The sequence below is a fragment of the Mesoplodon densirostris genome, chromosome 9 (genome assembly GCF_025265405.1).
Source record: "Mesoplodon densirostris isolate mMesDen1 chromosome 9, mMesDen1 primary haplotype, whole genome shotgun sequence".
Taxonomy (NCBI): Eukaryota; Metazoa; Chordata; class Mammalia; order Artiodactyla; family Ziphiidae; genus Mesoplodon; species Mesoplodon densirostris.
Genome location: NC_082669.1, coordinates 95,743,408 through 95,984,544, shown reverse-complemented (window position 1 = coordinate 95,984,544; position 241,137 = coordinate 95,743,408). Strand labels below are relative to the sequence as shown.

Below are 241,137 nucleotides of genomic sequence, written 5' to 3'. Positions count from 1 at the left end.
CCCCTTCTCATTAAGGACGTGTTGGCCAGATCCCACAACTTTTCAGCCACTTCCTTTCATTTTGGTATTTAAGATTTCGTTCTGGTATTTGGTATTAAGTACATGTTAAACTTCGATTTCAAACTCGATTCAATGCCCTCCTCCTCGTTACCCCCTGGATCTGTCCCTAGCTCTGGGGACGGAGGAAGTGGGAGGGAATTGGTGTTTTGCTGTTTACATTCATCCCCTATTTCTTCTGAGTGCTAGTTCCTTGTTGTGTTAGGAGGAGTAAGGGCTGGGGGAAAAGGGCAGATATCTCCTTAACTGGGCCAAATTGCAGTCTGCATCGTTGGTCTCCAGGGCTGTTAATGGTCTTTGTCCGTGTGCTTCAAGAGGAGCATGGTGGCCCCAACCTGCCCCCTGACAAGGGGCTGTCTTCAAGGCATGCTCCTAGGAAATAGCAATCTCTCGTGAGGAATTATGGGGAACAGAGGTTAGAATCTTTGATTCTTTATTTACTACCTCATAATTAATTTGGTTTGGATAAGGATCCAAATTTCTGTTTCCATTTACTTTTCTTCCAGCATTTGCTTATGTTAGTACTTGGCAAAGGTAGTTTGTAGAAAATAAATGTTTTACTGAAATAGTAATGTTGATTTTGGCAAACCCTTTTCTCATTAGGAAGGCAAAGCTAATAGCCATTGCATTTATCCATGGACTCTAGTCTAAATGGACATGCATCTAAAACTAAAGATATACAAAGGTTGAAAGTGAAGGGGTGGAGAAAGTTATATCATATATACAAATACACACACACACACATAGATTGAAAGTAAAAGGGGAAAGTAAAGTTATATCATGCAAGTGCTAACCAAAAGAAAGCCATGGGAGCAATGTTAAGAACAAAAAAAATAAACTTTTTTTTTTTTTTTTTTTTTGCGGTAGGTGGGCCTCTCACTGTTGTGGCCTCTCCCCCTGCGGAGCACAGGCTCCGGACGCGCAGGCTCAGCAGCCATGGCTCACGGGCCCAGCCGCTCCGCGGCATGTGGGATCCTCCCAGACCGGGGCACGAACCCGTGTCCCCTGCATCGGCAGGCGGACTCTCAACCACTGCGCCACCAGGGAAGCCCTAAAAAAAAAAAAATAAACTTTAAGGCAAAAATCTTTGTTACAAATAGAGGGTCACTTCATAATATTAAAAATATTCAATTCACTTGGAAGATAAAATGATTCTAGATTTGTGTATGCACCAAAAACATGACTTTAAATACGAAAGCAAATTTAACAGAATTACAAGGAGAAATAGACAAATCCGTAATTATAGAGGGAGATTTTCACATTTCCAATTCAGTAACAGCTAGAACAAAGGAACAAAAAGAATCCAGTAATGATATAGAATGTTTGGACAACATGATTAATAAGCTTGAATACAAATAGACACAGCACTCAGATCAAGACCTTGTTAGGCCGTCTCCTCACTCCTGGGGAAGAACACATATTTAGGGTCATGAGATTTTCATTTCTTAACCATCCTTCCATTTGGAGCACACATGCAAGCAAGAGTAGGAAAAAACCCTACAATACAGACCAGTTTCTACAACACACAGAAGACTGTAACATCTTCGAGCTCAAACCCTGAAGATGTACAAGATTAATGTTCATCCAGCCCTAATCCTATCAGTTTGGTATTAGCACTACAGATTGTATTCTTTTCATTACTTAATTTTTGTGATTGACTTTGATGATAACATTGTCTAAACTTAGACCCCTTCTTGTTAGAATGTAGAAGTCAAAAGTATTAATTATCGGGTTGGCCAAAAAGTTCGTTCCAGTTTTTCCATAACATCTTACGGAAGTATTTTTTAAGTTACTGTAATTTTGTTAACTCATCAATCTTACGAACAGGATTTAGAGGACTATTCAGGGCCTCCCAACTCACAATTTAAAACCTTTGTGAGAAAAGCCTCAGATTTCAAGTAGTGCTACATAAATATATAAAATTACGGGGAATTCCCTGGTGGTCTTGTGGTTAACACTCCACACTCCCAGGGCAGGGGACCGGGTTTGATCCCTGGTCAGGGAACTAGAGCCCGCATGCCTCAACTAAGAGCCCGCATGCTGTAAGTAAAAGAGCCTGCATGCTGCAACTAAAGATCCCATATGCCGCATCTAAAACCTGGCACAGCCAAATAAATAAATAAATATTTTTAAAAAATTACTATGAAAAAATATCTTTGGATTTAAAGGTAATCGCCAGTGCCTTGCAAATGGTAAGTATTCTACAAACAAACAGTATATATTAAATGGGTATTTCTACTGTAAAAGACAATGCCTTTGGGAAAACAGTACTGCCACCGTAGGTGCCAGAGGGGTGACATGTGACTACACTGGGAATGAGAAGGAGGACGAAGGAACATCTGATAATGTTTTTTTGAAGAAGAAGGTTTTCAATCCCTCTTTTCAACCTTTTCTATATATGTTTGGTCAGTTGTCTCTACCAGAGCAATTTTTTTTATAAACTTATTTATTTTATTTATTTATTTTTGGTTGCGTTGGGTCTTTGCTGCTGCGCGCAGGCTTTCTCTAGTTGCGGCAAACAGGGGCTACTCTTCGTTGCGGTGCACGGGCTTCTCATTGCGGTGGCTTCTCTTGTTGTGGAGCACGGGCTCTAGGCGCCTGGGCTTCAGTAGTTGTGGCGCATGGGCTCAGCAGTTGTGGCTCACGGGCTTTAGAGCGCAGACTCAGTAGCTGTGGCACACGGGCTTAGTTGCTCCGCGGCATGTGGGATCTTCCCGGACCAGGGCTCGAACCCGTGTCCCCTGCATTGGCAGGCGGATTCCTAACCACTGAGCCACCAGGGAAGTCCCTACCAGAGCAATTTTTAAAATTTTGTTGGAAAATTGCCTGTAATAAGTATTTAAAAATATGAAATGGCTTTCCTCTTTAAAGAATGAAACCAAGACTCAATCTGAAATATGCATTTTGCTATACCATCATCTTTATTACATCAGATAGAACTCTTGTAATCAATATAGTACATAAAAATAAGTGAGGCAAAGACATTTGGAGGAATTCCGTTTATTGTGGATGCATTTTCACAATATATATTTATTGCAGCAATCAATTATCAGTGAAAAATATCGTGTTTATAAAATTTTTAGGAATGGCAGATTCACAGAACATGCTAGTCACCTTGCAGTTTTACTTCTTAAAAAGATAACAGAGAGAATTGTAATCAAACAAGTAAACAAGGAATTTATTTTTCAAAAAATTAAATCCAAACTGAACAAAATTCTACCCTAAAACTTATTCCATCCAAATATTGGAATAAAAGTCAGGATCGATCGATATATTCTCTTCTTAAATTTAGACTTTCTAGAAAAAAATATATAATAGTGATCAGGAGAAGCTCTTATTCAAAAGTACAACAAAGAAATGTTATCTCGCCATAGGCCTTAATTCAAACTTTGATCCATTTCACTCGAATGCTGGAAGTCAATGCCAACTCAGGCACTGCATGTGAATTATAGTTCATCTTATCATAGACTCATGTCTACTCTGTCATGGATGGGTGACTTGTGCAATATTGCTGGCTTTACTTTCTTTGGCCCAGATGTGCTAAAAGCTAGAGGATTCAACAACTCTACTGATTTATGAGGAAAATGGACTTTGGAAGGCACTGGTCACTCCTCATGCCAGCCCTACCCTGGCTAGCTCTCTCAGGGGAACACTGTGGATTAGAAAAGAGTCATTTGGGAGGCTCCCTCATTGTGGTAGGAATTGAGACTAAGACAATTTTGGTAAGTCATGAGGTATACGTTTATAGAACTACACTATATGTATATCTCTATGCTAGAACATATTGCCAAGACACTAGAGTACTCTTTTATCATCTATTGTGAAGAATAGATGAACGCTTATAAGCTAAAATAAGATCTGATACCTGGATTGTGTGTGTACAAATGATGAGTTGATAGGCTCTTAGGGAAAAAGGTAAAATTAATAAAAATTACATATATTTTTTGAAAGTTCAACACATTATCAACTTATGGCAAGTGCCAATGACTAATAAAGGTAGAAAAGTTTAACTAAAAAGATGTTTCAGTATGTTAAAGATGGAAGTACTGTCCTGACTCCTAAATATTGGCTTTTGCTTACTTTTCTGCTTCCAGCGATTAGCCAAAGTTGGACATAGTACGCCTATTCATGGAATTCCAATCTGTACAACTTTGTCACTAAAATTCTCGTCTTTAAATTTTAGAGAAGGAAGAGACCTCAGACATCATCTAAGCCAACCGATTGTGAACTTGATTCTTAAGAATGAAGTTTGGAGCAAGCTTTGAGATTTAGTACAATTCACACTGGACTTCAAGACGGCTTTTAATTATAAACTAAATACTATGCTTTATAGAAAATGTCAATTCATTTTGACACTTCTAATCTCTTTCTTATAGGTTATTGGGCATTGGAAACATATCGATACCTATTCTGCCATGATTCTACTGGCAAATATGAAATATTAATATAATATTGTGATTTTTAATTTTTAAAAAGCAGTGATATTGGCTAGTTACAGGGACATACTGCTAAATATAATAGCCTAGCACATAAAAAAGCTTTCTACCATTAGTGTGTTTGTATATGTGTATGCACATACATACATGATCACGTCATCTAAAATGTGGTTCACTATCACTACCAAAGAAATCCACAAAGCAACCAACCTAAAGAAATCAGTACCACTGTCAGCTAACATCAAAATCCAATTTAGATATTCATCAGCATGAAAAAAGTAATACCTTAACAGTACATCTTTTTTTTTAAGACAATCATTATTGTAGTATCTAAAATCTGAAATGGGTTTCTTTCACAAAGTGTTATAATTGCCTACTAAGATAATTTCTTCCATGCTTTATTCTAAAGTGCAGAAACAACATGATTTCTGTATTTAAAAAACAAAAAAACAAAAAACCCCACTATGGTTCATTTTTCTGGATACTGCACACATTCCTCAGGCAATTTTCAACTTGAATCTCCTTCTGTTGACTTCTGATGTGGTTGATATCACTGTTCAGACACAGAGTTATGATGATCAGTAGAAAAGTCTCTATTTCACAGCATGGGTTTCTTTAGAAACAGGCTCCTGTGCAAAGGCAATACTTTTACCATGAACATCTCTAGACCGTGATTATTAAATATAGTGATAATATACATGGGTTTACTGGGATAATGAAAAACAAAACAAAAGGAAATGAACCCAATTTAGTAAATCAACATAAATATAAAACAGAGCAAATTAGCCCTCTTCAACTGAGCTGGTCCAGCATCTTGAGCGGCTACTTTGGGTTCTTTCTTGAACTGTCTCAAACCTGCTAAGAGAAGAGAGCTTTAAGTCGTCAGGCCATGGTGTTTCAGCCAGACATTTTGTGTCAGAATTAAAAAAAAAACAAAAACAAAAAACAATGATAATATGGCAGGAATAAATGTCTATGAAAGGGAGGATTATTTTTGGCATTCTATTCAAATATGCTCCTCTTCTTTCAGTCTATCCTTTCTTCTTTTTTTTTTTTTTTTGCTTTCCTCTTTCTTTCTTCTTTATATTCCCCTTTTCATATCTTGATCTTGAGCCTTGCTCATGGCATTCAGGGTCAAGGAGGTTTTCTTTAAACACTACTTACTACAAGGGCCAGGACTCTATAATGTGTGTTCCAAGACAGGCACGCATGACTGAATGGCTGTCTCAGCCACATCAAGGCGTGATGGTAAACTGGACTATGCTTATCTTTAGTTTTCTCCTATTTTTTCATTTCCTACCTCCTATTCTTATGCCCCTACCCTTGAAACTTATCTGACCAATGGTCTTATTGTACACCATTTCTTTCCCTCAGCTAGCTGCTAAAAATTCTTGCTGAGGTATTCACAAATGTTAAAGTGTTATGAATCTGCAATTTCAAATGTGTTGTATAGTTTCATTTCAAAGGGATTACTGCGTGATACTAGTGAATTTGACATTTCGGACCAAAGGAGCTACCTACTTTGCTACCTCACAAACTCAGCTCTGGGCCTGCTGGTTATGTTATTATTATTACTGTAGAAAGAGTTGTGTGGTATAGACCAAGGAGGAGGGGGCAGTATGTATGTGTATGAAGTCTCACCCTGTCACCGTCCCACCTTGTACCACACACATTATTGCATAATTCCAGGGAGTACCATTCATGTTGTATGTGAGTGGTGTTCTCTGAGACCTACCATTCCAGATCATATCTTTACTCTACTTCCTAGAACCCTGGTTCAGAGGAATGTTGTCCAGAGGGGATGTATTAAACCTGTGATGATGGCCTATGGAAAGCTGACAGCCCCTACTCAGAAAGGAGACTATATAAACATTTAGACTATCATTTCTGAAAGGTCATTTCGAGAAGGGTCATAATGGCTTAGGCCAACAAAAGTTCATTCTTTGTTTAAAAAAAAAACTAAAAAATGATTCCCCTCCATTCCACCAGAAGAAAATTGTATAAGGAACTTTAGAACTTTACATTTTCTGCTGAATATGCAATCCTAAAAAAAAGCAGCATGTATAATGGTTAAGGATGCAGGCTCAGAACAGACTGCCTGAGTTTAATCCAGGCTTTGCTCCTTATTTGCTGTGTGACTTTGAGAAAGGTAATTAATCTCTCTGTGCCTCATTCTCCTTAGCTCTAAATGGGGGTAATAATAATGGTGATTGGAGAGTCAAATGAGATAATGTAGGTTGAGAAGGCATATGGTGGATGCTCATTACATGTTAGTGGTTTGTAATGGTGAAAATTATTACTGGTACTTTGAATATATTTAGCAGTTATTTAGAAAACTTAATAGAGAAGATGTAACACACTCAGGAAGCTGCACCATACTTATCAGCACGTCGTAGAAAGTAGGAAAGAGGAAGCAATTCTCTCCCTTCGGTGAGTTGTAGAGATTCTTCAGTTGCCTTTGAGATGTTCTTCAGTCCTGAGTTTGCTTAAAAAGTGCTTCTGGGTATAGAGTTCTACATCAGCCCATGAGCAGTCTATTCTAATCTTACTTATTGTTGCTCTCTGATTTTTCTCTTTTCAATTTTCCCTCTACCAAGGGAGAAGACTGGAATTATTACTTGAATGGGGAATTAGGAGTTGAATTAGCTCCTTGTACAACAAGGGGTCCTATTTTTAGTTTGTGCATCATTTAGATATTGACCAGAGGCCACTTTGTGAAGGATGAGCAGAAGGCCAAAGAAAGACAAATCCAAGCATTCTTAGCCATTAGTTTTCATAGGGTGGCAAATTTTGCTAACTTTTGAATATTATTTCAATTTTTTTGCTGTATCAGCCTTGAGTCCTAGGCTGCTGGCAATGTAACCCCTTAGAATGGTTCCAGAAAGCAGCTTTGAAACTACTCAAGGAGATAGACATTCTTTCCTAGGCGATCTGCAAATTCTGATTTCCAAGCCTGGACTTTGTAAGGAAATGTAGACCATGGTTATACCACACAGCCTTCTGTTTTCAACAGCCCTACCACTATGGTGTTTCTAGAATGTCTTACTGGGAACCATCCCACGGATCTAGACTATTTACCTTGTATGACTGACAAACCTACCATGCTGAAGGCTCCGTGACATTGCCTTTCACTGTACCATATACAAGTCTTTAGAAACTGATGGTTACCCAGACAAGGCTCTGTGGATCAGCACTATTTCTTTTTTGACCCTGGGACAGGATACTGCAGGATACAGCAGGCAAAGAACCTGCGAAAAACAAATCTTCTGGAAGATTACCTTAGTGGGGGAAGTGACCTTGTCCACAGATTGCTTTTCCCAGAGGTTCCGCTTGCCAGATACGTCTCCTGGCCTCAAATCCTAACGAAGAGAAAGCAGAAAAAATTGATGGGTGGCTCTTTATATTTTCTGGCCAGGTTTAAATAAATCACCACATCTGTTGTTTGTTTATTTGTGTAATACACTTTATCCTAGTCATCTGAAATGGGTTGAATCAAAAGGATCGTTAGCCGTTGTTTGTTTTTATACGGACCCTGACCTATGCTGTGACAGGAGAATGGGCTGAAACGATCCAGCATTTAGGTCCTGTCATTCACCAAGGGCTTAACTGTTTATTGACCAGTAAAATGGGAATATAAGCATATTTAAAATGAGATAGCCAATTTTTAACTTTCTATGTCCTTAGAAGTGAATCGAGCATAGGTTAGTTTTAAATAATTTTGAGGGGTTTGGATAAGGACCTCACCCCTTGCCAATTAACTTTTCTTTGGTGCCTTGCCCATGGCCCCCAGCCCTTATGACTTTAATGTGTACCAGCTGGACTTCAATGGCCAACACTGCATCTCTTTGCTTGAGGACTTCCTCTGGCTGCAGATGCCCACTTTGTTCCCAGGAGGCAGGCTGGACATCCAGGGAGTGAACACCCCCAGGGGCAGTCTTCAGCCACTCACCCATGAGATTGGGTGCAAGAATATTTCTCAGACTCACTCACGCCTCAGGTAGGATAGCTCGGAAGCATGTGTTTTGTGGTGGCTTTCAGGCTTTCCCAGCAGGATTATGTTTAACAACCCACGTAGTGACTTGCTTAATAAACATTCTTTATTGGCTGACTTCTTTTCCTGCCTCATTCCTGTAGTGTTTTCTTCACGTCAAGTAAACTACTTGCACACGAACCACTATTTTAGGGTTTGCTTCTGGGCAGCCCAATCTAAGACATTTTTCTAATTGCACTTTCCTCAGATTAAAATCATTTTGTGTTTCCTGAGGAGCAAGGGGTAATTCAGAAGTGTATCAGGAGCACCTAGCCCCGTGAAATTAAGCATTTACTACAAAGTGTACCCATAAGAGAAAGTGACAGTGGATGACATATGTGAGAACATGTAAAGATCTTGGGAAGAAAACACTAAAATATGATCGATGACAGCTATATATCTTTGAATCTTTCTTTACTACCTCATAATTAATTTGGTTTGGATAAGGATCCAAATTTCTGTTTCCATTTACTCTTCTTCCAGCGTTTGCTTATATGAGTACTTGGCAAAGGTAGTTTGCAGAAAATAAATGTATTTTACTGAAATAGTAATGTTGATTTTGGCAAACCCTTTTCTCATTAGGAAGGCAAAGCTAATAGCAACTACATTTATCCATGGACACCAGTCTGAATGGACATGTATTTTTTTTAGTAGATACTATTGAGATTGCAACGCTAGAAATGCACTGGTTAAAAACATTACCATGTGAAGCAGTTCAGATTTGCCTTAATCTTACTGAATTTCTGGATTTTCACTGTGACATGGATTCCTGATATTCTATTAGAGAGTTACACCTATTTAACTTGGAACCAGTAAGCAACAAATCAGATTGTTTTTGAAGAATTCCACCACATACGCCAATGTAAGTAGAAGCTGCCAAATTGTCTGGAAGACTGTTTTAAAAATTTGGAAACTATAATTAGGAACATCTAATGGAAGCTCTGGAAAGTGGCTATTACTACTTTATTTATTTGATTCATATAAGAAAAATATTTTTCTTTCACATGAATACCCTTCTACTAAAGAAAATGAATTGTATTTTCCTTGAATCCTACCTATGAATCATTTGGGATCACTTAAAGAGTTAAAGAGTCCATTTTAAGAAAATATTAACAACTGAGTGGTAAATTGGCATTTTAAATCAAATGGGAAGTATAAATGAAATTACCTGACCAGCCTACATTTTAGAGAAAGACCCACTCCAGAAGAAGAGGGAGAAATGAAGGCAGGGAAGCAGGTTTCCAGTCAACCAGAGATCAAAGAATGAAGAAGAAAATTCAGCTGAGAAAGACAATGTTGGGTTTTTTTTTAAAACAAAAAGAAAGACAAATTAGCATTTTAATTGCTGTATATAACATGTAGTTTAGACACAAAGAACAGACTAACCAGATACAACAGACATACTTAGAATTGAATTCCAGTTACAAAGTTACACTGAAGTCCTATAAATTCTACCCACAAATAGCAATAGACATCCCAGTAAAGAATCAGGTGTAAATCAATGTTTAAATAAGTTACTAGTTTTCAGAGACCCAAATAATATTGATTTGACAAGCTTTTGAGCACTTTTAATTATATGAAAATTAATGCGTAACTAGTAGCAGAGAGTGGTTTTTCTCTTCAGTGAATTTTAGAACTGGACACTAATCCCATGGATTACTCTTTTCCTGGTTCTTGAGGTTTCACTGGGTGAGCACTATTTTGGTAAAAGAATATCTCTCTGATTTTTCCTTAATGGCCACATGCCATACTTCTGCAAACACAAACCCAGGCTTTCCCTTTCACCCATACACACCAAGGAATATAAACAAGGGGTTGAGAATAAATCACCTCTGGTCCCAAATTAGAAGGGAGCCTTTGGGAGCCTCCTATTTGCTGCTGTCTTTAGGTAAGACATCCTGGGTCTTACCAGGATGGTCTTACCACTTTAGGTAACATCCTGGGTTAAGGGTCAGTCTGACCAGAATCCCAAGGGTGTCAAACTCACATGCCTGCCATGAAGGGCCAGGCTGGAAACACATGCCTGAAGAGGCTGGTGTAAGAAAATTTAAAAAAAGAAGGAATCAACAAGTTAAAGAATGCATGCCTCCACACCTTAAAAACATGTTCAAATTATAATTTAAAAGAAGGAATATAAAGCACAGTGGCCCTGACTACACAGATCTTAGCTGCAGGCCACCAGTGTGAGACCCCCCTGGACAAGACCTAGACAAAAATCTTTGCTTGACCTGTCTTTCTAAGCTGCCTTCCGGGACTTAACCTTTTGCCTGACAAGTTTTATGTATCTGCAGGATCCGTCCAGCCCTTTCCAGCAGTTTGGACATTTTCATTTCTTTTCTGCTGGATCCGTAGTGTCTGTGAGTTACTCTCCTGCCTTACTAAATTCCAAGTTATATCTTTCCCCAAAGAGACTGCCATACTCCTATTCATGATGTGGCACATTGCTGGGCCTACTACTCTTGGGATGTGCACAAAGCTCAAAGTTATATATTAAGTACGATCTACTCAAACTGCCCTTTTATTTACAACATCAATTACACATTGCTTTGTTTCAACCTGGCCTTTATTCAGGAAGCCACACTAATCTACCAAATCCAATGGGACATGGGGAAAAAAAGATCATTATGATGTATACTAATTGCCACATTCTTCTTGCCTTTTCTCCTCTATCCTCTAGCAGACGGTCTAGCAAATTACTTGCTAAATATTAGATAAAGCAGGCAATGATTTTGTAATTTCCCTGTAATGCCTTTTTGTCCTGCCATTTTTAGGAGGCCGTCAGTAACTCCAGAAAATGGGGCTTTCTGTGGAAACCTTGACTCATTTATACCTATTATAATAATAACTGTATTGAATCTTTTTAACCCTCCCATTAGGGTGACTTGGATGATAGACTTATCGGTTATAGTGTTGGTAGAAGAGTATGGGTCAAGTCCTGAACCAAATACATGAGTATAATCTGGGATAGAAATGAAACAGGTTGCAAATACATGTGAAAAAGTGACCATCTCCTTTAGCAATGTACCATACTCATCAAAGAAGAAAAACATATACCCTTTTCTCTTTATCTTTGCTGTCATGAGAAACCTTCAGTGTGTCCATGAACTTGCTGAACTTGTATTATATGCAGTGTTTGGGGGGAGAGGGTCTTTACATGTCATTAGGTTTTCAAAGGCATCCAGAATTCAAAAAGGTTAATAATCACTGATCTGGAACCATAAAACTTTATATAAACTGCCATTTAAAAAATAATTTCCACTCTTTATGTCACCTGGGGTGTTGGAGAAACTTGAGGCACTAAAGATCACATACTTTGTGGGTATGATCCCTCACCTCGACTGTCTCCTTTTATAGGGCCCCTTTCCTATATCTACTGGGAGAGGAAAAAGATTTTCTTTTCAATATATTAAGACTGTCCAATTGTAAATTGGGTTTACATTAGTTTTATACCTCTTGTGAGGCCCGTATGCAGAGAATCTCAAGCTGAATATTAATTGACTACAAGGAATTGTACCCAAGAAAAGTATGGAAATATTTCCATTCTTTTCTTCTTAAATTGGAAAAGTGATAAAACTCTAGTGAATTTGGAGACTAAATATAGAGCAAAGGGGGCTTCCCTGGTGGCACAGTGGTTGAGAGTCTGCCTGCCGATGCAGGGGACACGGGTTCGTGCCCCGGTCCGGGAAGATGCCACATGCCACGGAGCAGCTGGGCCCGTGAGCCATGGCCGCTGAGCCTGCGTGTCCGGAGCCTGTGCTCCACAACAGGAGAGGCCACAACAGTGAGAGGCCCGCGTACCGTAAAAAAAAAAAAAAAAAAAAAAAAAAAAATATATATATATATATATATATATATAGAGAGAGAGAGAGAGAGAGAGAGAGAGAGGGAGAGCAAAGGGATGCAACTAAATGCTCAACAGTGCAGAGGCCTAGGATTTGGAAAGCTTTTCCTCTACCTCTGGAATGGGGCGGTTGTGACAGTTGAGCTTTGGCTGCCTTGGGCACCAACAAAGGTATAAAAGCCAACTTAACAGAGAAAGTTCGCCAGTATACAGTAGGGAGCTTAATAAGGTTTTTGATTAGAACGATAAACGCAAGACAATGACCAAATACACTCAGTGAAAAGGTTAAAAGAATATTTTTATAGTAAGATAGCCACACTTAATAAGAAAATTTTAAATTTCCAAAAATAACATTCATAACCAGTTTTGATAGTTTCTACTTTTACGGTTGTTTTTTTTTTAATGGCTTTCCTTTGGAGGTGTTGACAAGAAAATTACAGCAATTATTTCAACAACTACCCAGTAACTGTATTTTTGTGTTAAGTTACAGAAATTAGGCAAATTAGAAAACATGGGTTCAAATAGCCAACATACATATTCTTTTGGGAATAAGTCTAGGGGTGCCCTTGACAGAGAAATGGCCAAGATAATTTGACATTTTCATTTTCAACTTCCTATCTGTAATTTATAGAATAGAAGCTAAACATGCAGACCAGTTAAGAGTGTAAATCTGAACTGCCTCGACGTTCTGGGTGGAGAGGTGATGGTCCCATTTTACCTTCTGGGTAATTACAGCGCTCGTGACTGTTCTCTCTCAATCTGAAGCCCTCCTTGTTTGTTATTCAGCAGTCACGACCAAGAACAGGGGCCTTGTTTTTCCCAGGCAAACAGACCAACAGCCTGTTTTCTTCTGTTGCTGGAAGCTGAGCTATGAGAGAAATTCAGAAGAACCTGGAGCTACTTACAGAAGGTTTGGGAGCAGGTGACTTGTTTCCATCTGGGGTTTTGGTTAGCCATTCATTGATGCGGCTGGAGACCCCCACCTTTAAGCCAGCTGTTTCCTACAAAAGGCCAAGCATCTAATATTAAAGAAAAAAAAAAACCTACCTGGAAAGAAAATTTCAAAGCAACCTCAAAATATTATCCAGTATTATTTCACATAACACTGATCAATTATTGATCATTATATTGAATATTTTGACAAAAATAAACCTTAAACCTGATATTTAAAGAGTACATTATCTGGTGTTCTTCCCCCTGCACTTCTCCTACCCCCAACCCCAAGGTCAGTGATTAACTCCGGGTACCGTATTTAGAGGCCTGTGGCCAGAACACAGTGCGTAGTCTATTAGCCTCAGGAACACATTCTTCCTGAGCTTGCTTTTTGGTCATTGCAAAAGAAAGTAAGAATTATACCTTTTTCACTGCTTTTGTAATTAACTATGTGATTCCTAAAAAAAAAAAAAAGAAAAACAAACAAAAAAGAAAAACCCAACCTCCAAAATTAAAAGACGGCAATCCTCTGCTCACCTTATTTGGCGTGCCTGATGCAGTGGGTGATGAGAATACATTGCCTTTCTCCCACATGCTCTTGATGTTGCGGACACCTTCAGCAGGGACAGGAAGGTCCGAGGCTGCTGGCTTCGTAGGTTTTGCAGTTTTTGTTCCCTGAAGTATGTGAATTATTTTTAGGATTGGTGCTGGTAAGTTTGCGCTCGTAAAACTGTAGTAACCTTGTCTTCTTCAACACTATCACTTAACAAATTCACTGTGTAAATGCCTTCACCAAAAATAAGTCATAATTTCTGCTGTGAAAATACATTCTGATGACATCTCTGCCTCCAAAAAAACCATTATATCTACTTCAGAGGATCTTTCGAAAGTGAAATATGCTTTTCATTGGGACTCCGTTTCTTGTTAAGGTGATATGCTACTTCATTGCTACAACAGACACTTCTTGAGTGCCTGCTGTGTGCAGGGCACTGTGCTAGGCTCTGGGGACGTGGTGGTACGCAAGACAGTCCACTCTGTAAGCTGCAGTGGACTGACATTAATAGGAGAGACAGTAACTAGTTATACACTATTATTTCACATTGCAGTAAGTGCTATGAAAGATGAGTATGGTGCCGTAAGCATGCCAAGAGAGCACACGATAGGACAATGGTACTTAGTTTAGGGGGGTAAAGAAGGCTACTCTGAGGATGTGGCATGCAGACCCAGATCTGATGGAAGACTTGAAAGAGGCTGGTGAAGGAAGGAGAAAACACGGTTCCACACAGAGCTAACAGTACATGCCAAGGACCAGAGACGGGGGTGTGCTAAAAGACTGAAAGACTGAGAGACCACCGCATGGAGACTGGAAGGAGGAATGAATGGGTGTAAAAAGAAAGGTGTGCATTCAAGACACTTTTCCAGCAGTAGCGATGGGCGTACCCCAAATCATGCAGTTTCTCTCCTGGTCCTGCTTTGGGGCCTGTGGCATGTGTCATCAAGGTGGGCAGCCAGGGTGAGTGGCACCATTGCTGGACTATGTGAAGCCTGAAGCCACCGTTTTGGCTTCATTAACCCTGTTAGAGCTGTGATCAATTCAACCACAGAAAATAACTATCTGCAATTTGTCTTATAATTTAGTGGCCATTTAATCTTCTGAAAATCTCCTCTTGAATGTTAAGACTTGATTATTCACTTGATAAATCATCCAGACCTCTCTCTTTCTTATTCCCTCTTATCATTTGTTATGAACTATTTTATAGGTATCTCCACTCTGCAGTACAAAAGAGAGGAGAAATCAAATCAAACTGATCCAATTACTTCATAGCAGGCAACTAACACCACTGACTAAAGTCTACACAAAGGAGAAAAAAACCAGGATCACATCTTGATCAATGGCACCCTACCCTCTTAGTGCTTTGGTACTTGGAAATATAGTACATTATTTCTGAATAGAGTAACACCCCTAGGTCAACTGGGTGGAAAAAATGTTGGATTAGACAGAAGCATAAAACTATGTGATCCTTCATATATAAAATAATCAATTTGAAATTCATTAAATTCCAGCTGGCTATCATCTTTATATTAATTTATATTACCAATTTATTTGATAATAAAAGTTTTTATAGATAAAAGAGGACTAATCATGGTTGTGTAAGGGACCTGTTTAAACTATATATGGGAACACCTTTTATAAGGAATTAAGAATATTGAAGATATACTTGTGAACACATAAATAATATATTTAAATAACAATAAACTCATTCATTAAAAAAAGTAACACCGGGCCTCCCTGGTGGCGCAGTGGTTAAGAGTCCGCCTGCCGATGCAGGGGATACGGGTTCGTGCCCCGGTCTGGGAGGATCCCATATGCCGCGGAGCGGCTGGGCCCGTGAGCCATGGCCGCTGGGCCTGCGCATCCGGAGCCTGTGCTCCGCAACGGGAGAGGCCACAACAGTGAGAGGCCCGCATACCGCAAAAAGAAAAAAAAAAAAAAAAAAAAAAGTAACACCCTCACTAAAGAATACAGGCGGAAAGTAGTAAACAATAATTTATTTAAAACTCTTCTATAATGTGTCTTTATTATTGTTTTCTCTCTAACTAGTTATAAAACATCATTAACATTCTAACACTACTGGACTTGATTATTGTCCTAAGTGTTTCTATGATTATTTATATAATCAGAGTTGATTTCTGTTTGACCATAACTCTGAGGACATCTCTCACCTCAATTGCACTGGTGTATTGCTCCAGTCTGCTGTCAATCTTGGAGACTACTGCTGCTTGATGAGTTGATTTAACACCACTGCTAAGTACATAAACACACACATACATACATGAAAATGAGAGAATTTTTTCGTACATGTAATGGCTGATGATTCTCAATTCAACAATCAACCATATTACCTTTTCTGCACAGACTTATTCAAAAATTCTGCTCGCTCTTCTATCTAGGAATTGGAAAAAAATAAAACCAGTTAATATTTTTAGTTTATAAACAGTGTTTCTCAGCCCATACTACTATATTCCCTGAACCCGGGGAATAAAAGTACCAAAGAGTGTCCAAGAGTATGAGGGTGCTGTGCACAGCACCTTTGCTAGAGAGGAAAACTACGTACAAGGTATTTGATAATGAGGTTTGGGAGACGAAGGTAGGACTGGCAGAAGATAGAGAAATATGAAGTTCTGGAGACAAAGACTAGACAAAGTGGAATTAAAATGCCTCTGAAATAATATAAATCAAGGGCAAAATAATTACATTTCGAGACTAAAACAATTTTGTTTTGCTTTCTGATGTACTTAAAATTTTTTCCATTATTTTTTATTGAGGTATAAATGACATATTACATTACATTAGTTTTAGGTATACAACATAACGATTTGATATTTATATATATAAGAAAGATAACCAGGAACTATGAACTATTCACTTACTGCTTAGCCTGATTTTCTAATTTGATAGCTGTCAAACTTATTGCTGAACTTAATTTGCCCTGAATATAGGAGATGGGGGTGGGGATGAGTGAAACTGGGGCACAGCTCATCAGGAATGGCTAAGGCCTCTCATGAAGGTCCTATTAGTCCAAGTGGAAAATAAGGAAATAAGCCCAGAGAAACCGCTATGGATATACACCGATGGGCAGTTTAGTCATTTTTAATAAGTTATTTTTTTAAAAGCCAGAAATTTTGCTACAACTAAAGCTGCTAAATCAAACATTATATTTTACTGAAACTCCATCACTCAAATCCAGATGTTCTTTATAAGTCAGCAAATATCTGTGGACTCCTCATGATACCCACTCCAGGCTAGAAGTATCCTCTGCCACGCATCACCTATCATTAGCAAATAGCAAAAGCTTCTTTACATATGACTGCATGTGCAAAGCACACAGGTCCATTTTCTGCCCTGTTCAGGGCAGCCAAGGAATCTACTAGGCTACAGTTACCGTAGGCTGGTGTGGTTGACTGTCCCCTACAATCTTTAAGATGTCATGGCTTTTTCTGGACTGTTGGCCTGGGACTCATGGATTATTAATAAATACCCTTAAGCTTTTTGGAAAACATGCTTCACTCCTAATATCAGTCAAATAATACTTTTAAAGATATTAGTTAGGGCACTTCATCCTTTCCAATGATCTCTTACAAAGATAAAATCAAACTCATTAAACATAAAACTTTATGCAAAAGAATGCTATAGGTATCCCTGAGTTTATGAGATGTAAAGGGTCTTAAATCTTATTTTTCTGATTTTAACATAAACTTAGAAGTGCATTTCTGCAGAAAAAGTTCCCAGTTGAATGAGGTAAAACACATTAGAACCACGCAATGCACTGGCACTTGTAATATTGTTCACCCATCTATCCATCCTGATTTAACCCGGCCAACCTGTCAGTCAAACAACCAACCAACCAATAAATTATATGTGAGTACCTATTACATAAAGTTGAACACCCAACGATGTATAAGACAGGGTTCCAATTCTTTAAGGAGTCAGTAGGGGAGACTAGTAGAACACATAAATGAAAAATTTTAAATTCAGTGGTAGGTACCATATTAAAGATAAGAAAATGGGGGGAGTTCGAGAAGGCTTTTCAGATGTTCTGGTGTTTGAGCTGAGATTTGTAGTTTATAGTTTACACAGCTTTATAAATGAGTTCATGAAAGTGAGGGTGGGAGTGCATGAGTTAAAGGGGAGAGGACATTTCTAGCAGAGCAAACACATATACAAAGATTTGGGGAACCAAGAGGCGTGTAGAGTGGTGGGACTGAAGAATGGAGAACCGTTCAGCGTGGGGGAAGGCCAGTGGAGAGGGGAGGTAGAGATGAGACTTGTGCTTTGTAGCACCTCTAGCATCGTTCTGACTCGGGGATCATCTTCTTAACCTTGGCCATCACATTTATTCACATTACAGAGGCTCTCAGACTCTACCTTCTCCTTTTGTATCTACAATATTCAATACAGCTTGACTTCATTATCACATTTTATCAGGATTTACCATCCATTACTGATGTACTCTTGTTAGAAAATTCCTGCCCTTAGTGACTCTGGGCAATGTAACAATTTGTACTAAATTTGTAAATTCAACCTCCTGCGTAGGGAGTTTAAAGGGGGAAATTGGTTCTTCTGAAGACCAAGAGGTGGCAGTGTTGTCCCAGTAAAACTCAGGGGAAGACCCCACACATTGCAGCAAACTGGCACTCTCCTCACCCCACACTCCTTCCACCACCAGTATATGAAAACAAAATTCTAAATTTAATTGACTTAAAACGTATTCTTTTCATGTCTTATGTAAGAAAAATCATTTACTGCTAGCATAATTTAACTATGAGAAACCAGGTTCTGAGCTTCTCAGACAAGGAATATAAGTCATGAGAAATTAACAAAATACACCAGTTGATAATATCTTGAGGTCAAATATCAAATGTTTCTCCTCCCACTGGCATTTGACAATGTTAGCTTGTGACCATTTATAAAAGTTGCAGGGCCAAGAGTATCAATAGTTGCAGGAATTCAATTGTAGGACATGATATTACGTTCTAAAACAAGAGCCACAGCAGGTTCTTCAACACACATACTATGGAGAAAAGCACTAGACTGTCTGTTCTTGAAAGCATGTCTCTGTTACGGAGGAATTAAAAATGTGTTTTTTCTTTTTTACATATCAACTTTGGTTGCTCACACGTGCCCCTCTACCAGAGTGAGTAGACAAATGGCTTTCTGGGAACCCAGGAGTCTGGTTGATGGAAACACTAGAGAAGTTAAGTTGGAAACTAGGTAGAGAGATGTTTGGAGGAGGATGGGTTGCAGTTTCTTCGGAAAAAAAAGGGTACAAATTCGAAGTCTAGATGACTACTACTTCCCTCATGTTCCCAAGACAGTTCAAGGAAAGCTTAGCTTGAGTGGCATTTGAAGGAAGGTTGAAAGAGAGAGAACATGGTTTTCTTTAATTATTGATGAGCCAGGAATAAAAGGACCCAGACTGAGGAGGGACCTGGTGCCTGCACAGAGATGGTCTGAACCGAGCAGGGTTTGCCTTTCTGCTCTTTCTCCTACAGTAGGGGTAGGCAAACCATGGCCCATTTGCCCATGTCCTCCACCCACCCAAAAGCTAAGAACATTTTACGTTGTTAAATGGTTGGAAAAAAAAATCAAAAGAATATTTTGTGACATAGGAAGATTTTATGAAATTCAAATTTCAGATCCATAAATGAGGCTCACCTACTCAACAAAGCCTCTCTCTCCTCCTCGCACGCCCCACTTAGAGACCTCACTGAGCTGGTAGTCTGCACTTCATTACCTTTGTAATTCTTGAATTCTCCTGAGGCAGTCAATTATATTAGTGCCCTAGGGGCGGTGACCTCGCTTTGTGCTTCTCGCCTTCATAGCACATAACGCACATTAGATTTGTTATAAATATCAAACATTAAATAAGAAAATCCTCCTGTGGTTTAGTTTGGATTCCCCCTGAAGCCACTCTTAAGATGAGGGTTCAAGTATAAGGAGTTTATCTGGGAGGAGTTAGAACTATGGTGGACTGGGACCCAGACAATGCTAAAGACTAAGTGAAGTTATCTAGGGATAAAACATACTGTTTTTCATGTGAAACAGGTAACAACTGTAAAACGTAAGTAACTGGCTTTTGATCATTTTAGTGTGGACATTAGACCTCACACACACAATGACAGATACACACATGCACACATTAAGCAGCTGGAGCCTGGCTATGATTCTATACTGGCTTTATCTGTAGTCAGTGCTTTGTAACCTACCTAGGTTGATGGAAAATGAGGATAAACTAAAAGCTGCTCAAAGTTCCAATCCCTGAAGATTCATTCATTCATGCATTCATTCAATAACTACTTGTTGAGTATTTTCACTGTGTCAGGTACTCAGAACATGCTAACTGTATAAGCAAAAACGTGTATTTGAGTCTGCGCTCTTGTTCCTCCACGGCAACCATCCCATTATCTCCCTGAGTTGGCTCCTTCCTGCTCATTCTCTTTTCTTTCAGCAGCACTTCCAAGTCACTAGGAATTACACTCTATGAAGGCAGCAGTCGGACCAAACTCATCCTGGCAGAGGAGCCTATCTGAGTCACATTTCATCTCCTCCCATGATAACGGCTTTAAAATTTGACATGTACCATTTCCAGCTGTGCTGCTCTTAATAATGACAAAGGAAAAAAAATGAACATTAGCATGAAAAGCAGCTTAAACCTTTAAAATATATTTGCCCACTTTATAAAGTTTAAATGTTTCCGTTTTTATTTGCTCAAAGTAATAAGGCATGTGGAGGGCGTGGGTCAGTGAGATCCAGAGATAATCACCAAAGGTCTTTTTAATGTATACCAAAGATCTAATAAACAACAGACAAAAATGTCTCCACTTTCTCTCCTTTCCATATCTTGAAAACAAAAAGAAGCTGTGAAATTGCTGAAAGAAGGAGCACAAAGATAAATGAAGCAAAACTTGAATAATCAATAACTAAATCAGGGGCTAAGATCGCATTTCTATTATATTTTAATAGACATATGATAAGAAGGTTTTCTGGGGAAACAATACCTTGAGAGATGAGCCTTTAGGCGTGAAGCACTTGAAGGGCTTCTTGCCGTCTGACAAGCCGTCCTCTGGCACCTTCTGGCGTTTCTCAGCAGCTTCTGCCCGTCGCCTTTCGATCTCTTCCTTTAGCCTCCTCTTCTCTTCCTAAGGGAGAAAGAACAAATAACAAGGACATCAATATCAGCTTCAAGCCGAAAGGAAAGCGTGCTGTAGGGGAAAGCATAGTCCCAGAGGAAAAAGACCCAGGTTCTAGAAAGGATGCTATCCCTTCCTCAAGGGTGGCCCCAGAGGTTAAGCCTGAGCTTGGGAGTCTAACTGTCGACAAGCACTCTGGGCTGCCCCTTCTCAACTGTGCGACCTTGGCCGTGTTACTTACCTGCTCTGTGCCTAGGTTTCCTCATCTGTAAAATGGGGATAATAATAATATCCACTGACCAGGGCTTTAACAAGGATCAAATGAGAAAGCCCACGTAAAATGCTTAGACGAGCGCTCGGCATGACGATCATCATTGTCATCATCATCCTGTCAAGTCATCTAAGACTGACCTTCCATGCTGTGCATGGAAAATAAGTATCCCTTCTGCCTGCTTCCTAGGAGAGTTGCGAAGACAAATGAGATGATTTACGTGCAAAGTTATACAAGTGTATGTTACTATATTTACTAAATTGTACAAGAGACGATTTCACGGTTGTCCCCACCTCAGCTGAGTAGATTATTTTAGATGGTTTGACAAACCTGAACTGGTGTAGATACTGCACCCTAGTGGTGAAATCACAGATGTTTACAGTCTGTCTCATGAACCCCTCTGTGCTTCACTCCTGGCCTAAAATCCTCTCCCCTGTCTTCTCATCAAGCTGCATAACCTCTATGAACAATTTTCTGAGAGAGTTATGTAGTCTTCGTAGTTTTCAAACTGGATGTTCTCAAGCAGGGACCGGATGGTCATCTCTCAGAGGATGTTGCAGAAAGATCCTGTGTGTTATGGACTGAGTATTTGTGTCCCCCCAAAATCCGTATGTTGAAATCCTAACCCCCCAAAGTGATGGTATTAGGAGGCGGGGCTTTGGGGAGGTGATTAGGTCATGAGAGTGAACCTTTATGAATGGATAGTGCCCTTGCGAAAGAGGGCCCAGGGAGCTCTCTTACCCCTTCTGCTCTGTGAGGACACAGTGAGAAGACTGCCATCTGTGAACTGGGAAGTGAGGTCTCACTAGACAGAGAATTTGCTGGACTTTGATCTTGGACTTCCTAGCCTCACAACTATGAGAAATAAATTTCTATTGCTTATCAGCCACCCAGTCTATGGCAGTTTGTTACAGCAGCCAGAACTAAGACACTGTGCTTGGTAGGAGGTTAGACCAAATCATCTCCTAGGTCCAATCCACTTCTCAGAGTTCACGTTTCCCTTCTGCTTTCATTGATATTCTGCTTCTCTAGATAACAATAATAACAATAATGATAACTATGACTTCCTGAGTGCCTATTATGTACAAGGCACCCTGAATACAATGATTTAATCATCGCCACAATCCTGAAAGTAGATATTTCACAGTTAAGGAAAAGAGGTCTCAGAGTAGTCCAGTGACTCTCCCAAGGTCCCAGCTTGCCAGTGGCAGAGTGTCTGATTCTAAAGCTCTATCATCCCAATTACTTCCTAACCAAAGATCATTGGCTCATTAAGAGCTGGAGTTGAAAGAGACCTTGAAATAATTTATCTAGACTTTCCACAGTTCAGGGAATGTTTGTATAGGATCCATGTTGGAAAGTCATCTAAGGTCTTTTTACATATTTTTTAATGATGGGAGATCACTATCTCCAAAGATTTGTGGGAAAAGCTCTAGGCTGAGTTGGAGAAGCTGGGTCTCAGTACCAATTCTATCACTTATTAGTCAAGTAACTTCACACAGGTTACTCAAACTATTTGATTTCCACTTCTTTGTCTATAAAATGAGAATAATGTACCTCAGGATGAAAGGAAAAAATGCACCTTGTAAACTGTAGCAATGCTTACAGTAGCTGGTTAGGCGCTTGTTCAGTTTTCAAAATTTGCCTTTTTGTAACTTTATCTGTTGTTTTCAGTTCTGTTTAAAAAGACAGAACAAATTCATCTGTTCATAATTATGGGGTGGCTGCTACATGCCTGGCGCTGGGCTGGGTCCTGGGTATACAGTGACGAACAATACTGTCACTGCCTGTGAAAATCTAGTTACTGACTCTTCCACTTAAAACACCCCAAAAACTATTTTTGAGAATCTTCTCTATAAAACCTCTTCAAATATCAAAAAACAACTCTCGGGCCTCCCTGGTGGCACAGTGGTTGAGAGTCCGCCTGCCGATGTAGGGGATACGGGTTCGTGCCCCGGTCCGGGAGGATCCCATATGCCGCGGAGCGGCTGGGCCCATGAGCCATGGCCGCTGAGCCTGCGCATCCGGAGCCTGTGCTCCGCAACGGGAGAGGCCACAGCAGTGAGAGGCCCGCGTACTGCAAAAAAAAAAAAAAAAAAAAAAACAACAACTCTCATGATCATGTGACTCGGTTCTTGTAACCAATCTGCAGACTTTTTCATCCTTCTCTGCTAACTGCTCTTTCTTGAGGGACATTACAGGGTCATGGATTAAGACAAGTGGGACCTGGGGAAAATGACAAAAACCTCTCTGTGCCTCAGTTTCCTGATCTGTAAAATGGGGATGAGAAGACGCCCCATATCAGAGAGTTCTTAGAATTGCATACACTAATGTGGATAAAAGTTTTAGGACCATGCCTAGCACACAGCAAGCTGATTAATCTTCAAATGTATTTGTAAGAATTCATGTTCAAAAGAGCTGCCGCAGTTCACCTGGGAAGAAACTATTTCCGGGGCTGGAAGGGTCACCCGAGACGCGTCCTCAGGGGCTCGGGTAACGTAAGGCGCCTGACGGGCCGCGCTGCACCCGCCTTACCTCCTCTCTGACTCTCCGCTCGGCCTCCTCCTGCTTCCTCCTCTGCCCCTCCTCCTCCAGGACCTTCCTTCGCTCCTCCCTCTTCTTCTTCAGCTCCTCCAGCTCCAAGGCCGCCTCCTGCTGCTTCTGCTTGAGCTTCTCGAACTCCTCGCTTTCAGTTTCCCCGCGGCGACGGCGCAGCTCCTCCAGCCGCTTGCCGGCTTCCACTTGGGAAGCACCTTCAGCCTCCTTGGCCTCGCTGGCCCTCCCTCCAGGGCGGCTGCAAAGGAGTTGGACACACGTCTGCCTTGCAGCCCCCCTCCTCCCGCCTTAGGGAGGGGATGTCGGTCTGCAGGCTTTGCATCCCACCCCGAAATCTCCACTGCCCTCACTGGACAGTGGATCCTCACACCTGTCCAAGGGGTAAGTTGGGGTCCACCTGGAATCTCCAGGTCTGAATCTGAGTCCCTGCCCTGCCACTTACCCTGGGTTTCCTTGACTGTACAATGGGGGCAAATAGGCACTGTTGGTGGGATTGTAAATGGATGCAGCCACTGTGGAGGCTCCTCAAAAAATTAAAAGTAGAACTGCCATATGACCCAGCAATTCCACTTCTGGGTATTTATTCAAAGAAAATAAAAACAGTGACTCAAATAGATATATGCACCCCCACGGTCGTGCAGCATAATTTACAGTAGCCAAGGTATGGAATCAACCCAAGTGTCCATTGATGGATGAATGTATAAAGAAAACGTGGTAAAAATACATACACTGGAATATCATTCAGCCACAAAAAGAAGAAATCTTGTTTAAAAACTCATTAACAAGTAGTGAGGGCATTCTTAACTATATCTGAACATAGGTAGCCCATTTCTGACACTTTTGTAACAGATGAATTACTACGGTCTAGTATCATTTATTCCATGTAGAGAATGGCACAGTGTTTCTAGCTATGAAGCAAGAAGAATAAAACAGAAAATGGGTTCAAGATTACACAATATTAATCTTATGTGTACGTCTCATGCTTTTAAAATAATGAGGTACATCTCGTGCTTTTAAAATAATGAGGTAGCTCTGAATAAACTATGTCCTTTAGGACTATGCTTTTCAAGCTGCAGGTTGGAAAATCTATTTAGTGGACTGTAATTAGCATTTAAAAAATGAACTAGAAAACATCAGAGAGCATTGCATGGAACAAGAGAAAAGACCATTTCTTTTTTTTTTTTTGCGGCACGCAGGCCTCTCACTGTTGTGGCCTCTCCCGTTGCGGAGCACAGGCTCCGGACGCGCAGGCTCAGCGGCCATGGCTCACGGGCCCAGCCGCTCCGCGGCATGTGGGATCTTCCCGGACTGGGGCACGAACCCATGTCCCCTACATCAGCAGGCGGACTCTCAACCACTGCGCCACCAGGGAAGCCCAAGACCATTTATTGATGTGCTTGTTTCAGTTATAAATATATATGTAGATGTGTAATGGGTTATGATGTAAAATTTCTTACTCGAAGTTGAGGTTAAAAAGTTAAAAAAATATTGTGCTAGGTTCTTGATGGTTAAAGAGGAACTTTTATTTTTAACTCATTCAAGGTTACAGCATCCCTTAAAACTTGGTATTGCTTTTTCAGTCTTAAAGGTCCATAGGCCTGTGACTCCAGAGAGGAACTCTCCCCTTTCAGTTAAAGTCTCTCCATCTTCAGAGATGAGTTTGCTCTCTCTTTGGGTTCATCATGTTAGTGTTTGGTAGGACTGAAAAACACACGCCTAGAGAAACTTCTCTGGATTCCACTAGGTGTCACTCAGTCTTTATATTGGGCATTCAAATGCCCATCATTAGGGACGGGTTAAATAAATCATGACCCATCCACCCAGTGGGACACTCTAACTGTAGGCTTATATTCACTGGTATAGAAGGCGAGCTAAGATACATTGCTATGCACAAAGCAAGAATCACTTTAAAATAGAGATTTATAGTTATATACACATATACATACTATATGTATGTGTGTGTGTGTGTTTCGAATGTATATACATAGAGAGCATCTGGAAAAAAATGTTACTGGTGGTTTCCTTGGGTGATGGGTACTTAACTTGCTCCTTGAATTGAGATTTTCATGTCACGTTTTAGAGAAAACAATTTAGCTATAAGAAAACGGGCCTGTCAAAGGGACCAGTAATGAACTCAAACAAAAGGAGCTATGCTCAGAACAGGAACAAGAGTTCTGTCCACATCACCTCTGCTCAGATATGCAGGCATGCCCTCAGCATTAGGGTAGCACCAATATGGAAATTTCTTCCAGAAGGTTCTTTCCTCTATCCTTGGCTTTGCTAGGTGAAAGCTCAGATGAACATCAGACCTTTCACCATGAACACACCTTGTTTTCAGTTAGACTATTAGGCACTAAGCTAAGGTAAATAGAGGCTCTTACTCCCTTCCTGGCTCCTCATCTTATTACTCTATGGAGCAAAACGAGGCGTCTCTGCTTCTATCGGCATCAACTTCTAACTGAAACTAAAACTAAGGTATGTTGGCAGCTAAACAAAAACTAACACTATGGTGGCAGCTTGTTTCATTTTTTTTCTGCCCAGACATAGAAAAATTAAAGCAAGAGTCCCATTTACGGGTTCTCACTGCTTAATCTGTTGCCATCCCTTGTGACTTCTCTCTTTGAGTTACCCAGTTATCTGGATTTTCAAACAATGGACATGTTAATTATTAATTTGAGCTTTGACTGAAGCTGGCTGACAAGTTTGCCAATTGTTAACCAAACTTCTTTCTACTGACAGATTTTTTTAATGTTATTTCTCTTAACAAAATTGTACTCTTATCTACAACACATGTTTTAAACTATCAAGTAATTAAACAATAATATTATTAGGTAATATTCTTTGAACACTTTTTATGAACCTGACACTGTTCTAGGGCTTTAACACATTAAACTACTGGCACTTCAGCAAGCTGTGCACTCAGCTTATCAGCCTGAATCAAACTTGATTTCTAGATTTTCTATGAATTCCTAATAAACTTCTTTTTTTTTTTTTTTGCGGTATGCGGGCCTCTCACTGTTGTGGCCTCTCCCGTTGCGGAGCACAGGCTCCGGACGCGCAGGCCCAGCGGCCATGGCTCACGGGCCCAGCCGCTCCGCGGCATGTGGGATCTTCGCGGACCGGGGCACGAACCCGTGTCCCCTGCATCGGCAGGCGGACTCTCAACCACTGCACCACCAGGGAGGCCCCTAAACTTCATTTTTACATCTACTTTCTTGCCAATCCCAAGTAACATCTATAGGTTCTACCCTTCTCACTCCTTCACACTTTATTTAGTCTTTGAATGCACACCTTTTCTTCCATGTGCTTTCGGCTCTCTTTTGGATAATTGTGACTAGGTTTCTGCTCAAATTTTTGTGTAGTAAAATTGTTTGGGAACAACTATATTTACGTAACATCTTAGAACGGCTGGAAATGTCCATCCTTAGTAGTTCCGTTTGCTTCTGGATGTTACACAAGCTTTGGTGTAAGGAGCAGTCTGACTTCCATACAATACCTACTTGGAACTTTCTTCTTTGAAGCGTTCTGGAAAACAGGGTCTACAGGCAAGGTGGCTGCCAAAGAACAACCCCATGGGAATCCATGTTACAGGGACCCAAGACTCTTCTCCAGAACACCTGGCACAGCAGCCAGTGACATAACAGAGATTAGAATTTGGCACTAGTGGTTGAAGGGAGTGTATGTGTAGGAATGGGGCACAGAGAGTTAGGTAGCCAGGTGTCCATGGCAGGCTTCTGCAACTTGAGTCCTTCTACAAAGCTGATGGGGGACTCTCCATAGTCAACGTACCTAGAAGTGAGGATGTGCCTGCATATACTTGTCTATCTGTCCTAAAATCAGTTGCCATAATGGGGGAGGGGATAAGGAGGGGAAGCTGAAGCTCTGCAAGAGGGTTTTCCAAACTGGAGCATTAGTTGCATGCCCTCTTCCTCCCTCTTAGAGATTCCCAAGGCGAATTAACATCAAGGGCTCTCAAAGTGGTAAAGAGATCTGACTCATTTAGTTTAACCCAATGCTTCCAAAGTATTTGGCCACAGGGAAATCTAAGTTTTATGCAGCAATTTATTTACAACCTTTAGAAAATACATTCTTTAAAATGGCACTGAGAAGGGTCTCTTATGAAGCTGGGTGGACCATACAGAGAATGAGTCAATGACAACTCCAGTCATAATGTTTTCTAATAAACTGATCTTACATGAACATATTAGATCAGCGAACAAAAACATGGCTGCCAAGCATGATCTGCCTTGCCAAATAATGGGAAAAGCAGACCAAACCTTGTCTGAACAATGCCTGCTGGTCTCCTGTTAGTGATTGAAAGCCAGACCTGCTGACTGAGTATCTGTAAGACAATGGCCAATGACCTCACAACAAAAGTATGTTGCCTGTTAGCACATTTCTGTCTGGAAGCACAGGGTAGGGAGACTGATTATTACTATTATTTTTTCACATATGAACACAGTCACTGTTAACTAGCCACAACTTCTTACCTGAAAGTATTCTCAGTGTGTTTAAGTTTGTGGGTCATGAATTCTCCATTCTGCGACTTCATTTCTGTAAATCCCTTCTTTCCATCCAAGAAGCTCTTAACTTCTTTGCTTTCTTTGTCCTTTTTAGTCTTCTCATCTTTGATCTAACCAACGGTACATATCAGGAAGAAACATAATGACAATAATCTTAATTAGGTTTTGGTTGGTATCACCAAATAAGACCCAACATCGTTAGGAAGCCAGAAAACTCAGAAGTAAAACAAACTACTGGAGAATGATGTGGTAGAGCTGGAATCAGAGGAAATTCTCAGAGCATAAGGTGTGGTCCTCTAGCCTCTGAGCAAAGACCTTGACCACAATTTTAGGAGGTCAAGATCATCCCTTATTTCACTGAGGTTTTATTTTCAAAAGTAGTGGAGGTGTTACCATTTAGAAACTATTGTGCTCTGGGAACTCCACATAAGAGTGGTTGTTTTCAGTTCCCACTGGGAGGAGCAATTATTAGTGTGGCCTTGATGGGAGAATGGCCAGGTTGCTTGGACAGATTTCTACTTGGATGAAGGGCACTTCTTTGAGAAGGACACAGATGTGTCGAGGAGGGAATAAGAAACCTACTGAGCCAGACCTGTCAAGCCAATGTTGGCAGATGTCAGAGGAAGACCACCCTAGTATTTTAATCGAATGAATAACTAGGGTCCCCAGGATAGAAGACATAATAACCCTACCTTTAGTGGGATGACTCAGAGACCTGTGGGGCCATGTCTGTAGTCATCTCAACCATTAAAGATAGAATGGAACAGGAAAAATTCCAGGGTTGACTTTGACTTCCATTGAAGGTAATAATTTAGTCTCTGGAAGTGGCTTTATGATTGTTGTGGAAGACAGAGGAAGGTGATACATGGAGAGCAGGTGTTAGCTTTAATTTTTTGTGTGTGGGTTTTGTGTTACAAGTTCCTCATAGTAAGTGAGACAGATCATTTCAAAGTATACTGAATTTACATAGCTTTTTGGGGGGTAAAGGAGTTCAAATTACTTTATCATCTCACCCACTCTTAAAAAATGAGTGTGAAAACAGGTGAGGCTCATTATTTCTCATTTCAAGACAAACAGTGACAAAGCACTAACATTATAAAGAAACCTAAGGAGGAGGGTTTGGGCGTAAGAACTCAGGGCTTCAGGGACTGCCCAGGATGGTCTCCCCTTACCTCATCACTCACCTCTTTGCAGCTGTTATACTTCAGATACCTACCCCCCGCCAAAGTGCATGTTTTACTAAGCAGAGGACATTTTTTTGCTCTTTACTGATGAACCTTCGGTAGTCCTTTCCCTGATTGCCTTTGTTGTGTATTATTTGATTAAATTACTATCGATGGACTATTCACTACCATGTTGCCCTAATCAGTTAAGACTTTAATCATTCTCCAAGGGGCATATATCTAGGACACCCCTTGGACATGCTGAAGAGGGGGGCTGTTATTTTGCCATTCTCTCTGAGAGCTTTGTAATCCGAGTTTTAGTTCTATTGCTGTCAACAAACTAGCTGTTACTTTAAGTCACCTAGCTTTTCTGGAATGCTGGCTCCATGTACATAAAAAGAAAGGGGTGGACTAGACGATCCCTTCCTAATCTTTCATCCTGTTGTTTCCCTCTTGGCTCCAGATTTGTCCTGAGAGGCGACAGAGAAGAGAAGGAAGCTCCTAGTCTGTCCTACAGCTTTAATAAGGCTCCTTGGTGACTATCCTTGCCTGTTGGTAAATCAGTATTCATTGCACACGAGGAAGCAAGCCAAGTCTCTTCTCATCTTGACCTACCATTGTTGGGTATAGTTCCAGAAACTATGGACTGGAGTTTATATCCTGGTTAAGAAGTATCTGGGAATACACGTTTAAGGGTGAGGGGGTCCCATTTCAGGAAACCCATGAAAGAAATTGTGAGTCAAATCTCCTAGTTTGTGGAGCACTATACAAAGAGAAATTCCCTCTAACTCGTTTCTCTTATTTTGGAGTCTGAGATATTTCCCAGATACCTCCCCAAAATGTACTATCTAATTTACCATCCAAAGATGTGTATAAAATAGATTTGTAAAACAATATATGTCTAACAGAAGAAAAACCCCTTTTTCAAGCTCTGCCTTTATTGGCAAAGTTATGGTAGATGGTATGCTTATATTCTCTTTGGAAGACTTTCTCAGAAAAATTCCCAATGAAATAATGATAATGATGCTGACTGAAAATTGTTTTTTCTTTCTGGGAAATGAATAAATAAAGTAATTCCATAACACTTTAAGAAGCACAGTGGGTTGGATTCTATAGCAGATTCAACCTAAGCTAATGGGATATTCTGGGCCCACTCGGAAAAGCATTAGAGCCTCTAGATCAAAATGTTACCATGAAGAGAATCTATGCTGATGGATTAATACGGGGTTACGTATCCTGAAGGAGCTAAAGTGCTTCCTATATGGGTAACACCAGCATGCTCATATGAAAGGCTCTGGTCAAATGTGATCATTGGGATAACACTATGGGTATCTGGGAAATTCAGTGGGATGACACATGGGTGTATGTGTGGGGGGGTGGGAATTCCAGTGACATGCTCTTGTGCCAGAGAGACACTCAGAAGGTTGTGAGCAGGTCTGAAAGGACCGAGACGCCAGTCTCTGTGCTGTATCGCTTTGCATCATTTGATTCCAGAATAGTGCTAAGAACTGTTGCAAGTTACAGTTTTTCAGACTAAGTCGAATATACTTTTGTTAGATTCAGAAGCCTCAATTCCTTTTCCAAGTCCAACGTCTACCACACGGATATCCTCGCTACTTGCTACTGGTCCACGGACAACATGGATTTCACCAGGGAGGTGAGGCTCTACCCAGATCCACTGAGTCAGAGTCTGTGTTTCACAAGTTCCCAGGTGATCAGCATGCACACTGATGTTTAGTGAGAGGCTTTGGCCTACGTGATATGCATATGTTTCAATATTATATGAATAGCTCTGCTGGAAACTGTTTTCCTATTGGAGGCCAGAACAAAAAAAGAGCTCTGGGGTCAAGAACTAAAAGGAGGCATTTTATAGCACAGGGAACTATATTCCGTATCCTATGATAAACTGTAATGGAAAAGAATATCAAAAAAAGAATGTATATATATGTATAACTGAATCACGTTGCTGTACAGCAGAAATTCACACAACACTGCACTTCAACTATACTTCAATACAAATTTTTTTTTAAATTAAAAGGAGGCATTTTATAGTTGGGGAAGAGAAAAAGCTAAATTAGGTTTCAAGGTTGCTGGTCATCTGCGATCCATCACCACAAAGAGTTAAACTGCAGTGGGAGAAAGAAGGTTTTTTGTAAGGTATTGGAGTGACTTCTGGAAATGTTGCTCACCTGACGTTTGTGTTTACCTATCCTATGTGGCTCCTTGAATTCAAAGGAAAGACTTTTTTTGAGTGGGGGAACAAAAAGGTGGGATGCAGGGCGGGGATGGAGGAGGGCGTTTAAAATGGCTAAATCATGTAAAATATGATTTAAAGGTATCTATATGAAGCAACTACACAAATAGCTGGAGAGGGGGAAAATCTAGTCATTCAACTAGTAATTTATGTATGCAATGTTAAAACAGGAATAGCAGATTTTTTTTTTTTTTAAGCTTGGGTTGAGGAGCTAATCTGTCCTTGTGTCAAAAAGAGGCCAAGTTTTGGGACACTGGAATGTGCTGGAGGGCAAACAGGGAAAGAGGCAGGTCTGAAATCATCATACCATGGCCATTATTGAACGGGGGCCTTATCTAAAAAGAGGCAAAAGGATGATTGGATGACTGCTGATGAGCCCCTTCTAGCTCACGGACACAATACATGAACACAGAATGCCTTAGTCATTAAAAACAAATCACATCTTAGTGAACTGAATTAAATCAGGATGAATTCAAACAGTTATTCGGCCTCTCCTGCTGCACATAAACTTAATCACTGAGTTATGATTTCATGCCCTCTTCCTTCTGTACTGAAAGACACTCCCCACAGAACACTAGCTTTAGAGATGAACCCATGTGGGATATTTCTGTTTGAGTTTAGTCCCAAGGTAATTTTCATTTTTTGGAGATGAATTTGTAGGTGTTCTTCTGTTACAAAATGAGACAATGTTTCCCAACACGTTTAACAATTTCTTTAGCTGCTTCATTAGAGCCAAATTCAATTTTCTAGTTATTAGTATTTACTCTTTCTGCTGCTTTTAACTGGGCAGTGTTCATATTCAGTTTTCACTCCCAAGCCACCACAAGTTCTATTAGAAACAGGGAGGAACACATACCATAAACAAAATAAACATAACATGAACTAGGAGTTCTTACTTTTTACATGAATCTTAGGAAAAAAAGTTTAATAACCATCCCCCTGCTTAATCTCATCTATTTGCTAAATATGGATCTTTCTGTGTCTTACTCTATGCCATAATGGGCAGAGAAATGCAGCAAGAGTCCATTTGAGTTGGAGCTCAATAGCTACAATTTAGTCCCACAGGCAGAGTAATTCAAGTCTTTTTACCTTTGATACTTTAATTTTACCATGTTTAAGTACTTTGAACTTGTTAAATACTGTCATAGTTTTTAGGATTGCTTGGAACTGACATAAGCATGATGGTTAAAACAAGGTCAGGCTTTCTGATGTAGCATTTGAATTATGTCGGGGGCATAAGGACATTCTCTCTGCAGCTCTGGTCCACTGACTTGTTTACTTACCTACAGTCAAACACCCTGGCACCAGCTCCTGTGTGTGCCTCAGAAATGCAATGCAGAACATTGTGCCAAACTTTTCTTTTGAAAACCAAATATCATCTTCAGTTCATCAAATTTTTTACTGAGATGCGTGGGAGTATTTTTCCTTTGAAAAGTTAAATCATTAATCAAAGCCAGTTGGAAATATTTCACGATTGAAACGAAAGTAGGATGGCTCAAGGAAAAAAAATAGCACTTGGGAGAGTAGAAAGTGGGTAAGATTGATCAGAGGAGTGTTTTTCAAGCTTTCTGACTGTGACCCACAGTAAATAAAGACAATTTATATCACAGTGAAATACTTACTGGCCATGATGCCATCTGATATTTTCTATTCTATTTCATTTTTAAAATGCAGATTGACACATTTAGCTAATTTTGAGATGCTTTAAGTTGATTTCATCATTCAATGGGTCATGAGTCATGGCTTGAAAAACACTAGATTAGAGGTTACAATTTTCATCAGACCTGAAATGTCATGGAACACTGCTCTCTGTTGCTTTATGACTAGGTTCTTTCTCAATGATATTTACCTCTTCTTTTTTGAAGGTAGGCTTGTCTTCTTGGGACTTTCCTCTTTTAGCTTGCATTTTAGCCCCCCTTTCTTCTTCCTTTTTATTTTCAAGAATGGTAAGGTCACTCATTTAAAAGAAGCCCTTGCTAGCTTACAAGAGTGAGAGGGTGCTCAGGTCACTCTGCATGTGGCGTGAAGTGACTTCTCTTTGGCTGTCCCAATGCTCACATTCCCCCCGTGCCAGTGGTTCTAAACAGCAACGTGGGATAGTTTCCTCCCACCAAAATCTTTTCTCATGAGCCTGCCATCGTGCTCACTGAAATCTAGCGTGATGTGGTGCATCTAGTACGTGTTGACAAATCTTGTGTGTGGTCTGGTGCCTCTTGTTCCTGATCATCTCAATGGAAGCTGTGTGTATGAGCCCCTTGTAAGAAGCAGGAGTGAAAGACAACTTCAGTGCAAGGCAGACTTAGCGATAGAGAGTTCTCTCTGGAAAGGTGGATACACAAGCATTTCTTTTTTCTTTTTCCTTTTTTTTTTTTTTGCAGGGTAGATGGTGGTGGTACGGTGGTGGTGGTTAGGTATAGTGCTCTTAATGCAGCCTTGCAGACAGACGAAAAAATATTTCTTAGCTTACAAATATTCCCCCACCCCCTATTTCCACAATTCCTTGTGCTACATAAATTTGTGTCACCCAGATGGTAAAAGACGCAAAATGTGTGCTCTTAATTGCCAGTCAGTTTTAAGTTGATGCTACCCCTGATGAATGGCTTTCTGCAAGTTTACATTAAGCTCAGGTCTACATGATGGCAAATCAGGGTTTTGACACTTTTTATAAAAGGTCCAAACTGGCTCCTTTCCCTCCCTTATTACCAGTTAATTCCAAGGGGGTTATTTTGCCTCCTTAAGATGATATTTCTGACCATGATTCATCATGTCAGTTTCCCACCCCAACTTTTAGCATATTTTATTAAATGCCAAACACACAGATAAAGTGAGGAGTTATGGTCCCCCTGCCTCATGTAGACCTGTGGATAGAGATAAGTTGTTAAAAGGAATGAGTTTAGATGCAGTGCAGAATCATAAGTCAATGCAGCACCACCACATTTGTCATCTTTGGGTTAATTCATTTTTTCTGGTATTCATAGCAACCAAGCACAGAGCAATTCACTTCTCTCTGGTTGTACCAGTAAATTTGGTTGGTGGAAATAGTTAGCTATCAATTGATTGCTTTATGCTTGCACATTGCTATGACCTAAAAAAATGAGCAGTTTGCCAAATGATCAAGCACGTGGGGCTGTAGGAATGTGGGCTCAGTCCCAAATTTGATGTGCATTACATTTCTCGTAAGTTGCAGGCATCACACATTTGGTGCAAAATGTTTACTGTACCTGTTTCTCTTGGACAGCTGTCTGAAGTTTATCTTCTTGTACTTTCTTTGCATTGACCCACTTCCCTTCTGTTTTCTCCTCTACCTTTTCCCCTTTTATCTTTTTCTCCTGCGTTTCCCTTTTTTTCTCTTCTAGTTGCTTCTTACGTCTTTGCTCCTCTACCTTAGCTCTCTCTTCTTCCTCTGCCTTTGCCCTCTGCCTCTCCTCTGCTGCCCTTCTCTCCTCCTCCTTAATCCTTTCCCTCTCCTTTGCCTCCCGTCTTTCTCTCTCTTGTGCAGCTGCTTTTTCTTCTGCTTCCTTTCTTGCTTTCTCCTCGGCTATCTTTTGTTCTTGCTCGGCTTTAATTCTCTCTCTTTCTTCTGCTTCCAACCTGGCCCTTTCTGCCTCAGCTCTTTCCCTTGCTTCCTGTTCCATCTTTTCATTATGGGGAATCTCATGTGAGCCTTTTTCCCTCTCCTCTTCTGTCTTAGGCTCATCTGTACCGATCTGCCCATTTTTCAATGACATTACTGTTTCCTCCTGGGTTTCTGCTGCTTTCTCTTCTGCCACCACCTCTACCTGATTTTCTTCAATGCTCCCTTGCTTTGGCTTCTCTTCTTCTTCTTCCTCCTTTTCTTTTTCTTCTTCCTTTTTCTCTTCGGCATCCATCCAATCGTTCTTCTGGTGGGACTTGGTGACTGTTTCTGTTTCCTCTATCTCGTATCTTTCTCGGCGACTTTCGCTTTTTTCTTCCTTCTCTGCCATTTCATTTTCTGCAGTGTTGTTTTGCATTCTTCTGCTGGGTAGCAACAAACTTGCATCTGCTATTGTTGGGTCAGAATCCTTCTGGCGCTCCAGTGCTTCCTGAAGGCGTTTCTGGCGTCTTTCCTCCCGCCGGGCCAGGCGCTCCAGGAGTGCAGCCTCGTCGTCGGCCTCCACCTGAGTGTCTGTGGTGGTCGTCTTGACCTCCTCGTCGGGCACACTGGACAACAGAAACAACAGCAAGGACAGCTTGCTGATTAATCGGTCAGCTGGACTCATGTGCTGTGCCACATGGGAGCTGTAGCAGATATATACATCTCCCCATATATAACCCCATATTAGTACATTCCAGCCTGGCTTTCAACTGGCAGCATATGCAAATCTTTGCCCATGGTCTTTGCCTGGCCATGGGGAATCTATTCTGTATACTAGAAGTGCTCTGAGTATTAATGCCACCTGGGCATTTTGCCTCAAGCAACAACGGATGAGCATTAATGTGTAAATACCGCAGCTCCCCTCACCTTTGGAATCAGATAGCGCTGAGGTGCCTATACCACCGTGGATCTTAGAGTTCCCTGGTGGAATTAAGCTCCTGATACCCACAGTGGTAATTTGCTTGGTAATGAAACCTTTATTTGGTTGCCTTCCCTTCTCTGTCTCACTTCCCCACACTGCTACCACTTTTTCCTGGGATCATGTTACAAGTAAACTCTGCTCGAATCTTCGTTTCAGAATCTGACTTTCAGGGAACTCAAACTAAGACAAGAACCAAACTGAAAAAACGAATTCCTCTTGTATCAAGTAGTGTTCCCACATGTTGCCAAGTCATCTGGAATTCCTGATCTGGACTGCTGGAACACTAAGCACTTTGAGAGGATGGGAGTGTACGTTATAGTGCGGAGATGCTATACTCAGGCCAGTGACCCCCATGGTGGAGATATCTAACTGTCCACCACAATTTATGCTCCTCTTTCCTTAGTCACAGGGAAGTGATTGCCTGTCAAGGATTATATTTCCCACCCTCCCCTCTTCCTCGCAACTAGGTGGGGCCCCATGACCAATAATTCCAAAGAAATGTGAGCAGAAGTGAGATGTCCAGACCAGGACAAGTAAGAAGCAGAGGTACATTCTCTTCCCTTTCTATCTCTGTCTACTGGCTAGATCAGAGAACTCCAAAGCCCCTGAAGTTGACAGAGTCACAGGAGGAAAGAAGATAGGGAACCAGTTCTACCAGTCAGAAATACCCACACTGGACTAGTACGTGTTACTGCATCAAACTACTAAAATTTGGGGACTCATTGTTAAAGCAGCTGATGTTGCCTTAACTAATAAATATACCATCTCCATTCTTTGTCAAGATTTCCATGAATAAAGGGTCTCTTGCCCTTCTTTTCTGCAGTAGACAAAGGACAGTTAAATTTGATGTTTATAAAAAAAGAAAAAATCTCTAAAAACCAAGCTGTAGCATGTCTGCCACTGTGCTCACTATTGCAGGATGCTGGACACTGCCCATGCCAGGGGTGTTGGTCTTCACTGCAGGAAACAACCGGTCATGTGATACTAGGACTGTGACCAGAGTTGGAAGAACATGTCTTGCAATGTTTAGAAACTCCATCAAATTTCATGGTTCATACCAACCTTGGCCCTTTTGAAGTTCAAGTTCACTTAATTTTGGAAAAACATATTTCACATTTAACAACAAGAAATGGCAGACTAAAGGCCAGATTCTAAACTTTCTTGGCCTCAGCTGTTGCTGTAGGACACTGTCTCCATGAATTAGACACATAAGGATTAAATTTCTCTGAAAATGCAAATAGTTTAGAATTTAAGGGGGAAAATCTATATACATAAGGCATTTGGATCAACTGAATTCAAATAATTTTTAAGAGGTACCCCAAATTCCACAACGTTAGCTGGCTTAAAGAACTCTTGAGTTAAGAAACAACAGACTCTACTGAACCTTTCTTTGCTATTTATAAATCAGGACAGCCATCAACAGGAGAAGTTGAGTACCAGTCAGTTGTTTAGCCCCAAGAAGAATACTTATTCTTCTTGTGGCTAATCAGTATGTCAGAGGTAAATCATATGTTATCAGATCTGAATATGCGCTATTAAAAAAAGGAATTTTGTACTCAATCAATGCATGAAATAACTAATAATAGTACAATGTGAAAAAAGAAGAGAAACACAAGTAGAAGCAAGATTTTAAAAGCTAGAAAACTATAGGCACTAGTAATTTCTTAAGGCATTGTTGATTACTCACTAATAACCAGATTCACAAAAGGCCTTAAAATGTCATTTTAAAACTCTTTCTTTCCCATCCCCTTCAACTCAGAAATAGAAAAGGCAGTGAAGACTATGCAGCCCTGATCTGTAAGACTCTGCTACCATCTTCCTAATAATGGTCAAAATTACTATGTGCAAGCACTGTGCATTTTACAGGTATTATCATCTCATTTAAATTTAACAACATTCCTAAAAGAAAGGTATGATTTTTACTTCCATTGGATTGAAGAAATACAGTTCGTGAAGAAAGGGTCAAGCTGGGATTCTACGCCAGGTGGTGAACCCCAGAGAACCTCTTTGCTATACTCCCTCCCTAATCAGGAGCTACTTACCGAGGGACAAAGTCTGTTTTTCCACGTAACCAAGAAGCTTCCTGATTGAATCGTCCTGTCTGCCAGCACGTTCACTACTGCCTTCAGAAACCCTCTGTGTACCCACTCAAATTCACATTAAAGAGGCCAGAACTCTTTCCCTTCAGAATTTTCTACACAGATTGAATGAAGAGGATTATCAAATGCAGTGCCCTCCCAACACACACAAAATGAAAGAATCTAAAACCAAAGCCACACAAAAGATCTTACATGGTGATTTCATTATATTTAACCAGTCCACAATTTAAAAATAAAATTATTTTTTTCTCCATTCCCCCTCCCCATCTTTTCTATACCTTGGGGGCATATAAATGATATATACTAACTATTAGCATAATGCACTGTGTGACCTTGTATGTGTGAACTTGTAAAAGCCCCTTTTGAAAAAGTTGAACTTATTAAGTATTCTCGACTTTCCTGATTTCTACCAGGACTGGTATAGAAAAAAATGTAGTACTAAACTCATAAGCTTGTTTGAATAATTACATTAAATTAAACAGGATTCTGCACCTTGTTGAATATTGTAGAGATCAAAGAATACTGGTTTAGGGTGTATATCAGGAAAAATAAGACATTTGCAATTCATGCCTACTTCTAAAATTCAAGTATTATCTGCTACTGGTAGGTACAGAGGACTATTAAACTAATACATCTTCAGTTCAAAACAGATAACAATATCCTAAAGAATGAAGGTAAATAGTTTTCCTTATTTAAGCGTATAACCCACGATTTTTAGTAAATAAAAGATTTACTAGATTATAAAAGAAAATAAAATCCTTCAACTGGGGTGTGTTTAGGGGATGGGATGCGGGGGGGTGGGGTGGGGAGAAAGGAGTACTGGTGTCCTAATGTCTAAATCAGATTGACTGTCCAATCTGGTTAGTTGTCTAAAATGTCCACAGAAGAATTAAACAAGCTAGAAAGACGGAAAGAGTTGAGTTGGGCTGAGAAGGGGATGCTTTACCCAACACATTCCTTTCATCAGACAGGCTAAGAAGCAACTGGAAAAATTCTCCCTTCTGAAGAGGACAGTACCTGTTCTGGGTATTGACCTCCACTTGGTCAGTCACCTGTCCCAAGGATTCTTCCTCTTGCTTCTGCCGCAGCCTTTCCTGCCGGGCACGGCGGCGCCGTTCCCGGGCAGCCTCTTCCTCATCATCGTCGTTCCGCTGGTAGGCGATTCTGTAACATCACAAAGACAACTTCTTGAGCTTGCCAACTGCCCACCATTTTCACCAGCTTCTTGGAAGGATCGACACTGAGCTTGACTACTTACTGAACCATAGAGTTCTAAAAGGATGGTTCTGTTCCTTAAGTTGAGAGACCTGATCTGACTAGTTTTTAAACTTTTAAGTATCTGAAAAGCGTTAGTCCAATAGCTACAGAGGATAATTTACAATGAACAAATAACAGCTTAAACTAAAAAGCTTACACAAAAGCAACTGCCTTTGGAGACTGTGGGTTAGCATATTTAGATTTCTTTACTCAGCTGATGATTAGCATGTTAAGATTTAGAAGCAGAAATCCAAAGAACTGAACTGAAAACACTTATTGAAAAGATTCAGCATGTTGTATGAATTATTTGTGGATATGTTGTCACAAAGGTCAGAAAAGAATCAAGTTATGTTACCAAACCAGGACTTTGGCATTAATAAGCCAAATAGCTAACTAAAATCCAGAGCAGGATATCCTCTTTGCTTGGATTTAATTTCTTCCTTTTTGTTCACTTTCACTGAAGAAAAGTGTTATTGACAACTGATAGGAGGCTTCACAGTCAGTGCAGCACCCTCCAAGGCCGCCTCTTTGGTTCTAAAACTGCTTTAGTGTCCCACTACCCACACGCTGAGCACATCTTGGGAGCCCCCAGGTGTGTATTTAGATAGAAACCTAAGGGCTAAGGCCAGTAGAAGAGGTGCAGAGGGTTTCACATGCATATATGGTATTTAGCTTTCCTAGTTTATTGGAAGCAAAGAACTACTTAGGGAAATTATACAATCAATATCACTAGTTAGATACGTTTCCCCTAATATTTATTCCCAAGTAAAGAATTGGAGCTGGGGAACTCCAGATGCTCAGACTCATGAGGAGATAGCCTGCGTGGTCAACCTGGCTGTTTTGGAAGGAGGACTGTGTACTGACATACAGCGTGCTGGGAAGGCATGGCAGTGCTGGCTGGCCCAGGGACAAGGTGGCCTGATGGATACATGGGGTGCAATGGAGCTGCACTGTGCAGCAGACTGGAGAGTTAACATGCTTTTTTACAGTGTTACCAACATATCTACAAATAGAAATCCAGGTACGGAAACGTTTCATACTTATCAATAATGACTAAGCTAAAATAATTTACAAATGAAAGAAAACAAAACAGCAGAATCGCATAATTTATACCAACGAAACGAACCTAATATGACTGATGATGGTTTGCTCATGTTAGATTTACAAACTAGGTATTTTTAAGATCCCGTACTTTACTTTACCTATCTTTTGACTTCAATAATACAAATGCTATGAATGTTTTTGACCTTACAAAAACAAGATGAACAGTTCTGAAGGTTGGTTGGTTTGTTCTTTGCTACTTAAGAAACTCTGACTTCATACTTGCTAAAATGTGCTAGTGTGCAATATTCAAATGCCAATATAAATAAACTGTCACTTAGTAATTCTATAAAGCGGACTGGTTTATTTCCACCAATATGGAGAGAAGGGCTGTGTGATATAGTTAAAGGGCAACTAGGTTAATACTCAGAAAACCCAGTTTCTAGAACTGGTCTCTCCCCAGCTTGCAGCCCTTTGATTAACCTGCATTAAACCGCGTTGTCTGTAAGTGGGTGACAATCAAATGAAATCATGGGTGTATTGTGGTAAGGCATACTCCAGTGTAGTATTTTGCTGTTATTAGGAAAATGCAGCGGAGGAGCTGCCTTGTGAGGAAAGATGAGTTCAAGTTTAGACTTGTTGAATTTGAGGTGACGGCATGACATGATTTGAATGTTCCTTTCTAATTCAATCACATTGTAGTTTGCAGTTGAAAGCCCTTCCCAGTGGTTTGGCTTCAGTCTTCAGATTCTTGGCCTCATATTCCTTTGGCTTATTTCTCAGTAGACAGCTTTAACCACAGCAGGGAGAATGAGTCCTTAATGACTGCTTCCCAAGCTAATCAAACAGAAAGTCTTAATTTGCCCTTCTACGTCTCTGGATCAGCCATGAGGTCTTGGCTATTACTTGGGGGCCTTCCTTTTCCAAGACAAGCAAGACACATAAAAGCTCCATATGGGGCACCCTATGGCAACAACAAAACCCTCCCTGCTCCTAAATGGAATCTCATTTGAAGCCCTTAATTTCCCAGTATACTTGAACGTCTCAGAGGTGTTACTCTCCCTCCTCCCACCCACCCAATGTGCTTCACGGCGGATGCTGTTGGCTTTTAGTTCTGACACGACCTAGATATGCCATCTGTCTCAGCCAGGTCACGCTCAGTCTTCCTTCATCTTAGGTTTCTCATCAGAGGAGTGGCCTTCCACATCCGGATCACTGCCCCTGTCTCTGCTAACTCTTCTTGCTTTATACTGCTTAAAATTTATCATCACTGTGCATCGGTAGACTCTTACCTAGGATACACAGTCGCCAGAGCTAGATTTTTGAGGACCTTTTATTGCTACTAATAAAGAAACATGTTAAAATTGTTTTCATAGTTAAGAAAGGAGCCAAAATGTTTTCATGGCATTTTGAATCAGAATGTGCCTGGCTGCTGGCTCAGTAACATAGCAGTCGACTTTGTAAGTGAAATTGTGCCCATGCCAAATGACCTGATATGTGTAGAAATTCTTCGAATGTGAGCCTCCCTACTTTAGTCCTCAGAGGGCAGAGCACACAGCGGGTGCTTAGCTTTCAGGCCTCTCCCATGGCAACTACCCTTCAGACTACTACCAGAGGTTTATTACTTTTCTTTCAAAATTGAAAAACCTTAGTTGTTACATTTTTTCTGATTCTAAAAGTAACATACACTTATTATTTTCTTAAACCAGACATTAAAAAATGTACAAAAGAGAAAGTAAAAGTCAGTTCCCTAATCCACTACTCAGATGTGAACATGATTAACATTCAGTGTATTCTACCAGAACTTTTCCTTTGCATGCATAGATATTTTAATTTTTAACAAAGTGGGATCATGTTATATATACTACTTTAGAAACAGCTTCTTTAATTTACCTTATTTATGACTATTTTGACACATTAGCAAAATATAATTTCCAACAGCAACACAGTATTCTATGACTAGATGTACGTAGTGGATGTATGTATATGGATGTACTATAATCTATTTAACCACACTTCTACTGATGGGCAGTTAAGATTTTTCCAAATTTATGTTCTTATAAACAATGCTGTAAAGGACATCACTATAGATATACTTTTACCACTTGTTCAATTACTTATCCAGGAAAAATTCTCAAAAGTTAGAATTCCTGAGTTTAAGATATGCTCACTTAAAGGCTCTTGTTACACATTGACAAATTGCCCTCCAGAAAGGTATGTAACATCAGCAACGTATGAGTGCTAATTTCACCATAACAAGAATTTATCCAAAAAGACAGATGAGAACACCACATCCTTAATACGTCCACATGATAGTACAACAACTCTGCTTTAGGCTTCAGTTAAAGACAAAATGTTAACATTCTAACTTTTCACACACCAGATTTAAATGTATTTGAAGTGCTCCTGACTAGTAAAAATCATACCTAACCACCCACTGGGTTGTAATAAAAGCATAACAATCCATTTGTTCTTTCTGTGAAACTTCAGCAGATGCTGGCAGTAACCAGTCTACTGTATTGTACACTATAAAGACAACTGATGCTCCCAGATGATTCAGAAGCAGCAGAGGGTTTGAAGTTCCTCTGAATCATCTGAGAAAGATTAAACTATGTTGATTAGAGTTTTAATCAAATGCATTTTACTTAAAAAATGAGTAATCCCAAATGATATGTAAAGCACCTTTTATTAAATAAAATGTTCAATTGACTTTCCCACCCAGGCTGGGTGTCAGCAGGTTTACTTTGGAGTATTCTGCTTTGTTTCTGGGTAATTGCCTTTGCTCATCTCTTAGAGCATACTTGGAGAAAGGTATGATTGATCTTACTGCAGGAAGCCCAGTGCTGCTGGCAGCAAAATGGCTCATCAAATATTCGGGAGAGAGATGATCTTGTGTGTGTGTGTGTGTGTGTGTGTGTGTGTGTGTGTGTGTATGTGTGAATAAGTGCTGAACAATCTCAGAAGTCCATAATAATTACATGATGTTATTTGATTGTGCCAGTGGTATGAAAAAAGCAGAAAGGTCTGGCTTTTCTTCCATTCCCAGAACCACTGCCTAAATATCCTGGTGTTATATTATAAGAAAAAACAGGGCTATGCAATGGGAAAACTCTCTTGGAATGCTGTGGCTTTCACACCAAAGTCTTTTTAAGTCTTTACCACCAGACCTCTACTGCCTCAGTGTATTCAAGTAACACTATAATCATGTTACAAGCTGTGCCTTTTAGATAGAAAGTTCAAATAAATAAAAGTATTGCAGACATGGCAAATAATGAAACCACTGAGGACTCAGCGTCTTTACATTTGGCTGGGCCAGGGTCTAAATGTACCCTAGATGAGATAAAGAGGAAGTGGCAGAGGCTTCCTCAGTAAGACACTGGAGCAAGGCACTAGCTGTCACCTTGCCCCAATATCCCCCTCACCCCATCTTCTCCAATAAACATTTCTCAAGACTTGCTCAACACTGGCAAAATTCTTACTATAATTTCATCTACAGTAATGAGTTTTTTAACCCCGTGTTCTCCATAGTGTGAAGAATGTTACTCTCATTTCCTTTCATTTTGTCTGTTTCTTTTTATTTTGCTATTTCCTGATTTGAGACTCCAGTACATGATCCTTAAAGTTTTCAAGTAAAAATGCTGGCAATAACATTTTATTAACAAGACAAGATCTCTTATCAGGAAACCATGTTTAAAAATAGAACAAGAACAAGTAATAACCAGTTTTATGAGGGGGCTGATTTTATGACAAGTTTAAGAGCACTAAAGAAAATATTTAATTTTCTATATCTTACAGCAATGGTTATTAACATTTAAAGAATGTGGATCTCTTTAAAATATCAAGAAAAATTAAAATACCGTGACAGTTGCTTATAGTTTTGTTATTTATTAAAAATGTTTTATAAGGTCTATAAACTCAACACTGCATAAAAAAGGAATCTGTATCTTATAAACCACTGCATTTATACATATTTGCAGAGCAGTGTTTCATACCTGAAACTGTTATTTATCAGACTACAGAAGATAAATTTAGGAATCTCTTCCAGTAACTTCACCACTAGAGAACCACTGGTATATAGAAAGAGATTACCAGAGTGCCACTGAACAGACTCTGACTTGTCCCCTTCAAGCTCTTTTGCATCCTTTAACATTCCTTCTGCTTGGTAAGCACACATACACATACAGACACACACGCAAACCCACAGGTTAAGTGAGGAAAACCTCGGAGAAAATAAAAGGCTCAAGGCACTAAAATGAGGCCCGTGTACAAAAGACTTATTATAGAGATCCCCATTCAGATCAAAGTTTCCAAGTCTCTCTGTTTTCCTTAATTATTTCTGCCACATTCCTATATTTTAAAAAGAGAATGTTGCACCTACAATTCCAACAGAACAAATAAATTCGCTACCTGAAAGAAGGACTCCTACCAGTAGTTCATCATTTGTGAATCCACAGTAACTTATAGGCCAGCAGACACTTAGCTGAACCCTAAGATCTGCTTTCATCTCCCTGCATCCCCTGTACCTCTTCTTTCGTGCAAGGAGTCATCCGAGAGAAGCTGGTGCTGGTTGAAAAAGATTCCAGGTTGTAACTGTGACATCCAATCCCAAACACCATCCTGCCCACCGCTTTCTGCAGCTGTACGTTCCCCACGCAGGCCAGACTCAGGAGGAAGACTGACTGGGGTTCACATCTGCAAAGGACTTCTTAGTCAATTACATTTCTTTGATTTCCCTCATTCTTGGTTCTGCCAATGTCATTGTCTTAACCTGGGTCTTAATATGAGATCCAACTTAGAGTTAAAACCTCACGTGGGTTGAAAATGTGGTCATCAGCTATTAGGAGGCAAAATGATTCATACATACTTTCAGTATTGTTTTTCATGTACCAAAAACCCCAGTGATTTTCTTTCATAATATGAAATGCAAGCGATTCTCCAAACATATCCAATTAGCCCTGTGAATTGCTCAAATGCTCTTAGTAAAATTTCAGGCAATGCTATGATCAGGAGGGAAAATCCTGACCTGCTGAAATGAATCATATTTGCTCTGCAGATTTATTGTATATTTGAAAGTTAAAAGAGGCTTATAGATACATTCCAGGCTCTTAAATATGATTTTGTTTATATATATGTGGTGTCTGTAAAATGTTGTGGTTTCATTTAATGCACATAAGGTCCAATTCTGAATGTTTTTCCCTTGGATTCCTTAAAAGAAAGGCATTAAAAATTACAGTGGAGGAAAAAATCAAGAAAATAAAAATATTTTCTGGTCAAAATATGTTTAGAAATGGATTAATAGCTAATAGCCAATCGGTCTATTAGTAATTAATATAGGATAGAATGAAAGAAAGCCCCCCTCATTTAGAATATATGTGTATATATATATATATATATATATTTTTTTTTTTTTTTTCTGGTAGGGAAGGTAAAAATATGCTGAATTTCACTGAAGGATTCATTGCTATGTCAGGGGTGTGCCTTTTATGGCAGTGCAAGCATGCAAGGGGATACATTACTCTGAAGAAATTTACCCAGGAAGAGAGGTATATCCCATCCCATCTCCCTGTACACACACACACATTTGAGAATTACTAAGGTTTGCAAACCAGCCATAAATTTTGGTTCTCAACAGTAAGACACTGTGTGCTTGCACACTTCAGTGTTCTCATATATGTTGTCACCACAAGTTATCACCAGCAGCCTACCATATGCTTTATATAATGGTGACATCCCATAATCCCATGAGTTTCTATAACCACAGACCATGGTGGGGAAACGTGTCGCGGAGCAGCGTAGAAAGAAACGACATTAGGCAGTGGAAGGAAAACCTCTTCACCTCGCCTCCACACACTCTCGTAGAGGCTGGCTCTTAGTATTATTATGACTGTGATGTCCTGTCAAACAAATAGATGAGCTCTGATTGATCATGTATGGTTAGAGGGAACTCAGGGAGTAGGGTGAGTTCTGATTCTGACTCAGGGTTGTATGGCTAACTAGGGCTTATGGGAACACAGTTCTCAGAATGGGCCTGCTCTGGGACAGGCAGACCCCTAAGCTTAGAGACTCATTGCTGAATTGATACAGATAGTCATTTGTATCAGGACATTTAAAAAGATGAATCTAACTGTTTCCGGTCAATATTTTAAATTAAAACGACGTTTAGCATGAAATATAGTGTACCTATGAATGAGTGTATAGTACACCACCACTTAAAAGAGGAATAATGAACCAAACACCCATGTACCTACTACCCAGCTTAAAGAGCACCAGCACTTTGAAGATCCTTATGTGCCCTTCCTCAACCCCATTCCTATCTCTTTTTAAATGCCTCCAAATAACCTCTAACCTGAATTTTAATTGTTCTCTTGCTTTTCTTTGTAGTTTTACCCCCAAGGGATGCATTCCTAAACAATTCATTTTTTAGTTTTGCCTTCTCGAACTTTATATAATCATACTCTATGCATTCTGTGATTAGTTTCTTTCACCCTACATTATGCTTTTGAGATTCATCTATGTTTATATGAATAGGTACAGTTTATAATGACAGATGAGATATAGGATTTCCCAAACATTTCTTGAGATTATAGTTTGGATGAGATAAATGTCTAACTTTTTATTCAACTGGTGCCATGTTCTTTCTTAAAGTCCATAGATATTCAGTAGAAATAAAATGAATAGAATCTGGGTTATTTCTTACTGAATTGTTATTTTTCACATTTATTTTTTAAAGGAATAATGCATCTGTCAAATCTACTAAACACAGATTCTGGAGGGATAATTCCATGGCAGTTTCCTGAGATAAACCAAAATCTATTTGTTCTGTCACAAACAGGACTGAATTTGCACCACTCCCACCATCCCACCCTATTCAAACGATAAGCTTGGTCAGATACAAACAGTTCAGTTTTTAATTTATAAATGTTTAGAAAGTGTAGGTATGGATAGAGAAGATTGATGATGGAGAAGATATATTTTACTCCTCACTTGATAAGTCAAGTTAAGCTTTGATTTGAAATGAATGACAAGGAGTAAGAGAAATGTTTAAGTGGCTAGTAAGATAATTAAAATAAAGTAACCAAACTTTCCTCTCTTTTAACTCTGATTTGAAATTCAACTGGTATAAAATGTGGCTGATACAGGATAAACCCAATTACTACCTATGTTTTCATAAACATTACCTTTTCTTCATCCCCAACCTAGGATTCTTTGTCTAATAAGAATCTTAAATAAAATATTATCATTAATAAACTCGGGCTTTTAAAAATGTTGTCATTCAAAAGTAAAATCTGATTTGGGGTTGTTTTCTGACTGTTGTATCTATTAAAGGACAACCTTGGTTTAATGTGCATAGTAGATGTGAACAATAAACCTTGGGCTTAGGTAATTTATTTTCAAGTAAAACATGATAAAACAATTCATCAGACCTGGGTGCCTATGACTGGCAATGCTGCATTCTGCCAGTTCTTTCTCTTGCATGTAGGTCTGAACATGGATATACAACTGATGAAAAACACTGCCTTAGAGTGGGGTGCAGGTAAACCTCCACATGTCCAACGGCCGACTTGGATGCAACTGCATCTGACCACAGATATATAAACAAGCAGATTCTTTACACAGTCCAAGACAAACTCCTAGAAACAGAAACTTCCATTGCCATCTTCAAATGTAAAAAAAATGAACTATTTTAGATGAGTCTTATACTTAGTGTGATCTAGACATTAAAATATTACCCCCAAATTTGAAATATTTGTGTGATGCAGTACAAAGGTTCATAATTTCATGTGGTGGGGCTTTGAATTATGGTACTGCTATCACATTGCTAAACACTGGACAAAAGAAACAAAGTGATTGGGAAAACAAAAACAAGATGTCCTTAAGTGGAGATTATGAACCTGTGACTAATTAGAAGGAATTCCTGTAAGGGAAAGCGGTATTTCAGACATGCTGACGGAAATGGTACATGGCATGTGGGTACTGCTAACTGAAGTCACATGTCCTGTGTCAGCTGAGAGGATTCTCAGCATCCTCTCTACACAGGCAGTGCTTAATGCAGGGAAATTTATGGGTAATGGATTTTCATAACAGGCCTTTTATGATCTTCTCCTCTCCCAAAAGTGCCCTCTGGAGCTTTCCTGCTTCCACTCTCATTTTTCTTAATTGGAAAAAGATTTAGTATTCATTTCCTCTTTCCCAGTGCTCTTTTGGCTCCATTTCCCTTGGGGTGGCATGGCCTCCCATCATTCCCCCCACCACACACAAGCTTTTGTCCTTCCTCTCTCCTTCAGAAACAGAAAGCTCAAATATACTGATAGATATGACACTGGAGCATTGTTTCCAGCAACTCTGGTGAGTGAAGGGACTGTTATTCTAACAAGAAAGCATATTTTGGGGTGATTGCTACCTCCCCAACTCCAGCAGTATTACACAACCTTACCTAACATCCAGCTGGCTCATAGCTAGAACTGCAGAGTTTTGTTTACAAGTGGTAGCAAGTAGAAAGACAAACCTTGAATAGAGACAGGAAATGGAAAAATGAAAGGCCAAATCCTGAAGTTTGGACCTATGTGAAGAACACTTATTCTTGTAGGGGACTTGGGAGCCAATGGCTGTCAATGGGTCCAACCTCCCTACTGTTATGAAAAGAAGTCAAGGACTCTGCTCTGCACTCGGCAGATCATCTTCCTAAGTCAACAGAAACCTCACCTATGATGGGGCCTGCTCCATGTGGAAGGAATAAAGCAGATACCTATTTGTTGTGATTTGGTAAACAGCCAGCCTGACCAAACCAAACCAAACCAAATAAAGACCTCCATAGTTAAAGTTAATAGAAGACCCCCATAAAAATGTGAACATTTAAATAGATAAAGTAATATTAAATAACTAAGCTCCCACATTTGTGTGTGTGTTAACTGAATTAGATCACCGACAGCTGAAGAATCAGACAGCCGGGGCTCTGAGAGAGAGAAACGTGGGCATTAGAGACATTCTTAGATGGCACTTAAATTGCTTGAGGTACCTGTCCTGCAACAGCAGATCGACACCCCAACAATAGAGTATAAACCAATACAATCACTAGTTCTTTAAAATTGTTACCTAGTACAGGAGGCACTGCTTCAGTAGGGGAGATAACTGACTTTACTCTAAAAATATTTTTTTCTAATTATAAATTACAAAGTTACAGCATTGCGTTGGTTTATAGGTTTCTGATCTTGTGTATATTCCTCTCTACAACCAAACCACTGATCCATGTAGCACCTAGACTTTGAAGGGAGGACAGTTAAATTCAAGTGGGACATCAGAGTGATGGGCTCTGAACAGCTGGACTCTGAGGAGGTGTTGGTGGGTGATGTGCCAGATATGAATGTGGCTTCTTAACTTACAGAATTGGGGTGCTGGTTGGTAATACTACTCTAACATGCAAATTGACACCTAGGTGACTGGAATTAATGCATTCATCCAACACACATTTATTGAGTATTTATTCAAGCCACTGAGGGTGGAAACTAAGGTGAAAACCCTGAAAAGACTTTATAATCTGGTAGGGAAGCTAAGACAGGTGTAAGAACATAATAATAGATAGAATGCGGTAAATATCATGAGATGTTGATAAAGTGATCTAAAGTTTAGGGGAGGAAGAAGACGATTCCAGCTAAGGGATCAGAGAAGGCTTCATGGAGAAAGTGGTACCTGAGCTAGATCTTTTAGGATTGGGGCTGGGGGGACAGAAGAGGATCTATCCACATACAGAGAGCTCCAATAGCAAGGCTGCAGAGTCAGGAAATATGGACATGAGAAAGCAAACAATCCAGTCTGGCCGGTGCTTGGAGTACATGAAAGGTATTAGTGAGGCTCTAGTTGTGCTTGGCACATACAGAAGGACAGCTTCCAGTAACTGGAAGAGTAAACCAACCATTTTACAAAGCTTAAGAGGGGTGCTCCTTCCTTTGCGGTGGCCCTACGGAAACACACAGGGAGGATTTTCTAGCTTCAGTCTCCACTCCAGGTGTTTCATGTCACTCTGCAGCTTTCCCTGAGAAATAAAGGGCTAGCTACCCAATATCAAGGTCTCCATAAATCTTAGCTGCAAGAGGAGACTTCAGTTCAGCAAATCCTACGATCATTTAGAGCAGAAGCACTGTGGAGGATCCTTCAAGAGTAATAAGCTGTGATTTCCAATTTTTCAGAGTGGCATTCATATCCTTTTTTATTCTCCACTGTCTTGTACTCACTTTGCCCACACAGAGTAAATCAAATTTTTACTTATTCTGCTTGTTAATCAGATCCCAGGGGCAATCCACCACTGTGGCAAGCTGGCAAGATAGTAAAACAACAGAATCATTAAACTAGTAGGAATTTTGGAGGTTATTTTCAGTCCATGCTACACACGGTAACCTGGGGTTGAAGAGGTGAAGTGACTCAAGCAACTACAAAATCAGAACTAGACCCAGGTCTTTAGATCCCATACTTGTTTTCTTTCTAACCTATGACACTGTATCAGCTTTCTTAGGGTGTTCTGTAGATTAACAAATAGCTCCAGTCATCTAAGCCAGGGATTGGCAAACTATGGCTCAAGAGCCGAATCTGGCCCACATTCCGTTGTTGTAAATAAAGTTTTGTTGGAACATAGTCATTCCCGGATTGTCTATGGCTGCTTTCACCCTTTAATGCCAGAGCTGAGTAATTATGACAGAGAGTGTATTTCTCACAAATTTGAAAATATATACCATCTAGCCCTTCACAAAAAAAGTTTGCTGATCCCTGATCTCAGCCAATGGTCCTGAAATTTTTTTATAGTGTAAGATCAGTTAAAAAATTTAAGCATATATATATATGTGTATATATATATATATATATATATATATATATACACATATATGCATATATATGTATATATATACACACATATACACATATATAGTAACTTATTTATAAATTATATACATGTAGTGCTGTTTAAATGTTTATAGATTTATAATACAGGAAAAAGATAAGACAACAAAACAGAACATATTTAAAGTAAGTTTAATTTATTAATGTCCATAAAATCTTTTGTGAAAACTCTTAGTTTAACACACTAAGATAAGTAATTTGAAAATCTGGCTATAAGTTCAATTTATTTTGAAATTTGGTTTTAAACGACAGTAATAACTTAATTTTTTTAAAAAGCCCCTAAAAGATATGTAGAGACAAGTGGAAAGAACACATCCCTGGCTTGGCATTTGAAGCAAGATACTAATACAGTCAATCTGCCCCACCAACCATGCAGTTTTCTGTAAACTTTAGGAAATTTATGCCTGTCCTGATATCAACTAGTTGTTCGTTCAGAGTCATCCAAAGGCAGTTTTACATTTTTAATAAACATCTAAACTGAGATGTTTTACTTGGGAGGTTTTTAAATAGATAAGAAAATGTTGGTTCCAAGGTGAGGTGTGAAGATCAATACTCTTAGGTAGGTTACATGTTTGGACAAAAAAAAAAAAAAAATCACAAAGCAATGGGGTCATTTCCCAAAAGATCTCTCTGCTGCATGAGTTTCTTCTAAAAAGCAGTTATATTCCCCGCTGTTTGTGGACAGCTCTCCTTTGCTGAAAGGCACAGGGGAAGTGCATGGCTCAGAAGCTAAGTGCTCATACACACTCACAGCATTAGTGACAGCTTCACCGCGTTCTCAGAGTCTCCCTGGGCTCATGTGGTCAGTGTTCCCTTCAACCGGCAGTTTCTGCAGAAATCCTTTTAAGTCCAGAAACCTGAGTCCATTTCATGAAGCTTAGTTTACTTTCAACTAGATAAGCTATACCATCGGTATATGCACTTACCCAGTTACAAGTAAACTGCAAGGATGTGAAAGGACAGGGGCCGCCCTCCCCTCTGGGGGCGGAACGCCTGCTCTTCCCTCAGGACCAGTCACACATGGTCAGAAATATGGACTTAGCGCAGGTGCCAGGGCCAGAAAGCATAATAAGCATCAGTAGTGCTTCATTTCCAATTAGTTTAACTTCATTTATACTCTCTTGCCTTCTTTTCTTTGACCGTGCTCTTCCCTGCTCTCCATTTTTACCTAGAGGGCTCTTCTCTATCCCTCATGGCCAGCTCAAACCTGTGTGAGGTCTTACCAGACGTAATGAAGGTCAACTGGAAGGAGCTCTTTCCCTCCTGTGAAATTGTTGCTGTTGTTCCAGGTATTTGTCAATATTGCCTTATTGTTATTTGTGTATCATCCTATCTCTCATACTATGTCATGTCTGTTGAAATCAAGAGTCATGTTTTATACATATTTTTAGCCCTCCTCCCCAATGTGTTTGTAGGTATTTGGTAAGTATTTTTAGTAATGAATTCAGGAAAGGCATATGGCATAAGACACCGAGCAATGGCTAATTAACAATGATGAAGGCTAATTCAGTTCCCTGGATATGAAGTGAACTGCCTAAGTTCATATGGATTTAACTGAAACAGATATGGAAAGGACAAACAGGTCAACATGAAGCCATTTAAAAGTCTTAGTGTCGGGGCTTCCCTGGTGGCGCAGTGGTTAAGAATCCGCCTGCCAGTGCAGGGGAACACAGGTTCGAGCCCTGGCCCGGGAAAATCCCACATGTCGCGGAGCAACGAAGCCCGTGCACCACAGCTACTGAGCCTGTGCTCTAGAGCCCGCGAGCCACAACTACTGAGCCCATGCCACAACTACTGAAGCCCACATGCCTAGAGCCCGTGCTCTGCAGCAAGAGAAGCCACTGCAATGAGAAGCCCATGCACCAAAACAAAGGCTAGACCCCACTTGCTGCAACTAGAGAAAGCCCGTGTGCAGCAACGAAGACCCAACGCAGCCAAAAATAAATTAAAAAAAAAAAAGTCTTAGTGTCAAATATAGGACAACAATGCTTCCCTAAAGGACAGATCAATGAAATGTGACTCAGTTTAGTGAATAGGGAAAGGCCAACAATTCTATATTAGGCTCATGAGTATTTACTGAGAAAATGACATTTAAAGTTATTAGAGCAGTGTCAGTGGGAGAAGCCACCCCCAAAGGATGTCCCAAAGGCATGTGTGCGGTGTACACACACAGTCATTCAGAAGCTTTGTGAGTCTCCAAGAAGGCAGACACTCCACACTGGCTTGTGAATATGAATCAGGAAACCTGGCTGTGCCCACGGCCATACTGCATTGGCCATGGGACTTGCTCTGACCATGAGTTCCAGTAGCTGAAGCCTGATCATTCACCATGGGAAGAAAGGACCTCTCAAGTCTGAACTTCAACACTACGAAGTGATGGAACAGAGTCATATTAATCTGACCTGGGAGCGCTAGTGGCAGCTTCCATGCTATGCTTGGAGATAGAAGAGGGTTAGCAAAAAATACAGGAGGTAGAACGCCAATACCTCACATTTCTCTCAATTCCTTCCCATCAGAAGTTGGAAACAGCTACTAGTCAAAGCCATCTTGCCAGTGTCTCTGTGGGTACATACCTGGAAACTTTAGCTCACTGGCCAAAGATGCCAAAGTTTTAATGCATTTATTGTAAATTTGTTTCTCATTTGAATGCTATTTTCTCTGTAAATGGCATTATGTTGCTACTATGTACAGAAAGTCCCCTTGAGTTTAGAGCTGGAAAATGTATGTTTTCCTGTGTAAGAAGAACCAAATTGTTATGGACAAGAAAGATATTTGACTTTTGAATATAGTCAATAATCAGGGACTAAAGTCAAACTGAGTCAACCAGTGTTTTCTAGTCTGTTTGTGGATCCTGGCCTGCTTCAAGAGCTTATGTGTGTGTGAGTAAGTGCACTTGCACACCTGCCATCAGCCTGTCTCTGTTCCTGTCACATGATTGGCCTTGGTGTGGCTCATGAACAGAGCAGAAACTCTTTGTTTTCCTGTTACTCTGGTGCATGGCTTTCCCCCCATCACTCCCTCTTGTATCATCAACCCTTATAAAGTCCTTATATCCCTCTATATTCTCTCTACTCTCACTATCAAGTCTATTATTGGTTTTGGCCTTTTGCAATGTCTGTGGAAAGCAAAAATAATTCAGTACAAGCAAGTCTGACTTAGCTGGTCCTTTAGAAATATTTTCACGTGCTCTAGTCAAAACAGATTCTGTAATTCATGGGGTAAATCATTAAGAGAACCAAAAATAGCTAATTTCACTGTATCATGGGCAGTCTTATCATTTTTACTTCTAGTTTCAGAGTTAGGTTTCTAAATTAGTTTAATCTACTTTGTAGCTAACCTAAACTCACCTAGGGATGTATCCAGAAGCGTCTACTGAAGTGATTTTATTTTATCTCCAGACATCTTAACCACTTGCCCAACTGATAAAAATCTCCAAAAAGTGAACAAAAAATAACAGTTCAATTTGGTTATTGAATGTCTCAGAACACTAGGTTGACAATTTTTGATCCAAATGTTCGTAGCCATAACCCCCAGTAACATTGTATTATGGGCTTGTGCTCTCTAGAGCTACACTTTGGAACAAAGTGTCCAATGGCCCTTTTCAGACCCCATTTTATTTGACCTCACAGAGGTCTTTGACACTGTTGACCATACCTTCCTTTGTGAAATTCTCTGCCTACCGTTTATTCTGTAGTTTCCTTTGTGTCTTCCTCAGCGCTAGTCTTTTCTTACTCAGCATACTTGCCTTGGGTAATCCCATCTATGTTTATTACTTGTTAGTCAATTTTTAGGTGATGATTTTCTAATTTATATTCCTAGCTCAGGCTGTTGTCCTGAATTTCTAAATGACCTTTCTTCTTTGGTAATGAAATTTCCAGTGAGGAAGTTGAGAGTAATAAGTTATTCTGGACATCTGATTAATCCATCACTCTTCCAAAATTCAAAACTTCTCCCCATGTTGGTACTACACTCTCAGATCTTCTTATTTTCAAAGAAGGGTGGTTTAAAATACTTTTTAAAAATTCCTCAGTCATATCATCCTATCCTTGCTACAGATAGCAATTTCACAGTTTCAGGATGTGAAGTTGGGTTAATATTAAAAGAAAAGTCAAATGAAGAAACATTTACTAACTAAATTAAATATCAAGAGATGAATAGCTTGCATGAACACGGAGAAAACATTAAAAATTTAACTTCATTATTTATGCCTTTGAAATGGAATCACTGTTTTTCGACTAGCTGGCAGAGAATTTCACTCTTTACATGCATGGAAAATAAAGTTCAAATAATACCCATGTGTCTAGAAGTTGATTTTGGTTGAAAGCACAATTCTCTGCTGTTAGGTTTAAAACAACTGAACTGAATTTACCAACCTGAGAAGAAACCTGTCTAACTCGTTTCATATACATATTGTATTTTCTTTAAAGGTTTCAAAGCATCAGAAAGAGAAAGAGGCTGGCCCTGCCCACTAGGAGCTGGATGATACAATAGAGGGTGCAGCCAGAGCAGTAGTTCTCAATCTTGGCTACACAGTAGAATCATCTGGGGGAACTTTTAAAAATCCTTCTGCCCAAGCTGTGCCCCAGATCAATTAAATCAGACCCGCTGGGGGTATAATCCAGGCATTAAAGCTCCCCAAGTGATTCCAGTCTGCAGCCAGGTTGAGAAATACTGATTCATAATGAGTGACTGAGGAACAGTTCGGGCCAGATGCAGTCACGTTAAAAGGCAGCATAGAGTCATTCAGAAAACAGTGGACAGAGGAGTCATGGCTAAGTATTTATAGATCAGAGTGGAAATAGATGAGGCCACATGTCCTTAGGATCCTAAACATTCTTTTTGTTTCTTTTATTTTTTAAAATTAGGGTACATCAATATTGGCAAGCAGAAAGTGAAAGTTGATATTATTGTACAGATAAATTTTTAAACTTATCAAACATTGGTTAAATACACTGAATGGTCTACCCCTTGTTCTCTCCATGACCAAATGTGACTGAGTCTGAGGTCACCTTCCTTCTGGTGGCAGCCCCTCAACCTCCTTTCAGGATGAGAACTTCACTTCACTCCACATTCCCATCTTTCCTCCATCATGGATGGTCTGTGTCAAGATGATACTCTTAAAGCTCAGCTAAGCTTTAAGCGAGAAAACAATTCTTAGTGTCTGTCTTACAGAGTTCGAACTGTAAAAAGAGAAAAAAAACTAGTTCGGGAGCCAGCCAAACCAACGAGGTACCTGCCAAACCACACCTTATCCTCCTAGATCAGCAAAAATACCATCCGCCGCCTGACTCCTCTTTACCTCACCAGTAGGAGCTTGTTCATTCCCTTATTAGGACACTGGCAGTGGCGAGGGAGACTGCTCGTGTCTGAGGCCCGGAGTGGCTTCTACAACATATGCAGTTCATCAAAAATGAGCAGAGGGTAACAGGCACCGAGGGAGGGGACTGGAAAAATTAAATCCTCGCTGGATGGGAGAAGAATCCATCTTGGTAGGCCACAATTATGGTTTTGGATTAAAAAAAAATTTTTTTTTAAGGCCAAACCAAAAAAACACAATCCTAATATATTTTTTTAATCTTTTTTTTTGTGTGTGTGGTATGCGGGCCTCTCACTGTTGTGGCCTCTCCCGTTGCGGAGCGCAGGCTCAGCGGCCATGGCTCACGGGCCCAGCCGCTCCGCGGCATGTGGGATCTTCCCGGACCGGGGCACAAACCCGTGTCTCCTGCATCGGCAGGTGGACTCTCAACCACTGTGCCACCAGGGATGCCCAGAGGGTATTTTTGAAACTTAGTAATGAAGTCAAGAAACTTTAAGTTGAATGTTTCCAGGGTGTTGAATATGTATAATCAGTGAGTATCTGGTCTTAACCTTAAGAAGGGCTTGGATGGTCTGTCCCAGTTCTAAGCATACACGTGAACCTACAGATATCATTTGCTTTTTTTAAATTTTTATTTTGAACCTGAAGCAAAAGAAAAGCCCTGTCCCCCCTTCTGTCTTTCTGCTTCTCACCTGTCTACAGGGGTCCCCTCTCCATGCTCTCACCCTTGTCCTACCTAGCTAACCACCTTCTTCTTTTGTTCACAATCTTCCACTGCTTAAACCAAGCTTTTTTTCTATGATGTTAATACAACTGGGGGCAGCTTCCAAGTCAAAATGAGATGCCGTCCTGTTATGATCTGTGTCAGCAGGGCTGTCCTGTTAATCCCATCCTGTTTAGTGGCTAAGCTGTTTTCAGAGCCAACTCAGATCCATCCAAACAATAATTTGAATCACAATTCTAACTTTCTAGAGTTTATAAAACACTTCCATCATGTACATGCTCTAATTTTATCTTTAGAATGCCAGTGAGGCAGTCACTACTATCATTCCTGTTTCGCAGTTGAGGAAATAGGCTCAGAGAAGCTGAGTGACTTATATTCAGAGTCAGGACATCATTATAATTTTGGACTTTTCTGATTGATGCTCTCTTCCATCTCAGAGATGTCATAGAATTGTGGTGTTCTGCTCAGATGAAGCTCTGAAGCCTACCAGAGAGAGAATAAGTCTTCAAGTTCCCCCAAGGACCTTTAAACAAAAGGTGTTTAGGCCCCTGGGAGACTGTAGGAGGCCCCAGGAATCACTTTGTCCTCTGGGGTTGGGCTGCTGCTAACAACCAACTCTGCTAAATTTGACTCTGTGTTAAAGTTGTAAGTTTAACATTTCTAAGACTAATAATCTAAATACAGTAGCCATTGTCCATTTGAAATAATAACACTGGTGACAAAAAAAGAGGAATGTACTAGACCTGCCAGCCTTGACTTTGAATGAGTGAAGTAAACATACAGATTGTTTAAAAAAAAATGAGGAAGCTTATTCAATGGTGATAACTCCCATTTGTGCAGTCCAGGCATACCTCGGAGATACTGCAGGTTCAGTTCCAGACCACCGAAATACAGCAAATACCACAATAAAACGAGATACACAAATTTGGGGGCTTACACAAATTTTGTGGCTTCCCAGTGCACGTAAAAGTTATGTTTATACTATATTGTAGTCTATTAAGTGTGCAATAGCATTATGTCTAAAAAACAATTTACGTACCTTAATTAAAAATGCCTTATTGCTAACAATGCCAAAAAATTATAATAGTAATATCAAAGATCACTGATCACAGATCTCTATAACAAATATAGTGATAATGAAAAAGTTTGCAATATTGCAAGAATTACCAAAGTGTGACACAGAGATAAGAAGTGAGCAAATGCTGTTGATTAAATGGCACGAATAGACTTGCTCAACGCAGCGTTGCCATAAACCTTCAACTTGTAAAAAATGCAGTATCTGTGAAGCTCAATAAAGCGAAGCACAATAAAATGAGATCTGCCTGTACTGACTAGGTGTCAGGCAATGGGCAGGATGCATTTCATCTAATCCTTACAATAGCACTGAATAGACACGATGGTTCTTATTTTACAGTCTAGAGGAACAAACCGGGCACAGAGAAGTTGAGTAACTTGCCCAGGACCATACACATAGGATCTTAACTTGCATCTGGCCGGCCCCAAAGTCTGGGCTCTTGGCACAACAACGACATAGTACATTCCTTTCTTTCCAGGACTCAGTTCTCTAACTTGGACAGGGCAGGATTTAGAAGTTAAGATATGGAGAAGTTCAAAATTATTCGAAGAGTTTATTTCTTTAAATTGGCATAAGAAAGCCATGTGATTATTAATAACAGTGAAATGAGAGGAGTTGCCAGTTTTATGGAAATACCCTTCCCTCTTTGTAGGGCCCTTAAAGCAATATGTAGTCCCCTGGGCTGGTTATTTAAGGTAGAGTCATGAAAGATCAAAGACCCTCACTAGACCACTCCTCTCACCCCGTCCAGCCCTGCTCCACCAGGAGGAGAAGCTTGCTCATCAAGCAGGATCTGATGTCATATTACAATTGCTGCCAGATTCTCCCACTCAAAGACCAGAGGTTAGAGCTGTGAAAGCACAGGCTGGGAATAACATCCGTTAAGTGTTAGCTGGAGAAAGCAAGGGAGCCACCAAGAGCCAGCTTGGAGCCAGGAGCCAGCCATTACACACCCACACAGGGAGGAAGTGGGCTAGCGAATCAACCTCTCTGGCCTCATTTTCCTCATCTGTAAAATGGAGACAATGGTGCTTAACTTGTAGTGCTGTTGAAGAATTAAATAAACTCGTATTTGTAAAGTACTAGCACAGTGCTTGGTACACTGTAAGTACTGTATGAGTGTTAACCATTATTATTATTATTATTGTTACTATTATTATTCTCTTCCTCATCATCATCATATGGGAAATAGGTTCTGCGCTTATATGTCCTCTAAGGTATGCTGCTGTTTCCAAGCTTGAAGGGGAGAACTGGGCAGAAACATTTTTCTAACTCAAGGATCTTAAACTCATTTTCATTGAGAATATTAACACCAGAGAAGGCTGAGACATGCAGAATATAGGAAAAAATTCTTTTGTTGTTATTCCCTTATTCCTCCTCTGTTGACTACCCTGTCTCTGTCTTTCTTTTTTGAGCAGTGGAGTGTGGAGAGGAAGAGTAGTGGCTAAAAATGTGCAATAAATGTGCAATAAGTGGAATGCCCTTTATCTCTCATTTTCTCTGTCTCTCTCTTAGTCCATGTCACTTTTCATTAAAATGTGGATGGAGGGCCTCCCTGGTGGCGCAGTGGTTGAGCGTCCGCCTGCCGGTGCAGGGGACGCGGGTTCGTGCCCCGATCCCGGAGGATCCCACGTGCCGCGGAGCGGCTGGGCCCGCGAGCCATGGCCGCGGGGCCTGTGTGTCCGGAGCCTGTGCTCCGCAACGGGAGGGGCCACAGCAGTGAGAGGCCCGCGTACCGCAAAAAAAAAAAAAAAAAAAATGTGGAGGGAAATTTACCATCAGACAGCTTTATCTTCCTATGCCAGAAAACACTCATGTCCCAGTGGAAGAGGATAATCCCCTTTTCTGTTCTTCTTTGGGGCTGGCTTAACACCCAAACTTAGTGGAGAATTGATGGTTCAGAAATCTACACATGGAGGTTGGTTCTGAGTGTCACTGGAATGGCTTTAGACAGATGGCCTGGCACTGCCCCCATATCCTTCAGCCAGCTGGCATTTTAATTGTACTAGAAAATGATCCCACTTACTGCTTATGAATTAAACTATGCAATGTCACATTAGAGTATTTTAAATCTTTCAGTACTTGTTATGGGTTGAAGTGTGTCCTCTAAAAATGATTGGTTGGTTGATCACCTAATCCCCAGGACCTCAGAAGGTGTTCTTATTTGGAAATAAGGCATTTACAGAGGTAATCAAGTTATGATGGGTCATTAGGGTGGGCCCTCATCCAATAGGACCGGTGTCCTTATAAAAAGGAGGAAATCTGGACATAGAAACAGACATGCATGGAAGGTAGACTATGTCAAGAAACACAGAGAGAATGTCATGTGAATACAGAGGATTGGAGTGATGGATCTGCATGCCAAGGACGGTCAAACTAAGAGAAATTAGGAGAGAGGCCTGGGACAGATTCTCCCTTACAGCCCTCAGAAGGAAACAACCCTGCCTGTTAGTTTAAGGCACCCAGTATGTAGTATGTTGTTACAGCAGCCCTAGGAAACTAATACAGTACTCAATTTAAGGATCGAATGGTTCTACTTTGTTAATAATTTTTTTCGACAATTATTAGCACCTTTTACTGTTTATTTAGGTGAGTGGTTCATTAAATTTAACTAGTAGCCCATCTGATTTATTAAGATGCCTTCTGTTGTAACTTATAATTTTACTCCCTCATATGTTCAGGTTTCACCTTTGCTGTGTTCCTTTTGCTCCTCTGTTACCTGAGGATCTTGGTTTGAGATTTACCTGTAGCTCTAGGTGGGCTCATAAAACTAGACTTCTTAAGCTTCTAGGTGGAGGGAATGTTTTACAGGGTCTCCCTCCCAACCTGCAAGTCTTCAGATCTAAGAGAGTCAGATTTGTAATGCTTCCCTGGGTCAAACTGAATGTTTGAGTAAGGTCAGAAATTAAAAAATGTATACCAGGGAGGGAGAGTAAGTGGAAAATAAGTCTTTCCCATAATACTAACTAGTATAGGCCTGAGACGGTTCAATCTCTGACTTCAAGGCTGTTTCCCTTGGGGTAAGAAGAGACTGTACATACTTCCTGGGTGTCCTTCACTCACTGAGGTTAAAAAGAAAGCCCCAGTGATGCTTGAGTCTGAGGAGCTTTTGTCCTTTTGTGATCAGGAAGTATCCACTGCTCAGCAAACTCATATCAGAATACCATTTCCACATTATGCCTCTCCAGGATGCATAAGGTTTGCTCAACTTATGGAGACCTCAGCAAACTTTAAAATGTAGAGGTAAGGGCCAGGTTTGTTGCATTTAATTCTAGGAACTCTGTATACTAATATAATGGGTCAAATTGTGTCATCTCCAAATATATGTTGAAGTCCTGACCCACAGTACCTCAGGATGTGACCTTATAATCAAGATGTAATCAAGTTAAGATAAGGTCATGAGGGTGAGCTCCAATCCAAAATGATTCGCATCCTTATAAAAAGGAGAAATTTGGACACAGAGGCAGACAGAGGGAAGATGATGTGAAGAGAAATAGGGAGAATGTCATGTGAAGTAATGGAAGCATTGGAACTCTACTGCCACAAACCAAGGCCCAGCTGGGGCCACCAGAATCCAGAAAAGGCCAGGAAGAGTCCTCCCCCTATAGGATTCAGAGGGAGCAGGTCCTGCAGACACCTTGATGTCAGGCTTCTATCCTCTAAAACTGTGAGACAGAGACAATGAGTTTCTGTTGTTCTAAGCCACCCAGTTTGTGGTACTTTGTTATGGCAGCCCTAGGAAATTAATACAACTCATCACAGTCACTCATGCTTTTGTGAATACCTGGAAGCTACCTCAGATTCATCCCCTAGACACCCAGTTAATGCCAATAATTATCACTGTTATTCACCCACACACACATTTTTTTGAGCACTTACTAAGTGCCAGGCACTGTGCTAACTACTTTACATATCTTTTCCTCATTTTTTTTTTTTTTTTTGTGGTACGTGGGCCTCTCACTGTTGTGGCCTCTCCTGTTGTGGAGCACAGGCTCCGGACGTGCAGGCTCAGTGGCCATGGATCACGGGCCCAGCCGCTCCACGGCATGTGGGATCCTCCCGGACCGGGGCACGAACCCGTGTCCCCTGCATCGGCAGGCGGACTCTCAACCACTACGCCACCAGGGAAGCCCTTTTCCTCATTTTATAGACAAATAAACTAAGAAACTCAGTGAGATTAAGTAATTAGCTAAAGGGCACATAGTTAATAAAATGATGCGACTAGGATTTGGGTCCAACTTTATCTGGATTTCAAAGTTAATATTCTTTATTTATACTCTCCTTACTTATCAAGCTTACTTAAAGATTGGTGGCATCGAAGTCTTTGGCAAACAAACCCCTACTTCTTACTACATCCTCCTTCCCATTGTGTCTGGTTTAGGCCAATTTGGAAAAGTAGTAATTTTATATTTTGCCCCAAGTCTATTTTTAGCAAATTTCTTTTAACTTTAGAGTTAACCAAAGTACAGCAGTATAGGTTATCATTTTTAGGTAGGAAGTAAATGGAGCAATGAAAATCTGAGATGAAGAGCTCCTCTGATTTTTCTAGAGTAGATGGATTTTTTGAACACATGTCAATCACAAACTGAATTCATCTGCCTTTTGCCCTGGCATCAGTTGCTTTGTTGGTGTAAGATATCAAGCCATTTCTCTCCTGGGGTTTTTAGGAAAGGGAGTGCTCAGAGGGAAGGGGAAGGTAGAAAATTTAACACTGATTAAACATCCACTGTGGTTTACACACTTTCACATAACTAATTCTTTTAATTTTCACCAAACCTGCAAGACAGATACTATAATTTTTCCCCCCACATATGAAGAAACTTAGGCCTAGTGAAATTAAGAGACCTGCTCAAGTCACACACTTAGCAATGATAGAGATCTAAACACAGATGTGGGAGTCAGGATACCCGACTCTAGTTTTCATGTGCCAAGAATGGGACCATTTAGTGCTTTGAAAGGTGGGTCTGGTCAGTAGAAAGAGTATTGAGACACTTTTTCCCAGCCAACAGTGCTGTTTAGCTCCAGAAAGACTATCGGAGAAATGGCAGAGGTGAGCTATCAATTCCTTTTTAAAGCCATCTCTTCTGTTCCAAAAGTTCAGTGTACCTAGGCCACCTTGGACCTTAATTTACTCATTAAAAAGTTGTGTGAACACCATTATTTTCAATTCAATTCTTAGACATATCAGAATAATTCATTAAGTAGCTATGGAAATTACACAAAAGCTATGAAATCATATTAAAGGTAGGTTGGAAAAATTACTTAAATTTTATGTATTTCATATACTTTTCTCTGGAAACTATGCAATGTAGTTATGAACTATGGCCTTTGGTGGGGGATTGCTGATCTGTATAAAGAATGTTTTCACTCTTTAAAGAGGAAACGTGGCAAAATTTATTTTCTTCTTATTGGGGTGAATATAGTCCTTATTTTATTATATTATTATTATTATTATTTTTTTTTTTTTGTGGTACGCGGGCCTCTCACTGTTGTGGCCTCTCCCGTTGCTAAGCACAGGCTCTGGACTCACAGGCTCAGCGGCCATGGCTCACGGGCCTAGCCGCTCCGCAGCATGTGGGATCTTCCCGGACCGGGGCACGAACCCGTGTCCCCTGCATCGGCAGGCGGACTCTCAACCACTGCGCCACCAGGGAAGCCCTTATTATATTAGTTTTTATATTATCTCAGTTGCATACAAAGTGAAAGGTACAGTGATTTGGAGAATCGAGTTCTAGAAAAGGTGAGTGTAGGCATTCCTTGTAAATATCAGAAAGAAGTCATGGAAATAAAAGACACGGAATGCTGATGCAGCAGGCAGAGCTAGCCTGGAAGAGGCAAATGTCTAGTGTGGGTTAGGCCCTAAATAGGAATTAATCAGCATAGAAAATATCAGCCTAAAATACCAGGCCCTAAATAGGAATATCGGGACTTGAAAGAAGCATTCTAATCAATGTCTGCATGAGATGAGGTTTACAATAAGGTTACAAAGAAAAAGTGAAAGATCAGTGAGGAAAGTACCACATTTTCTCTAGAAGTTTATTGTTTTAAACCCTTCTTAATAAAGTTAGCTCCTTTACTGGTTACTTTTATTTAATGTCAGTTGTTTTTAATAAAAAGCAGTCTTAATAGCAGTGGAAATGAGTGTTTATAAATCCAGTGGGCTAGAGCAGATACTATCAGGCAAAGCATACTCCTTCACAAATTGGCTCATGAGTTAAAAACCCACCGACCACCTAGTTGCTTCCTTGATTTTACAACCAGAAAAAGTATTTAAGGGCAGAGGAAAGAGGATGACCTGACTGAGCTTCTTAAATACAAACCTAGTTACAACGTCACAAACAAATGCCACTCAGATTTTCATTTGTGAAGCTGCATAATATTACAGCCCATGCAAGGATCTTTCCACAACTCTATAAAGAACAAATGGTCTCTCCAAGTTGTTCCTCTGATATTAAATTTTAATTGGGAAAAATAAGGCTATTTAATAATAACTTGCATTTGTTATGTACTTAGTTTTTCCCCATATACTTTAATGCACGTCATTGTACTGGATGGTCTTACCACTCTGCAAGTTACACCGAGCAGGCATGAGCATCTCCATCTTACAGCTGTGTTGCCGCGAGATGAAGTGGCTTCCTGGAAATCCCAGTGCTGATCAGTGAAGGAGCTAGACCAGAATCCAGACCCTCTGATTGCCACCTGAAAAGCCTCTCCTTAAACTTCCAGGCTGATCCCTGAGGCAGGCAGCCAGTGTGGTCAGGGTTACCAAGATTATGTAATATGTTCAGTCATTTTCAAACTTCAGTTTGCAGCTTCTGAAATCTACTTAGTAGTTTATGACTAGCTTTTTTTATTTTTATTTTTTTATTTTTTGCAGTACGCGGGCCTCTCACTGTTGTGGCCTCTCCCATTGCGGAGCACAGGCTCCGGACACGCAGGCTCAACAGCCATGGCTCACGGGCCCAGCCGCTCCGCGGCATGTGGGATCTTCCCAGACCGGGGCACGAACTCGTGTCCCCTGCATCGGCAGGCGGACTCTCAACCACTGCGCCACCAGGGAAGCCCAACTAGCATTTTTAAATGATATATAAAATATAGAAAATCAGAGGGCAAGAAACTAAGTCACTATATCAAAGAGATATTTGTATTCTCATGTTATTGCAGCATTGCTCACCATAGCCAAGGTATGGAAGCAAACTAAGTGTTCATCAACGGATGAATGGAGATATATATATAATATGGAATATTATAACATATATAATATATACAGTATAATATGGAATATTATTCAGCCTTTAAAAAGGACACCTGAAACTAACACAACACTGTAAATCAACTATACACCAACAAAAATTATTTTAAAAAAAGGAGGAAATTCTGCCGTTTGCAACAACATGACTGAATATGGAGGGCCTTGTGCTAAGTGAAATAAGCCAGACAGAGAAACACGAATACTGCATGGTATCACTTACATGTGGAATTTTTAAAAAAAGTTAAACTGGAATGGTGGTTGCCAAGGGTTGGAGATGGGGGAAATGGGGGGAGGCTGGTAAAAGGCTACAAACTTTTAGTTATAAGGTGAACAAAGTCTTAGGATCTAATGTATAACACAGTGACTATAGTTGATAATACAGTATTGTATAACTGAAATATGGTAAGAGAGTAGAACTTAAGTGTTCTTACCAAAAAAGAAAAAAAAGGTAAGTATGAGAGGTGATGAATTTGTTAATTAACTTAATGATGGGAATCCTTTCACAATGTACAGATCTATCAGATCATCACATTGTGCATTTTAAATATATTACGATTTTATTTGTCGATTATACCTTAATAAAGCTGAAAAAAATCTACAGCACAACTTGAAAAGAAGAAAATATCAGAGGGTGTACATAGCAAGAGTGAGCACTGTTTTGTGAAGTATTTGTTTCAAATAGATCTGTGTGTGTGTGTGTATATACATGTAAAATACTGAGTCACAAAATAAACTTAAGTTTATTATACTTAAGTTTATACTTAAATATAAATTAAAAGAAACTGGTATTTCTTTCAGAGGGTCAGAGGAAAAGAGAAAACAGGAAAGCACTGATGTGGCTAATGCTGATCGGGTGGCTGTACTGCTCGGATGGCAGCCACAGCCCTGATGGATCTGGGGATGTGCGTATGTTGGGGGATGGCTGTGCGAGGACTGAAGAAAGATTCCCGCAGTGGGTGGGAGGTTAAAAGACTAGATAATCTTGAAGCCAGAGTCTGTGTTTTGTTCCTTTTTATGTTCTTAGTGCCTAGTCCAGCAGCACTAACTGGCACAGGAAATCCTCAATGAATATTTGTTGAATGAATGCATGGAAATGAGTAAGGTTTACAGATTTTTAAAGGCTCCTCTTAAAAATTCAATTAGGCTTGGAAATGAATTCAGGCAGTCCTACATTTATGAAAAGCTTGTTTCCAAAACCTTAATTTGCAAATTGGTTTTTGGAACTTCAGACATTATTATACATGGCAGCTGGGATCTTAGGCCAGCCCACAGCTACCTTTTAAAACCCAGGATATATCTGAAGCTAGTAGCGAGAACGGAAGCTGCATTTCTACGGGATAAAGGCATCCTCGCTGGTCCAGCTAGGAATGCCAGGGGCAAACTGGCCTCCAGATGGCAGAAGAGCACCTCCCCAGCCCCCCATTCCTCTTGCCTCAGCTGGCCCTGCCTCTGCAAAGCCATTTTGGGGGGACTGGGAGGGACATGAGAAGCAGTATGAAGTGAGGGCTCATGTCAAGGATAGAAATAGGTCAAAGGTCAGGAGAGGGAAAGAGGAGTGAGCAATGCAAATTGCCTCAACCAGGAAGGAAAGACAGGCCTGTGGCCACCAGGCACTCAGCCCATGTGCTTGTGGCCAGGTGGCCAGTAAGACACATGCAAAAAAGTCGAGACCAACTCCATAAAGATTTGGTGTAGTCACCACTGCAGGAGAGATTCAGCAATATCATTTATAGAGTGCCCCATACGTGCAAAGTACAATTGCCTGTTTTTCTGCCATTCTTTTTATTTTTTTTATCCATTAACAGTAAGTAGTCATTTCACCCTTAACCAGATAAGAGGTCCAGTAAAGTCAATCATTTAAAGCCCATCTTTGAACCCAAAAGTGAGGAAAAAATGGCCAGTTTGGTATACAAACCACAGTCACAAAAGGTACATGCCCTTTACTTTGTAACAGAGAAGGCACCTGAGTGCTCCTTGCCCAGACTGTTGACTTTTTCCTTGAACACAATTCTAACAAATAGGGCTTCCTGATAGCCTTGGCTACATCCAAACAGAGTGGAACCACGAGAGTTGGATGCATTAAGAGCAATTAGGAGAGATAAAATAAATAAAAAGATAGAGGACAGCACACAATAATTGGACAATTTCTGGATGAGAGTTGTATCCACTGAGATACCACTGTTTCACAGCATGATTTAAAAAACTATATGCAGGGCTTCCCTGGTGGCGCAGTGGTTGAGAGTCCGCCTGCTGATGCAGGGGACACGGGAAGATCGCACATGCTGCGGAGCGCCTAGGCCCGTGAGCCATGGCCGCTGAGCCTGCGCGTCCGGAGCCTGTGCTCCGCAGCGGGAGAGGCCACAACAGTGAGAGGCCCGCGTACCATAAAAAAATAAAAAAAATAAATAAACTATATTCATAGTGACAATTCGCAGCAATGGGGAAGTGTTTCAAATGTATTGTAACATCTATTTTAAAGAAGGGAAAGACATAGTTTTCATTATAATTTTTTTTTTTAATTTAGCATGCTGGAAAATTGTAATGCTACATTCCCCAATAAGATTAAATAAACCAGGTATTTATTCCTAAACTTTTTACAAATCTGAACATTTTTAGGTGCACGTCTTCTGTATCTTATACAATTATGCCAATTATTGATTTCCTGACATGTTTTTAACTTAGTTTCTTCAGAAAACAGTGGGATGAACTAAATAATTTCCTATGTTTCTTTGATTCCATTGTTTACAAATTTAGATACCCTTCCACATTTGTTACAAAATGTGACAAAAGCATGGCTGTTTATAAGAAACCCAAAATCTTGACTCAAGAAGACTTCACAGGGCTTTGGGAAAACGAGAAAGTAAGTGGTGAAAATATTAGACTGCAAGTGACAGAATCTCTCAGTAATCTTACCAGGAACAAATTAAACAGCACCTTGAAATCTAAAGAACTGAACAGCCAATCACAATTGCCCCTGAAAATAACATGGCTCTGGATAGGTCTTGGCACTCAGGAATCTTAATGCACCTCATAAAAGAAACACTGCCAATCTCGCTCTGTAGGTGATGAAACTGAGATAAATTATCTGATGCAAATGCAAAGGAATTTAGAGCTCATTTTGTTGGGCATCTGTTTTGGCATTTAACCTAAAACTTTTTCCAAAGCAGAAGGCACAGAAGCTTTGTGTGTTCCAATGACTCCAATGAAAAGTGTGTACTTAGATGAACTGAGTTAGATTTATCCAGTAATGGGAAAGCCAAAGAATATTTTTTTGAGCATTGGCACTGTGCTGGAAGCTGAAGGTTCAAAGTTTCAAAATAGTTCCTGCCCTCAAGTGGATTACCATATATTGCATTGGCATCCTACTAGCGTCTTTTGCTCACTTTTGGGTTCAGAGATTGGCTTTAAATGATTGACTTTACTGGATCTCTTATCTGGTTAAGGGTGAAATTATTACCTGCTGTTAATGGATAAAAAATAGGAAAGAAGGGAAGGGAGGGAAGGGAAGGGAAGGGAAGGGAAGGAACAGGCATGCTCACCCCTAACTTTAGTTCAAGGTTAATAATAGAAGGGTGGACAAAGGATATGGAGAGAAAAGCAGAGCCGAGGAGGCCTTGTGGAGGAAGGCAGTATTTGATTTGGGCCTTGAGGACAGGAAGGAAGTCAGGAACAAATGAGATAGAGCCCCTCATTCCTACTCTACTCCGCAATCACTCTCCATTGCTGACCCCACCCCTCCCCATCTCTTCCCTACCCCACCCCACCCTACCCACTCCACCAAAACTTCCTTGGAATCCTAGGTCTCCATGGAACACTTCAGAAACCCCCATCTTTTTTAATGTCTCCATTTCAGAGGGGAAACTGAGGCACATAGAGTGTTCTCCACGTAGGAAAGAGAGTGAGCCAAGGAATGGAGGTGGCTTGTACATGATGAGTTTGGGGACCAGTGAGTGATCTGATTTGGCCGGAGCAGGGGGAGGTCAGAATGGGAAGGGATATTAAAGGCGGACTGTGGAGAACTTTGAGTGCCACGTTGAGGAGAGTGGGGTCTATCTTCAAAGGTGGGGGTGGGAGGACGGGAGGGGACAGGATCAGAAAGGCGACAGAGACTGAAGCCGGGACCAGATAGGAGGCAACTGTAATTGTCCAGGTGGCGGGCGATAACTGCTGAAATTCAGGAAATGAGAGAGTGATTACAGAAGAGTGAGAGAGACATGGAGAAAGTAAACTGATAGAACTGTGGGCATGATGGAGCAGAAAGAAACTCAGAACCAGGAATTCACACACACACACACACACACACACACACACACAGCAGACTGGGCTCTTTGCCCTGCATTCCAGGCTCTGTGTTGACCAGCTGTGAACACTGGGCAAGCCCTTCACCCCATGTGCCTCAGTTTCCTCATCTGAAATGGTTGCATTAAATAAGATCGGGGTTTCTGAAGTTCCATGGAGACCTAGGATTCCAAGGAAGTTTTGGTGGAGTGGGTAGGGTGGGGTGGGGTAGAGAGGTATGGGGAGTGGGGTGGGCGTGAGCAATGGAAGGGGGGGTGACTGGGGACTGCAGCAGGGATGAGACGCTCTAGATCCAAAACCACCTATTTAATCAGAACATCTCCTTTATGTAACAGGATTCCTTGTAACAGTAAATTTGCTAAAAAAAAACCCCACAAAGCCCCCCCAACCAGTCTGATAACCACAGGAACATATAGATAACCTCTAACACCCCTTTGTGCTCTCACACTTGAGGGATCACACTTAGAGAAACTGGTTATCCAAGAGATCTGCTAATATAGTGGATGTGGGTCTCATTTTTAGGACCCCATTGAGTTCCTGTTTATTTGATGAGCTGTTGCACAAATGCTGGAACAAATGCAACAACAACTGTCATGCTGAATCGATGCCAAAACTCTCAAAAATAGGACAGATTTACTGAAAGGCCATCTGGTGTTCTTACTCTTGTGCCTTACCTTTTCCCAAGACCCAGTGAGTTTTCCAAACCTCATAAACGGCAGCGTGAAAAGGGCCCTTGCCTGCAAGTACAAAGACACTGGCTTCCCTGCTACTGACTGTTGTCTGGCTTTGGGTTAAGTGGAGTTGCCCCTCTGGGTTCCGTTTCCCTGTCTATAGAAGAAGAGCATTGCAGCAAACAGCCCTAGGGGCCCCTCTAGCTTGAACATTCCAAGATTCCAGGATCCTAAACTTTGGAGCCTGTTATCTGAACAATTGTCTGATCAATAGCATGTGCTCTGGGTCTTGTTCTGTCACAGTCAGATGGTCAGTGTATTAAGGGCTTTGGGCTGTTGACTCTAAGGATTGGGCAATGTGTGCTTTAGCCAAAGTCTCTGAGCCCTGCAGATGGATCACTCCGAGCAGAGGGCTCAGGTCTAAATTAACAGCAGATCTTTAGAAACACGATGCTTTGTGGATCGGTATGTGGAATAAGAAAACCCGTGCCTTTGGTATAAACACCCCCAAATGGTCTACGAACCACCAAAAAAAAAAAAAAAAAAGTAACAGAGGAAAACCAATCAGAGCCACCACCAAGTTGAGACCAAAAAGTTCCACACAGGTCTGATATTTACACACTCACTGCCTTCCTTTGCCTCCTGATTTCTCCTCTCGCCTCCCACTCCCACAACTAAAAAAAAAAAAAATTATTTTATTTTATTTTTCAACGATTCCTTTATGTGAAAGAAGAAGAAGAAGAAGAACAACTGAAGAGGTGAAGCAAGCACTCACTGGGAGAGCACGGCCAGGCTGCGTCTTCCCTGCGATCCGGATCCCCCGAGCATGTCTGCAGCTGGAAAAGGGCTGCGGGCGCAGAGGTTCTGAGACCCTCTGAGCGGTCAGGGCGTGGACCGGGCCCGCGGAGGTGCCATGTTATCTGTGGCTGAAATGCAGTGTGCAGGATGCTCCCAGGCTCTCCCTTTGTGTTAACACTTTGGTCTGTCCCTGTGACGAAAGTCTGGGCTTGTCCTTTGCCAAATTTACTCCTCCCCACCCTTTCCCTTCGCATAGGATCATCAGAGAGCTGATTGTTATTTTTTACTGTAATCTCTCTAATAGAGGCCCATCATGTTTAGATTTAGATTGTAAACGGCCCAGATTGCTTCGTGATTTCCAGGATGTTATTACTGAGCAGTAGGGGCCAGGATCCCCAGTAGCTTTCATGATGAAGACTTTATATGATCAATTACAAATAATTCTTCCAAGGCAGAGAACTAGTTAAAGGAAAAGACACTGATCCACGTGCTCAGCCTTTTGGAAAATAGTCGACCATGGTATCACTTGCATGCACAATCCAATTCTGAAGAGATCAACGGAAATCAGCCCACCAAAAAGTTCATCCGGGTGCAGTTCTCAGGCCCTTGTTCTGAGCTCTGTTCTCAATTAGCATTGGTGTCAGTGGCTTCCAAAGCAAACAGTTCCCACTGAGAAATCAAATCTGGGAAACTCCTATTATTCCTTTTATTCAGGGGAAGATGCATGATATAAAAATGCATACAAAGGCAAAGGGAAGAGAGCCAGAGGATCAGTGATATGCTGTGCTATACAGGGTGTTTGGCGAAATGAGGGCAAGAGCTTGACGAAGGGACATGTTGCAACAGTGGGCCCAGTCTGCCCCCGTGGCACTCTGGTGTGGTGATCTCATCTGCCAGGCCAGGCAAGGGAGCCTGGTCAGCAATAGCTTGGAAAGCAACCAGATTCCAACCCCTGTGGAGGGGGTGGTGTTGATTCTATCTGGAGATGACACTCTATCTCAGCTTGAGTTATGAATGTGCTTCTTCATTGCTAACAAGCAATGAACAGATTGCTGCAGGGGCACCAAGATACTTATGGGACTGGCTTTCTGTTAAATAAGTAGAACAACCCAGATCTCCACAATGTAGGGTTAAGATGATTCTTTTGGTAAATAGCAGGAGAAACAATCAACTTTACACGTTGATTCACATCCTTCATACGCTGAAAAACATCTTTGAGATCTATGGCTTCACATCACAAACACGGACACAGACGCACAGAGCACTTCAAAGTCATGGAGAGGAACCAACGCAAGTATTCCTGTGCTCAACTGAAAGAGGCTTAATTTAGTTAGATTAAACCCTCTCTTCATTTTAACTAACTAGAAAATTTTGGTTGTTTTATTGCTTAAGTACTATGCTGTCCTCAAAGTCATAGTTTATAGAGTAATATAGTTTAATGAACTTCAAAATTAATTATCTCTATATATCATGATGAATATACACCTTTAAATATCCCTTTGGTTATATATGTTATCACTCAACATATATGGACTATTTAAAGTGCATGAGACACTCATAGAGATCACACAAGAGGCTTTAATGAAATACTCACTGACTAGACTTGAGTTTATTGCTCCAAAGCTGTGATAGATACATGTACTGAGGCATTTTGCTATTCCTCTTTCTGCCACATTTTTCCCATTTAATTTTTTTCCTTTTAAAATATTCAGTGATTTGCTGTGGCAAGCAGAATAATATTCCTCCCAAAGACATCCATGTCCTAATGCCCAGAACTTGTGAATATGTTACTTTACATGGCAAAAGGGATTTTCCAGATGTGATTAAGTTAAAGGCATTGAGGTGGAGAGATTATCCTGGATTATCCAGATGTGCTCAATCTTAGTCACACAGGTGTTTAAAGTGAGATAAACCTCTCCCGCTGAGGTCAGAGGGAGATATGGCTATAGAATAATGGCCAGAGAGATGACTTTGCTGGTGCTGAAGATAGAGGAATGGGGTCCAGGAATGTGGCAGCTTCTAGAAACTGGAAAGGCAAGGAAATAGATTCTCCCATAGAGCCTCCAGAAAGCAATGCAGCCCTGTCTATATTTTGATTTTAGCCTAGAGAGACCTGTGTTGGACTTTGAACCTCTAGAACAATAGATAGGTTTGTGCTATTTTAATCCACCAAGTTTGTGGTTATTCGTTACAGCAGTGATAGAAAACTAATACATTTGCTTATGGGACTCAACTGACCTTGGGAATACGTTTCGCCTCCTGATTTCCCCCGTTTCCCACCCCCACTCCAATTCTGAGGTGGCAAGTATAGTTTTGGCATATTCGGAATAAGTTCATAAAATGGAGTAGCCCGGAAAAACTTCAGTGGTTCTTCCAGGCCAGCCCAGACTCTCTCTCTCTCTTTCTCAACACACACACACACACACACACACACACACACGAGAGCAAGAATTTAGTAATCTTCCACGAATATGCTGACATTCATGCACTGAAAGTATGTGAATGGCCAGCTGTATAAAAGATATCCACCAAGTTATTTTCCTAGTTGTAAAGATAGAAAGAGGGAAATCATGCACACTTGTAGTTGGCCCCTTGTTATTTTTTATTTTTATTTTTTTTGTGATACGCGGGCCTCTCACTGTTGTGGCCCCTCCCGCTGTGGAGCACGGGCTCCGGACGCGCAGGCTCAGCGGCCATGGCCCACGGGCCCAGCCGCTCCGCGGCATGTGGGATCTTCCCGGACCGGGGCATTAACCCGTGTCCCCTGCATCAGCAGGCGGACTCCCAACCACTGCACCACCAGGGAAGTCCAGCCCCTTGTTATTAATGTAATGTGTTTGGGAAGTAGCTGTCTGTCTTCAGTTTGTAAAACTAATGGATGTCATAACTCCTGCTACCTAATAGGGTACTGACATGACAATAGTGAAGAGAGGAGTGAGTTTTGGGCCTGGGTCAGACACCAGTAGGGAACAGGGAGAGCACAAAGGACAATAAGAAGGAGATTGGATGCATTTGGAGATAAGTGAATCATGAGATGAGAGCAGGGCTGGAGTAGGCAAAGGCTCCCAGGTAGCCTTCTGTGGTCCAGCTTCCTGGGGCTGGAGAGGCAAGGTGAGAGGAATTAGGAAGAACACACCAGAAGGTAATTTGTGAACAGTGTCTGTTTCTGCAGAGACCAGCAGGCACATGTGCTTTCACTGTGTAGCACAGACACGGGTACTCAGAGTCCAGCTTCCAGAACTGGTGTCTCTGAGAACTGAAGTAATGATCATTCATTGGCACCGTGAACAACAGGGCCAGCAAGATAGTAGGTGTCATACATAGGACATTTCCAGCCTCTTTTACTAGGGGAGACGGAAGTCTGGGCCACTCTCAAATTACTGATAGCACCCTTCATTTCTAGATACTTTGCTTAATTTTTCATCAAAGAGATTCTGGGCTGGGAAGGTTTGAAGGAGGTCAGTGCTATAGAATGAAATAGCTCCCACCACAGGGTGGTCTTTTATTAATAAAATATGATTAAAAAAATAACTTTACTTCATGGAGGTAGGATCTCCATGATCTCTTCCAGACTTTATGGTCTGCAATGGTTGTTTAAGAATAGCTTTTACCTTGGAGCAATTCCCTAGGGAAAAGAGAGGTATGTGGGAAGTGCCCCTTGTACTGCCTTAATGCACTTAAGACACACACACACACACAGAGAGCCACTCACCTCCTACAGAAACACAACTTAAAGTCAAAGGAAATCTATTCACATGAGAGGCAACCGTTCAAGTAATTTAAAGGGGATGTTTAAAACATCTTGAAGAAATTTTTTCTTACAAAGAAATTCATAGACTCTACCCATTTAGAATGAAGCAAAAGATCTTGCCTAGACAACGGCTCACCAAGGGGTGGACAGGAACGGAAATGAAGGGGTTAACTACATACTTGTAGGCTGAACCTCTTTCCTCCTTTCCCTTGGTGACTTAGAGTCTTTCCTCCACACCTGAGGGCATCACCCTCCTCCTCACTCCCCACCCCCAAAAGCACTGAACATGTTCACTTAAACTATATTGCTTTGTATTTTCCTGTGATACAGCTTTTTAACGGATCTTCCTAAGAAATCTTCTCATGAAATACTTCTCCCTTTTTCCATCTCCTTCTGCAGAAATTACAGACTCCTCTTCTTTCTTTCCTCTGCTTTCTACCATCCAATAAAGTCTTTTCCTCACCTCTCCTTCCCTATCGTGTCTTTGATAAAGTCTTCATAGTTCCCACTGTGGAATGTGTGATGGGCTGGGTGGAGGAGGCGGGTGGAGAGGTGTATGTACTGTTATAGAAAGTCATCGTTTGTCACGAGAATCTTTATGGCCTTTGCTGACACAATTCTCTGAACTATTCTCTGGTCTGACTCCAGGCCTGTAACACATCTTGAGTTGCTATACTCTCTTGTCTGCCTTACAATGTTGGCCATATAGTTTCTGTCCCAGCATCTTCCCCCTACTTAACACTATTTGAATATTTACTACAAGCAAGTCATGGAGTTAAGTGCTGTGGAGGGCTCCCAAGATAAGAAGGGCAGTCCCAAAGGGAGATAAGATATGCACAGAAAAATATTAATGCAAGATGGGGAGTGAAGAGTATTCTGAAAGCAGCAGAGCTGAAGCACTATACTTCTAAGGTGACATCCTACGATCAAGGTCCCAGTGTTTAATCATCCTTATGCTCAATTTATTCTGTGACTGAACTAGACTTCCTGTGGCTGAAATAGAAATCCACTTATCTCTGTTAGGGCCACAGGTATTAAGTCATCGTTCAGTCTCATCTTTTCTAGGCTAAATGCCAATGCCTATTTTCCATCCTTTTAATATCAGCTTGAAATATAACAACTCTTCAAACGGGAAACCAAAATTGGACATAATAAAGGCTTGACCAAGGCTGAATGTGGCTGGCTGAAGTCCCGGTGCTGCCTGCCACGTTCCTGTTAACACATCCTAACATTGTTTTCACATTGATAATAGCATCTCTTATAGGGTTCATTCATTAATTTTTGTGCTAAATCCAGGGTGGTTTTTTTTTCTTCTCCAGATTTGTTGCTTAGTCAGTCTATCTCCAACATTTATCTGTTAAGCTATTTTTGTTGTTATTAATTACCCTTAATATGAAGAACTTCATACTCTTTCCAGAGGCTCATTTTTCAACTCTTTCAGGTTACTCTCTGTAGTATTTTTCTTGCCCTCCTGATTAAAACACAAAATCTGATTTCATGAAAGGAGAAAAAGATCTTTCAGAAAGCATATACCTGCATTTCAATACCTGGGAATTCTAATGATCTATTTGAGGCAACATAGAGTTCAAGGTCCTAGACTGAACTCAGAATGTATTTATATATTTCTATCTCGCATTACTAGGCTGTGAGCTCCTTGAGGAGGGGCACTATGTCTTACCCACTTTCATGCTCCTCCTCTCAGCCCAGTTAGCACAATGTCTGGCAGAGATCAGCCCTTCTGTAATACGTGCTGCATAAGTGAATTAGGGCACCTGGCTTCATAAAGAGCAAATAATGGCCTTGACCAAGTTAATTTGTTTTTTCTGTCGTTGAGTTGAAATAGGAGGATAATTGATTGGTGGCCCCGCCTCAAGTTCAGTTGTGCCTACCACTGGAATTGAGATGCATCTGGGCTTGTGTGATGGTGTGGTGAGGGAGGCCTAGGGAGCCGATTTGCATGGGGGTTTGGAGAGTTGTCTGCTATCCCATGCCTTGGAACTGGTCCCTGAGCCGAGACCCATTGCCATATGTCTATGTCCTGAGGACAGGGGTGGGCTGTAGAGAAGCGGAAGCTGCTTCCACAAGGTGTTTGCTGAGTGTAGGCCAAGCTTTGGTGGCCAGGTGACAAAGAAGAGCAGAGGAAGGTGTCCCCCTTACTACCTCTATATGAGCACAGCATGGTTTTGGAATTCCGGAAGAGTGAAGCGAACGCAGGGCCACTTTGGAACCTTGAAAGATTGTATCAAGGGCACGAGACAGTATCTTTGACGTGGAAGCCCAGGGTCTCAAGTGAACCCCAGGGCAGTGGGAGAGAGGGGCGAGGGCCTCACTGGCGCAGGGGGCCAGCAGCAAGGAGCCATGGGAGGTTGCACATGGTGGGTGAATACACCATTCATGAGGTTTTATAAGACAGACTTCCAGAAACAGAAGGACTTTTTAAAAAAATTGATGGTGGGGTGGTAGTCCTGCATCAGCAGAGATCATTAAGAATTATATTACTAGTAAAGTGATTCTGTTGACATCCATAGGCAGATTCTGATTGAGGATATATGGGTGACAGTTATAAGGTTTCTGTACATTTTTAAAATTACATCTTATTCTAAAATCCATGCGCTCTCCTAGGATGGCCTTCTCTCCCCCTCCACCTGGAGGTAGCTATTCCTCCCCTCCCCTCCTCCCCTCCCTCCACAGCTGGCCCCACCCCTGAGGGCTCACCAGCAATGCCACCCTAGTATGTATTTGGTTCTACAATGAAACAGGATGGGTGCATGGGAGTGAGATGTCATTTCACTCTGTCTTGATGCTTCTGTATTTTCATGGTGAAATGCAGGTCCTCTGGTCATGATACCACCGTTCAGTTAAAAAGAGGACATTCTTTCCTTCCCAAGGCCAAACCTTGAGCCCCAGCATTACGTTGCTAATTCTTCCCCTTAAGAAATCCTGACCCCCAGTTGTACCCCCCTGGCAATCTAACACATGTCTTCAGTGCAATGCACCCTAACATTGATCATAAAGGGGACTTTTGTTCAGTGAAAAGATTATTGGCATTTGCCACCGTTTTCCTGATATCTCCTGAAGCATTCTGCCTTTACCCAACAAAGCTATTCCTTCTCCTTTTCCCTAGAATGGCTTTTTAAACTCCCTTTGCTTCTCTCAATTCTAGTGGTTCTTTAAGAACCAGTGTCTGGCTCCACCTCTATAAAGTCTTCCTCGTTTTGACTTTATTTCTTTGTAATTTATCATCTTAGGAGGAGAGATGAGAAAGTTTGAACCCACTCGTTTGCATGCATTTGAGAAATAGTTATGTTGTCACGTGTGACTCAGCCCTTCCAGCTAACTTGCTGTGAGGCTCCATTTCTGTTTAAACTCTTCTGCAACAATTATATAGGTCTAGTCTCTAAGTTCTTTTTAAAATCTGGGGGTTTTAGCCAGCTGGACTATTTTCTTTTCCTGGAAAGAAAAGTTTCTATCTTAAAAAGATTGTGCTTCTAACTCCCCTCTGCCCTCCAGGTTGAAACACATCTTTAAAACAATAAGACAGTGCTTGGAAATAGTAGGGTTCTAACAACAGTTTCTTGAATGAATGATTGCTGGTGCACATCTATAAAACCCTGGTTCTGGTCTCAGAAAATAATAGTATATACCTTATATAATTCTAAGAAGGAAGTGTGTACACGAAAGATATGATTTCTGCCTATAGGAAAATGAATTTAGCCCTTGGTGATAATTTTAGAATATAGATTTCTTGTACATAGATACAATTAAACTGTAAAGGAAATTAAGAAACTATCATGGGGACTCTGAGGATGTAATTCTGGTGCAGGGAAAATGTCACATCTTCAAAAGGTCGCATCTTCTAAGGAAGCACGTTAGTTCATAAGCCACAGAATTCTCAGTGTGTATTACTCTTGTTCAAAGTATCTAAATATTTCCACACCATAAATTTATTTTCTGGTGTCCACTTTATGCATCTGGATATTAAATTTACACATGGTTTTTATAGCTGGAATCAAATCCAGATTTTTTTCCAGCGATACCATATAAGGTCTAAAAAAGTACTGATTTCTTTTTTAGGAGGTCAGACCTGGATTATATTTGTTCCTATTGCTAGAGAAATAGTCCAGTGTGTGTTTTGGATACTTTGGATGTAGTGTTTATTATTGATATTACATAAATGACACTTTTTAAGGTACTATCCTATTTTGTGATTAACAGATCACATGAATTAGTACATGATTATGATATCTATCTATAGATAGAAATAAATGGATGGATACACAGAGTCTTACTTATTCATTGTTCATGTGTATATACCTTTTCTCACCTGTTTTCTGGCAGGGATGATTCCTAATACCTCTTTTGCAACTGGTACAGCTTAAAATAGTGTTAGACATATGGCAGGTGCTCAATAAATACTCATCATTTGCTCTCTGGGCTAAAGGGGGACAGCAATGGAGTAGAGATGCTGCATCAAGAAGGCCAGTTGGCTGCTCCTCCCAGACTCCCATGGAGTGGCCTTTTTTGGAGTATTTCTCATGGTACAAGCTCTAGAAGCTCTGCTGCCCCAGCCACTGGATCTTGGGAGTTCTCAGAATGGACAGGTCTCAGAGAGACTGATTGGCTCACAGACTCACAAGAAACTGATGTATACATCAGAATCCCAGTTAGTGCCAATTAATTAAGATAGAATGGATGACCTCCCTCTTGAGTGCCTGGGGAGCTCTCACTTCCCAACCAGGTTACCCCCATTCCCCAAGCCAGAATGTCAGGAAGCCTCAGTCACCAGAGACTGCTTCATGATGTGGAGTCAGAGCAAAGGGAGGGAACATCATCATGAGGAAGATTTCACCCAAGCCAAGCGGAGATGTGCAGAAACACCTACCTCAGTGGAGAGAATACTTATCATGTCACAAGACTGAACAAACCCTGAAATTCAAGGTCTGTTTTATCTGGATATTCCTAGATGACCAGTGCCAACCCTGGACCTGGCATCCATGCGGACCTCTTCTACTGGCCCATTCTTTTTTCAGACTTACTAAGGCCATCAATGATGTGGACTGAATGTTTGTATCCCCCCAAATTCATACATTGAAATCCTAACCCTGCATGTGATGGTATTAGGAGGTAAGGCCTTTGGGAGGTAATTAGATCATGAGGGTGGAGCCCTCATGAGTGGGATTAGTGTTCTTATTAGAATAGACATGAGAGAGCTTGCTTTTTCTCTCTCTCCACTGTGTGAGGATACAACAAGAAGACAACCAACTGCAAACCAGGAAGGGGTCCCTCATCAGACACCGGATCGGCCGGCACCTTGGTCTTAGACTCCCCAGCCTCCAGAGCTGTAAGAAATAAATGTTTGTCATTTAAGCCACCCAGTCTATGGTATTCTGTTATAGTAGCCCAAACTGACTAAGACAATAGATTACAGTTAGACTCCACTTGCTTATATCTGAGAGACCTAATGTAATTTGACACGTGTTGAATTTATTAGAAATGTTCTTTTGTACACTTTTTGGGCGCCTTTATGGTGGCAGCTTGAGACAAGAGGTTAGAAATAGACTAGGAGAAAGCTCTTCAGCTTTAGGACATTATTTTACTTTGAAGTTATTGAGCAATGAAATCAAGCTATTATTAAGACCAAGGCAGGAAAAACCAATATAGATCCTTTTTACTCATTAGTTCATAGAGTAGAATAGAACAGGGAAAGGGTTTTAGTGAAAACATTTAATTTAAAAAAATCATATTCATTTTTCTTATTTAAAAGCCAAAAGCCATCTGGAAAGCTTTTTAATTTTAAGACCTCATGAAGACAACAAAGAAAATAAAATGGATGATACTTACACAAAAAGTAGCATACAGTACACTTCAAATCTGAAAGCCAGTGACCTGAAATATGCATTCAGTTTTCTAAAATATGCTGCAAAGTAGAGAGAGCTGGGGTAATCTGAGATTCCCCTAGGTATTTTAGAACTCAGTGTCTTTCTAGGATAACTTCAAATTATCTTTCCTTTTGACTCTTTTTTAGTGGATCTAAGAATTAAAAATTAAATTAAAAATTAAAAGATACAATTCTGAGATATTCTATAGTGCTTCCAAGCCTATGTGTTCTGGGTGTTCCAGCTCATTAACTTCACTTTAATTACAAATTTTGTGATAATGAATTAACCAAAGGGTATACTTTTGTAATTAAGAAACTCAATGCCTACTGCAGAATGTGTTGTATCATAGTCAATGTTTACTAAATTAATTTGAATCTTAGAGTTTTGACTAATAGCTATTTATAAATGCTTCTCCTCTTTCTTCCAAACAGTACTTTTTGAGGTATATGAACTATTAATAAAAACAAAAAATTCTCCACTTCACCAAAAATAAAGTTAACCCTCTGTATCTTGGTTTAAAAGTCATGGGTTTTCTAACATCTTTCTTTATCCTTTTTTTTCTTTTTTTCTTTTTTTTTTCTTGGTTCATCCCAATACTAGAAAACAATGCACTATTTAGAGTCTAAACTTTAGACCCAACTTGTGTGTTAAACACTCTCTATTTCAGAAAGAGTGTTGGTAAATACTAGTCTGAGGTTGGCCCTACCCCTAATCTACTTCTGCCCATCCTCCTGGGATTAACTGAGGTTGTTTATGTCTCCAGACCACACACTTCATCTTTCATTAGAGAAATTTTTGATTATATAGTTTGTTCACTGTTGGACTCTTTGGGGCTTGGTATGAACCCTGTAATTCAATGATTATCTGGTCTTATAATGCAAATGTTAATAGCAAATAACACTAAGAGCTTGAGTACTAGAGCAAATAGGCCAACTAAAGGGAATCTACTCTTACCAAATGAATATCACTTGCCTCCATGATGCCACTAAATAAGCATAATGGTCAAAATTACAGGGGGTAGAAGTCCACTATCCTTAATAATCAGAGAAATACAGGAGGTGAGTTTCTTCATATTTCTAGAGACAAAGATAGGAAGTCAAAATTCCAGTGGCTCATCAGGAGAGTGATGGAACCCCAGGTATGGTATGGATGGTGTCAGTACTCGGAGAATACCACAAAGGCCACCAATGTTTCTGCCTCCCCATAAATAGCTTATTGAAGTGAGTAAAGTTCTGCCTTGGTACACAGATATGATCTGAAGTACCTGTTTGCTCATTCACTTATTCAGCATTGAGTATGGGCCTTTGGGGAAATAAAAGTGAGTAAGATGTAGTTTTGGATTTAGAGTTGCTTTCAATTTGGTGGAGAAAAGAGACATATAAACAAACAAACAATAAAATGGGTGACGATAATTAACGTACAAACAAATGCTATGGGAAACACAAGGTGGGAAATCAGTCACTTGATTGGGGACCTCTAGGAAGGTGTTTCCCAAAGGATGACTGTTGAGATAGGCCTTCAAGGTAAGAGTATACCACTTACAAGAGTTTCAGGAGGTAAGGACAGTGGTGTGGAACAGCATAGAATCCCTATAAGCCTGAGGACTTTTGCTCACTTAGAGGCAAAACCAGACAAGTAAGTGACCAACAGCAGGGTTTAATTCTGATTGGGATAAAGACATCATTTTAAAGTCTTTTGAATTTTCTCTTCAATTCACAACTGGGGGAAAGGGAAGATAAAATGGCTGTTTCTAATCTGCATTTGAGGTCCTAAGCCCTCTCCAGGGGTGACAGGCTCTGGGGAGAGTGAGAGGTAACATTTTATAGGATTTTCTCTGAGTCAGATTTTTGAAAGCCTAGAATGCCTGAGGGCCAGTTAGATAGCATAAGATTAGCAGAGAGAGAAGTGTGAACTGTCTTTTGAAACACAGTATATGACCAGAATGAAACTTGCCACTACACATAGAGTTAAATAGAAGTGAATCCGATCTAAATGAATCATACAGGTACCCCTACCTGATAAGCATCTGTCATATGCAGCTCCCTTACACTTTTGATGACATTTGTCCATATCTCATTTAATTTGCTCAGCCACCCTGAAAAGTGTTAGTTCTATTTTACTGATGAGGAAGCCCAGATCTTCTAAACTTTCATCCAGTATCCTCTTTCTTTTATCCTTGATCTAAAAGGTACTTTCTTTCATGGAGTTAGAGGCAGTTGTAGGGGTTAGCCGCAGCATAATGCAGAGGGAAAAGCACCAGAACTGGAGTAAATGACAAAGTTTCCAGATTTAATGCTGCCACTGACTATGTGCTCTTGGACATGTAACTCTGCAAGCTGGGTCCAATGATTCGGACTTCCAAACTCTTTTCTGAGAATGCAGGGAAGAGAGTCTTAATTTCTGACCACATAACCCAATAGGATACCAGGATATGTTTCCTAGCAGTAATTCCACATTTCAATCAGAGTTCTTGTGGAAGACTAACTCCTTTCTGAAGGGCATGTCTCCCTGGTTCACTCTACCATTGCTCTGACAAATGTTTCAATGAGATAGAACTTATATTCATGCGCCTCTGAGGTGAGGCACTTAGAAATGAAAGGATTAGGAATTTCCATCCTGCCTCAGCCTTGAGTTTTATAAAAGCTTCATTCTGTTCAGCTCATAAACCATGGAGCTTCCATAGCAATGATACTCCCTGGGTAGCCAGGATATACTCTGAGGGTGCTGGCTCAGGAAACATACATATATTTGGAATGTTTTGCTTTCATGGTTCATTAGGTGGGAAGAGTTAAAGGCTCTTCAAAGGGGAGTATCAGGAAGGAAGGGCATCAGATATCAGCTCTTTCTATATCACGATTTTTGTCCAAGTCCCCTTAACAGTAATTTCTCATCCTCTTCATCAAGGAAGGAGAAAAGGTGAGGGAATGTTAGATCTCCAAAATGGGCCCCCACTTAAAAAAAAAGTCAAGATATACACAACAGTTTTGATTAGAGAAACAGAAGGACTCTTCAAGGAAAGAGTGGGCAGAGGTATACATCTACTGCAGTTGCCGATAGTGCCTTGGGAGAGATGGAGTGTAATTATACCTGCTGAGGCTTCTGGTCTTCGAACCAGCATGATAACCCATCATCTCATCATGCTTGTCTGTTTGTTCACTTCCTGCTCAGTAATTTACCATATTAGTCTCTTGATTTCCCCAGAAAGACCTGCCAACAGTGCAAGGTTTTCTGTGGGAATCAAAAATGGTTTGACTCTGTTATGCTAAACAGGCACAGGAGAGCTACTACTCCAGAAATAAAGGACTGTTTCATTACCTAGTTGCTGGGGCCAGCTCTGGAAGTTATCTAGTTTTCATTTGGAGAGCCCCTAATTTTGCAAAATTCCCGCTGGACAATAAGACCCAGGTTACTTAAGAAAATAAAAAGCACACATTGAGCAATCTTCTGGAATCTAACAGTTGGATCCCTAAATGGTACAGGAAGATGGAAGCCAGGGAAGATGTGACACGGGGTAGACCATTTCACCCATAATGGAAAATGTGAACGTCGGAAGAATTTCCTATTCTAAACAATACGCAATTTAAAGTACACTCTCTGGAGACTCTCCTGAATGGCTGCTATTTATAGTGGTTGATGTGTATTTTACCAAGATTTATATTCCACCGAAGGAACTGTATGTGATGTAGGGGGTTATTAAAATGGAAAATAAACCCTCACATTTTAACTTAGTTAATTGGTACTAATCTCAAATGTAATGTCAAATCTCACTAATCTAGACTAACTGAAAGGAAGGTCTTTACAAATTATGCAATATTTTTAAAGAAATTCAGTTTCGAAAATATGTTCAAGTATATCTGGTGACTTCAATCAAACTAAAAAAAATTAGAAACTTGTTTAAAAATTGCATGAATAAAAATGATTTATAATTAGCAAATTAAGCTTTTAAATGCAGGTGAATGTTTCCAGTTTTTTAAAAAGTTTTAAAAAGTTGTGCTCTCAAGTGTTTAATAACTAGGCCATGGAATGTAGCTTGCACATTTAACATATTAATCAAATCCTTTACTTATAAATAGTTCAAATTTATACTCTTCTATAGTTTCATAAAGATTTAAAAATGGAAGAATGTGAATTAATGAAGATTTACGACAGACTAAAAACTGATTTTCCAGCTCCTGATGAACATTACTTATTACGCGGCAAACTAGTGAAAAGAACTGATTTTATTCACATTATAAGGTATGCACATTATTCCTCTTTAACCTCATTCATGGATGAAAGAGAATCCATTTATACAGCCACTGTATCGTTCCAACATGCTCATGTTTCATGTCCAGTGGTACTTTCTCATAACAATGTTAAGAGCCTTTGGGATAATAAAGGTTAACTATTTCCCTAGAAGGCTTCAAAGCAATTGAGATAGATTCCCCTTGAATAAGAATTTGGAATAGTCTGTAATCAATCCTGTCTGCATTCCCACCTGGCCAAATGATAGCTACAAATGCAGATCTCTTATACTTGGCTGGTCAGTGAGAAAACCAACGGGCAGAATAGATATACTCAACATACATATTTGATAGACTTCATTACACTTTATTTGATTTTGATGAGCATTCTTTGCTTGTAGAGAATTCTTTGTTTGGAATAATTCTCCAGGGTTCCCAGCTGTGGACATAGAAGGACTCATTTGGTCCCTTATGTTTAGAAAGGCAAATTTGTTGCCCTCTCAGAGAACAGTGGGCTCTCAACACTTTCACCTGAATCTGGAGAGAATCTTTGGAAAGCTTTGGATCACAGAATCCTGGAAAAACTCTCACCTAAACTCATATTATCTTATTTAGAATTTTTTTAAAAAATAAATGAATTTTTCAGAGTTCTGGTTACCTCTGAGGATAGGGAAGCAAGGGGGTGGGATAGGAGAGGGGTCTGCCGGGAGTTTCAGTGATGTTGGAAATGTCCTAGGTCTTAAGATGAGTGATAAGTTTATAGTGTAGGCATTACAATGATTTATAACCTCTATATACATTACATAATATTATTTTGTGTGTATTGGCTTTTTCATAATTAAAATGAATAAAATCACTGATTTAGAATAAAATGATTAGAAGTTATTCTGTAAAATTTAGGCACATAACTTTCTTTATATTATTAGTACAGTCTTTATGTATGCTGTTGAGAGGCTTTAGGTTACTTCTTTATTTGTGTTGAAACCATAATTATGTAATATGAAAAAAACCCTGTAATTCCACAAGGCAAAAAAAATCTATTTAGAATATATGATTAATTGAATATTATATACATAAATTATTGAGATCAAAACCTTGATATGTTAGATACCAGACTACCCTATATCTTTATCTTGATTTCAAACCAGTATGGAAGATTTAAAAAAAAGACTCTTTAAAATAAGGAGGTAGATTTTCTTTTCAGCATGGAGACTTCATATCCATAATTCTCCCATCACTTTCAAGGTGATGGCTAAAACAGATTTGAAACGGAGTGGAGACTGAACACCAAACTGTCTGAAGATGTGGGGACTGTGCACATGCTCAGTGATTCAGAAACCTCAGAAGGCAGCTGGAGAGGTGCCGAGTTTTTTGGGAGATGACTCCGGCAAGGGCTTTCCTGATAGCTCCTTCCTTACCATGTCCTCCAGCCAGCCGAAAAGTAGCAACGACAGGGAACATTCACCATGCACTAGTCATATATACATACCATGTATGTCATATATATATTCTATCTATCATCTATGTATCTATCTATCTATCCATCTATCTATCTATCTATCTATCATCAGTCATCTATCTACCTAGTGCTTTGTAATCTATATGAACCTTATGAGGAAGAACTGTTATGAGGCCATTTTCCTGATGAGGAAATGGGCTCAGTGAGGCTAAGTAGAGTTATCCTTGCTAACCCAGCCAGGAATCCCACCCAAGTCTGCGTGATTCTGCTTTCTGGGAGATATCATCATGTCTGTGTCCCAATCCAATCTTCCCCATTCTCCCAAAAGATAGTAGTTATAAAGGTGAAACATGAAATCCTCTTTAAGGAATCGTATCAGTTCCTATCTCTCTCATATTTAGAGAAGAAACTCCTTTGATGAGTCTGAATTGCTAAAATGAAACTGGTAAGGATGGAGAAATCCTACATACTAACTTAGTATCATAATTAAGGTTAGTGTAATCTTGCCTAGACAACATATGCCAAATAAAAGACTTCCAAAATTGATGGCAAATGGGGTTCTCTTTGGAAAATCACCAGTTTTCTTTTCCTTCTTGACTAAGAAGGCAAAGTTCGATTGCTAGTTCCTAACAATTAATGGTTTTCATTCTGTATATCTACTTACCTTTCTTTGCTTTTCATCTTACTCACCATGAAGTAATCTGACCAAGTCTCCTTTTATTTTGTAATAGTATCCATAAAATGTTTTTTAAATAAAAAACACCCTGCATGCAATACAGTGCAGTATACACTATTTTCCCAAACACATGCTCTACTTTCCTAATCAATAGCCATGCCATTTTCTACAGACAACTCCATTTATTCAGGGGTCTACACTGTGCCAGCAGGCTCTGCCTCAGCTTAGCAGGGTGATCTTGAGGAGGTCGGCAACCCTAGACTTAAGTCTCGTCATATGTAAAATGAACTTTTAAACTTCAGCAAATCAGGGATTCTTGGCCCAGTGTTCATGGGCCCCATGGAGGTCTGTGGATGGAGGTCCATGACGCCACTGAAAGGAAGTGCCAAGTTTTGTGGGTGCATATGTACATCTTTCTTGGAGGAGCGTCCATAGCTTTCATCAGAGGCTCAAAGTAGTGTGTGGTCCAAAAATGGAAAAGTAACATTCCACTACAGCAGAGTATCTATAAAGTTAGTGACAGCTTTAAGATTTCATGAGTGATGATGTGACTAAGTCCCTGTTCTAGTGGTGAATACAATCTTATTGAAAAAAATCCAGAGAAAAGTCAAGAAGAGTTATGCCAACAGCCTTTGGCTTGAGGGAGAAAACTTGATCTTCTCTGTTTCTATTTTCCTGTGAAATGGGAATAACATGGGAGATTTTTTGAGGGCAAACAAAACAATGACTTTGTCTACACATGTAAGCAGTTTACCTGAATAAGCATAAAGAACAGTTCAATTAAGCCCAATAGCCTCATTTTGTCTGTTGCCACATAACTGCTTTGAATGGTTTCTCCCCATCTTAGGGAGTTATTTTGGCATTGTGGAGACAATGGACCTTCAGCCAAGACAACCAGTTGAAACATGAAAAATTCTATTGATCAATTTGTTACAGTGAAAAGGTTTTGAGATTTGGGGCAGGCAGAACCGGATTGTACTCCACAGCTGTATGAAGTTGGGCATGTAACTTAACTTTTCAGACCTACAGTTTCCTCAACTACAAAATAGGGATAATAATATCCAGGTCTGCTATAGACTGAATGGGCCCCCCCCATTAAATTCATATGTTGAAACCTAATCCCCAATGTGATGGTATTTAGAGTTGAGGACACTGGGAGGTAATTAGGTTGTGAAGGTGGAACCCTAATGAATGAGATAAGTGCCCTTTTTAAAACAGACCCAGAGGGTTCCCTCACCATTTCTGCCATGTGAGGACACTGCAAGAAGACAGCTGTCTATGAACCAGGAAGTGGACCCTCACCAGATACTGAATCTGCTGGTGCCTTGATCTTGGACTTTTCAGCCTCCAGAACTGTGAGAAATAAATTTCTATTGTTTATAAGCCACCCAATCTATGGTATTCTGTTATAACAGCATGAACAGACTAAGATAAGGTCATAGGGTTGTTCTGATAATTAAATGACATAAGGTATATAAAGTACATCACCTAGCCTGGCACTTGGCTGATGCTAAACAAATGATGGTTCTTTTCCCTGTCTAACACTGGATGAAAAATTTGGCTGAAACTTTTTTCTACTTGAGAACTACTTTTGCTGAATTGAACTTCTCAGGTAAAATTCTAAGCTATGTTTTATATCTATATTTAAAATAAAGACATATAATTAATGAATTAGAAAATTAACTTCATAGCTACAGTATGTGATTTTAAAATCCTCATATAGCAGTTATATTTGTGTGGTAGACTTATTTGTGACTCCAAGTTTTATTTCTTTCCCAACTTTAATAGAAACATCTTAGCAAGTATTCAGATCAGTATAGGAAAGAAGCTTTGCAGAAAGGATGCAACAAATCGTAATGACTGAGCTGACAGATGAATGAAAATACAAATTCAGTAAAATATTATTTTGTACCAAAGGCCTGCCAAAATATTAATATGATTTTAATAATAACATCTAACATTTATTGAGTATACACTGTGTGCCTGTAGTTGTGTTAATTTCCCTACATCAGTTAGTTAGCTTAATTTTTACAATGATTCTGTGAGGTAGAATAATTATGCCCATTTTTATACATAAAGAAATTGAAGCACAAGATGTTTAAGTAATTTGTAATGAGGTTACCCAACTGGTAGTTGTCAAATCCAGGATTCGAACTCAGGTCTGTCACACTTCATCACCCACATACTTAACTACAACATTGTCCTGCCTCTCCCCAGGTGAGTGAAGACTGGTAAATTATGAGTCACATATACAGACTGTAAAAAAAATTTCAGCACTATTTTAAACTATAAGTGTATTGACTCATATATATGCCACATTTTTTCCAGCTAAGAATGAAGTTATGGGTCAGCATGTGAGGTCCTTAAGAATCTAGATTTTTAATTTTTATTGAACAAGTGTCACATTGGGTAGATCCTGGACTCTTGATGTTCTACTGATCATCATAAAGTGGGATACTTTTAGGACCAGAGGAATTGTTAGGTAAGTGGAAATTGGTCCAAATATGCCATTTTCACTGTTTATAATTTGACCGTTTGTAAATTGACAGAGGTAATAAATAATGTCTATTTAGAGTGAGTGAGAGAGAGAACAAGAGAGGGAGCATATGAATATGTATATATATATTGATTCTTCATGTGGCTGGACACAAATAAATAATTAAAAATCTCTTAGGTGGGGCTTCCCTGGTGGCGCAGTGGTTGAGAATCTGCCTGCTAATGCAGGGGACACAGGTTCGAGCCCTGGTCTGGGAGGATCCCATATGCCGCGGAGCAACTAGGCCCGTGAGCCACAACTACTGAGCCTGCGCATCTGGAGCCTGTGCTTCGCAACAAGAGAGGCCGCGATAGTGAGAGGCCCGCGCACCGCGATGAAGAGTGGCCCCCGTTTGCCACAACTAGAGAAAGCCCTCGCACAGAAACGAAGACCCAACACAGCAAAAATAAATAAATTAATTAATAAACTCCTACCCCCAACATCTAAAAAAAAAAAAAACTATTAAAAAAAATTATCTACCTCATTTTCTCAGTGCCCCTCCGTTCAAGTTAGGCTGACCCTAAACAATATCAAATAAACATAAAAGCCTTACAGCAATATTTTTAAGTCTCTTTCAAATGAATTACTTGAAAAAAATCTTTTAACTTAAAAGTAGAAATGTAGATACAAATCCTAATTTTTTTTTTTTTTGCCCCCTGGAGTGATGAATTTTCTGAGAGACCTAAAGGGAAGTTTTGAGCAAATTTAGCTCCTCTAATAATTTAGACTGTTTCCAAGGAATATTTTATTTAACTTCCGAATGGAAAATAATTTTCTGATTACAGAGTAACAAAAAACTGCATCTGAAAAGATTTTGATTTGAAATTTCAAGGTCACAGTGCTAAGCATTTTAAACAAAAGTGTTTTTGTGTAATCGTTGATTGGCCATGCTGTTAAATCATGTAAAATGCTTCAGTGATAGACTCCTGGGAGGCAACTACTTAGACTCAGAGGACTTTAAAAAATTGTTTGCTTTTTTAGTGAAGTAAAAATATTTACTTTCAAATGTCTAATCATCAGTGTATTTCAGAGGCCCGTAAAAATGTATGAAGGATGACAACAGCAAGAGTGCTTTCATTCCCTTTATTTATGTCTATGAGCCTCTGAATCTGATAACAACTGTACAATAGGGTCCTTTCTTCTGATCAGAAAGAGGAACTTACATTTGGGTGTGGAAAGCAGGAGCTGGGAATGCAATGAGTTCACATCTTGAAAAGTGAGAGAGCTGCTCGTGAAAACAAGCCCAATGTGGGGCAAAGTACGTCTCACTGAAGATCTCTTCATGGATAAACCATCACTGCAGGTTTCTCAGCAAAGCTCAAAATCCTTTGGGCCAAATATAATAGAAGAGCTCAATTTGAATTGGTGTGAATTCTTCTTGCTGAGACAGTGTGATCCTCCCTCAGACCTTGTTACCAATCACATCCTCAAAACTCTTCACTCAACAGCAAATTCCTGCTTCTCACCTTCCTAAGGTTACCTTCCTAAGGTTCCTGTATCCTCTGAGAAGTGTAGAAAGAAAGCATTTTTGGGGTACTTGTTGAAAAGGAAGAGAGCTGAATTTGACCTCTTTGAAAATGCATCCCTTTCCACTACATTTTTCCCTTTGAAAATGTTGTATTCCCCCATGATATAAAAGGATATGCATGCATAATCCAGGGTAGATGATTAGGAGGAGATTGGAATGGAAACAAGTGGATCAAGTGTTGATGAAGATGCACATGGACCAGAGAAAAACACATTAAGATGCACTAAGAAGTACAGAGACAAAGGTAGAAAGGCATTGAAATAAAAGAAACAGAAAGGGAAGCTGAATATATCCATTCATTTTGTATTCCCATGAGATAGGTGAAGAATAATAGACAGCAAAACAAATTGTTTGTTCAAATAAGTAATTGATTCAGAAATACAGTTTAATTTGAGATGTGTACAAATAGTATCTTTTGCCTAGAAACAAAGCATTTAGGATTTTCACTGGTTACCTGCTCCATCCATTCTGCCTGCTGAAATTTTTTTCTTCCCCTTTTTGTCAAGTTGGCTCTAAAGTTACTAATTCATCTATGATATAAGCTTTGTGACTATTGGGACACTGCCTGGACTGGTGAGAACGCATCCCCATGGTTCAGTTTACTATCTTGTACCTATTCAATATATTTTTTGGATGACCGAATAAAAGATGCTTAGGATGAGGAGCAGGACAAAGAAGGGAAGTATATTTTTGATTTAACTAGGTTCCCAGTCTAGGTTACAGCAGGCTAGACGATTTGAAATGGACTGGACTGCAAACTCTTAGAATGAGGTGTGTGCACAAGAGTCTCAAGGCAGCTGTGATGCAGTGAATGATTGTCAGTCCCAGGAAAGCCAGCATGGCCCAAAAGTACAGTTAGCTTTTTCAATAATCTTTTTAAAAGTTCTATTTCTGAGGAATAAAATGCATAAGAATCTGGTTTATTTTAATTTGTGGTTATAACATCTGGTGAGAGTACAGGTTTTAAATTATTTGTCATTGCAAAGTAGAACAGCACCTGCTCGTCAAACTCAATAACAACTAATTAAAATAACAGGGTATTTTTATTTGGAAAGGCTTTGTGGGTAAGAAGTGGACAAGTCAACAGTCTCTTCTCTGTGTTACCATTTCCCCCATGCTCTCTGCAGGGGTACAACATACAAAGGGCATAAGCCATCTTTAAAAATTATCAGTGAATATCAGAGTACATATTACATTTAGGGATGTAAAAGTATAGTTGCTTGATACAGTGTAGTTGCTTTTATACAGGTTGAAAAGCATTAAGCACACTTTTCCCAATTCTGTCATTCTGCTTCCCTGTCCTTGGTGCCCCAAAATAAAGTTTGAAGCAGAGTAGAAGCCCAATAAAATTTTGTTGAATGAGTGACTGAATGAATGAGCCTGTAGCTCTGAGCTTTGGGGCCACTCCAGATCAAGGCTGAGTTTTTTCTTTTAGTTGCATAAATCCAAAGGAGAGCCCATTTTGGCCCCAGGTATTATGCATAAGGTCACAGAATCTCATTTTTCAAAATGGAAATCTGCCTAATTGTTTTATTTGTTTTTAAATAAAGTAATACATGATCACTGTAAAAAATTAGACAATACTAAAAGCAAAAGGAAAATAAAAATTATCACCAATCCCCCTCTCCTGTCACAGATGAAGAAGCCAAGTTCTAAAGGAAGAGGGACTTGCCCAGGGTCTTATATGCCCTTTATCTTCAGATCAAAACCACAATTTTAGATGGCGTTTAATTTCTGGTTCTGGACATCTGTTTCCTGTACACACCCTGAAATTTCCCATCAAAGTTGGCTGGACCATAAAGCCTGACCTTCACTATTCCCATAAATGATCAGATTTTACAAAATCCTAAAGGGTGAACATGGACTTGCTTAACAAATTCCAGAATAACAGAACTAAAGTGTTCACCTTGAAACATAAAAAGATAAACTTAGTACAAATATAAGGAAGTACTTGTATTTCTCTTAAAAAAAAAGAAAAGAAAGAAAAGGAATCAAATGAAATACAATATCCCCAAAGAATTAATACAGACAGAAATGTAAGTTATACAAGTATATTATAAATTTGTGTGAATTTATTTTAGGTTATTAAGGGTACCTAACTAAGCTTCACTGGGTACATTTTTTTTTTAAGATTGAGTTTAAAGAGAGACATATCCTTCCACACAAAACAAGAAACTGGAAGGAATGAACCATGTAGATGTGTGGAAAATTCTTAGGCAAAATCCTGGTTCTAAACGAACCTAGTTTATTCCCTGTAATTACAGTATGGGTATAACCACAGTAAGTTAGTTCTATTATTCCTCTCACGTTGAGTCCCTGTTTCCCAATTCACATAGCAAACGAAGAAGCTGAAGATACTGATCTAGCCTGATGCCCAATTTCCTGTCCCTATTCCTGAGTCCCCCAAGCCCCAATTCTGTCAGGCCTGCCCCTACACTCTGGTCTGGTCTGTTTTCTGATCCTGCTATACTTTGGTTTTCTAGCACACCATGAGGGACATAAAGACAGAAACTATGTCTATTTATATTTCCCCACTTTTTTTCACTGTTCCTAGCACAGCGCTGATGCCGAATAAACATTTGTTGGGAACAGTATTTTATAGAATTTCAGGAGAAACTGAGGTCACATAACACATCATTGGAAAGGATAAGAGGTATGCTCCAGTGGGCCTGGACACCACCTACAAGGCTTCAATGTACGCTCAAGAATGGGTGCCCCTGGGCTTCCCTGGTGGCACAGTGGTGGAGAGTCCGCCTGCCGATGCAGGGGACACGGGTTTGTGCCCCCAGTCCGGGAAGATCCCACATGCCGTGGGGCGGCTGGGCCCGTGAGCCATGGCCGCTGAGCCTGCGCGTCCGGAGCCTGTGCTCCGCAACGGGAGAGGCCACAACAGTGAGAGGCCCGCGTACCGGAAAAAAAAAAAAAAAAGAAAGAAAGAAGAATGGGTGCCCCATACTGTCCCTGGTTCTCCCCACTTGCTGAGTTTTTGTCTCCTTTGACGGTTTCCATTATGTCTTAAAGACCTCTCACTCTCTCCCTCTCTCCTTGCTTTCAGGTCACTATCACTACATCCATCTTCTGCTTTTGTGCTACCACTGCCACACTGAGTGTGCCGGAACTGACTTCTCTAATAATCATTTTTCTCCCCTTTTGAACACAGATTGACAATTTCTATCTCCCAATGCCTGGAGGAAATCTCCGATTGGATGCGGTTTCTACCTGAGATCGAACACTCTCCCCATGCCCACCCAAGAATGGAATACTTCACAGTTTCCCTTTCCAGCTCCTCAGACTTACATTCTGTGGGAGAGTCTGAGTTTCTCCATCTCCTGAAAGATGTGCTAATTCTCCCTCTAAAGACGCTCATATTTGATCTTCATTTCCATATTTGCTGCCCTGATTCAGTCCTCATCAACGTGTGTTCAATACTAACTCTTCCAGTACGCCCACACTCTAGCCCATTGTAGATAACGTTCCCCAGTACGCGTAGCTCCCCGACTAAGTCTCTGTCTGTTGCCTTTTATACGAAATAGAGACACCCAAGATGTACGAGTCTAACTCATTCTTCCTTAAGCACTTAACAGGTTTCTTGCACCGGGGTTCTTATTTCCACCTCTGAGGTTTGCAGATGTTACTCCCTCCTCTACATGGCTCCCCTTTTACTCTTTGTCATCACCATTGTTTCTCCCTCCATGGCTCTCCACTTCCAGGGAGCTTTTCCTGACTGGTTTCATCACAGGATGATAACTGCCTTTTCTTTTCTTGGTATTAATTTTTAGTTCTGACTATATTGCTCTGTTGTTTCTTACTTGTTTAGCTAATGATAATGGTTAAAAAAATAGTAGCATACCATTTATGTCAGGTACTAGGCTAGGCTGTTTATGAAGTTCAATAATCTTCACAACAACCACAGAAGCTACATATAGATATTATGCCTATTTTAAAAATAAGGCAGCTGTGGCGTAGCAAGAAGTCACTTGTGCATGGCCACACAGCTCATAAGTGACAGTTGGGATTTGAACCTACAGAGCCCAGGTACTGTTCAGGGTACCATGTGCCATATAGCAGCCTACTCTGACCAAGTTAATCAAAGGCAGTAATTTTACCTTCTTCTTTTGAATTCTCCATACATATAGGTAGATCCTATGCTTCAAATACTTTTTGTTGGGCTTCCCTGGTGGCTTAGTGGTTAAGAATCCACCTGCCAATGCAGGGGATATGTGGCTTCGAGCCCTCATCCGGGAAGATCCCACATGCCGTGGAGCAGCTAAGCCCATGCGCCACAACTACTGAGCCCATGTGCCGCAACTACTGAAGCCTGTGCCTAGAGCCCATGCTCCACAAGAGAAGCCACTGCAATGAGAAGCCTGCACACCGCAACGAAGAGTAGCCCCTGCTCGCCACAACTAGAGAAAGCCCGCGCACAGCAACAAAGACCCAACGCAGCCAAAAATAAATTAATAAAATAAATAAATTTAAAAAAAAATACTTTTTTGCTGTAAGTGTAAGTTTCTAGTTTTCTGCTACAGGATCACTAAGCTGTCATCTTACTACCATCTTTTCACTTGTGCACTGGAATTACTGAGGCAAAATTGATTTGCTTTTAAGATCATTGTTTAACATTTTTCTTCCTGTGAGTGCCTACTCTGCTTTCTCAAAAGAACATCTGAGTTAAGTCACATTAAATGCCACTGTCTTTTGCTCTGAGGCCTAAAATTTTAAAATATGCATTTATACCCCTTGCCCCACATGTTACTGCTTTATTTCTCCAACCTGCCCTTGTAAGTCACCACAACAGAGGCCTCACACAACACAGAAGCTTCCAACTAGACTCAGAATCTCCACAGTACCGCACTCTACTGGCTATTAACCCATAATATGTGAATTACTGGATTTGGCGGCTTTTCTAATAAGAATAAAAATTTGTCATAAGATCCATCTGGGTCTTATTGCCTTTATTCTTTTAGAGTGAAGACTTCCATTTCCAGAATGGTTTCAACATTCAGTATTTGCCATTTTTCTGTCATTTCAATATTGTAAGTGCTTTTAAAACTTTTACCCATACATTGCTTTTGTCATTTAAAAATTCTAATATGAAAGACAATGATTCAGTGCAACTATTCGTTTCTTCTCCAATCTCTCTTTTTCTTGATGTTTGTTTGTGCAGAATTTAGAGTCTTAACAGTTAGGAACATTTTCTATAACCGCTTTTGCAAACAGTTCAGTGTGCAATACATTTGGCCCTTGAGGCTGATGATCTCTGAGGCCTGAAACCAATACTGTGGATAACAGAATAGAGACAACTTTGAACCCAGATCCTTACCTTTCTGCTTCCAGACGCATCTCTTCCCGCTTTTGCCTCCTAAGTTCTCTGCGACGTTCAAAATCATCCATGGTATGGGTTCAGATTTAGGGAGACCAGATAATGTCTGGATCTAAAGGGGAAGAAGTAGAATCAATATCATAGATGAGTTGGAGGATTCTTTCCCATGAGTTGCCTCAGCCCCTTACCATTTTTTCATCCCCTTTTTCTTTACTCTTAAGAAAAACAGCTTAGAAGATGAGTGAGGTAGCCAGTGATCAATTTCTGCCTCCCAAGCCAAGCCTTGTCCTTTATGTGTTAAATTCAGCCTCATTCATGTAACTATTAGAGACAAATAAGTAAAATTCCAGGATCACAGTTTAAAAAAAAAGTGGGGGGAGACAGAGAGGTTTGAAGACGAAATATTGCTGGGTTCACTTGAGAGCTACTGAATGGTTTTGTTCTTTGTAACCTGCTGAACTACAGACAAAAGTTATAAAAAAGTGAACAAAGAAAGAGGAAAGGAGAAAAAGAGTGAAAAAAAAAAGAAAAGTGGCAAGAAAAGGAATTTGTAGGAACTAAGAAAAGTAAAAGTAAAAGAAAGAAATAAGTACCCAGGCACAATTTGCATATCCTAAAAGAATATTAATATCAGAATGATAATAAAGACCACAGCAATAATACCACGAATAAACATAACGCAGCAGCATTTTTAAAAGCAGTTACATATGATCAAACTGTTTTCAGAGCTCAAAAGTAGCAGCTCTTTGTAACCCAACCATTTTATCTTTCCTACCTCCTCCGTGATAGTTTTAATCCCAGAAAGATCTTCCCTTTCCAGCTCTTCAACTGAGGATTCCGCTTTTCCTGCGTTTCTGTGCCATGGAGTCAAGTATTCCAGAATTCCCCTGCAGCCCCCAAACCCAAAATGACTACCAGAAAAGGGGAAGCGGGCTCTTTTTGTCCTTGCTTTGTTTACAGAGCTGTCAGTGGTTAGTTAAACTCGGCCTGGAATCTGGCATTTAAGGCCTGCTTGAAGATTGTTTCCTGTGTGGAGCGGGAGGCCTCCACTTCCTCTGGAATCCTAGACTCTCTGCTGCACTCAGATCACAAAAAATATTTTCCAGCCCTTTCTGTGCACATGAGACGAGCCATTTGCCCTGCGTAAGAAAATAGGGAGACGTGCAAAACCTGAAGCCATCCCCTAATGGCATCTTTGTGTGAGGGAGTGAAAAGCAAAACTTAGACTTTGAAGCCTAGTTAAGAAACCTTCTTAAATTGTCAGATTCTTTTATTTTTCAAGCATTTTTCCCCTTAAAAAACCCACAAAAACAAAAATAAAATCTTAGCCAACCAAAACAGAATTATACAACGTTTGAATGTTCCCCCACTTCTTATTCCCTAGGGTATTATTTATACTGCTTATAAATCCTTTACAAATTCAAATTTGGGTGTTTATTTGGGTTTTTTTTATTTTACAGTGTTTTTCTATCTAACTCTTAGAAAGAGTACTTTCCAAGTACTTTGTTAGTTATGAAGGAAAGGATCAGTTTTTCTTTTTTAAAAATTATTCCATCAACCCTGAAAAAATTTCTCTCTATTTTCCAGTCTGATCTCTCCATAGTTATCAGAATGAAAAAAAAAAGGGTGATTTGAGGGTCTCCTGAGAGGCTGTTTGTCTCCCTGGGGTGGGTTCCTGTTCTGAGCGCAGTGCAGGGTGCATGAGGACAGCCCTGGGGGCAGTGGGACCAAACCTCGATGACTTGAACGCTGGGTGGTGAGAGCAAAGGCTTCTCATTCCTTTCTTCAGTAAAGTCTTTTGCTGTATATAAACCACTTCTGGAATAACTATAGCAACAGCAAACAGAAATGGGAGAAAGAGGTCTGTCTATAAGCAAACAATTTCACTTTTCTTAATTTATCCAAGTAGCTTGAAGAGCAGCCTCTAAGCCTCTGGGTCTCGCTCCAACCTCATTAAGCAGAGGAGTCATGCTGGCTGCTTGGTAGCAGTGGCAGCTGTTGCTCAGCCTATACCTCTGGTGCAGGTGCCAATGAGCAGTGAAACGAATATCCGCAAGCAGGCCGAAGATGCACACGGCTGGCCGAGCCCAGCAGCACCCTGGAGCACTCAGGGGAGGTGAAGCTGACTAACACCGTGTGGCCACTGTGGCCGGCCACGCTCACTGGCTCTCCACCCACGCAACCCCCCCCCAGCCCGGTTCCCTCCTCCTACTCCTCAGCTTTTATTACTTACTCGGGTGTTCTTTTCCTCAACCATAAAGAAACTCTACCCAGGCTTCCCTGGTGGCGCAGTGGTTGAGAGTCCGCCTGCCGATGCAGGGGACGTGGGTTCGTGCCCCGGTCCGGGAAGATCCCACATGCCGCGGAGCGGCTGGGCCCGTGAGCCATGGCCACTGAGCCTGCGCGTCCGGAGTCTGTGCTCCACAACGGGAGAGGCCAAAACAGTGAGAGGCCCGTGTACCGCAAAAAAAAAAAAAAAAAAAAGAAAGAAAGAAACTCTACCCAACCAGTTATCTACTCATGGAACGCTGCTGCGTGTGTATGTGAGGCACGGATGGGGAGGCAGAGAGGGAGTGAGCGCTACATGAAGCGTCTACACAGATGGTGCCTTTCTGGGTTCTGCTTGGTGGACATGTGGCGGGTGTACCTGAGGGAGAAGAGAAAGCACATCTGTGCACCGTGTGGTGCGGGATGACTCTCTGCTGGGGTGTGTGTGTTGGGTCTGTGAGTGGGAAGATGTGTGTGCTTGTGAAAATGGCTCTTTGCTGGTCTCACACCAGGATGGAGCAGAGATCTTCCTTAATCCTCACACCCTTATATCACAGAGCTTTTCTGAACCTCTCTGGCACTGTTCCTAAGTGAGGCAAGCCATGTCTGGGGAGAATTGTAAGTGATTTTTCCCCCTCTTTTGGGAGCAGCGGCTTCCATGGCCTCAGCTAGTAATCTCTCATTTCCTCCCCGACCACCAGTCAATGCTGAAATCCCTCCATTAACATTGGATAGGAAACAAACTCTCCATCAACGAAGTGATGAAATGTCAAGGCAGAAAGCTTCCATAAACAGTAAAGCTCACGAGTGTCACAAGTGGACAGAGTAGCCTGAAAGAGAAACGCAGGCAAAGGGATGTATGTATCAATGAATGTGACAGATGGGCTCTTGAAAAGTTTTATGAAAATCTAAATTTTTGTGCTGGGGTGATTGTAGTCATGCTATTGAAAGAACCCTGATGTGACTCCTTTTGTCAAAGGAAGAGAGGCGCTTTACAAAGGCGGTTGAACAATTACCTTCTGATATACCTGTCTTTTCAATATGGGTTCTCAATACCAGATTTTCTTGAAACAGGGCATGCCTATGCTACTGCAATTAAGTAATAAGTCAATGTTAGAGACTTCAAATCACTTAACATGCGGCCCTTCCTTTGGGTAATGACACCACCAAGCCCGTGGCCCAGCTGAATGGCGCCGCGAGTGGACCTCCTGGGTCTCGCCTCCGTGCCAGGACATCCTGAAGCTTCCTCCCTTCCCTATCCTTCTTGCTACTTTTCCCTCTCAACTTCTTTTGGGGGAAGGGGGGGATATTTATCAATATTTCTTCTGTCATTTCCCTTTTTATTTGTCTCATTCTCTGACACTTTTTTTTTTCCTTCTCCCTTTCCCTCCCTCTATTGGGAATTAAAGTCTATTTATTAAATCCAATCTAGGATTCTTAAAAAAAAATTGAGTTTAATTTCTGATGTGCATTTTCAATCAAGAATTCTAACTATTACTATGTCTTACATTTGCAAAGCTTTTTTCTTTTTCCTTTATGGGCATGTGGCCCTCACTAGAGTTATTTTCTGTGACAACTTTATAAGGAGACCTACTGTTTCTGCTTTTGTTTGGGACAGGGTTGGTGGCAGGTAAGAAGCCCTCTTAGATGTGTATGTGGGTGTGCATGCGTGGGTGTGTGTGTGTATGTGTGTGCCTGTGTGTATGTGCATGTATGTGTGGGCGTGCACATGCACACAGGTGTAAATACAGTCGAGGCAGGAAGTGGTGGCATGCAGGCCAGTACTCTGTTATTGGGGGGAGAAATTTGTAGAGAAAGCTAAGCTCTATCTATCTTCAAATCATCATAAACTGAATGGTGAATGGGTTGGAGAAAGTCCTTGGGATTTCAGGGCAGTGCCAGTATTGGTCTTGGAATGCATCAAGAATAAAATCTATTCTGTCAGGGACCCTGAATAAGTTAATGCAACTTCCAAAAGTAACCAACATTAATTGAGTATGTGCTATGTGCTGAGGCATTTTTTTAAACCATTTAAAAAAAATTAATGGGGTTGATTTCTTAGTTTTAAGTTTAAGGAAATATTGAACATAAAGTATAGAGTACCCATATATTCCCTCTCCTTTACCCCTGCCCAGTTTTTTCTGTGTTTGCATTGAAATGTGTGTTCCCCACCAAAAGATATGTTGAAGCCCTAACCCCCAGCACCTCAGAATGTTACCTTATTTAGAAATAGGGTCTTTGCAATATGGTCAAGTTAAGATGAGGTTATTGGATAGCCCTAATCCTGTATGACTGGTGCCCTTATAAAAAGGGGAAATTTGGACATAGAGACAGATATACACAAAGGGAAGATAATGTGGAAACACAAGGTGAATGCCATGAGAATATGGAGAGCCAGGAACACCCGAGGCTATCAGAAGCTGGGGGAGAGCTGTGGAACAGACCCTTCCTTGGGGTCTTCAGAGGGACCCTGCTGACACTTTGATTTCTAGCCTCTGGAACTGTGAGATAATAAGTTTCTGTTCTAAGCCACCCAGTTTGTGGTACTTTGTTACAGCGGCCCTGGCAAACTAATACAGCCTATTATTAAAATCTTGCAGTGGGGCTTCCCTGGTGGCGCAGTGGTTGGGAGTCCGCCTGCCGATGCGGGGGATACGGGTTCGTGCCCCGGTCCGGGAGGATCCCACATGCCGCGGAGCGGCTGGGCCCGTGAGCCATGGACGCTGGGCCTGCGTGTCCGGAGCCTGTGCTCCGCAACGGGAGAGGCCACAACAGTGAGAGGCCCGTGTACCGCAAAAAAAAAAAAAAAAAAATCTTGCAGTGGTACATTTGTTACAACTTATGAACCAATATCAATACATCATTATTAATTAAAGTCCATGGATCACATTAAGTTTCACACTTTGTATTGTACATTCTATGGGTTTTGCTAAACACAAAATGTCATGTATCCACCATTACAGCATCAGACAGAATAGTTTCACTGCCCTAAACAGTCCCTGTTCTCCTTCTATGCATCCTTCCCTCCCTCCCCTACTCCAGCCCTTGGCAACCATTGCCTTTTATAAAACTGTTTCTATAGCTCTGCTTTTTCCAGAATGTTGTGTAGTTGGAATCATAGAGCATGTAGTCTTTTCAGACTGGTTTCTTTCACTTAGCAATATGCATTTAAGTTTCCTCCATGTCATTTTGTGGCTTGGTAGCTCTGCTGGGCCATTTAAAAATATGTGTTCTTATTTTATCTGCATAATAAACCTGTGAGGTAGCTATTATAATCCCCATTTTAAAGAATTTCAAAGTGTGTGCTCTTAACCACAATAATATTCTTGAACTAACTCACTATTCCCCTCTAGGAATTGTTTTCCCTTTCAGGAAGTAGGTAAGGGTGCCTCCCTCCCCCACCTCCTACTGAGAAATTCTGAGAAGACTACTGTCAGTGATCTCCAGTTTAATTCATTGGATCATTTAAACTCAGGTAAGAAGTGATCTTAAAAATTATTCAATCCTCTTCAATTTCAAACCTATTTGGTTTAGTTCAGAGAATTATCATGTCTAGGGGATAATTAAATTAAACCTTGCAAATGTGTATTAAACTTCTGTTATTTTATTGTTACTTCTTGGTAAGATTCTTAAACTAGGATGATCATATCTGGACCGCTTCACTGCATACTTTTCTTTGAAATTTTAGTGCTTCTTCATTTTATACTTTCCTCCTCTTATCCACTGTGCCTTCATCTCCAGCATAAGAATTTCTCTGTTATTGCAAGGAACTCTAGTCTTTCAACACTGATAACTGTTATTAGATCCCTGTTTGACTAGTTATCATTGTATACCCACTGTAAAATTACATGGTCCAACTACTTCCATGAAGCCCCACAAAAACATTTATACCATCAATTTTTGATGAGCATTTACTATGTGCCAGGTTCTCTTCTAGGCACTGGAGATATAATGGTGAAGAAGACTGAAAAGGTTCCTGCCTTCCAGGAACTTTTATTTCAGACTTTCTTGCTCTTTTAAACTTCTCCCAGGCCAATCATAGCCATCTTCAACCTTGGATCACACCCATCATTTGCTTTCTGGTTTTTGTTCTTGAGATTCAAGGCTTTGTGGGAGAAAGTCAGGGACCATGTTTCGTCTATCCTAAAGGTTTATGTTAACTTCAGTTGGGCCATCACTGCAACTCAGTGATGCCTCTCTTCATCCTGTATGTACCGGGTGATTTCTGGGTATAACACACGCCAGCAGATTCTCCACCTTTGCTCTTCAAATTATCTTCACTCACCTCAATCCTTAAACTGCCCATTCCACAAACAGTGACCTGGATTCAGACTTAGGAGACATGGGATGACCCTCTCTGAGCCTTTCTTCTCTGTAAAATGGAATGGTTGGACAGATAACGTCCAAGGTTTCATCCTACTCCATGTAATACTACGGTTCTGTACCTGCTCTCCAATCCAGCAAAGATGGATGCATCACACATGGCATGTACATGTTTCCTTCTTTGCACATTTGAATGTTTGGATACCTCTGTGTATTCTCTTCTAACTTTCTGATTTAGAAAGCATTAACCTTCCTTTCAAGCTGATCATCCCATGGCGCCCTAGATAAAAATATTTTATTACCTCTCAAATGTGCCATATAATTTTCTACCTCTGCTCCTTTATTCATACCATTCCATCCGTCTGGAGTGAGAGCCCCTATCCTCTTCATCGTCCATATTCTATTCAGTTGTGCATTTCTGGCTCAGATTTCACTGCCTTCATGCCTTTCCTGAGGACTCTAGTTTGGTAGTGATATCTCACTACTTGAATATCCATCATTCATTTTGGTAATTAATAATCTACTGCCTTGCCACTGCTTATTAGTTGTTCTAACTACTACTTAAATATGTTACCTATATTTTACTTTCCACATGCTTTCATTCTTAAGATCCTGTATCTTATGAATAGACACAGTCTTTTAAAAAATCTTTTCACTCTTGGGACATAGCAGGCACTCAGGAATTGCAGCTGATTTGAACTGTTGGATTTTTATTCTCGATTTTACCATTCTGAGAGTGGAAAATGTAACTCAAGCTGATTCATCTCTGTACTTTACTGACTGATCAGTGTTTACAAAGTTAATTAAAGACCTTGGTAATAGACTATATATGAATCTCAAAAATTATACAAACCCACATTTGCAGTAGTGGCAGTAAATCTGGCAGTGTTTTCTTTCTGACTATTGAAAATGAACTTTTGTCTTTTTCAAAAAAGAATCAATTTATCAACCTGCTTTGCTCTTTTCTCAGCTAAATTGTTCATTTGGGAATCAAAAACCAAATAAACACATGGATTCTAACATACTGTTTGGACTTAACTTTAGCTCAACCTTCACCACTTTGTTCCAAAAATCTGTGCTACTTAAAAAAAATGCAATCACCGAGACATATGTGTCAAGACCAGCAACATAGAAATAAGAATGAATGGGGTCAACCTGAGGAGCTCTGCCTTCTCAAGTTGCTTCTTTTCTCTCATCATTGGAATCTAGAACTCAATGCCCTACTAAGAGCAGGTTAACAGGTTATGGCTTGTTTTTTCTTTCCTCCCCTGCTCAGTCTTTTATCATTACTTTTTCTCTATTTGTATTTCCCCATTTGCCAAACAGGAGAATGGGAAGACTTAATGTAACAAAAGTCAATGTCTTTGTGGCCTCTCTTCCACCTTAGGAGGAGCAGGTACTGGGCATGTTAGATTTGTGAAGGAATGGTGTTTGTCTACACTGGTTTCCACACTGGGGAAGACCACACACTTAGGGATTTTATGTGTCATCTCCACGTGTTACCACCCATTTGGAACACTTTAAGTTGTTCAAAACCCCATGGCTATCATTGACCCTCCCAAGTAAGAAAAGTAGATTCACCTCTATTTAAAGAAAGGAGACTGAGACAAATAGGGCTTTGGTATCAGTTCCTTAACCATGACCAATCAGTGGAAAACCAGCACTGATATTTAGGCCAATCTCTAAGCCAACCTGAAAAGTTTTCTTAGAAGAGCAAGAGAAGTGAAAATTTGGAACACAATTCCTTTGGCATCCTTTTCGAGAGTTTGAAATTCTTTTCTTTGGCAAATTCCAGGAGAATTAAGCCGAAAGACACAGAGCAGAACATATCAAATCAGAAAAGGCATGTGGTCACTGATGCTCTCTTGGTTCCTAAGGAAGAGAAAAAGCATCAAAAGGCGTGGGAGCGAATCCTACCAGAGACAGAAATTCTACACCAATCTGTAAGAAATTTCTTACACCCAGGTAAGAAAATAAATGCATAGCTATGCTTAAAGAATGCATAAATGTGCTTTCTAAATGCATGCCTGATAACAGAGGTTAATTCTGATGTCACATCAGGGTGGGATCCTGACCCCAATGGAACTATTCGACAATGGGTAGGGCTGCTGAGAAAATGTGAACCCCTATTACTGGAAATAGTCAGGTAGAGGTGAAATAGCCATCTGTTTAGGGCTGTAGTGAAAAGATATTTTTTGAGATTCTAAGGCTGTGCTGCCCAATATGGTTGTCAGTTGTCACATGAGGCAGTTTAAATTTAAATTAATCAAAATTAAATTAGAAATTCAGTGCCTCCACTTCACCAGCCCCATTGCAAGTGCTCTGTGGCCACATGTGTCTAGTGGCTTCCATGTAAGACCATGCAGAGAACATTTTTGTCATCACAGAAAGCTCTATTGGACAGCCCCCCTGTGAAGCCTTCCAACTCCTAATACAAAATGACTTTACCACGGAAAGTAATGTTATGCAGTTCAGAGACATGAAGATGTGTAAGACATGGTGTCTGTCTTCAAAGACCTTACAATCTCCTACAGAAGATGGAATACAGTGAGGGGTATGGTAGGGTCAGCCTTTCAAAGCACGGATGTGCTCTTTTAATCCTCTCATTAGTAACTTCTTTGTTCTCCTATGGAGGGTCTTTTGGATTTGCAATCTTGCTGTTCTGAGCACGCTTGCAACTGAGAAAGTGAAATGAATGCTCAGTGAATGCAAAAGAAGCTGAGATACTGTCTGAAGAGAGATCACACTTCAAATTGCATAACAAGGCCGAAGAGTGGCTTATTTGGAACAAAAGATCAGAGGCCATGGGTCTTTACCAGTTATAGACATGGTACAGAGGTCATTATATTTTACATAACAATAGTTGTACTTGTGCATGACTCTGGCCTTTCTGGTCTACCTGGCTATAAAAATATCAGCAACCCATGAGTCTGCTCTTTGTGATTGGTTTTTCATCTAATATTTCCAATTTAGTGATCAACAAGAAGATCCAGAGCCTTAGCCAGATATCCTGCTAATATAAGACATTAGCAAGGTGACAGAGTTTAGATGGCAGGATGCAAATCCATTTACACTGCTGGGAAAAATTCAAAGGTATGTCTTAGAGGTACTTTGTTTCTGGCAACATTTTTGCACATGGAGGACATGCTATTACGATCAGGGACCATTCATCCCCTAGTAAGTTATTAAACATCTATTCATCATGATCATCAAATGCATTTATTGTGTTCTGGAATTCGGAAGTGAGTTAGAAACTATCTTCTGGGAGTTTATAATCTCAGATGAAAAGCTTTGAAACCAAACCAAGGGACATTATCCCTTATGTCTTTGGACATAATAGATACACAATTTAAACATGTAAATCTGCAAAGAAGTTAAATAATAAATTGAAAAGTGCCTAGACTGCTTCCTCCTTCCTTTCACATGAATCATTTACATGGTAGTTTCACCCATTTGTTAGTTTGGGAATTTCTGGACTTTCCTTCAAATAAGAAATGGCTCATAGTGCAGGCCTGCTTAAGACTAGCACGAGACTACAGGATCTCTGAACCGTGTACTCACTGATAAGAGTTTGTACTGATACCTACATTATTGGAGCTGGTATTTTAATTACTAAGTATATATCTGTCTTCCCTAGAAGATTATAATCTCCTTGAGGTTATTACTCATTTTTGTGATCCCTCAAAGTTCTTAACTATTTTTTCTTATAGTCAGCACTAAGTTCACACTTGAATTAAAATGGATTCCGGGGCATTGCTTATTCTTGGATTTCATTGGTAAACAGATGAACTTGGCTAAGACATGATCAAAACGCCATGCCTCCAGGTGAGCTCTTAGTAACCTTGGGGATGGTGGTTCACTAGGAAGCTCTATTTTATATTGTGATTTGTAGTTGTAGTTGTTTTCTAGTGGAAAAGAAACCTGTCTTAGAAAGACATTCTGTTTTCAGGAAAGAGAGGTATTAGACATTTGTAACTGAGGGAATCAGTCTGTTCTGGGACCTTCAAAGAAAAAGAAGGACAAAGAAGACATATGTTGAATAAGAAAAGAAGAGAATTAGGGTTGCACTGAAACGCCCCAAATTTCCAAGGCCTTTGGAGATGCCTTGCCACTCCTCCATCATAATTAGAAAACACTGACATTCAGAGCTGATTTAAATGCTTCCATCAGTCTAAAAAAGTGTTGCCTGATTTTACTCTGTAACCATGCTCAGTAATTAGAAACATAAGGCACTGTTCTGGATGTTTTCTTGGGAACCTACCCTCCCAGGCCTGGTGTCACTACCCATTGGCTACAGGACCTTTATCTTTTCTCACCATCTCTCTTAGGAGCCCCTGCCCAGGTCACAGGAAGAGTGTGAGGTTGCCATGGGCATTCCTGGAAAAAGTGGAGACCTCTGGTGCCACTTCAGACTCTAAAATACATGGAAGAAACTCATTTTGCCTGCCTCTTTCCTTGCTGAAGCTCTATAAATCTGTATTGCACTTGGAAGGCAGTAGTTAAAGTACAGTAAGAAAAGTGTTCAAATCAAAAGATTCAAAAGAAGGATCTTTGTGATGACCGGCTTGAAATGACATCTTTGTTTGTTTCTGAAAACAGAAAAGCTATTCCAATGGTTGATTCTAGAGTTCCTCACACTCTTGCTGGGAAACATGTACTTTGCAAAATGTAGGATTAGAATATGATCTAACAAGCAGCAGCAGCAGCTTTTTACTTCTGACAAAATCCACAAAGAAAATGGGAAAATACTTGTAATCAAGGACTTCAACTCAACAGTCACCTAACTTGTCAAATTAAAACATGTGGCAACCACCTGCCAAGCATCTTGAAACAACTATACCTTCTTATTTTTCTACCTGACCTGTAATCTCTTTGGAGCACATTTGCATTTCCCAATTTTTCACACTTAAACATGCTGTCCACACCATGTATAAAGATGACTAAGCAACTTTGTATTAAGTAACCGAAGCGAGTCCTGCCAATTTTAGAATAATTAAGTTTCTGCAATCTAATATAAACAGTTCCAAGAACTACTTGCGGCCTACCAAAAGTATATATTACAAGTAGTCAACACTGAGGCCAGCTGGCAGACAGATCAACCTATTAAAGTAGAATTGTTCAGAATTCAGAGTATTATTTTTCTTTTCTCCCATTATTTTTTCTGCACCCAACTTTGTTTCTTTGGGAATGTTTTCAAGTATACAAAGCAAGAGAGTAATGTGGAATTGCACCTCTTGTAAATGAATGAGCATTTCTCTCGAGATTCTTTAGAACCCACAAGTCAGTCCCATTTCAACGCTGTCTACACAGGCAGCCAAAGTAAAATAGAGCAAGTGAATCCACTTTGTTCCCACTCAAGCTAAAGTGTTGGTATTTTGCTTGACCATCAGAAAGGTCAACAGTGACCACCAGACAAGCACATTAAGTTATATGCCCATCAGACACCTGAAACATCTTCCTGACTGTAGATCTTGTACTGCCTCTACCACGTAGCTTGCTGGATCAAAATTTATTACTAATAAGGCTAATGTCATAGGTTTAATTCTACCAGGAATGAGCTAACTATTTGAGAGAAAAAAAAATCCTAAACTATTGCCATGTGCTTTGACATTCATCTTGGCCAGCTACATGGCAGATGTGGGCTGACAACTTTCAGCTGAGAACATAGAGATGGTTAGACCAACCCATCCCACCATGACCTTCAAGAGAGTGTATGGGACCTAGAGTCTGTCACACAGAGTGAAGTAAGTCAGAAAGAGAAAAACAAATATTGTATGCTAACACATATATATGGAATCTAAAAAAAAAGGTCATGAAGAACCTAGGGGTGGGATGGGAATAAAGATGCAGACCTACTGGAGAATGGACTTGAGGACATGGGGAGGGGGAAGGGTAAGCTGGGACAAAGTGAGAGAGTGGCATGGACCTATATACACTACCAAATGTAAAATAGATAGCTAGTGGGAAGCAGCTGCCCAGCATAGGGAGATCAGCTCGGTGCTTTGTGACCACCTAGAGGGGTGGGATAGGGAGGGTGGGAGGGAGACGCAAGAAGGAGGAGATATATGTATATGTATAGCTGATTCACTTTGTTATACAGCAGAAATTAACACACCATTGTAAAGCAATTACACTCCCATAAAGATGTTAAAAAAAAAAAGAGTGTATGGCCAAATGAATGGGAGTGTGTCATCACACAAAAAGCCTCTCCACATTCAACTGCATTTTAAGCCCTAATGTCTTCTTCACTGTGTTTAAATTCATATATATTCAAGAGTGGTAAAGGCTCTACAACCATCATCACAATGATAACTTCAATAAAAAATTCAACAAATATTTATGAAGTACTATTTGCTACCTTACTGGGTATAGCAAATAAGTTGTGAATGCAACTATCCTGCCCTCACCATGCTTATAGTCTGATGGTGGAGACAGGCAATAAATAAATAAAATACAAACTGCGACAAGGGTTAGGAATGAAAAATACAAACTGCTATGAGAGAACTACAGGAGTGACGAATGGTTTTCTTTGGGTTAAAATACGATATAAGCAGTAATAGCTTTTCCAAACAAGAATGATATTAATACACTACAGACATGCATTCATAAAGGGAACATAAATGTATGAGACTGGAGTTTGTATTTATTAAATATATAGCAACATCTATTACGTGCCAGGCACATGCTCTTCTAGGTGCTGATAAATCGAACTCTTCTCTACTTTTCTGTCCTAAAGAAGGGAGTGAAGAGTAAAGTAGCTAGTCAGGTTTGAGGGATGGTGAACTATTCTCACCCTTTCTCTCCAACCTCAGATCCTGTGTAAGTAATGTACAAATAATGACCTATGAGATACTGTCTGCTGGAATTGATATAGACATAGGGAATCCACTTAAGATATTAACTTCACACGGCTAAAGTGGAGGGCATCTTTCTAGAAATCATCCTGCTCAGTGACCTTCTGACAACAAAAGCATGTTTCTCACCCGCCATCAAGCAGAAATTTGCTGATTTAAATGTAGCTGGTCCACTTTGTTTTTTCAAATTTTGGTTCATGATTCCAAGAAATGAACAGCCCGTAATAAATTTACTCCAGTGGCAGAATATCTCACGACCAGCTTTTCTACTTTGAATACCGCAAACAGACCTTTAATTTGTTGACACACAGCCCCTGGACATTCATGAAAACAAGATGTTCTCTTGCTGCTTTTTAAGTTAATCAGATTTAAGTCAGGGTCTCAGCCGAATTTCAAAAACAGATGTTCCACAGCAAAAGGGGTGAACTGACCCCAGCAATGAGAGGCTGTTTCACTTGAACCTGAATATTCTTTGTTCGCAGGATGAGCCATCAAATATGCCTGAAACTGGAAACAGGAGCGACCCAAGGTTTACTACTGTCTTCATTCAATGACTGCCCTGGGGATCTGGGAAGGTTGCGCATCCATGACTCTTGGTTTGGGGCATAAGCTGATGCCTGGAAGGTTTAGGTGCCTAGGTTACGAAGGGGGTTAGTGAGGAGGGATGATCTTCCCCCCCACACCACCATCCTGTTTTCCTGTCGGCCTCGGAGGCCCTCCGTGGAATGGCTCCACCGTACCCAATGCCTCTCCTGACTCACACTCACATGCAAACACAACTCACAGCCAGGCCAACTCCTTAGTTCTGCTACAATCCAGCTGGTATTTCTGCCTCTGGGCCTCTGTCCCTGTTTCCTCTCTCCTGTAACCTGAAGTGCCCTCCGCTCCTTCTGCAAATCCCATATATTTTTCTAGAGTGTAGCTCAGTCCTATCTTTACTCCAGAATCATCCTCACTTTCAACTTCTGCAGCATTGTTAGCACTGTTCTCTTTTTTTTTTTTTTTTTTAATTTTTTTTAATTTTTTTTTATTTTACAAATTTAATCAGTTATACATATACATATGTTCCCATATCCCCTCCCTTTTGCGTCTCCCTCCCACCCTCCCTATCCCACCCCTCCAGGCGGTCACAAGCACTGTTCTTTTTGATGGTCAATATTGTATGACTTTGTTATTCAAATGCTTTATAACCTCTCTTTCTCTTGAGCAAGTGTGAAGCTGCTTAATGTCAGGGCCTGCCATCTCCTTTGATATCCCCTCACAGTGCTGGGTGTTTTGCTCTGCCTTTATAGATGCATGGGAATGGCTGCTGAGTTGAACTTATTGAAAAGCTTCTGGCCTAAAACTCCCAAGTTCCAAAAATTCCACAGCTCTGGCGATTAGCACTGTTTGCCCTGTGTTCCTGTTTTACCTCTTCTGGGCACCTTCTAGAACTGTACTTTTGGCCTCCTTGTGGTCAGCTGGGGCCAAGTGACTAGTTCTGGCCAATGAGTTGTGAGCAGAAGTGTTATGTCACTTCTGGGGCAGACCATTTAATTGTTGATATTAGACCCTTCAGAGTTTTTTTTTCTCTCTGCCATGGTAGCCAGCAATATTTCCAGATAGTAGCTCTCAGCCGGGGTCCCCAAGTAAGGATGGCAATGATGTGGACCAGAGACCCCAGCCTATCCAGGGTTAGAGAGAAAGCATGAGTGACCAACCTTTGTTGTTTAAGTCACTGAAATTTTGAGTTGTCCCTGACCCCAGCATAACCTAGCTGGCCATGGCTGACACTGCCTTTGTTAACTCTGTCTGTGATGAAAATGATCTTGCGATATTAGGCAGTGCATATCTCTGCTTCATGAAGGTACTTATTCAAATTGTCCCATTTTCTATTTCTGTTCTGTGACATCTAGCATATAAATAGGAATGGGTAGACTAATCAGGTAGGGCCTCAGGGAGTGGAAATGGCTCACTGGTTCCATCTGCCTACTGCAATGAGCCATAGAGCTGTCGCTAACTGTAGGAGCGCTCATGTATTACGTGTTCACTCATTTACACCAGGGATGACAAACTTGGGGACTGGTGGCCTATGGAGAATGCATGCATCCCTAAAAGAATTCAAATTCAAAATTTTAAGAAAACCATGCTGGGCAAAGGAAGCACATTTGCAGGTCAGTGTGGGCCTCAGGCTGCTGGTTTGTGACCCTTGATTTATACAGTCCTTCCTTAATGGCTATCATGTGTCAGGCCAGGCACTGTGAGGACTTACAAGAATAAACTTACAAGGGGATTCATATTAGCGTGCACTCTAGACGGAGGTTATTTAGTTAGCCAGCGGTTATATAGCACGCACTATGGACCCAGCACAGTTCTAAGAACTTTATAAATATCAGTTTAAATCTTTATAACAATCCTTATTGTCTCCAGTTTACAGATAGAAAGACTAAGGCCCAGAGCAAGGTGTGTCATTTGCCTAAGGTCACAGAGCTAGCAAATAGTAGAGCTAGGATTTACATCCAGGCAGCCTAGCCCTAGAGTCTGTGCTTTTCATCACAACACTATGCTACGTCTCACAAGACCTGTAAATGCACAATATTTACGAGGTAGCTTATGGCGAGAACCCCGTTGATGAAATAATCATGTGATTGCCTGAAGGATCTATGCTCCTCTACAAATGCCCCTGACTAGAAGCTGTTTCCTGTCAGGAGGATTTGGCTTGCTTGATGTTAGGGTGAGCCCATATTTGATGTTTATTAGTGAAATAAAAATCAATCTTCTGTTTATATTCATTTGGGCTTTGGCAAACTGATCTATTATTTCATTTAAGCGAGGTTCACTTTAGAAAATAAGCTGAATTTGTCCTAAAACCTTAAAAAAAATAAATTACATCACTTCACACTTTGACTATTTCTTTGTTTTTTCATTTAATTAGTTTTAGACAGGAAGCAAAATCACCCAAGATTATATGTTTGTGTCAATCTTAGGGCAGACTCAGATATTGCAGGACCTGAAAATTACTTGGGAGGCCTTTAAGAAGGAGAATACAAAGTTAAATGTAAAAAATTAGGCAGGGGTGTGGCAAAGGTCTGTTCAAGTGAGGGGCCCTGTGGCTTAAGGGCCACTGGTTTCATGGTGAATCTCCTTGGGTCTCTCACCTTTGATTCTTATGAGCATTCCAATAAAAATGCCACAAACCCTTACTTTGCTCTTAATTTTCAATTATTTTGATACTACAGTTATGTTCACCCCCTAAAAAATTCTTCATGAAAACCAGAATTTAGGAAACAAATAAGGAAGGGAGCGATTAAGCATCATTCTTCAAAGAGATTTTCAGAAAAGTAGAATTACAGATATAGCCAGTGCACTGCAGTGTTTTGCCTATAAACCACAATAATTAGAATGATAGGTGGATGAGAGGGCAGAGAAATGTAAAATTATTATGACTCTTTGTCAAGATGAGGACAATGAAAAATAAAGTAACAGAAATCACAATTTACATCAATGAATATATTATCTGAGTCACTAAATTTTCACTGCACTGAATAAAAAAAAAAAAGAAGAAGAGTCCATTTTATAGGAAGGAATGGAGGAACACCAGAATTGTTAATGCAGCCCAGATCTAATACAGTCCTGGATGGAGAAGTTCCAATTCAATATATAGCTGTAGAGTGAATAAATTAATGAGTGACTGAATATGTATGTTTGAGGAACAAGCGAAAGGACAGATGGTGCTAAAGTGGTCACAAGCCTCCCCCATCAACCCCAACTTACAACTGCACGTTTTCCTTCTAAACCATTAGCCAGCAATCTGAGGGAGGCAGTAGATATGTCCCCAGAGTCTCTCATTATAACAAATGTCTTTATGTTTATAAATCTTGTGAGTCTGTGATGGAATCAGATTCACAATCATGGGTATAATATACTTATTGGAGGAATTCTTTGAAGAACTTGGAGAAAATGCTTTTAGAAGAGCTCCTTCCTTCAGACCCACCATATGTTTGTATTCACTCCCTCTCTGCATCCTCTGGATATGATAAACACACTTTTCCCCAAACTTAGGATGCCCCATTCCACAGTATGTCATTCTTGGTCATTAAATAACAGGACTCGATATTAATGTTGGCCGTCTCCATCCCTCTTTAACAAAGTGTTTTCAGCCAAAGATATTAAACTAGTCAACCACTCTTTTCCCCTGTCAGAGAAACAGCCAGCATCCTGAAATTACAGCTCATTTGTACCATGCTGGCGTGAATATTCAGACTCCATTTGTCTCCAGCTCTTAAAGGCTGGTGTTAGCGTGAATGATAGACATTTTGTTTTGAATTAGCAAAACGAAGGAGAAAAAACCCCAAATAATAAGTTTGGCCTTAAAATATCTGTTTCAGGGAATGCCGCTCTGCCTTTTCCTCCAGTAAAAGTCGATTTTAAAAATATCTAGATTTAATTTGGCATTAAGTTGGACTTGAGATACAGAGAATAGTAGGAAGGAAAATGTCTCAGTCTTTTCCCTCCAGATTGAGCCTTTGAATCCTATTGGAGGACTGTTGCGTGGACTAGTGCAAGATGTTTACAACTTTGTTTTGTTGAACATCCCAAAGCAAAGTTTGGAAGTAGCTGAGTCTGTGTCCTTGAACTGTACAAATCCTGTCATAGTTAGAACCTCAGATTTTTGAGAGTTTTGTTTGAATGCTAAATAGCAGGATCATTTTTTTTTCCTCTTTACTGCATACTCACTCATGCCTTTTGGAATAAAAGTCTGGAAAGGAGTTCTAGACAAGAACTCCTGGCACCATTGTTTGTTTTTCTCCCTGCTATCTGTGCCCTGATCTTGGCTTGCCCGCCCTGACACAACCTCTTTCCATCAACAGCTGTGCTAGGCAGGAAGGTGTTCTCCATGGAGGTACCTCTTAAGGCCAGGTGCAATTCCCTGGCCAAGGAAACACCATCACTTGGCCAAAATTACAAAATACATGGTGATGCTGGAATGTCCTCTTACCTTCCTTATCATGAAAGTTTCCAGAATTGGGAAGACCATGAGAATCCATGTTCCTTGTGTCCCCTCAATTCCTAACCACACTTGGGCTCACGGTGTATTTTCCTCTTTATACCCCAGGACAAGGACCTGAGAGCAGTTTTCTCAGGGTGAGATGAGGCGGATTCAAGATCTTTTCACATATGAGCCTCATCCTACAGTCACTACCAGAAATCTGTAGAAAAGACTATTAGTGTAAGAAAGACCCCTTCAGATCCTGCTATAACAAGTATGGGCACATTGAACTAAACAGGAGACTGAACACTTTGTCAAGGGTGTCCAGGGAGGATTGTTCTGCAAAACTCAAGAAGTGAGGAAGGGGAAAACCCCTTCTCTTTCCATTCCATCTGGAGCTTCCACTGACTCCAAAAATATTGGCCCACAGTGGTTATAAAAACACCCATTTATGCTGTTCTAAAACAGGGCAAAGCCTGCTAGGTGCTTACAACTCAAAGCACTTCTTTTACATGCTCATAGGAAAATTATCTTTCTCTCCAAATTCTATGGCTGACTGAAATTAATGAAACACAGCCGGGAGGCACCTCTGCTGGCAACTGGCCACCATTCATTTGAAACACCCCACTAGGCCATTCATGGATTGCAGCGCTGTTTTCTCTTGACTTCAGAATTTCTCCTTTCTCATTTTATACAAATAGCAATTTATGTAGAAATCACTGACACAGGTGTCATTGGCATTTTAGGTAACTGAGCGAAAAATGGCATCTTTTTCCTGGCAACTTGAAGAATATCAAGAGGCAAGTATGGAAGTGAGGGGTACTTGAAAAACTCTGATCTCTCTAAGTTCATTTTTAAGAAATGGAAGGGAGTATGCAGAGGAGGAGGAAACTTACAGACCTCTGATAGCCTCTTCCGCTAATAATCAGACAATCCAAAGAAAGATCAAGGGTTTCTGCTAAAGAAAGAGAACGAATGGAGAAAGAAAGAAAGCAAGGAAGGGCTTCCCTGGTGGCGCAGTGACTGAGAGTCCGCCTGCTGATGCAGGGGACACGGGTTCGTGCCCCGGTCCGGGAGGATCCCACATGCCGCGGAGCGGCTGGGCCCGTGAGCCATGGCCGCCGAGCCTGCGCATCCGGAGCCTGTGCTCCGCAATGAGAGAGGCCACAACAGTGAGAGGCCCGCGTACCGCAAAAAAAAAAAAAAAAAAAAAAAAGCAAGGAAAAGAAATGACACTTTAGAAAATAAAAGAGAAATGAATGAATAGCTTTCCTCCTTCTGTTTGCATCACACTAAGCAGGAAAAAATTGGGAAGTTCAATGCTGGGGTAAACATGGCCCTATTAGAAATGACATTTGATAGTGGGGCCCAGAGAGGAGAAGCTTGTTATGGCCACCACAACTCATGGACTGGCCTCTCCATGCCTCATTAGCCCCCATTCTGGCCTGGGCATGAAACACGAAAATACCACCAATGCCTCCTTGAGGGCCCAGGAGGTATGGGGTGACCAGCAGGGAACAATGGACTAAGGAGGGGGTTCAGTGCAAAGGAGGTACACTCCCCCCAACCAAGTCCTTTACTGACTGTCTGGACAAGATGATGTTCCATGGCAACGGAGTCCCAGCCTCCTGACCCTAAAAAGGACCCGCCTTCTGTCTCTTTGGACATTAAGGAGTCTAATCCTGGGGTTCCCCCACTGTGCAGTCTGATCAGCTCTGATTGTGATGAAGAAAATGGTCCTAAAGGAAAGTGTTGATGTATGACATCCCTGGGCATGCAGCTGGGGAGTCAAACACATGCTCATGTGTGGAGTTAGCTAGAGGGGAGCAAAGCTGGGTAGGGCCAGCCCCACAGGAATGGTTTGGGGCATAGCCCCTAAAGGAGAGGACAGAAGAAGGAATAAAATAGGACCAAAGGAATAAGTGGAGAGAGAAAGAGATAGATATCCACATTAGCTAATACACATGTTCTTACAAACCCTCATTAGAAGTAGCATTTAGATTTCTTCCTCTTGGGAGGGTCCCCCTCCTGTTATTTATCAGGAAAACTTTCTACATGCAATTTCTGGTGGCATTTTTAAACCACTGCTCCTCTCCCTCCACAATCTTTCTGGGTGGCGTCATCCACTCTCACGGTTTTAATTCCTATGTATAGGTTAGGACTGTGAAAATCTCTATCTCTAGGTCTCACCTGGGCTTCAGACTTGCATATCCCTTGTTTTCTAGACACACACCCTTGGCTGTCCCACAGGCCCTTAAATTAGCAAGTCCCAATCTAAACTCATTGTCCTTCCCTCTTGGCTCCCCAAACAGTGTTCTCACAGAAGGGTGACTGTATCTGGAGCAGGTTCATGCTCTTTACTGTCTCCTAACTCTCTGAGGAGTGAGGTAAGTCTCCTGCCATCAGTTAACCATATCTTTCTTTCAGTCCCTCTTTCCAGCTTTGGCTTATTTCCACCTCTGGGGGGCCGGGGGGCAGGCAGCAAGTGAGGAGAACGCACCACTAATAATCATCATTTGGAGGTAGTCTTAAAGCAAATAAATTATAGATTCAGAGACTGCATCTTCTCATCTATCCATTCATGTATTCATTCAGTCATTTAATAAGTACTATTAAATGCTTACCATTTACAAAACCTCCTCTAGTGCTGCCAGAGATGTAAAAGGCACACTCTTCAACTTCAAAAATTATATAATGTAATAGGGAAATGAGGGATGTGTACAAAGGACTACAACACACTGTAGGAAAACCAGATATTCTAAGAGTGATATAAATGCTAAGGGAGTTCAGGAGAGGAGAATCAGAGAACAGTCCATATGCAACAAACTAAAAATCAGCATACTGAGAAAAAAAGATGATGGGGTATTATGGACTGAGTTGTATTCCCCCCAAATGCATAAGTTGAAGTCCTAACCCCTAGTACCTTAGAATATAACTAAATTTGAAGATCAGATCATTAAAGAGGTGATTAAGTTAAGATGAAGTCATTAGGGTAGGTCTTAGTCTGATATGATTGTTGCCCTTCTAAGAAGAGGAAATGTTGAAGAGAGAGAGAGAGACACCAAACATGTGTGCTGGCAGTGGGATGGCCATGTGAAGACACAGGAAAAGATGACCAAGAAGAGAGGCCTTAGAGGAAACCAAACTTGCTGACACCTTGATCTTGAACTTCCAGCCTCCAGAACTGTGAGAAAATAAATCTGCTATGTACCCAGTCTGTGGTATTTTGCTATGGCAGCCAGAGCAAAACTTTTCTCCCTACTAGAGCCAACCTCAGAAAAATTATGAATGAGTGAAGTTTCCTTTAGCTTCTCCATCTACCTTCTGAAATCCCCTCTTTCTGTTCCCCAGGTAGACCTTCTGCTGGTGGAAGTTCTCCCAGGGGAGGAGGATTTGCTGAGAATGAGGGGTATTTCCTCCTGAAATCATCAGTGTCTGTTCAAAGGTGAGCTTCCTCACCCTGAAGACTGACTCATCATCTCTCTATTCCCTCAAGTCAGCAACATTCTTCTTGGGAAGTGAGAACTTCATTATTGATTGGGGACAGTTTTGCTTAAGACATTATATATGCAGGAAAAAATTAAAAATAAAGCAAAAAATCAGATTACAAAGCTGGAAAACAATTCCTTCCAAACTTGTTAGATTACTTGGTAAGTAAACTCTGAGGAGCATAGCAGAAAGCTTGGTTCCACACATGCATCTTTAGGTGCAAGAATTTAGAAAATCCGGCAGAGAGGCTATGTAACTGCTAAGATCAGAGGCCCTCCCCAGGAAAATCACATAAACGCTACTCACAGCTAAGCAATCAGATGTCCACTTGTGAACCTCTGGTTGATCACCAATCCCTAAGAATTCAATTGGATGATCTTGAAACTTTTTAATGATACCTGGTATAAAAGGAGGATGGAAACGTAAGTGGAATAAATTTTAGTTAACGTGGAACTACATATTTTAAAATACAATTTCTTCCTCGGGTACTGTTGTTGGTTAGGACAATAAAGGGGAGATAAAGCACAGATATAAATAGATATTGTGCATTTGCATTTTAAAGAAAACAAATACAATTATTACAGAGTCAATCCCTGAATTCTTCTAAATAATGGAGGGGAGAAGGTGGTATAGTTAGTACAAAGCAGTGAGTACTACCAATGCCAACAATCAAAGATAACAGGCTTCAGAACATAGTCAGAGACACTGCCTTCTCTAAGCTCATGCTCAAAACCTTCTAAGCCTCAGACTCTCAAAGTCTTTCTGGAACCTCTGTCCAAAGTTTTCTGCTGTTGATGGTCAGGAACTTGGCTAACAGGTAGAAGAGGAGGCTCTGGAGGATTACAAATAATTATATTAAAGTATTGGTAGATAATCTAGAGTTAACTCTCTTGCACTTGAAACACAGCAATAAATATTAAATATAAGAAGGGCCGGGGCTTCCCTGGTGGCGCAGTGGTTGAGAGTCCGCCTGCTGATGCAGGGGACACGGGTTCGTGCCCCGGTCTGGGAGGATCCCACATGCCGTGGAGCGGCTGGGCCTGTGAGCCATGGCCGTTGGGCCTGCGCGTCCGGAGCCTGTGCTCCGCAACGGGAGAGGCCACAACAGTGAGAGGCCCGCATACCGCAAAAAAAAAAAAAAAAAGAAGGGCCAAAGAAATAATTACCTGGGACAGTAAATCACCATCACACCCCTAAACCTGCCCCAACACGATGTAACAAGGGATGCTAATGGGTATGAATATGGAAAATGCAACTCTGGGTTTTAACGTTTGCCTTTCATTTAGTAGAATAATGGGCTCAAGTGGACCTTAAGAACATATCTTGCTTTCCCCCACCCCACCCTTTGCCATTTCTCATTGGAAGAAAATAGAAGTTCATAGAGTTTAAGGGGCTGGCTTGGAATCACACTGCTGGAAATTGATCCTGGATTCCTAGATTCTCATTTCAGTTTTCACAGGTAAAAAACAAAACAAAAACCTGCCTAGCATGTTATCTATGGTTTGCATCCATCTGACGAAGGCTGGTTTGCAAACTAGGGATTGGGGAACCTTGAGAGGCTTGTAAATTGCTCAGCAAGACAAGGTGCCATCCATTTCCTTATTCCTGAGCACTCACTCAGGCTATCTTCAGCTCCCCTCCATCAACCTCAACCACCTCTTCCAACTTGTCCCAAATGCACTCGTCTAAACAACTGTTGTACTGTCATGCATCTAGAGTACCTAGCTCAACCTAATCAGGATTTGGGGGGCTGGGACCCAGGCATATGTGTTTCTCAACTGTCCCCGGTGAATCTACAGTGCTGCCAGGGTGAGAGTCACTGAGATAAAGATGCAGCGTTCTCTTCCAAATCACTGAGCCCTGGGCACATGTGGTGGTCAAGTGAGAGGGCTCCGCTCCAAGCCCTGCTCCTCGCGATGTGCCAGGAACATATTGGGGATATGCCAGTGAACAAATAACCATTGTACCTGGCTTCATGGCGCTTATGGTGTACTGTCCCCCTAGAACAGAGCTTCTTAGGCTGGCCACCTATCAAAATCTTCTGGGAAAGCTGTTCTAAAAAATATGACATGACCTCCAGAGAGGTGCCCAGGAATTTGCACCTTAAAAGAAGTTCCCTACATTCAGTTGCTGATGTAGATTATAGTACCCATCCCACATAGGCCTCCCATTCTTGACTCTCAGGCTTCAACTAAGGCATAGACTAGAAGAAAGCAAGGAGTTACTTGCCTAGATTGTAAACGAACAGACCAAGAGATTTAAACTTGCAGGGAAAAAAATCCACAGTACCTTCCCCAAACCCTCTGGCAGAGTCAGTGTTTATTTGCCTGGTTTCTCTTTCCCTGGTCCCAATTCCCTCAGTTTTTTTATTTTTAAAATTGGGAATGAATAAAGAAAAAATAAAGAAATCAGGGATCAGGGGAAAATTTTTTTGTTTGGTCTGTAGAGTCTCTGCATATGTTTATGAACTACCTTGTTAGTGAGAAAAAGACAAAAAGGCTTTTGAGAGAAACCACAAATAGCAAAGTGACTAAATGTAGCATTTGTCTTCAGATATACTTTCTATTTTCAGATTTACGATGGAAGGACAGAAAGTTGATGAAGCTCTCACGCCTTGTTTTAAGATTTTTCTCTACTGTCAGCTACCTTGCACCTTCAAATAGATGCCTGGGTGAACCATTACTCACTGGATCCCTTTAAGCTTTTTATTCAGTGCCCAGCACATAGATTCTGACTGACCTGGCTCAGAGGCAGTTGCTGAAATTCTCTGCAGGCAAAGCTAAGTCTAGACCAGACATAGTTAGGAAAGGAACGACCCGAGATGAAGGAAGAGGGGCTGGGAGAGAGAGCTGGACGGTGTGAGGTAAATGAGCCCGTTTCCCTACCGCAGTCCCCTTCCCAGCCAGTGGCAAACAGCCAGGTGCTATTTATTGCTCCTTTGATTGAACTGTCTGCGCAGGCATGTGGGGAAATTTGGGTTTTATATGAAAGCATTCACTATGGGAGAATCAAGGTGTAATAAAAAAGGAAGGAGGAATTTCTCTCCTTTCAATAAGCTTTCTAGTTCTCCAAGAGGAGGGATTTTCCTAAAACCCTTAGGAAACGTCTACCTAAAGCCATTCAGTAGCATGACAAACAGAAACTAGCCCCTTCCTAGGTTACACAAATGGAAAAACATTGACAGTACATACTTGAAAAAAGTGGTGACAATTCTACTTTAAAATTCCTACCAGGGCTTCCCTGGTGGCGCGGTGGTTGAGAGTCCGCCTGCCGATGCAGGGGACACGGGTTCGTGCCCCGGTCCCGGAAGATCCCACATGCTGCGGAGCGGCTGGGCCCGTGAGCCATGGCCGCTGAGCCTGCGCGTCCGGAGCCTGTGCTCCGCGGCGGGAGGGGCCACAGCAGTGAGAGGCCCGCGTACCGCAAAAAAAAAAAAAAAAAAAAAAAAAAAAAATTCCTACCACAAGAGTTCACAGAAAGATGCCATTTTTCAAAGGGACACCAAGGCGTTGGATAAAGGGGAGGGTCTCAAATGATAACTTATTATAACAGGGAGTTATTGTGAAGGTTAAATTAGGGATCCTTTATAAAAATGAATAACTTTATGGAGTCAGCAAGAACCAGGTTTTCATTAATTTATAATTTTGCCTTGTACAGTCGAGCTAGGATCCTTTGATTTGAACATGAATATTTATACTAAAAAAATCCCCCATGACTCTTTTATAACATGCCCTGCTCTCATTATGGAGATATTAATAACTACTGTGTAATAAGGCCTTTTAGTGCCAGGCCCTGTGCTAAGCTCCTTGCACACATCTATCTCATTTATCACTACAACAACCTAGTGAGATACATGTTCTTAACTTAGGAGAAGCACTGAGAAATTTGTTGTGTTTAAGACTTTTGCCTAAATGCACCCAGCTAGTAAGTAATGAAGCCAGTATTCAAATCCAGGGGCTGACCCAGCCTGATGGGTGTATGGGAAGGATACACGTCCACATTCATTTATTCATTGAGTGAGTTCTCTAAGCCAGGATGGGACACACAGGGAGGAGCAAGGACTCTGCTTTCATGGAGCTTACATTTTGGTGGAGTACAGACAGCATACATGTTTCCAATAGTGAGTAAATAAAAGAGCGTGATGTGATAGAGGGCCACTGAATGGTGAGGGATGGTCTCTCTGAAGAGGAGATATCTAGGCTGAAAATATATTTCTAAGAAAGAGCCACTCATGTGAAGAGTGTTCCTGGAGGAGCCCTTGAGAACCCTGGTGTGAGGTAGAGGGTTTTATGAGATGACCGTGTGCTCTGTGATCATGGGACTCTTCCAAGTTGTTCCGTCCATATGGGATTCGAGCTTATCTGTGTATTAGCAGAACACACAATGCTGAAAGATGTGCTGAACAAAGGGACTTACCAAAAAATTATTCTCAAAGTACCACCTTTGCCAGAAAGCATGAGGGTGGTGGAGGTGCTGGTAATCTGTCCCTACCCATAGGGGACAGTGCCAGGGATACACATGGTCACCTGTGCGTCCAGTGTCCAGAACAGTAGAGGTCCCCCTGTGCTCCTGTTCACTTGGTAAACCTGAAGAGAGCTGCCTTTTGTGGGTTTACATGAGTTCCTTTCAGTCTTGTGCATTGGAGGATAAGGCAGAATATTTCTTAATAATAGAAGAATGAAACACTACAGGATATAATCCTTGGAATGGGAAAGGAATGGTAAGAAGCTATTTCAGTCTTAGTTGGCAGGAAGTCACATAACTTGTGTAGGGATAATTGAAATAAAATATTTAAAAATAGATCTATGGGCCTCCCTGGTGGCGCAAGTGGTTGAGAGTCCGCCTGCCGATGCAGGGGATACGGGTTCGTGCCCCGGTCTGGGAGGATCCCATATGCCGCGGAGCGGCTGGGCCCGTGAGCCATGGCCGCTGAGCCTGCGCGTCCGGAGCCTGCGCGTCCGGAGCCTGTGCTCCGCAACGGGGGAGGCCACAACAGTGAGAGGCCCGCATACCGCAAAAAAAAAAAAAAAAAAAAAAAAAAAATAGATCTATGGGTTTTAGTCAAAATGTGTCAGTAACAATAAAACTTTAATAATTGTCTCTTGTGAATTGTCTCTGTTTTGCAGTTATAGCTGAATATGGGAGCTAGGAGTATTTTAGAAAGGAATAAATATGTGATCTCAGGGAATCTGGGTCATTTAAGTAAATACTAATGAGTGAATTGACCTTGACCAAGTCATTTAAGCACTCTTGGCCCCTCAATTTTTTCATCTGTAACACGAGGCATTTGGAATAGATTTTTAAGATCCCTCCAATTCAGATGGTTTATGTAGAATTCTATATAGCCTTTTAAGGGAAAAAATGTACTGTATACGTCTCAGTATCTGTGAATGACCTTGTTATGGTTGTGAATAAAATAAGTTCAATCACGTTCACCCTTTTCAGCATGTAATGGGTTTCCCAGAGAAAGGTATTGCTTTCCAGGGACCACCTACCCTACCCTTTCTCCATTATTTCTAAGAGATGAGTATATTTTATAGCTCTGAGAGAAAGGATAATGTATCACATAATAATATCTAAAATCTGTTGAACACCTACTATGTGCAAGGTACTTGATATCTGTTATCTAATGAAAAACTGTGAAAATAGTTGTTCTTAGTGTCCTATTTGAAAGTAAGGAGACAGATTCAGATTCACTGTCACATAGTTAACAAGTAGCAGAGTTGACATTGCAGCCCAGATTTGTTTGACTCCAAAGCTCTTTCCATGACTGAACACTTGGAGTAGAAAGGACAAGAGTATATAAGAGAATAAGAAACTAAGCAGAATGTTTCTGAAAAGCACAGCAGAATTTTCTGCAGTTTCATGGAGCTAAGTAGGAAAAACTCAAAGTTCAAGAAGGAAGAACCATTCTGGAGTTGATATATCAATATCTTAATTGTGATGGAAGTTACACAACTATCTGTAGCGTCAAAACTTACAGAACTGTACACTAAAAAGAGTAAATTTTACTGTATATAAATTACACTTTGATAAAAAATGGAAGCAAGGAAAAAAAAGAGGCAAGGGTCTTAGGATACAGTCTCAGTTAGACCTTTGTAGAGTTCATCCGTGGAGAAGGGGCAAAGTAGAGGTCAATGGAGTTGTACAAAATGGCAGATGAGTTTCAAATCACCTCAGCCCTAATTCAACGAAAGTGAACTTCCCCAACTCTATCAAACTACCAGAAGATAGAGTAAATCAATTTGGAGGAAAGTAACGTCACCTAGCACCTCAGTTGGATATCCACATGGACAAACAGAAAACCAAATCTTGACTTTTATTTAACATCATATGTTCCCCTCCCCCAATTCCAGATTGACTGTAGATCTAAATGTGAAAACTTACACATTAAAGCTCTCAGAAAAAAGAAGTTACCTCCATGATCTTGGGATACGCAAAGATTTTGTAAACAAGATGTATAAATTATTAACCATAAAGGAATAAAATTGATAAACTGTACTGCATTAAAGTTAAGGACCATAAAGAGAGTGAAAAGGCAAATCACAGACTGAGAAAATATATATTAGTAAAACATATATCTGACAAAGGATTTGTATCCAATATATAAAGAATTCCCACAAATCAATAAAAAAGATAGATGACTCAACAGGAAAATAAATAAAGACTTTAATAGGTACTTCAGAAAAGAGGATATTAAAATGGCCAAACAGACATGAAAAAGTAATCAATCTCATTAATCATTAGAAAAATTCAAATTCAAATTACACACCACTAGAATAACTAAAATTTAAAAGACTGACAATTCAACGTTTTGATGAGAAACTATAATCTTATGCACTGCTGTGGGAATGTAAATTGGTACAATCACTTAGGTAAAATATCGATATTTGGCAGTATTTGCTAAAGCTGAATATTTGTAGATCTGGAGACCTCAAAATCTTACTCCTAGGTGTATACACGGCAAAGATCCATGCATATATTCATCAGAAGATATGAACTAGAATGCTCATATCAGAACTATTCACCACAGCCACAAACTGGAAATCAACTCAGTGTCTATCAATAGTAAAATGGATAAATTGTGGTAGGCAAACGATGAAATACTGTATTGCAAATTAGAATAACCTAAGTATCACTCAGGCAATGAATCTCAGAAACACAATTTTAAACAACAAAAAGTCGGACACCAAAAAAAATTCTATAAGATTACATTAATATTAAATTCAAAAACAGACAAAACTAATACTTGGTGTTAGAAATCAGAATGATGGTTCTCCTGGGGCAGTGGCCAGGGGTGGCGGGGAGGAGGCATGACTGTGGAAAGGGGCACGAGGGGGGCTCCTGGGGTGCTAAGTAATGTTCTGTTTCTTGATCTGGGTGCTGACTACATCACTGTGGTCATTTTGTGAAAATTCATCATGCTGTACAGTTGGGATTTGTGCACTTTTCTGTATGTTACACATCAATAAAACGATTATTTTAATAATGTGAATAGAAAAAGATGAAGCCTCAATCTGGAAAGATGACAACAAAAGGGAATTTATGGGCTCAAAATACATAAAATCATGAAAATTCAATATTCCCAGTCATATATTACACTAGTAGGAAAATGAAATAATAAAAAGAAAGACAAACAATGAGAGAAAACAAAAAGGTAATACAAATGAATGTACTCTGCAGGGGGAAAATTGTAGCCGGGAAGGCTGGGATCAATTTGGCCAGTTATTTCTAAATTAAAAGTCAACACTGGATTATTTACCAATGACTTAGTGAACTTTCCACATATATATTTTGGCTTACTATATCTTAGAAGGGAAATATTGAATGTTTTTGCAAGTGGCCCATACCAAAGCTATTCAAATACAGGGACTACTTATCATCTTAAGATGTTGTGAAACCTCGCAGTGCATTCAGCCCCTTGCTTACTAACCACAGTTTCCCCTCTTCACTTTCAAACACCACTCTTCCCAAATCTATCTCCAGTGCCTCACATGTGCATTAAGTGCTTGCACTGCACAAAGTTTCCTCTTCACTTGTTTCAATTGTATGTTTCCATTTAAGCTTTCGCCTGTGTATCTTGAGCAACACTTGTCTATAGTTTGCTTGTATTTCAGTGTGAATTTTTACATCTGTGGGAGAATCTTTTGCTTTTCATAGGATGCATTTTTTCATATTATCATGGAATTATGCATACGGCCATACACAGATATTTGTATAAACTAGTAGATAAGAGAGACAAGGTATATTAATAGGATACTATGTTAGGAATTTAGCTACCAGGCAGACTAAATAAAGCTAGAGACTAAGGAAACTGCTCTTATAATTCAAGAAAAAGTCAATTATCCAATGAAAGTAAGAATTCTCTCGGCATTCTGCAACAAACAGATTCACTGGATTGCTAACAAAGCTTTATACTATTCAGTTGGGTTGGACATAGGTCTTTCCCTTGAAAGCAGCATGGAATTGTGAAAGAAGACAGGCTGTAGGGTCATAACAGAGGTATGACCTTAGGGAATTTCTTTGTGGGATGTCAGTTACTCATTTAAAAATGAGGATAATAATAACTGCCTTGAAGTGTTTTTACTCCTCTGTGCCTAGGTAGTTTTTTGTTAATGCCTCTATGGAGGCATTGCCACAGCCGGCTGTCATTGTATGAGCATGGGCTTCTTGATGGCAAGGACATGGTCTTACCCATAATTCTATCCCAAGCATTTAGCAAATTCCATGACATATAATACGCTCCATAAAAGTTTATTGGTGGGCTTCCCTGGTGGCGCAGTGGTTGAGAATCTGCCTGCCAATGCAGGGGACATGGGTTCGAGCCCTGGTCTGGGAAGATCCCACATGCCGCGGAGCAACTAGCCCCGTGAGCCACAATTACTGAGCCTGCGCGTCTGGAGCCTGTGCTCTGCAACAAGAGAGGCCGCGATAGTGAGAGGCCTGCGCACCGCGATGAGGAGTGGCCCCCACTTGCCACAACTAGAGAAAGCCCTCGCACAGAAACGAAGAGCCAACACAGCCATAAATAAATAAATAAATAAAATTTAAAGAAAAAAAGTTTATTGGTGAGTGAATGAATGAATAAATGAGATAACATATAACCTAGAATGCTATAGGCCCCCAATGAACATTACTCCCCTCTTTTTCTCCTCCTTTATTATTCTCTATCTGGAAAGTAGAATGAATCAACCCTTAGTTTATTTCTATTAGGTGGCCAGGACTAGCAAAAGTAGCCAAGGAAATTTTTCTGAATTCCCCTTAAAATTTCATGGGAAGCCAAGGATATAGCTTATATTTTTGTTCACAGAGGAGCCAATTTTGCACGAGTATGAAGATGAAAAAACATTCTTATTAGAGCAGAACAAGATCACATAATAGTACAAAAGAAGGGCTTTGATATCTTAAAACAGTGCCTATTTGCTGCAGCCTTTCCTATTTATTCTTGGACAGTTTTTGAATTAAGAATAATCCATGATGCTGTTTGCATTGGCCAAGATTTTTCAATTGTTAATAAAAGAATCAGAATAGATTTTTAGAGGTAAGATATTTTCTGATCAGAGAAGCATTAAGAATGTGTCCATGGCAGGGTGAGGGTCAGAAGTTTATTTTTAAGCTGTATGAAAAGTTCTCTACTTCTCTAAAGCAAGTCAGAAAGTGAAAGTAATTTACGGTATTATGAAATTTCTGGACTTCTCATGGGAAAGTGGCTGACCTCAATGTTTGATAAGCTTCCTGTGGCTACAAACATACAAGCCATTGACTCCTAAGAAAAATGTAACATTTCTCTTTACAGAATCATGGTGTGCCTGCAGCTGGAATTTGGTTTAACTGCCTCACATCAGGAAAAACCTAATGTAGATATTTTTAAATGTCCGAAGCTTGTGGAGACGCAGTCGTAATTGTCTCTGTCACCATCATCATCATCATGAATATCAGCATCACCACCATCACCATCACTATCATTATCAACAAGCACTGATGTTTGTTTGTAGTATTTGTAAGGCACTGTGTTAAATGCTAGGGTTCCAATGAGTGATAATAAGTGGTACAATTAATGTATATTAAATTTTCCAAAGAATATAGTCTTCATGGCACTCTTCTGCCTATGTGGCTATGTATGGCTTCTTTATTTTTTAACTGAATATATATTATTTACCATGTATTATTTTATTTTTAAATAACAGTGTTATTAAGATATAGTTCACATACTACACAATTCATCTATTTAAGTGTATAATTCAATATTTTTTAGTATATTCAGAGTTGTGCAATCATGACCACAATCTTAGAACATTTTCCATCACCCCCCAAAAATCCCTATACCCTTTAGCCACCTCCCCCCACTGCTGAAAGAGCCCCTATATCTCCTAGCCCTAAGCAACTACAAATCTATATTTTATTTCTATAGAGTTCCCTGTTGTGGACATTTCATATGAACAGAATCATATAATATGTGGTCTTTTGTGACTGAGTTCTTTCACTTAGAACAATGTTTTCAAGGTTCATCCATATGGTAGCACGTATCAGTATTTCATTCCTTTTTATGGCCAAATAATATTCCATTGTATGGATATATCACAATTTGTTTATCCATTTCGTTTGTTGATGGGCATTTGGGTTGTTTCCATCTTTTGGCTATTGTGAATAATGCTGCTATAAACATTTCTGTACAAGTTTTTGTGCAGACATATGTTCTCATTTCTCTTCGGTATATAGCTGGGAGTGGAATTGCAGGGTCATATGGTAATTATTCTACGTTTAATTGTTTGAGGGACTATGAGACATTTTTCCAAAGTGGGTGCACCATTTTATATTCCCACCAGCAGTGTATGAGGACTCTGATTTTCCTACATCCTTGCTATGCAAGAGGAATAACGTATAAATATACCTCCTGTGCAGTAAACTTCAGGCATATAGAATAAGTTTGATAATTGTAAGTTTAAATAAATTGAACCCATTAGTTCCAATAGGCTCTCGGTTTATTAACAATCTCAGTACTCAGGAGTTTTGGATATTCACAAAGAAGCAATGTCCTAATTCAGTACTTTCTGGTTGAGACTATAGGTAATCAAAGCAATTGGATTATTTATTCAGTTCAGTCAACTCAGTGGAAAATTTGAGCACACTTTATTGATTTAGTGAATTGATTTTCTTGTTTCTGTTATATAATATGTACTTTGTTTAAAATATTCTTAAAACATTTTCTAGTGTTAGCTTTGACTACTGATTAAAATTTAAGTACCTGAGAACAGGGCTGTATATTATACTTTTTTTATGGCCAGTTGCTTAAGATGAGCAAAAACACAAAGCAAAATAACACTGAAAGTGGAATGATCCTGTTCCTCTTCTCTACCTTCTAATCAGCTAGCACTGCCCAACTTTCTCTTCCATTCCAGGGCTGTGTGCCGAGACCTAATCCAGTCACTGTGAAGCACAAAACTCTGACTCGGAATCTGAACAGTGGTAGGGCTGTGGGCTCAGGTCAGAACCTAGAATCACCTTGTCTTACCCATGTAACAAAGGCAAAACCATCAATGTGTGTAGCCCTGAAAAAAATTTGCTGGTTGATGTCGTTCCTCAGCATTAAAAAAAAATCAGTCTCTGCATAATTTATTTGCACATTTAACTCAAAGAGTAGCCAGTGAAGGCTGTAATCCCATGGATGAGATACAGAGGCCTTTACACTAGAAAACTGGTAAAACGTCACACTCACTCTGTCTCTGTTCATCATCACCCAGTTATCAGAATGTTTGTGGTCTTGGAAACTGGACATCGGCAAACACAGCAAAATAACAATGCACAGGGGACCATTTTGTGCACAGGGCCCTGGGAAGGGCCAGTGGAATTCCTCTGATCAGTCTCCTTTTGACTTTTTCCCAGAGACCTTGTTTCTGCACTGAAATGTCTGGAATGCTTGGTAGGGATGAAGTGGGTTGGTCACAGGGCAATTATGCTACTATCATCAATGAGATCAGCCATTTGTGGACTGATTTCCAAGTGACTAGTGGTATCACCAGTGGGTTAAGAATACAAATGATAGCAATTTTACAGTAAACAGAGCTTTCACAGTCCTCTTCCCAAATGATTTTCATGTCAAGCCTGGAGATCAGTAAGACAAATATTATTGGCAACATTTTATAAATGGGACCTAGAGAGTCCTGGAGAGGTTAAATGGTTTACCCAAGGCCTCTCAGCTAGTGGTGAGTAGATCCAGGTCCCCAAATCTGTTCGCTTTGCAGAACACCATTCTGCCTCTCGTTGGTTACTTAACAACCAAGTTCATTCAGCAGGAGCTGGTTATTTTTTATTTTAAGACAAATCAATCACTATATTTATTTTTAGAAGACAGATGAATCCACTGATTTGATTCCCAACTGCTATCATGGGATAAACATTTTCAAAATGACAATCCTGAGAACTGATTCTTTGTGACCCTTGCAAGTTGCACTGTCTTTGCAGTAATGACATAGTGGGGGGAGTGTTACAACTGATAAATCCTTCAAGTAACCATCCTAACCCCAAAGCATTTGAACATCAAAATAGCTCTGTCAAGGAATGGTGGCCCATCACAGTGGCTTTCCACGTGAAGTCTCGATCACAGCGTCATTACCTGTGAAGTGTACCATCAGAAATTTGAGGTTTCATGTGATTTACTCTTTTTAAAAACATTAGGAAGGATTTAGCTTCTCTATAAACTTGCCTCTCACTCAGCTTTATTCCTGGAATCTTTCTTGAGTGGAAGAAAAGCCTTTCCTATGTGTGTTCCCATGAGTGAGGCTTCCATGTGAATATCATTCCGCAGACATGACACGTGGAGAAAAAAATTTCAAGATCTGCTCTTCTTCTATTTCTATATCATGAGACAAAACATCAGGCCCAGTTTGAGATTCTATTTCCAGTTAAGAAATGGAAGTTGCTAAGGATGTAGCAGAGACAGAGAGCGACAAGATCTCTGCCCTCACAGAGCTAACTCCCTAGTGAGAAAATTAATAAATATTAAACTATTTATATCTTATTTACTTTTTTGTTGTTTCTTGGCTTGAGTTCTTTTTAAAAAAATTTTTTTTTGTGGTAAGAACTGTTAACATGTGATCTACTCTCTTAACATCTTCTTTACTTCTGTATCCCCAGTGCCTTGAGCAATTCTGAGTACCTATTAGTTTCTCGGTAAATACGTGTTAGTGAATAAATAAATGAAGTCTCCAGATGTTCAAACTTTTCCATTTCTAAATCTTGATTCATTATCCAGTGTCATTCTTTCTGGGACCAGATTGAAAGTGGATACAAAGAGGGCAATCAGAATCTTGCTGAAGCCTGGTACTAACAATTTTATTGGCAATTATATTAGATGGTTGATGGTAATGCGGACAGTATCCCAGCGTCAATCTGTTATAGCCACAAACTTAAACCCAGGCTGCTATCTTTTAAAAAACTGTGTGTGGTTAAACAAACAGAGCATGGAGTGAAGATACAGATGGATCAATAAAACCCATTTTCACATTAATACAATATTTCAAATTTAACATCCTACAATAAATTTATCGTTAAAGAACAGCATTTTTTAAACATAGCATCTGTCTTTATTCATATGCCAACAAAAATACCAACAGAAGCCTCATCAGGGACAACATTTATAGCTGAGTTGATTGAATTAAATGAAAAAGATAAATTAGTTCCACAAAACCTTTTGGGCAACTGCTACCGAATAATTTCATATTGGGCAGCTCTCTGTCTTTTGAAATGGCAATTCTGGCATTACGAAGGCACACATAAGCTGAATAGAGCTGACATATATATAACTGTAAAACGTAGGAAAATGTACTTTTCAGAGACAAGACAACAATCCTTACATGTTTGGAACATAAAATGTGATTGTGACAAATCACTGCTAAAGAATGAAAAGCAAATAACGACTGTAACTCAAAACAACTAAGCTTATATACAAATGCAATCCTAGAATCTTGGATAGAACTATAAATACATTATGTGAAATATACTACAAGTGTGAGAGAGGAAAACATTAAATTTTGCCAGAATTTAAATGGTATCAAGGCTGCACAGATACTTAGATTGTTTGGGCAGTGTTTTTTTTCTTCTCTCTCTCTCTCTCTGAGCCCTTTCATTTCCTGATGTGCCTCAAAAGGAAAAGCTCAGAGATGAAAATAAAAACTGTCCTTATTATGTTTTTAGGCTATTTGAATCCAAAGGAGGGAAATCCAGGAGTGCAGGCACTTGATCATAAGACCCCCGAGTGAGCAATCACATTTTTATACCATTTACAGCCCCATAGCAACTCATGCAGTACTCATCAATTATTTATTGGCAGGCTGAAGTACTGATGCTTTTCAAGACTACTTTTGTTTCTATTCTACTCTATTGCAAAAGGTTCCAGATCATTAAATCTGTAAAGTCAGACCTATCTCTGAAAGCTGTATAGTTATACATCTTATTATGGAGAATATACAAATATGAATTTCATTATATTATAGAAAATTTAGAAAATATAGAAATATATGTAGAAAACAATCTTAAAGTCTCTTAATCCCTCCCACCCTAAGATTACTTTAAAGTTTAAATATATCTCCTTCTGGTTTTCTTCACTAACACATATGATCCTATTTTAAAAACAAATTTATTATGTTATGTGTTCAGTTTTTTCACTTATACATATTTTCCTACACCATTCATTTAACATGATTAATAATGTCATGGTTTATATAATCATTCCCCTACCACTGGACATATATTTCAAGTTTGGGCTATTATAAGTAATGCTGTAATTGACATTCTTGTACATAAATCTTTATCCCTAAATCTCGATCACTTGGTTTTTAACTACTAAGTAATGTAGAGGGTGATTCCAAGGGATCAAATTGATCACATTTTCTTTATGTGAATTCTTGTTTTCAAATAACCAACTGGAGAAGTTGGGACAGTAATTACAATGTCACCAAAATATTTGTAGATGAGTTACAGCAAATAATATAGCAAGAGAAAATTGTAAAGGCCTCTGGTATCATCCATTCTCTGCCAAGATTATAGAAAATCTCCCCCAAAAGTTGTCTTTAAGAACCTAATTTTCAAGATTAACCAATTTGGGCCTTGAGAAATGAGATAATTCAAAAGTGTAGCAAATCAAACTATTATAACAAACACATTAGATGTAGATACACACAGTGGAAGGGAAGAGAAGGAATAAGTCCTAGTAGTGAGGTAACCCATAGCATCATAGGAGAGCCACTGGTGGTTTGAGAAGGTCTGGTAAGGAAGTGTCAATAGTGCGCTTAACGCTTAGGGTGCAAGTACTCTGAAGGTGGGGTTTATACTTTACACTTTTGTTTCCTCTCTACAACTCACAAAATATTCAAGAACTGCTCCTTTTTCTTTTGGCAAAAAGAATATAATTGAATATAGTCGATAATCCCTGAATTGTTCCCATCTTCACAAATGGCACCAGCATTCACCGGGCCGCTTCAGCCCTGACTTGGGAGCCTCTCCAGACATTTCTTCCTCACCATCTATTCTCTGCCACTCCCGATGCAATAAATTACTAAGTCTAGTGATCCTCCCTCCAGAATATTTACTAGAAACAGTCCATTCATCTTCACCATTGTTGCTACAACTCTAATCCAAGCCACTTTATCTCATCTGGGCCATTCAGGAGATGCCTTACTGGTCTCTTTATTCGAATCTTCTGGCCTTCTACAAATAATGATCTTTTTAAAAACGTTAATCTGATCAGATAACTGCCCTGCTTAAAATACCTCTATATCTTCATAGTGCAGTTAGATTATATATTCAATTATTTATCACAACCCACACTTTTGTTTGTGATCTGGCCCAACACACATCTCCAGTTTCCTCTGGTACCACAATTTTTGTGATCTGGTCACACTAGCTTTCTTTCAATATCTTGCATGGATCCAAATCTTGCAGGCCATAGAGCCTTGGGTCATGCTGTTTTCTAAGACTAAAATGATTCCCTTACCCTTCCTTAGTAATACCAGCACATTTCTCACTTGGATAATCCTTAGTTTTCCTTAAACCCTCAAAGTCAAAGGTCTTGCAATACTCACAAAACACTGATTTTTGTGTTATAGCACAAGCACAAGATACATGTTAAAAGCTTTAAGTATCCTATCCATTTATTGCCAAGATATAGCAAATTAAAATTATTGTATTAGATATACAGATTTTTAAGATTGTTTTCCTTTGTGTTATTCTCTTTCATGGCTCTGTTATTTATCTTCATGTACAATTACAATTTGTAATGACATTTATGTTTGGATATCTGTTTATTTAACGTTTGTCTTTCCTACCAGGTTGAAAGCTCCACAAACGCATTTCTGCCTTTATTTTATTTATTTATTTATTTTTGCGGTACGCGGGCCTCTCACTGTTGTGGCCTCTCCCGTTGTGGAGCACAGGCTCTGGACGCGCAGGCTCAGCGGCCATAGCTCACGCGGCATGTGGGATCTTCCCGGACCGGGGCACGAACCCGTGTCCCCTGCATCGGCAGGCGGACTCTCAACCACTGCGCCACCAGGGAAGCCCTGCCTTTATTTTTTAAACCACTGATCCCCTAGCACTTTGCAATTACCTAAGATATAGTAATCACTCAACAAATATGTATAAAATGAACAAATGGACAAGAAACAGTCAAAATATTTCAAAGGAATATCTAGTGACAAGACAGTCAGGGAAACTTTACAGGTTTATCACCTATTTGCAGAGAGGATATTCATCAAGAGCTTGTCATTGGCTAACTGCTCAATTAACTGAATAAATGAAAGAATATATGGGTGAATTTTTATTAGCTGTCAAGCAGAATATGGTAAGTTCTGAATGAAAGGCAGACACCTACACCAAAGCAACCAGTTAAATAACCTGCTGCTACCACTTTCCTCTAAAAGTAGTTTGAAAGAGAAAGCATGGAAAGCACACAAATATGCTTCCCATCATTATAGTTGAATCATGCATTATCTTATTTGATTCTCATAAGAACGCTGTGAGATAGAGAGTATATCATCTCCATTTGACAAAAATGAAATTAAGTCCAATGTCTATGATTACTCGTAATGCAGTGGGTCCAGAACTCAAACACTAAATTTCTTTTCTTTTTTAAAATATTTATTTATTTATTTTTTGGCTGCATTGGGTCTTCATTGCTGTGCGCGGACTTTCTCTAGTTGCAGCAAGCGGGGGCTACTCTTCGTTGTGGTGCGTAGGCTTCTCATTGCGGTGGCTTCTCTTGTTGCAGAGCACGGGCTCTAGGTGCATGGGCTTCAGTAGTTGTGGCACATGGGCTCAGTAGGTGTGGCATGTGGGCTCAGTAGTTGTGGCACACAGGCTTAGTTGCTCCACGGCATGTGGCATCTTCCCAGACCAGGGATCGAACCCGTGTCACCTGCATTGGCAGGCAGATTCTTAACCACTGCGCCACCAGAGAAGCCCCAAACTGAATTCCTAACCCTAGAGACTGAGTAATAAGCGCAAGAGTGGAAAATCATGAGATAGCTAATGTGATTTTGTTCTGATATCCTCCTCTGCATCGGTGATAAGTTTGGTTGGGCTTTTAATAAATTGATACAGACTTTCAATAAGAAACAAATAAATACCCAAATCTTCCCAAGTCTTCCAGCTTAAAAATCTGATTTTGGTCTCAACTGTTATTCCTAATAATTTTGAGATTGGCAAGATTTTATTTTCCCTTCCAGTCATATTTCAAAATATACTCTGAGCCACATTTGTCTCTATTCCTTTTAAACCAGTGAGAAAAGGCTCCCAAGAAAACTGTCTTGGTACAGAGACCTACTCATACACCAGCTGTGATATTGGCTTATTTCCATATAACCTAATATGGCTAAGAAAATGTTTGACTGGAACAGAGTGAGGATTGCCAAACTAAACTACTTTTTAGTAAGAAAATTGCCACAGAGTCCTCTGTTTAGACATCGTGTAGTTGCCGTTCAGATGCTAATGCTTATCCATTCACATCAACAAAACTGTAACAACTTTTATGCAGTAACAAAAATCAGATACCTGCCCCTTTTGCCCACTCGCAGGCAAAATGAATGAAAAAAAGCTGCCCAAAAAGGCTCTGGATGATAGTATATTGAACACGTTGCCCTTCTTGGGTTATAAAAGCCCAGTGACTGGGTACACCCAATTCAGATTCTGCAGGAGGTCCTCTGAGTTTGTGTAAAATCAAGTAGCTTCAAACAGAAAAAAGGATGAAAGAAAATTCACCTCCACCATCTCCTATCATGGATTTACCAACATCTTCCTCAAATAACATCTCTGACTGACATTCTTGCTTTTTCTTACTTCTGGTACTCAGATATAGATATCAATATTATCTTAAACTTCACCCCTTCTCTCAACACAAATACAATGAATAGTCATCAAATCTGAGGATTCTACTTGGGCTGTTTCAGTCTTGAGGGCTTCCTTGCTTCCATTCCCACTATTGTTTTTTTCGTTCATATACTTTTGCGCCTAGACCGTTACTATTGTCATCTGGCCAGGCACTGCAATTTCTTCAGTTGTTTTGAGGTGTGAGCAAATGTATAAAGTCAGACAGATCTGGGTCTGAATTTCAGATCTGCCACTTATTTGCTGGATGACTTTTGCAGATTGTTTAATTTCTCTGTTAAAATGGAAAGCATCTACTTTGCACAGCTGTTGTGGGAATTAAATGAGGTACCGTGCAGTAGTATGGCACCTGACATAAAGAAAACATTCAGTAAATGTCAGAAAACTCCCATGTTCTGCTTCTATCCTCTTCCTAATCTCATTGCATTCTGTATACTAGTGCTGGATTATTTTCCTAACTATGTATGCAGAAATTGAAGGTGAAAAATATACCCATTGACCCCTGAAATGTGCCTTGGTCATTGAGGAAGGGAGCACTGCCTAAATATTCAATCTGGACCAAGTTAAAGAAAAACTAATGTCAAAATGTTTGTTGTGCCTTAGAGTTACTAGGGGCATAAGCCTAGGGCAGATGACTGGTTTTTGTTTGTTTGTTTGTTTGTTTTTTACAAAAACCCTGCAGCTAACAGGACACCCTCATCCCTTTCCCTCTTACAAACCTTTTTTTTTAAACATCTTTATTGGAGTATAATTGCTTTACAATGGTGTGTTAGTTTCTGCTTTATAACAAAGTGAATCAAATACATATACATACATCCCCATATCCTCTCTCTCTTGCATCTCCCTCCCACCCTCCCTATCCCACCCCTCTAGGTGGTCACAAAGCACCTAGCTGATCTCCCTGTGCTATGTGGCTGCTTCCCACTAGCTATCTATTTTACGTTTGGTAGTGTATATATGTCCATGCCACTCTCTCACTTTGTCCCAGCTTACCCTTCCTCCTGCCCATGTCCTCAAGTCCATTCTCTAGTAGGTCTGCATCTTTATTCCCGTCTTGCCCCTAGGTTCTTCATGACCTTTTTTTTTTTTTTAGATTCCATATATATGTGTTAGCATATGGTATTTGTTTTTCTCTTTCTGATTTACTTCACTCTGTATGACAGACTCTAGGTCCATCCACCTCACTACAAATAACTCAATTTCGTTTCTTTTTATGGCTGAGTAATATTCCATTGCAGATATGTGCCACATCTTCTTTATCCATTCATCTGTCGATGGACACTTAGGTTGCTTCCATGTTCTGGCTATTGTAAATAAAGCTGCAATGAATATTGTGGTACACGACTCTTTTTGAATTATGGTTTTCTCAGGGTATATGTCCAGTAGTGGGATTGCTCAGTCATATGGTAGCTCTACTTTTAGCATTTTAAGGAACCTCCATACTGTTCTCCATAGTGGCTGTATCAATTTACATTGCCACCAACAGTGCAGGAGGGTTCCCTTTTCTCCACACCCTCTCCAGCATTTATTGTTTGTAGATTTTTTGATGATGGCCATTCTGACTGGTGTGAGGTGATACCTCATTGTAATTTTGATTTGTATTTCTCTAATGATTAATGATGTTGAGCATTCTTTCATGTGTCTGTTGGCAATCTGTATACTTCTTTGGAGAAATGTCTATTTAGGTCTTCTGCCCATTTTTGGATTGGGTTGTGTTTTTTTTTTTTTTTGATATTGAGCTGCATGAGCTGCTTATAAACTGTTTTGTTTTGTTTATGTAAGTACTTTGACCTTTCTTTGTTTCTGTAAAAGGTGAACACCTCCACCCCTAAATTGCTTGGGAGAGAATTAGGGCAAAGAGCTAAAAAGCTGATTTCTTTCTCATATACCAGTCTCATGTAACTTCTCATTTAAAATATTTCATTTTAACTGTGATCCAGTCTGGACTATACTGTAAGGTCCCTCTACCACTTCAAACCATTCATCAGAGTCTGTTTTAAACAACATAGCTTTGAGGAATGAGGGGAAAAGGAATTTTTCCATGCTCAGGGTGAAGCCGAGAAAGACAGGAAGGGATGGAAAGCTGTAAGAGGGTGACAGGAATTTGGAGCAGGAGGTGACGGAAAAACATAGGCATTCCCACCACTCTGTCTCTTTCTTGGGGATTCCCAGAAATATGGAGATGGAGGCCCTAATAATTTTACTTGGAAAGGAAAGAGTAACCCAGGAAGAACTTTGTTATTTGCAGGTTACATACTTATGAACAATTAATCAACAATCCAAAAAAAATTATAAGTAACATGTCTGTTATCATGATTAGTTTAAGTAATTCAGACAACTGTTGCTGCATAATGAAAAGTACTGGTTAGATGTTAAAAGACCTCAATTTTAGGTTCTGGTGACACTCCTAACTAGCCTTGTGACTTTGGGCAAATCACGAACTCTGCAGACCTCAGTCTCCTCAAGGGTAAAAGGATGAAGGGTGGACTGGAAGAGCTCTGTTATTTGTGGATTAGATGGGCTGCAGTACTCAGGAAAGGCTTCACAGAGAAGACTGGCTCTTAGAGAAGAGTTAATATTCAGATAACTAGCAAAAGAAAGGAGTGAGGACATTTCTCTCTTGCTCAGGGAAAGAGCAAAGTCGTTTGAGCAGAAACACACAAGTTGAATTCATGAGTGAGCATGTTCAAAAGCCTGGCTGGGAGGGTTTGGGGAAGTGGGTTGTGTTGATTATGTCCTTGGATGTCCATTTCACACTTTATTCTTTGGAGTAGACAGTACGGGTTAGGATTTTTTATATAAATGATAGTTTGGGAAGATTGAGGGGACCAGCTAGTATGGAAATAAGTTTGGAGATTCTTGAAACCTGAATTAAAATGGTGATTATGAAACTATAGAGGAAAAGACAGTCAATGAAGAATTGAGAAATATGCATTTGTTTCCCCCAACATGTCTCATCTCCTCTGGTTAGTCTGTAGAGGTATCCCCTCTCAGAGGCAACACTTAACTCTGACCCCTGGGTCTAAGTACTGAGCTATTAATGACTCATAAATCATTTGGGAGATTAACCTACAGGAAGGGCCAAGATCACTTTTTGTTGTAAGTATAAAATGACCTTGGGTAGAGGTCTTTGCATTAATTGTATAACTGAATATAATTTTGTAAGTCTCACAAACCAACAATCAACTCCAATTGACTTCACTAAAGGAGAAATCTCCATATTATTCTGAAAGAATATACATATTATACACTAAGCAAACTTAGGCCTGCCTCTGTCTTATAAAGATTCATTTCCTGCTTCTTACATTTTTCTTGAAATCCAGCTAAAAGCAAGAGGTTAGCTCAGAAAGAATGAGAAATTTCACCCTGAGGAAGCCCTGCAATGTAGAAAACCTTGATGCTCCCAATCACCTTTCCCTTTTCTTTGACATGGGAAGGTTTACATCACTTGTGCACAACTTGAAACCTAGCTCTTGGGGTTTGATGTTTATCTAGAACGTCATGCCACCCTAGTGGTCCTCAAGATGTAGTTCCCAGACCAGCAGCATCAGTGTCATATAGAAATTTATTAGAAATTGTGAAACTTTGGGGCCCCTTCCCATAACTACTGAATTAGAGACAGGGGAAGGGGCCTGGCAATCTGTGTTTTACAAGTTCCCCTGATGATTCCAATGCTAAAGTTTGAGACTCACTATGTTAAAGTAGTATAGCAGGTGCCCTCAGCAATAAAAATGGTTAGCAATAAGTAAAAGCTACAGGGAAAAAAAACAAGAATATACATATTATAAGACTTCTACAAATCTGAAAGTTAGATTATGAAATTATCCTTACACAGAGAAAAAATGTACTAATTTATCTCCCTCTTTAATACTTAGATTTTTTTTTTTTTGCAGTACACGGGCCTCTCACTGTTGTGGCCTCTCCCGTTGCGGAGCACAGGCTCCGGACGCGCAGGTTCAGCGGCCATGGCTCACAGGCCTAGCTGTTCCGTGGCATGTGTGACCCTCCCGGACCGGGGCACAAACCCGTGTCCCCTGTGTCGGCAGGCGGACCCTCAACCACTGCGCCACCAGGGAAGCCCAATACTTAGATATTTTATAGCAATTTAAAGACCTTGAACTATCCTAATTACTCATTAAAATAAATGATTTAAAGGAATAAATCCAAAATTAATTTTCTAGTAGCATTAACAAATTTGGCAAAGCAGATGTGCTTTAGCTGGGTACACAACATCCTCTTAACAGCTCTATGAACTAGAATGAGACAGCTGGAATCGAAGTCCAAGTCTACCAGAATATATGACCCCATTCATTTTCTTTTTCTTTCTTTCTTTCTTCCTTTCTTTCTTTCTTGGCTGCATTGGGTCTTCATTGCTGTGAGTGGGCTTTCTCTAGTTGCGGCGAGCGGGGGCTACTCTTCGTTGTGGTGTGCAGGCTTCTCACTGAGGTGGCTTCTCTTGTTGCGGGAGCACGGGCTCTAGGCACATGGGCTTCAGTAGTTGCAGCACACGGGCTCAGTAGTTGCGGCTTGCAAGCTCTAGAGTGCAGGCTCAGCAGTTGTGGCACACAGGCCTAGTTGCTCTGCGGCATGTGGGATCTTCCTGGACCAGGGCTTGAACCGTGTCCCCTGCATTGGCAGGAGGATTCTTAAGCACTGCACCACCAGGGAAGTCTTGACGCCATTCATTTTTCTACTCAACTTTGTTCTCATCTTACAAATGTTAGTTGCCTTGTCCTTTTCCCATCTCCCATTCCCTGCTTTATCTCAATCTTGATGCTTTGAAATGACAGTTTCAGGACAAATAATAGAAGAATCTCTTGACATTATGGGTAGTAAACACTCGGAAAACATTATTTGCCGTGCTCGTACTGGGAATATAGGTTCAAGAAGAGTTTAGAGACATTATTGGATAATAGACTTAAAAGGGCCTCTGAAGGAAAGGAAAGGAAAAGAAGGCTTTACGATAAAATTAAGTTCTAGAGGTTTTAAAACTTTCAAGGTATAAATTCCAACAATGGTCCCTTCTTGCCATCATCAGAGACATTGGGCTCTAGAATTCAAATTTGACTAAGTGAGATATATCTTAGATTCTAATACTTATAATAGTCTAATGACTTGTATATCAAACAGTCTCTTCATTTTTTTGTTGAGAAGTTATCATTACAAGGGAAAATGGAAAAAGCAAAAGACTCCATGTGAGCAACTGAATGACAACTGGGAAGAAATTTATATTTATTATATAAATGCCACACATCTCTTTTTTAATGTTTCAAACAAACCCATGAGGAGAGTGTTTTTTCTCTCCATTTATAGATGAGAAAATACAGGCTTGAGAGGTTAAGGAACTTGCCAAGCATCAGATAGAGGTGGAAGAGTTGGAACTAGAATGCACATCTTAATCTAGCCTCTTGCTACCACTCCAAAGGGAAACACTCGAAAGAAGAAGGAAAGAAAGAAAAGGTTGTTCAGTTACCCAGTTATTTCATTCACTGTTGTCTGAACAGAAGCAATTGATGTCTTAAATCAATCTGATCAGCTGCACAAAAACAGGTTGTTTGGATTTTTTTAAAGATTTGATTGAAAACCAGTTGTTTCAGTGGCCATATGTAGACCTGGACTTAATAAATGACCACCTTTGAGTCCCCCAGCTGGAAGAGTACAAAAGAACCCGGAGGCAAATCAATGGCAATTTGCCACCCCAAACAAATTGCAGCATGTAAGCTCTGAAACTTGAATTACCCTTCAAGGATTAAAGTTCAGGACTGTGAAAAATTAAAAATGTTGCCTAGCTTAGGAAATAGCATATGAATCAAAAATATCATTACTAAGCTTAACTGCACTCCTAATCTTCCGCTTTCATGACATCTAAACTGTTTTGTTATTCTTAATGGACCGAATCCCCTTTCTGGTAATGTTCTGGAAATTCTATTTTTGTGGTAATTTAAAAAATCATATGGCATGTTCTTTATATTTGGTTTATGTAGGAGTTAAGACCACTTCAAACATACTTTTCATTTTTATTCTGATGGCTATTTAATATTGTGTCATTCACTGGTTGAAATAAAAGTAGGTTAATCTGCAAAAATACATGAACACCCAAAAAGGATTGAATTGTATCTTTGAGAAATGATTTCTTTTTTCAAAGTCAGACATCAAAGGCTGCATATTGCAGAAAGTTTATTTTGAGAAGCTTCAGTCAAAACAGTTTGGAAACTATGAAATGAGTCATTTTTTCTTAAAGAAATGTAACTTTGTCTATTCCCACTGCATTTTTGGTTTGGTAGGAGACATCTTTATTCCACAGGATTTTAAAAGCATGTTTAAGATTCCATAGGTTTAGTATTACATCACTAATGGTTTCTAATGAGATCCAGGCAATAGCAAGAAAGGGAAAAAAGAACAGCACAAAAGCTGAATTCTACAACACCAAGTACCATGTAAAATGTGGAAAAGTCCATGCTTTATCTGAGGCTGAAGCCTTCTGGCAAAAAAGGGGAAAAATTCACATTCTATCAACCAGATGTGGATGACAAGATACCTAATGTTTGGCAATTTGGAATCAGTTATCTAAGGGGCTGAATTTTTCACTTTTCATGCAGATGTTTGCTGCCCTTTAAACAGTGAACCATGCAAATATCTAGGTACTGTATTAATTCTATTGAGTGCTTAAGGCCTTAGTTACTTGTTTGATTTTTTCCTCACAAACACCTTTTATGTAAAAATTATGCAAATTTTTCTTTTGAGATTATGTCAGTGTATACATAGGAGGATAATGTGAAAAATAAATTTTCCCCAAGCCTTCAGCAACTCTGGCATTTCAAGGAACACAGATGAGGAGACAGTTGGGGTGGGTAGGATGATCCACAGAGGAGATTAGTTTATTTGGTGAAAGATAATGGGTAAATGAGATAAATGGAGACTCTAGAATTTTTGCTTAAGGGCTCCAAGTTAAAATTTCCAACCTATGGATGGGTGCGATAATAAACACTAACACCAGTTTAAAACTTTATAGTGTCAAAACTTTCACTGTCATGATCACATTTGATCCTTATCACAAGCCTTCTACACAGGAAGTTTTCTGTAAATCTACCCAACAATTTCATCTCAAGGCAACTCAACAATTATTGACCTGAATCCAGAGCTTCCATGTGTAAAGTACTGTACTAGTCACAGTGGAGAGGGAGGGAAACAAAGGTAAATGAAGGCATAGTTTTTGCCTTCAAAGTACTTACAATCTTGTCAGGGAGATAGACACAACCAACTGTATCATAAAATAGAAAGCTGAGTATAAAAAATGCAATAAAATATAACTAATTCTCTTCAAATGAAGTAGCACAAGTTGTTTTAAGGTCTGGGGAGGATGTTTGAAAAAGTGATGGTAAGAGGCCCTGTTTTAGAAATTTGAAATACTTTTATACAAGGAGGTATCAATGTCATAAATTATTTATAGTGTTAGCTTTCATTCATATGACAATTATCGAACACCTACAACATTACAAGAGTATGCTAGTTAGTATTTTTCTTTTAAAAAATGATAACATTAAATTTTGTCAAATTTCTTATGAAAATCACCACATTATGACATTCAACTGAAGAATAAAATCTCCATCAGTCTACTAAATGTCTTGTTTGTACCATGCTGGGGAACAAGTTTGACAAGTGAACTGATCAACCTCATGTCCTGTTTAGACACGTGATTCTAGAAATACTAGAAAGTCTCTCTTCATTCCATTTACCCATTGTCATTCACCAGACAAATTGTCAGAACAAAGCAAGGAGGTATAACATTTTCCCACATACCTGGCAAACCTCAGTTTGGGCCCAGACATTAGCATAGTAAAAGAGAGCTACTGGCACCCCATTAAACAGAAAATTCTAAAAATGAACATTTCTGATTTCCCTTCAAAGTATAACTTCAACTTGGCAAGCAGTACTCTACCTAAAATAATACAGAGTTGCCCAAGGATGGGCGCCATCCTGAGCAAGAATTTGGTGAAAAGTCACAAAGCTGTCAGTTGTTTTGTGATTTTAGTCTTAACTGTTTTGTTGATAGTTTAGGACTTTCCCCTTTAATATAAGTGTCTGGCCAATAGGAGAATTTGGTGTGCTGTAGTTTACCCATTTTTATAAGAATTACTTGCTAAATCTTTGAAGGAAACAAGGAAATGATGGATGGATGGATGGATGGATGGATGGATGGATAGACAGACAGACTGGGGTTATAACTGTTGTTGTTTGAACTACAGATGTCATCTTTAGACATTACCTGACTCTCTGCTATAAGACATAGGGAAATTTGTACACTTAACACTTTTTTTTAACTGTCCCTCCTTTCCCTATTTTAAAATAATATCATTATTATTTTTAGTTGTTAAGGTATAATTTTTAATCATAATACTGACAGTTGTTTAGCCTTAGTTTTATATTTAAATTAATTATAAATGTAGTCTAAGATTAATGTAAAACAACATGTTACATTATTAGTCTGCTTTTAAATTTTTCAAAATAATGGGTATGCTCACATATATTTTAAAGTCAAAACTTCTACAGTTCTCCACCACCCCCTGCTTCTTCCTACCCCACCTTCCAGGAAAAAAATATTTGGCCAATACTGCAAAGTAACACATAGATTTTTTTTTAATTGGGCAACTGTGGACATCTAGTATTTACAGAGAATCTCATTTTAAATTATATTAATCACTAAAGGTACAAGGTAGACCTTCAGATCATCTAAACATTTCTAATGGATAATACGGTCAAAAAGTCTTCTTCCAGTAGCTGAGAAGATGATTTTTCTCTAGACTATATACTACTTTCTATATACTTTGTACTATATAACATTTCCTCCAATATTCTGTATATCCCATAATGGTAACTGAATAGGATCATCCAACATCTAGAGTTTCATATATCTTTCAGCAGTCTTTTAGTCCCAGAAGTATTTTATCTTGAAGATTAAATGTGCTCTACCTATTTTTACCTGTGACAGATTTCTCCTAGATTTTATTGCTCTTCTTTACAAAAACAGAACTGAGGACTTCCCTGGTGGCGCAGTGGTTAAGAATCTGCCTGCCAATGGAGGGGACACGGGTTCGAGCCCTGGTCCAGAAGATCCCACATGCCATGGAGCAACTAAGCCTGTGCACCACAACTACTGAAGCCCGCGTACCTAGAGCCCATGCTCCTCAGCAAGAGAAGCCACCGCAGTGAGAAGCCCACACACCCTCACTCACTGAAACTAGAGAGAGCCTGTAGGAAGCAATGAAGACCCAACACAGCCCCCCCGCAAAAAACAGAACTGAATATTTTCCTGTGGAAACCAACAGACTTGGGAGTAAAATGGCTAAAAGGGCAGCTCTATTCATAGCTTTCAGATTACTGTCCATCTGCACAGTGTTGAAATCATCAGATCAGTCAGTTTAACCTTACTGTAGTGTAGACAGACCACCCCTATCAGTATGGACTGAAGTTACACTTAGACTATGTCTTAGAAGTTTCTGGTTACCATATATACAGACATGGACTCAAAATTCCCTTTTTAGATCCAAATTCTCATGAAAATCAAACTGAACTGAGTATAAGGGTGAAACATAAGCACATTAACAAAATTATAAGACCATGTCTAATTTTCACTAGATCCATTATTTCAGTTCCTGTTCTCTTTTAGGGTATATTTTCATGGCTATCTTAATCTTTTCTTTAAAAGCATGTGTTTTATGTGTAGTCATTGTGGGGTTCTACAATGATTCTACACAATAGCTTCTTAGCTGTTAAATGAATTTTACAAAACTTGACAGAGATGATTTCAACACTAGTGGGCTGGGTTGAGGTTCTGAAGGTAAACACTTTTGTTAAGCAATCTGTAGTATCCCAAACACTAAGGGTGTGGATACCATTTGGGCCTCATGACACCAGCTCAAAACAACACATTTATAGTATTCACTGTGTGCTAGACACAGTGCTAAGTAAAGAGAATAAAATTATAAACATGAGAGACATTGTCCCAGTCCTATTAAGTTTGTAGTCTAGTAGGGATATGAAAATCAAATATCACAAGGCAGTGTGATAATCTTGCTCTAGAGGAAGAATCGGGCATTGTCATAGCACAGAAAGAGGTTATTAGCCAAACTTGAATCTGTTAAGCTTTCCTGAGGAAGTGACATCTAAGCTGAGACTTAAGGTAGTGGAGTGAGAGGGCACAGAATGTCGTGGAGAATCCTCCTTAATTTCCCAGAGAGAGCCATTTACGCCTCAAATGTGTTCTCCATGCTAGGCCCTTGGTTCTTTCTCCTGGGCCTCATCTGGGGTCACTCCTCGCTCTGGTCAGATTCCTTGTCCTCGGTTCCTCTTTCTTTTAGCAACATCAGGAGAGCTCACAGAGGAGAGAGGAGAAGAAGACATGTGTCTTGGATCTGGATTTACTGCCTTTCCTTTCAAAGAAAGGCCCTCTTTAGAGTGGCCAGTTCAGATTTTCCTCAGTGATTGAACATGATAGAAATCCCTACCACATACCTCTGGCACCCAGTCTCCTGTTTTTCCCTCCTAAAGTTTTCCATTACAAATAAACAAAAATGTTGGCATGTGGACTACTGCCACTGGTTGACTGCTTGGTTTCGATCTTGGAGTGTGTCACAGACACCAACTTCACATTGCATCCAGCAGCCTCCTGGAGCATGGCTGTGATCTGACCTGCTTCTGTGGTGACCCACAGAAGCTCTGGCACAGCGGTGGATCATTCAGTTACATTTTCCAGAGAGGAGTGATAATTGCAAGATTTACTGAGTGGAGAAATATGACCCATTAGATTCAGCCTAAAAATAATTTTTGCTCCGAAAAAGAAAATCTAATTACTTTGCTCTTCACTATGAAAAACTGGGTTCATCTGGGTACAGAGACATGGAACCTTCCTCTGAAGTAGACCATACATTCCAAAATATCTCTGGCAGAGTCCGGGGTCTGCTTCTGATTAGATAATTGATATAAACCTCCCTCCAATAAACACTGACTCCTTCAAAAACAGAGGAACCCAAGAATAAAACATATCTACGTTTTGAGTAGAAAGCCTTCTGTGATAATTAGTTATCAGAAAGCAGTTTACTTTTCCTTTTATCAACCATCATTAAGACCTAAGAAGCAAAAAGTATGCCGGATGAAATTCTAGTTGAAACTTCAGATCAGTCTTGGATCTATTCTAGACAGTATCGGGTTTACTATTAACCTTTAGGTAGTACTTCCATATTTATGGTGTTCCATCCTTATCCCACAAAGCTAAATTCATTGCTAATTATAAGTAATATACTTATAATTATAAGTAATACTTATAAGTAATATAAGTATTTACTTATCTTCCAGTTGTAAGATAAGTAAATACTAGGGATATAACATAGCTAACGCTGCTGTATGATATATAGGGAGGTTAAGAGAGTAAATCCTATAAGTTCTCATCACAAGGAGAAAATCTTTTTCCCTTTATTCTTTTCTTCTTTCTTTTCTTTTTATTGTATCTATAAGAGAAGATGGATGTTAGCTGAACCTACTGTGGTAATCATTTCACAATATACATATGTAAATGAAACCATCGTGCTGTACGCCTTAAACTTATACAGAGTTGTAGGTCACTTATATCTCAATAATTTCTTGTTGCTAATAAAATATAAATTTTGGAAAGTAAAGCATTGTTTTCACCTCAGAATATTTTGGTCTTGGGACTTCCCTGGTGGGGCAGTGGTTAAGAATCCACCTGCCAATGCAGGGGACACATACAGAGCAACTAAGCCCGTGGGCCACAACTACTGAGCCTGTGCTCTAGAGCCCTCAAGCCACAACTACTGAGCCCACACGCCACAACTACTGAAGCCTGGGGGCCTAGAGCTATGTTAGCTATGTTATATCCCTAGTATTTACTTATCTTACAACTGGAAGATAAGTAAATACTTATATTACTTATAAGTATTACTTATAATTATATTACTTATAATTAGCAATGAATTTAGCTTTGTGGGATAAGGATGGAACACCATAAATGTGGAAGTACTACCTTAAGGTTAATAGTAAACCCGATACTGTCTAGAACAGATCCAAGACTGATCTGAAGTTTCAACTAGAATTTCATCCGGCATACTTTTTGCTTCTTAGGTCTTAATGATGGTTGATAAAAGGAAAAGTAAACTGCTTTCTGATAACTAATTATCACAGAAGGCTTTCTACTCAAAACGTAGATATGTTTTATTCTTGGGTTCCTCTGTTTTTGAAGGAGTCAATGTTTATTGGAGGGAGGTTTATATCAATTATCTAATCAGAAGCAGACCCCGGACTCTGCCAGAGATATTTTGGAATGTATGGTCTACTTCAGAGGAAGGTTCCATGTCTCTGTACCTAGAGCCCGTGCTTCACAACAAGAGAAGCTACCGCGATGAGAAGCCCACGCACCGCAACGAAGAGTAGCCCCCGCTCACCGCAACTAGAGAAAGCCCGCGCGCAGCAAGGAAGACCCAAAGCAGCCAAAAATAAATAAATTTTTTAAAAAAGAATATTTTGGTCTTTACACTCAAAATAGCATAAGTACACTGTGAGAAAAAAACAAAGCAAAACAATTCATGTAAGTGTGTGTGTGTGTCTTGCCTCCTTCTACAAAAATTGTGATCCATATATGTACAACTTGAAAACAGTTAACCAGGAAAAAGGGGAAAAGGGAAAACTCCAGTGGCTGCATTAAGATGAGGTTATAGCTCAATGGGTTGAAGGTTACTCTGAGGAAAAACATGGTTTGAAAATTCTAGTCTTGCTGCCACACACCTGTGACTTTTCAGGCAAATCTTATATGAGGAAATAAAAAACAATATCTTCTGTCTTAAAAGGCCTCTTAAATAGTGAAATGAGTAAGAGAACTCCTGCCTCACTGAGCTTTCTAAATTTGTGCCAACTGAGTTCTGCCCTCCCATATGGTTTTACCATTTAGTTTTTGTATACTTCATAAAATGAAACAATAACTTTGTTCTGTCCTTAACAGGTTGGACTCTATGAAGATAATCTTTTAGAAGAAATGTAATTTTTAAAAAGAGCTCGCTTTGGGCTTCCCTGGTGGTACAGTGGTTAAGAATCCGTCTGCCAATGCAGGGGACACGGGTTTGAGCCCTGGTCCGGGAAGATCCCACATGCCGCGGAGCAACTAAGCCCATGCACCACAACTACTGAGCCTGCGCTCTAGAGACTGTGAGCCACAACTACTGAAGCCCTCATGCCTAGAGCCCGTGCTCCCGCAACGAGAAGCCACCACAATGAGAAGCCCATGCACCACAACGAAGAGTAGCTCCCACTCTCTGCAACTAGAGAAAGCCCACGCGCAGCAACAAAGACCCAACACAGCCAAAAATAAATAAATAAATAAATAAATAAATAAATTTATTTATTTATTTTTTGCAGTACACGGGCCTCTCACTGCTGTGGCCTCTCCCGTTGTGGAGCACAGGCTCCGGACGCGCAGGCTCAGCGGCCATGGCTCACGGGCCTAGCCGCTCCGTGGCATGTGGGATCCTCCCGGACTGGGGCACAAACCCGTGTCCCCTGCATCGGCAGGTGGACCCCCAAACACTGCGCCACCAGGGAAGCCCCATAAATTTATTATTTTTTTTTAAAAAAAGCTCAGTTCCAGGTGAGTTTGCCCTGAAAAGTGTGGAGAAGTGCTCAATAAACAACACTCTGGTACTTCCCAGTAAGAAGGTCAGGTTCTAGAGGAAGACTGTGGTTGCTCTGAATTATTTCTTGTTTTAAAAAGTCCTTCCTACATGCATAAAGTCTGTGGGCTGTACCAATGTCGATTTCCTGGATTTTGATATTATACTGTAGTTATGTAAGATGTTACCACTGGGGAAAACTGAGTGAAGGGTTCTTAGGACCTCCCTGCACTATTTTTGTAACTTCCTGCTAATCTATAATTATCTCAAAATAGAAAGTTAAGAAATGAAAATAAATGTCAGTGGTCAAAAGAGCAAACAAAGGAGATTGTCCTTTCTAGCCAGGTACGTGTCTGTGAGACAACAACTGTTTGTTAAATGACCCTTCCTTTGACAGAGGTCTGCAGGAGTCCTCCAGCAAACTTGTCCACCTTGTCCTCCTCTAAAGGTACACTCCCGACAATTTTGACCCTACATAAGACTAGTGATAAAAAATGAAAATAAAAATAAAACTGAAACAATCACAATTTCCTAGCCAATGTAAACAGCACTTCATTGCTCTGGTTATAACATTAACATTCTCTACAACAAATAATCCAACTCGTTGAATCCTGTTTCTACTCCTCTAACAGCCATTCTTTCAAAACAAAAAGTAAATGACTATTTTTAAAGCCAGGAAGGGGCCTCCTGGTGGTGCAGTGGTTGAGGGTCCGCCTGCGGATGCAGGGGACGCGGGTTCATGCCTCCGCGGCATGGCCCGTGAGCCATGGCTGCTGGGCCTGCGCGTCCGGAGCCTGTGCTCTGCAACGGGAGAGGCCACAGCGGTGAGAGGCCTGCGTACCGCAAAAAAAAAAAAAAAAAAAAATCCAGGAAGAAAACAGATTTCATCAGGGAAGTGTAAGGAAACTTAAGTTCATTGTTCTACCTTCTGACTCAGCAAAACCTCACCTACTAAAGCCATGGGATTGTCAATGAAATGTGACTTGCATTGGAACAACTGGAATTATATTCTCCTGTATTTGGCAGAAAACATTGATCATATGACTGCACAGTTCATTTCAAAGCAGCAACATAAACATAAATCTTCCAACCTCATTGATGTTGTATATACAAAACAGCCCACAGCTAGCTTAAACTGGCTGAATAGAGAGTTCAGGAATGGTTTTGTTGCTGCGAATATACGCATGATCTAAGAATGACATCCTAAACGGTTTTAAATATTTTGGAGTAGCTTTTCAAATGCAAATTAAATATAATTAATCAAGTTCCACTTTCCCTAGTATATGAAAATTACTAAGTGGAAAATGCAGGAACTCCAGTAATTTCCTTCAATAAATGGCTGTTAACTGTGATAAACTGTGAGACTTTTGAGCGAAGGCGATGGCAGGATCCTCCTGTTCCTCAACCTCATCTAGCTGTGCTAGAAAAACAACTGCAGATCTGACGTACACATATAACCAGATGCTGCTACACTGGACTTGAGAGAACATTTTGTTTTACTTTAAAACTCTACAGTTTATGTTTGTGCACATAAGCTTTTGCACTTTTCCAGAAAAATTAAATATTAGGACTGAAAGAAGATTGTCACTGGAAGGAAATTATCTATCTGAACAAAATTATCAAACCCTTAGCTAGGCTGGGAGAAAAATGGACAGCACTAGGCAAAACTAGTATTCTAGATCTGGTCAAGAGAAGACTAGATGAATTCACAGCTGAATGACCGTGGTTAGCACAATTACAATTAAAAGGCAGATTCTTAAGCAACCAATATTTCACAAAAGGAATATACTCCAATTAGAGAGGTTTAAAAAAATATTAATAGACTTTGTTTTTTAGAGGAAAATAGTTTTTAAATGTTTTATTTGATAAGAAGTTCTTTTGAGAATGTCATATGTTAATCATATTAAGTATTCTATCTCTCTTTCATTCTTTCTACACATTTGGTTCAAACACCAGATTTCTTTTTTTTTTAAACATGATATAATTTTTTTGAAAAATTAATTAATTTATTTATTTTTGGCTGCATTGGGTGTTCGTTGCTGTGCGTGGGCTTTCTCTAGTTGCGGCGAAAGGGGGTTACTCTTCCTTGCGGTGGACGGGCTTCTCATTGCAGTGGCTTCTCTTGTTTGCGGAGCACGGACTCTAGCAGCGCGGGCTTCAGTAGTTGTGGCTCACGGGCTCTAGAGCTCAGGCTCAGTACTTGTGGCGCACAGGCTTAGTTGTTACACAGCACGTGGGATCTTCCCGGACCAGGGCTCAAACCCATGTCCCCTGGATTGGCAGGTGGATTCTTAACCACTGTGCCACCAGGGAAGCCCCAAACACCAGATTTCTCAGTCCAACTAGTTCACTAAAGTTGCTCAGCCTAGTCAAAACCCTAGACCCTGTCAGCTTCTAGAAGCTAAAATAAAACCCTGGACTGGGATTTCATAGTCCTAAACATTCCCTCAACCTTAAAAACCATAAAAAATGGTGAGGGTCACCCCTCCAATCCAATGATTAGCATACAACACTGATGACCCTGAAGGAGCTAGTGAAGATATCACAGCAGCTGACTAGAGGAACACTGCTGGTGATCATGAAGAGCCAGGAGAAGCTAGGAGAACCATGGAGTGGAATGCAGGGCTGGCCTTCTTGAAGGAGGGAGAGAAGGCAGGTAAGAAGAGTTTTATACTAGAGCGCAGTTCTAAGAAAGTCAGGCAAGACCCAGGGGAATCCTCAGAACAAAGTTGTCCATCAGAGGAGTCCCACATCTCCCAGGAACAAGCCTACTTTAATATCCCTGTCAAGCTCCATGGGAACTGTGGCTTCAGCGAGAACACAGATTTTAAAGCGCAGCTGCTGAGGCATTGGGCAATTATACTCCCAACAGTAGAAGAGCTGAGAGGTCATTTCATAGCCACTGCTGTGGACTCAACTTTACCTTTCATTATTCCTATACATTCACTGTCCACTATCATCAGGTCAGTACATTCTCCATAAAGTCTTACAATACTGTCTGTATTGTTGTATTTTAATATAAATACCTCCATATGACATATTTTTTTCTCTGTCTTAATCCTACTTAATCTTCAAGGCCCAGTTGAAACCCCATCTCCTCCAAGAAATCTTACTAGATCATTACGACTTCCATTTAACCTCTCCTTCTCTGGCTGGGGTCTGACCTCTACTTTCTATCATTTAACTACATACCATTTTATCCTGTTGTCTGTGGTTTTACGTGTGATCATTTAGCTTTTACCCAGGTTCTAACAATGTCAAAGTCCCTGACTTTACCCTTCTCTGTAATCTTCTTAGGGCTCACCACAGTGTGACAAGAAATATGGTTAATTGAAAATAAATATCATTCTTAGAAAGACAGACAATTCTAAATGGAGATTTTGAATCTTATAAGTAAATCTCAGACACATCAAATTCCCTAACCCACCCATCTTATTCCCTAAAGAGGTCTCAAGTTGAAGCCTCCTGAAGCTGATTAGAATTACTATTTCCTTACAAAACAAGATGGCACCATTAACTAAGTATACTGAAGGACCAAGAGCAACCATGAATAATGATTGATTTGGGTTGAGGGGATGCAGCTGGATACTGTTTTTGAGGGCCACTAAAGTTAGAGCAGGTAGCTTACCAGGTCATCCTATACACACCAGAGAAGGGTCAAAACTTGTGCTCAGTCAAAGTGCTCTCTCAGAATTTGGCAAGCAGTGAGGTCGGTCAGGGGAGTTGGGGCTTGGTCACTCTATTCATGTACTGGAGTTATACCCAGTTATAGATGATGATGAAGTCCAGTCAGAAAGATGGAGCATGAAGGGCTGGGCTAAGACTGCAAGTGAGAGTCAAGAGTCTACTGAGTTCAAGACTCAGGAGGGAGAAGTCAGTTGAGGAAGGATCTTGGGTGGGGGCAGAAGCTGCTTCTCACTTTGTTTGCTTGTTTATTTTTTCCAATGCTAGATCTTTAAAGAATTATCATTCACTCAAACCCTCATTCATTCATTCATTTGTTCATATTCCTGAGCTTATTACAGGAGAATGCTAGGACTAGGGACACAGACATGAGCAAGGTCAAGTTCAAGTTTGCAGAAAACTGTGAAGTAAACATGTTATTAAACCTTGGTGAGCTAAGGGCTGAAAAGAAGGAACAGATATTATGCAGGAGTCAACGTGGTCTCTAGAGCTTTGTGTGCTCCTAGTAAACAACCCCTCCACAAGCCTCCACTGAACTCTCAGTTGGATTGAAAAAGAAGCCCCAGAATTCTGCATGTTCCTGGAAAGAGACCCCTCGCTCCTCAGCAACAGTCCCAGACTTACTATTATAGTCTGAATATGAGACCATCAGGACTGATTGTATCATGCCCTACATTCTTCAAGGCTCCCAAGACTTTCAGATCCTCCTACATGACCCATATTCCATGCCCAGCTGGCTCTGTACATCTCCTGTTCGGATCCCCTATCATCCCCCTACCTGATTTCTCTAGAACTCAGGATCAGTCATCAACCAAGACTCTATATTGAAAACTCTTTGATTATTCCCTCCAACGTCATGCTTCATATATCTCCTTACAATTTACAGTCCTTCTGACATCCATACCCTCGTATCACAGAGCCTGGAGGTGAAGGAGGTGTCCTCCTTACTCCTCTTTGCCATTTTTGCCTCATTTTCCCCTAAAAATACTACCCACTACCCCTCCTTGTTGCAGTCATCTACTGATTTCTGCATTACTCCCCTCTATTTCTAGAAGATTTTAGCTCCTGGTTGTAACTCTTTTCAATATGACGCCTGCCATAATTCTCAGAAATTTCAAATTTCATGTATGTGATCCTTCTAATACCCTGGCCTCTTAGTTCCTTGAGATCCTCTCCTCCAACGGTCTTTTCCTCCAACATATCTCAGTCTCCCACCTCCTTTCACAGATGACACCCCCTGATTCATCACTCTAAACGCTACTTTCCATTTAGCAGGCAGGCAGCTGAACCCAGCTGGAGGAAACTCACAGCTAAGCTGACTGGTTTTACTTAAAATTGATTACTACTAATGTGGAGTGGATCCTTAGTGCTACCTGGCAGTTCTACTATGTTTCCCAAGTCTAAACATCCTCTCTTCTATTAGAACCCCTCAAATCTCCTCTTCCTTTCTAATGCTTAGCTGATAAACTTGCTTCCTATTTCACTGAAAAAATGGAGGTAATCAGATGGAAACTTCACAGGCTCCCACCTCATTTCCCAATCTACCTATAGCTGAATCCAGAGAGTCTACCTTTCCTCCTGCAATGATGCCTTATCTGTCCATGTTCCTATCTAAGGCCAAACCTTCCACTTGCACTCTGGGTTCCACCTTTTTTCACCTACCCAAGAGCATTTTTCTAGCAACTGTTACTTCTCTTCTGCATCATCAATATTTCTTTCTCCACTGGATTATTTCCATCATCAAACATGCCTAAATATATCTCATCTTAAATTAAGAAAAGAGAATCTTTATTAAACTCACATGTTTCTTCAGTAACTATTCCAATCCTCTGCCCCTCTTTCAACAAAAACTCTGAAAGGAGTTGCCTCTGCTCACTGTTCCTACTTCTTTTCCTCCCATCCTCTCTTGAATCCATGCCGATCAGACTTCTACATTTTTTTTTTCAGGGTCATCAATACTTCTACATTGCTAAATTCATTGATCAGTTCTCAGTCATTGTCTTACTTAGTATATTAGCATTTGACACAATCACTTCCTCCCTTTGGAAGTTCTTTCTTCACTTGGCTTCTAGCACATCACACCCTCCTGGTTCTCTTTCTACTCCCATTAGCCATTCTTCTTATTCTCCCTGGATGGCTCCTGGTCTTCACTCTGATCTTTAATTGTCGGAGGACCCCAGAAATTGTCCTAAGACTGTGTTCCTCTATCGAACTCACTGCCTTGATCTCATCTTGCTTCTTGGCATTAAATATCGTGCAAATGTTGATGACTCTCAAATACATATCTTCACCCAGGACCTCCTCCCTAAAACCCAGACTTGTATATCCAACTGCTTATTTAACAGTTCCAATCAGATGCATAACTGTTATGTCAAATTCAAAATGTTCAAAACCGAACTACTGATTTCCACCCTCACAACTCCTTCTACATCTTTCCTGAACTTGGTAAATGAAATTCCATTCTTCCAGTTTCTTAAACCAAAAACCTTAAGCTCATTTTGACTCCTTTTTTCCAGTGATTTGCTGGTAAACATGTAACAGCAGGTTCTCAGCTCTGAAGAGTGGGAGGTACAGGAAGGTCCAACTTCTCTGTATAAATACTCCCATCATTATCCATTTCTAGCTACAAATGTCACATCATTGAATACTAAGTTGGTAGGAGATGTATAGTGGCTCTTCATTATGTAGTGTTTCCACCATATAGACACGAAATATATAAATAACTTCAAGAGCATAGGTAATTGTAAAATGTAACAAGATAATTAGGAAATGATTAGTTTTTTTAGTATTCATTACTTTTATTTTAATATAACATTTAATTAGAAGTTTATATAATTAATTTGTTACATGGCTTGTATTTAATAACTGTCTTACAAAACTCCTAAAAATTTAGCATTGGTTCTCATGAGCTCTAATGAGCTGGCTCCAGAATACCACTGCCTGTTTCTCTTTCACTCTCAAATTCATTAGCAAATCCTGATGGCTCTACATTCAAAATAAATATCTAGAAGCTGATCACTTTTCACTATCTCCATCACTGCCACTCTAGCTCAAGCCATCATTATCTTTCAGCTACATCAGCTTCCCCATTGCCCCACTCTCTCCATGCCATTCTGTTCTCAACACAGGAGTCAGATGTAAACTCTAAGTCAGTTCACATCACTCTTTTTTTTTTTTTTTTTTTTGTGGTACATGGGCCTCTCACTGTTGTGGCCTCTCCCGTTGCGGAGCACAGGCTCCGGACGCGCAGGGTCAGCGGCCATGGCTCACGGGCCCAGCTGCTCCGTGGCATGTGGGATCTTCCCGGACCAGGGCACGAACCCGTGTCCCCTGCATCGGCAGGCAGACTCTCAACCACTGCGCCACCAGGGAAGCCCCCCACATCACTCTTTTGATTACAACTTTCTAATTGCTTCCTGTTTTATACAGAATAAAATCCAAATTTCAACAAATGGCCTACAAGGCACTACCTGAAAGAATGGGGGAAAAAATGGAAGAAAGAAGAAGAATGGAAGAGAGGTAGAAGGAAGGAAGGAAGGAAAGGAAGAAAGAAAGAAAAAGAAAATAAATGATAGTGGTATGAACAGGTGGTGCTGCGAGAGCAGAGAGGTACATAACTTAGATAGGGGTGAGGTAAATTTTCCTGGAGGATGGAGCCCTTAAGTGGCACCTGGGATACACAAGTAATTGAGCCCCGATTTTGCATTCTGCTTGTTCAGTCATTCTGTGTAGCTCCAGATTTGGGAGAAGCAGAACTGGAGACTGCATTCTTTTTTTTAATAGAAAATAAAACAACTTTCTACTATACCAACTTAGATTGCTAAAGAGATAATCATAAGAAGCAGGAGAGTAATGGTGGCATGCTACTTACCAGGAACGCCGTCCTGTGACACTCCCAGTAACAGTCTGGTCTCAGAAAAATGGCTAATTGCAAATATTTGATAAGTGCTTAAAAGTTTTCCCCAAAGCTCCAAACCCTAGGGGAAGATAGAGTGTTCCCAGGCCAGACTAAAACCTTTTAACCTTAAGTCCCTTAAACATAAATATGTTGCCAAGATGCCGAGTGGATATTTAAATCATCCACTTCCTGTTTCAGTGCTATCTCTCCGTTTTGGAGAAGGACCAAAAATGTTTCATTCCTTTTGGCACTGTTTTCTTCATTTAAAAAGGATTTATACTTCAGGGGTTTTGACTCCAGAAAAAAAAAAAAAAAAGGGAAAAGAGCACATATTTTGGATGTCAGATTCTGAATCTTTTGACCCTTTCAAACAAGAACGCACTACTCTGTAGCCAGTGGGGTGAGAGAATTAGATCAGGGATAGAACATGTCCAAATGGGTTTCTAAAATGACAAGCAAAGAGGGAAAATTGGCCCACCTACAATAACTTGTTTAGGAAACATTAAAAATAGCCCATCCAAGAAGTAGATTTTTTGTAAATAGTTTTGTTTAAATGTAACTTAAGATAATCTATCTAAGCATTTCCATCGTGCCCAAGCCATCAGTCAATTAAACTTCGAATATGATGAAAACACATCCATGGCTAGTTTTATGAGGTTTTCATTAAAATGAGTACGAGTAAATAGAAAGTTCTGAATGGTGTATCTTAGACGGAAAGGTTCTTTGAAGGTTCTCAACCAGGATGAGGGTTGGCGAGGAATGGGCAAGGATAATTTCAGAATGTCCTGAGTAGCAGAACAATCCACACTATCAGCCTATGTAGTTTGAAAAAACTCTCCAGCCAATTCTGATTGTACTTGGCAACCCCTCTCCCCAGTTATGAGTCCCTAGGGAGACAGGATAATATCAGAAGTATTAATAGTGTCAGTGAACATTCCTGTCTTCAATTAACTGAATTCAATTCAGCATTTGTTGATCCTCTACTTTGGGCTTGAAGTTGTGATTTGCAGTGGAATTGAGGGTAGGATATACAAAGATCAATGAAAATTGTTCCTGCCTGTTGGTGAAGTAGAGAGAAAAGAACAGTAAACTCTTTTGGTCAGATATAATACACAGTGGTTTAAGTCGTGGGAACCTTCTCCACCCACTCTGACTGGGGCAAGAAGGAGGTGGCGGTATAGGAGTTCAACTTTGGATTATGGATTGACTTTCAATCAGTAGACAGCAAATGGAAAAGCACCCAAGGACCAAGGAAACATTCTTCTTAGCTGATGGCTTGTGTTGATAGACATGTTCCTGAAAAATTCTGTATGTAACCTGGGTGGTTAGTCGTTCCTCTTTGGCCCAGGAGCTGCCAGGAGGCTTGCCCACACACAGCTAGCAACTGCACTGTCAGCTGAAGGGGGATAGGAGGTATTCTCAGACAGAATGCAAAGGATGAGAACAGAATGAAGGCCTGAGCAAACCTCACAGATAAACTTTGGCTTTCATTAAACTGCTACTCAATTCAAAAACTGGCACACACTTGGGTGCAGGGAAAGAGAAGGCCTTCTGCCACCACAAAGAGGAACAAGAATGAAGAAGCCAGTGGTTTGATCCTCTCAATGGCCAATTCAATGCTTGCAGACTGTAGCTCTCACCCCATGGAGCCATTGCAGGGGGCACAGTTTTGACCCACAGTGCTGGCCAAGAATATATTGACTACTGGAAAAACAACATGCAAATATCCTACCAATAGTGTGTTCATAGTACATATTCTTATAAATAAATCACGGTATAATTACAACCAACTGGAGAGAAGGAGAATAGACCCTCACCAGGCATAATATGGCAGTTCAAAGATGTATCAGAAACTGGAAAAATCTAGAAAACACTGATTAAGACAGCTGAGGATAACCCATTGCATGATTTGCCATCTCCAACCATTTGATTCACTTCATAAGGGCAGGATCTGTCTATTTGCTGAAAATGTAGGATTAGGTCAATTTAGTTGATTATATAGCAGTTGGCAATTAGTCACAATATGTTCACTTTTAGTAAGCATTTCTGATTCTTAAGTTTATGCTACTTCTGAGAATAATATTAATCAATTTAAATACTTTTATAAAAATTCCATATCTGCTAAGTGTTTTGGTGACCTTACTATGTCTGTAAGCTATCCAAGATTCCTTTTAAAAGTTTATAGCCTTTGGTTTTCTAAATATTGTCAAGAGATGGGGAAAAATCTTTAAACTTAAGGGTGTTCTTGTGGAATTTGGCTCCCATGTCCCATTTCTGTCTGTATAGCTTAATTTTTTTCTAGCAATGAAAATATGTTCTCATCACCTCTACAATACAAAGCAAGATGTTGGCTCACAGCCTCTTGCAATTGTGAGTAAGCTGTCAAGGCATTAGTATTTTCATGGCTCCAAAGTTGATTTGAGGGAATTTTAATCTTATTGTCTTTGTTTTCCAATGTGACTACCCTAAAACTCTCTTTTCATGTTGGAAAATAAAAAATGACAGACATGACTAAAACTGACAGTCAAAATATAGACAACTGTACCATGCTGAATGTACATTTTGTTCTAGATGAAGTGTTGTTCTCATAGAAAAGACATGAGCTGAAAGTAACATATATCAGCTTGGTAAAAAAAAAAATCATGGCTATAAGAGGAGGGAACTAATATTTATTGAACCTCTACAGGCTCTGTGCTACATTATTTATATTATTTCATTTAGTTCTCATAACTCCCAGCCCTGCCTTTTTACAGATGAGTAAATGAAAGCTTGAAAGGGTTCAAAATTTTACCTATAGGTTTTACAGCTAGTACAGACCCCATGCCTTTTGTACTACACCAGGTTCTCTCTTGTCTGTCAATTCTAATCTATCAGCTTCAGCTGCCTAGAATACTGCATTGAAAAGAATTCTGAAGCCATGAGAAAGAATGCTAGGTTTAATTAGCAATGTCAGTCAAAGGCCAGGAGCAAGACTGGTATCAGCTGTATTATTTGCACCCCCAATATTATACATATATTGTATTGGTAATTTTAGCTTGAAAGTAGGGGCTTGGAGGAATATATTATCCTTATGGATTTTAGCCTTAATATCATTTCCTTAGTAAACATAGATTTTCTATAAGTTAGTCTTTCCCATAGTTGTACTATTTTCTTACCATCCTAAACTCTTTAAGTACTTTTTTTTCATCCCTTGGGAATGAGTCTTTAATCACTCATTTTCAAAGAGTTTGCTCAGAGTTATGACCAATATTCCATTGTTAAAATTTTATATTTAAATACTTCAGTGTATACAGTGTAATCTATACATGTGTGTGGAAGTTAACTCTAACCTGTACCCTAGGAACTGTTGTTTGTTAGTATATGAATGACCCTAGTCAGGAGTGTACACACCAGAAAGCATATAAGACTGATGTTTTAAATACCACTATCTAAATTCATACCTAAAGGCCTGTAAACTAGCATAAAGTAAGTATTGAATAAACATAGTTTTTCATTTGGCAAATGAGTGGGTGTTCAATAACGTGTGATTGGGTTGCAGAGAAAGACTTAGACAGGGATCTCAGCCTAGTGTGCACAGGCATTAGGGATCTGGCGAGCCCTGCGTTTGCAGAAGTGCCATAAATTTAGGATTCTGTTCAGGCTTGTGCACATTTAAAGACTTGGGCCTGGCAAGAAAGGAAACTGATCCTGTCATCAGACTGTTGTAACATTTGCCGGGGAGTAAACCTTTTGTATAAGGTGCTCGTCAGAGCAACTAAGAGGACAGAAAGAGAACTTCTCCAAGTCTGCAGAACAGATTCTGTAATTGTTTTTATGCCTACTGTCTAATGAATGTTTGCATGTGTGCAGAATTTAGTCTCTGGGACTTGTTTCCATTGTAACATACCTGGTTAACTGGGAGGTTATCTGGGAGCAAGCAGTGCCTACATCTAATAATTGGAGACTACTGACATTAACCATAAAGAGCCAGGCAAATTAACTTGGGTCTTTTTACAACCACCAGTTATTGTGGCAAGTCCAGTAGAGACCTCTTCCTCCTTCTCTCATCTCCCCACCCGCCAGTATTCCAGAGTTATTCACCAGGATGAAGGAGGGGAAGTTGTTCAAGAGCCTCAGCCATACGACTCTAAGCCACTAGACTCTATCCTGGGAGTAGAGGTGGGAGCAGAGCTTTGAATCAGATACGAAATGAGATTTAAATTTTAAAATAAACATTTATCTTTCTTGAGTTTGGATGCTGGGCAGAGATGTATTTAAGGGACCCCTCTACTCTGTGATAAAAGGAAGCCTGAAACAGAACAGTTAGGGGTACTAGTAGAAAAAACCATAAAACCATATTGTCTTTATACCTGCAATGATTTGAGACTTTTTAATAAACCAGTCATTTTATCACGAAAAGAATTTTGTATAGTTGGGCTAATGCTTTAATGTATGTACAGTTTAACGTCTCCAGATTTCATATTCCTCATAATCCTCTAGGTGCAAGATTTATATTTCTCCCTTTAGGAGAATCACCTCTGTTTAAGAGGTTGAGCATGGAAAAACAGAAATAAAGAGTAGGGACTAGCTCTTCTAACCATCATGACTGTTCTCTACCTGCACACAAACACGGAATGTTGCCATTCTAAGTATCTCCCTCCCATCATAGCTATCTCAGAGGAGGTAACAAATTTCCTTTTAAAATATATTCAAGGCTAAATCTCCAATAGGTTAATTTAATTTTACTCAATTAATAATGCAGACTGAATGAAGAAATAGGTGAAAATTTGAAAGTTAAAAAAAAGTGACAATGATTATTAAGATATTCCAAAGCATTCAGTTTCATCTATCAGATCTACTGTTTGGGAGCCAGTAGAGGGAATTCAAAGACAAAGAGGTTAGCCTGGACTGAAGGTGTGACAGATTTTATTGCTAACATGACAGAAAAACTATAACAAAGCTCCTGGAGAAAGCCAAGAACTAGGAAGATGGTGCTCCATCTATGAACAGGAATAGGAATACTCTAGCCATGGTAACCTACTAATGGGGAAGCAATCTATCAGCAAGAGGCAAACCCTGGACTGAAAGGGGTAAGACCCCTTTCTGTGTGAAGGAATGGGATCCAAACCTGAACTACCTGCTTAAAACTTCCGGCCAAGAAACTGAAGTGAAACATGATCTAAAATCGGTGAAACTGACAGGGACCAGTGAAGGCAAATGGGAAACTATCCCATGCAGATGCCTCCATGATCCAGTCAATGCCCTAAAACTTCTCAAAATGCTGGAGCTGTGCTTACAACTACCAGGAGGAGATTGTGAAAGTCTTTTTTGGATAAACTTTTTCAAGAGAAAGATCTAGGGCTTCCCTGGTGGTGCCGTGGTTGAGAATCTGCCTGCTAATGCAGGGGACATGGGTTCGAGCCCTGGTCTGGGAGGATCCCACATGCCGCGGAGCAACTAGGCCCGTGAGCCACAACTACTGAGCCTGCGCGCCTGGAGCCTGTGCTCCGCAACGAGAGGCCGCGATAGTGAGAGGCCTGCGCACCGCGATGAAGAGTGGCCCCCACTTGCCACAACTAGAGAAAGCCCTCGCACCGGAACGAAGACGCAACACAGCAAAAATAAATAAATAAATTAATAAACTCCTACCCCCAACATCTTCTTTAAAAAAAAAAAAAAAAAAGATCTAGAGATATTGGCATTTGATGATTGCCCATTGAAAAAAACTGGTCCATTATCTGCCAGTGGGCCCATCAGTGCCCCTGTACTCAGAGCTTCCAATCAGTTTTTTATTGTCTCACTCCTATATATGGACAACCAGCCAAGGATCACCAGTGTTTTTAGGAAAGAATTAAAGACAGAGACCAGCACAAACAACAAAAAAATAGGAACACAGAGGAAACATAGATGAGATAGGAATAGAAAAGCACTTAAAAGTATAAATGATATTTCCAAGGAAACAGAAGAACTAGTGTATCTCTGAAAAAAGATCAGGATGTTATAGAAAGGAACATCCAAAACAACAACAAAAGAACTCTTGGAAATTCACCAAGTATCATGGTTAAAAACAAGGAATATAAAGCCAAAATTAAGGAAGCCTCCCAGATATTAGAATAAGATAGAGAGAAGTAGAAAATATTTGGGAAAATATAAAATCAGAGGATCAGTGTAAGATATCCAGGAGAGAGAGAGAACATGGAAAATGATGAGAAGGAAATTATCACCAAAATGATATAAGAAAATTTCCCAAAGCTAAAAGATGTGTTTTCTAGATTGAACAGGCCCACTAAGTAGTCAACAGAATAAATAAAAATCCAAATAATACCAGGGCACATTGTCATAAAATTTCAGAATATTAAAGATAAAAAGAAAATCTTAAGTACTTCCACAGAGGAAATAAATCAGGCAACATACAAATATTCGGGATTCAAAATGGCATCAGATGTAAAAAATCAATATTGGAATCTAGAAGATAATGCAGGCACACTGTGAGAAGTTTTAGGGAAAATGATTTCCAGCCTAGAATTCTATGTCCAGTCAAATAATCAACCAAGTATGAGATAAACGAAAAACACTCAAAAATTTTTGTCTCTTCTGCATCCATGTTCAGGAAGATCCTAGATGATCTTCTTCATCAAAATATGGGTATAAAGAAAGAGGAAGAATGGGATGTAGGAAACAGGATTCAAATTTCAACCCACATGCAAAGGAAATTCCTTTCAATCCTAGGAAGGAAATTCCTAAGGTGACTGTGAAGTGAAGATTTAGAACAGCTAGCTGTGCAACAAACCTAGAAAATTCCAAGCAGTTTCCAAGAAGGATACCTTTAAAGAAAAAAAAATTGACAAATTACCTGATGTATTTGACTGTATTGAAAAGAGTTTGATGTTTGCTTTAATGATAGAAAACTAATCAGGTAAAAGAAATAGAGTAATTATTAAATTATGAGGAGTGGGGGAAGAAAGGTACTAGTATATGAAATAAAAAGCAATCATAGTATATACCATCAGGTAGGAGCAATATTTATATAACAGTAATATTGGAAAGATGGGGAATATGATGTCTACTTCTGTAGTTTCTCTTGTGTCTCATAGATCTATTTGTTTATTCTTACACCAATACCATACTGTTTTGATTATGGTGGCTTTATTAATGTTAGACAGTACTTGTTAACTTTCTACTATAGGAGATAAGGATTTAACATGTTTATACTGCAGGTTAGTCACATTTTCAAATAAGATGTGCAATATATCTTATATAATAAATACACCACATAGGGTCTAAAAATTCTGGAAACCCAAGGAAAATAATGTATATACTGTGCTTTTTTAAGATTGATAATCGGACCCATTACTTTAAATCTAGAGATACTTCACTTGAAACGTTGTCTGAAGCTTGAAGAAAAACATTTTGAGAAAATTACTTTAAAATGTATCTAATTTATTATTTAAAATTAAGTTTGTCCTATGTTTTCAGAATTTTCAAACATCCTATATATCATCAATAATAACAAATACAATGGATTTATCTCATACATCAAATGATAAAAATCTCTGACTATATTTAGAAATTTATCTGTATGCTATTTATGAAAGATCCACTTTAAAATAATGACACAGGAATATTGAAAATTGAAAGGTTTAAAACTTAGGTAATAAGTAAATAACCATAGAAAGAAAGACATTATAGCAATATTAATAGCAGGCAAAATAGAATTTAAGGTGAATTAATGAAAGGAATACTCCATCAGGAAGATTTTAAAATTATGACTGTATAGGTATCAAATAACACAGCCTTAAAACATATGAACAATAAAAATGACAAATTTTACAAGTAGAAGTAGACAAATTCACAATCACAGCTCTCTTGGTAATTAATAGATTAAGAAACTTTAAAAAATTAATAAGATATAAGATAGTTGAAAAATACAGTTAAACTCAATCAAAAAAGCTTTAAGCATGAGAAGTGTTAGAGTGTTCATTTTAGCTTCATTCGATAATCTAGCATAAAAGCACCCAGTTTTTTAAAAAATCAAAACATTTGTGCTAATCTATTGACACAAAGTTAACTAACCAGCAACATTTTCACTCTCGCTGTCTAGAATTTTCAAATCCTCTTTTTGTGTGTAATTATTAAAGGGCTCTGCAATTTACCAAATTAATGTTTTTTTTAATAGCTCTGACTTTCTGTACCATTTAAATAGGATATTTGCCTCTTTAGTTTAACTAATTCTACTCATTTTCATCAGTTCTCTTGTGTTCTATTTTTTTTCCCAGTCGTCTCATCATTTTCATCCTTTGGCCCTTTCCTATCAGATGCTGAAAGCTTTACAAATATTTATGACCTGTTCCTTGTCTTTCCTGATGAAGAAAAACACATATACACCATTTCCATCTATTCACCAGCTATTCCCTCTGTGTGCAAACTGGAATGACTTTGCCTGATCACTGTGATGGTATTTGCTACCAAGTCTTTTATAAATACTAAATGGTGCATTTTTTCACGTTGTGCCCCAAGTGAAGCAGGTTCTCTTTATATACCAGAAGGCCAATCCAAATGATGCATGTTTGCTTTATCAACCTCTGTAAAAGTCTAGTGGTAATTTATATTGATTACATAATAAGAAACTCCATCCCTGGTACAACATGTTCTTTCAGCTGCAGAGCCACACCTGTAGAAATGCTAACTCACATCTGGCTCCATAAATCTGTTCTTTCTGATCCTCTGGAGAGATACTTTTATGTAAACTATATAGCTACATGTGGAACAGGAAAGAACAAAGCAGATGGCTAAACCCAGTAACCATTTCCACCCCATGGCTTGAGCTCTTACTCTCTTCCTTGATTTTGATGTCTTCCTATTTGAGAGTCAGTTCAATCATTCCTTTTATGGAGGGTGTCTCCTACCAGCTTTATTTATACGTAGACAACAAACTCACAGTGTGCTGATAATGTTGCTATTAAGAAGTTTTAAGGGCTACCTCTGAGTCAAGAATGTTAGTTTCACTCACTGATAAGTAGATTCCTTCAATTAATTTTTTGATATGAAGATAACAAGAAGATACCTACATTTCCTCATCATTATCTTTTTTAAAGTTTTTTTTAAAGATTTTTTTGATGTGGACCATTTTTAAAGTTTTTTTTGAATTTGTTACAATATTGCTTCTGTTTTATGTTTTGGATTTTTTGGCCATGAGGCATATGGGATCTTAACTCCCCAACCAGGGATTGTACCTGCACCCCCTGCATTGGAAGGCAAAATCTTAACCACTGGACAGCCAGGGAAGTCCCTATATATTTTCATTTTTATTGTTTCCATTGCATGTAAGTGTTATATCTCCACACAAAATCAACTTTAAAAGACAAACCAAATGTTATAAATCAAAAAACTGGTTACCTTGAAATCAACTCATTTGTAATTAGTGTTTGACCTAAATTTAGCTTTTATTCCCCCTTTAAAGTGATTTGCCAGTAAAAGTATAACAACATTAAAGAAGTAACCTTGATAGAAAGGACAATAACAAGCCTTATGAAGGGAAGTTATAAAGCCAAAGATCTAAACAACGTTAGAGCTGGGAGAGAACACATCTAGTCCAACCCCTTCATTACAAGAATTGATGCCCCAAAAGGTTAAGTTCCCTGCCTGACATCATCAAGTGGCTCAAAGGCAGAAGCTGAATTAAACAGATTTTTTCTGCTATTATCTGCTGCTAACTCATATTTCAGAGAGAGTTTGGAGACTGTTATTGGGATAACTTCCACAAAGCAAGATCCTCCATAATTTATGTTTTAGTAATAGGTATTTTTCATAAATTGTGGTGTTTTGTGTTTTTTGTTTGTTTGCGGTACGCGGGCCTCTCACTGTTGGGGCCTCTCCCGTTGCGGAGCACAGGCTCCGGACGCACAGGCTCAGCGGCCATGGCTCACCGGCCCAGCCGCTCTGTGGCATGTGGGATCCTCCCGGCCTGGGGCACAAACCCTGCATCGGCAGGCGGACTCTCAACCACTGTGCCACCAGGGAAGCCCCAATTGTGGTGTTTTTAAACTGGCCAAAACCTATAGATTTCAAGATTTCGGGGATCTTGGATCAGGTCTTTTTTTCCTTTGTTAGTGTCAAAGCTCTTACAAATAACTGTGATACGACACAGCTAAAGAGCAGAGTCAGGAGCTGAACAGCCAGGTAAATCCTTTCACTCTAATGCTTCTGCTTAAAACTGTAAAGTGGGAGTGGGAGGTGCTGCTGGATGTTACCATTTGTTTGGGATGACCAATCTCAGTGAAGCAGAGATAGGGTTCCAGCACCTGGCATCAGGGTGGAGCAGGCTGAGGAATCTGCTACCAGCCTCAAGGGAAACAAACCAGAGACCAGAGGAGGCCTTGGGTATTTCAGGTGGAAAGTCCTCAGGGAATAACAGTCTTCACACATACAATAGAGTTCCATCAATATCTCTAATTATGTACATATAAAAGTTTCACTATATAAAACATTATTGTTTTAAGGGGCTTAAAAAATAAGTAAAGGACATTAGGCAAAACCTAAGGTGATACAAATAAAGTATGGAGTTTTATTAATAATCATGTTATAGACAATGTTTCATCTATTGTGAAAAATGTGCATAGCAATGTTAATGACAGAGGAAATGGGGGTATGAGTATATGAGAACTCTGTAATGTTCTTGCAACTCTTCTGTAAATTTAAAATTATTATTCTAAAATAAAATTTTATTTTAAAAATAATAAAAATAAACAGTTTGACCCACCCATATGATTGCTTGTACAAGCTTGGCCCAAGCACACTTGCTAGGATCAAACATGCTCTTCCTCTACCCTTCCCCTTAGGTTCCTGGAGCATTTTTAAACTTTAACATATTTGGCTATCGATATTATAATCTCAGACATTATAAAGCACAGCACTTTCACATATGTGATCTCATGTGTTAGAAATGTAAATGCTGATGAAGACAATTTTAGTGAATCTGAGGGTGACAAGATTCTAAGATTGCAATTTTTCACTATGTGCTTTGATTTCAGAAAAGCTTGTAAAAAACTTTTCTGATTACAGTAGACAAAAGGCTCAAATTGGATGTTAATTTGTCTTAACCATCCTTTTTCAGCACCTTGGGGTTTCGGAGTGTCTCCAAACAAGATGATTGTCAATATTGCTTTTAAAGGCAAGGGTAAAGGAATGTGCTTGTCCCAGAAGCCTTAAAAAAAAAAAAAAAAAAAAGGGAAAAGAAGAAAAGGCTGAAACGGGTTGGGGCAGCTTCTCCAGAAGAAGGAGTAAGCTGAAGCTGTCCAGCACAGAATAATTTTTGGAAAACTTCAAATTCTGAACTTTGAATCTAGAGAGTTCCCTTTATGAAGGTATGACTTAACATCTTCTCAGAAAACCAACCAGCAAAAGTCTTCATATTTCAAAGGAAAAATAAAAGAAAACTATGTTAAAGATACTTTACCACCTTAAGAGCCTTTATATTTAAGATCTCATTGCTCCCTACCTGGGTGTTATAGAGAAGGAAAAAGGCTATTGTCTGTTTCTAATTAAGAAGCCTGAGGCACAGAAGTCTGTTCAAAGTCACACAGGTTATCAGCGGTAGACATGAAGCAGGAACTGGGGCCACTTTTCTATTAGACCACCCACCTGTAATCTGAGGTACCCACAAAATATAAGAACCAAGATATCAAAAACTTAAACCTCATTGCAAATGCTCTCAGGAAAAAGAATTAGCAAGCTAGAAACTACTCCCAGTGGAAAGAGTAATTGTTTTGTTTTAACAGCATATCTAAGAGCAGAAATATGGAAAGGCATTAAAAATTTTTTTAAATTCTCAAACTCCTATACTTCTCATTTCCTATTTCCTCAAACACAGGTGGGTCAGCAGCTCCAGGCTGGCTGATATAATCACTCTATGCAATTTGGGGGCACTAGAGAGCTCCTTGGTAGATATTTCCATTCCCTCATTGCCATAACTATATACTTATCCTGCAGTGTGTGCTTGAAAATTTTATTTTTCCTTTTTTTATCATCAATCTTTTAAAGAAGATATATCTAAGCAAGAGAGACATAACAACATCATGGCTAAAGCATATGGCTACCCAACGGCAATAGAACATTTCCAACTGAATAAATCTCAATGGGAGAAGAAACAACAACAACAAAAAATAAAAGAAGGAAATCAGAGAGGGGCTGAGCGCTGCCTTGTCGGTGTTGTGCTCGCGCTTCCGGTTCCCGCGGAAAAAGCCGCAGAATTGAGTGCTGAAGGTGTAGCCCACGCTGTGATCCACCAGGAGAAGTGCGACTACATGACTAGCCGCTCTACTCATAATCGCCAAAAGCCAGAAATGACCTGAATTGTTCACCAACAGGCAAACTGGCATACAATCGTTCAATGGACTGTCAGCAAAGCAAGGGAAAGATCGAACGACACGGCAGCCAGGGTCATGGGTGAATGGGGGATCTTTCACAGACACACAGGGTGCCACTTCATGAAGTCCAGGAACAAGTGATGGAGGCGACAGAGGCCAGAGCAGTGGTTCCCTAGGCCTGGGTACAGCAATGGGGAGAGGGGCTCCAGGGAGCCTTGCGGACGAAATTCATCTCTGTCTTGATCTGGGGAATAGTTATATGGGTGTATACATATGTAAAAATTCTTCCAGCTGTACCCTTAAGATTAGTGCACTTCATTGTATGTATATTACAACTGTGTGTACATTACACCTCAAAACAAGTGAAGGATGTAACAGTTCATCCTGAGTCAGCCTTTCCCATAGACTCCAAAATCAAACCAGAAGGATTTAGTGGAAATTCTCTACTTTTGCTATAATGAAATCTCATTTTCGAATGAGTTACTCCCTATCATCTTCAAAAAAGAAAAAAAAAATAGAAGAAGAAGGAGGGGGGAGGGGAAAAGGGAAGGAGGACTAGGAGTGGGAGGAGAAAGGAGGGAAGCAGACACTTCAGTAAAGTATCTTCTTTCACCGTTTTTCCCCTCATTTATTAATTTTTAGAGTACTTAAAAAAAGGAGAGAAAATTACGATCAAAACTCTAAAATAAGTAAATAAATAAAAGGACAAGAACGGCTTTTTCCAGCTGACACAGTGCTATACTGTCAAGTATTTCAGACATCTAGAGCTTGGTTTCCAGTAATTCGCAAGAGGAAACTATTCTGTCTTTCTCATTTTAGAGTTGACAAGGAGCTTCCTTGCATGACCCTGACTGATAACTGAAGCGATTTTTCAGAATGAACCATAAATTATGACTGAATCATAAAAAGAACTACATTTGAAAGGGATCTAAGTCAATGTTTATTCTATCTTGTTACTTCAAAGTTTATTTCTACATATGTTAAGCCTACAGCAGCCATTACTAGGCTTTTGGTATATATTACTTTAGAGGCTAAAATAATCCAGATTACTGAAGTCATAATGAAGGCAACGCACCGTCAGCTTTGACTCATTTTTTTTTTCAGGCTATATATTTTCAACTCTAAAAGGGTATACATGTACACACATTGAAAACGTGTCCTGTTAAGATCCCAGACACATATACAGAACATGTCTCTGTGATAGTTCTAGGTATGGCTGCTTAGGTAGTATAGAGATTGTTCTAGTCTCTGAGCAGAGGTGCTGAATTGGTGGACAGTCCAATAAAGGGCTCATTTGAGACCCATGTGATGGTCGTGGTGGTTGTGTAACATTTGATAATGGTGGTGGTGGTTGTGCGTGTGTGTGTGTGTTTTCAAATATGCAGGCAATCTGTCCTGCATGTATTACGGCAGACAAATGTGGCCTCCCTGAGATGCAGTCAAGATTGTACCAAAACAAAGGGAAGAAGAGGAACTCAAGTGGTGAGACAATACCTGGAGTACAGTGGAGGAAAGAGAAGAGGTGAGAAGGGGATAAGGGAAAACTGAAACGCACAATGACAAAAATACAAAAAGGTTCTTGGGGTGGAAATAAAAAGAAGAATCGGAACATCAATGGTGTTGCTATCTCTTTAAGATCCAGAAACAGGGGAGTTGTTGCTAGGTGAAGCAGGGTCTATGGGAGACAGAAAACAGCCATGGGGAGGATAACTGTCCATCCTAAATTACCCTGATAGTCTCCACTTAGAACCGCTTTTTTAGGAAAATTATTAATAGCTCCTCCTTTCCCTCTCAAAAGTGTCCTGGTTTAGATAATAAATGATAGAATCACCCTCTCTCTAGACCACATCTGGCCTAAGACAGAGAGTAGCTGTAAGCGGGACTAAAGCTGGGAAATGGACACCAAGAAGAGCTTTAAGGAAGGGGTAAAGGGAAACAATGGCTAAAGAGAAAAGGAAGAAAGGAGACCAGGTATAATATGTGGACAATTTGTAAGCAATTATGCCAAACACAGTTAAAGTTAGAAAGGTCATTTAGAGGAAAAAGTGTATAGAAACCTAAGGATGGATGGGGAAAAGACAGAAGAAAACAAAGGCAAAAGACACATGATTCAGAACACAAATATGTGTAGGCTCCTCTATTTTCCCCTGTATTGGGGGATTAGAGGTTATGACCCTGGCTTTCCCCCCAGCGTAGGCACACACACAAAGTCCCATCTGTTGCTGCCTCCCAGCCTGCTGCTCCAAAGCGGCTCACCTCCTCCTAGCACTCTGCCTCTGAGCCTTGCAGGCTGCTTCGACCAAGCCTTCCCACCAATCCCCCTCCCCCACTTCTGATGGCCGCATACCAGACTGTCTGCCACTGTGGTTTCACAGGCTTCCACAGATAGGCCACAGTATGTGAAGCTGCATTTCACTGCGTCATTTCAGAGACCTCTTTTGACTTTTTCCTGGATCAGAATTTTGTATTGCGAAAGGCAGAAAGTAAATGTCAAGGGCAAGTTCAAAAGGGCAAGTGATTTCTAGCTAAGCATTCCCTACACCCAGAGGGAAGATGGACTACCGCCAGCAAGCAGGTCTTTCGCACTTATAGAGTTTCAGAAAATACGTCTTATAGATTTCTACCACCACTTTGAATTGGGGCATATTAGGGGTTGAATCTTGTCTCCCTCAAAATTCTTATGTTGAAGTCCTAACTCCTAGTACCTCAGAACGTGACCTTTTTTGGAAATAGGGTCTTTACAGAGGCAATCAACTTACAGTGAGGTCATTAGGGCGAGCCCTAATTCAATACAACTGGTATCTTTATAAGAAGAAGAAATTTGCATACAGAGAGGACTGTATGTAAACATGAAGACGGCCATCTATAAGCCAAGGGGAGAGGCCTGGAACAGATCCTTCCCTCACAGCCCTCAGGAGGAACCAACCCTGCTGACACCTTGATGTTGGACTTCCAGTCCCCAGAACTGTGAGACAATAGGTTTCCGTTGTTTAAGCCACCTAGTTTGTGGTACTTTGTTACAGCAGTCTGTCCTAGGAAACTAATATCCCAGATGCAGTCTGCTCACAGATGGGAGTTACAAGAAGCTGACCAGACTAATTACAGCTTTTCCACTTCCCTAAGAAGACTAAGTAATGCTTCTTTGGTGTATCTGAAAGAATGTGCACTCCCTATGGCAAAATGGGACTGGACGATCCTGAGGAAATAATTTCTACCGCTCATGCCTCAGTTTCTCCCTCCATGGAGTTGGTTATAGGGCCTGTGGTCTGAAATTCCCACTAGGACTGATTGGTATGGCAAAGGGTGATCACGGAAATATTCTGAGTTTGGGGCAGGAAGATCAAACTTAAACTGTGGAGCCTTATTAATAAGTACCCTGAGAATGGCTGGCACAGAAGTAGATCCTAACTTCTTTAGTCAGTCACTGAAGTGGAGGACTTCCCACATGATCCTCATAGAATCAGCTCTGTCTTGGCCTTTTGAGTACCTAAATTTGACATAATCAAACACCAAAACGGCTTGCCGTATTCGGACAAAGGGTTTAATCCTTCAGTACGTAGTTCCAGACTACCTCTCCTTGAGCTGAGTTAGAGAAAAGGGTGTAACCTGCTTGTTAAACGATCTCTGCTCCCAGAAAAAGAAAACACAAAAATATTTCTGCACGTTTCTTTTCTTTTCTTCTTTTTAAAAGCTGCTATAGGCCTAGGTTCTCATTCTGTCGAACCCCCACTTGAATAACCTCTTGAGTCAGTAGTGAAAGCAATGGTGTTTAGCCCCACTTCCTTATACGGCAGGGAAAGACAATGTGCTTGTCTACTTGAACTGCAGAGTGGCTCTCTGACAAATTATAATGACTGGTTATGGAAACCTCCTGCTCTGGTTTCCGTCGCTCTCCCCAGGACAGACACAGAACAGACAGCTGTAGGGAAATGGAAAGGGTTGGAGTCAGGGAACAGTGTTGAATTTAGCTCTGCTCTTTGCCAGTTGTGTGACCTTGGGAAACTTATATAATTTACTTTACTGCCCTGAGGTAGTTACCTTCAACCAGAACAGTGCTTGTCATCTAACAAGTATGCCAGCAAGGTAGTTGAATGAGTTAGCTTACCTTCCCAACCATCTCTAACCTAAAAGGCTTGGGATAACTATCAATCATTTCTATTTGCTCTCCCTCATAAGTTCAGTACATTTTTCCCTAGGTAAGTCTCAGTCTTCTCCCCTCTCTCATTCTCTCTTCTTTCCTCTCTCCCTCTCTCACTCCATGTCTAAAATACTGAAAACCTATAAAACAACCCAGCCTCAGGAATAATAAAACCCTTTAGCCATACTAGATAAAGATGATTTGGAATATTAAAAGCAGCACAGGGACTTCCCTGGTGGCGCAGTGGTTAAGAATCCACCTGCCAATGCAGGGGACACGGGTTGGAGCCCTGGGCCGGGAAGATCCCACATGCTGTGGAGCAACTAAGCCCACGTGCCACAACTACTGAGCCTGCGCTCTAGAGCCCGTGAGCCACAACTACTGAGCCCTCGTGCCACAACTACTGAGCCCTCGTGCCACAACTACTGAAGCCGGCGCACCTAGAGCCCGTGCTCTGCAACAAGAGAAGCCACCGCAATGAGCTCACGCACCACAACGAAGAGTAGCCCCCACTCACCACAACTAGAAAATGCCCACGCTCAGCAATGAAGACCCAACGCAGCCAAAAATAAATAAATAAACAAATAAATTTACTAAAAATAATAAAAGCAGCACAGATCCAATGATAAGGGTAGGGGAGAAAACTCTGTGGTTGAAAGGGATGGTGGAGGTTGTCTGCCTCTGCAGAGCAGGGTTGTCCAAGTCCCAGAGACTGATCTAGTTTAGAAAGTGCTTATGCTGACCTGAAACAGGGTTTCCTGTAACTGTATCTATTGGTCCTAGTTCTACTTCCCGGAGAACCTTAGAGAACTTGACATGACTTCATGTCATGGGGCTCCTTTTGCTCCATCTACATGATGGCGGTAGAGTAGGCAACTGGGGAGACTGGGTGACTAAGGGCATGGGGACTAAAATGAGCCCCATGCCTACAGACAGCCCCCACAGGAAGCCACGGCTGATAGCTGACGATTTTTAACTTAGTGCCTATCATGTGCAAAGCAGTTTAGGGGTACTATTTATAGTCCTTATAACAACTACAAAATGGAGGAACAATTATCTCCTTTTTATAGGTGGAGAAACAGGCTAGAAAATGGTAAATTTGAGATTCAAACTCAAGTCTTCCTGATTTCAAAGTGTGTTCTCAAATAAGTCATACCCCCAGAGCCTCGCACAAAATCAAATGGAGTAATTAGGCAGCACGGTGCGGTGGTTGAGTACGTGGACTAGGAGCCAGATTACCTGGGTTTGAATCCTGACTCTGCCACTTACTAGCTGTGTGACGTTAGATGTGTTACTTAGCCTGATTATAACTCAGTTTCCTCATCTGTAAATCTGATTGTTATGAAGATTATTTATTTGATTTGCTACTTGGCCTGTGTCAGGCACTGCTGTAAGCACTCAGTACTGATACAATTAGAGGAATCAATGAATTCAAACATGAATATTGGCTTCAGCTTTCTTATCAAGAAGAAATTATGGACATTTATTCCTTTACTCATTTAACTCACATATGAAACACCCACTATATGTGGGTCAAGGCACTTTTTTAGGCTCAAGTCACAGCGCCAGAAAAACGCAAAGTCTCTGATTTCATGGTGCTTATGTTCTAGGAGCATAGGAAATAATAAACAAGTGAAGAAATAAATAGGCATTCATAAGCATACGTTATGAATATGCATGTAACTAAACAACAAAGGTATCCTGATTGGCTCTTCAGGGTAGAGGCTAATTTTACTGACTTGATACCTTAGGGTCAGTGGTGTGCTAGTAAATGTTTGATAACAAGCCTTGGGGGTTGGCAGGTGAGGAGAGTCTGATTTGTAGCATTTGCTAATTTCCAGGGTGTCAGTACTTCCATCGTGGTTGATCTCAAGCTCCCAACATGACATCCGTGAATGAAGAACTGGGAGAAGAAGTTCTCTTGCACAGCATTTGGTAGTATTTGCATCATATGGACACAATAGATGTAACTAACCTTGAGAGCACAGATAATAGTAAAACGTAAAATAATTAGGAAGGGATGAGTTTTGAGTATTTATTACCATGGTTTTGATACAATTTATTTAACCAAAAGTCTATATAATTTAATTTTTAATAATGACAGTGTGTAACAACTAGTTCTCAAAATCTTAAAAATTTAACAGTTGGCTTTTGGGAGCTAGTGTGAGCTGGCTCCACACACCACTGTTTAGGGAGCATGGAGAGGGAGACAGTTCAGGGGAAAAGGAGACTGAGTCACTGTTGTGTCATTATGCAGATGTGGGTCCTAATCTAACTCCTTTTTAGCTGCTCTTTTCCAGAAAGCTCTGCTTTCCTGTACACAGTGGAAGCGCTGCTCTGTAAACCAAATACCGTCGGTACAAATATAGCAACAATTCTGGCATTCTTATTGGACCAGTTTGCTCATGCAGAGACAGTTTTAGCCCTACAATCCTTAGTGAATATAATTTATGTACTCGGTGCTCTGAATATGGTAGATTCTTCTGCGCAATACAGAGGATGTAACTCCTGACTGTTGAGTAAAGGAAGATCCTAGAGATGGATTTTCTGTCCTGCAAAAGCAAATTATTCCCCCTTTCCATGAACCTGAGGCCTCTTGTCTCTTAGGGCTCACAGGCTTCTGAAAGGGCCACCCAGGGAAGCACCTAAGGCCCCAGCCTCAGAGGAGATGAACGGTGGGAGTGGAGGAAGCTTCTCCCCTATTCCCACTAAGGATTTGTACATTCCTTACCACAAAGTGGAGAAGACAGAAAAACATTTTCTGTTTTTCTTGGTAAGTTAAATATCTAAAGTAACCAATCTTCAAAACATCCTAAGGACAGGAATACTTAAAGAGACCATTTTTCCTCAATTTACCCCTCCCCCAAAGCCTAAATTTCACTTAGTAATGGTGGCTGGATCAGGAAGTGGAAATACCATGAGAAATTTTATTCTTGCCACATTTTCAATGCTTTACAAAAGCAAACACTGGAAATCTCATCAGAAAACTTGACCTTGCCGGGTTGATAACTTTGCAGCCAAACCAAGAGTACTGGAAGCTGGAGGAATTTTCAGATAAATATTCTAGCGCTTCTGGAGGGACTCTTCATCAAAACTGATTATTTGGACTAGACAGCTGTAACTTTTAGAAAGAAATTATTTGAAACTAAACAACTAGGCTTCTGAGGAATAAGTGACTCCTGTACCTACTGTAAGTTATTTTAAGCATAGATGTACAGAACTGTTTCTCAGTCAGGATGTTTTAGCAGAATCATCAGGGAGTTTTCACAAACTGGACCCCAGTGGATGGGTCTCAGGGATGTATGTTTTCAGAAAACCCTACAGTTGACTCCAATTAAGACACTGGTTAAGATCTCCGGGATTATAAGCAAATCAGGCTGCATGTACAATCCAAATCTGTAAACTGTTAAAATGGCACATTCGTGCTATCAGGAGAAACAATCTGGTGTACTGAAAGGTTAACAGTGTGGGACTCAGGAGATGTGTGTTCTGGAACCACCTTTGCCACTAATTAACTGGGCGACCTTGGGCAAGTCACTTGGTTTGTTCTTTCATTCAACAGATATTTACTGGGCTTCTGTGATGTGCCAGACACTAGGTATATATTAATGAAAAAAATAAATGTTTCCTGCCCTTACGAATCTTACTGACATGAATCAAAGAAACCTACAAATACGTATATAATTTTACTCGATGTGGCTAAGCTTTAGTTTCTCATCTGGAAAATGAAAAATAGATTACTGGTTCATTTTCTTTTTAAGAATTTCTTCTCAGGATCCCAAATTTCTTGCCCCAAACTTCCCCCACACATATAATTACATGTTTTAGGTCCACTGATTGAGAAAACACAATACCAAAAGCTACTATTAATTCAATAACTATTTAAAATAAATTGACATTTGTGTCATCATAACGCATCTATATAATTAGAAAAACAGTAGCATACATTGTTTACTCAGTTTGTCAAAATCATTTGCTGCATATATGGACTTGTTTACCTATTGCAATAATTTAGTGGCCTCCCAGGGATCCAAGGTGCAGAGGTTAGGAACCTACAGACCATATCAATTACATGAAACATGGTACTTGAGTAGCAATGGCTCTTTTCTTCCATAACAGACGTCACTATCAAGGACAGCGTTTTTTGCCCACAGCGAGTTTAAACTCAGCCTCAGAATCCTTCTCAACACAGTATTCCAGATGGTCACTACCAATTGTTTAAAGCTGGCAAACAGAGGAAAAATTATTGGCACTCCCTGGGCTAAATGACTCCTAAGGCCCTGCACAGCTTTAAAAAATCTATGAATCTTATGTATTCAGTTCTGCTGTCCTAAGAAACACAAACGCCTTCTCCCCTCTCTACGTAAAAGTCCTTCAAATGTTTGAAAGACATCCGTGTGGCCCCTACATTTTCTTTCCTTTGGGATAAACAGCTCCAGATCCCTTATCTGTTCCTCATATTCTGTTCTCTCGACCACCTCTGGCCTTTGATGCTCGCCCCTGTTTGCATATTTGTCAATACTTCCCTGGAGAACAGCCCAGAACTTCTCTCACTCCCCTTGATAGACATTGAGACATGTGTTCAGTGACTGAAAGATTACATTGCAAACGTTGCCGAGAACTGAAATGTCCTTGATTGAGAGTATCCTAGCTTTTATGCATTAAACTTATTAAGTACTGTGATTTACACTGAGATGTAGTTCTTTTCATTTATTAACATTATTAAGTCATTACATATTTAATTTTAAAGATTGCCTTACTTTGTGGGAAGCCATATCACACCTATGACTCATATGAAAATACTCAAGTGTTTTTCTTTAGAATCTTTCTAAAATGGGTAATTCTTATCTTTTCAATTATCGGTGGTACAAGCTTCCAGGCCAACTCCTTCAAGATCGGTTCATCAGGCCATGCCAAAGTGATAATCAGGAACTGTATGACCCTGACAGTGGGTGTTTGCCTCTCTAGGAATTCAGTCACATAAAAACTCAAATGATATTCATTGATAGCTGTCGGATATTTCAGCTAATTTGCTTTCCATGCCTAACTTTCTCTTCTAACTAAAATTGCCCACTGGGCTTTTTTTCCCCCAGGGGTGACTACTGCAGACAGACACACTGGTAATTCATCCATAGGCATGCCAGTAACCCTTGATGCTCCCTCCGCTGAGGGATTTGCCAAAGACAATAGTTATTAGCTGAACCAATCAGATTTCCTCTCTCAGAATTTAGGAAGCACAGAAGGAATTTTCCAGTCTGCAGAACGACAAAAAGCAGCAGCCACATGTGCTGCAGCTGAGTTACATTAATGGCAACACAGAGACCTCTGCTGAGATTTTTTGACCCACCTTGATTCCAGCCCCATTCTCTTTGGACTTTGGTCCTATCTTGGCTTCTATTCTTGGATTTCCTTGTGATTCCATCCCTTTATTATTCCACATGTATCTTATAGTTCTGCGCCATTACTCAAACTACTGAAGCTTATTAATAGAAGGGTCTATTTGTTCCGAACACAGTGTCAAGAGCTCTCACATATGTCACCATACCTGTCTGTACACTACCTTGCTAAGCAAGCTCTTGGTTTTTAACCTCCTGACTTCTGATTTTTGCTGTTTCTCTTCTTCTTACCTGGCTATGATTCACATGTTAGCCCATGGGTGTATTTTATGTCCATTCTGGCTTAGACCCTCCTGACACAAGTGGAACTAAAGTCCTTGATATTTCTGGCCCTTGGGTCCCTGGCTGGGGGTTCCAGGCTTGCTCTGGTCCTGCCCCTCTTTAGCACTCAGGTGAAATCTGCCTAGTTCCCCAGCTTGAGACAAGGGAGAGGGAATGTTACATGTGGGTGTAAAAGGAACTAATTACACGTTCCTACTTACTATGTCTTTCTCCAAGTGAGATGACTTCCTTACAGTCAAGTGCTTTCATCCACGTATTCACAAAACAATGCTAGAAGCCTCAGGAAATAATTAAAAAGTAATTTATCGTCAAGTTAGCCATTGTTGGTACATATATATTTTTTAAAAGGAAAGCCATATACTAAAATGAGTGCTTAATAAGAACACCCTATTCACCTAAAATATTCCCCCAAATACTCATTTTCCTTCAGCCATTCCCTCACTGCTGTTTAGCAATCCTTTTATTAAGCTCTTAGCATACACTTAACAGCAGCCATTCCTGAATTCTCCAGTCCCTAAGCTCCCCACAGAAATCTGCTTCTCTAGAGATGATCTCCTTTTCTTTGAAATGGAGGCTATATGAGGTAATCTCCTTCTATATTTGTGTGTATTTACACCTTCCTGTCTTCCTTCCAAAGAATCTGGGAAACAAGAAAGGACACCTCCTCTCATGTTTTGGTCCCATCCACCCTTGTCTCCACTGGGGATCAAGACTTTACCTCACTCCCCACCCCCGACCTCCCCCGGCTCAAGGGTTTCTCACAGGTCGGTCAGAAACTCACAGGTCGGTCAGAAAGGCGGGTTCGCAAAGGACCTTGAGGGCTTAGAGTTTTTATCAGGTTCTCGAAGATGTCCAGGAGGAAAACAACAACACAGGGAAGAACAGCTGACCGGGCAGCCCCGTCACCTCTGCCTCACAGCCCCCCGTCACCCTTTCCTTCTCCCCTCCGCTCACAACACTCACCCACCACCAGCCAGCTGTGAGTTGGGGGTGAGAAGCAGAGTGGCTCTTTACCACGGAAAAGGCTCTACCATCTCCTCTGTCCGCTCTAACCTTTCTCCCTTGGCCTAAAAATGTGACGAGGCGTTCCCCTGCCTCGAACATATCCGGGCTTGACCCTTCTGCTTTTGTCTGGACTTCATCCTAGAGCCAGGCCACTGCAAGCTGTCAGTGTTGGATCAGGAAAACCCCCGGTTTGGACTGGGGGTGGAAGAACTAGAGAATCTGGTAGAGGCGGAGGCCTGGGGGAGGGAAGTGAGGGATGCCACCCAGGGTCAATTACAGGGGACCCAGGTGGGGGTACTAAAGACTGAGGCAAACAGAGACGAGAGGGCAGATCCAGGGAGCAGTCTGGTCTCAATACCAACAGGAACCACAGCCAGGTGCTCCTGATTACCTCAGCCTCCTTACAAGGCCCAGGCTTGACATGCTGGGATTAGTTCCATGCTTTTGGCTGGAGGCAGAGAAGCTGCCTCATTTACTAAGGCCTTTCTGTTGTCAGCACCTTGTCACTGGTCTTCCATTCAACTAGATCTTCAGGTTCCTGGATACGGCCTTACACCATTGACGACCCGTCTTATTGGCCTCCTGATACCTGTGTCCTCCTGGTCTCGGATTACCAAAGCCAAAATTTAGACAACATTGGGGTGGACCAGTATTCCCTAACTCTGGGTTCAGGGTTTTAGAAAGAAGTAGGATCTAAAAGGTGTCACTCAAGGGTCCTCAAATATGAGGAAGGAAGGAGCAGATAATTAGGGAAAATAGATAAGAAGTGGAGATACCAGCCAAAATGAGCGTAATGTCCAGAGGACTCAAACTGCAGGCAGTGGAGTATATAGTCTATAGAGAAGAGGGGGTGAGCAGCTTCCTCTCATTCACACATCTTAACCACTGTGGGAGGTGCGAGAAACATTAGAATGCCCATTCTACAGATGAGGTCAAAGAGTTGATGACTCCCCTCAAAGGTTTGGGCTTTTTAAATAGGGGAACCAGTACTGGGACTGACCTCTCTTGAGTGAAGCCAGAGCTACAAGTATCTCTTTAAATTAACCAACTACTCAGAACCTATAAGCCTCTCTCCAATAATAAACCTGGATTAACTTGATGGATGAAGGACTTTCAGTAAGGAGCAAATGGTTCTATTCTGGGGCTTTGAGAGAATTTACCCAGAAAACTCTTTTTTAAAGTCTGAAAATTCTTTGGCAGCATCTTTCTAACCTCCTCCTTAGTCCTATCATGCTATTTGCATACCACTTCGTCAGCATTTTCCCCTGTCTCCCACCGGGGCCTCACCCTACCACGTTTCTGAGACATGTGATAGACTGCAGGCAGGTGGGCAACCAGCTAATCCCTCCTCATGCCCACGTCTAAGTCACTTTTTTGTCTTGCTAAAGAATGACTAACTAGTAACCATCCTACCATGAAAATGACAAATGGAGACAACTACATGTGTTTCTAAGAAAAGGCCTACTAAGGTACATTTTACTTATCAGTACAGAAAATATGTAGGCTGGACTCTGGAACTTTCCATGGCTGAACACAGGACCGCCCTATACCATCTGCCCCAGAGCAGGAGATCCTCAGGCCAATCATAGGAGCCAGTTAGAATTGCTAATAGCCTCACTGTCAGGGAATACTTATATGTATCTCACTTAAATCCTTTAAACTTCAGTTTGAACCTTCTCTTAACTTTAATGTAAGAATTGTGTATTTATTTAAAGCAATCTTTTGATCCTAATTATTTAAATTGTGCATTCTTCTGGTTTTGAACAATGGAAACAACCCAGCCTGTTACCTATGGATCAATTCATAGTACATTCCTTGTGTGTGCTAAGATCAACTTTTTATTAGTGACTTTTTATTCCAGCCTTTTGCCATTGTATTTCTCTTTATTGAATGACTTTAATGAAATGAAAATTTTTGCACCGTGGTTTCACTGTGCTCCGTTTACCTCCCTATTTGGGGAGATGTGTCCTAGCTAATATTCAACAAGAGGAAAGTAGCACAAAGAGTGGCCTAAAGTCCTACATAAAGTAAAATATCCAAATCCCCTTGTTCCATCACTATGTAGAGTAGAACATTTAAAGCATTATTTCGAAAAAATGTGTTTTTCTGGTTGTTGGGGGTGAGAGAGCACACGAGGAGGACGGGAGAGAGCGGTGGTAGCAACGTTTGAACTCTCAGGGATTCGGAGATGTTGGTTTCAAAATGGAATTTATCCTCAAATCCCAAGATTATAGATTTCCTTCCAAATTGCATTCCCTACACGGCTTAGAGAACAGTTGAAAAAGAACTGGCTCTCCATATTTTGATTGACGTTAAAAACACTGTGCAAATAGTTTGGAACTTGATCTCTTTGAGGGAAGGACAATAATCAAACTATAGCTTTTGCCTGCAGCCTTTCTTTCACACTTACTCAGAACTGTTCCAGGAAAAGAAATTCACAGGGAATTCTGTACTCATATATCACTTCTAGAAGGAGAGGGAGGCATTCTCAAGAAAATTATCCCCAAACTTTTAAATACAAAGAGAGAAGATTAATGAATCGCAACACAAAACCACCTCTATCCATGGAATAAAATCAAACTGAGTCAGTCATTTGGAGCTGGAAACCTTTAACATCCAGGTTTATTTTTTTAAAAAGATCAGATTTGCCCTTCTTACTACATACCACCTAGTCTTCACTTAAGTTCTAGACATCCATGTCTGGTTTTTCCAAACACATCAGAAGGATTTTACTATTTCAGTTTACAAGTCCATCTGCATAGCCCTATTAATCGAAGGGATCCATGAATACCAAGTACTTTGTTCTCACCCATTTTTTTGACCATGCGTTGCTACAGCACTAAAATTCCCCCACCCTTTACAATCAGCTCTCTCTAAAAGTAATTCCAGGCTACTACCAACTAGCTGCCTTGTACTACTGTTTAAGATGCCCCAATATGTCGGACTATCTTGAAAGGAAAGGCTGTTTCCTCCCTTTTCAGAACACACTTGCAACCTACACCTTTTTCAAATTCTCTAGTGACACTCAGGCATGCTTTCAAACAGAAAATAAGATCTCTTAAGAAATAGTTTGGTCGGATGTTAAATGCGATTTCTAAAAACACACCCTCTAGCACATGCATTCTCTCATTATTAGGTTTTATAGGAAACAGATCATGGGAGGCATCTTCTGTCTCAGCAAATATCAGATCAGTTACATTAACCCAGCCGGTGCTACATGCCAGTGCTCTTCCCCGCTCTGACCTTATTTCCTTGCCGCTCTAGAAGTCTAGTCTTAAAACACTGGTAGCAGAATAAAATGTAAATGACTTTGGTTAAAAATTATCACTTTTTGGCTTCTCATCAACCTAAAAAGTGATTGCTCTTTTTAAAGCAAAACCTCTTTAAATCTCTGATAATAAAAGATGCAGGAGAGACTGCTGGTGTGAGCAGACAGGCACAGAACGGCTACTGACACTGACCTATGGCTATCAGGTATAACCCCCATGACACTCCTGAACAAAAGGCTATCTTATCAAAGTTGCCAGTGGTCCCTGAATATAAGTCTCTATATAATCGCTCCTCTCGTCCCAACTCTAAGAACAAAACTTGAGATCTCATCCTGTTTGTCTTCCGGGAACATCTGCAGGGCAGCAAAGCCCGGTCTGGCTCTGAGAATTTGCATGGTTTATTGGCGTTTACAATCTTGCATCTCCAGCTACCTTGGCCAGGAATGTTGACTGAAACCCGGAGAAAGTCCCCATACTCTCTGGAGGAGATTATAAGAAAGCCCTCTGTGCCTTACCTCTCAGGCTGAAACTTCTTCCCAGGGACTAAGTCGGAAAGGAAGGACTGATTTCTTTAAGCAGAAGCACAGCAAGAGGGCAGGCAGGCAGGCAGCCTAATACACACTGCTCTATTCAATAAAACTCCAGACCGCCCTTCCTTAGCCCCTCCCAGAAGTCCATGCTAAGTGAACACATATCCCCTATGTTTACAGTCGGCATCGGTGGTATGCATTGTCCTGTAGTTTTTCTAATAGGCAGCCAATGACGACACCCCAGCCGAGGTGGATGCAGCCTGCCTGTGGAGATGCCTGTCATTCCCTAGGCATGCTCAGGAAATCACTCATCAGAAAAACCAAGACCTAAAAAGCTCTGAAGCTGCGTGCAGGCTGCCAAAACCAGCCTGCTACATGCCCTTTTTTGGTTATCCTTAGCAGGGCCTCTGGAAGTGAATCCATTGTCAGGAACAATCATAAGAAATGTTAATCTTGGAGAAAGAGGCTGTCTTGTAGAACACAAATGGAACTTTAAAAAAGAAAGCACGGTCCATGAAACTTAACAGTCCGTAAGTTTACTGCGGTGGAGGTGGGGAAGGCTTTTTAATTGAGGGATCCTTGATAGCATATTTCTTTTAAAAGTAGTCATACATACAAAATGAAGTTAAATTGTGTATGTAATTTTAAAGCCTGAAATGGCTAGGACTCAGGTCTGATGTACAGGCTAGATTTCAACCTGAAAGAGGCACAGCCTCCTAAAATATGTCTACGTGTGTTATAAAAACAACTAATAAAAAAAAACCTTAGGTCTTTTTTAGTAGGTAATGTTTGCCAGAACGAGTGTGCTGCCAGAAACTCAGCTAGGCAGGATCCTATGGGCTTGGCTATCCTCATTGGTTTTCCACATCACCTTTCTCTCTCCCTCCCCCTCCTCTTTGTTTATTCAGATTTGGCAACAGAGAGATATTGCTAGAAACTAAGCACAACAGAGAGGGTATGAAGGAACCCAGCACCTGCTTTGGAGCTGGTGTAGACAGATGCATATGCCCACAGAGATGACCCTGATGTTATAGTGACTTCTTGAAAGGACTCCAACCAACTCTTCCTTGGGTAGGATGTGTGCTATGAGAGGCTCAGAATTAGGAGATGCTGAATGGAAATGAAATTAACTAGCCCATGTGTACATATACTCTGTGGTCTTATACTTCTCAATATAGAATTCACGCAATTAGTCGATCAGTGCTTAATTCAACAGCAAGAGACTATGAGCGCTTCCTATTTGTCAGGCCTGGGTCTGGGTGCTCTAGGTACTCTGCCTCGTTCAGTATTGCTCTGCGTTTGGAGACTGTTTCATCACTGGCTAAGAGGAGTTAAAATATTTTCCCTGGCTAATTACAAGTCCAGAAGCATGGTCTTCAAAAATCTTAGGTTTTGCCGTATAAGCCTTTCCCTATTTATGAAGATCCAAATTAGAAATGACCTCTACTTAGGAAAAAGTCCCTGCCCTTTGTGCCTCACTCAGAAGGCTTGGGAAGTGATTGATCCCTATGGTGGCTTCCTTCCTCAGCCCTAAAGTACTAACAAGTTACCCAGAGACATCTATGTCAACCTACACTCATCTTTGCGGGGGGAAGGCTACTCTATCCCCTCTTCCCAACTGCTGCTGCAGCACAGCCTAAAAAAAGCTACAGCAAAGGCTGCCAGGCAGAGGGAGAGGTGAACTTCAGGCGTCCCAAGTAAAACTCAGAATGCACTTTCCCAGGGAAGCAGAATAAAGAATGGCTTGTGGGTATAGGACAGTCAATGCTACATTTCAAGTATGCTGTGGTTCAACCAGGCATGTGTGGAACACCACTGTTTATAAAATTGTTCCTATGGGAAAATGTTTTCTGATCCCAAATAAATGATTTGGGAATAAACCTCGGGAACACAACCCATTTGGGCTGCTGGGGACAGGTTGTAAAGATAGAATAACACTTCGTAGTCTGGTAAACTGCTGAGCTTGAAGACGTTGTAGGGCAGACATCAGTGAGTTCTGAAAACAACTCAACTGGTGAAATCTGTGTGAAGATATGACCTGTGTCCAGAGATGTTTGGCGCCTATGATCTCTAGGCAGTATGGACCGTAACTCAATGAGGCCTGTTTTAATGTGCTGCTTTCCATGGCCACTGCTGATTATACCCTAAGCAGCATTCTCCCTGCTTGTTTGAGTAATACCCTTTGGTTGAGCAGCATCAGGGCATAATTTGCCACTGATGAATAAAATAAGTACCAGCTTTCCAGAGGAAAGAAAAGTTGTGCTATGAATGGGGAAAATATTATCAGCAGGAAACATGGAAAGGACATGCATTTTGCATGGTTTTTAGGAGATAAATGGCTAAATATTTTTGGATTATGTCTTTAGAAAAGAGACATATGTTTCCCTAGATAAATTCTGAATACAGTGTTTTGTGGATGAGCATTCAGCCTATTTTGTGTATTTGAAAATAGACTTATTGTACAGGAACTCTATAGTTGGAAGAATAATTTAACAAACTGCATGTAATATACACCATGATACAGAAAAATTCTTTTTTCATTTTTTTTTTTTTACTTTTACTTTTCAAAAAATAAGCAGGAATAAAAAAGAAATGAAAGGGAATAAAAAGAGAGAAAAGAGATATATGTTGCCAATCTCTGCCATGGGAAACTTTACTTGAATAGTATTCACTTTTTCCAGAAGTCATTTGTAAATGACACTAAAAATACAGGATTTATATAGGAAATTTCTGTGGAATTTATTTCCCACTTGGATCATCCCAGATAAAGAACAGCTTGCCTAGCGTAGGATATATCTACCTGATCAAACCATAACAAATCTAAAAAGACATTTGGAAACATCTGGATGATTCACTGTATTTTTTTCAGTTCCAACTGAGTATTTGCAATCATGTAGATCAGTAGTAAGCAGTTTTATTTTGCTAGTGTGTCAATTTGGGAAAGTAAAAGCAGGCCATACTTTTTTCATTCAAAATTAAAATCACTTCATTGAGTTCCATGAAAAATATACATTCTTCCAGCTTAAAATATCTACTTTATTGAATTGAACAGATATTTCAAACATTTTAAAAGACAGTAGAACAACGCTCCCACAACCAACCCACACACCTTCTGTTCCTCAAATGAAGTATGTCCAGAGACTCAAGTTTATAAAACACTCAGATCAGACTGGTAGACTGTTGATACCAAAATTGGACAACAAAAACAGTAAAAAAAAAAAGAAAAGAAAATTAGACTAAGTGTACTTACGAACGTAGATGAAAAAATTAGCACATTGAATCTAACTGTGCAAAGAAAAAGAAGACAAGGCCAATGCTGTGATGGTCAAAATCTGAAAATCTACTGACATATTATACACTACTAGCAGTTTAAAAGTTTTAAAAAAATAGAAAAAAGAAAAGAGAAAGATCATCTCAATAGATAAAAAATAATACTTGGTAAAATTAGTAATCACTTATAGAAAAAAAAGCTCTTAAAAAACTAGCAATAGAATCTTTATAAACATAATGACAGACATTTACCAGAAATATAGAGCAAACATCACACTTAATGATGATATTTAAAAGTATTCCCGGTACAATCAATGAAAAGACAAGAAGGAATACTATCTCTTTTACAATTAAAAAATGGGCTGGAAGTCCTAACCAAGACAAAGAAATAGAAAAAAAAAGAAATAGGAGCTATTGGAATTAGAAAGAAAAACAAATGTCTTTGTTTTCTATGACATGATTATCTATGTAGAAATTTCAAGAGAATCATCAAATATATTAGAACTAATAAAAGAATTTCGCAAGATTATTGGAATCAAGTTCAGTATGCAAAACTCCAGAGTTCCTGTAACCAGCCATCTTTCATTTTAAAATATAGTGGGGAAATATGCTATTCATATTACTAACAAAAGTGTACACTAGCTGGGAATAAATGTAACAAAACATGTGCAAGAAAATTACAAAATTTTTATTTCCTGGATTTAAGGACATAAAAGGCCTGCCTAAATGGTGAAATATATCACTTTTATAAATGGCAAACCTAAAAACCATAAAGATGTAAACTCTCCTCAAATTAACCCATACATTTATTATTCCAACTAAAATCCCTAAATGATATATTTTGTAGAATTTGACAAAACAATCCTAAAAGTCATATGGAAAAGTAAAGGTCTAAAAAAAAGGACTAATATATTTATGGGGCAATTCTAATTAACATAAGACAAACAGACCAATAGAATAAAGTAGAAAGCCTAAAAACAGTCCCAAGCATTTATGGAAACTTTAAAAAATAACAGTGAAGGCATTACAGATCAGGGGGAAAATGGTGGACTATTCTATCCATGGTAAGGTTACAATTGATTACGTGAAAATAATAAAATTAGATTCAGAATTCCCACCCACACCCAAAGAAACTAGACTATGTGAAAAACAAAACTTGAAAATGGTTAGGAAAAATTGTAGGAGAATATTTTTAAGATAGAGTATGGCAGGATTCTTAAATCATAAAAAACAAAATGTACAAATGAAAAGACTGAAAAATTTTGAGGATACGGTTAAACTCCTCAGATCAAATGCACAACCTTCATTTATTTCTGCCTCTTTCCCAAACCTCATCAAAATAGTAATAAAGAAAGAAAAAGTCATAAATAAATCCTACAGGGCAGAGTGCTGGAAAGGAATCAACATAATCCGATGTCAGCCAAATTCTGAAATATGGAAAATGGATGGATGGTTGATAATTGACTTACCAGAGATGAGAAACTGAACTCTGGCCCTGTAGAGCGGAAGGCCGATGGACAAGAAAGAAGCCGATTCAAGCCTCAAAACCAGGAATAACTCAGGATTTGGAAGCTCTGGGAAACTCTGAGGGTGAGGGATGGAGCAGAAAACAGGTTTGGTTAAAAATCTGAGTAAGGAACAGTTAGAAACCCAGATACTCCTCTCCCCGCCCCCCCAGCCAGATGCACACCCCTCCCTCAGCCAGACAGAAACTGGAAGTTTATTTTCTGAAGAGAAAGGCTGGCCTCAGAATGTCAGGCAAAGCAGTGGACAGAAAAGATGCCATGTGCTGAAAACAGACTTTGAAATGAATGTCTGCTCAAGGAACACTGAGGCCCGACCCCTCACTCTGCGGGGCTCCAGGACTCTCACAGTCAGGTTTGTACTCCACAGAAAGGAAACTGGGGGATTCCACTCCAGGGAAACTGGCATGCTCACGGAAAAAAATCTAAAGGCACAACATCTGAGGAACTCCGGAAATGTCTGTCTTAACACCCAAGGCCCTTTTGTGAACTGTGCACAGGAACTTTCAACTGGCTGTTTAGCATCTCACTCTTAAATACTGAACATCAAGTTAAGGAAAGGCTCTGAAAGAGAGATTAGGACAACAGAAAAAAGAAACTCAGAGGAAAAAGAGGCAGGGTGAGGAACGGAAAAAAAACTTCAAGAAAACTATAATTACCATATAACTTCAAGAAAACTATAATTACCATTCTCAGAGAGATAAGAGAAGATGCTGTAGAAACGAAACAAGAGAAATGTGCTGTAAAAAGGTATTTGCAGGGAACAGGAAAGAACTGTTGTAAATGAAAAATACTATGACAGAAATTTATAAAAATTCAATTCCAGAAATGGAGGATAAAGTTTAGAATAATCTTGCAGAAAAGTAGAAGAAAAAGACAAGATGGAAAAAAGGAGAGAAAAGATAAGAACGTTAGAGAATCAATCAAATATCCAACATCTGAGTGTTGCAGAAAATTGTAGGAATGACACTACAAAAGAAATAATATGTTAAAATTTCCTCAAACTGAAGGGCAAAAGTTTCCAGATTCAAAGGGCCCACTGGGCATCCAGTACAATGAATGAAAACATATTTCATTCTGAAGTTATTAAGTTCTTGAGATTATATGCTGCAAAGGGGGAAAAAAGTTGGGGTTGAAACTAGAAACCAAGAAGCTTCGAAGACAAGGATCAGAAAATAGAGGATGCAAACCCATGACACAGGGGATAGTGGTCCCATGAGGATGGTGAAAGAAAATTCCAGGACAATAGCTGGTCAAGAAAACAATCAGTAGAGGTTGGAACAGTGGACTCCAGGAAGGATATTTTAAGAAAAAGACAAGTAGATAGATTACCTGATATATTCTTGGGGAAAGCATTTATAATAGGTACATAGGAAATAAGTAAATATAAGATTGAGGTCATTATAATTTCAGGAAAAATAAAATATTTGTATGAGAAAGGAAAAGTGGTTATTGTATACTATATAGTTCAACTGTGAGAAAAAATTTACATAGTCATAATTATGTAAACACTGCATATTGATTTCACCAAAACAACGATGATGTAATTAGTTTCAGAGGAGAATGAGCAAGAACATGTTCGTAGGATGGATGATGGTAGACAAGAGAGCTAAATCTTCATTTTGTTTAGCAGGAAATCAATAATAAATGTCTACTATTGAAATTTTAATAAATAGTAGAATTAGTATATTGTTAGGAATATGAAAGTAAATACCAACTCCCCCCACAATAGTTCATTCATTCACTGAACAAATAGTTATTGAGTGTCACCCACATGCCAGGGCATGTTCTAGGCATTCATTGTGAACAAAATACATTTTGATAAAGGGAGACAGATAAATGCACTAGCTAATACATAAATATCAGGAGGTGCAAAGTGCTGTACAGGAAAAATAAGAAAGTGTAGAGGAAGAGAGGAAATCAGGAGGTCCTCTTTGAAGAAGTTTTTCAATAGAGAGGTGAATAAAATGAAGGAGCAAGCAGTGAGAATATATGAAGGAAGGGCATGCCCAACTGCAAGCATAGCAGGTGCATACTAAAGAAATAAGAAAGATTTCAGAGTAACTGGGGAGAAGTGACCACCAATAGCAGATCAGATCACCCAGAGCCTTATAGCCACGGTAAGGACTTTGGGTTTTGCTCTAAGTCAGATGGAAAGCCATTGGAAGATGTTGAGCAGACAGAAAAAAGTCACTCTGGCTGCCCTGTGCAGACTAGGCAGAGAGACTGCAAGGGCAGAAGCAAGAGGGAGTTGTTGCCTCCTCATAGGCAAGAGGTGTTTCCTTGGACTAGGGGAGTTGTGGTCGGGGGACTGAGAACGCACTGAATTTTGGACACATCAGGACTCACGGATGGTTTGGATGAGGGATGTGAGAAAAAGAGAGAAATCAAGGATATCTCCTTTCATGGTCTGAATAACTGAGTGGTAGTGTTGTTTAATGAAATGGGGACCACTGAGAGGGAGTTATAAATTTCAAGGAGGGGTGGGAATCATACTAGACATATGTTAGGCATATTAAGATGAACAGAGGCTTCCAAGTGGAAGTACAGATAGGTCGTGGGATGTACAAATCTGGTGTTTAGGGGAGAGGATGAGGCTTGAGATATACCCCTGAGAGTCATCCGTTTATAAATAGTATTTTTAAACCAGGAATAAGTTAACCTGAAAAAATGATGCAAACAGTGAAGAGAAGAGGTGTGGAAACTGACACCCCATTTAAAGCCCAGAAAAGGAGACTGAGAAGGAGTCATCGAGACTCATTGCTTAGTGGGAGGATCAGTTGCAGGAGTGCAAGAGGTGGATGATGACTGCTTTTTGTTAAAAGTCACATGTATTATTTGAGTTCAAAAATAATGTAGTTTGTAATAGATTGGATTGTTGTAGCCAAGTATTCACTTCCTCTTTGACTGGGATTAAATACTCATGTCCTTTGCCTTGTGTTGTTGCAGTGCTCTCAGTAGGAGGACTTGACCTGGGATTTGCTGTGAACCATGGGATGTGGCTGAAAGTGATGATGGGTCCATCCCAAGTGGAGGCTTTAAGAGGCATCACATTCTGCTTTTACCCTTGAGTGTCTGCCCTCTGCCATGATAACAATAGGTCCCATGGAATGGGTTGAATGGTGTCCACCCTCCTCCCAAAGATATGTTCATCCAGAACCTGGAAATGTCACCTTATTTGGAAATGGGATCTTTGCAGATGCAATTAAGTTAAGAATCTCTTGATGAAATCATACTGGATTATCTAGGTGGGTCCTAAATCCAATGGCAAGTGCCCTTATAAGAAAAAGGCAGAGGAAGATTTGAGATGTACAAGTGACAAAAGAAAAGGGGCTGTGAAAGCAGAGGCAGAGACTGGAGTGATACATGTACAAGCCAAGGAATGCTAAGGATTGCCAGTGACCACCAGGAGCTAGGAGAGAGGCATGGAACAGATTCTCCCTCAGCACCTCCAGAAAAAGCCAACAACCCTGTCAACACCTTAATTTTGGACTCCTGGCCTCCAGAACTGTGAAAGAATAAATTTCTGTTGTTTTAAGCCACCCAGTTTGTGGTAATTTGTTACAGCAGCGTAGGAATCCAATACAGCCCAGATCGTGGCTGCTCTTTAGCTTGAGTCCCAGAAGAGGAGACACAAAGAGCTATGTTGGGCCAGTGAGCCCAGCCAGGACCAGCAGAGTTGCTACTGACCAAGGAGTAAAAAATAAACATTTGTTATAAGCCACTGAGATTTTGGAGCATTTTTTTTTTTTACCAAGAAAAAGCTAAGTAATATTTCTATAGAGTAAGAATTAAACTAAAGAAATTTAAGCTAAAGAATATTTGGTTACTTCAAGATGTAAAAATTTCTGTTCAACAAAAGCCACCATATACAAAGTACAAAGACAAGCCAAGAGAAGATGTGCAATGTGTAAAACAAAGGATTAGAATCTAGAATATCAAAGAATGCCTGAAAATCAATGGAGGTGGGTGTGGAAGGGAGAGAGAGAAAGAAACACACACAGACACACACACACACACACAGAAACCCAGTGAAAAATGGGAATAGGATATAACAATCCACAGAAGAAAAAATGCAAAGGCCAAAAACCGTGAAACAATGCTCAAACTCATTAGAAACCAGGAAAATTAAAACTTTGACACCAGTTTACAGCCAGCAAATTGGTAAAGAAAAAGACATTTAATTTTGAAAAACTAAATGTTGTTGATAATGTGTATACATTTGGATAAGAAAGTAAATTGGTACATTCACTTTACAGAGTGATTTGGCAATATCTAGTGATGTTTAGCATATGCATTCCCTGCCTAGCAATTCCATTTTTAGGTATATCCTCTTGGGAAGCTTTCATATTATTTAGTAAGGAGACACATAAAAGGCAGCTCTTTATACAGTATTGTCTGTAATAGTAATATCATTGGCAAAAATCCCAGCAGCAATTAGTGGGGGAGAGGCTACATAAACTACAGTGTAGAGTGGAATACTACAGAGCAGCTAACATGAATGAACTAGGTGTATTTGATCTCAAAAACAAATTGTATGAAAAAAAAGCAAGTTGCAGTTGGAATGATTCTATTCATATGAATTATTTATGAATACATGTAATGGTGGACTAGAACCACACCAAATTCAACATAGTGGTTGCCCATAAGAAGGGAGAGAAAATGGTACTAGCCACAAAATAAAGAACTTGAAATTTATTGACAACATATAAAAGAAGATCTGAAGCAATTATGACAAAATTATTACATTTGTTAATTCTGCAAAGCATGTACACAGGTTTTGTACTATCCTTAAACTTTTTTTTTTTTTTTAAGAAACTGCTGTACAGATGAGAACTCTCTCCCTAGGGCACTAGTGTCTGGTCACCTATGGGACACTGGGAAAGGTTACTGCCCCTCTTTGTCCTCAGACCAGTGGTGCCCTTTACCAGGGTCAGCCTGACTAGCAGGGAGAGGGGACCTGCCCTGAATGTGAAGTCCTCAACTTAGTCACACATTTGTATTAAGGCTTTGACACTATAGAAGCAATAGTTACCCTTAAAGGCTAACACCTTAAGCCATAGCCTGCCTTAGTGCCTTAATGCCGATTTTTTTATGAATAGGGTGTGGCTGAAGTGAGAGCCTGCAGTGCTGGGGCAAAGAAGAAAGACGTGCTGGTCTCTCGGGGCACCAGGTGGAAGAAGAGGGGCATGGTTGTCTGGGATAAGGGTGAGGACCTGACAAAATGGAAAGTGTGTGATCAGAGAAGATCCAGTGTGGATGGAAGAAGGACCATCTGAGACAAATGTTATCTTTCCCTACCTCTACCCAACAGGACTGGACAATTCCCTCAGTCGCCCACAAGAAACCTCTGTCTCCCTATTTCTTGAGCTAGGGAGGATAACCGATGGCTCTATGGTTTCCACTCTTCCCTCAGTCATTTCTATTGGATTTGCTCTACCCTCAAAGAAAGCAAAAAGGTTACATTCAAGAGAGATTCCTCCTGTCACTCAGAGCTGTAACTGGATTCTTCTCAGATAGTGCTTCATTCATTCATTCAACCAACTCCTGCACACCTATTACCTGCAAGGCTTAGTGTTATGTTCTGTGCCTTCTATAGTCTTGTAAAAACCCTGCAACTGCCTTTGAAGAATCACCGTTCTGATGGGGAAGCTCAGACAAGTACACGAGATGGACTCCCAGATGGCAAGTTCTAAGAGAGACCCCCTTGCTCCGCATGTGTTTATTCAGCTGTATGTGTTTCCTCTTCCTGTCCCAGGCTTACCGAAGACTGTCTGAAATCCAACCGACACTGTGTGGTGAGACCTGGCGTCCCCTTTTAACCAGAAAACATGTCTTCTCTCATTTCAGGAAAAAAATAAAAGCCAATCTCATAACTGGCTTTGCATTGCAGACATACTTGTGAGGGGTGCAAATAAGAAAATATTTAAAATATTTGATCTATTTTGGGTGAGGTTTTGTAGCTTTGGCCTGACAGAATGTCATCTGAGAGGCAGTGATTTCTCTTGGGGGGCAGACTATTTTTAAGGTTCAAAAAAAAGAGAAAACATATTTTCAAAGAGATAGTTGAGTCTGGTACTACATGGGGAAAGATGGCTGTTTGGAACAAGCAAACTAGCTACGTAACTTAGATGCATCTAATCACTGATCAAGCTCTGCTGCGGTTTGATCTCACTGTACCACCGAGAGAGCATGTGTGAGACCTGAGATGTCTTTGCAGCCTCCCACGTCTCCTTCACACAGGCTGTCCAGCCGCACCTCACCTCATGCTCTCTCGTGCTCTCCCCTTTCTCCACTGGTCAGTGCCCTCTGTCTAAAAACATGTCCAAGCCTTGGGGGAAAATCACCTTTGGGTCTTGTTTCTTTCAGCTTCACTCCTCTCTTTTCTTTCGATGTCAAATTTCTCCAAATAATCAATTTATGATGCAGTCGCCCTCCACCCCGACTCTTCTTCCATGACTTCCCTTCTTCTTGGCCCCTGGACATTTTGACTTCAGGCCCCCCTCTTCTGAGCAGTCCTGTCTGTGATCCCTGAGGAGCTGAATCCTGCACAGTCTGCCCCTCAGCCCCCGAGCCCTCTTGGCTCTGTCTTTGATAGCCCCTGCCACTGGTGTCCTGACTGGTGTCTCCGGCCTCTCTGATTTTCCCACTTGGTCTTTCTTTTCCTACAGTGTGGACAAACCCAGGCCTGATCTCTTTCTTAGAGAATAATAATATCTACTTCACAGGGCAGATGTAAGAATTAAATGAGATTAAATGTCTATGAAGTTGCTTTGTGAACTAAATGCTCATTTATTTATTCATGAAGTACCTTCCCCATACTGAAACTTTTCTCAGTCCTGTATAAGGCACTGTACAGCCTCTTCCCATAAAGGGGTTTGCCTTTTGCTGGCAGACACAGGTTCTCAAAGAAACAAAGTAAAGTGGGCAGGTATTGTCAAAAAAATTCTGTACAGTGAGGGTCACACTGAGCTACCAGAGAGGGAGAGGTCATTTTCATCTTAGTGGTTTTTTTTTTTTTTTAATCTCACTTGTTCTCACGTTTTCAACAATTACCTCTTCTGATGTGAAAAATAAAAATACATATTTAGCCCTGAACTTTTGCTGTCATCATGAATTTCCTTGCTCAGAAATCTTCAATATCATCTCACCACTAAAAGGATAAAGTCAAAACTTGGCTTGGCATTTTACAGTGATCCATAATCACCCTCTTCTTGCCTCACAAACCACTCCCCCTCCCAGTCTGACCTGCACCTCCTGTCTCAAGGACTTCAGTCACCTTGCTTCTCCTCCTTCACACTTACCTGAGCCCCAGACCCACCAGAAAGCCATCCCTGAAATCTCAGCCCTCATTCAATAGCCCTCCTTAAATGAACTACAGAACCTGCCGTCAGACCCACTCATTTTCTGTTTATCCACTACTGACTGATTTGATTTGATTTGGATTTTTACATCCTATATTAACTAGTTAATGACTGATTAATCAATTAGTTATTTAATTAATAATTAATTAATAATGAACAAATATTTCTCGAGTGCCTGCTATGCCTTGTCAACTCTATTATGTCCTAGTGATGTAGTGGTAAACAAGGCACAGAACCTTTAAAAACAGGGGCCATATGTAAAAGTATGGGCCATATATTATGCTCATTTTTATCCCCCCCCCATGCTGACTTTGGGGGCCAGAATTTGGAAGTAAAAGCAAACCAAATAGTAAGATATTTTGACAAAAACTATTTATGTTCAACTGTATACAAACTCAGGATCAAAACTGAGAATTCAAGTCAGTGCTTGGGGCGTGGTGAGTGTGGCTGGGTCCAGGCCAGGAACCCTGGAGTCTTGCTGGGGCAATCCTGATTAAGAGGAGCAGGTGGCTGGGGGAGGGGAACTCCCACAGGTACATGAGTACCAGGCACACCTCAAACAGAACTATCCATGTACAGAATTTTGGGGACACTTGGTTCTCATGGTTCTTCTGGAAGGCAGGGAAGTAACAGTCATAATAAAAATTACAGACAAATGCGTATGACTAGAGTTGATTTAGAAACTAGAGTACCAACTTACTATCTTCAAGTTAAAATATATCCTGAGGCAGAAAACTGAGGTGGCCATTTGAACCAAGGCTCCTTTCCAATGGGCAGCTCACCTCAGGACACAGAAGGGAGGTATTAGGGAAAGTTTTGACCCAAAGCCCAGAGGCTGGCCAATTTGGAGGGATGATCTCACTTCATCTCTGGTGGCTGATAAATATTCCTAAAGAGGAGTATTTCTGTCTGCAGAATAAGACCCCATTGCTGAGAGAACTTCTTCTAAAACAGTACTGGAGGAATACTGGCATATTCTTCTTTCCAAAGCTCTAAAACACCAGGCTTCTCTTTGCCTGTCCTACCATCTACATTGCATTCTTTCAACTTATAGATCTCAAGTTTATGTATTATTTTTAATTGACTATCCCCTCATATTCTATAGGAATCTATGTTCTTAGAAATTATCTCCAGAAAAGGACCACCTCTATATCTGTTAATCACTCTGTTGAATGGATAATTTCTGGAAAGTTTTCATTTAAATTGATTATTCACAGTCTGTCTCCTTCTCTTTCTCTTTATCTGTCTCTGTCTCTCTCTATATATATACATATATATTTATATACACACACACAAGCAAGTACTCATCTCTGTATCCCAGTACATAGTATAATACCTAACACAAAATGTTATGGAATGAATGAATAAATTTTAGAGAATTCAACTTCCTATTATCATTCCCAATTTTGGGGATGCTTCTTACTTTGGAAACTGTTAGCTAGGAGAGATTTCAGCAACTCTCCCAAGCCAGCACTCTAACACTCTTCCCTTCCCTTGAAGAAAAGCCACGTTAGGGATTGGTCAAGTTCAAGGAGACTGACTGGGCTAATCTTCTAGGCACCAGGAGCTAAAGCCTTAGAGTGTATGTATTTGGGGTCAGATGCTCCGGCTTTTCCAGACGGGAATATTAAGGAGAGCTGAGGCTGTCCTCAGGAGAACACCCAGCCATTCACCACCTCTACTCCCTCTTTACATACCTTCCTCTCCATTTTTCTGGTTGGTGGGCTTCGGGCTAGCCTTTTTTTCTCAATGGAGTGATAAAATACAAGATTCAATTGTAATCCAGCCAATCTCACTTGGCAGTTATCCTGAATTTGGGGCCAGGTCTCCAGCTAATAGGTGAAATGATACTTCACCCAACCCTGGATTCTGTACATCATTTCCTTTGAGAAACTCAAAGAGATGGCTGCCTGATGGTGGGGGTCCAGTTTCGGTGTTCCCAGGCACCTGCTAAATACCATCCCTTTAAGATAGTGTATAAGCTGCAAAGACCTAGTTGCAAATATTTCAAAAGTAATAATAAACCAAAGATACAAACAATGGTAACTATCTGTATCTATCTATATATAAACATATATTATGTATTAATTTATTTACACATAAATAATGTATTAATTTATTTACATATAATGTATGTACTAATTTAATACAATATTATATTACTCAATTTAATACATCTATTATGTGTTAATATATTTAATGCTTGAATACTATAATTAAAGACATTTTTAATACATTAAATATATTAATTTATAAAACAAATTATTTATTATTCCGTATTAATTTATTTAGCACTTTTATTCCAAACAACCATTCCACCCATGTTATCATCACTTTTATACATCCCCACAAAGCTAATTGGCAAATGTTATATTTACTTATGGGAAGCAAAGACAGGTTAAGAACCTGCCCTCTGAATACAGAAAGAGTACAAATCACAAGTTAAGCAATCTGAATAAGGCATTTAAGCTGAGTTTTAGTTTTCTCATTTGTAAAATAGTTGTCTTGAAGAGTTAATATGAAGATCAAATAGATTAATAAATGTGAACATGCTTTATAAACTGTTAAAGAAGTACTTAGCTATGAGTGATTATCATTATCAGCACAAAACTGAGATTAAAACCCAAGTGGCCTCCTGGTTGTCAGTTTTATTTTTTTTTAACTTTGAGTTAATCTACTGCAAATTTTCTTCCTATGAGATCTTGACTCGTGATAGACTATGGAACAGTGATTTTAGCAGCCGCAGAACTTTTTCTGATACTTGTCATTCCAAAGAAATTGGTGAAATTCCACTGTGTGCAGAGAGAAAAACACTAAAGGTTTTCTTAAATGTCGGAATAAGATATCTTTTGGAAAACTGGGTTGGGGAGAGGGGTGGGGGTGAGGAGAAGCAAAAATAAAAGTTGGTGTTGTTCTCACAACATCCTATCATTTCACTTCTCCCCACTGAAGGCAACCATCCTCTTCTGTTAATTGTGCATTTTTTGTATTACATGCCTTCTTCCAAAGTTTATAAGTATCATTTTGTGTGCATGTATTTCCAGCCACATGGGGATATGCCTAATCCAGTGTCCCATGGGGATTTTTAAACAACCCTTGATTTGGGGAATTTCCATTAACATCAGTTTCATCTGTGTGAAAGGCCCTCAGGCTGGAAGAGAAGGGACTAGAAGAGGGTGCTGAGCTGAGTGACAGATAGCTGACTGTCTTGTGGGTTATTTTAAGTATATATTTCCAGGAAGAGAATGCCAAGCTCTATGTGAACTCGATTTTCTCACATGTCAACACGAGAATAGCAATAAAGGCAGAATCCTTCCCAGCATCCCTTTGAGAAATAATAAATAAATGTGATAAGAAACTGTTTCACAAAATAAAACAGACTTTGAAGTAAAAAAGCAGCCAGCCAGAATTCCACACGTAGCTGGAAATTGTTCCACATTTTAACCATTCCTGTCAGTCTAATGGGTGGCAATCAGTAACCTTTCCACCCTCACATTCTTACAGCTGCACATACACATACACACACGCACACACACTCAATAGGTGCTATGGATATTTTAAAGAAAGGAGAGCTAACTTCATGTGTTTATAAATATATTTGGACTCTTATCCCAAATGATCAGTTCATTTAAAGTTTAAATTTATGTTAATTTTCATTTATATATATTCATTTGTATATATATATATAAAATCAAGCCACGTCAATACGGCAGTCATCCCAGTTCTAAAATGAGATGGTTAGACTAGAAGATCTCAAGGCATTTTCAGTTCTAAGAATCTATGAATCTAGGATTTTTGACTCTGACCTTGCATTATCTTACACATGCTTTAAGAAAGAAGAACAGAGTTGCACATGACAAGTCTGAATAAGTCAGTATCACTCAAACACAACAGCATATGCAATAGCCCGTAGGGCAGTTTCTGGTTGGGTAAATGTAGGCTATGCTTGCACACTGAACAGAATCTCTGTGCCACAAGTTTGACTCCAGAAGCGAACTTTCCATTGTCATCAAGTAGAAGATGATCATACATTGCCAACAGTCCTAAGCCTTGTGTGAGTGAGCAGGCTATCATCCTATATGGCCTTTCTAAAACAGTTTTAACTATACTCCATATTTTAAAAATAGTTACAAAGGAGACTATTTGAACCCTTTTAAGAAAAGTCCTGATAAGAACTCAGATCTGGAAACTGCTAGAAGTCTCTAGACTAATTTAATGAATAACGTTTGCAGTATGTGGGAACAGGTCTTCAAGGGCCACAGAGCTGCAGAGTCTAGGCATCTACTAGTCAGTATATAGCAGATAGCAAGGTAGTCAGAGCCAAGCAGCTCTTTCTAATTAGAAAACTATAAGAGCATGGGGGTTGGGGTGGAAGGAGGACAGTACTGTGTACTGCACAACTAGAGAGGGAGTCATCCCCACTCTATTTTATGTAGATAGTGCTATCTGGAGAGAAGGGAGACTAAGTACAGCTTTCATTCCATTGGTCCATATGGAAAGCAAATATGGACAATAAGATTTATACTTCAGGTTGTTTATTCTTTTAACAAATAACCAAGTAACTAAGTCTTGGATTTAAATAAATCCCAAAGAAAAGAATTGAATTGATTCAAAGTTTTCTGGCTAAGAAAGCCAGATTCAAGCCAAGTTCTAATATCATACATTGTAAAGTAATGAGAGCAAAACAGCAACTCTGAATGAAGCAAATCAGTAAAGTGCCTGGAAAAAAGTAATCATAATAATGCTTTTTAAAGTTAAGCCTGGTATTAGCTTCATTCATCCTGCAAATGTGTATTTAGTGCCTACTATTTGTCAGACTGTGCTATCAGATGCATCCTGCATTTAAGGTTCTCACAGCCCCATGGAAAACTCAAATGTTTTTATCTTTGCACTTTTGTCCCAAGTGATCAATTCATTTAAAGTTAAAAGATATATTTATTCATTTTTATTAATTTACTATGTATGTGGTTAAATCAAGTTAAGAGTTTTCAAGTCAAGCACAGTATTCAGGAAGAAAAAAAGAGGTTGGCTGCTTAGCTGGGCACCAGGATCTTGTGTATAAGCATCATGTAAGATCCACCAGTTCTAACTATATATTTATAAGCGTATCTAGACAGGGGTCTTCAATGTAGGGGCTTTATAAAGATGACAAACAAATTATTGAGATTGATTGACCCTCTTTTCAGAAGTGAGAAATCCATATAATTTATAATACATAGTTTACTATAACATCAAGTTGTATACTATGAATTCAAGCCAGTATTGAGTGGATTTTTATTTTAATCTCAACTTTACAGTTATGAATAGATAGTGATAACCCTAGTGTAGCTAAATGAATACTTTCTCCAAATATTATTTTAATCATAAGAACAGAATGCAGAGCCCCGAGGTGGACTCAGGAGTATAGGGAAAAAATAGTATATAATAAAGGTAGTAGTTTAGATAAGGGGAAAGGATAACTATCAATAATTTGTTGGGACTATTGGTTATGGTTATCCATTAGGAAGAAATAACGTTTAGGTCCCTATTTCATGCCATTTACTAATAATTTTCAGATACATTAAAGATACAAGCATAAAAAGCTATGAAAACAATCAGAGGAAATACAGGAAAATGTTTTATAACCTTTGGTAGGAAAGAGCATTTTAAACAAAACTGAGAAGACAAACAACACAAAGGAAAAGACTGATAGATATGATTAAAAAAATAAATTTGCTACTATGAAAAATAACACAAATAATTTTAAAAGACAGGAGACAGATTAAGGATAAAATGTTTACATAATTCATCACAAACAAAAGACTAAGAACTGCCAAGTATGACTGTGTAAGCTGTACACTGCACACCACCAGGGGAAGCCATTCATGTAGACTACAATGTGAGTGGTGTCCCTGAAGTTGCCTTGATCAAAATCCATAATATTTAAAGCACTCTTTATCAATAAGAAGAAAAGATCAATAAGTCAACCAATGGAAACGTGGGCAAAGGATATGAAAAGTGAATTCATAGTAGAAGAAATACAAGTAATAGTAAACATATACAAAGATGTTAAATCTCACTTGCAGTCAAAGAAACGTAAATTGGAACAATAATGAAGCATATTTTCACTGTATCAATAATGAAAAAACATTTCACACCAATAAAGAAATACCATTTCAGATTGACAAGATTTAAAATATCATTGTTGGCTAGGACATAGTGAAACGGTATTCTCTTGCATTCCTAGTATGAATGTGAAGTATGAATGTGACGATACCCATTTAAATTAAAAATGCATATACTCTATGACCTAACAATTTTACTTCTGATCTAAAGAAAGCTTCACTCACACACACAAGCTATTCACTGCAGAATTTTTTGTAATCACATAAATTAGAAACATCTCATTTGTATGCAGATAAGAGTTTAACAGTTGAGTAGAATGAGATAGATCTATATGCAGTGAAATCAAAGATCTCCATTATATACTGTTGGGTGAAAAGAAGTAATTTTCATAGTGATACATATGGTATGATACCAGATATATAAAACTCACTCTTACCTACACACATTAATCAACTTTATAATATTATATTGTATAATTATGTGTATTATATAATATATACATATGTTTTTGTATGTGAATGCACTAGAAGGATTATACCTCAGTTAACAGAGGTACTTCTGGGAGCCAACTGGGATTAGGCATGGAAGTCAATAGTGGGTTTTAGTTTACTTTTAATGTTTGAATTGTTGAAAAGGAGGATATATGTGTTATTTTATTGACATTTTTAAAAATTTACACTTCCAACAAAGTTTGAGTAATTGCCTCATGTTCTCCAACAAGTTGTGAGACCAACACTGAGTAAGGATATATATCAAAAATAGAAGATAACAAATGTACTTTAGTGGGGTAACCTGAATAGATGGAGAGAAGTCAGGAGAACTTAACAGTGATGCCTTTATTGGTGACATTTTAGCAAAGGTTATCATAATATCCTACCCAGCAACATCTGTGACTGATACTAATGTTTATAAATGTAAAAAGTATACTAGTAAAGAATGCAAAACAAGAACAAAAAATTAAAATAAAAAATTTACACTTCCATTCTGTGCTTGTATCTTGAGACAATGGTACTATTAAGAAGTCATGAAACAAGACATGTGGCAGTACTTAAAAAATGACAATGGCAGTTATACAAGCTAGAGTAACCAACACTAACATTTCCTGTGCACTCCCAGATTTACCTAAAGAAGACTGTATTACCTGTCATTCATTTTCCTTCCCCTCTTCCCTTTACAATGTTCCTCCTTACCACATCTCAGGCCCTCACTCAGGAACCTGGCTCCTGGCCACCTGGGGTTCCCGCTCCCTTTGTTGTGACTTTCCTGGCCAGGATTCAAATCCAAGCTGGTCTGATTCACAATTGCACCACTGATGTCTCCTACAACAAGAAGACTACTATCTACATGGATAGGCTTGACCTCATCTCATCCCATCCCACAGAAGTCACAGGCTGAACAAATTTATTCAGGACTTAATACCTGTGGAGAGGTCCCAGCCTCCTGTCCCAACTGAGAAAGCTAAGTCAGACGCCTGCCTCAAGTCAGTGCAGCTAGAGGAGCTTGCAAAGGCAGCTGGGAAATCAGGAGGCTAGAGTTTGCAATAGAGGGGATAAGCACTCAGAAGGAAAAAACAAATTTCTAGAGTCAAAATAGGCTGGGGAGAGACTAGCAGGCACTTGGCAATTAGAAGCATGGAATTAGAGGCAATAGATTCAAGACAATTTATAGTCAGGGGCTAATGCTACAAGGCAAGAGAATAAAGAGTGTGAGAGGGGCCTCCCTGGTGGCGCAGTGGTTGAGAGTCCGCCTGCCGATGCAGGGGACACGAGTTCGTGCCCCGGTCTGGGAGGATCCCATATGCCGCGGAGCAGCTGGGCCCGTGAGCCATGGCCGCTGGGCCTGCGCGTCCGGAGCCTGTGCTCCGCAACGGGAGAGGCCACAACAGTGAGAGGCCCGCATACCGCAAAAAGAAAAAAAAAAAAAAAAAAAAAAAGAGTGTGAGAGGAAACAAGGCAGCAACAATGGAGAAGAGCCTCCCACGATGGCCCTAGTTCACATCGTTACCAGCGGACTATGCCGTAGTTCTCATGAGGTAGGAGGCACTCTGGGCAGTTGACCTGAGCCAATGCTTCTCACCTGGTTTGCTTTAAACAACAACAACAACAACAACAAAAACTAGCAATGCCTGGGCTGCATGAACATTTCTTGGGTAGAGTCAGACATCAGCAGTTTTCAAATCTCTCCAGGTGATTCTGCAGGACTGAGATGCAATGCCCAGGCCCTACAAACTTGGAGTGGGTACTTGGTGGCATATGGCACAGGTGAGGGTGGAGATTCCTGGGAATCCATTCCCTACAGAACAATTATTTCATTACTTTAGTAAATGAGATGATACACCCATTTTTTGGTGGAAGCATTAAGATGCCTTCTCTCATTATTTTCTCACATGAGAGTTCAGGCCCAAGGTTCATAACGTCATCATAATTTCGAGATCCTAAGACTAAAAGTTCTCTTTTCAGAGCTGAGGCTCCTCTGGACACACTCCACACCCAACCCCAACCTCCAGCAGAGTTTGCATCATGGACTCAACATAACGTTCCATTCTTTATTTTCTCTCTGAAAATAATATATTCAAGATTGCAAAGTGTATTTTTGATAATTGGTGCAAAGGTTGGATTTATAGTCCAGTCTTGCATGTCAGGCTCAAAATTTATTGGCAGAAATGTAAGTTGCATAATTACTCGGCAGCAGTTACACATACTTGACACATTTATTTCTAGAGCCTGAACTCTGTACATGCACAGACACATATGAAATTCTCCACTCCTGATGCCTCCTCTCTGGCTCTTGGAAGTAGATTTATGAAGGTATCGCTGTACAATACATAGTTTTACTTTTATAATTTGGATGGTTTGTGGTAGCCAAGAGAAGTAACTAAACCTTTATATGCTGAAGTAATAATTTATTCCTTTGAGAGTTTTGGGCTGGATGTACAAATACAAACACAAAATGAAAAATAAATTAACATGGAAATTATTTGGTTGTTTTGACTAGATAACAGATTTCTTTGGCATTATGCAGATAGACTCATTTTCTGACAGTCTCAAGATGCCCTACTTAACCTGTATGAAATAAGCATTCTGTCCAAGTTGAATACCTAAGATGGATCACCAAGTTCTTGAAATCTACTTCCTTAAGCTCTTAGGTCTGCTCTCATGATTCCTCTGCCACTTGAAGATTCCTATTAACTTGTTCCTGGAAATCTCCTCCCGGCACATCTTAAGTTTAAAATGCTGCATAAATGACATTAACTGAAAAGAAACTACGAGGCCTTGGACAAGGAATCAAAGGACTCTACAGCATAGATCAGGAGTCCCCAACCCCTGGGCCGTGGGCCATTACTGGTCTGCGGCCTGTTAGGAACCAGGCTGCACAGCAGCAGGTGAGCAGGAGGCAAACAAGCGAAGCTTCATCTGCCACTCACTATCGCTCCCCATTGATCCACATTTCTCGAATCACTGCCTGAACCATCCCCCCACCACCATGGAAAAATTGTCTTCCACAAAACTGGTCCCTGGTGCCAAAAAGGTTGGGGACCGCTGGCTTAGATGATGGGCTTATAATTTTCTCTACCAACAGTAAAGGCTTGGAATAGAAAAGAAGATGTGGAAGTTGAATGTCCCAATAAAGAGCAGATAATGAGAAATGAGATTTAAAAGACAAAACTATGGCCTTAGGTATTGGGATGAATTGGCCAGGGAAGTATATATAACTGGAGCCTGACCTGATTGAAAAACTAAATTAAATAAAGAAGGAGAGGGAGACAGTCGCTTTGATAAGCCTATGAAAGTGGTACCTATCGAGGACAACAAGGATAAGATGAGAAGATGAATAAGAGTATGGGACTTGGTGTTTTGTACCCCCAAAATATTGGAGAGGAAATGGAAGAAGGAAATAATAACTATAGCCTCAACATCTTTATACTAATAATATCTGTCACTGATTATTTACTATCTTCATATCACTATTAAACTTAGGAACGATCCTATAAAGTAAGTTACCATTATTACTTCCATTCTACAGATGGAGAAAATAAAGCTTATAGGAGCTAAACTTATAGACGCTTAAGAAGCCATGTTCACAGGGACATGCACAGCTGGTTCTTGTGGGAAAAGGAGGATTTAGACATGGGCAATCTGGTCGAGAGCCCACACTACATCATACTGTCTCCCTAACCTTCCAAGTGTATAGTGTAAGCAAACTGAGCTTGAGATTATACCATACTGTGATTTTTGAGACATGGTGGAAAGAGATTCCATATTGAAATGCACTGATGGAAGAGCAAGTCCTATTCCTGAACGATAGGCCTCTAATAAGGGGAGACTGAATGGTACTATATGTCAAGGAGCTATTCACACGAATAACCTATGAATGGAAACACTGTAGAGTGAGGATGAGTTAGAGAAGAAAAGATATGGCTTGTTTTGGAACTATGTTATGGGCCACCTGGTCAGGAAGAGAAAATTAATTACACATTTCTGACAGATAATACTAGTATAGGAGTGGGAATTCCCTGGTGGTTCAGTGGTTAGGACTCTGTGCTTTCACAGCCGAGGGCCCAGTTTCGATCCCTGGTTGGGGAACTTGGGGAACTAAGATCCCCCAAGCATGCCATGTGGCAAAAAGAAAAAAAAAAAAAAAAAGAACTAGTAGTATAGGAGTGAGATCTAGAATTGATCACTGAATATATATTATGTATGGTGGTAGACCCATTCTTGACGTGTCTTCACCTTTCAGAAGAAAGTGGAAGTAATTTTTTTTTGTTTTTTTTTACTTTTAATTGCTAGGAGTAAAAGAATAAGCATAATCAAGCATATGCCTTAGACTTTAGGAAGATAGAATTTTTTTAAGTCTAGGGAAGAAAGGCATGGTTCTCCCTTCCAAGAAAAGGTACTTGGAAAGGCCTCAAATATGATTCCAGAGTAATTAATAATACATGATTATAATAGGAAAGAAGCAGGTGTTTTCCCGAGGATCTATGAGGAGAGTGTGCCAGTTATTAAGGTGCTACCTCTCAACTCCAGATCCACCCTCCTCTATTCTGCTTTGTGATGCTGGGACTCTGCACAGCACATTTCTGCTTTGACAGCAGGCGCCCTGTTGGGCTCTGCCAATAGGGGGCGCCACAGGGAGACTACAGGGCTGAACGGAGGAAGGGAAGGGTGTTGCCTGTTCCTGTATGCTAGCAGGTCTTTAGGTCACCCCAGCAATGTTGTGTCACCCCAGCAATAGCAGTTTCTTCCTGAAGCGGCAGTTGAATCTAATTTGCAGTTTCTCCAAACACTTGCCATATCAACCCTCCACCCAGTCCCCCCAAGACATCTGATCCGTACTTCCTCCTCAGAAATCTAGATTTCCTGAAGCCTCCTCTCCTCCAAGTTCAGAGATACCAACACCAGCCAAGCAGCCTCTTCTCAGAAATCTGAATTTCATCTCTGTGGAAGCCCTCCCTTTAGTTTCCAAATTTTAAGAACCCAACCTCCTCTGTTCTTTCTATTTTAGGAGTGCTTCCTGCTGTTGCTTCTTCCCTGATACCTTATTTACCCTTTGAGTTACCTTGCTAACAACTCTATATCTCATTAACAGGCTTAAAAAATATATTAAATTCTCTTTGTTCAAATAACTAGTAGGGGTTTTGTCCCCTGCATGGACCCTAACTGGTAGAGAAAGCATTGGGAATATCAAAGCCCTAAGTGAGCAGAAAATAGCAAAAAATATTCACGGCAACCAATGGGGTTTTTAAAAGGAATTTCCTGATCAAGAGGAAGATCAAAGGAAGGCCAGATGTTTGGAGAGGATGGTAAAGTGGTTGGTGTCATTTTATTGGAGGATTTAGAACTTAGGCTGTGGATCATCAATGGGCAGGAATGTGCCAGAGGAAGTCATCAATCGGAGAAGTGTCCACTCAGAGGACTGTTGGGTCTCAGGATTCTGAGAGGCAGTACCCATCCCGACCCAGAGCTCCCAGTGTTCTCACATTATCAGAACAGTGCCTCAGGGTTTCTGAAGGGATCATTCTCTGTTTCTTCCTCTTACTTTTCTAGTTCTGGGAGACCTGGACCCACTGGTTCCCTTCTAGAGTGCTATTCTTTACTATGAATTGCGTTCCCTAAAGAGGTCCGAGAATCTGCTCTTTCTGTGAGATCAAGAACTTCTTTGGTCTAACCCTGAGCTCTAGAAATCTATGTGTTCTCTAAATTAAACTCCAGAAATGTTACCCACTCTTGCACCTCTGGCACCTCAGAAATCTGTGTATTTCCTCGGCACTACTCAAACTTCTGCTGTCTTCTGGAACTTTGAAAAGCACCCCCTCTGGGGTTGGCTAAACAGAAGCCCTTCATAAAGCTGGAATGACCACCTAGGTCCCTGGCTGTGGGTGCATCATGCCCTTCTGCATCCAGAAGCCCCCCGAGGCTAGATCCACCCCACATCTACCCGTTATCTCACTCTTTTGTCCTTGTCCTTGAAAGTCCCACTCCTTGCTCTGCACTCTTGTGTCACTTCCATGGTTGGTGCCAGGGCTGACAGGCATTTCTCTGCATTTGTGAAGAAAAATAAACAAGCCTATTTTTTCATTTCTCTGGCCTCATTAGACTAATCTCCGATTCCTCAGATATTATTCATCAACAGCTTCTTCCTTCCCCAAAGTCCAAATATACAGAACCTAAGCTCTGAGCCCCAAAAGTTCCATTGCTAGAGATTCCAGCCCAGTTAGGCTCTTTGCACGGACTGCCCACAGAATCTCTCCAGTCCTCCCAAACTAAGAGCAGTTACTTCATCAAATCCACACAACCATGACAGATAACACTACGTTACAAACTGAAAAACAAATTCCACCATCACCACACCAAAAGGCTTCCCAAGTCTCCCAAAACTCTTGGACACTGAGAAAAAGGACAGGAATTATCTTACCTACTTTCTTTTTTTCTTCATATAATTCTACCACTTGCTCCTCATCTTCTCATTACTTACATATTAAGAACACATCACACCAGGTATTATATAGAACAATTAGGAGATGAAAGGCACTAGGACACTAATAGGAGACAGTATATTTAAAAGTGCTCGGTTTCCCTGGTGGCACAGTGGTTAGGAATCCGCCTGCCAATGCAGGGGACACGGGTTCAAGCCCTGGTCCGGGAAGATCCCACATGCCACGGAGCAACTAAGCCTGTGCGCCACAACTACTGAGCCTGCGCTCTAGAGCCCGCGACCCACAACTACTGAGCCCGCGACCCACAACTACTAAAGCCTGAGTGCCTAGATCCCGTGCTCCGCAACAAGAGAAGCCACCCAATCAGAAGCCCGCACACCGCAACGAAGAGTAGCCCCCGCTCGCCGCAACTAGAGAAAGCTGGCGCGCAGCAACAAAGACCCAACGCAGCCAGAAATAAAAATTAATTAATGAAAAAAATTTAAAAAGTGCTATTTTAAGGAATGGCAAAGCAACACCCCACCCTACCCCCCTTTAAAAAAAAATATAACCAGGGAAAATTTATCAGAGAAGATAGGTCTGAGGAGTGAAAGCTAAGTGGCAATTGCCCCTTGGAATTTAGCTTAAGTTCACACTTCATGCATATGTTTTGATTTAAAATAATTACCTTTTGTTCAGCTTAACTCTGAACTCCCAAATCTTTCTGCTTTCAATTCTTCAAGTAAAGCATCCCTGAGTACAGTGTGAGGGAGTCAGTTTAATCCAGACTTCTTGAAAACAGCTTGGTATTTTCGACTAAATCCAGTAGCAGAATGCGGGCTTAACGGGCCCCCCACAATCTCTCCCACCCAGATATTTTTCCTTTTTGTCCAGCAAAGTGTCATCTGTTCCCAAGGAAGAAAGAAAAAGAAAAATGTTTACTTAAACTATTACACTCTAAACTGCTCAACTGATTCTGACCAAATTTAAGAAGCTTGATACTGAGTTAGAGAAAATAAGGGAAGCATTTATTTGAAACTTAGAAAGTGGAGATTTGACTTTCTTTATCCTCACTTGTAAGAATATTTAGGTTGCAGCTGTGTTACTGCTGTGCAGTAGAGCTGGCTTTGGATGCATTTATTTTATTGCTAAACACACACTTACTGTGTGCCTTTGAAGTACGAGGTACTGTGCTAAATAGTGTGAAGACACAAAGTATGATGCAGATCTTCCTTGACTTACCACGGGGTTACGTCCAGATATCGTAAGTTGAAAATGCGTTTAATACACCTAACCTACCAAACAGCCTATGTTAAATGCGCTCAGAACACTTACGTTAACTTACAGTTGGGCAAAATCATCTAACATAAAGCCTATTTTATAATAAGGTGTTGAATATCTCATGTAATTTATTGAATACTGTACTGAGAGTGAAAAACAGAATGGTTGTGTGGGTACAGAATGGTTGAGAATGTATCCATTGTTTACCCTCATGATCGCATGGCTGACTGGGAGCTGTGCTCGCTGCCACTGCCCAGCATCAGGAAAGAGTACTAGACCGTATATCACTAGCTTAGGAAAAGTTCAAAATTCAAAATTCGACGTATGGTTTCTACTGAATGCGTGTTGCTTCCATACCATCGTAAAGTCGAAAAATCACAAGTTGAACCATCATAAGTCGGGGACTGTCTATATATCAGAGATCTTGCCATCCAGGAGCTTACAAATCAGGTGAGATAAGAAGGGATAAGATGTGAACATACATTGCTATGATGTGGCACAATGACAATAAGTGCCATGAAGAGGTGCAATTAAAGTTCTGCGAGAGTCCAGAGAAAGGCGAGTCACTTCTTTTCTCCAAGAAAGTCTTCCTGGAGGAAGAGGCGTTTCAACTGCCCTTTCAAGAGCAAAGAGAGAAGGGCCTTCCAAGGGTTAGGAAGGGCGGGAACTGAGGGGCTTGTCAGGGGAAGGGAGGGGCTTCTCTGGGGAAATGAAGTGATAGTGACCAGGAAGATGCAGAGATAATGTCTTCTGAAGAATCTTGCTCTGGCAAGCTTACTGGGATTGGCTTACTTTGATTTTGCCTTATTTCAGAGTAATTCAGTCAGTGTCTGCAGATATAGGTGAACTTCCTGTGCTTTCAATATCTCCAGAATTTCTTATAAAAAAGTATGCAATCAGTCTTGCTCTCTCCCTCTCATACCTCCCCATCCCCAAATACAAATATTTCCTGATAGAAGAGAATAGAATACTTAAAGCCAACTCTAAAGAGGCAAGGCCTCTAATTTTCTCCATTAAATAACTGACCTGAACTCTGAGCTACACACTCATTCTCATCAGAAACATCTGGAGGTCCCTGGTCTTGCTTCCTGGGAATGAGGTCAAAAGATTTTGGGCCTGAGAGCAGCAGGCTTGATACTTCTTCAGCACTTTCCTTCGCCTAAAAGTGGCAGTTCTGGGTAACACCACCCTTGTCTGCTTTAATAAAAATACTTCTCATTACTATGAAGTATAATGAACTGCTGCTAGAGAAAAAGTTTCCCATTGGCCAAGGGCTTAACCATGGGGCTTTGTTCTTTCATCTTTCTGTCTTGATCTTCCCCTTGTTAAAGGATAAACTGAGGCATATCACATTTTTAAGAGTTTATTTGAGCAAAATCGATTTGAATTGGGCAGCACCAAACCAGATGTGGTTAGGAGTGCTTCACCACTTATAGAAGCTTGGGTAGAGACTTGATAGAGAAAAGGCAGAAGCAAAGCAAGGAAATTATCTGACTGGCTATAGTAGTTGCCTTATTTGGGAAAGTTTACTTGGTTATTTGTGATGGCTTCTCCTTACATTTGATTTCTTAACCTTGAGGTGTCTACAGGTTTAGGTTTGGGTTTGCTTAGGTTTGGGTTAGGTTAGGCTACTAAGGCATTAAAGCCACCTCAGTCTAACAGACTTCTTGTTTAATTAACTCCCTCAAACATGGGTGCTGCAGGAAAAGAGGGGCCCATTGTTTTCTAGACCTTAGAACATCCTACTGCTTTTTAAAATGATAGCAAACAACTGATCTGATTGCCTATTTTTCATTAAATTTATTAGAGGACTGTAAGCAGATAAGGAAGGGGTCCCCAGAGAAAGAAAACCAGGCATAGCTTTCTTGACATAAGTGAAGCCATTTTTGGCCTAAGCCATTTTGTGATCCAAGCCTGGCCATGCCCAAGTCTCAGTAATTAATGATCTCAAGGGAACAAAAGAATGCAGAAACAAAGACTGTTAAGGCAAGAGAGGTAACACTAGAAAAGATAATATATCACGTGTAAAGACTCCCAGTTCTGTTTCAGTGGTAAAGACTAGCCTGAAGCGCTCAACCACCAGATCAACTGCAACCTAAGGGATGATGGTGTTGACCTTTTCGGACCCTCCTGACTTCAATTAACTAAAGCTTGGACTCTGCCTACCACCCAAGCCCTTTCATGAATATGCGTGTACCCTTAGCTTAAACTTCCCCGGTTTTGCTATTTGGGGAAACACAGCTTTAGGAAAGATCCCTGGTGTTCTTCTTACTTGCTGCAGGTAATAAGAAATCCTTTCTTCTCCCGATTTTTGGCTTGGTTGTATCTTTTGGCTCGACACCCACCAAGAGGTTGAGCCCAGTTTTCAGGTAACAGGACTGCACTGAGGAAACTAAACAACTGCTTGAGGATCATATAAACACTCAATTTATGGGTGTTCATTCTTCTGCCCAAGGGAACAGTGATTTCTGCCATGCCATAGCATAAGTAAATTAGATTTGAATCCTATATTTGTGAGATGCTGTATGACTAAAGTCATGCAAATCTCAAAAGGTGAATTCAACAAAAGGTAAGCAGAAATTAGGCTACAGCACTGTTGCAGATTATATTAGGATGCAGATATTTTAATAACCATTAGAGCTTTCTGATCAGTTCCAAGTTAATATTTTCCAGCACATGTTTGTCACTTGTTCATTGATAAAATGCTGACTTGAATGATTGCACAAGCACAGAACATGTCCCTTTGGAAAGAGATGAACAACAAAACAACAAAATCATTTTACCAGGCATCAAAGAAAAGAAGTTAAGTATTTGCTGAGATCTCAGGGAGGGAAATGAACTCCACTCCTCACTCCCCTTAGATTTGCACAGGATTGTCAAGAGCTGAGGAACTTCAAAGTATAACAAACTGTGGCTCAATTTTAGAAATATGAAGCATTTGGAGTAGCTAATTTGGCCAAATATTTATGTTTTGGTGCATAGTTGAACAGCTTATCAGACCTTCAGGAATTCTTTGTTTTTCATTTTTGTGCTTTTATTTCCTCTCCTATCTCCTCCTCCACTCACTAGAAGAAAAACACCCTTGGGCAATGAAAGTTAAAGATGCTTCTCCATAGAGGCACAAAGCCAGGGCCTAGGGGGCTGATCCCCAAGCCACTGCCAACTGCAGTCTAAGCAGTAATTTTCCTTCCCCCTGACTCTCTTCTTGGAAGTCATGGAAAATGTAGAAGTCTCTAAGGCCTTCTAGGAGAGAAAAAGAAACCTTTCCCCTGGTGAGCATTCCAACTCTCCTTGAAAGATCTTTTACTGACAGGACTTTAAAAGGCTGCTGCAGAGGGTCTGGCCTTTGTGTCTGCACCAACAGGCAGAGGTGAGGCAGGAGAGTTCCCAGGAACTTCCAGGGCTGAAGGACCAAATACTTTGCCTCTCTTTTCACTACCAATACTACTTACCCTTCGCTACCTGGGTCCACAGTTTCTCTTCAGTCCTAACCTTAAAGAAGACTGCTCATTTACAAGGAAGAAGAGTAGGTGATACAGAATTTCTAACTCTCCGTGGACACAGGGGCAAGAGAGGCATTTGGATAAACTCTGTTGGAAATCATGCTGACATGGTGGATATTGGTAAGAAGCGATAGAGGAACCCCTATCTTCCTTCAGCTCCAGCTGACCTCTGCTTGCAGGGAGGCCTGCAGTGACAAGTTCTGCATTTCCTATTAGTTTCTTCACCTCCCAGCCCTGGGGGCTGCTGAACCACACCAGAGATCCCAGGTGGGTCCAGACCAGCCCCTGCTAGCACAGCCCTACAGCTCCCAGGCTCCAGGCCCACGCCGACTGGAGCACATTCCAGGACATTCCACAGCTGGGAGGCTGGGAGCCTGGGAGGTCTGGAACCCACAGGCGGGAGGTGTCCCAGCATGCGTCCCCACGCCAACCACACTTGCCCAAAGATCCCAAAGCACCTTCCAAGGGTGATCTCATGTTCTAACAGGTGTTTATTTCAAAATGTTCATCCCTATGATGGCGAGGACTCTGCTCTCTTTTGCACGAATGTCACTTTGATTTTTTCACATAACCTATCTCATGGTAAGAACATCATATTGGAAACCAAGAGCTCAACTACTAATTAGATACGGAAACCCCTTTCCAACACACAGGGCTGTGAAATTTAACAATGAGGAAGAATGACCCCTCCAATTCCAACCTCTGAAAGAATATGTAATGTGGGGCCCAGACATATTTCACACGTATTATCGTGTGTGTGTGTGTGTGTGTGTGTGTGTGTGTGTGTGTGTGTGTGTATCTCATAGTGCTAGTGTTGATGCAGTCTTCAGGACTTCCATTTCCTTATCTATGAAATGGAGATAACACCTGCTTTACAAAGTTCTTATGATTTTGTGGTTATTGCCTGGCACGTAATAGATAATAAGTGTTTGTTGATAAATACATGGATGGATGAACAAATGTAGTCTTTCTGGGCTTGTTTCCTTAAACTTGCCATGGTTAATTTACAAAGCAATTTGTAGGATTAAATAACATCAAGTGTTCTCAAAATGCTTTTGACACCTGAAACTAATGTAATGTTGTATGTCAATTATACCTCAATAAAAAATTAAAATGTTTTTGAAAACTAAAAATATATAGATTATTCATGAGGCTACTAGAATAGGTTTCCAGGTATATCAAAACCTCATGAATGGACTTCCCTGGTGGCACAGTGGTTAAGAATCTACCTGCAAATGCAGGGGACATGGGTTTGAGCCCTGGTCCAGGAAGATTCCACATGCCATGGAGCAACTAAGCCCGTATGCCACAACTTCTGAGCCTGTGCTCTAGAGCTCACGAGCCACAACTACTGAAGCCCGTGTCCCTAGAGCCTGTGCTCCGCCACAAGAGAAGCCACTGCAATGAGAAGCCCACGCACCACAACGAAGAGTAGCCCCCGCTTGCCGCAACTAGAGAAAGTCCATGCACAGCAATGAAGACCCAACGCAGCCAAAAATAAATAAATAAATAATTGATTTTAAAAAAAAACCCAACCTCACGAGTGTATTTCTCTTCTTATATGCAGTGGGCACTAGACAAATTCCCAGCAGTTATCAGAGAAAAGCTCTGCCCCTCTTGGTTCTTTCTACAACTTGGTTTCTATGTACCACTCTCCTCTCTCTCATTAAAATTATTGATCATGAGTGCTTAAGGTTGGAGAGTTTCAGAGCCTGATCAGATAGATAGCATATGGGTGAAGAGTAGCAGTCCTGGAGTCAAATTGCCTGAAATTGTGCCCTGATTGCAACATTTACTAAGGAACTTAACCCTACTATGTCTTAGTTCATCCATAAAGGGGAGTCACTAGTAGGATCCATTTCATAGGGCTGCCATGAAGGTTGCATAAGATAATATATGTAAAACATGTAGAGAAATGCCCTGCACATGGGAAAAACTCAATCAATGTTACCTGTAACCATTGTTGGTGCTATAATTATTAAGATCCCTTTGTTAATGGAGCTTGTCTAGTGCATGAGACAGACTATAGTGCAAAGCTGGAGAAATGACACAAGCACTAAATAGGTCACCAGTGGTATGCTATGGGTGCAGAGGCAGGAGACATCTTTATTCACCATCCTCACCACCTCCTCCATGGAATCTCTAGTTTGTCACTGTTCCAACATACACAGAATTTTAAAGTTATTATTAAAAATAATAACCCAGATTTCATCTGAGGAGCACAGAGCCTAATGTGTCTCATGATGGTCACACAATTCTTCCATTAAAGCAGCTCAGTTTGTGAAGCCACATCACACCGTTGGCTCAAATTGAGCTTTTGGTTAAATAAGACCCCCAGAGCCTTTTTACATCAACTGCTGCCAAGTTACATGTTCTCCATCCTGTATTCTTATAATTCATTTTTGGACCTAAAAACAAGACCTTGCATTTATCCTTATTACATTTCATGTTGCTGGTTTTGGCCCAGCACTGCAGCACATCCAGATAATGAATCTTGATTCTGTCAACTATCTTATGTCTTATTTCTATCCCCTCCAGACTTGTGTCACTAGCACATTTGACCAGCATACCTACTACATCCTCATGCAAGACACTGATAAAAATGCTGACCAAAACAAGGCTAAGAGAATAGTCCAATATTTCAATTGCAGAACCCCCTGCATACTTAAATGTGTCCACTAATCACTTGGGGTATGATTGATGAAGCAGCTTTGAACTCATTGAGTGGTATCCCTATTTCACCATTTTATTCAAAATGCCTTGCTGATATCAAGACACACTGGGTCTACAATATTGTTCAATATCATTGTAAAGTGCCCTGAAGTGCCACTATCTCCTTTGAATTTGATGAGAATAATCATGTCTATATCCAGATTATCAAAAACGAGCATGGGATATCGTTCAATAGATTAAGAATAAATTTATGCCATTTAATTATCACTCTTGTAGTCCCATTTTAGGCTTTAATTTGAAGGGTGCATTTGTTAGGGTATGCTATCTACTGTCAACAAAACAAAACAAAAATGTCTCCCAAATCCCAGTGACTTAAGACAATAGAAATTTATCTCTCACTCACAAGAAGTCATACTAAGTGTTCCTGGTTGACAGGCTGCTTTCCATGTGTCATTCAGGAAATGTGTCTTCCATCTTATGGCTTCACCCTTTTCTTGGTCTTTGGAGTCCTCTGCATTCAGCAGCTAATGGAGAAAAAGGAGAGATTATGACAGGTGCCGTGTTTCTGTGGTCCAGGCTGGGAAGTAGTGCACATAACCTCTGCGTATATCACTGGTTAGAATTCAGTCACATGACCACCTCTACCTGCATGGGAAGTTGGGAAATGCAGTCTAACTATGTGCCTACCAAAAAGAGGAAATGAGTGAGATGAACAGTAAATCCAACTCTAAAACAGACAGCAAACATAATTTAGGTGGGACCCACATATTATCCCAGATCAAGTATGGGGCTAAACCTGCCAGTAGAGGAGTTTGATGAATCAAGAGTTATAAGAACTGCGTTCTAACACCAAGTCTACCATTTATTGGGCAAATATAGACTTGGACAAGACACAGAACTGTAAGATTTCTGGGTCCATGAGAGCACAGTCTTAGCTCATTTTATCCATTGCTGTACCGCCACCCCTAGCCCAGTGCGTAGCATGTAGTTGGTGCAATAAAGATTTGTTCCATTGTTGAGTAAATTAATGAGTAACCTTTCTGGACTCTTTTCCTTATTTCTAAATTTGCTCTACCTACCTTATCGGCTTTCATAAAGAACAAATGTACCGTAGCTGTAAAAATGCTTTAAAAACCAAAACACTGTAAAAATACAGAGTATAACTATGACTCATATTAAGACTGCCATTTGTGGGCCTCCCTGGTGGCGCAGTGGTTGAGAGTCCGCCTGCCGATTCAGGGGACACGGGTTCGTGCCCCGGTCCGGGAGGATCCCACATGCAGTGGAGCGGCTGGGCCCGTGAGCCATGGCCGCTGGGCCTGCGCATCCGGAGCCTGTGCTCCACAGCGGGAGGGGCCACGACAGTGAGAGGCCCGCGTACCGCAAAAAAAAAAAAAAGAAAAAAATGCCATTTGTGTCATATGCCATGGACTGACCTTCTCTGCATTGTTTCCTCTTATTGTACACGGTAGAAAGTAGACAAGCGCAAAAAACCATTTAAGCTAAAGCTCTGCCCACTTACATTTCTCCAGTCACTCCTATGACTTGAAGTCCAATCATCCATGTCCCTTCTCTAATTAAATTTAAGATGGAGGCATTGAATTCCCGTTGGTCAGGACATGTGCTAAGATTTGGGATAACACAAGGACTAATACAACCCATACTAAAATAGATAAAAACACCAGTCCTATAGTTGGGGATCCATCTGACAGTTGTATATACCAGAGAGTACTTGCCTAATTAATAAGAATGTTCAACAGAGAAAAATGAAAAACGTCACTGAAATCAGTAGAAATTATATTTAATTGGAGGCCAGATTACAGATGATCTTATATGCAAGGACAAGGGAATTAAACTTTATGCCACAGGTCTCATAAAGGCCATTGACTGTTGTTAAGCCAGGAAATCACATGGTCAAAGTGGTGTTTTAGAAAGTTGCATCTGAGAGATGGTTTCTTACACCACTTGGAGGGAAATGCATTAGAGGGCTACTGCATCAATCTTAGCATGAGGACTTAAAGAGTATGGGAAAGAAATAATGAAGCATAGATGAAAGGACTTCTGATTATGATAATATGGCAGGCTAACATAACTTGAAAACTCTTCCTTCAGGTATACATAGGATTTCAGGATAAAATATAACAAAAACAATTTTAAAAGCAAACTTAAGATCATAGGAAAGAAGGGGAAATCACAGAGGAGGAAGAATAAAACCAAATAAGTTAGCATATGAACTGATGCTCTATTTGCCCTCAGAACTGGAGTCACACATCTTCATAACCCTTGGAACTTGGGTCTTAAAGACCACAGGAGATAAACCTGCACAAGACGGGGTGGAAATGAGACTCCCACAGGAAGCCAAGACCCTTGTAGACCTGAACCATCTGGGAGAATATTGACCAGAAAAAAAATTCCTAACCAGGACAGCAAGATTACATGAAAATTCATTTGTCTCTCTTTGTGGAAAAAAGTCCTTCCTGAGAATTTGAAACCCTGGACCTGGTCTACACATGAATTTGTTTTTTTAAATTGCCCTACTGGAATGGCCCAGAAACTTCCAAGCCAAGAAATTAATGTAAAAACTGGTCCCTGACTAGTAATATTTTGGGAGTGTCTGGCAAAAGCAATTACAAAAACACTCTAGAGAAACATTCCACAATCCAGAATACAGGTAGTTTAACAAAAATAAGCAATCCCCACACGAGATGAGCTCACAATAAAAGAAATTACAAGACACTGGAGGGACAAATCCGTCATGGGCAAGAGTCAACAGAAATTACAGACAACAGAATTCACCTCCATCACCTCCCACTTCCCAAGGAACTGAGCTACTAAAACAACAATCTGAAAGAGAATATAAAATAAGCCTGTTTAGAATGATTATAGACATTACAAAAGGAAAGAAATCTATGGAAGAAAGAAAGAAAGAAGGAAAGAAAGGCAGGAAGGAAGGAAGGGAGGGAGGGAGGAGGGAAGGAAAAAAAGACAGATTTAAAGAATCAAGTAGAAAGTCTAGAAACAAAATACATAGTTATTGAAATTAAAAACTCAATGGATGGACAGTAGATTAGACATACCTTAAGAAGAATTACTAACAAGAAGACCACGCTAAAGCAACATACCAGAATGCAGCCCAGGGAAACAATGAGATAGAAAACTTGGAAGGGAAATTAAGATAGAAAAGGTAGCAAACATGAGAAAGTTCAATTAAGTCTAAAAGGATTTCTAGAAAAGAAGAGAGAATGGAGCCAAGGTAACACTGGAAAAGGTAATGGTGAGAATTTTCTTATTTGATAAAAAACATGAATCCTCACAGTGAAGCAGCACATATAACGATTTGCCAAGGACATCATCTTTGTGATGTACCCTACCTACCATCAAGCACCAACAGTGAGTGTTCTCTGGGGACTTAAGGCCATCTGGACAGAGCTGTCAGTAGCCAAATCAGATGGCCTTGGCCAGAGGACGTATTGTTTAGCTTTGTTCTTTGAGGAATGGATAATGGCACTCATTTTGCCTCCCTGTACGAAACACATGATTTCTCTTTGAAGTGTCTGAGACATAAAAGGAAAGGGAGGGGTCCTGCTGCTCAGAACCTCCACTTTCCAGGATCAGTCTGGGAGCGTGTAGCACGCGGAGCAGCCCGAGGGGAGTGGACAGGGGCGGGGTGCACCTCTACGCGTGTGCAATTTTCTGTAGCTCTACACTCTCATACACTCTCGTACATATATACAGTGAGGTGGGGGTTTTTTGAATTTTATTTTATTTATTTTTTATACAGCAGGTTCTTATTAGTTATCTATTTTATACATATTAGTGTATATATGTCAATCCCAATCTCCCAATTCATCCCACAATGAGTTTTAAATACATAAATGTGCTGTCCTCTTTGCTGGATCACATCCTAAACTGGAATTTGAGATTCTTTTCACAGGCTTTCACTGATCTTAAACCTCCATTAAGAGATTTTTGGACTTCATCCTATCTGTTCAGATATAATTCAGTTATTATTCTCTGCATTTAAGGGAGACGTTTGGTTTGGGTTTTTTTTTTTTTTTTTTTTTTTTTTTTTTTTGCGGTACGCGGGCCTCTCACTGTTGTGGCCTCCCCCGTTGCGGAGCACAGGCTCCGGACGCGCAGGCTCCGGACGCGCAGGCTCAGCGGCCATGGCTCACGGGCCCAGCCGCTCCGCGGCATGTGGGATCTTCCCGGACCGGGGCACGAACCCGTGTCCCCTGCATCGGCAGGCGGACTCTCAACCACTGCGCCACCAGGGAAGCCCTGGTTTGGGTTTTTGATGTTGGTGGTGATGGTTTATAAAGCAGAAAGTGACCTCTGCCTTCACTCCTTTTCCTTTAATAGGCACGTCAAGGAGAAGGCTTTACGTTACCATTTCCCATGGCAGGCGCCACCATATGCAGGAAGAATCAAGGGCCAAAACCCCCTGAAAAGGGACTTTTTAAAAAGTACTATCACCGACACACGCCATTAACAATTCCCCGGGAAGTAAAAATAGAATCTTTGTAATAGAGTCTGACCGTTTTTTTTTCTTTCTTTTCCTTTGTGCTTTGTCTAGCTTCACTTGCTCATAGGGTGCCTCGTACAGAGACCTCACACCCGGCACTTCAGACCAGAACTCCCAGTGCAAAATGACCGCTCGGACACCTCAGCTCACGGGCCGCGAACCGAAGCTCTGCTGCTCCACACTGCAATTCAAGATGGCGGCGACGGCGGCGGCGGGCTGTGCGCAGAGACGCGGCACAGACGCTGCAATCTGGAGGTGAGCAGTGCAGCTGTGCCAGTCCCGAGAGCTCCACCCCTCCCCCCGCGGGCGAGATCCCTGTAAAGCGGCCCCGCCCACAGCCTGTCCCGAGAGGGTGTGCTCTAGAGCGTGAGCTCGCACCTCTCCGTGCTTTGATCAAAGAATAAAGCTTTCCTTTGCTTCTGAACCGAACTCTGCCTCGTTCTGTTGGCTCCAAGGACACAGGACAGGAGGACCCTTGTTGGGGCTCAACCTGAAAGTGTCGGTAACAGTATGACACCACATCTGGTCATAACTCTCCATTCTGGGGTTTTGAGGATGAGTAGCTCTTGTAGATTTCTGATCAGTGTTCTGCTGGATTTTTTTTTCTCTCCTTTTAGTGGTACTGTCATGAATTTCCCAGATGGCACTCATCAGTGTCCCCAAAATATTTCTCCATAGGCTACTGCTCAAGGACTCCATCAGACCCCTCATAACCTGGACCCCAGCTGTGCTCTCAGGAGCCAGGTTGCAGAGAACTGTACAGAGCTTCCAGGTTTACACGCAGCACTCCCCCAGCCTAGAAGCTCACTCTCCCCTGGGTACCACACTCCCCGACCAGGGAAGCAGCACAATGCCCAAGAACACTGTCTTATCTCAAGTGACATTTCCCTATTATTCAGTGGGTTCCTCTGAGGGGCTTGTTATATATCCCTACCTGCCAGCAGTGCTCAACCTCAAGCAGCCGTGAAATTTTACAAAAAGTTTTAAATTCAACTTTAAAGCCCCTTATGGCAATAGGATGTTGTGTAAATGAAGTCCCAGGAGCAATCCTAGGGACCCCCTAGTACTTGGAATAAGTATATAAACTTGTTTCTGCTAAGAGAATCAAGTTCCGCCTAGACACACCACACACACACACACACACACACACAGAGAGAGAGAGAGAGAGAGAGAGAGAGAGAGGAAAAGAGAGAGAGAAGCCATTCCTTTAGGACTGTTTGACTGTTATTTAAATAAGCGAGCTACATGATATGCACACACTCACCAGATTATATGTATATATGGTATTACCACCCAAGTTTAAGTTCTAAGGTTTACTTCAATATTTCACCCCTCTGAACTCAGTTATTCAAATATACTGAATGGTGTTTGTTAATGTGCAATGAGTTTTTCCATCAAGACTCTCCAAATAGACTAATGTGTCTAAATTTTGAATTATGTGCTGTGACGAGGTGACATATCAATATTAAGGCACTTCAAAGAGACGCATTTGTGCTGCATCTATTTGACACCAAATATCTTAATGAAAATTGAAAACAGTGAATCTCAAACACTAATTTTCTCCATATCCAGATGGTTGGCATTATATGAAGTGTCTGGGTGGTACAAAATGATTCACTCTTAAAAAATAAAATGAGTAAGTTTCCTCATGAATTTTGGAAAGAAATAAAAATCTGGCCACTTTGATAGGATTTAAAGAAATAACTCCTATGAAAGGAGACATTATTTTATCTGATGATTACCTTTGAACACAGAAAGTATGTGTGTCCATTTTCTCTATGAGCCTCCCCTCATGCTATGCAGGCTCAAGAATAATTTGTTTCCCTGTGTAATAACCAGCTTTGCTTCTGTAAGTCTCTGGTAATGTCACCGTTGCATATTAGTAGCCCTTTAAATTTTAACAATTTAAAATAAATAATTTTATATAATATGTTCTATATATGATATTTTATAATATAATCTACCAAATTTATAATATATAAATTATGTAATGTAAAGTATTATATAATTACTGTCACTTACATGTAATAATTATGTCATATAATTTAATATTATGTAGCAGACATTATTAAGCACCCAATATATGTATCATCTTAAAAGATGTACAAAATCTAGTCCTTGACTTCAAGAAGTCTACAATTTTATCAGAGAGAGTATGTTGAGTTCTTCTATGGTTTCTGAGAGAGATGTTTTCCCCTAAACACCACTTGGTTCTTGTCCTATCCCTTATTCCTCCCTGTAGAGGAGTGAGTTACCCGATGTAATTTACAGAGCCCTGGCTGGGACGGGCCGCTTACTTCTTGCCCACTCAGAAGGCCTGTGTCTTCTAACCCTGCCTGGGACTGGAGAGGAATCTGTCACATTCTGGGGTTTCATGTATTAGGAAGACTGTTGTTGCAGCACAGCAAAGCACCTTTCTTCAGAACCAGTTTTATTAGTAATAAAATGTTGTTTTGATCTTATCTGCCGCTCTCTCCTCTCTCTCCTTCGGTTCAGAACTCAGGTGGAGAGGAGAAGGGTGTAATTTCTTGGGGCCGCTTTCAATCTCAACAAGGGTAAGACTGGTAACAGGTAATTATAATACAAAGCACACTGTGATCAGTGCAGTGTGAGTTCCAACTTGGAGGAGGTCCTTAGCAAAAGAACAGTCACTTCTGTCAAGAGGATTGCAAAGAATCAGATTCAGAGCAGGAACATCCATGCCAGGGGCCTCCTGCTTCAGAACTTCTTGTTGTAATTTTATATATATAGCACATAATTTAATCAATAAATTTCATTATCAATAACTAAATCTATACATAAATAAATTGAGTTAGAGTTTTTTGTTTCTTGCCACTGGCTGTAAAAATTTAGCCTATGATTGTGTGGTGGTCAACAGAGTAAAGAGCTGGTGGAGAAAAAAAAAAAAACTGATGGGAAATAAAACTAGAGATATAGTTTGGGGATAGAGGCAAAAGATCCTAAATGTATTGTGTGTGTTTGGGTATTTATGCTTTAGGCATTGGGCAGTCATTAAAAGTGCCTGAACAGGAAAATAACCAGCTTTGATGTGTGCTTCAGGAAGATTAATGCGGTAGTGCTGTGTCAGAATATCAGGTGCTGCTCAGTGAGGTGAGATTGGAAGTAGGGAAAACTATTAGGAGATTATGGCATTAAATAATGAGAGAGGAAGTCAGATCTTGAACTAGAGGGTATCAGTGTGTATAAAAAGGAAAGAAGAAACACAAAAGATACATGTGTTCAACAAAATTGACAATTTGACTGCTAATCAAATGTGGGACAAAAAAGAGGGAAGAATTAAAGATTCTACCAACATTTTGAGCTGGTGCGATTAGAAAACTCTTGATTAACAGAAATAGGGAGAAGTAAATGTTCAGGAGGGAAAAGAAAAAATTCAGATTTGAACCTATTAAGATCAACACACTGGGAGAACATACGGGTGGAAACTTCCAGCCAGGAGTTGGTGAATCCAGATGGGAACCTGAGAGTTGTCAGGGTGAGAGAGGAGGCTTCAGAAATGAGTCATAAGGACAGTAGAGTTAAAGCCATGAGACTGAATGAGTTTTCCAAGAGGACATATAGAAGAGAGGATGCAGGAGAGGATCAAGGGCAGATTTTTAGGGAAAACTTATCTTTGGAGCTGGAAAAGAAGAGGAAGTGGAGGAGACACAGGGATAAAAGGGGGATAAGAAAAGTATAAAGGTAAGAATTGCCCAGGCATGGGGACACATTTGGGGGTGGGGGAACAGGGCCAATCATATAAAGTGACTAAGCAAAATGAAAATAAAAAACACTGCATTTGGTAACCGGCTGACTATTGACCTTTAACAAATTATTATGGAGGGATAAGAGCTGAAGCCTAATTGCAAGGATTTACAAGGGAGCTGGTGGTATCAGAATGAAGCAGCTGACAAAGATGATTTTTTTTTTTTTTTTTTTTTTTTTTGCTGTACGCGGGCCTCTCACTGCTGTGGCCTCTCCCGTTGCGGAGCACAGGCTCTGGACGCGCAGGCTCAGCGGCCATGGCTCACGAGCCCAGCCACTCCGCGGCATGTGGGATCCTCCCAGACCGGGGCACGAACCCGTGTCCCCTGCATCGGCAGGCGGACTCCCAACCACTGCGCCACCAGGGAAGCCCCAAAGATGACTTTTTAAAGAAGTTTTATGTTGGAGAGAGAGTGAAGGCACTTGCCCCAGAGGGGTGGGCAGCAGACTGGAGGGCCAGTGGTTTTGTTTATGTTTGTGGGGTTGGTTTTTTCTTTTTTCTTTTTATTTATTTATTTATGTGTTTTTGGTTGGTTGGCTGATTTTGGACAGGAGAAACTTGAATGTGATTACAGTCAGGGAGCAAGATCCAGTGGCAGAGCCAAAGAGAGGAAAGTAAGAGAGACAGCATGGGAAACAGGGCAAAGCTTTAGGGCAGGTGGAGGAGCTCCAGTCAAGAAACTACGATGGCAGGTCAGCCTAGAAGGAGGCTGCCAAAGGGGCAGGTAGGAGCTGGAGGGGTAGCATCAGAACCAGGGAAGTCTAGGGTGGACAGATGGAACGATGGGGAGACAAGGGAACTAGACCAGATGCTGGAGGTGACAGTGGATCAACAGTGCAGTGGGACCGAGGGGGTAGGATAGGCGGGCGGGGAGTGGGTAAGAGCAGGTTTCCTTTGGGTCTATCTACATCTGGAAATCTCCCCACTCTACCCCCCTCAGTCCCTCCCCCACATAAATGCCAGCCTGTCTGACATATAAAACCCTATGAATCATGAAAGCCAAATGTCTAACTTAATCCTAAAATTACCTTCTACATTGCTACTTTGTAACTTGTGTTGTTCTTAATTATGGTATTAACCAGTCAATGTTTTAACATTTTTTTTAATTCTAAAAGATGGATAAGTCCAAAATATATATAAATAGACTAATCTGCATTGCTAGTTTCTGTGTTTCCTCAAAAGAAAGTTTGCCAGATAGAAGACGTTTTTGAGATATAATCTGTTATCAGTCTAAGTGCCCAAAGTCTGGGTCTTTTGAGAAGCTTAAATCATGGTGCGGTGCTCACGTTGCTACTCGTAAAGCCTATTTCTGCTGATAGTACCTGACTTTCCTGCTGATGAGGAAAGAACTGGGAAGTTGGAGTTATTGCAGGATGGTTTTGGCAGAAGCTTTTCTGTTTTTCTCCACCATTGCCTGGCCTGGTTGGGAAAAATGAAGGATTGCTTGATGCTCTTTTGCTTTGGTTCTCTTTACTTATCTTCTCATGTGTCTGGTTGTGTGATTTATATTTAGAATCAGACACTTTGGATGCTGGGGTGGATGCAGAGGGAGAAAGAGACCAAGAGACTAAGAGAGAATCATGATGGGATTTGAATGGGGTTTGGATTCTGGGCTTTTCTGTGAAAGGGACAGTCCCCCAGAACTAAAACTCACTCTTTACTTTAAGGGTAGTAAAGTCCCCAGCAGAAACAACAACAGCGACTTCATGGCTTCACGTCTGTGAATATTTCTGCTTATGTGGTGCTTTGTGAATGTGTCCAGCGAAAATGCTGGAGAGTCCACAGAGCCTGCCATCCTGGTCATAAGTCTCCTGTCGGACTCTCCATTCAGATGTCTCGATTTAATTATGGCCCCAGCAGCTTTCATTTCTCTCATCAGTGACTTGCCTTACTGTTATGCATGTTGCTGACTTTGCTTCCAGTAGGCAGCAAATCATTTTCCGTATCTCCTTAAGCATCACTCATAGCTCCGCTTAATATCCCCCCTCCCCCACTTTGTCCTTGGACCTCGAGGTGGCAGACAGAGTCTGCCAGTTTTATCAGGTATGAAAGTAACTGGGGAGTTCTTCAGAAGGCAGAGCCTTGAAGTCAGAGCCATTTGCACAAGAGCACTAAGGGTGCCCAGCCAAAAAGAAGGCAGACCCTTGGCCAAGGGGTGATTTGTGCTGTGCCAGCCCTCCAGATCTTTCTCACGTGTGCCCTTCAGAGTCCCCACCTGGACTCAGGACTGCCCTGCATGGGCCATGTGCTGTGCCCTGGACCTGGGCTCCCTTCTCCCTTTAGCAGCATTTACCTGCCCCGTGTCCTGCTCCTGTCACCACTCTCTTAGGTGAGAAGCACCCAAGGACAGAGGCTAGACAGGTAGCAGTTACAGAGCAACTCTGGGGATTTGAATCACAGCTCTGCCATTCACTGGCTGAGTGACCTTAGGCAAGTTATGTGACTTCTCTGCCCCTTTCTTCATCTGTAGAAAAGCAGTAATATTACCCCTATGAATAGGGTTTTATGAAGAATAGTGACTTAAATTGCACGTGAAGCACTCTGTAGTGCCAAATGTGTGTGTTAGTGCCTGAAAAACTTACACCTTCAAGGTGTTAAAAGTGGTCATTGTTTTACGTGTTGTCCCTTCTATTTTTTTTAAATTAATTTATTTATTTTTGGCTGCATTGGGTCTTCGTTGCTGTATGCGGTCTTTCTCTAGTTGCTGAGAGTGGGGCCCACTCTTCGTTCCAGTGCGTGGGCCTCTCAGTGCGGTGGCCTCTCCCGTTGCGCAGCATGGGCTCCAGAGCGCGGGCTCAATAGTTGCGGCTCATGGGCTCAGTAGTTGTGGCTCACGGGCCCAGCTGCTCCGCGGCACGTGGGATCCTCCCAGACCAGGGCCCAAACCTGCGCCGCCTGCACTGGCAGGCGGATTCCCAACCACTGCGCCACCAGGGAAGCCCCCTTCTGTGTTTCTGGTTTTTTTTGTTTGTTTGTTTTTGTATTTTAATGAGAGCCTTATGGAAAGGGTCCAAGGAATTAACTTTAAAGGACAGAACACTAGGGACAAGGTAGAGATCCTCCCATCACTCTTAAATCATACTAATGCAGCTGTCCAAAGCATTGGTCCTTCCGGTCAGATATTCCCTACTATTGATACTTCCTTTTAAGCAAGGAGAATGGAGGCTGGGGGGTTGGGGGGTAGGGCTGCTTAAGGATCATCACAGATTAAAGACTTAATTAATCCAGGAAGCAAGTTGGTCAGAGCTAAACCAGGGTCACAGTCATTCTCTACAGTAAATACCAGAGTACAAAGGAAAGAACAGTGCGTTTAACTACCTGCCATTCTATTTGTAGATTTTCTTTTTCCCATCCTCGATGCAAAGGTTGGTAGCCAATAGGATGTCCATAAAGTAACAAATGTTAGTAAAGAAAATCACAAAAAATGGGACGTTAATCACACTGACTTAGATGATTTACTTCCGAGTGATCCCTCACACATCTCAACTATGTCTAAATATGACTAACATTTATTCATTAGGAATAAAAAGCGAAGGCAGGCTTAGATGGGTGAAAGCTGGGTTCTGAGGAGTAGAAGCTGAGTCACTAATGTTAAGCTCTCCCCTTTGCCCTGCACTCATGGCTCACCAACATCAGTAGAATCTGAACTCATAAAATGGACTTTGTCGGTGATTACTATTATTATTACTACTATCATGATTATTTGGCTGTTCAGTTTCTGCACGCTTTTCCAGTTTTGAGAAGATTTCTTTTCCTCTTGATGTTTTCTGGGGCAGAAGCTGAAAACTCCCTCTCCCAGTCTTCCTAGCCGCTGGGACTCAGACTATGACTGAGGCTCTGCTGTCCGATGCACCCATTGTAGCCTTTAGCTAGTGGTACAAGGAAGCAAAGGCAAGGAGGAGACCTGTTGGCAGTTGGCTACAGCAGTGTCAACAATGGGGACTTTCTAGCAGCAGCAGTGGCTGGGGGAGCCCCAGCTGCACATGTGCCAGGTGACTTCAGAGGGCAAGTTGTGATGTCCATCCAGCAAATGTTACCCTCACTAGATGAGCTCTGGAGCAAGATTTTGGCTGTGGTCCTGGCTGCTGCCATGCCTCATTTGTTCCTGCTCAGTTTCTAAGCCTGGTTCTGAAGTCTGTGAAAGACACAATATCCTTTTAGTAAATTTTTTTCTCACTTAAATCAACCACATCTCTTTCAGTTGTTTGCAACTATAAAACCCTGGCTAATACAACTGGTGAGACAAGTTTTTACTATGATGGCTGGGACTGCCAGCCATCTGCCAATTTTCTCCCTTTCATCTTTTGGTAGTAGAACTCCAGATTTTAGCTTCATCCACAGCAGCATCAGGTCCTGGTCTTAAAAAGAAAGGGTGTATGCTAATTCTATCATCTGTGTCTTTTCTGGGTCAGTTCAATTGATTGATTTTTCCCCCCTCATTATGTGTTGTATTTTCCAGCTTTTTTGCATGCCTGGTAATTTTTTTGTTGGATGTTAAACACTATGAATTTTACCTTGTTAGGTGCTGAATAATTTTTTATTCCTGTAAACATACTTGAGTTTTGTTATGGAATGCGATTAAGTTACTTGGTATATTAGTCTCCTGAGGCTGTTGTAACAAATTACCTCAAATGTAGTGCCTCGAAACAATAGAAATTTATTCTTTAGGCCAGAAGATGTCAGCAGGGTATCTCCAGAGGCTCCAGGGAAAAATCCATTTCTTGCCTCTTCCAGCTTCTGGTGGCACCCAGCATCCCTTGACTACATCACTCCAATCTCTGCCAGTTATTTTCCCAGTGCCTTCTCCTCTCTGTGGGTCTGCTTTGCCTCTGCCTCCTTCTTACAAGGACACTTGTGATGGCATTTGGGGCCCACCTGGATAATCCAGGATGACCTCTTCATCTCAAGATCCCTAACATAGTCACATCTGTAAAAATCCTTTTTTTCAAATCAGGTAACATTTATAGGTTCCAGGGATTACGACTTTTATCTTTGGGTCACCGTTCATCCCATCACACTTGGAAACAATTTAATCTTCTTATGTCTTTTTTTTTTTCTTTTTTTTTTTGTGCAGTACGCGGGCCTCTCACTGTTGTGGCATCTCCCGTTGCGGAGCACAGGCTCTGGACGCACAGGCTCAGCGGCCATGGCTCACGGGCCCAGCCGCTCCGTGGCATGTGGGATCTTCTCGGACCGGGGCACGAACCCGTGTCCCCTGCATCAGCAGGCGGACTCTCAACCACTGCGCCACCAGGGAAGACCTTATGTCTTGTTTTAAGCTCTGTTAGGTGGGACCAGAGTAGTGTTTAAGCTAGAATTCATTTTGCCCCACTACTGAGGCAGAACCCTCTGAGAATTCTACTTGACATCCCATGAATTAGGAGGTTTTCTACTCTGGCTAGTGGAAGAGGAGCTCTTCTTGCCTCTGTGTGAGCTCTAGAGAATTTTCTTTCTAGTACTCTCAGGTGATGCTTTCCCAGGCCTTGGCTAGTTTCTTCACACACATGCAGTGAACAATGCTCAGATGAGACCCGAGGGTAGGGTTAGGAGGACTCTGCATATCTCCAGAGTTCTCTCTGTGAAGCATTCTCTTTCCTGGTACTCTACCCTGCAAACCCTAACTACCTGGGATTCCTGGGACTCCCAGCCCCACTCCCTCAGCTCTGGATTTCCCCATCTTGCACCACACTCTGGGACACCTTCAGGGCTCACCTCATTTGTTTACTTTCTCTCAAGGATTGTTGTCCTTTGTTGCCTGATGTCCTACATCTTGAAAACCATTGTCTCGTGTTTTGTCTTGTTGTTGTTTGGAGTAAGAGGATAAAACCAGTCCCTGTTACCCCATCTTGGCTGGAAGGAGAAAGCACTGTGTTTTAAAAATAATATTCATGACCAAGTGTGCCCTCCCCTTCCCCTTTCTGCTTTCTTGCTCACTGGAATATGGGTATGATGGTGGGAGGTGGAGCAGCCATCTTGGACTATGAGGTACAGCCCTGCACTGCCTGCCCAGACTCTTACATACAGAGAGATACATTTTTATCTTGTTCAAACCATTGTGCTTTTAGATCTCTCTGTTTCTCTGGCTTAACTGGTACCCAATTAATAGAATTATTTACAAAACATCGTAGTATCATCTCTTTTTGTCTTTTCTGGCTGAGAGACTTGAAAAATGATCCTCTGGGCCACAACAGCAGTCTACAGATAAACCCTCCTCAACAATTCAAAAATAATTTCTAATGGGAATTAGTGCATATGCATGTGTGTGTACCTTTGTGTGTGTGCATGTGTGTGTTGCATAGATCAACAGACACTGTAACTTATTTTTCTTTTAACAAAGTTTCTGAGCACAATAAATAACACTTAATAGCATTATGACATCTAACTTCTAGTCTAGGTGCCATGAAACTATGACCTGTGGCCTAAATCTGGCCCTTCACTTGGTTTTGTACAACCCACAAGCTAAGAATGGTTTTTACATCTTTTTAAATAGTAGAAAAAATCAAAAGATTTTTTTGACATGTGAAAATTCTATGAAGTTCACATTTCAGTGTCCATATATAAAGTTGTGTTAGAACACAGGCACGCTCATTCATTTATACTTGTCTACAGTGGCTTTTATGCTTCAGTGGCAGAGTTGAGTAGTGGTGACCAAGACTGTGTGGCCAGCAAAGGCTAAGGTATATACTATATGGCCCTTGCCGAGAAAGTATCCTGACCCCTATTTTAGTCCAAAGAACACTTTTTTAAGCTTTAGCTCTACCGCTTAATAGGCATTCGGATGGCATTGGTATGTGATATAAAGAGGATCGTCATGTAGAGCAACAGCAAATAATAGGCACAGGTTCACTCACAGTTCTGGGGCATGTAAACAATAGTGCGTCCACACATCACCGTCAATCGCTGTTGGGCACTGCTGTTCCCCAGGCATTTCAAATCACCATGGAGCGCACAGCCTAACCAAGGTTTTCTACTCACTCAGCCCACCAGATTTGGAATTAGACTATTCTTGAGGTGTCCTCTCACGCCTACCTCCAGAAAGAAAAAGGAGATTCATATTTTTCTTTAATTTTGTTTATAAATTGTGTATTGGAATATTTCAAATCTTCAGAATTCAAATTGACCAACAATGCAACCATACTGTAATGATATATGTGCCTCTCTCTTTGACATAGAGAAGGATCTTTCTTCTGTCTCATGCTTTATTCCACGGGTCAAATGTTTCAGAGAACTGTTGACTAATGAGAGAGGGAATGCTCACTTTATTACTGATTCTAGTAGGATTCTAAGTTAAAAACCCCTAAACTGTATGATCTCTCAGGCTCTGTTCATGTCTAAGGGAGAAGTAACATTTGTCAAGCACTAACTGTTAGATATAGGAACACGGCCAACTCAAAGGGTGACGTTAATATCCTGTGGTCAGGAAACGGAGGAATAGTGGAATATTATCCTAAATCTCCCACTTTTGAAGACCTCCCTGAGAGAGATAGGAGTACTGATTACGAAACCACATAAAGCAATATGTTCTCAGCAGAGTTTGGATCCCATATGCAATGTAGGATCCAGGGAGCCAGGCTGAACCCAGGGAATCCTTCTTTTGTTCCATGGAAGAGAGGCCTGAGGAGGTGTATCTGTCAATCTCTGCATCAAGGGTCAAAAATACTGGATTGAGGGAAGGCTCCACCCAGCAGAAGCAAGATTTGCTTTGAGGCTTAGAGAGGAGCTGGCTTGGGGTCTCCACACAGGTGACCGGGTCAGGCCAGTGGCCCTGGAGGAGGGTGTCTGAGGAGGAAGAGATGACAGGTCTTCCCAGTTCTGAGGAGCAAGATGTGGACCACCTAACCTCATCATCCTCAGATGGCAGAGGGAGTTGACTGCCTCCACCTCTGAGACTCCTTAGTCAAAAGGAGCTGACTGCAGCTTCAGAAGAGAGAAAGAGGCGGCGGAGCCAGATTCCTGGACAGGCACGGGGCCTTTATCTCAGCTCACTGATGTCCCCCACAGGCACAAAGGTTGATAAATGTCCTTAAAGCTGACCAACCACGGCTGGGGGCGGAGGGGTGCGGGGGAGGAGAAGGGGGGGTAGACAGGAGGAGTGTTGAGCCCCGCCTGGAGGCCACAGCCAACTGCAGACCAGAGGCATCCAAGGTTGTTTGGACTGACCTTAACAACACTCCTTTGAGGTGGTCTAACTGTGTCCATTTAAGCAAGGAAACTGAGATTAAAAAGACTAAGAATTTGGGGAGACAATGGGGCATAGTGGAAAAATCATAGGCTTTGGAGTCAAACAAACCTAGGTGAGTTAGCCAGCTATTGACTATATTATGTAACCAAGCTACTTTGAAGTGTTTATGTAAAAATAAAGTGAAATCATATTGCATGTGCAAGACTAGCATTAAGTCTGGCATGTGGTAGTGTGCGGTAATTTTAGTAATTCTTTTCTTCGTCCAAGGTCACAGGGCCAGTAAGCAGCTACAGGAGCTGGGGTCGATACCCTGGTCTTCCGGATCTGGAACCCCAGGCATCCTGCCCTCGGTGACAATTTCCTCTCAGCTTCCTGCGAGAGTAAAACCCAGGTTCCCCTTTAAAAGGCCTTTCCCAGTTAAGCTGGTTCATCTTCACATCTAAGAAATAAGATGGTTCCCAAACAACCCCTTTTTAGGGCTAGAGTGCTGTTCTTCCCCACAACCTCTTCACTCTCACTTCCAGGGAAATATAAACACTCCTTGGTGAGGGGCTGGAACTCAGAAGGCTGGCCAGCCTTGCCTTTCCCAGTGATTGTTTTGAGCTCGCAAGGGAAACCCTTGAAGGGAATCCCTCTGAGCAGCAAAGTCCACCCCTTTTATGGACAGATTCTCCTGCTGCTGCATAGCAAACCCTGAGCAAATTGTTTTGGCACGCACAAGGCTACAGATCTTTTTGTCCAAAAGGCAAACATGTTTCTCTGAATTCATAACAGTAGCTCAGTCTTAAAGGTCTTCTAATCCCTTCGAATGCCTCCTCTATCCAGACATTTCTCAAACTTAATAAATAGTAAGAGGCTAAAGCTAAAAAGGGTCCCCCATTTACAAAAATGATTTGTCCAACTGGCTACTTCTAAACTAGGGTCTTTCAACCTCAGCACTATTGAAATTTTGGATAAGGCTTTTTCTTGGCACTGTGGAACGTTCAGCAGCATCCCTGGCCTCTACCTATTACCTGCCAGTAACACGGCCCCATCCTGTCCTCCCAAGTTGTGACAATCAAACATGTCTCCAGACATTGTCAAATGTCCCCGGAGAGTTAAAATCACCCCCCCCCCGGGAACCACTGCTCTAACAGACCTGGTATGACATTTAAAATGGGTCTTAAGACTCTGGTTTTTAACCCTTCCTTCCGCACTGGACACCTCAAGTCATTAGTGAGCCAAATGGGAATTTGGGGGGGATGCCAAGTATGAATGAATTTAAGGGTGTTGAGAACAGTGGCGCATAGCATACTACAGAGATGTTCACCATCTTATTTCTAACTCACTTAATGTCAGGACAAGAGGACCAGGGTAGGGCACTGAACCAAACGGACCCTTAACTACACATTAGATGAACAAAGCTTTTCTGAACTATTAAAATCCCAGGCCAAGATACAGAAACTGCATAGGAACTTCAATGTACCCTGAATGCACTTCACCTGAGATCTCATTTAATCCCTGTTAGTAATAAAAGATATAGGTGTCGGGCTTCCCTGGTGGCGCAGTGGTTGAGCGTCCACCTGCCGATGCAGGGGACGTGGGTTCGTGCCTCTGTCCGGGAAGATCCCACATGCCACGGAGCGGCTGGGCCCGTGAGCCATGGCTGCTGAACCTGTGAGTCCGGAGCCTGTGCTCCGCAACGGGAGAGGCCACAACAGTGAGAGGCCCGTGTAACGCAAAAAAAAAACAAAAACAAAAACAAAAAAAAAAAAAAAAAAAGATATAGGTGTCATATCTTTTTTAGAGGGAACCAAAACTCGAAAAGGTTAAGTAATTTATCCAAGGTCAGTCAGCTGACAACTGGCAGGGAGGGGCTTAATACTCAGAGCTGGACGGGATGATAGTTAATATTAGAGATCAACGAGTGCTCATGTTTGGCCAAGGATTTGAACACATCAATTCTTTTAACCATATTGTTTGGGTTACTCTTATTGTAATATTGGGACAGAGGTCAATTTGGCCTTTCTAATTTAGCGATTTTTCCCATCCTTTCGGGTCAGGCAGCCCAGATGCTGGATTTGTCTTTTGGATCAAACACAACGCCTTACTCTTCTAACCACAGTCACTCTGACTCCCTCTTCCCTTGATTGGTTAGCATCTAGTGCCCCTGGAGTCACTACGACCCCAGACAGTTGCTAGTTCTCGGCCTGATGTCTCTACATCCAGAGCATCTAGGTTCTCTGACATGAGCCATCCTCTGGAAGTTCAGTCCTAGGAGTTAACTGCAAGTCCCATTTCCTACATTCACAGAGAAGTCCATCAGCCCTTCTCGTACTTATCTTATTGAAAAAGCCCCGCCCCTCCAGAAGGTACTGTGGATCAATGGAAGTAAAACTTTAGACAATAAAAAGGAAAGGAAGGCAGGGATGGAATAAGAAGTGATAATGCAGTAAGGAACGCAAAATACTGAAGACTACACAACACAAAACTGGGCAGAGGGGAACACTAAAATCAGAAGATTAGGAGAAGGAAAGCAAAGAGAAGGAGAGTGGTCAAAAGATGGGAAAGAAAGAGATGAGAGAAACTGAGCCAGAAGAAAGGAATATTATAAAGAGAATCTGCCCCAAAGCCATCTTCTTTTTTTTTTTTTTTTTTTTTTTTTGCGGTACGCGGGCCTCTCACTATTGTGGTCTCTCCCGTTGTGGAGCACAGGCTCCGGATGCACAGGCTCAGCGGCCATGGCTCACGGGCCCAGCTGCTCCGTGGCATGTGGGATCATCCCAGACCGGGGCACAAACCCGTGTCCCCTGCATTGACAGGCAGACTCTCAACCACTGCGCCACCAGGGAAGCCCAAAGCCATCTTCTTGACTGTTGATTTCTGGTTAGCTTTTTTTTTTTTTCCCTTCAATTGAAGTGTAGTTGATTTACAATATTGTGTTAGTTTCATGTGATTATTTTTTAATTGAGATAAAATTGGTATATAACATTATATAAATTTCAGGTGTACACCATTATAATTCGACACCTGTATACATTATAAAGTGATTACCAGCAAGAATCTAGTAACCAGCCATCACCATACAATGGACCCCCTTCACGCATTTCACCTCCCCACCCCTGACCCTCTTCCCCTCTGGTAACCACCAATCTGTCTTTCCGTATCTGTGAGTTTCTGTTTTGATTGTTTGTTTTGGTTTGTTTTCTTCTTTTAGATTCCACATAAAAATGAGATCATACTGCATTTGTCTTTCTCGGTCTGACTTATTTCACTTATGTAATACCCTCAAGGTCTGTCCATGTTGCTGCAAATGGCGAGATCTCATCCTTTTTCAAGCAGTGTAGTATTCCATTGTATATATCCACCACATCTTTGTGCACTCATCCATCGATGAACACTTAGGTTGTTTCCATATCTAGGCTATTATGAATAATGCTGCCATGAAAATGGTTAGCTTTTAATTTGAGCATTTACCTGTGAATAAATGGCAAGATGTCTGTGCACAACTCATATAGTAAAAACTTCCACTTATTAGAACCCGACCTTTCTAGATTATTAAATTAGCCAGAAGGGTTTAGCTATACTCTAATTTTAGGAGAAAGATGCACACAGAGTAAAAAGCTACTGTTAGGGATTCAGAGAAAAACGCCATGGTGGATCTTCAGTATAGATTCACCCGTAAGTAGTGCAAAAGGAACCCCCATCACAAAGTATTGAGGTTGCTTTCCATAAACCACACCAGACAAGTGGCCCCACTACTATAAAATCCTACTTACATGATCAAAATAATCTTCAAACCACTGACTCAAAATCCATAAATATATAATAGTTACCATTTATTGATCACTTACAGTTATTCCTACAGCAATGCTGTAAGGTGAGGACCATCATCCCCATTGACAGGGACAAAGACATAGTGGCCAAGAAAGGTTGAGTAACTTGCCCAAGGTCACACAGCTAGTCACTGGGGTTGGCTCTAGACCCCTCAATCTTCCTCCTAAGCTGGGTCTATCCCTCCCCCTTCCAACTTCCCCTCCCCGCAACACTGCCATCTGGTTACAGTCAATGCACAGTTTTTGCTAGAGTAGACCAGTAAACTCAGAAATTTTTATCCACAAAGGCTGAAACAAAATCATGCTTTGTGCTCAATTCATAGAATTGTAGAATTCCAGGGCTGGCAGGGACACCAGGTCATGAAGTCCCCCTCTCGTTTTTTGCAGATGAGCCATACCAGGCTCAGTGAATTGAAAGGTCCAAAGGCACTACAGCTAACTAGAAAATTAAGTTGAATTCCCCATTCTTTAAAAATATCCTATTCCTGAGAGTTTTCTTGTGCCCCTGAGGGCACATTCTTCTCTCCCAGAGGGCTGCTTTGCTGCTCTCACACCAACTGTGGGCGCTCTGGAGCCTCCCAAATGCACCATCTTGTGTCTCCGCAGGGTGGGTGGGGCTACAGTAGGAGCAGCCCCTGGGGTTGCTGCTGTGCAGGTTGGGAGGAGCCCTGAGGTCTCTTGGCAGACCACAGCTCTGCGGCAAAAACAAAATCAGCAGTTCCCAGCTCCCTGCTTGATACTATTACTTTTATAATCTATGGTTCCCTTTAAATATCGTGTAACATAACAGGCTTATAATTCAAAACACATTTGTACAAAATGTAAAAGACGTACTCTACAAGCCCATGAATACAAGAAGCAATGTTCCCTTTGGGCCTCCTATTGAAAGCCGACAATACTTCTTCAAACAATCTGACATTTTTTGCCTCTTTGCTTTCACACTCTGCATTATCCACTCACTGTTGTTTTCCTATCGATCAACTCTTAAGTTTCGCCTGGGTCCTCTTGCTGGTATGTGAATGCATGTGAAGCGCTTGTTTTCTTTCAGGACAGACATTCCCTGCTGTGCTTTTCCTGGATTTGGACTATTTTTATTATTTACTTTATGTTGCCATGGAGATGGGGAGATCACAGATGTTCAGAGTTGGAATCTAGGGCCACAGGAGACATTTATCACTGTACTTTGGATGAAGTGGGCTCTTGTTCCCTGTTTCTGCAGAGCCAAGTGTTTATTTTGTAAAGAAGTTACTAATGAGGACTCAGGCGTAATGAATAATCCGAAACTCTCCTTCACCTCCACCGCACAACAGTGAGTGATCTTATTAGAGTGCAAGGTGTGGTTCTTGACAATACAGAGGTGAGCAGCTGTCTGTTTTCTCCCTTGTAGGAAACAGTATGATGCATCAGAACAAGGGACCCATTCATCATTCTTTCCCAGCCCCCCAAGAAGAGAAACTGTCCCAATTTATTTCAACCATGCTCTACCAGGAAACAAAGAACCGGGGGGCTCACCAGGATGCTGCCATCATCACTGATGAATGTTTGCAGACTATCAGTGAACAAAGTGTGAGTCTGAACAAAATAAACTATGGTGGGCAATGCTTACAAGGCTACATGTTAAAGCCACACTGTTTAGTTACTACCCAGAGTGGGGGTAGTAACAGCAACCTTTATTATTTTCAAGGCTCTGCGGAGCTCAGAGTACAACTGAATTGAACTAAAGATAAAAATAAGGACACAAAAACTCACTGCAGGTGAGATCTTTGGAGACTGAGCCCAAACATTTTAGCTTTTAAACAAGTACCTTATAGTGTTCATTCTCCTAAGGGCCACCCGAGGTAAATGGTGGTTATCGTCTCTCTGTCCAAACCAGATGGGGTCCTTAACAGTTCCCTTCTGCACACAGGAAAGACCACTGATGTCTAAAGAAAACAAAGGAGATAAACACAATAATGGCAAAAGACTGTCCCCACTTTATAATATTCCAGGGCGTCAAGCAATCACTCCTCGTTGCCCTCTCCAACTACCAAGACCTCTCCCTTGATCCCCTTCTCTCACTTTTTCTATGGGACTCTGATGACTGCCCCATTTTCTTGGACTCTTGCTACTTGACTTTTCGGCTCCCTGCAGGCTTTACCTGGGCACTGTGCTTGGGATTTTCCACTGATCTGCACCAAGTCCCCTTAATCCGCCCCATAACCTCCTCCTGCTTCCAACCTTTGTTTTAGGGACCCCAGTTCAACACTTACCCTCTAAAAATATTTGGACATATTTTTTCAGCCTTTCTATCTCTCCTCTTTCTTTTTTTCTTTCACCCTCACTCTTTCTCCACCTCTCCCTTTCCTTCTTGTTTGAAGCTCACATATTCTCTTTAAACAATCATTTTTCCTTTCCCAGTAGCTTTTGTAATTTGGTATGAAAATGAACACATCTATAGCTAAAACATTAAAAGAGGCAATAGTGACAGAAAGAACATTGGACTAGTTTAAGGCTTTAGTGCTCACAGTTACTAGATGTAGGATATCGGGAACGTACTTAATGTTCCTAAACCTAGGTTTCCTCATTTGAAAAATGAGAATAATAGTCTACACTAAACAGAACTGTGAAGCTAGCATGGAAGAAAAC

The 241,137-nt window shown here is 40.5% G+C and overlaps 1 protein-coding gene and 2 long non-coding RNA genes across 12 annotated transcripts; 1 reads left to right on the top strand and 2 right to left on the bottom strand.

Annotated features, from left to right (window-relative positions):
* Window positions 1–3,041: 3,041 nt before the first annotated feature.
* Window positions 3,042–185,700, bottom strand: CALD1 (caldesmon 1). Of its 10 annotated transcripts, none has more exons than XM_060107923.1 (15): window positions 185,578–185,698; window positions 119,302–119,393; window positions 97,093–97,204; window positions 39,411–39,557; window positions 34,978–35,938; window positions 33,606–33,683; window positions 28,307–28,449; window positions 23,796–24,054; window positions 20,858–20,998; window positions 16,202–16,245; window positions 16,022–16,103; window positions 13,835–13,972; window positions 13,270–13,365; window positions 7,772–7,852; window positions 3,042–5,351 (listed from the first exon to the last, which is right to left on the bottom strand). In XM_060107923.1, the coding sequence occupies exons 3-15, from the start codon at window positions 97,161–97,163 to the stop codon at window positions 5,343–5,345; spliced, it is 2,250 nt and encodes a 749-aa protein (XP_059963906.1). In that variant the 5' UTR covers window positions 97,164–97,204; window positions 119,302–119,393; window positions 185,578–185,698; the 3' UTR covers window positions 3,042–5,342. The 10 variants fall into 10 exon arrangements, with proteins under 10 accessions (XP_059963906.1, XP_059963904.1, XP_059963907.1 ...); XM_060107921.1 differs by having other exon boundaries at window positions 3,042–5,122; XM_060107924.1 differs by having other exon boundaries at window positions 3,042–5,348; window positions 185,578–185,697.
* Window positions 185,701–186,006: 306 nt separating this feature from the next.
* Window positions 186,007–197,483, top strand: LOC132496289 (uncharacterized). The gene is made up of 2 exons (XR_009533391.1): window positions 186,007–186,122; window positions 193,335–197,483. It is a non-coding gene; the product is annotated as an uncharacterized LOC132496289 (long non-coding RNA).
* A 14,050-nt stretch (window positions 197,484–211,533) lies between these two features.
* On the bottom strand, window positions 211,534–240,428 carry LOC132496290 (uncharacterized). The gene is made up of 3 exons (XR_009533392.1): window positions 240,317–240,428; window positions 218,628–218,748; window positions 211,534–211,672 (listed from the first exon to the last, which is right to left on the bottom strand). It is a non-coding gene; the product is annotated as an uncharacterized LOC132496290 (long non-coding RNA).
* Window positions 240,429–241,137: the final 709 nt, after the last annotated feature.

Excerpts from the sequence above, each read along its gene's own strand:
- CALD1 (XM_060107917.1), bottom strand. The coding sequence starts at position 97,163 with ATGGATGATTTTGAACGTCGCAGAGAACTTAGGAGGCAAAAGCGGGAA. Across the intron at positions 33,684-34,977 it reads CAGCTGTCCAAGAGAAACAG|GAAGAAGAAAGGGGGGCTAA; the intron begins GTACAGTAAACA and ends GAAAATAAAAAG. Across the intron at positions 16,246-20,857 it reads CTAAAGGCTCATCTCTCAAG|ATAGAAGAGCGAGCAGAATT; the intron begins GTATTGTTTCCC and ends TCCAATTCCTAG.